The sequence below is a fragment of the Melopsittacus undulatus genome, chromosome 9, assembly GCF_012275295.1.
Source record: "Melopsittacus undulatus isolate bMelUnd1 chromosome 9, bMelUnd1.mat.Z, whole genome shotgun sequence".
Lineage (NCBI taxonomy): Eukaryota > Metazoa > Chordata > Aves > Psittaciformes > Psittaculidae > Melopsittacus > Melopsittacus undulatus.
Window position 1 is genome coordinate 18,499,871 of NC_047535.1, and position 231,319 is coordinate 18,731,189.

A 231,319-nucleotide genomic window follows, 5' to 3' on the forward strand; every position below is an offset into this window, starting at 1 on the left:
ATGTTCCTCTGTAACATAGATGCAGGTGGTGAAAGCAGTAAACCAGTATGGAGCAGATGTGCTCTAAGTACAGGTGGGACATGCTCCCAGGGCTACAGTGAATTTTACACTCACTGATGTAACAAAAGAAGAGCCCAGAAGATATAAAAGCGTTTTTAAAAAGTGATATAGAAATGTAAGAAAACTGTTTCAATTTTGGTGACACACCTTCACACCTAGACTAGAAACTCCAACAATCCAAAGAGACCAGGTAACTGACAAAAAACTATGAGCAATCAAGCAGAAATCCTGAAGGGTGTAGTACTTCATACTCTGTGATATGTGTGTAATGTGCATCAGCTGCAGAGACTGTTTCTGCCTCATGCCACCACATAAATAATCACTACTACCATGTTTTGACTGTATATTAATTACCTAACCGACACTTGAGAATTATGCTCTTCTATACTGTTGTAGTGTGGTAGATTAGGGAAGATAGATTTGACTTTGTCAGCAAGCTGAGCCAACCAGCCTGATTCCTATTAACTTTTCAGACTGCATCTAAATAAATCTAACAAGTCTTCACTGTCATGTAGAACACACTGTTCCTGAAATTTTACACAAATGCTGAACACCACTTGTACTTCTGTGTCATTATGTAACACATGCTCACAGAATATGTGCATCAGTTAGCCTCTATCTATGCCAGGTGTCAGATCAATTTATATCACTCTAAATGATAATCCATGCCCCAAATGTACGGACATTGAAAAAGAGACAAGTGAATACTGAGAGAGGAGATGCACTTAGAAACTGGAAATAATCACCTTGACAGCATTCCTATGGACTACTCATTGGTATGTTTTCTATAGGCATATAAGCAAGGGAAAGTATTAAAGAGGGTGACAATGGGAAGGAATGAGACAGTGTGGTGGATGTTTGGGGAGTACCTGCCAAGTGTATGAGGCAGCATCAGAATATATTCAACAGATTATGTTATAAGAGATCTAGATATTAGAGACAGAATTTGTCTTCTGGATAAAGAAAGCCTAGGCTGTGAGTGACTGCAAAAATGAAATCTGAGGTCGAAAGAAGGAACTATTAGAGAGATGTCCTGACTTACCTGAAGGATAAGAAAGAAGCCCCACAGACACATTGAGTGGATTGGAATGGTGCAAGACTATGGGTGCCAGAAACAGGGGGAAGAAAACATCATGTAGTAGACTAGAATGGTATACCTTGGCTTGCAAAACACCTTCAATAAACTGCAATAGTTTGGTCACTAATGCACACGGTGGGTTAGTTTTCATTATTTATACTAGATGTTCAGGGAAACCACCCAAAATAGGTGCTTTATAGACAGATAATAAAGAGCCTGGTTCCTATCCCAGGGAGCTTGCAGTCTAGACAAAAACATCTATGCTATTCCTAATCATACCAAGCTGAATCTGGCTGCTCACATTTGGAACCCAGATGAGAATATGATTTCTGAGGCATGCCCCATGACTACTTCCCCTCTGTGAGTTATCAGGTTATAAAGCATACCACAATGAGCTTGCTAATTAAACATTCTCTAATTCACCTAAAGAGATTGCTATGGTAACAATTTCTATACCAGCTCTAATTGTTGGTCCTATTTCTTCTACCCTTCTTCTTTATTTAGGAATAGTCATTGTTTATCTTCTCTTCAACCATACAAGGTGGTTATCCTGATAGCAATAGAATACATAGTCTAAAAATACTACTATATAAGGAAAATGTTATGGCTATAACAGGTCTGGATCACCTTTACGATGAGCAAAAGCATATTTCATGGAATCAAAGTTCTTACGCATTTCCGTAAGTCAACTTATGTTGAGAAAGAAGAATAAACATCATAGTCCAAAAGTATTGGTTGTAAAACTTTTCCTACCAGCAGAAGTCAGCCTCATGAGAAAGGTTTATGCTGATGTGAACAGTTTGGTTTTTAATTTACAGAAGCCTGCTATAGGGCAAAACTGACAGCCGTAGTGACTTAACTGTTTCTTCTCTTTCATACTTTTAAAGGATGGACAAATAAGAAAACAATTTGGAGTCAAAAAATCCAAGAAGGAACAAACAAGGAGAAGGCAGTAATTGCTCTGCTTTGAGATCTGTGGATGGGCAGAACTATGCAGAGATAAGTATTATGAAGAAAAGGACAAGAGGAAATGATCATTTCATGAAAGACTCACACTTGTTCCAAACATCAACAAATTCATCCTCTGAAAAAAATCAGTCCCTGAAGAAGGTAAGCACATTTTCTGCATGTATCTTTGTAGGTAGTATAGTTGATATAGTCTGGATATGATAAATCACACAACACTAAAGAAAACAGATACTCGAGATGTAGTTGACTCATGTAATAGCAGGTAAACTTGTCATAGGAGTGAGTAAGCAACAGCACTGCAGAGTTGCAAGAACACAGGCACCACTGCTGCACCATAAAAATTAAGGGTGGCCAAATCTCAAATTATTCTGCTAACTTGAGCTGACTACAGCATTTGCAAAGTTACTGAAATTTTAGCCCAGAAAATCAGTCTCAAGTAGCATATGTACCTAGGTCCTAACCATGTGAAAAACTGCAGCTACTAACTAGTCTTGCTTTGGTATTTTCACCTAAAAGGCAGCCACTAAAGGCAGAAGTACATAAAAATCTTCAGATTAAAGCAGCTTAATAAAGATATAAAGAGTTCCAATACAGGCAGATTTCACTTGGAACAATTAATTGTTACAGTACAAAACATGAGACAGTTTGGTTCAAGAATGCTGCAAGTCAAAATCAGCATTACAGTGAAGAAAGTTGTTTTTTATATTATCATCATACATATGAAACAGCGTATTTACTGGATTTTGTTTCCATTGTGGCTACATATGATGTCCATTGCAATGCAAGATATTTATTTTTAAACTCTGTCGTAAGTACCCACCAAATCCATTTGTTTTTTCCTAACCAAAGCAAAAACCAAGTGATGTAAATCTGTTTTCCTACTCTCAATAGCATTTAAGCACTAAAAATAATTCACCTATTCCACTGATTTTTCGAGGTTGAGTTTCAGCTCAGTGTGAATGTGAACATACACAATATGAGGGAAACTGATAGAACAATGATAACGTGACTTCATCTGCATGCTGGTGCCAAAAGAAAACTACAGCACTTCTTACCCTTGTTACTGCATTGACATTGACTGCCTGCCTAAAATAAGCACTAAAAGTAGAACACATACGTACATGCTGACTCTGTTCTTTCTATCCAGATAGATAAAAAGTTATCTAAAGGATATGAGTCTTGTAGAAATTTTATGAGCTTGAGTATTGCCTCATTTCACATCTGTATTCCAGACTGATTTTGGTCAGGTTTATACTTTCTACCAAAGCTTCAGGTACTGCCTTCTATGGACAATGATGCCTTTGCATCATTGCACCTGTTGTGAATTCTGCTTTTATTGTTTGGGTTAAGGGATTGATTTTAACACTCAGTTGGCTCCATGCCAACAATACCCAATGAAATCTTCAGGAAATGTAGGGAAGACACTAAGAAAGACTGTGGTGAAAATGGAGAATACCTAAAGGGATGCTGTTTGGACGTATGCACTTCCTCCAGTTGTTCCACCTCTGGCTCTTAGTGCTGTCACCTCATCTTACTATTGATCTTTCACATGGGTTTTTTTTGGTTACAGCTGTGTCCCCCCCATAAATGGTACATTAATAGAATAGAAATGCCAAATCCCTGCTTTCTTCTGTCTGATGTGCATCTCGCAGAATATAAACAGATGGAGTTTTAAGCTCTGTGTTCTGGTTTATACATGGGTGGGAGATGAGGGAGTGAGGGGGAAACCACCCTAAATTTAATGTTTAGTTTATATATATAGAAGAATCTAGGGAAATAATTAAATAATCTTTGTCATGGTGTGTAAGAGCTGATACCCATTGTGCCATATGCAGTTATTACTGAGTAAAGGTCACAGTGTCAAGTAACATCACATTAACACATTCTTTGATACTGTAATTATGGTTGACATAGAGGGCAATATTTGTCAGTATATCTTTATTTAAGCAATTTACACCAGGGATATGTTTGGTCAAAAGTGAATTAGCATCAGCTCTGAGGAGTCCTTAGAGTAACTTTTGAAATAATAACCTTTTTTCACAGGTAATTATTTCAAACTGAAATGTAATTAAGATTTAAGCTTCTCTCAGGAGAATCCAGATACTAAAGTAGTAAGATGATTAATAATCAAATTCTATCCTTACTATAACATACATGGGGTTTCAACTTAAAGAAGTGAATGTTTTTGAATGAACCCTATTATGCCATTTGGTGCTTGTACCATTTGATGTATCTATGATTTTCATAAAAGAAAAGATCATGATGATACTAAGACTCTCAATGCTACTGCACCTTAGAGAGATGTCAGTGGACATCAAACTGGCTAAAAGTCTGTCAGAAATGCCTCTTCTCCTAGCCAGTCTTGCCTTACCAAAAGACTGGGCCTTTCCCAGGGATCGTTTCCTGGTAGTGCCGTGAAAGCTGTTAGCTGCACATCTTCCCTTTCCTCATGCCCTTTTGTGAGGCATGAACTGCAGATTACCGGTCTCCCTTCCTGTCATCAGCTGCCCTTTTGTGAGCAGCACCTTATCCCACCCCGAGCTTTTGGTAGGAAGAGTGATGCACAATGTCAGCAGAACTGGGGGAAGACAGAATCCTCTTCCCACTTCCAATTGTCAGAGCATGGCAGCCATGGCAGAGAGATAGCAGAGACACAATGAGGCTTCACTTTGCTGAGTAGGACCAAACTGGTTCTGCACAATGCATGGCACCTGGCTGGGTACAAGTATCACAGAATCAGCACTTAGGCACTATTTTTTTTGTTTGTTTCTTATTGGTCCATTTCAGCCATTATTTCTGTGCTAACAGCCAAAAGACAGTGCTAAAAATGTGCTGCTCAAGGAAACAATTTAAGGAAGGTAGCACTCTCATGGAACATAAAGCTAAGTAGAAGAGATGCCAAGTTGAAATGTTGTATTTCCAGTGTATTTACATTGCCATTGTCTGTGTTTTCAAGCAGTATAATGAAGTTTGTGCATTTTATGAGAGTAAGAATTCATCACAGTATCTCTCCCAAATTAGTAAATGTTTTTATTTACTTTGAAAAAAAAATAGTGGTGTACTTCATTCAGTAGTTTACTCTAAAGCATTTTATATCACAATGTTAAAGAAAGGAGGAGTTTTCTTGAAGAACCCTGCTAGAAAGAGGCTCTCTCCTATGCTATCAAATTCTCAGAGCACAATAAACCCTTCAGCAATACCTTCTAAGCACTTTCTATTTCTTGCTCTCAGTATTTCCTGTACCAGTATTTCTTTTAACTGAGCCTTCTTCACGAACTCTCCTTTTACTGTGACAGAACTGCTTGTACATTAGTTGGTTTCTTCCTAATAAATGCCACCTCTCCTGATAAACAATCCCAGCTCCTCTTGTCTCCCTGTATTTTACCACGTGCAACACCAACTAACCCCCCTACTGTTCACTGGCAAAGCTGACAAGCCACTGCTTCAGGCTAGAGATATACAATTGCACTTTTCTCCAGAAAAAAAAAAAAAAAAGTACAACAAAATCTCTTGCAAACACTTCACAAATAATCTCTCATTCACACCTATCTTTTATTAAACCACAAGATCTAACATAGTCAAATTGATTTCTACTCCACAGCCCTTGTTCTGGACAAGTCTCAAGTTGTCCTTTCCCCTTCCTTACCAATACTTTCGACAGAAAAGTAACAATTTCTCTGTAGCTTTAATCAGAAGTTGCTGATTTCATCTTTCCAGGTTTTTTTTTTTTGGAAGTAAATAAAAGCAAGAGCTGCTACAGCTTTCTAATGCTGATGTAATTCAAAATAACCCCCACCTATCACCCATCTCATGTCTTACAACACCAAGCACTAAATGTGGTGGTGGTTTTTCTCCCCATTTGTTGTTTGTTATGTAGCTAAACACAGGATTCCATGAAAGATCCATTTTACTGATCTTTTCATCTAAACAGGGCATCTAAAAACTCCATGTCAAAGGTAAACTCCAGTTCCAGAGTGCACATTAACCTTATAGACATATGATTATACACACGTTAGCGTGCTTCTGTTAAACAAGATCCTTTCTTGAATGGGGGCTAAAATTTATTAGGCATAACTGAACTGTAGCTCTAATACACTTTTTTTATCAAGAGGCCTCATTAATTACAATTATGCACAAAACCAGCACTACAGCTTTCATATGAAGAGTTTAGGAATATTCACTAAAATCAGAAACAGTGCATCCTAGAAATTTCTGTAGAAAGTACGTTTGCTGTACCACAAGTGATAAAGCTATTACCAACAGCCAAGTTTCCTTCCAACTTTTCATTTCTGAGTAATTTTTGCAATGAAGACAGAAGTGTAATAGACATGGAGGAATGTGGCAATCCATTTGTTTTATTTCTATGAAATTATTGCTGATTGCAGGTTTGGAGGATGTGTGGGTGAAGTTTGCTGATTTATTTCAGTTTGGTCAGGAATGCTTTTTTAAAACACCTTTAACCTTTTCCTTCCAAACAGTTAATTAGGGTCACTACTTTTGCACTGAAGCTTTGATTGTTAGAGGAAATACTTTTGCATACTTTTGCTCTGCTGTAAGAGAGGCAATATGTTGTGGGCCACATGCCAACAGATTTTAACCACAAACTTAGGGAAAGGAGTCAGATTAGATTGTGGTGGTCTTATAATCAGGTTTCTCAGTGTTCTTTCCTTGCTGAGAGCAAGTATTCACCACTAAAGTGGTTCTGTGTCATACAGATGGTATATCCATAGTAATAGGGCAAACTAAACCTGCTCAGTTGCATTCCTCTATGCTCTGATAAGCATTCTATAATAATTTTATCTCAGAACTTCTTTAAAGTGTCCAGCCAAATAATATACTGTAAGATTTTTAGTGAGTTCTGAACTATTTTTCAGCTGTCTGCATGCAAGTATCTTACTCAATAGATGGAGTTATTAAACAAAGACCTGGAGGTTTTTGATAATGAGGAAGAGCATAACTTCTATTCAAACATTCACAAACACTGTTCCTTTTAAAAGCTGGTCGTTAAGGAACAAAGAGAAACAAAATCTATTTAGCCACAGCATCTATCTGCCTGACAATGCACATTTACTTCCAGTAGCAAACTTTCTATTTGTTTAGGCAATCTAGCTTTAACCACCTAAGACATAGATTAAATAGATCCTCCACCAACTCTCTAGGGAGACTACTCAACCATTTAATAAGTCTGCATGATACTCCCCTGATTTAACTTCTTAAATACTTCCCTTTCTTAAAGTCTTCCATTTCTGTGAAACACTGATTTTGTGCTCTTACGCTGTACATTCTTTTATTCCATCCCTTGCTCCTTAGCAGCTTCTGGTGCCAGAGCAGGATGAGTTGATGTGGTGACTCACCCAGTCAGCATCTGGGCCTGTCCGGATCTGAGTGCGTGAATGCCCTAGTCAAGAAAATGTATTAACACAGTGGGTGTTCCAGGTTGCTGTGAAGGAAGGGTGAGCCATGCACCCTGTAGATGGGAACGCAAGACTTTTCAAAATATGTAACAGGCTAGCCAGAAGCACAGTCTGTGTGATACAACAGCTGGAAAGGGATGCTCCTTTCCTATGTTGACATTGTGACACAAATACACCATAAAACCTGACTGCTTCCATATTCCATCTTTACTTGCAACACAAACATGCAAGTGAAAACAGTCTGCTGTCAGACTGTTGCAGTCGAATGCAAAGCAAGTTATTTCTTAAGCAATAAAATAAACAAAGGTAGAGTACGAATCCATAAAACCACTGATGCATCTTTAGGTAGAGAGAATGTCAGTAATCAGTGATTTGCATTTTATACCCTAATAGCTGAAATTTCTAATGATGCTGCTTGTCTCAGTGTAGAGAATTGATTTTGTAATTTTTAATTGCTTAGAGAGTCTGAAATGAATGCACAGAAGGAGCACCACCAGCAGCAGTACACTAAAGGCTTTAATACTTAGATAACTTCCTATATAAATGAAACTTTAAGGGTTTATACCCATATTTCCTGAAGCCATGTCAGCACAGTGCTGAGCCCATGCTGAAAACCTCCTGATCAAGCCTGAAACTGATTTGTAGAACAGGAATCCACACAAAATGCTTTTTCTCGGATCTCATAATCTCTTCAGTGGCTCTGTTGTGTAGAAAATGGAATTCGTTACTAAGGAATGAGTCTCAGGAACTTAGACAAGGAACCTCTTTCTCCTTTGGAAGAATGAGTAAGTGATGGGCACCCACATGAGACAGCTTTTGCTTAACATGCCCATAACAAATGCAGAACTTAAAAAAAGGCAGCTTACGGCAGGGGAGGCAGGGAGGGAAATGCAGAGCTAGCAAGACAAATAAATCAGCTTCCCACCTTAAAAAAGACCCATCAGGACACAATTTAAGTTTCTATGTGAAACGTAGCCCTGTAATGCTGGCACATGAAAAAGGATGGTTGGAGAGCTTTGTCCTGCAAATTAAGTATTCTACCCAATCCTTAATCTTAAGGGTTACCTCAGGAGAGGAAGCAAAAAGCAATGGCAGCTTCTTACCCCACTTAAGGGAACCTGAAGTATGAACTTCTGACAGTCACTTAATTTCTCTGCCTCTAATTACTCCCATTCAGACATCCTCATTTGATGACACAAATATAGATATAACTCTAAGAATGAATAAGCTGCCTCAAATTAACAAATATTGTAGCTAATTAGGTTCTGTCTCCTCAAAAGGCACTATCATCATTAGCGCATTTAGGCTGGGTTTAAGTATATGGAACTCAACTGAGTGCACTGGATCCCAGTCTCAAAGGGATCCCCCTGATATCAGCTTTCCACAGGATCAGACACATTGCCTCACATTTGACTATCTCCCATCCTGCCCTTGTTTAATCTCTCTTGGAAGTCACCCTCACATGGATTCTCTTCAGGAAAGGAAGCATGATGGAGAAACATCTCAAGAATTAAAGTGGTATTGCTGTTTGCCTTTTAAAAAGGGTAGAGGATAAATCTATATACTGAATATCTGAATATCTATGTATCTGAACAGCTCCAGATTAGCAAACCTTTCTTCCATACTGAGCAAGTGGTTTGAATCTGTAAGAACAGAATGGTATGCACAGATAAAAAATGATAGGAAGAAGAAGCTTCCTATAAATAGAAATCAAAGCAATAACTTTTCACAAGACATTAGAAAAAGACCCCTCAGGACTTCCAGCTTTTCAGATCTTTTTCTTTAAAAGAGAGAAAGCAAAAGTAGGTATTAAATGGTCATTTTTGCACCACAAGTTGCAGCAGAAGTTGGCTCCAAATGGCTGGGACCAGTAGCTTTTCAAATAATGCAGAAAATGGAAAGAATGGTAAGAAGGCACAGAATTCAGGATAAATAAAATTAAAAATAACCACGAAGAGCTGAAAAAAGTGTTGGTGACATGACACTGAATGAACAAATAAATAACAGAAATTCTGTGTTGATAAGTGCAATGAAATGCAGAAAATCGAAAACAAACCATAATTATAGATATTGATCAAGAGGATCTATATTGGCTATTACTGCTCAGTTAAGACATATCTTAGTCACTGTTTTTCAAAGCCTAGTCTTACCAACTCAATGCTCAATAAAAACTAAAGAAAATGGATTGGTAATAGTCATCAGGAACAAAAAAGATCACCATACCTTACAAAGCACTGCATATGCAGTCCAATTGGACAATTTGAGGAAAAGGCCAGCTGTTAATCAGTTACACAGATTATGGGAGAAATGTGTATTTATTTATTCTTATGAAGATAACAGAATATGATAGAAAAAAATGTCTGAAATGATGGAAATTACCATGTTGGCGAAATAACTTTTGATTGTTTTTCCTTTTAAGTGCAACACTGTAATTTGTGGGAAAGAGTCCCAGAAAAGTTTTCTATAGCACTTTAACCCCAAATGAGACCTATTGCGTAAATGTGTAGGTTTATTAAATCATTCAGAGGAAAAAGTTATTGCGAGGAAAATAATTTGTTAGGAGTAGTAGATTCATTTTATTGTGTTCCAGACCAGGATAATTCTCATGAACATTTCAGTGTAAAAATGAAAAACAATTTTTCTAGCCTTTCTGGTCTGCTTGCTTTACTAAACTGTGGCAGAGACATTTGAAAGTGTCAGTGGGATGTGTTTTTCTGCAGTCATTGTTTTTTTGTACCCCCTACACCTAAATCAAAGATATAAATACATTTTCAGCTTCTAACTCCTTCCATCCCTTCCACAAATCATTTTCTTTGGAAAGCTTTGCCGTGGACAAATGGTGCCTTCCCAGCCTCCTCAGAATATCAGTGTAAGTGAGTGTATTTTGCTATCAGTGTTTAGCATATTGATTAACTTGTTTTTAGATAAAAGCTGTGAAGAAGAAGAAGTTTCTTTCTTCTGTTCCTCAGCAGGGATCTCAGCAGTTTCTCATCACCTCCAGACTACATGCTGAATAGAGGTGTGGGGCCAAGCTGTCTGCAAACATCAACAGCTGTGCTTGGTGTAGCCAGCAACCCAAGCACATGTCATCTCAGCACTGCCCTCCAGGTGTGCTATTTATGTTTAGCCGGATAAACATCAGAAAAGAAAAGCTTAGAGGAGAGGTTTTACACAACACAGTAGGATATATTACTCTATTAGCTCACTGCTCTTCAGCTATCCTATAGAGCTGATACTAATACTTTACCTAGACTACCAAAAACTCTATCAAATAGATAAGGAGAAACGAGGTTCCATTTGCCATTCTCTAGTACATGTAGGTTTTCAAGGGCTCTTTTTAGAGAAATGTATTCATTTTACTCCTACCCTATTCTAAAGGCTCTTCAGAAAGAAATGGAAAATCCAGAATTCAGAATGAATCAAAATATCATTCAGGAATAACAATTTCTAGCTTCATTTATCATTTTGGTGATAGATATGGCCCTGCTTTATGATCTTTACCATGGTTACTGTTCTGGTAACCAGCTCCCCATGAGTTTTTGGAAGATCAGGTAACTTAATAGCCTCATGAATAGGGATTTGCAGCATATCATTTTCTTCAGCATCAAACACTTTCAACATTTTCAAACATTTTTAACATAAAAGCTGAAAATAATTTTCCTCTGTGGAAAAAATCTCTACCCTGCTATTCACATGTATCTCCTAAATGGTTTTGTAATGTCATTTATTAGCCAAGTACTTGGAGGTCAAAGGGCACATAGGTATTCACACAGCCACTGCTGGATTTCAAGATCACTCTGAAGCACTTTCAATACTGACCCAACAGTGATGTGTCTGCCCTGCAGCAGCAATGCATGACTGCATTCTGTGGCAACTTGCCAAAATTGGCTCTCATCAAACTAGTCTGGCACATCGGCAATGAAACCATGAGAAGACACAGGATCAGCTTGGTGCCAGGTGGAGCCCAGAGCCTTACGCAGGTTTTCTCAGGCTGGAGCTTCAGTTCATGCTATTGTCTATAACAAATTGTATTTTGCTGGGGGAAGACTGCAATGACAGGGGAGGACATACCAGAAAATGCATTATAGAAGCTGCTGCAGATCACTACATTGTGAAAGGAGGAATTCTCACAGTTAGTAATGAAGCAGTGTTTCAGAATCCAACTCTCCAATTCTTCCCTGACACAGAGAGACAAAAATGCAAGTTCTAATTGGATTATAAGCAAAGCAACAAAGCAAACCCAAGTTGCCTCCCTCAGTTCAAAGACTGGAGTTTGTTTCGTAAGGGGATGCAAACCCAGAAGCGCAAACTGTTCTCCTTCAAAGCTAGGATGCAGCTGAGCAGCCCTTTCTGTCAAATTCAGGTGCCATGGGAACAAGCCATGAAGTATGTGATGCAGATCAGTATGTTCTAACACTTTCACTTCTTATGAAGCGACTTTTTTTTTTAAAACATCATTGGAATAATGAAGAATAGTTGCAATCTCAGGGCTGACAACTTCTCTTCAGTGTCACGTTGCTTTTAAGTTAACATCTTTAGAAGAAATGCAGGCATAGTCATGTCCTCAGCAAGCACATGAAAGAATATCACTAGAGAACCAGAAGTTCACTAGCTAAACACATGGTTCAGAAGCTGACCATTTGCTTGCAAGCATATGTAACATTTGTTTAAATTCCCATTCTATTGAGATGATTCACAAATAGCTTATTTGCCCTGGGTATTTTCCCATGTCCCAACAGTTCTGGTAATAAATAATTCTTTACAAAGGTAGAAAAAAAAGTCTTCATACTGTCAGAGAAATCTGTTGAATTACAATAATCAGAGACAACTCATTTGAGAAGCATATTATTTAAAATGGGACACGTTGCATTGGGTATAGCTGTTTAAACATTATATGCCCATGAATAGCTGTTTTGGAAACTAGCCCACATTTTTCATCAGCTTTTTACATTTGACTCCACACTGACACGACTCCATACCAACAGTTCAGAATGTGGTCAAACAACATATGAACACACAAAATGTCATCCAGTATAATGACATCATAAATAAAAAAAAAGTTAAAACCAAATGTACTGCTTTTCTTTTTGGTAGCCTAATATTAATTTAATCCAAGTTAACCACTGAAACATACTGATGTACAATTGTTTGCCTTTGCTATTTCATGTTCATACAAAATCAAAAATTTTTTGGACTGCAGAGATGTAAGCTATTAGAGATTCTTCCTCATTTGCATCAAAATACTAACTACATGATGTAGCAGAAGTGACCTATTACTACTGTAGTTTTTAACAAAAAAAGAAACCCAGGTAATCTGCATATGATGTATGCAATCCAACCTGCTACAGGCAAAACAACAGTGTTTAACTACCCTGAATTTGAATTTTGCTTGTATATCTGCACCTGCATGAATTCTATCCATATACATACTAAGCACTTTTTATGAAATATATGTTTTCCCTAATCCAACCCAGATCTGTCCACAAAAATATTTCATTACATTCATCAAAGGCTGTATCAGGATCTTTGTACTATGAGCAGGTTTTATAGGCATCAGTACCTGTGGGAAGCATGTTTGTTGCCTTTGGATCTGCCAGTGTTCTGCTAAACCACAATAACCTTTAATGAAAAATATCAGGAGAGGGAAAATACCTGCAAATCAAATTAATGTTTTCCTTTGCAATTTACACAGCTTGTAAGTGGAATGTATGGATTATCTTCAGGTATTTTGAATACACTGAAACTTAACATCAGTGAGACTCCTCCAGTAGCAGTTGTTGATGTTGTGAACAAATAGTTTGTATTTTCAGGTCAAGTTTTCAACCATGAGCACTGAAACAAATGAGAATCTTTGGAAATGTGCATTATACATGTTCTGAAAAGTCAGGACCTTACAAGATATTTTGAAATAGTAATTTAAAAACTGAAGAACAGAAAGCTGCAATCTTTTATTTAAAGCCTGATTGTGACTTGTCCCACCTCATGTGAAGTGGTAAAAGCACATAGAATAACTTGATATTCATTCTAGTCACTTGAAGCTTGGAAAGGTTCTAAAGGACAGATATAAAGATCAGTTTAAGAATGGACTGAAAAACATTAAAAAAGAATACCTCAAAGGTATTTTGAAAGTTGCAAAAGTATTTTGATGTCAAAGCAAATAATTTTCATTTATTTTTAATCTTTCATTTAAAATCTGTATTAAAAAGTATTCTGAAATCTTTTTTTATACTCCTATTTCTCTCTTTTTCCAATTTTGAAAAAAGGAGACTATGAGAAGACAAAATGTGGAACATGCTTTTGTCTGTTGGTATTGTTCTACAGAAGAGAAAACCTACATGCAGTTAATTGACAGACACAGAGAGATGCATATGCACACACCTGTCCCAATAGTTATGCTTTATATGTACAGTTTTCTGAGAATGGAAAATGTCTAGTCAAAACACTTGTACTTTAAACTTTTGAGATACATGTTGGCTATGCACATAATTAACCTATGTGATTAATGTATCTATTTCTTTGTAGATTGAACCATAACCTTGCCCCTAACTAGCTAAAAATCAAAGTTTCTGCCTGGGCTTATTTGATTTCATTAGGAATGCAGTTACAATATGGTATTGTGAAGAAAAGTTTACAGTTTGGCTGCCTTGACTTGCCCATACCATGTGAGGAGGTACTCATTTCCACCTGGTTTGCAAGGGTCAGCTTTCAGAACAGACTAATCCTAGACCCAAACAACCCAATCCTTTCTGCTACTTCATGCAATTTACCTTCTGAAACATGAAACCATATGGTACCCACATTCAACTTTTAAGATGCTTGAGAAATTTTTATTTCCAAAGTATCTCATACTGGTATCTCACTTCCTGACAGGATTAGAAAGTAAATGGCTCTATACAAGTCATAATCATGAGCATGTCACTGCCAAGATAAATTATATATTGAGTATATATTAAAAAAAAATAAATCTGAAGGACAGATGCTTCTCTTTCACAATGCTAACAGATTCTATAATTGGACAGGTCTGATTGTTGAGAAGAAACTGCAGAACCCAGCTCATACATTACTGTCAAAGCCATTTGTTTTGTTAACTACCTGTCAATGTTGCAAAGTGATAATCTAGCTGAGGTACATAGATTTACAGCCTTCTTGAATAAACACTGTACTTCCCCACCCTGAACTTCTAAAGAAAGAGTTCAAAAGAAAAAGCCAAGTTCATTTTCATACGCTGAAGCAGTCAGCAATTAACAACCCTTAGTTAAACAGAAATGGTTTATTCCTGCCTCATCAGTTTGTCAATATATTTGAGCAACTACATAACTTGATGTGTCTGTCCATAATGCTAAGTCTGAAACACCACATTAAAACACCAGTTATGTCTTTAAATGGGATGGGGTGTCAAAGTATTTTACCATCCGCATTAGTATTTCTCAAAATGCTATTCAAAACCAGAGAAGTCTATCTACATAGCATAACAGCTAAGTTATTACAGTAGAGAACACAACTGACAAATTCAGTGTTCTGCTGAACCTTTAATAAATTTCATCATTTTACGCAGTGTTGTAGCACATTTACTAAGTCAAACAGTAAAGATTTCCTCTCCTTACTAGGTGCTGTGAAAGCAACAGCGTAAGTTTCCTGCATCTTCAAATTTGAGCCCAAGGGTAAGAATGCCTTCCAGCATCCTAATGGTAGACTGCTGGAAAGTAGGATAATTTATAAATGCTTTGCTTTGTAAGCAATCACTATTTCTTTGATGTGTTTGCTCAAGAATTAGCATAAATTATTCCCAAAGAACTTTTTTTGAGGTGTAGTAACTATTGGAACACTCCAGCTAGCATTGGAGAAGATCTTACAACCCTATCACAGTAGATGTATTTCAAGCTGTGGCATTAATATTGCTGTAAACTGTGGTGAGGAAGCCAGCAGTCCTGGAATGAAGCGATAACCCTTTATCAGACAGAATGATAGAGCTAGGAGGGACAGACAAGATTTCAATCTACTGATATGCTATCTGACTGCTTCAGTGGTATTTTTCAGCAGAGTGCTAGTGGAACTAAACATCCCTTTTAGCTACAAGAAGGATGAATTAAGAAAGATGTTATTTTACCAGATAAGTGTTTCTAAGGCAAATTTTTGAAGGTAGAAAGTTTTCACTTCTCAATAAAGAGTGTGCAATGTAGGCTCCTTATCTGTCAGATGCACTGCAATTCTGGTGTTTCACCATGCTTTCTATTTGATGAACCCTTCTTCATCTCATTTTCCCCCCTACTTATCTTAATCAACTTTTGTGTTCTAAAGAGGCCACTTTTGCAACATCTTAGCATGAATAGCATTCCTAATGATGTCCTTTAAGAAGCAGAACTCTAGGCAAAAATATTTCTTGCTGGTTCCAGAGAAGCAATGCAGTTTTAGGATTGAGAATGCTACTTCTTTAGTCAAATGGTCTTGAAAGATATTTTATATCTGATCTCATAGACATGATGAACAGGATGAGAGTTCAAGGGTACAAAAAGTCAGCCTGAGTGCTGTTACTTCAGTGCCAAGAGATACAGAAGTCAGCAATCCTGTTCTGGCTGCAGCTGATTCAAGTGAAGAGGTTACTGGTCACAGCTGCTTCCTAGCACATCCAAGATCACTTCCCCAGTACTTGCTTTGTAATCTAGTTCAACTAAAATGACTAGGTTAGCATAAACATTTTAAAAATATATGCGTAACTATTTTTCTCAGATATTCTAGAGACCGTTTACACACAAAGTTACTGTGGCAGACCTATAGGGAGTGAGAAAAGAAACAGAAGAGAACCCCTTGGGCACTAACCTGTTCACCCTGCAAAGCTGCAATCTGAACAGAATGTGTGACTTTATTGTATCTTCACATTATGATTCCCTAGACAGTACTGAGCACTGTTTCCTTTGTCCATAGAAACAATGGCACATATAACTCCACATGAAAAAGCTATTTGCAGAAGTTACTTGACAGTATTGTATTAATCAGACAGAGTCAGGGGTAGCAATTAAATTGTGGAATCAACAGAAAAGCACAATGAGTGCATGCAATGTACACAAAGAAGGAAGTGGATGTGACAAACAAGCTAAGGGAAGGTGAAGTTGTAATAGGTACCAAAGGACACCAGAGGGATTATAATGGAGATTCTCCTGAGCAAACATGAGACTGACAACAGCTGATAACTCCCTAGCAGAACCTCGTACAAGTCTCTAAAGCTGGTAGGTCCTCAGGAGAGGTAGAATTCTTGTAATCAGAGCATTCATCACAAGAAATATTTGGTCAATGCCACCAACATCTGAATGCCTGAGCTTGAGGGAAGATGTTGAGAGAGAAGGAATACTTGTAGAAAACATAGTCCCTTACTTAAAGATATGGGAATGAAGAAATTGCAAAGCCTGAACAGGTAAATAAAGCTGAGGAAGAACTCAGGGAGCAGTTTTAAGTTCTTTTCAGTGCAACAGTTCAACAAGCACTGAAGATCCTGTATCAGTAGTATTGCACAAGTGATGTTATGCTTCCTCATGCCAAAAGATGACAGCATCTGATCTTGAAAGGGGCAACACTGCCTTTGTGCTAAAATATTGGTTTATGCTTTTATAACTAGAAGTTTAGAGAGACCCTAGATTAAATCCCTCTGTGCAGTCAATGCTGTGAAGTAAAACTTTAAAGGTCAAAAGACCTGCTGGGCAGTGCAGAACAGGCCTGCTAGAGGCGCAGGAGAGAGGGCTCATGCAACACAAGAGCCTTCATGGGATCATCCTGGCCAGTGCAACCTGCAGGAACCCACAATAAAAGATGCTCTGGAGGAAAGTTCTCTGCCTCCCACTCTGCCTCCAGCTAGGCACAGAATGCATGAAGATGACTGCTTTGAGCACTTTTTTGCTGTCTCCACTAGCTGTTTGCCTTGAAAAGTAACAAATACCCTTTCCCCATCCCCTTTTAAATAACAAACAAAATAAAACAGCATAATCAAGTTAGAAATAAATTCTGACTTATTCTGTGACTCCAGCCATACAAATCCTCTGTAGGCTATTGAGTTACACAATAGCCTCAACCCACAAAAAATAACTTACAGGCATTACATCATCCAATCAGACCCAGGGGCAACAGCATTGTTACCTAACAACTTCAGACAGCTGATTAATCACTTTTTGTAGGGTGTCAATTACACCACACCCTGTTTGTTCATAACACTGTTGTTGACAGCCCAACACGGCCAGAAAAAAGCATACTACCCCCCACATACACACCCCATGTACACACAGTAGTGCTGCTGCCAAAACTATGTGTTTAATTTGTCAGTAACTCACCTAGAAGTACTTAAAAACCTCCAGTAAATAAATAAAATAAACAAGCACAGCAACATAATGGCACATCTGGGCTTGCTACGAGATGGTATAATGAAATTCTAAATTTCTTCATGTTATGTCACTTGCTTGAGGAAACAGAGGGTTTTTAGAAGGAGCAGTGAAGATTTTGATGAAGGGAGCCATTCACCCTTGACACTGCCACTTTGTGATTTAAGAATCACATGAGGAAAAAAGTTCTTAAAAAAAATAAATCTTTTTTCAATTAAATTTCCTTCTCATTCTTGCTGCTCATCTTTAAGGTACATTTCATTATTATACACATTACTGGTGCTGAGGAATTTAAAGTGATCTTTTCAGTTTGACACAAAACTGATAATGCATGATTTCCTTATAAGCTCTTCTTTCCATGTGCCTGCTGGAAACTGTTTTTTATTGTTCGTAAATCCAAGGCATGTTTACACTGGAATACAGGAAAAGCTAAAGGAGAATGCTAGTGTGTAAGCCATAGTGGCTTTTTTTGGCTTTTGCTGTGAAGTGATAAATGATTCTTGGTCCCCCATGGGTTAGAGGGCACCAAACTTCAAATAACTACAACATCCGATAACAAAGTTTTTCTCCATCATTTGCAATCAAAACACCAAGAACACAGCCCTCTGGACCTCTCATCCTTCATGTTCAATTGTAAATCCTGATTAAATAGCTTGCAGGTGTCAGGATTAGAGTACATTCATTGGGAGCCTAAACATAGCACCAGCTGGGTTCCTCATTTGCCAGTTGTAGTTGCTTCTTTGTTTTGAAACTGTTGACAGTACAACTAAAAATATTCCTTTGGGTAGAGACAGAGTTAAATAACATGCAGGATGAGTAAGAGAACAGCTGTAGATATTTTTCTGTGTTTAACATACCTGCCTTGTTGATTTATAGTAAGCCCTCCATATAATGTACATTCTGTGTAATCCAAAACATTGAACCTTTCGAGCTGGGGCTGTGATAAAGCTATCAAACACAGGAAAGGGTCTTGACAAGTCCTGTATTACCAGCCTTTTTCTCAAAGGAGAAGTGAAATACAGTTTCACCTCACTTTTAGTATACAATAACAAGCAGTATTATGCCTTATCAGTTGCTACCAGCTAAATTGTATGCCAGACATCTACCTGAACATCTGTGTGGAAATGGAAAAGACCTTGCTCTAGTGAGTGTCCAATTAGTTTGAGCATGGCTTCCCTGAAGGGAAGTTCAGCTCCTTTAAAAACACAACCAAAATGCCTAAAGAACAGAGAGATGGTTTTCACTTTTAGTCCTTTGCACAAAAGCAAGCAGCATGTGCCAGCAAGCAAGACCATCAATTCAAATTCAAATCTCTTTTATTATGATTTTATAGTGCAAGAGTACTACCACTACCAGTAATGTGGTCTTAAGATGTAATGCCAAGGTTGCAACTCATTTCCATCATCAAAGAATTTCTGTTGGTTTTGCTGTCTTGGCCAAAGGCACCTTCAATTTAAAATTAAGTTCTGGCTACTTAAAAATCCCTAAAGTTTGCAAACAGTTATTAATTTTGACTTCCTGTCCCAAATTCTTGAGTGAAACAGTACTATATTGTAATCCCAAAGGCTGCTTCATTTAAGTGGGCAGTGAACCAAGTCATACGGCATAGATGTAGAGACACATATGAATATAAAAGACATGACTACTTTGCCTATAAAAGAGCAGAGGGAAAAAAATCTCAAAAATTTAATAGCCTTTATTACATGGCACTGAAGCAAAGCAAAAAAAGAAAAAATAAAATGAGGGTTTCCGATAATCAGTCCAAGATAAGCTTAAACAAAATATTGACTACTTTACACATCTGTATTTATGAGGGGGGAGGAACATGAGTAGACATGGGCCAAATGGTCCCAAAGCAATTTGCACAGTAGTGAGGCACTCACCTCACTCATGACTAATTGAACTCACTTTTCCCAACATCAGGTCTCAAGAGAAATTCAAAGAACACTATAGCATCTAATACTGAGATTTTAACAAGTCAGCTTTCAATGCTGCTAGAGTTTTAAAGGCAAGTTCTTCCCAGTAAATAATATAATGAGTAAACATCAGCACTTAAGAGGATGCCACAGGGTTAATGCCAGGTTTTAAAAGACTTCAAAATGGATTTTACCCAGTTCACATGTCAGGAGGCACAGCACGGAATCAATTTACAGCAGGAGCCAAAGATCACAAATTTTAGGGGAGCCTGGGGACTGATTCCCCCAATCGTTGCCGTGGGGTGCACAGATGAAAGAGCAAACTTGTTTTTTTTCTTTAATGATGACAGCATATTCTGAAATTACGCACAGCAGGCAGGAGAAACCTGCATAGATTTCAAAAGATACTGCAGGTCTGTGTGCTGAAGCACACATTTAAGGTCCTAGTTAATGTGCTAGCCTTTCACCTCTGGAGGCCTGGGCTCAGATTTATCTAAGGTAAAATGAAGGAGAATTTGGGACTTCTATCTTCTTAACCCTTATTGGGTTTTAGTCCACATCACAGAAGTACAAACATGTTATCAAACTTTGGCTCAAACTCTACTTTTTACTATTCTGATGTCAATCTGAAGTAATTGATCTAAACACTAATAACAGTTCTGGGTTTCCACTGATAGAAATTTGACTTTCTGAATGAAAAAACAAATTTTGTTCTTGTTTATATCAATGGAAATCTAGACCTGTACCAGTATTCAGTGAAACAATGTAGAGAAATTAAGTGTAAGACGAGAGAAGACACCTACCCAGACTGAGAAACAGACTTTTTTCAGGTCCAGAATATTTGTTCAGAGTCTGCTTGAAAGACACCATATTCTGCATTTTTCTTGTCATACACAAATGCTGTGTAAGTATATATTTTAAAAACATGTTCATAAATTTGGCTTTTACTAATACTGTTCTAGATAGAATTAGAGTTCAAGATGTGCCAGGCAAATTCAAACACACCTAGATAATCTTTTTTCCTGAAAGTATAGAGTATTAGAAAGAAAACAAGTGACCCCCCCCCAAAAAAAAAAAAAATCAACCAAACCAAACAATCACTAAAAAGCAGCTATTTGAACGAAGACTATCCTGGCAGAGTGGTAATCAAGCATCCATCCATTGAAAAAATTAATTCTTAAAATAGGGAAAGAGAGCTCAGAAGACCTATTTGAATTATCCAAATCTGTAATTTTCAGGGCTTCTATAGAATTGCTCCCATATAGTCATATTCCCAAGCGCTTTTCTTAATCTCACTTCAGAATTTCCAAGCATCAAAGTACTCACCACTTCTGCAGCCCAGCTCCTCTCACATCTAAGAATTTTCTTTCCCATGCATTCATTCTCTCTCATTCTCTCTTTCTTTCTACTCGTGTGAATAAAATAATCTACAAGAAAACTTTCCTTTCTAGATCTACCAACTACAAAACTAAGGTTATAGACATCTCTGTGTACTGTTATGCCAATTCTTACTATGTCCAATATCTATATTTCAAAGATTTGCACTACATAGGATGTTATCACCTGAGTGGGTTTATTACACAATACTTTTTATCTAGAAGAGCCATTTCTCTTGCAGCATGGTCTGAGGATAATGATCTCTTTGGCCTTATATGCAAGAAAAAGCTAGTCTGTATTCATAGGTCTCATATACAGAGTCTTCTCTCTCATCCTCTGTGCTGTCAGATTCGTCAATTAAAGCAGCCACACCTAGCCTTCAGGCCGACCAATCTCTATCCTCTGTCAAGACCAAACAGATCTTTATTGCACTCAGGTACTTACTAGAGAAAGGTACAGTATTGAGTTTAGTTTCACCTGATGCAGGTGAAGCTATGTATAAAACCCCCTGGTCCTATATATAAATCCAGTCCTTACCAAACTTATCCTGAACCTTCATCACCCTCAGCTATGACAGTATGCCCATTATTTCCTGCTAGTATAGACAGCATTTGTTGTAAGCTAACATTTTTTCTGCTAGTGATCTTCCTAAGGACAGACAACTTCTTGTAGGATATGACATTCCTGAAAAGACATACAGCTTTTTTTGTTTATTTTAAAAAAAGGTCATCTTAGGCAGAAGTTTATCTTTCCATTTGTCTTGTTCCTTTTATTTTTACAATTAGCATAACCACCGCAGTAACTCATATTCACTGGTGCATTTATATATGAAAATGCATTTTTCTCTCAATGCAACCAGTTGCAATTTCCTTCCAAAAAAAAAAAAAATAACCACCAAATTCTGTCTACTAAAAAAATACCTCTTTGCACTTTACAGCTTTAAAATCTTAATTGTCTCCAGACAATAGCTCCAGAAAAAGTTATGCATGATTATTTTAAAAAATATCTAAATAGCTTTTCTTAAGCTGATGGGGGGAGGAATCTTAATTTCCTCTGCAACCATTCCTTTTAAAGTCCCTCTAAAGTTTAAACAATGCAGTAGCGTTAAGCCTAAAAATAGGCTTACATTCTTTCCACCTTGGTTGCAGAAGTTTTGTAGGAAAACATGATAATCACCTTTTCTGTTTACTCATCAGGAATGTTCCTCTTTTCCATGAGGGACCTTTCAGAAAGTTCTGTTGATGATAAACTTACAAAGCCCTCAGCAGGTTGAGAGACTATTATTAGAGTAATTTTTATAACCACCAAGACAAAAGAATTTGCTGTATACATTCACCAGTCTCCCCTTCCCCCTATTCACTCTTTCCAAATTCATTCAGTAATCATGGGTATAAAGCAGCCTAACACACACAGCTGTTACAATACTGCTGGCTAGGAAGTCTAACACGAACATACAACTTGGAAGTTTGGCAGTTGTTTTTGTTGCACGTGTTGAACAATGTTTTGTCTGTCCTTCAAGTGACAAACTGGTTTCAGAAACAGGTTTAACATGGCAACATAAATGGCAATGAAAAGGGGAACATCTGTAAGGTAAATGTCACTCACACATTTCCAGAGCTCACAGACAAATATATGAAAACAGAATAGTTAGACAACAGAAATGAATCAGTTGTGCCAAATCATTTATGCTAAGCAGGAAGGGTGCATTATACAATCCCATGCAATGGAAAAAAAATAACTGCAAAATATTGCAATCTGACATAGTAGACAAGCTTCTAACACACAGAAACATGCAGAAACAAATATACTAGACTGAAGGACTGCACACAAAATTACAAACTACAACTTCGCACTAGAAGAGGCAGTCATAAATAACATATTTTGCTAAAACTCTTTCTTGCTCTAGCTCATTTTCTTTATTTTAGAGAAATGTTTTTGGGGTTTTGATGGTTTTTTTTTCCTCCTTTTTTTTTCTAATAAAAAAAATGTATTAGCTCCCTTGAAATACTAGAACTGGGTTAGAAAGGACCTTAAAGCTCATCCAGTTCCAACCCCCTGACATAAGCGGGGACACATTCCACTAGGCCAGGTTGCTCCAAGCCCCATCCAGCCTGGCCTTGAACACTGCCAGGGATGGGGCAGCCACAGCTTCTCTGGGTAGCCTGTGCCAGGGCCACCCTATTGGTGAAGAATGCCTTCATAATATCTAACCTAAATCCACCCTTTGTCACTTTAAAGCCTTTTTCCTGTCACTTCATGCCCTTGTAAGAAGTCCCTCTCTCCAGGTTCCTTGTAGGCCCTCTTTAGGTATTGAAAGCTGCCCTAAGGTCTCCCTGGAGCTTTCTCTTATCCAGGCTGAACAGCCCCAACTCTCTCAGCCTGTCTTCATAGGAGCAGTACTCCAGCCCTGTTATCATCTTCATGGCCTTCCTCTGGACTCACACCAACAGGTCCAAGCTATGTAACTCCATAGCAGTCTTCTTTTTTAATTGTATACACCAAAGCTTTCAAATCTGTTCTCTTTTGGAAGTGCTTCTCCCTCAGTATCAAGCTGGTTTACTACGTGTAAATCCTGAAGTATTTTCCTAAATAGAACAGGTGAGCGAAGCGAAGAAAACAGTGCAAGCTTCCTGAGCTACACCTTACAAGATGACAACCTGAACCACACTGCACAGCAAACAGTCTGTTCAGAACACAGAGATAAACATTTCTCTTTATATGTTTCTTATAGGTATAAATAACCCAATAACTTGAATGTCATCTCTTATGATCAGACACAACCTACACTCATTCATTCACTCTGAGTGATGAGAGACATTACTTTGTAGCCACAGTAAAAGAACCTAAAGTTTTTCTTCAATATAGTTCTGTCTATATTTGAAAAAAATATATTCCCCCAAACAAGTCTTCATTCTGTTCTATTTCAATAACTGAGGGTAGAAACTATGTGAAAAATATGAGTAAATTTTATGTTAATTAATGCTTTAATTTTGTTTTCTTACCGACATAAATTAAACGTACCCTGAACAGTTCTTACTGAACTGCATACGGCTCTTATATGTAAGTTTTGTGTGTGAATGTGTAAACACAGAAATAAAAAGAATGCATGTCTTGCATAAGAAGTTGATTAGACAAATAATTTACAGATTTTAAGTTTAGATTTCATCATTAAAATACTGTCAATGCCATGAAAGTAATTTCAGGCAGCTTAAGTACAATGGACAGACTTGTGTCTAGAGTTGCTGGAATTCTGTTTGTCAAGAATTAGTTGGAATAAATCTTGATGTATTCATAGAGGCTAGAATGGCAGTGCAAGACAAATTATGGAACAACCTTCAACGCTACTTAATTTTAAAGGGGACTTGCTTGGTTTCCAGCAAACAGAGATATTAGCCTGATGCACGGCCACCACAAGCAAAGCATAAAGGCATTAATTTAACTTTAAACACTTGAATATGGCTTTTGAGACTCCTAATCAATCTGTTGCTCTTGTTTAAAAAGACATTCTTTTTTTTTCATGGATGATAAACACCACCACCCATGACAATGTTAGTTTTACCACATGCACATGTTAAATCTGCATAAGACACCTAACAATATGCACCCTGCATTCTATGCCTCACAATTTGCACCTCACTTTTGTACCCAAACCACAACAGAGTTCTTTGTTGAAACTAAAGCACCGAAGCAGTAATAGCATCAGTTAAAAGATGCATCATAATAAATCAATAAATGAAATGAAATGGTGGCCTTAAGGTCATACTGCCAGTAATTGTTAGGGTATCACTGATTTCTTAATATAGCTAAAGCAAGAAAACTGGGAAACTGGGAATCAGCTGCTCATGATACATATCACTTAAAAGAGATAAAAATGACTATTCAACAGGACTCTAAAAAAAGCTACCAGAAATTCCAATTTGTACATGTTAGAAAGTATTTGGCATGGTACTAACTGTACTTCAATCCTAACAAAACAGCCACCTTGCATAGAAAGGAAAATTTTCAGCATATATTTTCATAGAGCACATAAATTCTTTAAACTTTTATTTGTTAAGCAAAATAAATTTGAGATCAAGACACAGAGATTGAAATTAGTATAGCTATCTTGGTGACATATGTCAGTTTAGGGTTTTCTCTTAAATGGGCAAATTATTCCTAACCAATACAGGTAATTATGTCCAGAATAATTATTTTCCGAATGAGTTGCTGCTGTATGTTCTACAAATTCTGCTGCCATACTCCTAAATATTTCCTAAAAGATGATGGAATTCCTGCAAATTCTTCCTAGTCATAAAAAACAACAATCTTATACAACCTCAGATATTTAAATCAGCAAGAACTAATAACAAAAAATGATGTTTCACAGAACTTTATGCCTACCATTAAGTATTTTCATCAAATATGATAGCTAATTTAAGTAATAAAAAGCTCTTTCATATAGTGTAACTTGAAATTACCACAATTTTCAGCAAATGAAACGACATGCTGTCAATGAAATTTAAGCAACCTCAGGAGTACCACAGAGGTTTGACTAAATAATGATTAGATGAAAAACTCATTGGTTAAGTCTTACCAAGGATGTCCACACATTAGAGTTAAGCCTGCACTGAAGTGCTGCATAAATATATGCTCATTTGGCATTCCTTTTCTTGTTCTTTTTTTTTTCCTTTTTAAAGTGAATGTTTTTCATTTAGAGATTATATCACGAACAGATGTAGGATAATGTTAATAGTCCCTTCTGGAAACATTAATCACAAGGTTTTACTTATTATTTGGTGTCAGCATTTAAAAGTTAAAGCATTTCCAGAACTTTCACCATTGAAATATTCCTTTTGCTTAAAGCTAAATTACAAAACACTAATTTATTTTACAGTCCCGGCATCTTTTTAAAGGCATATACAAGAAGGAAAATGGCAAGCAATGCCCTGCTCTTATGGCAACAGTGCAGACTGACAGTAGTAAGACTGTTCCACTTTAGGAATTGGACTGAAAACCCAGCTCTAACAAGCTTTTTAAATGTTTGAGCAAATTTAAGTCTCCACAAAAGACATTTTTGGTTGTCAGCATGATGCTAACATGATGCTTTCAAAAGTGGATTTTTCATTCTCAGCTCACTGAGCAAACATTAACCAGAATCAGAATAAAAGCAAGCTAGGGCCTTGTTACCAAAGAGATCTCGACTCTCTGCCATACTTACTCCCACATGTAGAACACTGCAGGTGAAGCAGATTGCTACTACTTCAAAATACTTGTTAATGTATGTGCAGAAATGTCCTACGAACTACAGTCAAAACATGTAAGAAAGTAACCAAAACAAGCCCATATCCTTCTATTCCCACGTAGTGACCTCATTGGATACTTCAATATCCTGGAACTCTGCATTATTCTTCCATGTCGAGATTTGCTATGTACCACCCTGCACAGGTTCAGTGAAGAGCTTAGATGCACTGTCCTTAAAGCATCTATGAGCTGTAAAAACTCATTATCCACCCACATTTGACCAAGGTGAATGTTATTAAATACTTCACATGAGAATTATCTAAGGTTTTAAAGGAAGCAGATAAGACTACTCATTTGTTTAAACAGTGCTATATTTGTTAGCATACAGAGGCCAAGAATTTTTTGTGTAACAACATCCATCACTTCTTCCCTTGAAGAATATACAGGATGAACATCAAATAAACTCCTGGAGATGTCTGTTTCTCTCCACTGGCTTTAGAATTGAACCATTTTCAACTAAGCACCATGTTTTTTGGAGTGCTCAAGTGATGTGAAATGAATCCTAAAGACCATTTAGACCATTACACCTTTAGCTCTGAAATTTCAGTTTAATCCTCGTCTGCCTAACCCCACTAACTAGTCCTTTAGATATCCTTTGGCACCTCTAGAGAGTAATAGCAACAGGCTAAAGATGGAACTGCTTTTGCTTGCACACTAGTAAAAGAGGTCAAATAATGCATTATGTACAGAAAAGTGGCTTAAACCTGCTCCCTGGCAAACTGATTCTCTGCTTAGTTTCCATAGTATAATTTTCAAAAGTGTCCATGTAAAAATGCAAGCATGTGCACCAAGGATTATTTTGACACATGGTATCCATCATTTGGATTTACTAATTTTCCAAAATAAACTGTTTTGTCAGTTTCCCTGTGCATGCGAATTTTTGAGTAAAAGCGATGTGTAATGTTACAAGACACATTCATGTGCTGACCTTTCACAAAACTGAAATTGTTAATAAAGCTAGGGTGGTGGAAAGCACTCCATTTTCATTTTGGAAAGAAAGACTAAAACACCCAGATTTGAAAAGATAAGCTGACCAGCACTAGCCTGTGGCCTAATTCTGCTGCCTCACATGAATGATAGGACTGGGGATGCAGCATTGGTGAAAGTTACTTGCACAACAAAATGTTTATATAAGTAGATCCTTTCAGAAAATTTATCTGCATATGACATGTACAAATCAGGCCCATACAAATAACAGTAACTAGCTACAGCTTATTCCAGATCTAATTCCAGAGGCTCTATGTTCCTTTAGTTTGACACAAGTATTTCTGCTGCACACACAAGTTTTGTGTACTCCTTCCTATTCTATAATCACAGCCTAACCCCTACTTTTACACAATCAAGGATCATCATCAATTTAATTCCATGTTTAGAAAGTACTTCTGAAAACACAGTTACAGACACAACAGTAACAAGGCACAGCTTTTAACTAAGAATCTTTCACAGAGATTAATGAAACCCTTACATAGTCCTTGTCTGGAGCTGCACTCATCCTTTCCTAGGAACTGCGTGCATAACCTAAAATGCATGCAGCCTTTACTACTGGAGGTCTTCACTAATCCTGTACCTGACTGCAGCTTCCAATTCCAATTCTTTTCAAAGATGTAAATAAATATTCTCCTGACTCTCTCCCTCCTCCCACCCTTATAAACATCTACATATTCCAAAAACCAGATAATAAAGAAATAATAGATCTTTTCTTCCCCTTGAAGCTCCTGTCTTAAACAATATCAAGTAAAAACACTGATGTAAGGGGGAATAAGCAATTTATCTTCTTGCAAGTATCTGTATATAGATGTAACAATCCTTCAACTGAATAATCTGCCTTAGTAGCAGAAGGAGTTTCATTCTGGAAGGACACAGAACTTCCCACTCACACAGCCCCAGAGTGTGCCTGTCAAGGACATCTGACTTTGTACCTATTGGATTACACGACTCAGTAACAGGGGTTAGTGTTTGCAGTTTGGAGTTTCTGGCAGGATCCCCAAAGTAATTTTCAATTAAAAGGTTAAATGCTGGTACTTGTCAAATGTGAAGACATACAGTGTTGTAACAATATTAAATAGGTTCCTTACAATTAAATTAATTTCACTGGGTATTGAAGTAGGCGTTGCAAATATTATGTCTTTGGGTAACTTGAAGAAATACCTAAATGAAGTGCAATCATTTTCTGTCACTACAGTGTCTCAAGTGGAATATAAGCCAGGCCTTCAAATCCTTTCAACTGAATGACTCAAATACATGTAGGTCCACCGAACTTTTGAATATTTTTGTTTCCATTAATAGCCTGTTTTTGTTAAATTAGCCATGTTGTTAAAAAGTGCTAATCTGTTCCTCCCTGTCACCCCAAATATGTCAACTAACCATAAATGAAGAAATAGTGATGCTTCCAGATAATCACATAAATAATAAGTTACTTCAGCTAAAATGAGGCAGTACTGAATAAATTACACCCCCTTCAGGTTAAACTTCCTTTAGTCAAACTGTTCAATAGTAGAATTATTTCTTTTTAACAGGTCCATAGAAAAAGGCTTGGGAGACAAAACACACCTGAAACAAGGAAAACACAATGAAAAACGAATAACTTCTGGGAACTGAAGGCTCCATTTTACCCCCAGTAAAGTCAAGAACAAGACTTTCATAATCTTCAAGACATATAATACATATATATGACTGGGGCTCTGCTTTGGTTGAGGAGTGAGAATTATGAAAAGATATGAAAGTATATTTAGCCAGAATTTTGAAGTGGACCTGTGGCTAAGACCCCGGCCTGGATTCAGAAGATGAACTAACAAGATTTTCATGTTTCCCTGGTTCAAATACACTTGCAAGCACTTAACTTCTGCATGTTTCAGTTTCCTCCTTCAGGTGTGAAGGGACAATAATGATATTTTACCCTATTTTGAAAGGTACCTAGATATCTGTCTGTGAAAATATTTCATAGTTATTTTTAATTTAATTAATTTTCAAATCTGTTAAGTAAAATAATATTCTCAAATACTACTGCTGTAACCTTAAGAGGTCAATGGAAAGAGCCTATGCCTGGATCACTGTCTGAGGTACTGCAGGATTTAAAAAAGTCTGTTTTTTAAAAAAGCTTTAAAAAAAGCTTTGATTCAGCAAATTCTTACAAAAAGACTCAAGGTAAGTGATGAGATTATCCTTATATTTAAAATTAAATGTGTACACAACTTATGTGTTTAAATGCAGAAGTTCAGCTTGGCTGCAAGAAACATACTGCATACAGAAACAAAGCAAGAATAAATCTCAATTTTCCTGTACAGATGTAGGTAAGTCTCCTCCCTCTCTAGCCTTGTAATTTGTCCTCCTTTCATCAGCTAGTGTGTTTATTTTCGCTGTATGTGATGTGACTAGCAGAATTTAGGCAATGAAAACTTTTTAATCAAGTGAAGATCTTTTGAAGAAAAAAGAGGATCTGCTCCACTTCTCAGAATGCAAGGTCAAGAGTTATATACACACATTTAGAGCCCAGTTTAATTTAGCTAAGTTTACAACTAAGAAAAGGAAACATTTCTTCATTCAACCTGTGAAACCCACTGCCACATAGAGTTACTGAAATAAATAATGTTTGGGCAGTAACAGAAACAGAACTAGGTAAGTGTACTATCATTATTAATCTAAATACTTATGCAGATTATAACTCTGTATTGGATCATACAGCCCACATGAGTAAATCAGAGAGAAGTTACTTATACATCCGATGCATGTCACTACTCTCACCTCTGAACAAAGCACTGCAGAAAAAGTGGTTTTATGCACTCACCAATCACCGAAGTATCAAGGTTTTCAACCAGTAGATGTATGAGCAATCCTGTATGTCAGTAACTAAAACACAGAATTAGAAATTAATCTCTATCAGGACTTGTCTATCCAGACTCACATTGTAAGATAGAAGCACAGTAAAGCCTAATAATAACTTGGTGTGAAACACATACATTGCTATGGAGTAAAGTTAGCAGAGATTTTTGTAGGATTAACCAAGCTCACCTCCATTTTATTAATTTCTGTGAAGGGCATTATCTTATACTTATTGTAGAACAAAGACACAAGACTGAAAACAGCCCTACCACTGCTAAATATTTCCCTAGAGACATGGCCTTCTCAAAACCTCTGAGCTCTTTCTTTGTACTCCTGGGAAATGCCCTGGGGAACCATGGGATATGTGGTCTTGCCTTTAAAGTGCTAGTAGCATTTATTAGAGGTGGAAATGAGAAAATAATTATTCCTGCATTCCAAAGAACATATAGGAAAAAAGGGGGGAAGAGAGAAACTACATATTTGTTCCTGGTTTAATTTTCCTTGTTTATGTCCCCTCTTTGTTTCTTTGTAGAGGCAAAATAGGCTAATTTGTTTTCTAGTTTCTAGGGTTGGTTAGAGAATACAGTCAGTTTACATGGGGCTTAGAAGACAAACAAGTCGTGGGAGAAAGAAGGAATGAAGCATACATCAGCAGAGGAGGTGATACCTGAAACTTAAATGAGACAGGGCAGTGAAGCTGCCCACATGGTTTCATTGGTGCAAGGCACAGCTGCAGACCAAACATTGCAGTCTTTTTAAAATGATGAAAGGAAACAAGTCAAAACTACAGTCAGCCTTCTCCATTTGGCCTCTCTCACTTCCCATGTATGCCCCAAACTATTTCCCCCTCACCCCACCAACTCCATATTTTTCAAGCAAATACAAAAATCCCAGCCAGGTTTTCTTCTCCCCTTCAGGGGAACAGTGAGGCTTGCTTTGTCCATGGCCCCTGTTACAGAGCCAGAGTGCCTCTGCTCCTTCAGCCTCAAGGTTCCTTTCAGGAGGATGACCCCTGTGCTAACCCTGTGCAGATGCTTCAGCACTCTCCTGGGGAGGGCAATCTACATTGCTGCAGTTTGGCAACCAGAGGTGGATTATAGTGTCAGTCAAACAGAAAGTTATCTGCATTACTCACAGACTACCAGGAGATTACCTGAAAGCCAGGTTGTAGCTGTAGTGATACATGTACCTCAAGCATCTGTCATTTCATGGTAATGGAATGTGTGCTCTTACACACCACTAACTGTCACGATTTAACTTCCCCTCTCTCCTCTACCTGTAACTGCATCATGAAGTTTCTCTTAGGCAGAACCAGAGTGTTGACAAAGGCAGTTAGCACAGCATGTATTTTTAGCTGTGGTTTCCCTTTCATTTGTACCTCACTTTTATACCTGCCTGTCCTTAAGCATGTGAAGTACACCTGTAGCTGACAAACTAAAGATGAAGCTATGTGTACTTACATAAGTTTGTAAGACCACTGCAAAAAAAGACAGAACATCACCATGTTAGGAGAAAAATCTGGGGAAAGAAAGAAGCAAGTAAATATGAGAAAATGAGGTAAAGTGGGAAAATATGAACTGTTACAATCTATAGGCATCAGGAGTTTGGGTCTGATGAGAGTGGGAGAGAGAGAAGAGAAAGAGAAGCTGAAGCCTAGGAAAGGAAGAGTAGTTTAGTAACAATATCTAATGAGACCAAAACAAAGATGGTTAAAAACCAAACGGCTCAAGTAAGGACATCTTTTGGGCTTAGTAAGGTAACTCTTCCAGAATGCTATATGTTATATTTAGAGCTTTTGGATTAAAACAGTTTTATTGGAGTTAAAAGCAGAATCAGCTTCTTAGCTCTGAAAAAATTTCCATTCAGGAAATTCATAATCACAGCTTTCAGTACCAATCAAGTCAAGAAGATGGAATTGTTTTCATTCTCTTTTTTAACTGCACAGGAAGCCAGTAAGAGGAAGGGCTGCTTACTCCACGTAGGTATAAACTGTGGGGTGCATCAGCCCTAACAGCACTATGGCCACACTTTGATCTAAGCAACCAATAAGGAAGCCACAGTTAATGATGAGGTCATATTCAAAACTGCTAAATTCTGTAGGGCCTTTCCATATCATAAGACTACATCACTAGAAAAGGATTCTTATGAATTACTCTGCAACTGCCGGCTGTTCTAAACAGTCTAGAAACAACTAGAAATAGCCAAGAATAATCTAGAAATGATCATTTCATACAGATGGCACAGCTTTTTCATTAAGATACAATCCACTTACATTCATTTCAAAATAAGTTATAAAGTTTTAGCCGGCTTTGTCAAACTCTCACTTTATTTTCATGAGTATAGATTCCACTCACCTATTCTGTCACGTTCATATAGTTTAGTTCAATATCCAGTCTAACTTGATTCCTTCTGGGAAGCTTAAACAACTGTATATTTGGCTCTATGGGCTTATTTTGTCAACAGCTCTGCTACTTACTTTTAATACTCCTATTGCAATGTCCATTTTCTAGAGAACTGAAATTCAGTGAGTTTTCAATTAACAAAGGTAAGATACTATTATGCTCAACAGAGGATGAAATATGGCCTTAGGGAAATAAACAATGTCAGATGCCTTGAAAAAGAAATGGTAGAATTAGAGGGGAGAGAACAAGAGGGAGCACATGTAGCTAAAGTGATCAATGGTTTGCAGCAGTTCAACTTAAAAGGAGAGACCAAAAAGTCTATAATCTATCAATCTGAAGAGAAGATTAAGGGGGAATGCAATCAGAATTCCCTAAATGATGAAGGGAGTGTGAAAAATTAATGTAGAATTTTTATTTGCAAAAATTCTGAAATTTTCAGGCTCTTATGAGGCACTGAATGAACGTATAATACAAACCAGCTGAAGTACTTCCATACACAGAATGGGCAGTATGATTCCTGGCCTACTACAGCCATAGTAGCCATAGTAGGTGGTAAGGACAGTAGTAGGTGGCAGACAGTAGATGGCAGGACATAATATACCAGCAGGTTCAGAAAGGGATTATGCAAATTCATGGACAATAGGTCCAAAAGTGGATAAGACACAATTGTTATTGGTGGAATATACACACTGATATCCCAATATAGCAACTGCAGATGCTGGGCAGTCTGAGGAGAATGGACCATGGTAAGTGGCCAGGTTCATGTGCACACCCTAAGTAGAGTGTCTCTTGTTGCAACAGTTGGAGCCACAGAGCTCCTCTGATCCTCTAAGGTATTTCTTACCTTCTCTAGATGACCTTAAGAAATCAGTTACTGTATTTAACCATGCACTAAGGAAACGTTACCTGACTTGTATACCAAAAACTTCAAGAGAGCTGCACACAGGTAAAATTTTTTTGTGACGCTAGAGAAGAGCTGTGTGGAAATGCCAGAATGCATTAACCTGCATTGTATATAGTTTAGGAATGCATAAATAGAAGAATAGTATTTCTGTATTTAATTTGGAAGATCTGATCAACAGTGTTACTCATGCTTATCCAGAATACAATGCAGCGGTATATATACAAAGACTTTTTCACAATTCAGTAATTGTCCTAGCTGCAGAAGTCAGAATAGAAACCTCACATGGAAAACCATTACTGTATCAAACCAGAATGCAAACTTTGAGATTTCTTTTTTCAGACATAACATTGGGAAAACCATCACCATCCTTTCTGCAAGCAGTGAGCACAGCAAGTTTCCTGAACAAAAGTGCTTCTTTCAAGAAAAGTTTTCCTAAAACCACAAGGAGCACAGAAATACATCTGAAGCAATGCATCTTAAATTTTTCAGGCTATATTACAAGCACAGCTGCACAAATGTTAGCATATGAAAAAAAAAGAATTTTTGTCAATTAGCATGCAAAACATCATGTAAAAGCTCCTTTGGTGTCATTTTTTGTTTCAGTCAGAAAAACTCAAATTTCAGTTGCAACTGTCCTGGGGTATTTTATGGCAATCCACTTGTGAAAAGTTTCAATCTACTCCACTTTCATTGGAAAAGATGTTTCTAAAATGAAACATCTGGCTAAAAGAAGAGGAGGAGTTCTGGCATTGCTGGGCTTCAAAAATCTTAAATATATGAACCTGTGTTGACACACATATCAAAAGGAAAAAAATTCAGGGGAAAAACTGTCATGAGCTTAATCCTGCCAGAAGGACAATTGTTTTTCTTCTGAAATACAAGTTTTACAGCAACTTTTAGAGGTTTTTCAAAAGTAAAACTTATCTCACTTAACCAGAGAACATAAAACACTGATTGATGTTTATCCAAATTTCAACACAGCATATGTATTTCCATACACTGCTTCATCCTATTGCTATGAATGGGAAACACTAATGAAAGATTTTTCTTTGGATACCATGCCATTCTGATTAGACCCCAAACATGATGGCAATTTTATCAACAAGGTTTTGGCTATGTATAAATTAAGGGAGATATTTTCATAAGAAGAAAATTATTCTGGTTTCACAATACCTTCATTCCTTGGGTGCTCACAGGTTAAAGCAGATAAGAAGGGACTTTTGCACAGGTAATTTTGAGCAAGTTATAAGCACTAGTTAAACTGGGGATGTGAAATATTTTGCTCATTGGGAAGTTAAAATGCATGGTCCATTCAAACACTTTCAGTGGAATAAGCACACCTGTTATAAAAAATACACTACAAGACACCATGTGAAAATCTGGAAATCCATTAAATTTGGAATAAATGTTGGTACTGTGGAGAAACTTCTAGCTCTGGACAGTGATTTGCTAGTCTCTCAGAGGGAAAATGACAGCTGACTTTTAGTGCAGCTTTAATGCCTTCACTTCCAAAACAGTAAGGATTTGTTAAATTTTGTGGCCTTCTAGAAAGGGTAGATACCCTCACAGCATCAAGGAATCTAAAGTAAAATCTCCTGTAATTTCTGTACACTCCTTAAAGCATTGCCATCCAAGCTCTAACCAAAGTGGGGTAATTTCGAATCAAGCAAAAAAAATCATGAAGCTCCTCGGTAAAACTTTAGGGTCATGCCATCAGCTTAACCCACAGAAAGGCATACTTCTAATAAACTGATACAGCTCCATAATAAAACTAGTTAGTTCTTCTTATTCCATCCCACTGTGCTTGTTCCAGAGCCTGGCTCTTGTGTTAGAAACCTAAACTGCAGCTCGAATTTCCTCCAGGACAGTTTATATCATATTTTTGTGTGTGTTTAATTGTTATCTTTTAAATAGCACTGCTTTTCTGGTATTTTCTCACATGGATATATTTATAAGTCACATCTCAGATTTCATTTGCTAGGCTAAATAAACCATTGCCAATTTAATTTCTTCTCACAGATAAGCTTATCACTCCCATGATCCTGGTAACTTCTGCAGCTTGAGTTCTCTTCTTTTTTCAACAAGGAAATTGGAGCAGTACTTGGTATTCAGATACAGCTTTATCATGCCTTGTCAGGCCCAAATACTTCCTTATTTCAACTGGGAAGATTTGGTCAATCTCAAATTCCATTTTCCCTTTTGTGTCTGGAGCATATTGCTGGCTACTGTGATCACCAAATATACTCGGGTCTTTCCCCTATTGTTTCCAAACAATGAGCTTCCAGTTTATATCAGAAATTGTCATTGATCCCAAAGTGCGTAACTTTGCACTTCACTTCATTAACTTTCATTCTGTAACTGTTCCTATTATTCCAAACCTAGACGTCATCTATTTCTTCCTGTAACTTCCCTGCACTTTCTGCATTAGCAATGGGTCCCAACTGTATATCATCACCAAATTCCCTGCCTTGTTATGCCAAAGACATTAATTAAAGTATAAAACATATCCAATGACCAATCACCAAGTAACTTAATTTGCCACCTTCCTTCCCTCCCTCTACTCCTCCTCTCAACAGAACCCACTCTCCTCTCTACTTCAGGTAGTTCTTACCCACAGTGCCCATACAAATCACAGCCTCCTACAGTCTAACACCAGGACTCCCCTGTTGCTCTTTAACAAATGTTTTGCTGCAAAACATCTAGTTCACATACACTTTTTGCAGGCAACCTATTGTTTTAAATACCTGTTTGACCAGGTATTTATGATCTAACTTTGGCAAGCACATCTCATATGTTATCACATCTTATTTTTTTTAATAATCTCAATTTTTAATTACATTTTGACTTTAACATCTGTTCTAAGTCTTGAAATACATTATATCCACTACAGGAAGCAGTATGGAGTGGCACACAGATTCAGATCCTGAATTCTACCTACTCTTGAATATTTTAAGATCATATTTCTTCCTCATTGCTTTTCTGCCAGTGAGTTGAAGGCAGAGTGTATTACACACAGATTGGTTGGTACTTTTTAATTCTACGTAATTTGATTGAAATCTTTACTACAAAATGATGACAGATAAGAAACAGCCTCTACACAGTGGGAAACAAAACAAAATAACATTTTAGTTGAAAAGGGATAACTTGAAGGAATAGAGAATGACCAGTCATTTTTCACAGAAAAAGAATAAAGGAGAAGTACCATGTAAAATGACATAAACCAGAAGAATTTGTTACCATAGGATATGTGGAAGTCAAAAATAAGATTGTCTTATCGAACAGATTTGATCAGTTCATGGAAGATAAATACACCTATGTCTATTAAACATCATAAGCCATCACAAGATATTCTTAAGCTGCCCGTTTCCAGAATTCAGAGGGTCTATACCTGACTTTTTAAGAAACAGACACTGTTAGTACTTCATTAAATGCATGTTTGGTCTGACACTGTGATTTTTGTTCTTAAACATGATTGGGCAGAACACCTTATACAGCTAGTTCATTTAATGATCTTCAACTGTATCATTCATGGCACTGATGAGAATTTAGGCCCCTTCATCAATACACAGAGAATATCCCTTAGAAATTAATGAAACATATTTCCATACTCTATTCATCCTCCCACACAGAATTCCAGAGGACTCTATAGTCCTATTTTATCATGCTTCTCAACAATTTACTCAGTTCTCTGCTGAAGTGAACTTGGTCCCATACCTTTCTTACACAGCACAGAAAGTATTTCTTCCCTTTAACTTCTACATTATTTGAAACTCTGAATAACAAAACATAACTAATTAGTCATGTATTGAAAACCATCAGATCAATTTCACAGGAAACCTTAGCACTTAGACATACTCAAATAAAGTACTTCATGTCCAATACAAACTCTATCCGACAGTATACCTGTAAGATCCAACACACTCTAGAGAGTTCAAACTCAGCCAAAAATGTGTTTCCTGAAGAAGCATAAGACAAAGTCACAGCCCCAGAAGAAGTCTGTGGGTGGAAGAGAGATGGGGGCTGAATCATTCTTCTCCCAAAATCAAGGAACTGTTTTGGCTTCTTCTTTGCTGAGGTCATTTTGTGTCTGAACAGATAATAATAAATAAATACATTGTAATCACTGTGGATTTATGAGGCAACTGAAGTTATTTGGGCTTTTGCAGAAAGCAAGGCTGGGAAAATAAGCTGGCAATTTTTTTGATGTGTCACATGCCCAACTAAAACAAGCTTAATTACGATTTCCCTTATTCATCAGTACTTAAAAAAAAGGAATTAACCACAGCTGGCATTAAACCCATAGTGTGTGGGCAGCTGTATAATGTATCCACTTGACAGATCATTCACAGGCTGGTCACAAGACTGACAAAGCAAATCCTACCCCAACTGATTCTTACTCACCCTTGGCAATCAGCTCTCTTTCTGCCTATTTTTCTGTCTTAAATTAGTGTTCTGAATCCTACACTGCTAGCTACAACCTGCTAATTTTGTGTCATAATTATGAACACAATACAATCATTAGAGGGTTTCTCCAGATGAGCCACCACAAAAACATAGGAGTCAGGACACAGACCTTAGTGCCTAAAAACCAAACAAGGCCAGGACCCCTTCTTCTAAGTATTGCCAAAGACTGTGTACACTGAAGCAGTTTAAGACAACAGCACAGACACAGGGAGGGGATGGCACATACAAACAAGCAGAATGAGCAACATCAGACCCCTCAGAGTCATATTAGTTCTATATTTATGTATTTAATTTTAATGAGTAAGATAGTATGTCACTACCAGGACATACTATCTTACCAAAAGCCTAGCTAGCTGTAGTGAAAATGAGCTCTCTTTAATTTCCCATTTTTGCTAAGCAGAAAACCCTGAGCACTACAAATGTATATCTGCCACCTATGAGATTTTTCAAGGTTTTAAGAGGCAGGAATAATATATTTCACAACATGGGTTATGCTGTGAAGTTCTAGGTTCCCTGAAGTCCACAGCAAAATTCCCATTGACTCAAGCAGAACCAGGACTTCCTATCAGTTCCCAAGAGGTCAGCTGTGCTGAGAACTGTGAGCTGTGTGCATTGCTAAGAGCAAGTATCACCAACTCTTCAGCTTGCACTCACCCTTCTTGTGATAGTTTTTGCATGTGGTGATTTTAGCTTTGCATGTTTTACAGCTCAAGAAGCCACCACAGCATTCCAGTTTTGGGCTTTTTTTTAATGCAATAATGAGGCATGCTTAGATTCCATTTTCCAACCAAAAGTGCTGCAGGGATGGAAATTAGATAAAACCTCATAATTCATGTGGTCTCCCACCCCCACCACCTAGCTCCCTTTGTAATTACCCATTTGTTGCAGCTCAGTTACTAAAACTTTTCCCTGCTCCAAACAAGCTTCAAACCTTATTTCCTTCAGCTTCAGTTACACATTATCAACAGAGCTTAAACTGCCTTTGCCTTACTGATGCATGGAAGGAATCTGAAGACAAATTTAGATTTGGATGAATTGCTGTCCCCATAGAGACAGTAGTTTACCAAGGAAAGACACTGCAGTTCTTTGGCAGTACTGCTCCTGCCAGCTACCACCATCAGACCCTCCGGCCTCCAGGGAGGGTAAGCAAAGAAGGAGACTAAAATAATCTGTATAAATGGATATAGCTTCAGCCTGGAGGAATTTTTGCATGCTTGGCTTGCACAGGTTCTTAGGAAATTTTCCTCAGATTTTTCCATGTACGTGTTTTTCTACCCCCCAAATTTCACTTTGAGTTTCAGGCCTGAAAAAGAATGTTAAAAGTTAAAATTGAAACTCACTTGAAATCAACAAGTTTCATTTGCAAAATCGTAAGTGGGCTTCAAGTCATTTGGAAGGTGCAAATTAAGGAATTTAAGTGAAACTTTGAACAGACAGTTTTATATTTAAATGCAGAGCAAAACTTGAAAGCAGGGAAGTGTTGCGTGGTTCCCTAAGAAACATTTCATGCAACAGTTCTCCTGGGCTTACACTTGGTGCATGTGGAGAAGTGTTCTCTCCGCACTCTCCTAAAATGTTGCAATACTCTAATATGCCAGATTATTTTTTCTTTAAGCCTTTCCTTAATCTCTCTCCTCCTTACTTTTTCTGGAGCAGAACCAGCACCAAAACCTCTGGGCAATGAACTTTTATAATAATTCCACAGAAATCCGCCCTCTTATTTTAGGACCTAAGTGGTTCCCTGCTCATGGTTATGCACCATCTGTCATTATCTACAAAGACTAAAATGCCAAGGATGGCCTTCAGTTGTCAGCTCTGCCCTTCTGAACAGGGTGTTACAGGATGTCTCATTCAACATTTGCAGTCACAGGAGAGGGAAGATTCTTTCATTCAGAGCAGGGAATAGCCTCCACAGCTGCAGAACACAGGAGGCCCAAGGAACTTCCTAAGGCCAGCAGCTGTGGAAGCAAATTTTGGCTGGATTGGTCCATTATTATTGATGTACATAAGGCCTGAAAATCAGTATGGGGGAAGAGTGCACATGCAGAAAGACTCATGGCTTTATTTTTCATATTTAGCTAAGCAACTGTATGATACTTATACTTGCTTTAATGCTATGCTTAATATTGCCAGTATAAATAAAAACTTGCACCAGATCTTTCAGTGAAGTCATATTTAAAGGAAAGCTCAGACCTGCCACCACCTCTGTTTTCAAATAAACCAGTCCACCAGCACAGTAACCATGACTTGAAGTTGCCACAAGCACAAAGTTAAACTAAGTCAGACATCTCTTCTTTCATACAATAGTATATATGAAGTTGGGAATATTCAATTTTTACTCTTACTGTGAGTTAAGCACCAACTACGTAGCATCCTATATTATCCAGCAATATAGCTGCATGCCCAATCTCATTGTAAAAGTGCATCCTTCAGAAGCTTCCTAGGTGACCTACATGAAGACAACAAAACCTAATGCTGTGTTCAGCACTGCATTTTTTAGAAAGTCTGGCTTTGTCATTATGCACAACCTGAAGATGGGGAGATTTCCTGTCACTCTGCTGCCAAATTGCTTAAGCCTTCTTGTAAATGCTGCGCTAGCTCATATTATTTTTGCACCTTGCTTTCAACTCTCGTAACACAGAAGCAACTCTTGGCTAACTTCACACAGATGTGTGTTTAGCTCATGACCCTCTGATATTCTCAGCTGTAAATTCAGAACACTGTTAGTAATACACATAACACCAGCAAGGGCTGGGAAGACACAATCTTTCAATTTCCTTCCAGTTTCAGTCTGAATTGAAGTGATGTAGACTGCCTCTCCAAACCTAATGTTCTGCAAAGCAGTGGCAGATTCAGCATTCTCTACTTCGTACCTTGCAAACCAAGCCAAAACCTTAAAAACTGAGACTTGCTCAACAGCTGAACAAGAGGCAGAAACAGATCCATTCAGCAAGGAGAGCCAAAGAAGGAGTCAGAGAAAGCCAAAGCCACCAGTTTCCTCCTGCTGTCTATGCAAGTAAGAAAGGAGCTCAAAACAATGGAGGCAGCAGAACAGCATTACACTGGGGTCATTTGGTTTAGTTCCCAAATGGCTGCAAACAGATGCCTCTAAGTAAAATCTCCACATCACTGCTGCCTCATCACCCTGGAGCCACATACCCCATACTCAGTTTGGCAAACTGCTTCTCCTTGTCTGCTTCATCTACTCAGGCTGAGACCCAGACAGCAATGGGCCTATGTGGGGGACCTACAGACCCCCAGTGTTTTGGACCCATCCCTAGAACTGGTAATTATTCCTTTGGCAGTGCTTGCCTGCCAGAGAGCATCTCCCAGCCCACCCCTGTGGGGTTATGAGAAAAGTGCAGCTGAGAAAAGGACTGACATAGAATGGGTCAACTGACAAGCAGTAAAAAAATCAAAGACCACTTGATAAGCACAGGAACAGAGGACAGTGAGGCAGGAAAGGACACTAGAGGATACTAAAATTGACAGATCATGGGAAAGAACAGAGAATTTGGGCAACAAGAACATAAGGGGAACACTATGACATGGTAGCTCCCAACCTATGGCTTGAAGGCAACAGACTATAATGTTGCTTTGACACAGGAAATGAAAATATTCTGAGGACAACATGGAAAACAAAATATGGTGTTGCCAGCAGCTTGATACTTGCTCCATGTGACTGATAAGCCAGCACCGGTTGAAGAGCTCAGATCTGTCTCCCTTAGCTAAAACTTAAATTTATTCAACCTAATTACTCTCCAAATTATTATTATTAATTTTTTTGTGGCTCTCTCTGGTTAAAGGAATTTGGCTTTGGAGCTGGTCAGCTCTAGCTGGCTAAATGTGTGGGAACACACTGCAGCCAGGATAAAATTGGCACAGCCCATTTCCCTGCAGATGGGTGAACATCACACAAAATGTCCCCAGCACTGCCTGTGGCTGAGCAGGTCTCTAATCCTTAGTGCTGCTCATTTTGGTAATCTTGCCTATGAGATGGCGACAGGCACATGGACAGATAGTCAATGTTACTTTCTGGGCTGATCCTTTTTCCGAGGGTATGATCTTAAGTTCCAAAAGCGCAAATCTGTCACACTTCACAAGTTCCCAATATATCACAAAAAATTAGACTCCTGCTGGAGATCAGATGAAGCAAAAGACCCTCCTGTGAGAATCAGAGGATTATAAAATTTCTTCATTTCTAATCAAATAAAGCCTGGATTGGTTATTCTCTGCTCCCCATTTCACATACATGGTGATTTTGAAATATTTCTGTTTATTTTATAATATGCAGCAAAATGAATGCTGCTTACATGCAGAAATAAACATCCTTTTTTCTCCTTTCCATACATACACACACACACACAAATTCTAGTAAGAAACTTCCTTCCACATCCTTCCTTTGTGGTTGTGAATTCTTCTAGAGCTGACACAATGCCCAACAGAGCCAACAGAACACTTGCCATTGCTTTCAGTCAGAATATGATTGTGCCCCTTTCCTGTAGCAGGCAGAGAGTTAATTGAACAGGGTTGAAGATGTATTGTAGGAGACAGGAGTAAATCAAATTATACGAAAACATTCCCACGGTTTTGATTTACTTCACAGAAAGAAGCAAAATATTAGACATCTTATATTACTTCATGGTTGCCTGGAGGGCAAATGTGAGGTAAAGGTTCAGAAAATTCTAAAAATGTAGCAGTAAGCCCCTTCTACAAAGTTCTGTATAAGTTCTGCATTACTGAGAATACAATATTATTCTAAGATGCTGAATAGCAGCCTCTAATCCTGTTTCAGAGGGCAACAGATTCCACTGGTTTAAATGGGCTATTCCTTTGCAAAACTGTAACTGGAAAACTAGCTGTAATTGTAAACAGACTCTGGAAGCGGTAAATTGGGCAAGATTGTAGTGTTGCTGACATCTACTGAGAGAAAGCGAAACTGCACATCTTAAAAAGGATGAGGGGAGACTTGGGCCTTATTTGGGTTTTTTCCATTTTAGTTTTCAAGCTTATTTTATGCATGCTTGCATATTTATTACTTACCTTGTATCAATATTCCACTGCTTCCTTTAAGGGCCGTGAGTCAACAAAGACGTTAAAGGGAACGTGTAGAAGGAAATACAAGGGACATTCAGGAGATGGCCATATCCCTTAAATAAACACTGAAGATTTATTCTTAGACTTGAAGAAACCTGAATGCCCAGATTGACACACAGTATGAGAAGGCACACCTAGCTCATACTGACTGCACTTAAAACCCTTAAATTCTAGCATCTGAAGCCAAAAACTACATAGTACAAAACACTGGATTTAGGAAACCATACTGCACAGTGATATTGAAAATGTATATATCATTTGTTTCCTATAGGAAATGGATAAGTCAGCTAAACTATAGCAGGTACAAAAACATCACCACTAAGAGAACGGTACTCAAAATAACAATTCAGAGTGACTTTCTGATCTGTGTATTTGTTGTTATGATGGCACATGGCACTTTCACCATTCAGGCAATACCAAGAAAATTTTTTGCTGTTATCTCATGCATTATAAAGTGTGTTCTTTCCCAATACTAAAGACAGAAGAATTCACAGCCAACCTTACAGCTGCAGCACAATAATCATTACCACAGTTCTCATGTCTATGGATTTCATTCTAGAAAATTAACAGGAAAGGTCTGTGTGTCTCAGTTTGGCTAACAGCAGAACTAATGGGCAGGGGAAAGAAACAATATATAAAATTGTAATAGAGTTGGAATAAGTCAGGGTGACAATGACTGTGAGTGGATTTGTGTTTCACCAATTCTGAATAACTTTCTTATCACTGAAGTTACACTGAATATACAGAATTGTAAATAAAAATTAATTTGGCCAATAAATATTTGTAACATAGGGCAGCACTATCAATAAAGTAGCTTTATGTAATAAGAGAATGCTTTTTGTAATAAGAGAAGTGTCCAAAGTCAAAATTAAATATCACATTACCAGATTTGATCTGTGATGAAGTTGTTATGAAATGCCTCTCTTACCTTGACAAGGACAGGATCTCAGTGTCTGTATGAGCTTTTCACATTTGTTTCTGCAGATTCTGAAATGGATATAAACATGAGACCGTTGGATCATGTTTCTGATGTATAAAATATCCCCAGTAATTATTCTTGGTCACACAGGGCAATACCTCAGCTTTTTAAAGTGAGTAGGTCCAGTAGATAAAACTGATACACATGCAGCTCCCACTTAACTTCTGCTTTGATTATCACACATAAGTTAAAAACTGCAGTGCAGTGCTGAAAAACCTCTCCTAGTTGTTCTCTGAGAATAACTCATTTCTATTTATGGTGTAGTTATCACCTTATAGTTTTCAGTGCAGTGCTGAAAAACCTCTCCTAGTTGTTCTCTGAGAATAACTCATTTCTATTTATGGTGTAGTTATCACCTTATAGTTTTCTTGGTACCTAAAGCTTGGCTTCTACATGCATTCTGACATGCCATAACCTTGGGAGGACTATACAACTCGGCACTTCTCACACCAGGGTCCTTCAGGATTCGTGCAGTCATCACCTGTGTCTGATCCAGCATACATTTTTATTGCTCATACTGGCCTTCTCAGAAAAAGTAGTTGCAGCCTTGCCTTTCATTTGGGAGCAGGAAAAGGTGGGTAATATAGCTTGTCCACCACAGCAATCCTTCAGAGTGCCTAGAACCTAATCTTTCCCTTTCATGTGTCAGATAGGTTAGAAACCCCGGCCATGTTCTCCCCCTCCCCGTGCCTTGCCAAACTGGGTAACAGCTTCCCCAGAGGAGATAAGCTTACACCAGCACAAAATAGCTTGCAGGCCTGTGGCTAATTAATTCTTCAGAGACATACAAGAAAGACTTGAAGAGAATAGGTGCTCTGCAGTAAAGAGATTTAATTACAGCTGAATTCTACAATCATCTAATCATTGGATGGTGTGATTTCAGAGACACAACAGTTACCTAATTTCTGAAAAGAAATTCCTAGGAACCTGTTATCCTGTGAGACTGCAAATCCAAAGTACCTGTAGGTACTTCCCTATCTGCTCTCTTTTTGCTTTCTGGTCTGATCTTTATCTTTCAGAGGGGGCTTCTCATGCGTTGCATAAGCCGTGGCACTTAACTCTTGGCTGTACCTTCCACTCTATACTCAACTGAATACTGCACAGCACAGTGCTTGACACTGTAACATCTTAAGTCTCATAAAATCTCTTCATGAAATGCCATTTATACACTCATACCAATGCACTTTCAATAGGTATTTAGGAGGGTAAAGTATCTAGGCAAGCTAAAATCCCACAGCCTGGTACTTGGATGGAGTTTTAACACAGCGTTTTATTTAAAAATACACAGATAAGAAATAAAGATAAGGGAGCAGATATAGTTGAACAACTGTTCCTGAACAGAAATAATTTCCTTATTTTATTATAAATCTATTTCTGATTACCTAAAAAGAATGTTGAAACATTTGGCTTTCTAGAAATAACTTGGTTCCAAAGATGACTCTCTGAAAAGGCTCATTCTGGCTTGCACTCACTGAAAACCAAAGCACTCAAATTAATATCAACATTTTGGCAATTCTAATAAGAGAGACTGCCAAAAGTATGTTGTCTATCAAATGTACAAGGAAGAAAGATGTTAGAATATTAAGAACAGATGTCACAGATATCTTCGAAAATACTCATGTTCCCTAAGTACTCTTCAATGCAAGACGTACAAAAGCTCATGAAAGATGAAATTAATGCATTCTGCCCAAATGCTTCCAAATCTGAATATGTACGTAAACTTACTTATAAAATATGTCCATTTGAAGATGTTAAAAATGAGGATTGTGTCATAATTTGATAATGGCCTTGTATCTCATGATTTAGAGCTTTAACAGTTCAATAACATGACTACTCTTTATAGTCTGTTATTGAGTATTCATTTATTTACATTTTAATTATTATTCTAGTGAAAAAGTTTACAAAAATCTCCTTTTGGAAAAAATTCTAAACTTGATGAAAGTAATCTTTACATAAAAATAGCTTAGCACCTAGAATTAAAAGATGACTTAGAAAACCTAAATACCTTGAAAGTTTATTTCAGCAGGCACAGAACACACTTTCATCCTCTGCTCCAGTTATTTTCAGTATTGACAACTCCAAACAGTAAAAATTAAGCCAGCTTCCAAACAGAAAATCACAGGGATGGACTGATTTACTTATTTATTTAGTTGTGATTATAGGAAGCACTGGATTCTTTTTAACTGACAAAATTAAAGATTTTACCTCTAGAGCTGATGTTTCCATATCTCAGGCATAGAAAATCATCTTACATAAATGAAGCCAAAACTATCATATATGACAGATTCAGATGATGGAGTGTCAAAACAAAAAACAAATCACTCCTAAAACAACCCTATGGAGTTCTATCAAATATGCCACCAACTTGCATTCGTTTGAGCAAGCAGAGCAGAACAACATGGTGTTAAAAAGTCTAAACGTGTGTCATGCTAAACTAATATTAATATTTTCTGAGGTAAAAGACTATTTGATTCAAAATTACTGTGCTGAGCTCAGAAACAACACACATAACAACAACATAACAGTTATGTTGTGGATGACATAAAAGCCATGTAATAATGTAATAATACAATCATAACATAATTGTAGCAACAACACTGTCATTTTCTATTCTCTAAAGATTTTAAAACAGTGCTCATCTCTTTTGCCATGTAATGCTGTCAGGATAATAGCAACACAAGACTGACAACTACAACAGTAATAGTTTTCTTGGCTGAGGGAGGCCTGTGGTGCCCTCACAGTTTCACAGGACTGTCTGTGGCACTCCAGCCCTGCCATGGAGGCCAAGTCTCCCCCAGCAGCACACCCTGGAAAACATCGTTTCCATAAGCACCTGCATGCATGAGGGCTGCACTGAAAAAGGATAAATGTAAGCTTGTTCCTGTGAAGTACACATTTACAGGCTTTGCTGAACCAGGCCCTAAACCACAACTTCCCTCTTTTTAAAACCATCCCCTTAAAACTAACAGATGTGAAGGCAAACTTGGTGAATACAGTCAGCTTAATTTTTTCCCTTTGAATAACCTGGTTATATCCAGTTTCTGCAGCAATTGTGTTTACATTGGTGTTTTTTTTTTCCATTCCCTCTTTTAATAATGCAAAGCAGACGCGGTGTGTCTGATTTACCTCAGGAGGTGGGAGAGAGGAAGGGTGCTGCCGGCTCCTCTGCGGAATGCACCGAGGGGAGTGGAAGGGGCGCTGCGGTCGGAGTTATTTATTTTGTTAATATCTTCGGACCCCAAGGGCCCCATTCTTATCCTCTCTGGCTGCTCTCCAGGCCGAGGCTGTCAGCCAGGGAGAGGATAATATCTTCAGGCTATGGCCCATTTAAAGTTTTTCCTCAGCTCTCACTGAGCTTTTCCTGCAGCTCAGGGGAGGCCACACCATCGTGGCTTCCCATGGCCACCAGGTCCCAGGCCCAGGTGCTCCCAGGGCCTGTCCTCCTGTGCCTGCAGAGCTCAGGAGTCTTCCCTGAGCCAGCTGGTGCAGCTCCTGCTGCCTGAGCAGTGCAAGACACGGGTGCACCTCAGCACCATTCCGATCTTCTCACCCCGGGGCCTTTCTGCCCCCTCACAAACAAAATCCCTGGGTCAGTCCTTGATGCCAGAGCCCTGGCCCCTGGCTTGCGGGATATCTGTCAGGGAGCCCTTCCCACTCTCTGCATTTCCCTTCTTCTCAAGGTCCATAAGGAGGTCCGATATTTAATTAAAGTAACATGAAATAACTAGATATTTAATTACCTGATTATATCAGATAGCCTAGCTTGGCTGAACATACAAATCCATGGAAAAATGTTTAATGTTGGTGTTGAGCTGTTACCCAGAAACTGCAAACAGGCCAGCTATATCAAAATAGGAGTAATGTTAGGCAGGGTTGGATATACCTGCGTTTTTCAGTAGAAGTATCAAAAGGCATTTGAAAACCCGCTTAAACACTACTCAGAATTTATCTTGGTCGATTACTCTGCTGACATAAGGGTACGCTACCTAGCACAACATCATTCATTAGTAGGGCTTCATTAACCCCGGCAGAGCTCGATGCTAATGAGGCTATAGTGCCTCCAGAGCCTTGAAAAGTCAACCAGCTTTCAGGAGTGCTACCTGGTGTCATGTCCATGCCTCTAATGGCATTACACCAGGAAAGGATCAGATAATTAAGTAAAACACTAGTTACGATTTTCAAACCCTAAAGTAAGTTACAAACAAGGCCAATTTTTTGTGAGGGAAAAAAAAAAAAGTATTTCTGGTTTCTCTCTACCTTAACATTCCTATGGCAGCCTTGAACTACTGGCACAATGACAAAAATACCCCTACAAAATGCCTTGTATGACTCAGCTTTGCAGCAGGGACTGGGGTGATCATGGGGGGACATCAACTCTCCAGCCAGCAGCACAAATTGGCACTTCACTGAGGTCACGGCTCAATCAGACAGCAAGCCTGGTTTTAAACACCTAGTCTAGGACCACAAACAAAACATTTCTGGGCAGTTGAAACAAATGGCTGCACCAGTTCAGACTGACTCCAGGAGTTCCACATTTGTTCCAGCTGACATTGGAAAACACCTTTCCCTTGGCAGGCTGTGGGCTGGATTGAACCTGTTCTTACGCAGTTGGCATAAAATCATCAAGGCAGCATAACCAGCACACTGGCTGCTCTACCTGAATAGACAACAGGAATAAGTTGTGTACCCATACAGTATCCTGGTTGAATTAGTACTGTTGGGTGTTATACAGTACCAGTATTACTAACAGTAAAACCATAACCTGGAAAAACATTTCCTGCTGCAGTGGCAGGCTGTGAAGTCAAGAGTTTGTCCTTCAGTAAGTCTTCTGGTTCTTCACTAGCTAGACACGGCCAGGTGGTCCTTGGTCAAAGGCCATGTACAATGTATTAAATGCAATCTGATCCAGGGCAGCCCTGCAATATATAACACTCCTACAAACATCCTCTTATATTGCTATCATCCTAACTGCAGTGTCCAGGCAACAAAGTACGGATTTCATACCAAGTTCCATGACAAAGTGTAACCTGACTCTCCTGGCTCCTCTACTCCCACCAGTAAAGCTACTTAGACACCAATTTAGCAGGGAACATGTAAGTATTCAGTATAGGCAAGGTTTAAGGATGAGTGCCATGCTCCCCTTCCTGGCACATGGCTGGAAAATGCATTTTAGGCTTTCATCCTGAACTCTGTATCATTGATTCTTAAGACCTCCAAACATTTTGCAGCTATCCTTTCTTACACACAAACACTCAAAACACACTGAGTTCTCTGGAGCAATAACCTCCTAAGCTGTAGTAGAGAATTATAGACCACATACACAGGTTAGACAGATGTGACACAGGCTGAAACACAAACTGCTGCTCCCCCACAGGCCTATGAAACTTTATCTCTCATCTCCCTGTTTTCAAAAGGTCATATATGTGCAGTTCATGTGACAGTCTCCCATAGATCCTCAATCCACCAGTAAAGCACAGTCTGATTTATCTAGCACAAAACATGAGGCAGAGCCTCTTTTCTGTGGTAAAAGGGTATGATACCTTGTAAAACAGGCATAATAGGTGAAATCTGAAGTGGTGCTTTTCCAATCCTCTTTACACTAAAAAACAAACACAATTGATAACCCTGAGCAACTACTTCAAAGATAGAGAACAGAGCTCCTCTAAACAACTGGCTAATAAAGTAGCAAATTGTGGCTTTATCACCTATTGAAATATTTACTTGATTATCATTTTTTTCTGTTTTAAACCTTCTCTGCATGTAATGTAGGTACGCAGCATGGAAGTACAGAGTCAGCTTATAATGCATGTACTTCAAGGCTTGTTATCTTTGGATTGCTACAAAACTTTATAATCATCTGTGAATAAAAATACCTAAACAGAGCAATGACTTTAGATTTTAAATGTACATGTCAAGTGTCTCAACAGCCATTCAGTACAAGCCTATAAAGTTCACCTCCTCTCTACTGCACAGCAGTTTGAGTTAAGGGAGAGGTCAAGACATCCAACTCAAGCTCTTTTGCCTTTACACAAAGCATAAAAGGCATGCATAAAGATAATTTACATCTGCTACAAATAATTTGAAGTTAATTTTATTACTACTTTCTATCAGCATTTTTCATTCTTGGGAAAAAGTAATCAATGTTGGAACAGGCCGCAGCTGATAGTAAGGCAGTTACCCACACTGCTCCATCCTTTCAACAAGCTTAGAAAAAAAAAAACTTGAAGGAGGAAACCAAAACTGTCAGTGTATCTCAGATTCAAAATCTGATGAGCAATTTCCATTAAATTTAATAGGATTTAAGGTAGCCTAGGGTAGCCAAACCAGATCCCCAGGTTTTGATCACAAATAGAACTGAAAATCGTGGCTGCCCTGTAAGAGAGGGGTATGCTGCAGTTACCGCATGGGGCAGAACAGCAGCAGCAGCATATCCTGATCATCCATTTACCTGGTTAGCACAAAGCTGCTCTCCACAGTCAATACTTTGCCCAGTGGAGTTTTAAGCACCTGCAGATGGGAACCTAACACTTTCTCATGGAGGATCATTCAACAGGTAATTCCTGTTACAAGAGCTTTTGCTTAATTGTCCCAGCCTACATTTTCCTCTTAGCTTTATCCACTGAGCATTCTTCAAATGCACCTAAGTAACAAACCTCTAAATAATTTGTCTTCCTCCTCTGTGTTCCTATAACAATGAATAGATTATACTGTCTGAACTATAACACTACAAATTTCCGGTGCATAGTTTTAGCAATGAAGAATTAGGTATTATAATAAATACCAGGTTAAAACTAGGGGAAATTAATTACCAAGCTATAGATCAATGAGCAAGAGGTGAAACTGCTGAAGAGATGCTCTTATTAGATTATCAGACTTAAGGCTGATTTATAGCTTCCTTATCCATCATTTTTATAGTATATAGAAAGGGTTGCAAAGCACAAATTGCCTTGTTTTAATTAACATGGAAGTTTTAGATAGGCTCAGATCAGGGTAACCAGGCTTGTTACCATCCCCCTGCTCCCCAAAGAAACATGAAAGCAGAAAGTATATTTTATTGATTTGGGAAGCCTACGACAGACTGAATAGTTCAATACACTTGTCAGCCTGCAGCTTCCTAATACGCTTGCCTATGATTTGCCCAGAAATGACAACAAGCTGGGGAGCAGCCCTGCTGAAAAGGCCCTGAGAGTGTTGGTAAAGAGCAAGCTGCAGGAGCCAGAGGTGTATCTGTTCAGGCTGAAGAAGGGGACACTTCAAGAGGATCGAACAGTAGCCCTCTAGCACCTACAAAGAGGCCATCAGAAGACAGAGCTAGGATAAAACAAGAGAGGTTCAGCATGGGTTTAAAGAACTCCTCACCACTGCAGGCCAGAAGACAGCAATACCAGGAACATGTCACCCTGAAAGACTGTACCATCTCCATCCTTGGAGGTTTTCAATAACAGCTTGGATTAAAGCCCTGAGCAATCTCATCTGACCTTACAGCTGACTCCATTTTGCAGGAGGTCCCTTCTAATCTGAACTGCCATATGAACCCAAGCCTGATTCAGGACATAACAGCTTTGACATCTATCATAACAGGGACTTGCCAAATTGTATTCAAACACAATTCAGCCTCTTCCACCTCTGAAAGGGATGATGACCTGTAGGTCAGGCTAAAACATCAGCTCCCTAAAACTTTCTTAACCTGTTGGTATGGCATAACCAGCCAGTGGCTCAACAGCATTAACAGCCAGCTTACATTAGTACTCTTGCTAGTGACAGCCAGGGTAAGAAACTGTAGGAAGATGTGCTGTCGTTGAAAACCTGGGTTGTGAGGAAACATAAGTTAAACTGAAAGTGGCAGTGAAAATTTCTAAATCTTGAATAGTCTTCAGAAGAAACCTTCAGCTTGTCCAGGACCCTTGGCAACAGAGACACAAATTGTCTCAAAATAATAAAAATTAAAAATATAATTTTTAAAAAGCATTAATGTAGTAACTTTAATATGTGTCAATAACTCATCAGCCTCAGATATATGATTCATTTCTTCTGAAATAAGTGATTTTGTACTTGTATCCCACACAAGAGGCTTTTCTAAGGAATATAAAAGTAGAACAAAAACTGAGCATACTTTTACTAGGCACTCCCTCATCACAGTTGTAATATCAGGATCAGATCTGGACCGCAAACAGTGTTTCATTTAGTCTTGTACCTTCATTGCTACCTCTTTTAGACACTTCAGTACATATGAATACCACTGTCCGTAAGGAACACCGTATTCTTAGCACTACCTTGTTGCCGTAAGTAAAAAAGATACGGAAAGTATCTGTAAAATATTGAGAATAACTTTTAAAATTATCATTTTCTTTTCAGTACAATTTAAGTGGTTACCAGAGCTGGAATGAATTATAGTGCATTGCCAGGATTTTCAGAAAAGTCTCTTGCACCGCAGGAAAAGTTCAGTTGCATTCTGCTTTAATGGCTCTTGGCATGCTTGCACTATTGTTTTTGTACAAACAGAAGTAAATTTGATACAAATAAAAAATGGAACTTTATGTGAATGTAGCAAACATCAAATTCCTTAATCTTCAAAAGAAATTCTATCCCTGAATAATTAACTATGATATATTTATAAAACTAGAATAATTGAAAACAGAATTCTAAGTTGATTCATGTGGACTGCGCTGAAATATTTATTATTGCAAGTCCAGAAGATCTGTCTGGGTTTTGTCACTGGAAATGTCTAAACTCAGTGTCCAGATGTTTATTTAAGTTGCTCCCACATAGTTCTAATGTCAATTACCAGGGGTTATCAGAGAGCATCACTGTGTATCTTCCTTGACTAATATTCTCATTTCTTCTGCATCTTTGATGTTTTGTTTCATTAAAATTCCTGGCTCACAGCCACAGAAATCTGCCACACAGGCAAAAAACTGGTCTGCAGACATGACACATGATGATGCCCATTGTCTGTGCAAGGATAATATTTATCATCAGCTATCATTTAAGCAGTACTATAATCAGTACAACACCAATTTAAATCAGCTCAGAGAAATACATGTGAAACCAGGGAATAAGAATTTCTAACCAACGTGAAATAAATTGTGTCAGTAAACAAATATTAGTGCATTGAATGAAGATTTTTGTGAATATGCATGTGGGATTTTTTTCCCCTTCAGGAAAAAGCAGGGGGAAAGCCACTGACAAAGTAATTTCACACATAATTACAAATGGAATTGATGGATCTGTAACTCTGGAAACCACAGTTACATCAAGACTTTTATAGTAACCAGGAGACAACACAGGCCACTTGTAACAGTGATTTAAATAGAAAGAGCTTATCGCACAGTCTCTGAAGATTTCCTACATTCAAATGAAAATAGTTGGCTAACACAGCTTATTTTATATATACACACATAGATGTGTATGCATGTATACAAATATATACACATATACATACAAAATTCAGTTGCCCAAAACTAGTTGGTTTATTTAGTTTGTAGGAAAATTCTACAAGATTATCTAGGCAAGATTTAAAGATCTGTAAGAAAACAGAAGAAATTCAATGCTAATTCAGTATAAATGCAAGTAGAGATAGAAGAGGGTTCTTCTACCTGAAGAGGGCCTACAAAGATGCTGGAGAGGGACTCTTCCTCAGGGACTGTAGTGATAAGACAAGGGGTAATGAGTTTAAACTTAAACAGGGGAAGTTCAGGTTAGATATAAGGAAGAAGTTTTTTACTGTGAGGGTGGTGAGGCACTGGAACAGGTTGCCCAAAGAAGTGGTAAATGCTCCATCCCTGTCAGTGTTCAGGGCCAGGCTGAACAGAGCAACATGGTCTAGTGTGAGGCACCCGTGTCCATGGCAGTGAGGTGAAACTGGATGATCTTAAGGTCCTTTCCAACCCAAATCATTCTGTGATTCTAAGAGGGCTGGACAAAATAGTGGCTGATGCCATCTCATGTTTTCACATTAGTACATGGGTACTAACAGCAGGTTCCTCCCTTGGTGAAGAATGTCATCCATTTTAGTTCTGATCAACCAGTAAGAGACAGATACCTGATGACTTCAATGGAAAAGGGTCTACATGACTTGGAAATTTAAATCTCAATGATCATGTAATTTAACTTTTCTCCCTATACTGTCAGTTTGAGAAGGTGTACCCACCTACCAGACAAAGCCCTAATAGCTGAACCTTCTGCCTTGCTGAGAGTCATTCCCCTTCACCGAGATCTTCAGTATATGTCTTTGCACTTTCAGATTCAGCTGTGGTTCTGTGTGTGCCATAAAAAGTCCCACAGCTTCTTTAATAATAGCAAGTTTTGCCATAGAATTTGCACTCATTGCAATACAAGTTGAGTGCAACCTGCATGCACTGGGAGGGCAGTGCCAATACTACCTTCAATTCAGAGATGGATGCAGGAGACCACATGCTGTTATAACCACAGCTACACTACTGACACCACTGTCTGACTAATCTGAGTATATGTTACTTGCATCAAATAACAACTGAGAAAACTTTTTTCCAGGGGGAAAAACAAGCCCAAAAATAACCATGACACATCACCCAAACAATGAAACCAAACAACAGAAGACATGGACAGAAATTTTGCAATTGAAAGTTCTATTCAGAAGTGTAAAAAGAGTATCTCCTATCAAGTGCTTAGCTTCAGAGACTCAGCAAAACCTTGGACTGCAGCTACTTGCCACATTATATCACTGCCTTGATCTAACAAGCAACTACATTAATTCCAGCTGTGTGGATAGAGGCAGGAAATATGAATATGTTCATTAAACATTATGGCCCCACTTATCTCCCTCATGACTTTAGTGGAGATGTGCCAATTCATGCATGATGCTATTATGGTCCCCAGTATCAAACCTGAAAGAAAAGCAATGAGGGTGTCACTTCTTACAAATTTCCCTGTCAAGAAATCTCCCCTACTTGCTGCTGAAGGGCATATCTACTCCTATGCGGATGATTAAAAGTTAAATACTTTGTTCAATGATTCTAGCAAGTTGAAAATCAATTTGCTTCCCACACACATTTCACTGTGCTCATTTGCGTCTTCTCCTCACATTCAGTAATTGCTTCACAACTGTTATTCACAAATTCCCTTGCACGCAGAGATTAAACAAAACACAGAACCCATATCCCAGTTCAACAGAGCGCTTGCTCAGAAGTGTTCCTAGAGGAATCAAACTCAGAGTTCAGTGCAAGCTTTCATGCTTCACCAAATCAAGGGCCAATTTAATAAAATGTTAATAACCAAATTATAAAAACAGTTACTTTAAACAAGAGATGACTAAAGGCCTCCAAAGCTTTGCATACATATGGAGAAATAATTACAGTATTTACAAAGGAGTCAAATGGAGTCAAGCACTATTATCCCACAGAAAGTCAATGTGAGTGCAAAACATTTGGACCAGTCAGCTAACATTTGCCTGCCACAACATCAGCAGTGACACAACACCGCAGAAGTACGAGAATAAATACAACCATTGGCTTATTGAAGAAAAAAACCAGCACAATAAACCAAATGTTTTCACCCAGCTGTCTTTTCTACTTCCCTTCTCCTATGAAAACATGGGAGTTCACAACCTAAAAACACAGGAAACCAGGAAATCTCAGTTGCGATCTCCACACGTACCACCCAGCCTAAGAGCAATGGACTGGCAACAATAGATGACCACAAACCCAGGAAAAATACAGTTCAGTTAGCACCTCCCTGGAACAAGACCACACCATGCAAGACCTGAAAGGGTTGTCCTTACAAGACACTTCAGAGAAATTACACTTCTTACTCTGAAAAAGAAACAAGGATGGCAAAGCAGAATAAAGACATCTTTTCTTACAGCAGAGTGCATAACTTCTTCCAACAGAGAAGTCTAATTCCCTGTCCCTTTAATGCCACTCTTGATATGAAGGCCAAGAATTCACTGCAGTTCCCCCAGCCTAAGGGTACTCCTTGCAGGCAGTAACCTTCTAAAGGCAGATGATAAGCCAGATGCTACTCAAATCAGACAAAAAATGTTCTGAATAGGGTCCTGCTACTGATCATTTTCACTGGCAAACCCCAGCAGGCCACACAACTCAGATTACAGCCAGCCTCCTGGATCAAGGGAACTGGCTCTACAGAAGTGCTGCATAAAACCAGCCAGCCAGCCAGATTCCCATCTACAATTTAGGCTATTCAGGTCCTACTTCCTCCTAAGATTGCAAAAGGCTGCCAGCTTGTGGTGTGTCTGCAATACAAGAATCATCTCCGAGTCCCATACAGAAACCCCCAAACTACTGCCTGGGGCTGCTCATGGAGCACGAGCAGCTTTTGCCATGGCTTCAAGCTCAAGTTTCAATTGCTCAGTCTGTAGCATCTGGATATTCTTTTCCTCAACTCCTGATACTTCATCCCTGTCGCAGGTTCAGAAATTCCACAGCACAGAGCCATGGTTTTCAAATTCTCTCAATTTGCAGACCCCATTTCCTCCACCCAGGAGCCTGCAGCTGTCAATGACTTCTATTTTGATTGCATGGTCCTCAGAAGCAGCCCGCAAGCCATCAAACTACAAACAGAACTGCTGACCCATCAGCTAGGTTTAACCAAAAACTACAAAAAGTAGTTCTTATGCATCTTTTCCACCCTTAGTCCCACACAAAATAATTAAGTACAGCAGCATTTAGGTCTTTCTCCTTTCAAATGCTATTTCCCAAATACTTATATCCTCTAGATCATGTTATTATCACCACAGGTAGCAAACCAGATTGCATGTTCTGTCCCTCAGGAAGTGTTACAGCTGTAAACAGATACTCTATTACAGTGTTTTTCTTCTGTGCAGTTTGGGGATTAGGTACTCCTAACAATACAAAAATCAAGGGACTACAGCTGCTGCTGCAGATACATGCATCACATGCTATAGCGCTCAGACTTGCAGCTCTCCAGTTAAGACCTGTCTCTATGCCATCTTTCAGACCTGTATGACCACCCAGATTTAGGTTTTACAGACCTGTTCTCATCTCTTTGCTTTCCCCATATAGCAATCATTTCCGAAATCCATCTCCAGTGTTTTCCTTGTGGAGCACTGAAGCAAAAATTTCCAGTTTTCCCTGTGACTTCCTACTTTACACAGTCAAAACATTATTCACAAAAAGAATTTCAGAAACATATTCTCAACCCTTTGTTTTCTACTGGGTTAACAGCCCCACTCCCAGAAGAGAATGAGCTCCTCAGTTCTCAGTGTACTTTTTTAAATGTTCTGGAAATGGACAAAAGTGAAATACACAACAGCAACACCACAGATGATCAGCAACTTAACTTGGTACAACTAAACCATTCCATGATTCATCCTCTTGTTCTATAACCTTTACAAACTTCTGGATTGCACATCTTCCTTAACATGGAGGACTCTTATTTGTACCCGACTCTTTGCTTTCTTATCACTCATAAAACCTTAATTCAAAGTACATACCTGTGCTCAGAACCCAGGACCAACAATCTCCATGAAAGCTACAAGTTTTGAAGTAACACAAACCCTTCAACAGTAACTTAAAATCCATACCTTAAGCTTGATGTTATATCCACACAACACTCTCTTCCAAAAATACTCTGAACAGCTGCTACTTGTAGAACAAGTATATAACACACTTCACCTGGTATCAGTGATTATGCCCCACCTCCCCATAAGGGGAAGTTTGCCCATTTAGTGGATCCACTCTGGCAAAGTTCCAACATGTTGAATGCTACCAAAATACAGATAACTGTCCCTGCTTCACAAGGCTTAGAGAGCAGAAATAAGCCTTAAAAGCATAAGGAAATAGCATGATCTTAGCTACCATGAAAGAGCAGAAGCTTGTACTGAGCTAGATATCAGTGATCTAGAAAACAAATTCTTAACCCTGTAACTTCATGTAAATTCCTTCAGCACAGAAAAGCCAGCATAGAGAAAATACACACAATAACTTTAAAAGGGGTGACTGCACAGTCAGGACAGGGACAAGAGTGATGATGTTAGTAAGAGGGAGAGATGCAAACAGACCTGGAAACAGTAACTTGTGCTTCATGAAACATCCAAAGGAAAGTCAATTCTGGTCTTCTGGACCAGAATTAAGGACCTCTGGTCCTTAAGCAGAACAACAGACCAAAATAATGGGAAGACTGATGATGAGGCTCAGCTGGACAAGCAAGTGGTAGCATGAACAATGACTATTTGAGAGATGAACCACGGCCACAAGAGAAGAGCCATCCACTGTGGAGTCTGACCCACACACTGAAGGAAGTCTTTCCTCTGAGGGCTGAAATACATACAGCTGTGGATCAGATGGGTCATCAACACAGGTGCTAAGGGATGAATAATGACTGAGTATGTGCCAAAAATAGTGCTGACAAGTGATGGTGAGAAGTTGGGAGGATAGAGCAGAAGCACAGAAAAGAGGAAGGAAAACTAAACACTAGGGGGTGGAACAAACCAGGAAAAAGCAGTAAGAAGTAAAAAAGGAAGATACAAGGCCTGGAAGTGGCAAATCTTGCAAAGTCTGAAAACAAAATATGAAATAAGAAAGCCTCAGCAGGAGGGCAGCTGTGACAAAAACATGAAGCCATTCAGGTCTCTGTGAGATACTGAAGTGGCGGGGAACACATGCAGGTGCACAGCTGGCATTTAGATGGAGTTACAGAAATCAAGAGAATATAGCAACAGGAGGATGCATGACACTTGGCAGAAGTTAAATTACAGACATAAGCAGTGATATGTTGTATGAAAGGGAATGGGTGGTGAAGGGATACAGAGTATGAATTTGCTCTAGTTGTCATGGTTTGAGCATGTTTTGAGGGTGCTAGTGACAGGAGGTAAGTCTTATGAGGAAAAGTGAAGAGCAAACAGCTGATGAGAAGGCAATAAACAATGAGAATAAGAAACCTGTGACAGGGAAGAGTACAGCAGTACTCCTATATAGGACTATGGGGGGATCACAGATAAGCAACTGACAAGCTGGTCAAAAACACCACATATTGGCTTAGCAGCAGTTCCACATGTCAAACTGCTTTGCCAGGGTACGGACTGTGCCACAAGAACTGCCTGGGAGAGGCTGTGGAGCATCTGGGAGAGAGTTACTGCCTGCTAGTAAAGTGCTGTGTGTGCTCAAGAAGTTGCAGAGTCTTTAACCCCCCATTTCTAGATGATGTTGTGCAGCTTTTTGAAGGACTCACATGCAGAGCTCCCTTGGTTTCCAGACACCATTCCTGCAGGAATACGTACATATCCAGGCAGAGCCTTGTGCACAGAGCCACCCTTCAGACACAGCTATTGCTGTGCCTTGGAAAACCTGTTGACAGGCTATAGACGGCATCTTTGAGATTTGTATTTTAGAACTGAACTCATGCTAGGCTTGCAAAATCTTAGCCAACAATGGAGTATCATTGTGAAACATTTCCCACATGTGTTCCTTAGCTTTCAAAATTCAGATTAAAAGGCAGAAAACATTATTGTAAGGAAGAGTATTTTTTTTATCATCAAAGAAAGCTAAAACTTCAATACATACAGAACATCTTGAAGAACACCAGAGGATGGATCTCTTAATTTACAGATCTGGACTATGAAAAAAATAGTATTCCAAAATATTAAAGCAGTGTGCAAAAACATGGAAACCCATCGAGACCTTTAATAAAAAGGCCAGTCTTCAGAGTAACTTGATTTCTTGATGTGCTTTGCAGTAACAACCAAAAATGAAACAGCAGAGTTTCTTAAAGCCCAAACAGAATTTGAGTTACAAAATAATATAAAATTATTACCTATTTATAACATAAGGACAGAAAGTGTTATTTTAAAGTGCAGGCACAGAAAAACAAGCTCTCATGTGATAAGAAGCTAACTTACAGCCTGTCACTCATTTACTGTAGATGTATAGGCATGTATTTTCACCATATGGTAAAAACAAGATAATTTTCAATAGGTAGAAGTATCTCACATTTATACAAGTCAAGAGCTTTCCTGTGTGCAAGCAGTTCACAGGCACCCTAGTTTACTATATGGGCATGTGTGCCAATGCCCTGTGCAACTGCCTTTCTGCACAGAAGGAACCTTCTTTTGTAGGTGACTCATCACAGCCTGCAAAAGTGTATTAAAGAGTTCACTTTGCTGTAGTTGAAAACTATGGGGCACTCCACAGGGATTAACTGCCCCAAGTGCTCAAAAAACAGTCCCCAATAACACCAGGGTTACCATTTAATAACACATTTATGAGGTTTATACTGAAAACTGCCCATCGCTGTAATGTTAACATTTTAAGAAAACAACTACTAGATAAAGCATTCTCTATAACCAGGTTTGGGTTTTAAGAAGTACTGCATAAAGATCAATTACATGGCTCATCCACAGACATCCCTGCTTGAATTCAGTCCTCTGCTGAAGAATAATCTTCATCTCTTCCGTCTCTGTATTGCAGAACCCCCTCTGGTTCAAACCTGAGCATTTTTATATTCAATGTCTTTGCAAGCTTCTGTGCTGCAAGCTTGGCTTGCATTTCCTAGGAAAGAAAGGAAAAAGGACACAAGTTAGAAAAAGCATTGTTATTTTTATCCTGGTCATGAAAAAAAATAGTATACTGAAGTATAAACTTGACATAATGGTATCAGTAATTGCAGAGTGGGCTTACTTAAACATAACTAGCAAAGAAATTTCAGCTCTCCACATTAAACATGACTGTGCTATGAATATTTGAAGATGCAAGAGTTTAAATTCCTCATGTGGCAGTCCTCACCTGTGATACAGTAATGTGGGATTAAATAGAACAGAATGCCCCATGTAAAAGAGCCGCTGTGCACATTAACCATGTAGCAATAGCAGTGTTTGACATTCAGCAACCTCAGCAAAAATGTCTCCTTTCTCCAAATAAATTACCTCTCTTAAAGTCTCAGGATGGCTAAATTAGCAAGTGCTTTTAAAACAATAAGGAGCAACAAACACTTCTACAATATCATCTAATTTACACATTAGCTTGGCACTACCTGGAAAGTCAAATTCAAAATCCATTACAACAGAATTTGAAGCACCTCAGAACTCTGATTCTTCCAGCACACCATAAATATAGTCAAATACAGATACTTGCATATTTTGAGAATAACAAATACTGCTAGGCCTTCATTAATGCAGGGGCCAAGAACTCTTTAAAACTCTTTAAAAACGAATTTCTAGTCAGAAGTGGAGCAAGTGCAATGAGGTCAGCATAACAACACACAAAGAATACCATTAGATTTGCTTAATGCAGGAATAACAGTTTCAGAAGGGTCTACTACATTAATTGTATCATTAAAAGAATCAAATACAAAAAAAGTACCTTCTGTCAAAGTCTGACCATCTCGATTTCATCATCAAATTCATCAGAATGAAAAGATCCCTTTATGCTTTCTTTTTTAAAAGTGATTCCAATTGTATTATTACTTTTCAGACCAAATTGTGAATTCATACCTCATAAGCTACTTTTTGCTGTATCTGAATTGCTATGGATTCCTCTATGGATAGTAGCTTAGTAGGAGAATGGTGAAGTGGCGGCAGCCGAGCTGCTGTGATCTCATTCAAATGCTGCTTATCTCTAAGTCGTCTTTCTTCAGTGGTAATTGGAGAGCCACATGCCCCAGGTGACTGACTGGATGCGGAACCACACAATGATCCATTTTGCTCTCCTGATAATCTGGAAGAGGTGAAACATAAAAGTTATGCTGCAAATTTGGGTCACAAATTTGAATAACTTCAGTTCCAAGACTTGTTGTTTTGAACTTGTAAGAGTTGAAAAAAATCCTGAAAGTGTTACAACACCACAAACAAACAATAAGCAGCACTCGGCAAAACTGAAAAGGTTTTTCTGTGAAGAGACAATATCATAGATCACTCCTCACAGTGAACAAAAAAGGTAGGGCCGTTAATTACCAAGCATGAGATAGCAATGTTTTTGGAAGTCACATGAAGTATAAAGCACCATCAGTACAATGTGAATTGCGATTTCTCTAGAGGTGCAGGAGAAGCCAAAGGCTACCTGCTGCTCAAGTTCTACGAGTTCTAGAACTGACCCACAAGAAAGCTTTGACAATGATTTATTTTGTAGCTTAAGCTATGAAACTCTGTGAAGATCCATGACAATTGTTTCAAGAGGCTATAGTGAGACCACTGCTCAATATTCCATGACACTTAACAGAGCCAACATATTAACCTTGCATGTCAAATAACTTTAAAGCTCTTTGACCACCACAAGAAAATTAACCCACTATGCTCGTTCTGTGCCATTTCCAATTTTATACAGGTCAAGTATTCACAAAAAGTTTTTCTGTTCTGTAATACTTACACATTTGTTTTAAATTTGCTTTTCTTTATGACTGGGTTCTTGGCTCTAGACTCTAGAACTTCAATGTAATGTGGAGTCTTGGGGTGCAGGCTTCCAAAGATATTCCCCTTATGTTTAGCCACATTCTGCTCTTTTTCCAATACTTTATCACTATCATCCCCACCTACAATTGTAACTTTTTGAAAAGCATCAACCAACTCATCTTTATTGTTGCCCAAAGAACCTGCACATTCTGTGCCATCCTCAGATTTGCTCTGAGATATCTGCTCATTTTCCAGATGACTGCTTGTGTCTGACTTGGAGACAACTTCACAAAGCAGATACCGATCTTTTGTAACAGTCTTTACTTCTTCATCTTTCCTCCGAGTCCTTTGATTTATCAGCGCTGTATTTATGGCATTGCGTGCAATACATTCTGACTCCTGCCTCTGCAAAGAAATCTCAGAAACTTCTTCAGTATTACAGTTTTCATTAAAGACTGTGGAATCTTCACTTCTTAGTCGGTCCTCCTTTAAGATAACTTGCTGTTTGTTTGTGTTCTCATCCTGCTTCACCTGAAACTCCAGTCTAACTGCAGATAACAGCTCAGCTGTCCTTGCTACTTCTTCTTCCTGTGAAATAGCAAGCTTCAGCTTTTCCACAAAGTCGGAGACCTTCTTACCCTTGTCTGGAAGCTTTGCAACGAATTTCCTAAGACAAAAAAAAATAATAGTCATTTGACAGAATAGAAACACTCCTATTGCAACCTGAGATACGGAAATGTTTTGTCATAATAATATATTCATTAGAATAATGTTAGAAAATGACATGGTTTTTACTCTAACGTTAAGTTCCTTATTTACGTGCTACATTTCTGAAAAGCAGCGAGATGCAAAGCACCTGCCGGCTGTGTACTGGGATAAAACGACCTTTACGGGGTTTTCTGCTCCAAGACGTAACTGCTGCTCTAAAGAGTGCAAAAGCCGGAAGCCCCCGGGGGTACATGGAGCTTCATGAGCCCCGAAAGGCCTTAAACTAGGGAGCCGGAGGTGTGGCCCTCTCCTCGGAGCTTCTCCTCACCGGTCGGCCAGCAGCCGCTCCTGCCGCCTCAGCATGTCCCGCAACTCGGGCAGGCTGCGGCCGCGCAGACCGCCGCTACCGCCCACCGCCGCCATGGGGCCCTGAGCCGCCTGTCACCGGGGCAACCGCCCGGTCCCGGAGCCCTCGCGCCGGTTCCGCAGCAACTCGGAGGCCGCCATCTTACCGGAAGCGACGGCAAGCGGCAGGGCCGGACTTGTCCGGAACGCGAAGGCCGACAGAGCTGCGGGCCGCGGCAGGGTGGCTGGTTGCTGTATGTCCGCTCCCGGCGTCGCGGTGGAGTGAGGAGTGGGGCGCCAGCGCCGCGCTCGCAGCGCTCCGGGTTGGCCTGAGCATTGCTCGGTGTTAACCCTGTGTTACAGCGTCCGTGCTGCAGGAAGAGTCGGTGTTCGAGGAGAGTACACGTTGTCCTGGGTGCGAGGAGCTGCGCAGAGCAGAGGCCGGTTGCCGGCATGAGCCCGCCCCTCTCGGGCTGCTCAAACACTGCAAAAGCATCAGTGTTTTTTACGTTAATTACTTTGCATTTGCACTGGCAAAAGCCAGGCTACTTCCGTGTGCTTGAGTGGTTTTCAGCAGAGCATCAATTCCTGTTTAGGAATCGAAGTTTACTTTTTCATGTGGCATTTATTTTTTAACATGTTTCTGTGTGACAGAGGCCGAACATTTAGAGTGCAGTATAATGTTGGCCTGCTTATGACAAAATTTCCCTACTGATACAAGTGCCATGAGCTTTAGTAAGTCCACTGCATCTAGCAGTAATAAGGTCATTAGCTGAATGGTAGTTCCCAGGTGGCAGATGTCAGCCCTTTTAAGTTGATCCCAGTTGAGGTTTCTTGATCCAAGTAATGGTAGAGGCACATTTCTCAGAGCTGTTAGAACAGTTGTTCCATGAACAGGGCCTACCCTGGAGGAGCTGGAAGAGGAAGCGTTTTAAAATGTCTGCCTGCCCTGTGTTTGCTCAGCTGGATGGGGAAGGGGAAGGCTGAGGCCAGGGGAAATGAGATTAATCAAGTCAGCAGCTACCCATGGAAACGAATACCACAGCCAGTGTGAGAAGAGCCAAGTTCAGGGACTGGTTGAAGAGGCCGCTTCACTGTGTGTGCCACACAACCTGGATCATCTCCTGTGCAAAATCCCTTGGGGAGCTTTTGCTGGGAGCTCAGGGAAGAGGAAATCACTGAGATTTTCTCACCAGGAGATCACCCACTAAAGGGCACAAGTTCCCTGTGTTGCAGCCTCTGTCATGCAGGCTTAAGCTATGCCATCTGTGTAACATTCCTGCATCTTGCAAGAAGGAACACTTTATCCTGCTTTTTAGCCTCTTTCTCCTGTGCAGATTGGGGAAAGTGGGAAGGCTGGCTGTGGAAACTGCTGCTTCTGCCTGCATGGAAGTGAATCCAGAAGGAACAGTCTCATTCGACCATTGCTCTGCACTTACATGATGATGATTCATCTCAGTCCATCTGCTGTCGTTATATGGACAAAAAAGTAATGCTGGTATTTACAGTGGATTTCAGCTTATGTGCTGAACTGCATAAACACAGTAAAATACAGAAAAAGGAAAAAAGTCCTAATAACATGGCTGCCGGGAATCGCAATTGATCATTCTGTAGCCTTGCAGTAGAATGCCATTCACCAAGTCTGTGTTTATCCAAGGTCATTGCGAAGGAATATTATTCATCTTCATAGTTGGGGAGAATTAAGTGTTGGAATACCATAGTTCATTTACAAGTAACACACAGTTCCAGAGTGATGAACAAATAGCTGAAGTTTGGAAGGTGCCAGAGCAAGTACGTTCTTGCTTATGGAGATATGGGCAATATCCAGATACAATGCAATCTAGATAGCATCCGTTCAGACAAGAATGTGAAGAAGGAAAAGTAGATTTAAGCTTCTTTAGTCAAGAAGAAGTATGGAGCATTTGTGGGACTGAGGAAAGTTACCTACTTAGGGATTGCTTGCCCTGGGGTAAATACAGGTAGGAAAATCTCACTATCCACACTCTGAACATGAGTAAGCACCACCCAGCAGTACTTACTGTAAGTTTAGTCTTAGGACTTTACTCTTGCTTCTCTTAAGAGACTGACAGACTGGCATTATTGTAGTGAATGGTTTTATTTTCCTTGGAGGATTCTTGGCCTTTTGATTTGAAGCTGTATTTTGTATCATTTTCTTGAATATTTTGATTAGCATTCACATGAGAAAAAGTATATAGCAAAACAGGGTTTTAATAATTTCTTACATAATGGGCTCTCCTGTATTTCTCACTTAGGACATTCTCTCAAAAGCTATTATGAGGTACAGTTTTCAGCCAGTCTGTTTTCAGTCACTAGACATTTAAATATAACTTATTCTGCAGTCACATGGCTGCAATTACTATGCAATTTAGTATTATTTCTGCAGGAAAATTGTTAGAATAACAATGGAGAAAATCAGGTATACTAACAAAAAAGAATAAGCTGCATGGAAAACGCAACACAAAGTGTGACCCAGAAATATTCATCTTTGTGTATGTTGTAGCTAAAAAGGAAGGTATTCAAATTGCTGAGTAACTTATTCTAGCATAGATTTTTTTCAGTAGGTTACACCAGTTACAAGAAACACTGCAACAGATATTTGTGGCCCAGCTTTTAGTGTTCCTGTTTTATCAATGCCAGCTGTGACTAGACTGATGCATTCTAGTTGCATGACATTCTGAGGGAGTTGGCCATGAAATACAACTGGCTGAATTCTTCCAGGTGGAAAGGTCTCCTGCCAGCAACACCTGAGTCTGCACAAAATTGGTATTAAAAGTAAAACTAACGCTCTTGCTTCTTTTCTGTTAAAGGCATCATTTCCACTGTCCATTTGTCCTTTATTCAACTTTATAAATACATAAGTGTTATTTCTTTTCACTAGGAAAAGGGGCAAAAGAGCCTTTGGACTGTAGGTCTCTAGAGGAAAAAAAACCATACTCTTACAGCTTCTTTGCTCCTAGGTGGAAATATTGAAGGGCAGGAGAGGAATCATGCCACACTTACAAAATAAACCGCTCCAAAATAAAAATTAAGAATGGTATAAAAATTGGAATGAATATTTGGAATGTAAATGAATCATTTTAATTTCCTTTAAAAAAGCCCCAACCTTTTTTAGTCAGCATGATTTGCAATAATTATTTTAGTTAATATAAGGAAAATAACTCTTCCCTTAACCTTATTTCTCAAAAAAAGCCCCAGACACTTTAAAAGCAATCCTGTATATGCTTATACCTATCACCATACTGTTTTACGTTTGGGAAGCAACTGTCATGTTGTTGTAGCATGCCTAGACACCCCCCTCACCTTCACAGAATATTGTAACCGCATAGATGTTCACTTGTACATATTTTCTCTTTAATCTGCCAGCTCCCTCTTTTGAAAATGTTCACATACCTTAAGTTGTAGAGGTCTCCTATTGCCTTGTTTTCCTGTGTTTCTTCTGTGTTCTAATGATTGAGGTAGGGCTGGAAGGGCCTTATCTCATTAGGTCATTCTTTTACACATGCAAATAGCCCCAGGTTCTGAACAGGAATGAAATAAGATGTAAGTGGCATGAAACTCTCAGCATGTACAACTCCATTCTGTGAGCAGGTATTTCCTGTACGGAGTTACAGACTTAGCAATGAGGAGAGAACTTCTTACTTATTTGCTTATCCATCCATGTCTTCAGATGTCAAAAGAAGGATTTAAAGACTCTTGCAAAAGCATTAACACCCAACTCCTAGGATCCTGTGTTGTAGGCTCAGCACTGATCTTAACAAGATTTTGAGGTCCTCTTGGCAACTGATAAGGAATACGTGTACACAGGGAAGCAGTGTTCAAGTAAAAAACCTCATATTCTTCAGCTGAGCATTGCAAACCAGTAACGCTCTGTTATGTTTGCAGCATGATTTCTTCTTATTTAGTTGACATGTAGATTGTTTCACTGTGACAGTCTTAAAAATAAATACTATCAGTGAGTGGATTTAGACTGTAAAAAAATATAAAAAGGGGCCACAGTCATAACAGACTCATCGTGCTGAAGACTGGAGAGAATCATCCCAGATGTGTTCTGATGTTATCTGTGGGATCTGAAGTTGTAGGGTTTTTTTTGCAACGGATGTGCTGCCCAGTTCTTGTTTATCCTGTGCAAGTCAATAGTTCTTTATTTTATGAAAGAGTTCATCTGCTTTTGTTACTTGGCTTTGAGAAGAGTCTTTAATAAGGGAGTGTCTTTCTGTTCTCACGAGCCCATCTGCCAAAGGAAACACTGACAAAAACATCAAGGCTCCAGGGGAACTGCTGTTCTATTCATACATGTTTTGAACAAACAAGATGGTGTAAGAGTTTGCAAGGTCTTAAGGCAAGTTTATTTCTAAATGAGTGTTGACACAACAGAATAGAAAGTTTAAATACAATATTTATTGCAATTTATCCTTTTCATGTCCTACATACAGGATATAATAAAAGCATACAACGTAACAGCATTATTTATACGGCATATATGAAACTGTATCCCAAAATACTTTCAGAGTATCTGAAATAAATCACAAAAGAATACTTATCATGGTACAAATGTAGTCATACAATTGATATTTAATGCACTTTCTGGGACCTATTTATATGGCTTTTATTGATGTTTATAGAAATTAGTTTCTAACATTACAATACTAATTAACCCAATCTCAAATTGACAAAATTTATACTGAAGTGTTACAGTCTTTTCAGTCAGGTTTGTTATTATCTATGCTAATTTACATTGCTGCTGATTTGAGTGGAAAGCACTGTGTGGTCAAGAAACACAATTACATAAATACTGTTCCACTCCTGTTCTTCAAAGTTACCAAATTTAAACCAGAAGCCCAATCAAATGGTGGTCCTCCAGCTCATTGCATGTCAAAATGCTCTTACAATATAGCATAGCCTTCAGTCCTTGTTTGGTTTAAAAAAATAGTAGGACATTCCATCAAACAGTCAAGACAGAATTTACACAGACAATTTTTACAGGAAAAAATTAATTCCCTGCTGCAGTCTTGAGAAAGCCTTGAGCAGATCATTATTTTGCAAGTCTGAGAGTTAAAATAGCTTGCAGTAGTTTCAGAGGAGATCCTCAGGAGTGCAATAAAAGTAGAATGAACTTCCTTTTGAAGTCTGTCAAAACAGCATTTTGATACTTCATCCTGCCCTCTCCTGTTCACTGAGCACCTCAGTCATCATGTTCTGTTTTCTGAACTCTGGCCAAAACCAGAGGGATAAAGGATTTATACTTATTGAAACTTGTCAGTTAATGTCTTTCACAACAACGTGCATTTCCTTTTATCTATAAATACCACCTTCATTTAGTCATATGAAGTTTGAAGGTAAAGTTCACGAACTATGGTTTATAATTAAACTCCTGAAATGTCGAGGGACTATTTGGGCACTGTCCTGGTTTTAGCTGTGACAGTTAATTTTCTTCCTAGTAGCTGGTGCAGTGCTGTGTTTTGGCTGAGAACAGTGCTGATAACACACCAATGGTTTAGTTGTTGCTCAGTTGTGCCTACTCTGATCAAGGACTTTTCAGTCTCATGCTGTGCCAGTGAGGAGGGGCACAGGAAGCCATGAAGAAGCAGAGACAGGACACCTGACCCAAACTAGATAAAGAGATATTCCATATCACAGCACATCATACCCAGTACAGAAACTGGGGAAAGTTACCTGGAAAGCGCAAATCACTGCCTGGATCAGGCCAGGTATTGGTCAGTGGGTGGTGAGCAATTGTATTGTGCATCGCTTGTGTTTCCTGAGCTTTCATTTCTTTGTTCTTGTTGTTTCCTATTATTATTACTGTTGTTGGCATTCTTTATATTAACACTATATTTTACTTTATTTTAGTTATTTAACTGTTCTTATCTCAGTGGGTTTTACATTCCTTTGATTCTCCTCCCCATCATGCTCAGGGTGGGGAGTAAGTGAGCGGCTGTGTGGTGCTGAGTTACCGCTTGGAGTTAAAGCACGACAGGCACAAAAAAATGCTAGAAGGCATAATGTGATGAACTGAAGCTGCATCCCTAACAGGGACATTAACATGGCCAGCTGGGATTATACCGTACAATTTCCCTTCCAAAAGATACTGCCCAAGTATTTGCTGTTATCATCCACTAGAGGGAGATATGATTACACAAGTCCAAAGCTTAACCCTGAAGCTTGAGTTGGGTTAGTACCCATCCTCTTTGGGGTTCATCAACATACATTTCCAATTTAAATATGTTATCTTTTAGAGTTTCACTTCATTATCTTAGTTGCTCATAACCATAATTGATTTAATGATTTATCAAGCTAACTGTTATTTGGGAACTTTTTTTCAGCAAACTCAGTCTCCCAAATTCAGTCAAACATCAAAACTTCAGTCAAAAACACCCTATGCACTCTTAAGACTACTGCTTCTCCATGCGTCAGCTGTTTCCAAATTTCTGGTATTCAGGTACAAGACAATTCCTCTGCTTTGTATAATGAGAGGGTGCTTTGTCTGAGGACCATTTTTATAAGGAGCAGACTGTTCTACTCTTCCAGCGGTTTCCCACTTGAGAGATCTTGCACCTCTTCTCTGGGAGAAGCCATTTAAGCAAAGGTGTGGTATTAGGCCTGTTTACTGATGTGACAGCTGGAAGGGTTTCTTTGCCATTATGGTATCTATGAGATCTTCTGCACTCTCTCAGCACATGCAAAGTAAACAGAGTTTCCTTTTAGAGCTATTAAAACTAACAACGTATTTTTTAAGTATTATTTTTAAAAGAAGCATTGAGCACCTGTTAACATTTGTGACCTCCCTATCAGCAAAGGTACAAGCTTCCTTCACACAGTAAAGAATTCATTTTTCTGTTAATGGCTTTCATTGCAATTATTTCTTGAATTTTGTGCATAAACCAATCCATGGTACTGTGTTTCACTTCTTAGAAAGAATGGCCACTTTAAGTTCTCAGGAATAGACGAGGTCACAACAGAAAAAAAAAAGCTTCTGTGCAAGCAGGATCATCTAACACAAAAGTTGGGGAAGTCTGAGCTTCCCATTTTACTATGCATATGCTTTGATTATATCAAGCAATTCATGTTCCTGCAAGATTCCTGTACCACATCAAAATATCCTTCAATCCATCCTCCTATACAGGCTTCTTTATTTAGTAGTTAAACAGCACAAATAGAGAATAAACAAAGTTATCTAACAAATCCAGAAACCCATGTAATAATGCAGGAATAAGATTCGGATTATGAGGTCAATATTATTGTTTGAAATACAACTCTACTAAGTATACTTAATTTGAGCAGACAGTACTGAACTTAGGAACTTCCATCAGACTGGAGATAAAAGCAATCACTTTGTAAAGCCCTGTGGCAAGGTGAGTACCTCCTGGGATTGACATTCAATGCAAGAACGATATTAATCATACAAAATGAAAGTTGTTTTCAATATCAGATACTGTAATAATAAAAAAATGCCCTTCATTCATGGTAATAGAACTACAAGAAAATCTTCATGATTCATTTTAGTTCACTAAGACTGGAAGATCAAAACAAGATGTAAAATAATGCCCTGTGTGTACGTTTAAATAAGGTTCAGTACTAAATGCAGTCATTCCTGCTGGTACTTTGAAGTCAAGAATAAGATTTTCATTGCTTTGGGAAAAAAATAGAGTACTCCAAAAGTCCTGATTCAGGATTGCTGTTGATGTAAGAATTGCAGGGACAGCTGCAGGCTGCTGTAGGCAAAATTCTGCTTCATTTCATTTCCTCTGCTGGGAAAGTAAATAAAAAAATGTGACAGGGATTTTCCTACACAATTACTATTGAATGTATCACTGATAGTCATGCTATCCCATGATCAAGGAAATGCAAACCAGTGTCTCAGTCCAACAAAGCAAAATCTATTATAATCTGCTCTATCACTTACTGTTTTGAGCAACAAACATGATATTCATCCGCAGGCATCAAGAAAATTGCTTTAAACAGCCCAGTTGCATCTGTCCCTCCAAGCAAAAGAGTACTGGTTATGAGTGAACTTTGAGGTGAAGAGAGCCCTCAACTACAGTAGGTCTCTGGCAGGCCTCAACAGCCCTCACACTTTGTACATAAGTGTGTGTACTAACGCCCTCTGCCAGCATAGTTTCAAATACTGCTTCTAGTAGCATTGAAAATAAAATATATTAGAGCGTCATTACACAAACAATTACAACACAGTTGAAGAAAAAAACCCTGTACAGCTATACAACTCCTTCCTTACGGGCATTTGAAATGACACATTGCACTAGCTAGCTTCTGAAGAAGCAATATTGACTGCTGTTTCACTCATCCCATTTCCTTCATATCCCCCCCACAGTTAATGTCAGTAGTAACTTCAGACAGAAGTTACTAAAAAGCTGCTTTCAGGATAAATTTAGCAAGACTCCGTGCTGCTGTTCTTCTCTATGACTTGATAAAAAATTACCTAATCAAGCAGCAAAGGCGCAATGTATTTGTTTGTATTTAGAAAGCAATGAAAGACTTGAATGCTCAAGATGTACTGTTCTTTGTGCTAAATTCCAACACTCTCTTGAATGGGGTGTATGTCCTCACTGGCCTTGCACTTTCAGGAGATCTTCCATTCTCAGTGCTTGTACTGTTAAGGAGACAACAAAAAGCTTACAGAGTTAGTGTCAGAGTATGAGACAGCTAGGCTAGAAATGCCATGGCAATGAACTTGTGCTCATTATTGATATTGACAGGCTAAAATTAAACTATTCAGAGTAATTTGGTATGTTCTATACTTCTTTTCTCTATTGCCACAAAGAACATTTGATAAAAACCAGATACTGGGAGGTTTACTGGCAGACATCTGCTGTAGCTCATATTGCAATGTCCAGCAATACAGTTACTAGGACTAAAGATCCTGTAACAATAAAGACAGCAATATTACATTTAAGAACACAATTAATTTGGAAGAGTAATTCCATAAAATCTGAACTGTAGAGAGATAAATTTCTATGTAAAGCTCAAAACCAGGAAAAATATCAGATAAGTAGGGGCTGCAGTTAGATACAGAGGGGTCCCAGAGAGGACAACAAAGATAGCTGTCTGTTGGCACCCTCAGTGAAAAACACTGGTTTTGAAGTTTCAAAATGCTGCCATTAAAACATGCTGTAGGCTGAACACTGAAATTAGAGTATTTATTAATTGGGAAGGAAATTTTAGTTTGTATTGCAGCTTGCTGATTTCCTTTGCTGATTTACATTGCTCAAATGAAATGATTTAGTTTGCAGGGCAGTTAAGATGAACAAGTTTACCTATTGGTAGTAAAAGTGATGTGCAATGGCCCTTCTTACCTCACTATTTTGGTTTCTGTTTTTCCCCTTCCACAGAAGTAAGATTCAAGTGCAAGTCCATAGCCTTGCTCCCAGGGCTTAATGCAACCCTGTTGCAGTGTTCAGAGCAGAGAAAGGGGAGAAGCCAAGGCTGCAGAGACACTGGCCACCACAGATCAGAGACAACCACCCCAGTGCAGAAGGGGTAATGCTGCCTCACTCTTTACTAGGCAATCTTCCACCCAGGGCTAGTACATCTCCAAGAAATTGCTGCAGCCCTAAACTTTTACTGTTGGTGTTACCTGCCCTTTAAAATGGTCCTGGATGCATCTCCCAGAACACAAATAATAAAGCATGCATAAAGCCAGTATTAACCAGCCTCAGGGTAGAATTGTCCATTGTTTTTTTGCTGTGCTGCCAGATGACACAATTCATCAATATTTCTGATATCTAATAAAGTCTTATCTCTTGACTTCTTTTACTCCCTTCTTAAATGACATTACTGTAAATGAGTACTTCCCAAAGTTTTGCGTAAGTCACTGAAGTACACTACACCTTGTAGATGTAATCTTTTAAAATTAGGAACATTCCGTGAAACTCCACAATCCACTCTAACAGTTTAGCACAATGGTTTACTAATACAGCACCAATAAGGGAGATTATGAAGAACTTTCCTATGAACAAGCAGAAAAATTAAATACCTGTATGGGAGATCACATTCTACACCAGTATCTCTGGTTTCTATATTGGTCTTTGGTTGGTTTTCCATTAAGTAGTCCAGTTTATCTTGTAATTCTTTATTCTGGAAAACAGTAATTTTCATTTCATAAGTTTATTTTATTTATATTGTGTTAATTCAGCAAGGAAATAAAACTGCACATTGGCTTAATCCACATGAAATAATGTAAAAGTATTTCTTGAGAAAGAGGAGTCCTTACTTCTGGGAAAAAAATATAAATCAAACCAACAGTTGTATTCAGAAGCTTCTGTTTTGAGTAATTGTTATAACAACTGTTATAAAACTGTATGTTAAGAAACTTAGCATTAATATTGAGACTGTATTACACACATTCTTCATGTTACTGGTGTTGTACGTTTGATTTCCATACTGAAGAACAACAAATATATATAGTAAATATGCATCCAGATAACACCAGAAGACATTAGTTCAAATTTTATTTGGTTTCATAAAACTATCACAATAATATAAATGTAAAAGTTACCTCACATTCTAAGAAAGAGATTTTTTCTAAAAGCTGTACTATGAATAATTCCTTTTCTTTCACTTTCTTCCTTAGCATTTCAATCTATGAAGAAAAATAAAACAAAGATATTTAGTGTAATGGGGATGGGAAGAAGATGAACAAGACATAGATACGGTAGGAAGAAAACATTTTTAATTTTATTGTTCAGCAACAGCTCAATACCTATACGTATTTACAAACTAGTCAGTGGGTTAGCTATCATCACATACAATTAGGATCTTTTATATAAAGATGATACAGTATATAACATGTCTTTTAAGAATATGTATTTTTTGGAAGGAGGATGGAAACACAAACATTGTCATATAACAAAGCACACTAGGGAAAACTCCATCTTTGATTCAAAGGCCTTTGCTTTAGTCAGTTTTAACTACACCCAAGAATATGTGGCACATTTGCTAGCTTCCTGAAGGTCTTATTTGTTCATTTATTTCCTGGCATACCAGGCTCCTTGAGAAAAAGTGCATTTTCATTTCAGACCTAGGGAATGGAAGACGTTATTTACAAATGTTCATGAAAAGTAAATAAAGCTAGCTGCACCAGAAGCATTCCATCTCAGTACTGTTCTATTTGGAACAAAAGACAATCTTCCTTATGTTCTGGGATTTCTCCTGCTCATAGAGACGTACAACAAGAATTTTTGCATTAAATCTTTCCCTGCTACCAGCACAAGCAGGGAGAGGCACATACTCAGAGAAACTGGTATTTCATTCTGGTCCCTTACTGCTGATCCAAAGCTGTTCTGATTTTGAGGGAATGGCTTTCTAAAAGTCCTAAAGCCACAGATTTCCTTTTCTGTTCCTCTGAACCCTTTGTTTAAAGAATGATTTGCTGTGTGAGGTTCATACAGCAATAGAATAAGAGACCTGTTGATGGGCACAGAGGTCAGTTCCTTCAGCTGACCACATTTAGGAGACAATAGCATCTTGTGCAAACAAACTGAATTTTCCCCTTGGACCAAAGGCAAAGTCACTTGATATTCTCTCTCAAGCCCTGCTGACCAGACACCCACCAAAACAGCAGCTCATAAAAGGAGGAAACCAAAATAATAGCTAAATAACAACCTTGTTACTGATTCCTAGGAGGCAGTTCAGGTTATTACTGATCAACAGCTGTAGACACACACCATTTTACGAGCACAGCAGACAAGGTGCTTCCTGTATTTGTAGTGAGTCTACTTCGGACTCAGAAAGCAGTGTTAAAGTATTTCTAAGCAGGATCATTGGAAGTGCACTGAAAGATCAGTTTGAGGGAGAAATGGAATTCTGCATCATGTGTGTGTGCAGGTAGGAACTGGGAGAAGATGGATTTCTCACTGTGTTCTGTGATCATACGAGGTTTGTCCTACAGCAACAACAATTAAATCTGAAAACAATGGATACTTTTTTCCTCTCACTGCTAAATGGTGTCAGGTCAGTAATTTTTCCAATTAAATTTCAATCCAGCTTTCCTGAACAGACCATTACAGGTCAGACAACATAAAACTCAAACCCCTATTTTCCCTCTATTAAGTGTATGGGAATATATCTCTCAACTGACGTATTGCAACATCATTAGCTAAACCCCTTTCCCTGCTGTGTGCCAGTCCAACAACTTCTGCTTTACCAAACAGTGCATTATCTAAGGCAATCATCTCCACAATTCACTGAAGTAAATAAGATATAAAAAGTTTCTGATCTTGAGCCTGAAAGCAAAATCGTAAGTAAAGCTCCTAAATGGATGGTCCACATCACAAATGGAATGCCAGAGCCTCATGCACTGCTTTTAGTGAAGTCTTCACGACTGTATATATAAAAAAGGGCATCCTTCAAAACTATGTTAGATGAGGAAAGAAAGATGCTCACATTGACACTACAGTGCTAGAAGATTGTCTATCCTGCACATTCCTTTGCATTTTGGGGCAATATGCCAATAGTGGAAAAATCATAAGAAAACTATAAAAATACCTATGCATAATAAAAAAATAAGCACTTTCTATAAAGCTTCACATTAAGTGAGCTTTACTTTGCCAGGTTATTGGTTGGCTGTGGCCTTCACTGATACAATTTTAAGGAAAAAAAGTAAAAAGTATTTGTTAGTAAAAAATCTAGTGGACTTTTACTGAAGTGAATTCATTTTGTAGAACAGCCAAACTGAAACCAAGGAAGACCATTTCTAAATCCTTAGTCAAATTTTCCATGCATTTTCACCAGTCACTTTTTAACTGTGTATCTTAAAATCAATATTGTGAAAGCAAATGAACAAGCCCATTCAAAACCAACAAACTTTTCAGCAAGTCTAGAAACAATGATTAGTAGAAATATTCACATCCTGCTAAAAGAGCATGATCAAATACTCAAAGGTACAATAAGCAAAACAACAGTAGTACTATCACCCTCCCAAAATTTTAGTGGTAGATGTTATAAAACATTTCAAACAAAACAGACAAAACTATGAAAAAAATGAAGCAAAACAATTGCATGAATTAAACCAAAGAAAAAAAAAAGAGTTATAAAACTAACTCAGCTCTAATTTAGTTTCCATGATCTTCAGTTATCACCTCTCATTTGACATGATGACCAGTTATTACCTGGAAAAGCTAAAATAGCGTTTTCAGCAGAACAGTTACAGAATATGAGTGCTGTCATCTTCCATCTTTCTCAAAATCAGGTATTTCTTTCTTTTTCTTCTTTCAAGTGCATGTAAAAACTCTCCATGTCACCTAAAGCTATTACCATTTCAGTTTTCACATCACAGAAACCACAAAGCTTGTAGCACGTTCAGAAAATCTTCAAACATATTTTGATCTCCATATTTAATTACAGCTTTGTTTAATATTATGACTAAATTAAGTCATTAGTTCATCAGCTCCAGTCTCACTAATAAGTTCTGCTTCAAAAAAGATAAATTGTTCTTCTAGGACTTTCAAGTGAGTCTTCTAATGCTCTGTTCTACTATGCATACGAGGAAATAATTTTAACACCAGTAATCAGTACGACACAAAGACAACTGAAGCAAACAAAGCACAGCTATGTGATCAAGGGAGGTTTTGCCCTGACAGATATCTCTTCTTGTTCTTGAAGATAATATACCTCATCATCTGCCTAATACGGTTTTTACATCAAACACACAAAAAAATCTGTTACCAAATAAGCGACCAAATTACCAGTTATCCAAAAGCAAGACCAAACTCTTATGTTCTGTAGCCATTTATCTTAAGTTATATTCCCTCTATAACACAAAGGCTCTAAGACATGAAATAAATTTTGTCAATAACCATGTTTACCAGTATTATGTACAAATAGATTTAGTGCAAGTTAAACTTTTTATTTTTTATTCTTCACATTGGCTATAGCGACACAAACTCCCGAAGAATGTTTTTAAGTTAACTGCAATATTATGAAGACAAAAATGAGCATGGACACCTTAAAATCTAACAGAATATAAAGAGGAAGATCTTGACAAACGGCTTCCCCCCCCCTTCCCAAACACAAACCCAAACTCCTTTTTTTTCCTCATTGAGAACCCTCCAAGGACTTGCAGACTGACCACACACAACAGTGCTCCCTGCCTTTTTTTAACATGTTTACACAGTACCTGTCAGAACCCATCACATCAATCTGCTTTGTCCTTCTGAAGAATTCTGCCCGAATTTTAAAACATTCCTTCTCTTCTACAGTGCAGAAAAGAGACAATGTGGCACTGTATCATCACACAAACAAAGTTTTAGTCTAGCAGTAAACCAGAATGGAATGATTAGACCATGCAGATTACAGATATACGGCTGTGAACTGGGTAACTTACATGAAACTTTTCAGTAGATCTTTAGAGCGCTGTGAACTCACAGCCACACAGACCAAACATATTCCAGGGGAACTTCATCAGTTGCTAAAATGAGAGGCTGATTTGGCACCAGGAAAAAAGCCCTGCAGTCCCTGCTCCCCAGATGCAGCAGAGCTACCTTGTGAGGCCCTTGCAGAAGGAAAACAGGGCCAGAATGTAGCAGGGCACCTGTATTACTTCATACAGAATGCTGCACCCCCATTGGTGCATACCCATACAGAATGGCCAACTAGTTATCTCAGCAGCTACTGCAGTCCAAGGTCTGAATCAACTTCCAAAGATGACACACCTTTAAACCTACCCACATGCCTGACAGATGACACATCCCACCAGAGTAGTTTACTACAAAAAAAGTTTATTTACTGAATATGGACCTGAGTACACATCATCTTATGCCATTAGCACTAGGAGTGAGCAAACTTGATGTGATTAATCCTTGATGGGATATGGCACAGGAAACAAGGAACAACTTTAGGGCCTTATATATTAATATATTACTATATTAAATATACTAAATAAAATGCAGCCTTAAATCAATACATTATGTAAGTGGCCTGGGTTCAGCAGCAGCAGTCATTTTTTACATCTGGGCCGGTCCGGACTGGTCCAAGGGCCACTGCATGAACTATCTCTCGTTTAATTTTTTCGAAGGCTTGTTGTTGCTCAGGGCCCCATTTGAAATCATCCCTTTTCCGGGTCACATGATAGAGAGGGCTTACGATCGAACTGTAATTTGGGATGTGCATTCTCCAGAACCCCACAGCACCCAAGAAAGCTTGTGTTTCTTTCTTATCAGTTGGTGGAGACATTGCTGTTATCTTATTGATCACTTCTGTGGGGATCTGTCTACGTCCATCTTGCCATTTTATTCCCAAAAATTGAATCTCCCGTGCAGGTCCCTTGACCTTACTCCATTTTATGGCAAAACCGGCTTTCAGCAGGATTTGGATTATTTCCCTCCCTTTCTCAAAGACTTCTTCTGCTGTATCACCCCACACGTTGCAAAAGTAAAAGTGATGCTTTAATTTATGAGAGGCATATAACAAGAGCACTGGATCATAATGTTGATATTGGGTAAAAGCACTTCAGGAGTAAAATCCATGCCATGCTACTTAATGTCATTTTTGGTTTTGCATAAGAATGTTAGTTATGGCAAACTGAAATAAGACAATTAACATTTACAGCACCATAAACCTGTACTGGACAAATCCAAGTCTTGAGAATGTGTTTGTTTCAAGGAGTTGTATAAAGCAAGAGAACAATTAGCAGTTGACAGAGCAATAGGCTTTGCCTTTTGGTTGAATATAAGGTAAGGAGAAGGAAAGGAGAAGCAAGATAGGTCAAACACAACACTGAACTGAGGGCCCATGCAGTGGCCAGAATAGTTTAGGGTCAGAAACAAATGACTGCAAATCAAAGACTCTCAATTCCCATAGACTGAGTCTTGAACCTCAGTCACTTCTGGACTGACTCTAGGACGTAACTATCACCAAGATGTTCCTACGTTTTCTTTGCTCAATAACCAAGGCCTACAATCCACCTCAACCTTGCTGTATTTTTAGACTTGAGCATTTCACCTTACTGCCAGCTCAGCAACTTGCTCCCGAATCTGGCTTTTGCACAACTACCCTCTCAGGTTCTCCATTTCAAAATAATAGAAACTTGATTTGCTAACAATAGAAATGTGAATTTAGCAACCCTGGACCACACCATCACCCTTTTACCTATCACTTGATTATCTCTTACCTCCCCCACCCCACCATATTCATTGTTCCTGCTTTCACTTCTCCTTCTGGGAAATGTTTAATTATTCCAAAACTGGGAAAGGAAGAGCTACAAGGCCCAAGCTACAGTTCGTAATTTATCTGGTCTGTCAGTGACTGAGGGGCATCTGTGCTGTTAGGCCACCCCAGGGGCTGGGGAGCATTCCCCCAGTGCTGTAACAACTAGGAGAAAAGAACTCTGGCTCAGTCACCCAGTACATACATGCTGCTCAGGGTCTCTGTGCCTGGTGACAGGCCAATGCAGTAGGGTGTGCGTGAGCTCAGCCCTTCAGCCACCTTATTTCAATCCCTGCTGTCAGATACAGGAAGGACATTTGATCTCTCCCCAGCACAGCAGGATCCATGAAGTTCCCTGAAGACTGTGTTGGGTGTGTAGCTTGCATTTCACATACCCACTGCAATTTCCAGTGACCTGAATCAGCACATAAGGCTCCACAGGCAATGTCATCATCCTGAATTTATCCACTGGCTCAGGATTAATATGACCACAGCACTCCTTTTCAAGCTTCCTCCTCCTTGATTCAGTCCTATTGCTGTTACCACCTCCATGCTTTTGCCTCCTTCTGAAATCTTTTTCAGAGGTCATTTCTCTGAAATTCCCTTGAGTTCCAGATTGTTACTTTATCTTGGAGCAACTCCCAGAACATTAAATTCATCTCACTCATCCTATCAAAGAAAATCTGTTTCTTTCTCACTACTGCACCTTGTAGTCTCCAATACCTCTCCTCAAATACCAAACAAAATTGTCATGATACTTGAATGGACTTTCTAGGAAGTGCTGCACTTCTGAATTTCTCTTGTTCCACCAATCAACTAAAGTTTGCTTCAATAAAATGGAAAGCTAGATGTAAGAGTCAACAGCATTAAACTGGTCTCACAGATAGAACACCTAAGAATAATGGTCAAAAGGAGAATGGCAAGACTTAGAAGAGTCTCTAGAGAAATTTTGGAAATGTGAGTAGTGGTATTCGAAGGGAAGTCAACAGAATTACAAAGCTATTCAGGCAGAAGAGAAAAGCATCTTAAGAGAAAATTCCAGTTGTGTCCAATTGTAGAGCCTTTATATAAAATATATGAAAGAGCAAACTTTATTCTGTGTACTTAGACACAGTTCTGGAGGCTTGAAATATAGAGTGATCTATTGGATTGGAACAGATTCAGCTGTTAGATAATCTCAGTCAACAATTACACTTGATTATTACCATCCATTAATTCAAAATATTTGTCAGAACATGAAAATGTCAATATAGTTGAGTGTTACATATTATTCAAATATCCTGCATTTTCCGTATTTGTCTACCGTTCACAAATTGGACACCTGTAACACTGGTGCAGACATTAACAAACTGGTCATAAATGTGACTAAACAGAGGAAAAACACATACTATGTGACACAAAACAAGACAGGCAAGACATTGCAACATCAGCCTGAACTCTCAGAGATAACTGTTGTACAAGGGGAACTAGATTTTTTTCAGTCCAGTATTTCACTGGACCTTAAGCAGTAATTCTCAGAGGCAAGACAAGAGTGTTGAGATTTTTTTCAGGGAACATAATACAGTGAATAGGAATGAGCACCTTCGCCTTTTAAGTGTCCTTAAATCACTTGAGCCCCTCAGTACTTTTTTTATTTTAAAACTCATATTGTATTTCAAGAAAAAGTAACAACTGATTGACTTAAGTTAATGCACCACCATAGAGACCTTCCTAAACTAACAAGCTGGATGAACCCATTACATCAGTTTTTGATGTACATCTATTGCTAAAGCAGGCCTACAGGGCCTAGATGCCCTAATGAGTTATAAACATTGGCACATTTTCTAACAGTTCAACCTACTTTATTAAGAGCTACCTTAGTAATGTGCAAGTTTTCTAATTAATGACTTGGCCAGGCAATTTTCAGCTGAAAGACCTGATGCTATGCATGTATAAACACTCTCACCAAACACCAGCAGTGATTCTACTTCTGCCAAAAGATAAGCAACATACTGCATTGCTCAAGTCCACTGAGGCATGCCAAACATTTGAACTGGGGGGTGGTGAGTTATTTATGTTCTGCCATTTATCTTCTTCCTCCCAGCTCCGAGAATGGGTTTCTCTACATTTGCTGTTGAGTGTTTTGTTGTTGGTTTGGGGTTTACTGTAGGTACTATGCAAAGCAGATTTTGGTTAATAAAAAGATGGCATCTGTCTGTGGATGGTAATTCCATCTTCTTGTCCCTTAATGCTTCTGTGTGGCTTCTTTTACTTTACCTAAAATTGAAACTGCACTTCCATATTAAAACTGGAATATTTTGTTGTGTATCTGGAGTTCGAGTATCTTGCTGCAGAAGCTTTCAGCTGGTTATTAAGTCTTCGGTGGGAAAATTTCTTCTTTATTTCCCACTTGCATAATACAAAGTATCTTCAGTATCTGGGATATCATTTGCTCATTAGCACTTTGTCCTTCGTGCAAGTATCTTCTACAATAGAACAGGATACAACTTCTCCCTGGGGTTTGGTCACCATTTATTATCCAACGAATCTCAGACTAAAGCTGGAGAACAGCTCATGGGCCATGACCTAGAGACAGTTCAATTCAGTAGTTAGGGGAATTTCATGTGACATCTGAGTTCTGTAGATAATTTCTTGGCATGGAATCAAATATCCTTTTCTCTTCTCAGTACCCTTTAGAACAGCTCCTTGTATTTGCATCAACCCACTCTCCTTGCTTACAAAATGTAAATGCTTATTTCCTTCCCTCTCCTGCTTCTCAACAATGAAACAATATTACATATAAAATAAGCTTATTGTGCCATGAAATGGCAATCTATTTCAATGTCAGTTGCACAGATCTCAAAGCTCTCTGAAATCTCTCTAGGTTTGAAATTGAGATAATGCCAGAAAAAAACGTCTGTTGCTGATTTAAAATCAATGTTTTGTATTTAATTTTAAGACTTCTGGCTTTATATTACACCAAACTCTCTCCCACCTCCTAGAATGGCACACACAGGATAAACTGACTGACCATATCAAATAGATAACATAAAAAACAAGCTTCCAGCACTCTCACAAAAAGCAAAAGCAATTTAGTTCCTGCAAGAAACAATGCGGTAACAGCATCCCTTGCCCTTCTATTGCACCTCTGTGCCTGCCTCTGCCTGCCCAGTTCTGTCTCTGCATTGGAAACTCTGTAGTGGAAGGACCCAAAGTTAGCACAGTTCCACCTTTCACACCGTGAGTCTTCCTGCAGATTTTTCCTGTGATCGAACTAGCTTTTCCCTGGATTGTCTTTGAAAGTCCCTCTCTGTCCAGCTGTACTTGAAGAGGGCTACAGAGACAAGAGCTGAAAGAAACCCTATACATACTAATGTTCACCGATTTCACCACTGAGCTCTGGGTGACCCACTCTGGCCATCTGTCTGAATCTTTTGAGAAGGCTTTTTAGAAAGCCTGCTATGTACAAATAGTGTGAGAAAAGGGCTGGGTTTCTACACATCTGCCAAATAAAGTCCTGCATTTCATATAAAGTGTACTGCACTAAGCTGAGAACAAACAGGTTTACTTAACAAACAAGTTCAAAGCAGGGATAAATCTGTCGGCCTTAAATCATCTGCAGTCTCTTAACAAGAGCATGAGGCTTTAAGACTATGTAGGATAATTTTCTGCTCAGCTGGTGCTCTAATGGGCTGTGATCTTGGCTTTCACAGCAGAGAATCCCTATGAGGCTGAAAAATGGGTGTGCATGGGATCTAACACGCAGAGATGTTGAAAGTTACCAAGTCCAACAAACTTCCATTTAATTTCTTCCATTTATTTTTTTCTGAAAGTTATTTTCCATGCTCCTATTTAATTTATGTCTGGTCTGACTAGGTCAGGTTGGCAAATGTTCTGTTAATGCCTGAGATGGAAGGACTTCTTTTCAGTTTAAAAAAAAAAAATAGAAGCAAATTATTTCTTCACTAAGGAATGTAAGTACATGGAATTGTGATTGCTCTTCTTTGGCTGGTCTCAGTTCCCTAGGTCACACATCTACTGCATTCAGTACCAACAAGATGGATCCTCAAAAAAGGAGGCTTTAATACTCTTTTCCTCCATGGCCTCCTACGTTTGGTGCTTCTCTGCCAGCATCACCTTTCATACATGCCTAGATTAGGACTGACCACAGCCTTCTAACGCATTTGCCATCAGACAGCACTGGAGGTGTTAGAGCTGCCTACTGCACCACAAAACTCCACTATAAAGTTTCTCTTTCACTTCCTCCTTACTGCTTGCTGTTCTTTTACAGAATGCCCTGCATCTGTCACTTGCCAATGATACGTCATCTTTCCCTAAAAAGGCCTGAAGAGCAACTTATTTTGTGATTTTTCAGCTAGCATATTTATCTCAGCACAGTTCTCTGTATGAGTTTGAAACAGTAAATCTTTTTATTCAGCACCCCACTGAAATAATTCATCATTTCTGTAGCTGCACTTTCTATTTGAGATGATAACAGCATAAACCTGTTGTGGTTTACACTGAAAAACTAAACCCCTCATACTTGAGGTCTCTGTCCAAATATACCAAGCTTAATACTAAATAAAGCTCATTCTGTAGTCAAGCAAGCCTAGGCTTAGCCATCCTTCTCACTCAGTTTATACAGTAGCTTTGTTTCAGCATCTAGCACAATACTGCTGATAATTTTGATTACTTTCTTTCCACTTCTCTTCTGAGTTTCCCATGTTAGCCTCTTATCAGTCTGTTCTCATGCAACAGAGGCACTAAGTGTTTCAGAAAGCAGGCTTTCCAGCTGCTTTGATCATTCTTTCTCAATTATGTAATTTAAATGCAAGTTATTGATCATTATAATGTCCTCACAAACCCTAAAATGGAATGTTATTTTACAGACAGCAGCCATGAAAGTATTCAGTAATGAGTAACATGGTAGGTTTTCATGACACTTTTTTAGATATTCCTATCCATTACATTCTGCATTTAGTTAAATTTAAGCAGGGGGGATTTGTGCTCATATATACCCTGATGAACATATTTTTCTGGGAGCTAGATAGTAGCACAATTACACAGTCTTCCCTATTTACTCTTGAAAGTATATTTAGTGATGTTGCTCATTATTTTTTAACTAACTTCAGAACAGCCTCTTCAGATAGCATTCCTTTTCAAGAGCCTACCTTTTAAGAAGCATTTTCATTGCTGATTTCTCAGCTTCTATGGCACAGTTAGCAAGTATTGCTTAAAGTAAGCCTAAAAATAATTTTCTAATGTTTACTCAGGGAAGAGCACAAAGTCATGAAAAATACCACATGCATGGATAGCTCAGGGCACAAACATCTGAAGTGCTTTCAATCTTCCCCCATGGTAGACAGTTACCCTCCTCTGTACTATTAAAGCTGCTATTTTTAGACCTTTAATGAAAAGAGTCCAGTTTAAAATAGTGCATGTCAACTGTATCGTATGTATTTCTTCAAACACAACCCATGGACAGCACAAAGAACATAAGTGCCTAATGTATTTAGTACCATCTGATGTGATCAAACTTATGTTACAGGAGTCTTTAGTAGCTACAGGTGTTCATGCTGTTATCAAGGAAATGGAATTAAAAGAAAAATTAACACACAAGGACTAAAGGAGAGAACAAAAGTGCTGGCTACATGGCAGTCAAAGATTTGTACAGATATTTAATTGATTTTGAGAAGAAGGTAGTTTGACATCAAGCTAGGTAATACTGAGACAGCTAAATAATGATTTGGCCACCTAATATTTTACTTGTTAAGCAGGATAACAAAAAGATCTGGAAGGGCCTTCTGTGTATATGAAGGTAACAGAGATAGATTAAAAGGAATCAGTAAGCTATTACTTGTATAAACTTTGGGCCAGTTATTATTATTTCATATTACCAGAATCATTTGGCTTGCCACATGTATCACAAAGTGGCAAGTCCTTTAGAACTTCTGGTTAGAACAAAAAGACCCTGATAATATGATGGTCATCTTACAGACATACAAATCACATTAAATAAGTGTTCCCATAATCCATTAAATCGTTGGACTGGATTATTAGAATGGAAATTACTTTCTTAACAGAATACCATGGTATAAAGTGTTAGCTCAGTTTTTGACCACCTGCTGTGATGTTTGAAAATAGTGAAAATGGCGAGCTGAACTAGAAACAAAACCTGAAGACTTTATACTAGTCTATACTGATGACAGAAGAAATTTAATGCAAAGAGATACTTTTGCATCCCTCTGTGTAAAAGACACTTAGTATCACACATCAAGTCATACAGCAGGACTACATTAGAATCTTATAAAACAAAAGAGATGTAGGCATTTAGGTATTTATTTATAAATTCCATCTTGATAAAAATGGAAAAGCACCATGTCTAATCAGAGATTCTACTGTAGCACATTGTGAATGCAGAAAGAATGCCTTAGGTTAGAATGATTTCCAAACATTTGATTTTGTGAATGTGTGATGTCCAAATACAAATTAAAGATATTTCATGAGTGCCTCTCCTCTGTGTAAGGCTTGTGTAAAAGTGCTGTCAGTCTGCTTTGTAAAGCTCCAATTTAAACTTAATTTACCTATTTCCCATGTCATTCTTTCATCCACTTGAAGAAACACAGATCTTTGCGATCACAGCCTTCTGACTGCTGAACAGGTTATTGGCATGTCGTCAGTGTGTAACTTAAAGCCACTTTCCAGGAGAAAGCCACTTAAAGTTTTACAGGAATTTTTATCAGCTAATATGATAAAGATGCCCCAAACTAGGGTGCAAATGATGAGCGGTGAAAGACTGTTTGCCTGTCTATTTCTGTGCAGAACCACCGTGAAAAAAGAAAATCAATTAAAAAATAAAGGCAGTTTTTACCTTCCATGTCCGTACAGGAAGGAAACCCTTAATGAGCAGTCTGCACTGTTTCTGCAGTTACCTTCTACATGCTTCAAAAAAGTTGCAAGTTGTATGTGTATTTCCTGGACTACCATAAGGAGTTCCAGAATTAGCGTCAGCCTAAAAATCACAGTATATAAACCACAGTCACTGGATTAAACTGCTTTCACCTAGTCTTTCTGCTTCACTAGATCATCTTTCATTGCGTTTGCAACTTAGGTGGCATAAGGAAATTGCACACAGAACAGAGCTCTCTTTGGATTATGTACTAAAACAGTGTTCCCTCAAAAGGCTTGGAATTATTTTACTAGATCTCACCTCCTCAACCATGTGCTTGACTTTCTTCTGTTGGCAGTGGACCATATCATCCAGATGTTTGATTCGCTCTCTTAGGCTAGCTGCTACCTCCTCCAAATGCTGTGACCTAGCAAAACATGGAAGAATTAAGCATATGAGTGGAAATTTATGCAATAAAAGCAAAACAAGAACAAGCTCCACAATCCCACCATAAATCAGGAAAAGTAGGTCAAGGAGTAGGCAAGTCATATTCGGTGACAGATGTCAATTTTTCCAAAGTACATTTTAATGGTAGTCTAGTCAAAGTGGCTGTCTCCACCCAAGTCAACTCACCTTTATGTTGCATACTGCCTTGCTTACTCAGTGCCTGAAGTGCTGACATTTAAACAATGTGATAAAGCTCACCTCCTTAAGATGTCTGCTTTCCTTGAAGTGAAAAGCATTTACATAACTAGATCTTTATCACAGAATCACAGAATGGCTATGGTTGGAAAGGACGTTAAGATCATCTAGTTCCAACCCATTGCCATGGGCAGGGACACCTCGCACTAGACCATGTTGCCCAATGCTCTGCCCAGCCTGGCCCTGACCACTGGTAGGGATGGAGCATTCACCACTCTTTTGGACACCCTGTTCCAGTGCCTCACCACCCTCACAGTAAAGAACTTCTTCCTTATATCTAACCTGAACTTCCCCTGTTTAAGTTTAAACCCATTTCCACTTGTCTTACCACTACAAATCACCAAAAGACACATTTATCTTGAGTTGTTATAATCTGAAATCTTTTTGAAAATGCATACTAACTAAAAGCCAGGAAGCACATCTGCTGGCATCCTTTTCAAAGCTCTCCCACTGCAGTTGAGGATTTGGCATAGTTGCCAACAGCAGCAGAATATACTGGAATTAGTATTAATAACTATATATAATAACTGGAGTTAGTATTCTGGAGTTAATACTGGAGTAATATTAACTCATCAAAAGCATGAAGTGTGGTGAATGTTTTAAGTTTGTATGAATGACTCTTTAAATAGATTATGCATTTCTTCAAATCTGTTTAAGACAGAAACTGAAGACCCCCAGAACTGTGCTACAAGCTGGTTTCACAGCTTACCGGAAAAGTAGTTTTAGAATACACAAAGACACAGGAGGGAAGCATTTTAGTAAGCTTTGGCCATGATGGCCATGGGAGCCTCCACTTTTATCTGAATGTGCAGTTCTTGCAATTCTTCAACGAAAGTAACTGCTTGCTTACAAAGTAAACTTTTGTACTCTTAGGTTCAGGACTGAACAGAATTTGAGAAGTGGAGGAGGGGAATCAAAACCAAAAAGGCTCTTTTCATCTTGGTCTGTGCACAGCAGAAGAAACTGTTGAAGCTGCAATTAGAACAACCATGCGAAGGCAAAGCACCAGATGGCAAACTGTATGATAAGATTTCAGTGAATGACTGTGAAAGCTGTTTCCCCCCAGAAAGAGTCTCTATTAGCAGTGAAGTACTGTAGAGAATTGTAACTGCAGCAGCACTTTGACAAGGACTCAAAAAAATCAAGGCAGTGCTGCAGGTTTTTCAGTCCTGTAGGTTAAGGTCCCACAAAAGCACAGTTTTCATTTTGATTGCAACTGTAAACATATTTGGTCTCTCCTTGAAAGATTCAAAATTTTAAGTATTGATGGCAATGGAGCAATGTAAAAGAGGTGCTTCCTCAGGTAGAGCTCAGGTGTCTGGTCAGGTATAGACGTGTAAAGAGAATTTAAGAACTTCAGCATCTGAACCCACATTCACTGCTTGCATTGCATAAATTGCAACTCTCTGCATCCCTGAATTGCACAAATTCTTGTCTGAACACTGCCTTTACTCTTTGTACTGCAGCATAACTTTTCATGCTGAGTGGCCAGGGCAGGGTCCACTGAAGCGAGAAGAGTATCTGTTATGCAGAGGTAAAGGAAGAAAGCAATTATCTTTCATCTCCATATTATATGTTGTATGCAATATCTGCTCACTTTAAATTATTATTTTAACAAGCTGCTGTGAAAAGCTGTTATTACCCTTAAACCAGATAAGCTGGTCACAGATCAATACAACTAGACAGTGAGATGCTCTCAGCAAGGACCAACTTTTATGTTATGCTTCCTAAAGAACAGTGGGATGCCAAAAGCTTAAAACTTTATTTCTTGGTGCCACATAAATACAAGTTGTTATCAAGAACAATTATTCAGTCTCTACTTATGATTCATCTTTACCCACTTAAGTGGTGTCATATAAAGTTTTAAATGGCAGATGCAATTTTCACTCAAATGGCATTTATGCTATTTCAGTGCTGGATAGATTTCCCTTGAAACTTTGCCTTTGGCTTCGCTTGAACCTTTCTTTTGCCTGGTCATGGTGGTCTGTCAGCCTCAAATAAATAGTAATGGATGCATATGCCATCTGTGGGCAGAAAGAGCACATCCAGGTACCACCACACTACTAGATCTTTCTTCTAAGCTTCATGCTTTTCAGAACAACCATTCACAGAGGACTCACTGCCAACAATACCGACCTTACTTTACCCAAATAACTTTGTAGGTTATTTCTGCACTGTGATGCTACATGACAGATTTCTTCCACACCTTCACTTTGTTCATGTGCATACGTTAATGTGCACCACATATATAGACCAGATCCTCCAAGCCTTAAATATATTTCCTGCTTTCCCTCTTTTATGCATGTTTGCAAAAATTTTTGAGAAAGATGCATCGAAGTGGGGGTTTTGTTGCAAAAATTAATCCTCTTGATATTTTATGTGTACATAAGTTTACACTCAGATGGACAATCCCTACAAGACTGCAATTTTAAAGATAGATAAAATAAAATTCAGGTGTCTTCAAAAAACAAACCAACCACCCGCTAAAGTTTCTTAGCAATACTACAAGTTCCATAGACAAGACATATCTCACCTTTCACTGTTGGAGTTGTTTTCGGATTTTGCTCCAGATATTTGCATTTCATTCAGTTCAAGTTGTTTTTGCAGCTGGTGACGTTCCTAAACAAGAAATGTTATCCTTCAGTTATCCATGTGTTGAAATGTAAAGGCTTCATAAAGCATATTTCATTGCAATTCAAAAGATCATTTGTGAAATTAAAATAGAAACTGATTAAACAAAATGCATGAAGGTGCACAGGATGCAAAAGAATAAAATCAAATTCCCAGCTATGCATGGAAATAAGATCAGAGTTTTCAATTTCCTTTTTGAAGATGTACAGTTGTACTTGAAACTGAGGATTTTGAATAAAAAGATGAGTCATCACAATCTTAAACTACATAAATGTAAAATTTTCCAAGTTATCCCTTCAAAAAATCTCTCAATCCAAAGCTGAGATAAAAGATATTGCTCCATTTTCTTCCCCAGAATATTCTTGTTTAATTTTCAGGTGTCCACCAGCACAGCGCCTGTGAAAAACCTATGAGTCAGCACAAACTAACAGAGGAGTCTGCTGTCCACTTTAACAGGAATTTAAGAGGCATTCGATTTTATTCTGCAAGTATTGGCCAGATAAGAGCAAATTAGATAACCAGCATGAAGAAACTCATCTGTAGTTAAGAACTATACTGCAATCTTCTATTCACTGCAAAATACAAATTGTAGGGAGAAGCCCAGATGAAGTTAAAGAAGCTGCTAAAGGGAATGTTAAGCTGAACAACTTCTCAGTACAATCACTAGTTCTGCTAATAGATAAAAGAGGCTCAATACAAGTGCCCATTAGACTACCCAGTCAAGCCAACAAGACAGGCTCATAAAAATCTATTTCTTGGTAACAAATATTCACTATACTAAGTCTAAGCCATTGAAAAAAATGCTTCATGTGTAAGAACAGAAAATCATAGTCCCTTCACTTATTAGAATGCTCTCTGCTTCCATATTTTAGATAGCAAAGCACAGATCTTTAAAGATACTGACATGCCTGCTATTAAATGAAATGAGAAATGCCAAAGTACATCCAAGAGCATTGGAGCCTTTTGGAAGGGCTACTCTTATGCTGTCTAGGGTGACACTATTCAGTCTGAGGATTAAACAGTAACATTCATTCTCAGTTAGGGGAATGATACCAGAAAACTAAGAGGAAATTTCACCATAACTCTTAGGCTGATACTTTTAGGCTTAACAATACATAAAATAATAATAATTTGATGACTAGTCTGAGTTTTGCCCTGGAACGTAGTCTGTAAAAGAGAAGAAGGGAAATAAGGAAATACAAAGAAGCAATGCAAAAAGTACTACAACTAGTTTTACAGAAGTGTCACACTTGACAGTGTCACAAGAGGTAAATGTCTCAGAGCTTTTCTGCTTTCAGAGCTTTAAAATTCAATTGTCAAAAACTTGCTCTCAATTACAGTTTGGTAGGGAATATTTAGCCAGGGAGAGGAATAATTAAATGCTTTTAAATACCAGCAGGAAAGGAAGAACATGAGTTTTGGATTAAAAGGCAGTAAAACTGATTTTTTAATTCTTTCCTCAAATTATTGTGAGTTATAATCTAAATAAAATATCAGCATGAACGAGTAAGTGGCTGTTAGACACCCACAAAAAATCCTCAAGACATTTTAATCTTAAGCTTTCAGTTTAGCATTTCATCCCCAAGTGGAGAAATTTGGAGATACAATTCCAATCAGGACTATAAATAGCTAAATAGAAGTATCTATTGCTAACTAAGTACATTTTAATCAATCATAGAATCATAACTGTTTAGGTTGGAAAGGACCTTAAAGATCAGATATTCAAGGCCCGCCTGGACAAGTTCCTGTGTGATGTACTCTAGGTTACCCTGCTCTTGCAGGGGGGTTGGACTAGATGATCTTTTGAGGTCCCTTCCAACCCTTGGGATTCTGTGATTCTGTGATCAGATGAAGATTTGGTACTGGAAACGTGCTCTAAGGTCTGTCTGGAGCCCTCTCTTCTCCAGGCTGAACAAGCCCAATTCTCTCAGCCTGTCTTCATAGAAAAGGTACTCCAGCCCTTTGATCATCTTTGTGGTCTCCTCTGGACTTGCTCAAGCAGGTTCATATCCCTCTTGTATTGGGGACCCCAGAGCTGAAGACAGTACCTCATGAGAGTGAAGTAGAGGGATAGAATCCCCTCCCTCAACCTGGTCATGTTCCTTTTGATGCGGCCCAGAACATGGTTGTTTTCTGGGCTGCAAGTACACACTGCTGGGTCATGTTGAGCTTCTCATCAACCAACAACCCCAATTTATGCTCTCAGTCAGTTCTTCATCTATCCCCATGCAAAACCCTATGCACTTCGTGAACCTACAAACAACAGTTCTAAGAGGCTTTGGATCATTAGGCTTAGGAGACCTTGCACACTGAAGGAAGACTGAATGGTCTTTTTAAACTCTTTATTTAAAATAATGGTTAATTGAATAAATAAATTTTGACACTTTAGGCAGCCCTGACTATAAAGACCACTGCAAAGACAGAAGAACCACTTAATCATAGTGTCTTTGTGGTAGACCAGGTCCATTTACTTATATGAATACAACGATTAAGACAGATGCAAGCAGCAATGGTGTGTCACTGATCAGGGTACTGAGCAGTGGAAATGGAAAAGGGAAAGGGAAAAAAGAAACTAATTTCCTCCATGCACGTCTATATTTCATATAAAGTCAGTACCGGACTAACTCTCATACCTCTTCCATGCGTTCAATCAACCGGTCCAGCTCACCAATTCTCTGGTCTTTTTCCTGTATGCTCATTTCTGTAATCTGCATCTTCTTATTTGCCTCTTCAATAGCCTTCAGAAGCCGATTTGTTTCCTCCTTCAAATAAGAATGTTTACAGTCACATTAACATCCCATAGAGCCGGGATAATAGCTTTCAAGCAGAGCTTAAAGCTTTTCACTGTATCTGCCCAGAAGTCTGGAAGAGTTGTGACCTTAAAGGTGAATTGTATAGAACAAAAGATCTGAGATATTTTGAAGTGCATTTTAAAACATCATTATGAAAATCAAAGAAAAACTTTTACCCCTTTCTTAGATATTTGTTTTCCCTTCTGAGGATGCTTTTAACTATTGTAGAGGGGGACAGAGTTCCTGTGATGCACATAAAGAATTTGCTGGGGAAGACAGTCTGGGTTATTCCTCCTTCAGGTAAAGGTAAACCCACATGTGGGATTGCTTTTGCTCAGGGACCTGGATATACTTGGTGGGTAATGCAGGAAGATGGGGAAGTCTGATGTATACCTCAAGGGGATTTGATATTAGGGGAAAACAGCCAATTAACTTAATTGTATGCTGTTGCCTGCTATGTAATACTTTTATAGCCCATCAACTAGATGTCCTCAGGTCACCAGTGATGGGCCCTGACTTCCCTCCAACCATCATCCCAACAGAGAATGAATTTTGATAGAACCAGACGAGTTCTGCGGCAAAGGAACAATCAGCATAAGCAGGCAATGATCCAACACTGTACACAGCCTCTCCTGCCCCGAAAGACTGTTGCAAGGGATGCAACCTGACATCATGGACCGAATGGACTCAGCAGCATTATAGGAATTGGTCCATGCACTAAGAAATTATCTCTTTCTCGCTGTGTGTGGACGTATATATGTAAGCGTGACATTATATTGAAAATGTGGGATCTGAGCATGATGTGAATGGTATGAAATAAGGGGTGGATATTGTCCTGGGTTCAGCAGTAGCAGTCATTTTTCTCCTTCTTAGTAGCTGGTGCAGTGCTGTGGTTTTGACTTTTGGCCTGGGAACAGAGCTGGTAACACCAATGTATTGAGTTACTGCTCAGATGTTTACTCTGACTAAGGACTTTGTGAGTCTCATGCTCTGCCGGGGAAGAGGGGAAGCTGGGAGGAAGCAAAGGCAGGACACCTGACCCAAACTAGCCAAAGAGGTATTCCATACCACAGTACGTCATGCCCAGGATATAACTGAGAGTTACCTGGAAGGGCTGGTTCACTGCTCAGTCAGGCTGGGTACTATTGGTCGGTGGGTGGTGAGCATTTGTATTCCCTTCCCTTGTTATTTCCCTTATCATTATTATTATTGGTGGCAGCAGGAGTGGTTTTGTGTTATACCTTAGTTACTGGACTGTTCTTATCTCAATACGTGAGAGTTACATTCTTTCGATTTTCCTCCCCATCCTTCTGTGAGCCAGGGGTGGGGAAGAAGCAGGGGAGTGAGTGAGTGAGACTGCGTGGCTGACAGAGTTTAAACCACAACACATGAGTAACAACATAAGAAAAACATGCTGTTGCAGAATATAGCTACGTTCAGCTTTGTACTTCCTTATATATAAAGCAATATCAAGAGCCTGGGGAATCTACCTTCAGTTTCCATCATTATCTACTTTATCAGCTAGAAAAATGCAATGACTAACTGCTCATAGAAAGGCTTTACTTGGGAGTGGAGGGAAAGCAGGGAACAGGAAAAGTTCCTCCTCCAGTAGTATCCAGTTAAGTTGTTCCCTCTCTTCTTAGACTATAACTAAAATTGGACATTATATTTTCCTTTCTTTTTTTTTAGAGAGAATCAAAAGTCAAAACCAGCAACTTACTCCATATCAGATTTTGAAATCTACATTATCATCACTGTTACTGTGTTTGAACACATTGTTTTCTTAGTCCTTCAATAACAAAAGCTTGGAAAGCTTAATAACCTTGGCATGACTAGTTTACAGAGACAGGTGTGAAGGAACACGCATCAGCTCTGGAGTATTAAGTGATTCAGAAACACCCAAGCTAAGCACCACTCTTACAGAATGATTGTACATACTAGGAGGATTTCTTTCTCAGCTTTATGTTTCTGCTCCTCTTCTCGCATTTTTTCCTCATACTGACTGTACAGTTTTCTTGTCATCTCTCTCATGACTTCAGCATTGGCTTCCTGCGATGATTCCACCTATGAGAGAGGAAAGTTGACCTGTCAGTCAGTACAGCACTGCTGTCAGTAGGAGTGAAGTTCACATGATGTGAGAGTAGCACTTTAAACTTCAGCTCCACCTTGTTATAAATTTGACACTGCTGAAGCAGATTCTCATTTGCATAAAAACCATTTGCAATACTCCGCCAATATATAAGTAATTCGAGTTTGTAGAAGCTACCATTTCATCGAATTTCATGTTGTCTGAATTCAACTAGTTATTGCTCATCCAAGACCAGGCTATGACTCTTTATTAACCCCTTCTGTAACAGATGCAAGTCACTTGGTTTGTTTCCCATTGCAAAGATATTTGTCTCCCCTCATTTTAAAGAAGCATAGATTAGAGATGGTCTAGACTCAACTATTGTTTCTACATGATCATGAACCTAAAAGCAATAACTACTTCAAGCTGGACCTAAGCATGTCTTGTTAACTAGAAGACACAGCTGTATGGTCCCTCCTCTCCCTTGCTTTTCCACAAACTGCTCTTTGTGTAGGCACAAAAACTGGGGTGCCCATGAAGAAAAGCAGATCAGACTTAATATTCTCAGGGTGTGGAAGGGTTAATTTCTAACCACATGACCAGAAACTTTACTATTGCCACAGGGAAGAGGGCAGGAATGGTAATTCAGAGACAGGATTTCCCCCTTCTGTTGGCTCAAAACACTGATTGAACCACACCCTGAGTCATTAAACACCAGATAGGATAGTCACAGCTTAAACCCATCTACTCTGTAAGCATCAATAAAATAGCTAGTCCAGGACTTAGTTCTTTTATTACAGATGCTATAAATCAGACAAGGTTATACTGAAACACTGTGGGTCCTACAAAAATGTCAGGAAGAGGAGGAATACACTGTCATGTAGAAGAATAAAGTGCTCCTCACTGATCACTACAGTTCACACAACCACAAAATACCTGGTTCTGATGATTTGGGTTTTGGTATCTTTGGGGTTTTTTTTTATGGGGTGGGTTTGGATCTGTGTGTTTGCTTGCTTGTTCCTGGGATTTTTTATTTGTTTTTCCATTTCAAGGACTGAAAGATTTATTAAACCCCTGTATTTATCTTGCACGGTGGGAACAAGCTGTTTTACTACCCTGTGTAACAACAGCGTATTTCATCCTGAAAAGAGTCTGAGCTCTGAAGAACAGTACTTGTACAGTAATCTCCTTTGGTTGTCTCCTTTGATGCCCCACCTTGACTAACAATGGGGCAAGGGCACCAACCTGCACTTTGCAAGAGGGAGTGAGTGAAGTTAGCTCTCAGTACAACAAGAAACCTTCCACATTTCAAGAAGCCTGAAATAATCATATCATTCAGAAAAAGCCAACAGTGAAAACCCAGAGTCTTTAAGATATACTGAACTGAAATATGATCTTTAGCATTGTCTCTCCATCATTCCTTTGCTTACAGCTTGAGCAATGAGGAGAGTAAAAACAAGCATAAAAAGGTAGGTGCATCAGGGTATCTGTTATGGGACTCTTAAGCAGAGTCTCCAACCTCAGGTATTGTTATGATTGTATGAATAAGACAAAGATCCTTAATAATCTACATGGGTGTATTCTCCTACCCAGAAAAGAATCACAGCATATGGTAGTTACTGCTTTTCAACTGCTATCCCCCCAGATTCCAAACCTTCTCTTACATTCACCCCTGGAATTAAATCCCAGATGTCTTGGCAATTTTATGTTTAACTTTCAAAGACAGCAATGAAGTATTTTGTCTATTAACTTCATAATAAAACTGCAACTTCGAGGGCAAAATTTAAAGTTTATCTGCATTAAAGCAGGGTATATATTATGCAGACCTTCACATGCTCAAAGAGAAACAAGCCCTTATGTATTCAGTTGAACTTGGACTTAACCTGTGGTTCTCTGCCCTTAGGAGCAGGAATACCTTCTCTTTTAACCATTAATCACTAAGCATGAACGCAAGTCACTAGAGAGCCAAAAAGAAACATCTTAATTGAAAAAATTAAACATTAATAAACCAGCAGTCACCTTAATTTCACAGTGACAAATCCTGGTACAGTCTATAACCAAATAAGTCTACATCAAGCAATTTTAGAAGAGGCAAAAGTTTCCAGAAGGTTTTTTGCTTGCTTGGTTATTGCTGCTTTTGGCTTTGATTTTGCTTTTGTTATGTTGGTTTGGGGTTTTTTTTCTTTAAATGACATTAAAGGAATGCATTTGGCAGATGAGTGGAGAACATGGTCAAGGTTTCTGCCATGCAAAACTTTTCAGCTTGCATTTTATTCCCTTGCATTTCTCTGACAGGAATAGCTGAATTCTCTTTCCAAGACACTGGCTGTTACAGCGTATATCTGTGGACCACATGCTCACACAACTTAACAGAACACTTATTAAAAATTGTGCAATACCAAACAAATTCATCATGAAGAAATTCTTCTAGCACGATATAGAGTTATAATTTTCCTTTTCTTGCAGCAATGGACACTAATAACTATTCCATGGTTTGAATTTTCAGCTGCCAACATCCCTGAATGACAATCCTATGTTATGGAAAGACTGACAGCTGCCAGCTGAGATTCTTTGTTATTAAATCAGGATTGATTCACAGCAATATGTCAGCTCTAGGGAATGATGAAGGCATGAAGAATGAAGACACTTTACAAATATGACATAGGAATTCATTTAACATACTCCTGATGCCCTTACTGGGCAATATTTTTAGGGAGTTTATATACCGCACCTTTAATTTCAGTAACTGGTTTTCAATTTGTGCTGTTTCCAGTTGCTTTTGCTTCTCTCTCAGCTTTTCCATAGATTGCTCATGCGTATGTTTTAAATTCCTTATTTGTTCTCTTATGTCAGTGTTCTCCAATGTAACGTCAACTAGAGTTTTCTAGAGGAAAGAGGCAAACCACATATTAGAAATCACAAATAACTTGGTGAACTAATACAGTCAAGAGATTATGGAACAGACAGAACATTTAGTTTCCTGATGTATCAATGCACTGTGAACAATTTTGCATGTTTTAATGTTTAAAATTATAACTCTAGTTGTATTTTGTTTACTAGGAGATATTTCCATGAGGAACATGCTTAGTGAAATCAAGTCCTGGAAAGCTATAAGAAAAAAAACAGCAAAGGAACATGGACATATTTCAGCATGAATACTATTCCCAACAGTCTTCCTTTCTTCTCTCCAAGGGCCATATTATACATATTAAATACACTAGACTGAAGAGAAACTGTGACATACAAGAAAGCAGGAACATTAAATTTTTCAGCTCAGTTACCTGTAAGTTTTTAACACAGAAAATTCATTCCCACCTTTTCCCTCCCCTTACATTTCACAGGTATGTAAATCCCCAGAAGTGTTTAGCATCCAAACAGGCCACTTCCATTTCTGTTAACCAGTGACGGTAGGGATCAGTCAGGAGATGAACCATTTTGCACAACACAAAACAAAGCACATTTTCACCTTAGGTATTTCATAGAGACATGCCTAATGACATTAGTCTGCTGCAGATCATAATCTCTTTATTGCACACTATTTTTAATAGGTTTTTAAAAACAAAGGTGGTGGAATTATTTTTTTTTTTGTCTTTGCTTCCTAAATCAGCTGCCTTAGATAGCCAAGACAGTACATTATGGGCTTGTTTAGTGTTAGAATCTGTATCTGTCATCCGTGTTTTATGTATGCTTTTAAATCCACATCAGAAAAGGCGGTTATTAGCTGTGAAACAGCTATTAAAATGTACCTGCAAGTCTATTGATGCTGATGTCAAGGAGCTGTTCATTTCACTAAAGCTATCTAAGGCTGCAGCCTGCACTCGCACATGATTCTCTAAGGATTCCTGATGAGCATTTGTCACCTGAGCAGGAAAAGAAAAAATAAATAAAAATTATATAGAATAATGTTCAAGTTTACCTATTCTTTTAAAGGGAGCTACATAAGAGAAAGACCCCATGGTTAATTTTCACAGTACTAGGATGTTTAAAATATACATGCCTCAAACCATGTTCTTGTACCTCAGAAACAAACAAACAGAACTTAGAAACCAAATACTCTTAATAGGAATAAGGCACAAGTATCTATGTTTATTGCTAATCTGTAATTGCTGTAAAAGCTGTTCTTTTTAAGAAGGACAAGAGGATATTTAGCAGATGGCTACTCAGAAAGCTTATGTACATGGAGTGGGCAGATTTTGAGAAGTCAGAGTGAAAAGCAGAATAATGCAAGAAATGAGAAAATCTAGAAAGGTTTTGGTGAACCGTAGAATAGCCTTAATTAAGAAGGAACTGACTAATCAGGTCTGCAAAGAAGCAACATCAAGAAGACTTAAGGATGAAACAACAGGAAGCAGGTAGGAAAAGTCAGCCGAGAGCTTTGTTGTGTGAAAATGTCATCTTCTGTCGTGTACAAACACACACGTGTAAAACCTGGAAGGGGTCTGGGGGTGATAGGCACAGACTGGCATTATTTAAGAGACCAAAACCCAAATTGTGTAAGTAATAATGAAAAATCCAATGAAGAGAAAAAAATTGTTACTAATGGAGACCAGCCCACCTCACATTCTTAGATGGACTGGATTTGTTTCTTGATGAAAACATAAGAACAGTGGGGACTGATATGGAGAACAATGAGTGTTTAGTAACCAAGTCATACACAGATTAGGTCAGCATAAGAAGTAGAAGCCAAGCAGTTACAGTTAACCCTGTATAAACATGTGCTCATGTAAAAACAAACAAACAAAAGCAGAAATTCTTTGGATGGATTAAGAAAGCTACAAGATAAGAGCTGAGGTGAAGAAGCATACCGCCCAGGGCAGTATATTGGAAGTACAAATTACAAACAAATTTTATGAACAAAAAGTGGTCCTGGAAATTGATGGGGAAAAAGCATAGTGATTCAAAGCTGAAGCAGAGTATATAAATTATTTTAAACAGAATCCACAAATAGCATGGAAGATGGCAGTCATGTTAACCCAAAGCCAATAAAAAAACCCAACCATACATTATTAGGTAGAACAATGCTTGTGTTTTATTACAGGCAATGTAAAGTATTAAAAAAGGGGGAAGAGTGTCTCATAATGTGCTATTTATGTCAGAAGGAGTACTTCATAAACTGCTAATTTGCTGCAGAACTAGAGATTCTGTCAGAGCTGATCAGAAACCATTAATTAAGAGAGATGTCCAGACTCATGCAGGATTTCTACTGGTCTGACAGAAAGATCTGGAAGTGCCAGATATCACCACTGTGATATTCATCACTAACTGTTCACTAAGGATCAGCAGCAAAGATAACAAAACTTCATCTGCATCAGCATTTGCCTGTGTGCATGCCGGGTGGGAGACTTACCTTGTTGGCATCATTAAGACTATTTGACACAGTCTACAGCAACTGAGTTTTCTCCCCCTCTTCAAGTCAGGGTGATTTTCTTGTTGTTGGGTTTTTGGGTTGTTTTTGGTTTTTTGAGACTAGTTGCCACAGAGGTACCAGTTTAACAGCAAGTTCTGATCTTTATACATAATAGAGCACGCAGAGAACTGACAGCCTCCAAATGAGGATGGCAGAAGGGCACAAGTCAGGCTCCCAGTCCCCTGAAGTCAGAATACCTTTAATAGCCAAAGCTTCACCTGAACCAGGGCTGTGAAAATCAATGTTGAATATCAAATCCACAGCAAGTTTTCAGGGAGATTTTTTTGGACCCAAGAACTCAACAGTTTTATATGAAGGATACTTACTTCTACAGACTGCAGCAGCTTTTATTGCTAAAGCAGCATGTCAGAAGAAAGAGAGGTCATCGAATAACTATTACAAGGTTCAATTAAGAACCAAAAGGTAGGTAATTTTTAGAACTGTCAAGCACTGTAATATTAAAAAAATACTGCTGCTTCTTTCACTATAGTGTTTAAACAATGAAGTCAGTAAACCAGAGCAAAGTCATTTCAATGACAACAAATTGCACTTTACTCCTAATTATGTAAGTTATTTATTCAATTCACCTGGCAGCTTCATGGCACAAACATCTCCGCTAATTACCAATACACACAGACAACGCTATTAAGATCACTCTTTTATTTCCAAGAAGCAGACATTTAGTAATTCCATATATGAAAACATCCCTGCCCTACCTTACCTTCCTGGAGGGGAAAATAAATATATAAAAATTTAGATGTTACATAAAACAATGAACTAGAATGGCTTGAGAAATTATTTCTGTTCTGTTGAAGCGAAAAAAAAAAAAAAAACAGAATCTTTTTAGATAACACTGGGACAGTTATTCTCATATGCCTTACCTCCAAATGAATGTGTACTTACTTTCAGTTCATTTGTAAGTTGCTGTATTTTTCGTTTCATTTCATCATATTCACCATACATTTTCTTTCTTACTTTTTCCAGAGTTGCTCTAACCTGGTGTCAGAAAAAAAATGAAATACCTTTATCAAACTTACTGATTATACTATTTATACTAGGATGTGGCTTTTCATTTTGATATGTTCTTCATTGCTACTTTCAGTAATTTCCATTATTAATCTACATTTTCATCAACAGCAATTTACTCCTAAGAACAAGACACAAACTTAAGTCTCAAGACTTGTCTACATAGTGGTGATACAAATAAATGTCTCTGAGTAATGCTAAGCTTCTCTGTGCACACTGAAATGCTTGTAGATTAATAATTTAAATAATAAATTATCCATAATTCACTCTAACATGATTACTAAACAAATTAAAATTAATTTGAGCATATAATGTTTTCATTCTGAAAAAAAGAAGCATCCACACATGGATTTAATACACCTTCATACTTTTTAAAGTGGTTAATTATTTTTCCCTAAGTATCCTTTGAAGATAAACCCTTTAATTTAAGACTTCAAGGCTTGTACCTAGCGAAACAATATATTAGCATAAATTTATCAATACAATTTCAAATCTGAAGAACAGAATAATCAATTTGATTTTATTTAAGAACCAAGGATGTAAATTATACTTTGCCTTCCAAAAATGAAAAGATGGGGGGAGGGAGGGAAAGCATGCTGGAAGACAGCTTGGGCTTACATGCCATTGCAATTATGCACACAACCAACCTTCTCAAGAGCACACATTGTAAACACTAGTTAAATGTTTGCCTACAGTTTACGTTCCAGCTATATAATTCAAACTCCTCTTCCCCCCACTCCCTATCAAACACAGACTGATTGCAGATAATCTAGGGCAGCAAGATTACCTCCTCACTGCACAAGCTTGGGGAATGTGCAAGGGGAAAATAGTAGTGCCTTGTAGAAGAGGGGATGTTTCTATCAGCTCTGCAGTATACCCACTCTCTCCAAGAAAGAGGGGCATTGGTCACAAAATCTGTGCAAGAGGTAAGCCCAAGCCTACCCCAGACTACGTGGTCCCTTTAGGATAAGAAACATGAAAGGCAGACAATTCCTGCACTTCACCTCAGAAAAAGTCCCTTGCCCTGTCCCTCCCCACATATGCGCACATGTACACACCCCACTCCCCTTCTTGCAAGGTACATATTTGACTCAGCTACAGAGGAAACTGTCAGCAGTTTTGATGTGGCCCATCATTTCTGGTTTAAGTCTTCACATATGTGGTGTACACTGAGGACTTTGTTTAAGACTACTTTTAAAGATGAAACGTATCCGGCAGACCAAATTTCAGCAGTTAGCATAGCTGAACACAGCTGCCAGAAAAGAACAAGAGCCAGTTTATCTCTTCCCATGGTTTTCCCACTTTTTCCTGTAAGAATCAGTAACCTGAACACACAAGACATGCAGTCCACCTGGTCTGACACATCCCTCCATGCCACAAGCCAGCTATGAACAGCAATAGGGCAGCCCGGGGAGCCAGCCCTCATGCAGATTCACCCATCCCTGACACCACCCCAGCAGGGCAGGCAAACAACCAGGCAGGCAACCAGCAGCCGACGCAGCTCACATGCCATGCCTGCACTGCAGTGGTGACATATCCTAACTGTGAATGCAGGAACTTGAGCATGGTGAATGGCAGGAGCAAAGAACTGTGAGTAACAAAGGAGAGAAGCAAGTGCTGATAGCTAGAGATCAGACAGATCTAAGAGCACACATAATTATAGCCTCTTACACTATTATTTTGACTCAGTGTTACTCCCTTTTATATCAATTCAGTTTGCACTTGCATCAGTGCAACACATAGACCAATAACTTCCTGAGTGGTGAAGGTGGATGGAAAGAGAAGGTCAGATTATCTGCCCTAAGCTAATTAGAGGGTTACTGCCATAGCCTGAGAGCCAAGGACTGATGGTCAAAGAGATGCTGAGTTTCAAGCACAGAAACCAGCCATGTCAGAAATGTTTTTTTTTTTTTTTCCAGGAGAGCTTCTGCCAATTATGATTAATAAGCATGCACAGAGAAAGTAGTACAAAGTCATCCTTATTAGGCTGACTATTTTAAGGCTGCCCCAAAATATACCCAAGTGATTTTACTGTGTCACCTAATTTAGGAGCCTTTTCAAAACTGGGGGATTTGGGAACAGGGGGGAAGCAGAAGAAGAGAGGAGGGAGTTTATCCTTTAACCTGTCTGCCTACATAGTTTCTTCTGTACGACATTTGAAATTCTGAAGGCTTCAGGACAGGAACCTCAGTATCTGGCAGTCTGCACGCCCAGCTGAGGCCCAGTCGGCAAGCACTAACAAGTATCAGTTGACATAAGACCTTGAATCTGGACTGCACAGTCCCCAGGGATAAAGCACGCTTTTTTCCAACTCAAACACTAATAAGGCAAGTCTTCAGTTCAGAGTAGGTTCCCAATTCAGATTTGGGTGTTGGGCTAGACATCAGTCAACCCATATACACTCACAGCTCTACAGGAATATATGGACAGGATATTTGATAAATTTTGAAGCTGAAAGCATAACTTACTTCTTTAATGTAATTCATCTCCTCTTTCAGCTGATCAGCTGACCAGCCATAAACCACCATTTCTCTCTTATGGTTGTTGTCAGTTCGGTGCACGACACCATACACCATCCCATGAGAGAGCTTTCCTGGAGACATGCCATTAGGTACATGGTAGAGCTCCTTAAAAATAGAAAAAAAAAAGTTATTTTTAAGTCAGTACTAGAATAAAAAAATAACAAACAAAAATACAGTATCACAGGGCCACAGGAGACAGTCAACTCTAGTGAAAGCACAGCAGTACCTAAGAACACCAGTTCTCAAAAAGTTTTGGGGCCAGACAGTCAGCCTTCATGGTTTTAGGAAGAATGACCAATTTATACTTGATACAGATGATAGAAATGTCTAATTTCCACTGGCTTTAATGGTAGTGATATAGGTACAGCTAGAGACAATAGGTTGGATTTGTGCAGGGAGAGGTAAAGGCATGTGACAGAAAAAGTTATCCTGGCTTACTTTAATTTACCAATATATGCTAGTAGTAAATGTTCTGCATTCTTCTAGCTCTCACAGTTCCCTTTAAACTTGTGCAACCACAGAATTGCCCCTCACTCCCCAGACTCCCTCCTGAAGGAAATATAAAAATTCACAAGTTCAATCAAAATTATAGAAAGTCTTCAGAAGGAACTAAACTAAAACATTTTCAGCAAGGTCCCTTAAACGGAGTTCAGAAAATACTTGGTTATACTGGAGGTAAATAAAGGAGAATTTCAGTTTGCATTTAAAGCTAACTAAGGACCTTCAAAGCAATCAAACATTCATTTCAAGGCTGCATTGCTCTTATAGAAGTTATCAAACTAACATTGTAAGAGCCAAAGCAAAGCTATGAAAGAGCATTTATGTGGGTGTTTCAGTGTTGTTAACGATTGTAGGAGGATAAAAGTTTGAAATCAGGTCTTGATAGGTAAATAGAAAGGCTGTTTTAAAACACCTACATTGTTATTCTAATGATCTCCAGAAATTTGTAAAACAATAAATTTGTGTCTTCCTTTGCAACAGACTCCTCTTACACATCTCATCAATGTACTTAGTAACAAAAATACTCATGCTAACAGTAGGAATCATTTCCCTTGGCATGTAAATAAGTATCTGCAAGGTCAGATGGAACTATCACCTCCCTTCCAATCAACTCAGAGAAACATCCTTCTGTAGCAATCATCTGAAACGAGTCAGTCTCCAGAAGAACTAATTCCTTCTCTTGATTACAAAGAATTAAAAAACATAGTTTAGATGAAGATGTCCACATTATGATTTTTTAAAAAGGAAAAAAAGATTCTTACCTAACTTTGAATATTTGAAAACTAGGAACCTAAAATTAGGAATTATTTCTAAATAGAAAGTTAGAAAGACACAGTCTTGGAAACACAGTTGTTACTGCCTAGCTTTGCACCTTGTTTTTGAAAGGCCAGTGCATGAGACAAATCAGCCTTACACTGGATATACAGTCCATGGTTAAATTTGGGAGTATTTACAACAAAGATCTTAAGGCATAATCTGTTTGGGTTTGTTTTGTTTTTCAGTAATGACACTGTAAGAAAACCAACAAACTTTGAGATTCTTTACTAAATTAAGAGTCTAAGCAGTGTCTAATACTGTCTTTGACACTGAGCAGAGGCTGAAAGAGATGAAGCTCAGCATCTTACATCCTCTGCAGCTGCATTGTAGAGAGTCTCCAGTCCTTCACCATGACTGACAGTGGGGATAACATCTGCAGTCTAAAGCAGTACCACTTTCAGCCTTTAGCAGTCAAACTAACACAACTATGGTGGCAATGTAAGAATAAATTCTTCTTTGGGTAAGGGAAAAATGAACAGGACAATCTACTTGCAATAAGAAAAATGGGTAAAGACAGATATTTGGTTTATACTGTCACTCCCACATGGCGCTGAGATTTTCTCAGCACTGTAAATCCTACAGGCCTTTCCTTCACCATATCATTACTGGCTTAACCATCCTGCTGCTCTGGGGGTGTGTGCAGGGCTGGGAGGGAGACAATCACAGAGCAGACGCCTGATAAAGAATGTTTCAGGCAAAGAACAACAAGGCTATAAAGCAATCATTTAAAAAGAAAGCCTTAAAACCACTTAATGGAAAAACATTGGGCAACCAGCTTTCCTTACACGATATCATTTTGCACTTGGAAAATATTATATGCAAAGCTTCACATCCTGATAATCAGAAGTTTCATATTATGTATTATTGGGGGTTTTGGTTTGCGGTTTGAATGCATACAAGCAAAAAGCCCACACCTGGTTTTTGAGAGTAGAGAGAACACGAAACTAGATGGGTACATGACTCAAAACTTTTCTGTGTTTGTTTGCTGTTGTACATTTTCTTTGACAGTGTCAACGCAGCTCCTCCCCCGTATCTGTATAAAGGGATTACATACAAGTTTCCATCTTCCTGATAACCAAAAGTATAATCACTTTGATTGCTTAGAGATTACTAAGGCGCCAGACACTGAATTCATAAATCCATACACTTTACCCATGATCATTCCTTTTTTATGAGATGAACAGCTGAATACCAGTGACTACTAAGACCCTTTGTGCCTCCAAAACATTAGCAGAATTGTTTAAAATGCTATTTGCAGAGTTCTGTATGAAAATTATGAGCAAGTTCCTTATTTTTAGAATATTAATAACACATTCCTAAGGAATGTGCTAATTTGAAGGATCCTCCCACAACGAAACACTTACAAATTCAGACCAATGGGTTTGCATGACACATATTTCACAGAAAACAGACAAATTTACATCATAATGGGCAGTACATATAGGATTAAGTATGCACAAAGCCAGACTGGGTACATGTCTCTTGCAATAATCCTGTACTTCCCAGTTGTCTGTATTGCACAAGCCTCCCAAGATGCTCTTGTCACTTCTCTTTCAGAAGAACAAAAGAACCTCCATCATCTGCTCAGTGTCCCAGTTCTACTACATGCTGTTTAAAATACAAGATATTGCTCTTACCCCCACTCTTATTTCTCCTTCGTATCACAACCCCCAGGGCAAGTACCTGTTAAAATTTCAGTGCAGTTCTTGCCTGATTTAAGGCTGTGCAAACCAACAGCTATACAAGTATTTGTTCTAATTTCTTTAATCTTTTTCCTTGCTGCTCTATTTCAGCTATACTCACCTTTTACACCCCTGTTTGTCTGGTCAGTAACTTTTAATTTCCACTTAATGACCACTTGTTTCAGGGTCCAGCATATGCCCTGAGAAAATATGGCTAACCTTATATAGCCTCCTCTTAGAGGAAGGGTTACATCAGAAAACTTTGCTCAGTGCAGGTTTGAGAGGTGGATAGGTTGCTTTGCTTGTTGACTTGACTTTGCCTCTAAAGGAGGCCTTGCTGAAAGGCTGTTTCTCAAACTGCTCCACAGAACTGCATCAGTAAGTACTCTTTGAGCATTCTTTCTGCAGTTTGTCTCCTGTCTTAAGCTACTTCCACCCACCTTTGTTTATTTTCCTCCCTTCAGTGCCTTGTCCTCTGCTCTTCCTCTGCCACATCTTTTCACTTCTACAAATCTTGCATTTTCCACATCCCCAGGGACTACAGAATGTTTCTAAGCCAGGTATTTTTCATTGTTTTCCTCATGTGCCATGCATATCCACTCTCAGAACTTAGATATTTTTCTGAGAAGAGCCTTGCCTGTCTCCACTCTGATCTGCAGCAAGGCATCTCAGTAATAAGAGAATAAGTAATTATGTGCAAGTATTTAGGAGCAAGTAAATACTGTAGATCTAACCAGTGCTTGAAGATGGAAGGTTTCATTAGATCAGATAGCCATTCCTGTTTAAGGTCAACGTATCAGCTAGCTCCAGTGAACAGGGAAGTTCCAGTTCCTGCACCGCAACAAGCACAGTTGTTGCCTCAAATTGTGCTAAAAATCCTTCTAATGGGAGCTGCTGATCTGAAAAGGCAAACTTAGCTTAGGCAATTTGTGACTGTTTCTTTGTACCTACAGTCAGTTATATGACAGACCAAGGTAATAGCAAGAACACATCATGTTGATGAACATGAATACAGCAGCTTCCAGGAAAATGCTTTGTCTGCGTTGCAGCAAGTCATGTTGCACTTGGTATGATCATACCAAGCATGTACTAAAGAAACACAGATGATGTTTACTTAATATTTAAAACAGAAGCCTACACCCCAAGGTTGCAAAAGTATTGATAATTGCCATGTATCCTGTTTATGTCTGTGTCCAAGGAAGTAGCTCAAGTAGCATGAAACATGTGAAGCAAAGACACTATCAACACGAACACTAAATATGAAGGTGTTAGCTACTTTTTGTATTGCCAGTTATTTTATTGGCATTATGTAAATAACACCAGGAGATGATTTGCTTCCCAGTGTTTCTTCATCAGTTCCTGAAATGTAAGTCAGATACCACCACACTTTACACTTTCTCCATGTCCCAAAATTGGAAGCAGATCTACAGAAAAGGACCTTTTACCTCAAAATAAAATATAACTAACATAATGACTGGCACAATTCTGGGTTTAGTACTCATATGGCCTTAAAATTTTGTTAAATTGTGCTCTTCTTTACCTACAAAATCTAACAACTCTTGTTATAACCAGAAATGTATCAGCTAAGCAAGGCTTTATCTTTCCTTCTGTTGCCACATTCCAGAGGTTTCTGAAATATTCAGTTATTTTTTCACTTATTCATTAGTAGTATACATGGAAAAAGAACATCCACATTCTTACTTAGCTTACATATTTTCTGTTCAGTAAAATGAAAAATTTATGTTATTGAGCTCACCAAAGAAAGTTGCTGTGCTCTGACAAAAAGCAGCTCTATAGTCCTCTGCAGCCCATGAAACTCATGTTACATTTATGGATGTTTCATATATGAATAGTATTAAAATAGGGAACATATGACATAGACAAGAGTGTTCTTGGATTCGTGATGCTAAATAAGAAGCAACATTTAACACACTCCAAAAAATGGAAGTGACGGGCATTACATGAAAGCAGTATCTACTCAATGAAATCTGTACACAGAACAGCAATACTTGTACACAAAGTAAGATCAAAAAAATACAGCAGTAACCACAGAAGTCAGTGGAATTCCTTCTGTAGTTTTCATGTAGTGCTGTTTTAATGAATGTGTCGCTTAATTAGTACACATCAAAAATCAAGCAATCAGTGCTGCAGAGGCTGAAAAACCCATTACCACCTCTAGCAGGTGAGTCACATTTGTAATGACACAACTTCTGCTGTGCTGGTGGGAGTGAGCAAGCAGCAGCAGATCAGCAGAGAAAATCAGCACTGTCCTAAATTCAACACACACAACTGATCCAGGTCTCACACAAGTTTCTGCTCGATTCTGTCCATCACATATGGGAGCAAATTCCCCTTCTGGCTTCTTTACAGCCTACTTTTTTGTAGGGAAAAAAAAAAAAAAAAGTTTGCTATGCTTCTGTATTCCTGCTTAGGAAGCAAAAAGATTTTCACCTCTTGGTTGTGATGCTTTAAAAGAATAAAGAAATTAAAGAGTTTGAGGATATATACAGTGAAAGTACCAATTAGAGTTTAGGACTAAACACTGTTTCAAGCTCTGTTTGAAAGCTACAAAGACAGGAAAGTGGCACAAATTTCTAGAGTGTTATCTCATTTTAATTGTCATGTTCATGTGTCCTAATGAAAACTAAAAATCTGTCTATACATGTCTCCATATTCTACCCTCGAATGCCTAGCTGCAGCTTGCAGTGACACTTCCAAATTTAGCCACCCCACTGAAGAAAGGGGCTGATAGATAAAAATAAGCCCAATCCCAAACAGGGACAAAACAATTGTCTAGTAACCTTTCATTATGCAAGAAAAGGCACACTTCAGACATACAGATTTTACATACAATCCAGCATGCACAATATTCCTTTGTACTTGGTGAAGAAAACAGCCTCACACTACTGTCATCCATTGTCTGTGATTAACAGAAGTAACGCAACAAAATCAGGATAGTTTCAGATTCTCCCTATGCAAGTGCTAGCAATTCAGAAATATTTAGCAGTAGGCTTTTAGCCTGTAAAAAGCAAACAAACCAATCAACCAGCATCTACTTGTGACTTCAGTTCTCATATGCTTCTTTCAAGGTATCATGCCTAAATATGAATACAAAAATCCAATTTGAGCACAAGCTCAGACCCCCTTCCATTTTTGAGATCAACTTCTGCATACCATCTGCCAGCCCTTCACAAAAGACAGGGAGAGGCCATCCTAGTACAATAATGCCTGCAGCAATTTTGTTACAACAAAACTGCCCAGCTCCATCACTCTGTTTTAATCTCATATAATGTATAGCAATAAAAAGTCAATCTGGAAACTTAATGCACTGATAATAGATATAGTGAAATACAGCACACATTTGCTGCCAAACTTAGACTACAATGAAAAAGGCTAAGCTAACAGCTACTAACACAACCAATGAAGGGGTGATGTCTCATCTGACCTCAAGCTCCAAAAAAAGTTACTGGGAGGATCAACACTAGCAAGAGCTTCTGTGCAGTTCCCTAGCTGATTTTGCAACTGAAACATCTCTCAACAGTACTGAGCCCCAGAAGGATACAGAAAAGTAACAAATAGTAAACTATCTCTATGTCACATTAGGGCATCTCAAAATCACCTCCTCCTAATGAAAGATTTGAAAGAAGAGATTACAAACAAATGTCATGCCATAGTATATTTATAGTTTTCTGGCATTCCCTCTGACACAGCAAGGTCCCTGCTCTCTTCCCTCACCAGCAGCAGGCAGAGGCAGGGGAGGCTGTCTCGCTCTGGCACTTGTCCTGCCTAAACAGGAGAGAGCCTGGCAGCCAGGATCAGACTGCCTGATCTGCCTGAGTACTCCACCAAACACTGTACAAACCCAAGAATTACCCTGTAGTTCATTTCTGTGGAGTCACACTAACATATTTTAAATACATGTTCCATTTAACATGTTCCCATTTTCCCCACACTCAGCACTAAGAGACAGCCCCAAACTCCAGATTCCAACAAGAGACCTGCTGTTAAATTTGATTCTTGGTGAAGCTGTATTTTTTGACCTTAGATTATAAAGTGCAAGGCAGAAAACTGAGCACCTCCCTAATTTCTCTCTGTTATCCCTATTTCCAAAAAGGGGGCAGAGTTCTCATAGGACTGTGCAAGGATTATCTAACATTTGTAAAACCTGTTATTCTCAAAGTGCTTTGAACAACTTCATTAACACTAAGTCAGTTGAACATGGGCAGATCAGCACAGACACCTGATCATTGATGTACGAGATGCTTTATTTTCTTAATTCAGATTTTGCAGTAAAAGAAAAGCATCACTGACTTGTCAGGAGTCCTGTGTGCACTATCTGTTATTGTGTAATCAATTCAAATACATAAAGCAATACATTACATAGACAAAACTCTTCAGGTAACACATTACTGTCTTGTTTTAGAGACATGAGAAAAAAAGGGTTCATGATGTGATCTTTTTTGTACCTGCTTCTATGCACTATGACTATTTGTAGGGCTATTTTTTAAATTACACAAAGACCATGAGATGCAAGTCAATAACACAATTACTCTGTGTTCCTTAATTGCTATGAAATTGACTAATCGGATCCCACCTAGCTCCGAAGATGGCATGTATGCTTTCTAGAAGCCCTTAAACTGTGCAAAAGTATTGAACTCCGGAAAACTACTCAAAACATACAATAACTATATTACATATCACTTTGTTCCAACTAAAAAGGACCCATCTCTTAAAAATCACTGTGCAATATATCAGAATGTAAGATGAGCCAGATAACTTATTTACTACGTTAACATCCTCTGATATAAACCCCACTTGCCTTTATTTCTGTTATGGGGGAAATACAGGTCTCACCAAATACAAGGTCCCACAGGAAAAAAAAACATAATCACATAAGAAAGTCACTTCAAACTGTCCAAGCCCTAATCATTCACACTTCTTTCTTATTATTACACTACTCAGCACAGTAAAATGTGTAAGCCATGAGCCAATATTCATCCTCCTCAAAAACAAACTGACATTACTCTTAGGGCAATGGACCCATATGCTTAGGCCACTCTCAGAGTTTCTGCAGATCCAAACTGACAAGAGACCAACAGAGTAAACAGTGAGGGAAGCTACTCTATGTGCTATAAATAAACACCTCTGTATAAAATTAATTATTGCTATTTAATGGTGGCTAAAACCTAGTTTGCATTGAAGCCTCTTTCATTCACTCTGTAAGTAACACTTCTAGATCCTCAAGGACAGATCACTGTACCAGAGCAGATCTTGTGGTTTAACTGCAACTGGCAAGTAAGTGCCACTCAGCAGCTCGCTCGCTTCTCTCCCCTCCCTGGTGGGATGGGGAGAAGAGTCTGAAAAAGGTAAAACCCATGGGTTGAGATAAGAACAGTTTTAATAATTTAAATAAACTATAATAATAAAAAAAATAACAACAATAAGAATAGGGAAATGAGAGAGAGAGAGAGAAATAAAATTCAGGAAGCATAAGTGATGCACAACACAATTGCACACCACCCACTGACTGACACCTAGCCCAACCCAAGCAGTGATTGGTGGCTCCTTGCCAACCCCCCCCCCCCCCAGTTTATATACTGTGATGTTTAATAGTAAGGAATACCCCTTTGGCTAGTTCAGGTCAGCTGTCTTGGCTGTGCTCTCTCCCAGCTTCTTGTGCATCTGTTCACTGGCAGAGCATGGAAAACTGAAAAGTCCTCGATTTAGGGTAAGCATTACTTAGCAACAACTGAAACATCAGTGTGTTATCAGCATTGTTCACAGACTAAAGCCAGAACACAGCACTGAACCAGCTACTAGGAAGAAAATTAACTCTATCCCAGTTGAAACAAGGGAAGTAGTGTATGAAAAGCTGAGTGTACACAAGATTCCAGCACAACAAATATCTGAGAAGGAATCTTTATCTTGACCATTTTTCTTTGCATTTATTTTTATTGTTTTAAATTGTTTGTCTTTGTGAGCCATTTTACAGTTATGTTTGCTTCTGAATACCACCAAGAAAATATTTTAAATAAAATCTATTGCTGTTTTGCTTCCTAATGTCATGTTGTTACTCAGACACTGGCTCTGGCAAACTTAGCCAACTACCAAAGTATAAATGTGGTGAAGTTGTGAAGCCTGTGCAACGTCCCTTTCTAGTCTCTCTCCATCCTTAAGACAAATTAAACATTATCTATTGTTCTGAAAGAGCTCTTAAAGAAATAGTTCTACACCAAAGCAGCTGTAAAATTTTGCATATATGTACACACTTCTGAACCATTCTATGCAATTGACCTTCAAATCACTTTCACTTCAGAACAATCTTGAATTCTTTATTTTGTATTTTTTATTAGTACACGTCCTGGGTTCAGCAGTATCAGTCATTTTTCTCCTTCTTAGTAGCTGGTGCAGTGCTGTGGTTTTGATTCTCAGCCTGAGAACAGCACTGATAACACCAGTGTTTTTAGTTGTCGCTCAGTAATGTTTATTCTGACCAAGGACTTTCTGAGTCTCATGCTCTGCCAGGGAGGAGGGAAAGCTGGGAGGAAGCAAAGACAGGACACCTGACCCAAACTAGCCAAAGAGGTATTCCATACCACAGCACGTCATGCCCAGTGTATAAGCTGGGGGCAGTTACCCGGAAGGGCTAGGTCACTGCTTGGGTTAGGCTAGGTATCAATCAGTGGGTGGTGAGTGGTTGTATTCTCTTCCCTTGTTATTTCCCTTATCATCATTATTACTGGTGGTAGCAGCAGTGGTTTTGTGTTATACTTTAGTTACTGGACTGTTCTTATCTCAACCTCTGGGAGTACATTCTTTCAATTCTCCTCCCCAATTCCTCCATGAGTGGGGGGAGGAAGGGGATGGAATGAGTGAGTGGCTGCATGGTTCTCAGGTACTGGCTGAGCTTAAACCACAACAGTATATCACCCATTACCAAAATTAGCTGCCACAGCAAAACATCTGAGTTTGAGCTCCCTACATGTTAAGGCTCAAATCTAGCACCCTTCAGGTGAGGATCAAGATCCTGTTTAAAGCAATACCTCTTCTTGGTAGCAGTTTCCTACTCTTTAATATATAAATATTAAATAATCAAATCTTAAAAGTATCTTAGTCACAAATCACCTACAATCTCTATGCTGTTCCTCTACTACTGTTCCACTTTACATACAATTTTGCTGTCCTCAACTGCAAGGCTCAGGCTTAAAGTTCACAGCTGACTTGCTCAGCTTCCACATGTTCTGTGGTCTTCCAAGATCTGGGCTTTGGGCTCCCAAAACAACTAAGTTAGCTTCTGTGGATGGCAATATTTAGCCATTGTTTACACAGAATTTAACTTTGATTCTCAAAACTTACGTTTTTCTTCCTTTCAGGTTCCTTTGCTCCCTGTTCTGGCTGTGAGCCTTCATCAGGAGGTACAGTCAAGCGTAACCTACAGACATTCATCTGAAAGAAAAAGAAAGGTTTGCTTTTAGATTTACATGTTACAAAAAGTTATTTTAATTACTTATATTATGGAATGAACTGTACGAACATTCAAGTTTTAATTTAGCATTTTTTACCTGCTGCCTCACAGCTGACAAAAGATTATTTTTTTTTAAATTGGAGGGGTTTTTAGCTGGCAAGAAATAATTCAAAGGCATCCCCATAATTACATACCTGAAATAGCAAAAATCCATTTAAATCAACAACATGTTCTTATGTACTCATAAATGACATTGAGAGCTGAGATAACAGAACAGTAAACATGATTTTCTAGTTTCCCAGTTCTGTTTGCAGATTTAGCACACTTTTAATCTTAGAAGGGGATTATTTAGAAATATAATGTGTATTCCGGAGTGAATGCTTCTTTTCTGCTCAATATGTATCAAAGCATTTGATCCAAGGATACCTTAGCACTGCAATTCCACTGAGTGTGAATAGGAATATTATTGAAATCTGATACATACAAGCTGTTTGTAAAAATTAAGCTTCAAAACACTTCAGAGAAAATTTAAGAGGTATTGTTTCCTATCTGATTTCAAAAAAAGCCATTCTCTACTGAGGAAAGAGGCCAGTAGAGTTGATATCTTTCTATGCCCAATTGCAGTTTGCCTTGCTTTTGTCTGAGATCTTTGGTGTAATGATATTCTTCAAACAACACATTCCATACAAGAAACTTGCTCATGAGATGTTTACATGGAAAACAACTGCAAGTCCTAAGCAGAGCACAGAAAATAATGAAATGATAAATTTGTCAATTCAGATTTGAAGCTGTTCATTGATAACAAACAGGCCTCTTAAGGCTCTTTCTCAAGATGTCTAAAATATCTCTTTTATGATTACTGTGGGCCATCACCACTGTTCTTCTACAGTCCAGAATCATACCAGATCTAGGTCTTTGTCATTTCTCCTAACTACCTACTTCAGTCATGTGCAATGTGTACCTTCTCTCTGAAATACACCTTTCAGCCACACTTGTCCAGACTCACAGCTTGTGTCTTGGTCACCACAGCACTTACTCTTGCCTTGAAAATAACAAGTATTGTCTGCTCACAGGCATTCAGAGCACAGCAGCAAAGTACTTTTCACAGATCCCAATTTTTACTATTTTATAAGTCACTTCTTCCAACTGTCTCTCATATCAATCAAGCTAACTTGACTTAACTTTCAAGGCTCCTTACAACACAACCTCCTCAGAGGACCACTACTCAGCATCACAAGGATTCCTGTTTTCCCCGTTTCCAAACAATGTATGTACCTTTTTTAACTTTACCAACAAGCTTTAACTTTTTCTTCTTCCCAAGCAAAAGCAGTTGGAAGAAATACCTGCAAACACCTGCAGCAACTTCACTATTTTAATTCCACCCTTTCTTTGAATCTGTTGAAACAAGAAATCAAACAGTGTTTAGACTACTGGTATGCTGCCAACTGGATTTCAAAAATACTACTTTATATTGCTTTACATCTTCCTCTCAGTTTGGTATTTCGGGTCTGCAAGGCCTTCTACCAATAAGGAACAGTGTCCTGAAACACAGATACGGTTCCTGTAAAATACGTTAGCTGTGTCCATATTATAAAGATGATCAAGGTGAAATATAAGCTACTCTTTAGACACTTTTGCGGAAGCTACTTTTTGTGCAGTGGGCTCCTCACCATTAATTTGTCATTCACCCATTTGCTAACAAATCTAGAGCAAGAAGCCACAGAGAAAGTGACATAAACCCCCCAATACTTAGTATAAAACAGGCTATGCTTTCACATTTGCTAAAGAATTCTGAGACAATGTGTTTTAAACCGATGAATTCTTGCACATTGGCTTTTGACACTGATTGTCTGCTGTGTTCTGAGCACACCACACTCTCCCCATAAACTGCAGAAGCTGCAGGTGCTTCCTGCTTACAAGTTAGTTATCAAGATGTATTAATTAGAAACTTCTCAACTTCAGAGCTTATTTATTCATAAAGTAATTAATGCCACCTTTTCTCACCTATTTATTTTCCATTTCCCTATGCTCTTTCTTCCCATTAGCTTAGCAAGGCTCTTCCCTCTTAAAACACAGCTGTTTACCACAAGAAGGGAAGCAGAATCTGGCATTCCTCCATATAGGCAAACAAAGAAAGACCAGGTCCATAAATAGGAAATAGAACTCAATTTGTGCTATGCTGTGCAGGAAGTGACGGATGAGGCCAACTTTTTCTTACAGTGATTTCAAATGAAGGAAAACTGGATTAAAAGGATTGAAAGGATTGTTAGAAGAAAACATTAAAAATACCTCAAATAAATAGGAAAAGATAATGCCTGGCAACATGAAGTTAGGAGAAATGGAATTGTGTATGATTCCCTGAAACTGGCAAATGGCTTGCCTGTTAGCCAATATGCGACTAATTATAGTCAACATACTTACAGATAAACACAGTACAGTGATTGTAAATAAGTTGTTATCCCTCTACCTGTACAGCAGTTAGTGAATCATGACTGCCTGTCATATTACAGCAATTGATGTGTTAAAGGGTTACTATGAAGGAAATCAAGAAGTCCAATGCAGATAGCAGTCAAATCACAACAACTATGTTGGAAACACAAATTAATAGTGGTAATTTGTTGAGACTAAAACCCCTGTATGATCAAAATGTTGTTACCAATTAAACAGTTTTTTCTTGGCCTTTTGTTTTCACACTGCCTTCTCCATTACCTCCAAAATCACTCTTCCCCTCTTCATTTCCACACTAGCTTACTTTTAAAGCACCTCAAATCAGTATCATATTTTTGGCAGTATTTCTGACAAAAGATAAGTTTTAATGTTTTACTTTGCAGCCTGTTCCATGCAAAGGGTGGCATTTGTAATCATCTAACGATTCCAGCCTTGAAGCCATGCCCAGTAAGGCTTGTACAGAAGTGGCAAAGTACCACCCAGTTCCTCGCTAGGACAAACTTATACAGGCTGTACTTTTGCAATTGCTTACAACAATAGGACTTCCTCAGCATCCCCTGGGAAATAGCAGTAAACGTACAAAGCAGCCATTCACTCCTGCTCCTCCTGAGCCACAGAAGATGTACTCTACCTAAGGACAGAACTACAGAGCAATCTGTTAAAATTCAAGAACACTATAGAGATTGGAAGGGAAAAATAACAGGCACTGCCTTTTTCTCTAACCTCCAGAAGCAATTATGAATACTGTACCTATGCTGTTCTGCTATGCAGTGCTTCCTGGAGAAACAACGCACTGTAACATTTGTCAGCAAGTTTACTCGACCAAATGAATGAGGCTCACATGGAAATTGCAGCAAACTCCTCCAAGAGCAAACCCCTCCTGCAGTGATGCCTTAAAATGGAAATTAAATGGTAACAGGAAGTGCCTTGACTTAGTGCCAAACAGCGGCAGAATAATGTGCAACTGAAGATGAAGGAGTAATCTCCAGAAACAAATTGGGTTATTCAGAGAGAAAACAGGGAGGAGAATGAAAGAGGGCTCCCCAAGTAGGGAAAAGGTTGTGATACAATTTTCTTCAAATGCTGACTGACAGTAAGAGCAAATGAGGAAAACCAGGGACAGGTATGTCTTCTACCCCACTTTTATGCCACTGACATAACTTTGTGAGAATAACTTCAGAAAGAAATACTGGGTAGAAGAACTGGGTATCAGATTTTCTAGCCTTTAGTTTGATTTGCAGCATCTGTAGCTATGGCAAGCCAACAACATAAATAATCTTAATTGTGCCAACATTTTGTATTCACTCCTGGCTTTTTGACACCAACAACCCAGGAACAGTATTTCCAAAGCTTGTCTGACATCATTTGTGAGATGAATACGCAGACAGGAAAACAAAGGCTGGGAGGTTCAGCCCAGCACTCCACAAGACAGCTAAAGTTTGCTGAGTGCATACACTTTTACCAAATTTCTAAGAGGCTAGTGGGACAACATAGACGAGAGATACTGCAGTATGGCAGTTAAGAAAAAAGACAATCTAGGTTAGTTAAAAATGTTAAGAATTCATGGCCCAGATCCACAATCCACATGCATGTTTACCATCCTACTCAAATCACTAGGGTGCAACTTAGAACAAATAGAGATGACAGATTCAGTCTGAGTAATGTTCTTCAGCCTCTTCTTCCCTATTCTAAAAACTAAAGCACCCAGAAAGCCATTGATCACAGTTAACTATATACTGAAATAATTAACAAGCTAGCATTAAAATAATGAGCAATGTTTTTATAGAATAACCAAAGTTACTAGTACAGCAATAGAAAAGTGCAATCTGTTCTACTAACCATTCTCATTCTAAGATTTTTTACAGTACCCCCACAGGGAAGACATCAAAAGATACTGAGCTAGATATTAAGCTAGATCAATATTTATCTAGCTTCAACACAACTTTAAAGTAAACACCACCCAAATCTAACACTGGTGATATTTCTAATGTCTGATACTAAAATGGTTTGGAGTAGCATGTTTGTTGAGTAACTATCAGCTAACCTACCAGCTCAATGGCCCAAAATCATTCACTCTGCCTAAGACCCAATGTTAGCTTTAGACCTTAAAGGTGAAAGCAGAAAAGGAGCAGATGTTTAGTCTTAGTCAGTCCTAAAAAGCAAAGAAGAAAGTACTTTCTTTGGTCATTTATCTGTTGATTAGCCTGCTTCATTTATGAAATCTCTGCTATGAGATTCCCCACACAATTAAACAGCACTTTTCTTGTGACCACAGGCACACAGGAATGTGACACATCTTCCATTTATTCAGCAGTTACTCTAACTGTCTTCCTCCCCTCTTTTGAAAACTCACATTTCACTAAAAAAAGCAACAGCAGCTTCCCAGTGGGTTTTATTTGCAGTTTAGGTTTTACCAGTTTCCTTAAGAGAATGTATCAAATACAGTTCATTTTACACTGTCCCTGAGAAACACATCAGGGGGGTGAAAGTAAGAAAATTATCACCTTTAACACAACTTCTCTTATCTTTAACATCTTTAAGAAATACTAAAAGAGGAAAATTGCAAGGGAACATGGAAGATATATAGAAACATAACTGTGATTACCAAGTCATCTTAATTTTTCCACATACATGAGCAATATCATTGTTATGAAAGCAAAGGATTTTTTTCTGCAGAAGAGCCTGACCCTCATGTTATTCTGTAAAACATGGCAACATGGCATTCCTCACTGTTTCAATTATGAACTCGCATTTTCAGAGTGTCAAAACAATCACTACATAATTCAAGAAGCATCATGGTCACACGATTGTATTCCTTTGTAAGAACAACCTTATAAGTTTTTGTAATCCATTTCTTCACACGTGGAAAGTGCATGCACAATGACAGTAGTGTGGTTACAGCAGCAAAACAGAGCTATTTAAAACAGGGTGGCTGTAGAGACATTCCTGTCGTAGCTGCCAGAGTTTTAACAACTTTTTAGAAGCGTTTCTCAACAGATTAATACAGCATTATTAGCCATCTCATTTATGGAAATTACAGAAGATACATAATTAAACCGTATTTCTGTATTTGAGGAGCCGATTATAAAAAGAAATTACTCTTGCCGTCTAAATCATTACGGTGAGCTTCCTCATGATAGCTAGAGCCTGGATAGGCAAGTTCTCAGTTGTAAATATCAACGCTCATTTCGGGGCTGGCGGGGGGAGGAAGAGCAGAGGGGAAGTCGTCTCCAACACAAGCACACCTTCCTCGCAGGTTTCCCGAAGAACAGCCAGGGACTAGCACTAACAAAAGCCTTGCAGGACACCCCAAAAGCTCTTCATTTCCCAGCACCTCCCACGAAAGCCCAAAAAGGTGCTCTAGCACACCGCAAGCTGCACCTGAGAACGCCGAAAATAAGCAAGGGAAAACTCTAAGGGGAGGAAGAGGTGGAGAGTGTGCATCCAAACCGGCGCTTCGCCCCGCACAGTCCACAGGACCTCCCGCCACCCTCCGCGCTGTCCCTCGCACCTTCCGCCGGGAGCGGCCGCCGTCGCCGGGTGGCCTCCGGGGGGTGGTGGCGGTGACCGTGAGCCCCGAGCTGTAGCGCAGCATCCCCGCGGCAGGCGCTGACTGCGGCTCCCGCGGCGCCGCTCCGCCCCAGCGCACATGGCCGCGGGCGGCCGCAGGGGCCGGGCTGCGCGGCGGGGGCGGGCCAAGAGTGGGGCTCTGCTCCGCGCAACTCGCGCCCCACGCTGGCTCGTGTGTTACGGGGGTGCCCGATTTCCACTCAGGGGGAGCCGGGCGAGACGCGGCATGAGAAAGGTGTCCTTGGGATGCTGAGGTCCCAACAGGGCGGCATCCCCTCTACTCCCGGCAGTTTTGGGTGTTGGGTGTGCGGCGTGGGAAGGAGGGCTCTGAGAGGAGACTAGATCAGTGTATCCCTCAGCTCTTCCCGAGCAGTGGAAAATAGGGACTACGGCTGGGAGGAGCCACTGAAGGCCACTGAGTACCGTTCTCTGGTACCCACTTCTGAGTGCTCTAACCAGAGAGTGCTATGGGAAAGCTGGACACTGTCCTTTCCTTCCCACAGCTGCAATTCATAAGCCACTCAAGCCTTTCAGTTTGTTAGCAGTGCTCTGGGAACGTGTACCAGGTTGATCAGAAAGCACACAGATCCTAGACAGCCTTGGATAAGAAGCACAAAGCTGATGCAGCTCAGTGCGTGGGTGAATGTGAGCCTTAGTGCCAAAGGTCCAACAAGGAGGTGGGTCTGGTGCACTAGAGTCAATTGGCCCTGAGCCAGATTGCAGGTGTGGACTTCAGCATTTCAGATGCTCAGCTCTTCCGGGATCTGGACTAAGGGAATGCCATAACTCTACACCACTGAACACAGGCCTAGGCACCAGTATCTTCATCTGCAGCCTGTGCATCTGTCATGAGCAGTACATTCCTCAGCAATCAAAGGGGCTACGACCAAAGGAGATGCTTTTGTTTGAAAGAAATTGCAGAATAAATACCTGTAATAGCATTTTACCTTGAAATAATTAAGACTGTGAGAAAACACAGTTATGGCTATGCACTGTCCCATTACAATGTTAATTATCATGCTGGATCCTGTTTTAGAGAATGCAGCAGAGAGGGAAGTAATTTGCATTAAAGAATGGAAACTGCACTGAAAAACTGGTGCCTCACCCATCATGTACCATGTGCCTGTTCCTCTTCTGTGTCTCAGTTCCTTGTCCCCAGGCAAGATACTGAGCTACCAACACTGACCAGGATCTGAAGAAGACAGGAAGAAAGCATTGCCCAGGCCAAGAGGAATGAATGAAGAGTCTGCATTTAATATTCAGCATCTTTCCTGTTGTTTCCCCAGCTACTAATCTCTCCTTCACCTGAGGAAGGTAATATAGCTCAAGGCCAATAAATTAGAACAGCTACTTGTATTTAGATTTTGCTCAGTTCAATATTGACTGCATGTTACATTATTTTTTTTGTGCCAAGGTGTCTTGTGCCTACAAACAATTGCATTTCCGTATGAATAATGCCTTAACTCCTGCTTGTAATGCATTTTTCAGAGTGGGTTTACAGGTAAACAATAGGTTTATCTTCAACAACAGGAATATGTTCCTTCACAAGTATGTCATCTATCCACTAGGCTGTCCTTTAATAGTAGTCATTACTTGTTCCTGCTTGTTCTGATGAGCAGAAATGTCTCTATTTAAATTCCGCTATGCACCTAGCTGGTTTCAGCTGGGAAAGAGTTCATACACCCTTGAGATTCTCCTGGTTAGTGAAAAGTTGTGCCTTCTCGACTTCCTTGCCCTGTGGGAAAAGGTGTGGACACAGGGCTGTCTAGTCACTGCAAAGCACAAACAGGAGAGCTGCTTTTCTAAGAACAGGTACAGAAATTAAACTTGTGCCACACTCTGGGGAAGGACCTCCCTTCCCATGCACTACAGCATGAGAGAGTAAGGCATAATAATCAGATCTCTGGGAGAATAAACAGATTTGAGATCTTCAGCTTGGAAAACAAACAATGGTGGGGAATGGGCAACAGAGGTACGAAAGAGCATGACCAATATGCAGAAGTGAATGGGGAATGGCTATTTAGTGTTTCCTACCCTTGGGAACAATGGATTGGAAGTAAACCAGGTGCCACATACTCAGATTATGAGGAGTGTTAAGTGCTCTCAAAAGCAGCTGGGTAACTCATGGAAGGCAAGCTATGAGGGCTATAAAACATGAAGATATATCTACAACTAACTTGGCAGGTCCTTGAATTGTGGGTTTGCTTTCTTGATAGCTCTCCTGTGACAGGACCTCTGACCACTGTCTTTTCCACCTCAACATGACCCCCCACCAATAGTGGTAAAGGTGAGAAGCTTCTAGCAGGTTACAGGTCTCTGCTCTGAAAGTAGCAATCATGCCCAGCATCTGTCCTTGCCTTGTCCTTGCAAGTTCTGTGCGTATTTTTCTCTCACCCCTCTTGAGCCTTAAGCCAAGAAGTGACAATCCAGGGAGTCACTCCCTAAGAGATCAGGGAGAAATGTCTGCTTGGTTTCAACTTGTCCCTCTTTGCCAGGATCTCTGAAACTCCCTGGTTCTCATACAGTCTGATGTAGATTTGCCACAGTTTACAGCTTTTTTTCCCCTGCAACGGTCACAGTACACTGTTGAGAGCATTTCATGCTGTCTTTTCAACATAGAACTAGCTTACAGAAACAGGATGGAGGAATGGAAAGGAAATGACTACTTGAGAACTGAGTTTGACTAAAACAACAGCATTCATTCTACTCACTTTTACAGCTGGACAGACTACAAAAAATATATACACAGTCATACAGACCACTTATGGATACTATACAGTGTAGTGGCAGAACATAATTTGACCAGGATGCTGAGCTTTCAAGTTCAAAACCTGCTAGTGCTTTGTGAATGCAATGATCCAAAGACACAGCAGGTTAATAACAAGATGACACTACAGTATGAGTATCTAGAGCAATAGTTGTTATGAAACAGCTAATATAATTACATGGAAACTGCAAGAAATTTTAAATGTAGCTACCTTCTTAATTTTTTTGCAGACTACCCTGTTCTCCACCACCAGCATTACTGAAATGCTTTCTTCCCAGGAGACCTGAAGATCATTATGCTGTGAGAAAAGTGAAACAGGATATCACAGGTCAACAGGCCTTTATATGAAAAGCCCTTGGTCACAAGATGGACAACAGTATAGACTACATGGAGTAGGAAGCTGGTCTGCCCTCAAAGGATAGCAGATCATAAAAGAATTCCTGCAGGAGTGGGTAACCTGGTCTTACCTTAACAAATTGTCTAAATATGGGCACGATAAAAGACTGATTTTCTTCATCAAGATCTCATCTGCAACTCCATGCCAACTGCTGACAGAGTCCACAGGAAGAAGAAAAGTCCCAATAGCACTTGATCAACTGGAATATTAATCCTGAGGGATTTGGGAATAATTGCAGAGTTATGAATTGAACTCACACCTGTGGTCATTAAGGTTATAAAGTCCCATTTGTATTCCTTCAAAAACAAGGTGTTATAATTAACTTCTAATAGCCTTGACTTTCCAGGGGGATTAAAATCTATTCTGCCTTCATCATCCTTAAGCATGAAAAATATTTATAATAGAGATTATCAAATGGACAGAGGCATGTAAGAGATTTCAGAACCAGACTCAGTAAGAACTGTGGGCTTGATCACCTATTTTTTCCTGAGAGCTGGGTTGTTTATTTTTTTCTGTTTTCACCCTTGTATTCTACAGACACAGACTTAGCCCAGCATCGTATAACTCCGAAGCTCTCTCTTTTTGGCATTACAGCTAGCATGAAAATTTTAGCCTACTAATGGTCATGAAAGAGCTTGTTAAGAGACACATATTAGCATTTGAGCTCCCAAATTCATGTCACTTCTTAAGCTTATCAATAAACTGTTTCCTGTCACTTAACGCTCTTGATACATAGAATCACAGAATGGTTTGGGTTGGAAAGGATCTTAAGATCATCCAGTTCCAAACACCCTGCCATGGGCAGAGACACCTCACACTACACTGTATCACCCAAGGCTCTAACCTGGCCCTTAACACTGCCAGGGATGGAGTGCTTACCACTTCTTTGGGCAATCTGTTTCAGTGCCTCACCACCCTCACAGTAAAGAACTTCTTCCTTATAACTAACTTGAACTTCCCATGTTCAAGTTTAAACTCATTACCCCTTGTCCTGTTACTACAGTCCCTGATGAAGAGTCCCTCTCCAGCCTCCTTGTAGGCCCCCTTCAGATACTGGAAGGCTGCTATGAGGTCTCCATGTAGCTTCTCTCTTCCAGACTGAACAGCCCCAACTTTCTTAACCTGTCTTCATACAGGCAGCGCTCCAGTCACCTGAACACCTTGTGGCTCTTCTCGGGACCTGCTCCAGCAGCTCTGTGTCTTTCTTATGTTGAGGACACCAGAACTGCACACAGTGTTCCAAGTGGGGTTTCATAAGAGCAGAGGAAAGGAGACATGGCTAATACAGGACTACTACATGAACTCAGAGCCTCCCTCGCTGATCTCACATACACAAATCTGTAATTAGGAAGTTCCACACCAGGAATTTGAAATGCAGAATATACATCTTATTTTGCAAAGCCCTTGGTACCCATTTTATGTGATTATTTCAGTTATGGTTGAGTTGAATAAAAACAGAAATTAATGGAGTTACCTGCAGTAACAGCATGATTCCATCTTTTACTGATAATGTAGAGTCACAGACTATAATTGAAATAAATGTTTATTTTAGTGTTTTCTGCTTTTAACTGTTCTCCTAGCTTCCTACTTAAAGTCCATCTTCCTTTTGAGTTTCTCAAAATACTTTTTAAACATATGCCAATAAATTTACAAAATGCTAGATAGCTCAATAAGTGGCACAGTTTAATGTGCACCATCATTTCTTCTGGAAAAGACAGAAAAGACAAAAGAGAATGGGTTAGTCACTGAAAGCTGTATCTGGGCAAGATCAGCAGGTCCATTGAAGCCACTAGTATCAGGATTCTGCCATGTACCTTTATGAATATATATGTATGTCAGTGTATTTCACACTGTTAGTGCATCTAGCAGTTAGAAAAATGAGGATTTCACCTGGTAGCTATGATTTGCAGACTCAGACTGTTAGAAAGCAATAATAAAATAAAAATTACTGCCAAGATTTAAAGAAGGCTGCAAAGCACTATGAGGGCTTTTTTTTTTGGGGAAAAAAAAGATACTTTTAGCTTCATTTGGGAGGGGTTTTGATTGAGCATGCCTGTAAGTCATAATAATTACACTGCTAAACAATCACAGAACCACAGAATAGTTAGGGTTGGAAAGGACCTTAAGATCAAGTTCTAACCCACCTGCTATGGGCAGGGATGCCTCACACTAGACCATGTTGCCCAAGGCTCTGTCCAACCTGGCCTTGAACACTGCCAGGAATGGAGCATTTATACATAGTCATGGCTTTTATTTTATTAGATAAAAAATAAAAGCTTGGACTTTACTAAAATCAACTAAGAAATATATTGAGACAATATAAGACAGTTTAACTTATCAAGAATATGGCCACATATGAATGAAAAAAATAGCACTATAATTTTTTAATCACAAAATCCTAGGGATTTAAGTAGCATCACTTCAGATTTTGCTGAAGCATATAGGACATTACTCCAGTTCTGATTCAGCAGAAAAAAGTACCACCCCTTGATTCATCTTCACCATTTCCTCTTTCATGTAGGTCTCCAATTCAGTTAACAACTGGGTCACAGCCCTTAGCAGTGTGGCCTGAGACACATGTGCAATGCTAGAAGCCTGTCAGTCATTCTTCAGCAGCAGGTTTTGGTTTAGTCAGTCCACACAAGCAGGACAGTTCAGCATAAATGTCATGTAAAAGTAATGCAGCACAGGAGCAGCAGCATTGTTCACACTGGGGTGTGACCTGGCCAGGTCATGTAATTGAACTGGTTAAGGTAGGTAGGAGAGTAGAAAACAGGCACGCCCCACCATTAGCACCACAGTTATATTGTTAGCTAACTGCATTTAAAATCATATTCCCCTCCCTAGAGATAATATCAAAGGATAGATCTCTTCCAGAAGACTGATTGCAGTATTGTTGTGGCAGGAAATTAGAAAATTTTAGAGGCAGAAATAAATTGCAAGTTCTTCTGTAAGTGTAAGCAATGGGCATATTTCAGGGAGTGTGAGCATTAAGGACAGGAAATCCATGTATTAGATGGACTTCTTTTAGCTTAAGGAGGGGAAGATGAGACACATTTCACCTTTATTTCTCCATAGCAGAGGAAAGATAAAAGAGGAAGAATGGAGAAAACTATGGAACAATGTATGGAAAAAACTACATTCTGCTTCAGCTCTATTTTATGATGGAAGTCCAGAATAGCAAGCACTTGACTGCAGCCCTGCCTCAGGGCAAAGGATGGAACATTTTTCTAACCAACAACGCAACCAGGCATTTGTCTAGAGCAGCTGCACAGATGCTACAGTTCTTGGTGGTTTGGCTTCCCTCCTGTTCTAGATCTGTTCAAGACCTCCACGTTCACCATCTCAGAATGATACACATGGGAGTTCAGCAGATAATGACTCTCCAGCCCACTGCCTTTTTGCAAAAATAGCTGGGCAGGCACAGGGAGCTGTGCATAAAAGTTGTGAAGTACAAGTGGAAGATCTGGTTCTATCATTTGTCTTCCTCTTATATACTAAAAAGAAGTTTATTAGAAGTCCTATAAAAACAAAATTAGGTGGACAGGAAGGTATTTTAACCATAAAATACCAGGTCATATTTGGTTTTGATTTCAGGGGACTTTCATCAGGAAAACTTTAGTTCCTCCAGCTCCAAAAAGCATTCTAGGGGACCTATCTCAGTATAATGAAATTTCCTTATCCTGTCACCAAGAATTGTCCCATTTCCTCTGTCCCATTTCCTCAGACTTATGACTGTGCATAAGTCATTACAATAATAGAAGAAGAAATTAAGTTATAATCAATACAGAAAAATTAGGAGGGAATGTAGGGAGGACTAAGTAGTTAAAGGTACTTACTAATAGCTCAATCCCAATAACTAAATATTATTTAGGGAAATGCCCTCTAAAGATAGGCCCAGACCTAGGAAGGAAACAGATTCACACACCTAACCATTTATATATTTGGTCACACACTGTATTTGTGAACCTGGATGGCCCCTCCCAGATTTCCAGTGCGTCATCCTTCAGGTAGCTTCAACCCAGGAGGAGGAGTATGTTTTTCCTTCACCTGCATATAGTGCATCATCCAGCTAGCAAGAATGATGCTGAGAGAAGCATGTTTCCAAGTCCTGATCACAGAGCAAGAGATTCGAACTATTCCAGGAAAGCACTTTCGAGAAATATTGCAGACTGAAATAGACTAAGCTGGTATCAGTGACTTGGGGAAATCCTTGGAGCAGGATTTTCTGCTATTCTGCCTGCTTGATAGTAATGTGAAATCTAAATAAACTGTGGCTTTTGAGTGACAGAGGCTGGTATACAAAAGGAAAAAAAACAACAGTTTGCAATATCACTTATAATTCAGGTATTAAAGTTTCTACTATGAAAGTAAACTGTTTTGGCAGTTGAACTATTCCCATCAGGTTTCCCTCTCCAGAGAATATCACAAGAAGTAGTGAGTTCTTGTTCAAAAGACCTTTGAAATGACTTGAAAGTCTCATTCACCCACATTAGGTTTTGATTCATGCTGTAAATTTATTCCAATCAAGAGATCTGGATAGCAGAAGTCTTCATGAAATTCTTCTGCTTTCTCTGGATTTTAAAATGTGCCTAAAATTTACTGTGCCTACCACAACTACTTGAATCCGTGGGAAACACAGGGAAAAAACATACACAGAAAGCCATGCACAGTATGATAAACTCTTGTAGGCTCTGGAGAAGGCCAGTTCTTTTTCACATTACTCAACTCCATTTTATCTCACTCTTTCAGTTGCCTGGCCCTGTCTCTAGTACTACTGTCATGCCTTTGTATAAAGATTTTAAGCCATGCTGTTGATGAAGTTTTTAGTTGCCCAAATTAATTTTAATAATATATTTTGTACATACAGATTTTTAAAAGGTACCATTAACATTAACTTGAAAATTAAATTTCCCTGAATGATTAACTGCTTTTTTGTAACTTCACCACGCAGCATTTTGCTGCACTTCTGACCTACCCAAATTATTTCTTTTAGAAGTTTATTTATTGTACATTAATAAAATACCATTCCCACCTCTGGAAATCTTTGAGAGGATTTACCTGAAAGCTTGAAAGGCTACCAGAGTGGCTGGACTGTGTTACACATGAGATTCTATATGGCCTCCTTCAGTTGGCCTAATAGGGCACATATTACACAGGTTGCGTGGGCAGAATCTCATCTTCACCTGGCAGGAGGAAACAGAAATGGTATATCTCAAGAGATCTATTTATATTCTTCCCTGTTGTAGGTTTCTTTTCTGCGTAACTATTTCAGAATGCAAAGTGAGCACTATAGGGCTCTATATATTCCAAAATGAAGCTTCTGTAAGGGGTGTTCTTTTCCAATTAGCTTTGCTGAAGTGTAGTTCGCAAAGCTTTTTTAAAATGCATACGTACACAGTCACATGCATGACAGTTGATTAACAAAGTCGTTTAGTTAGTACAACTTAAACTTGCTGATTTTACAACTGCAGTGTTCTTCTAATGTAAGAAAAAAAAATCAGATATAAGACAGGTGTGGATAGTAAGGAATGCTTAAAACAGACCTGTCTGGAACACCTCCCTTCTCCAGAACAAGAGCAGAAAGACACAAAAAAAATAATCACTAAAAGACAATTACCCTACTTCTGCTCTCATTTTTACTAGCATCTGTCTGATTATAACTCAGAAGTAAATGGAGGTGCTCTGGATATTAATGTAGGTTAATGGAATTAAAGTAGTACAAAGGAAATATTGCTTTTTATAATTAACCTGGAGATCCATTGCTGCTGCAGGTCACGGAACAAAAAAGTTACTAGCATTATAGGAAGAGATACATAGATAAGTACACAGGACCAGGTCTGGGTCAGACAAAATAGTGAGTTAACTAGCATGAAATCAGCTAGAGCTATCAATGAGGTTTACCCCATGGCTAGCAATGAACAGAGACTAACAGTAGTCCCCTGTGACACAACTGATACTAGACATGGGGGAAGGAAAGGAGGGGATTTGCCTTCCTGTGGGGCCTGGGAATTAACCACTGTTGAAAACAGGATGTTAGACCATCACTCTGCTGATGGAAATTTCTATATTCCTACCTTTTAGAGAAATATTTACCAAATGATTAATATACTAGTACAAGGCCCAATCCTCCTCCCTCTAAAATCAATAGCAAAACTCCCAGTAATTTCTGCAGACATTGAACAGAAGCTAAATATATTATCAATAGCATGCACTGGATACATTGAAAATGCTTGATGGTTGTTTATTTTCTAGCTTGTTTTATTTGAGTAAAACATTTGGGGGAGAAACAAACACTCCAAAATCTTCAATCTGCTGTCCTATGACACTGTAAAGTTCACCAAAACATTCTGAAAGCAGACAGGGTAGCAAGCACTTATGAAGGAGTTTTGGTGCATTTCCCACTTCTCATAAGACTGGAGTTATGGAGTCTATCAATTTTGAGGTTCTCCTGTTTTAACATATGTATTTAGTATTTTGATGAATTAACAAGAGAGAGAAAATACTTAAGAGAAAAAGATCCTTCAGAATTAAACATTGGACAAAAATCATCGAAGTGCCCTCCAGAATTGTATTCCTGCTGAGCATTTCTATCCCAGTCCTTAGGGAGACAACGTTGGAGATTTCTCCATGAAATAGTTTTCCTTTCCTTGGTTTATGTAAGGTGCAGTGGCCAATGTGGGCATAAATTGCAATGAAAGATCAGTATAACTAGAACACTTTCAGTTGTCCAAATTTTCCTGTTTAATGGTATGCCTTTTCTGCATAAATCTGCTGTAACCATAAACAGAATCTAACCCTCAGATTTGGAAACATTTCAGCATAAATGTGAGTCTCTGACAGCAATCGAAGGTTCTAGAAAAATAAACATTTAAATATATTTGGATATTTGGCTGAAGATTTGAGCCTGATGTGAACCTGACATTAACTCTCATATTTCACACAGATTTTTGCAGTGCAGTACAACTACTCACACATTAAGATGACCACCAGCATTAAGGATACCCAAAACAAGGTGGTGTTTTTTTTGCATGCTTGCTACTGGCTCTCATCCAGAGATTTCTTGAGTGCATATTGTTAACCAAATAGCTTCAGGATTGTTTCTCTATTGCCAAAATAGCGCTGCTGGCATCATTCAAGTGTCTTTCAATTTTTCTACAAATCCTATACAATTTCTTCAGTTTTTAACCTTCTGTGGACAGGTTAAATGGGGCTCTGAGCAACCTGGTCAGTCTGGTGGAAGGTGTTCCTGCCTGTGGCAAGGGGGTTGGAACTAGATGATCCCTTTCAACCCCAACCATTCTGTGATCCTATGATGTTGTTTATTAAATTTTCTATTAATACCACAGGTGTGGCACAATTTCCACAGATCCTATCAAACCTGGAAAGTTTTCAGCCTGTGGTTAGTGTGTTCTTTGTCTGACAATGCTAGAAAAAGCTGCAGTATAGAGGTCAGATTCCTTGGCTACATTTCAGTTAACATGTTTGGGCACCAGCAACCACTTTGCAACAGCAACGCAAAGGTTGTAATTCACTGATCATCTTATGTAGATACAGCTTGAATTCCACTGTTCCTGGAACCACATGTGATCTAGATACTTACAGTTGCTTTGGCTGAATTTTTAGTTGTTTTTTGGTAAATATCATCTGATCATTTTAACCTAAAACCTTCCAGAAAGGTTTTCCCTGCATAGAAATTCTCAGTTTTCCCTTGGGCTAGAACAGCATGATTTTGTACAAAGCTTGGTGATACAAAGTGGGCAACCTGTTCAAGCAGAAATTGTGGTCTTGTTAATCCATAAAGTTTTACAGATACCTGATGACATGACTGGTGTAGGCACCAGTAAATAAACCACACACATTTCACCATATTCTCTGGAATATATATATTCACACATATTCTCTGTGAATTCTGGAAAAATGGAGGAACTCCTAGGGCCCATGCTGTGAAATGTAACTGCTCAGAACTAATCAGTCTGTAGATGTCATGTTCTGCATGACACAAACAGTATTTTTGCTGGCCACTAGTGTGGTGTTGATCTATATTCCAGTAAGCAAACATCAAACAAATCATGCTTCCAGTGAGAGAACATCCTTGTGTCTCTCAAGTCAGATGAAAAAAACAAATGGAAATATCTGAGAAAGACCACAAGAAGCGTAAACTCTCCAGACCCTTAATGAAAGCATGAACATACATACCTGCTTGTACTTTTCCTACACTGCTGACATCTTCCTAGGTCAGTGCCTGAAGTTAGGTGGAATGAACCCAGGTCTAGGGCGGTGTTGAAAATCTTTTTTTTGAGAATGTTAAAATGTTGAGGTAAAAGACAGCTTCATTTCCAATAAATTCTTTTTGTGAAGTCATTATCCAGCCATAGTCACAAACTACCTCATATTGCCTCTCACTATTATGCAGAGTAATACAAATGCCCAGACTGTATCAGAGCTGCTATCTTTGTCAGTAGTCAGGATTTCTTGTTTCAGAAAGACATGTAAGAACTTCACAGGAGATAAGATGCTGATTATCCTCCCACTCTCTCCAAATATCTCCCTGGATTTCTAATCATTAGACCGGCTTACTTTCTGAACTATAGGTTTAGTAACTCCTGCTGACATGTTTTCATGAATAATGGGTATTCTTGCCAGCTACGAACTTTTATTTCTAACTAAATTACCACCATCAGCACCAGTGTGTCTAATCATGCTGCATAAAAAAGTACAAATTCTGATTTTCCTTGTTTTATTTCAGTGACTGTCACCTTGCTACAGTGTTGCAAAATGGTAAAGAGCAGATATTACCTATGCTTTCTGTCCTTTTTAAATCAATTTCTCCAGACTCCGGACCACTCATTTTTCTGTCCTCTTAGTCATAAATTAGCATCTGAGTACTTACAGCAGTAGCACTTTTCTAGGAGAGCACCATACCCCTTCTCACATAACTCACCTCCTGCACCTTAATATCTTGAATGCTATTTTGTCTACGGTTCTGTACTGAAAAGGATCTTTGTTGAGCAGTGCAACAAACTTGTACTCTGGCAGGAACTCAATCTCAGTAGTTAAGCTTCGAGATAACCTTTAGCTTGCCAATCTCTAGGTTAGTGTATGTATGAACCCTCTTTGTAGAGGGAGCATCACAATTAGCTCCACATCAGTTGCTGCTTGGGAAAACAAGACAAAAGGTGAACTATTAGGGGACAATTAACACAGGTCAGCAGGGAGGATGCAATGCCTCAGCTGCAATGGCAGCCACAGCAGGACTCCCTGGCTGCTTAGCAGTGCAGAGGGATGAATTTTGCAGCCCTCACTACACTGAAGGATGCCAGCAACAAAAGGCAGTAGTGCCTCTGGGCAATTTATCATGCCCTTGGGAAGTGGTGACTAGCACATGGATGTGTGAGATTATGACAAACCCCTGTATTTTGGCAAAAAAAACATACGGTGATGTTATTCAGGGGGCACTATGTCATTAAACACAATTCAAGATGTATTAAAGTGTATCTGCAGAATAAGGATGAGACCCACATTTGCAGCATTCCAAAACCAAGGTGGGCATTCCCAGCACCGGAACTGCCGCACTCTGCTGCTGCCTGCGGGGTGCGTCCCTGCCTCGCATGGCAAGAGCGACCACTGAGGTACTTTACGCACAACTACAGGTCCCATGCTTAACGCTTTGGAACATTTTCCGTGGAAAGAGTACTCCACACTCCAGAAAACTTGCACCAGCTTTCCCCTTTTTGTATCCTTTTTTACTTTTTATCCCTCCAGAGCCAGAAATGTCAAGCTCTGCCAAGCACACAGAACTTTCAGAGGAGCAGCAAAACTTATGAGTATCAATCTTCCTTTTCCTCCTCCATATTACTTATAATTTTGTAAAAATTATAAAGGTGATGAGAACAATTGCACTCTCTGGATAAAGACCCAATCAAAGTTAAAATGTACTGCTTTTTACCTGAGTCTCTGCACCTGATTGCAGAGCATCCTCAGAGGGCCTCACAGCTGCTCTCTGGCAGCCATGCACACTTCCATTGGTGCTCAGCAGTATGCCGCTGCATGTATACCTCAGGGAAATGTAACTGCAGTTAGTGTAGTGGGTAGCATCAGGATGCTCTGTGGCTGGTTGGTATCTTCATATTCTTTAGAAGCTAAATTGACAAAACTTATAAAGGTTTGTGGTATCAAAGCTCAGTTACTTGGTATCTGATGCTTCTGGCTTGGCAGTTATAGGAGATACATGTCTGTGTAATCAGTGTGGAGATCTACTCTATCTAGGAGTTACGCATCCTGTGCACTGGTAGCAAGCTTGACACCATGCAGAACAAAGCTAGACAGACTCCCTAATGAGTTTCCAGGTATTCTATCTCCTTCTGCCACCTGTACCACCCTTCCCATGTAACTACTGTCATTCATTTGATGGCACATGGACGTCTATGGATGTTGCAGTTTATACACAGGCTCCTGAGGTTTGTGTCATCCCACTTTGAGTCATAAGCATCTGCCTTCCCTGAAAACAACCTTGTGAAGCTTTGCAGTAAAAGCCTTTCAGGTGAATACACATTACAAGAAGACACTAGGTGTGGGGTAACTGCAGAAGTACAGAAAGCTCATTCATTCGCTCAAATAAGCTGAAAGACGGGTATTTAATGTCATGTCCACAATACATCATGACATTTCCTGTCGTACCAGCCTGGTGACATCATCACAGCGGACTACAGATACTGCCTGCCTCTCACTTTACTTGTGGACATGAGGTAAGCAAAAATAAAATCCCATACATGTATTCAAAATTTCACCCACAAGAAAGAGAAGACCTAACAGACACCTAGAGAACACAACCAGGAGAGAAATCTCCCCAAGCCCAGTTTTGGTCTTATTTTTTTCTTAGCTCTGATCAAAACAAAGAACAACCTTCCACTTCCAAACTCCAAATCTGCCCCAAAAAAGCATAATGTCCCAGCAGCCACACCTTTCTGTCAGCACCTGGGAATGCACTTTTGCTGTGAATAAGCTAATGTTAACTCTCCAAAAGTCTGGCAGTCAGGACTCCTCACTACCCCTCTGCCTTGGTGCATGTAATGCCATGCACTGGGTTTTCCAGCAGTGTCTATACTTGTCACTGATGAAGGATGGACCTCAGATGAGAAGTGCAAGAAAAACTGTCAGCCAGGAACCATGTCAGAAGGCACACCACACATTTGTAGTCCTAAGACACCTGCATCTTCATAGAGCTACTGTGCGGTAAGTAGCTGGCCCAGCAGGAACTGTGCTGGGGCTTGTTTCACGGTAGTTGTCACAGGACATGTGATGAAAATTCAGTGTCTTGAAAAGTAATTCCACAGGAATTATATTGCAAACATTTAATTCCTGACATACACATGCATTTATATGGAATCTATTTAATTTTAGAAACAAATGGTTGAGTTTGGGAGCATTCTGAGTTGGCTTGTTGGGTATGTACAAACTTACAGCTACCTTTCTCCTGCAGAGAATATGAAGGACTATCTTACTGAGCAGGGGTTTCCCAATGCCACTATAACACAATCACTTAATAGAGAAACCAACAACAGCAGTAAGGACAAAAGACAAAAGGAGGTTAAGTAGACTGCAGTTTTTCTTCTGCCATCTCAGCTCCACACCAATAGCACCAGTGTGGTACATGAATACAGGAATCGTGTGAACATCCACAAAGATTTTTTTCCCCTCATATGTGGCCCTATTTCTTACTCATTTTTTATCTTCTCTGCTTATCCCACAATGCTTATTTAATTTAGTCCATCTGAAAAGGTTTCCTAACCAGGAAACTGGTTTGCCAAGCAAACTGAAGAGATGAATTCTCTTGAGCTCTGTAGGAAGCTCAGACAGCCCTTGTGACATCCTGACAAATATTTGTCCTTATGTGGTATCACATACAGCACCACACAGACCATGGTCTTCCATTGTGACTCTTAGTAATGCTTAAGAAGTTCACAGTTGGGAGAGACATTTTGATCTGAATTGTGAATTTGATCTTATCTTAAAAATAGCTGGATACCACACACAATATGTACTGAAATAGCACAACACAGTGAGCTGTGTTTAAAGTAAACAGCCCAATTCAGGAGGCTTCCTTTCTTTGGTTGGCTCATGTTCCAGCTTTTACGTAGTTTTACTGGACTATGCTTTATTCTTTCCTTACCTCTTTTCATAGGTAACATTCTACCTGTTATACAATTAACCATTATTTAAAAAAATAAAATTGAAACTTCCCGTATAGCAAGGAAATCTAGACTTGAGGATGTTGTTCTGCAGCAAAGATACTCCACAGAGCCTGCCAGTTACTGCAGACCTTCAATCTCATATACGTGGCAGGTAAAACAGCACCCTACTAGGAAAGCATTGCAGCATATCACACACTGCAGGGCAAAGGGCTAACACAGCACAAAAAGCAGGTATGCTGAAAAATGAGATTCACTGAAAAGTCAGATCCTCAGCATTTCCTTCTAGTATTTTTATCCAGGACATTTCAACATAGACACAGCATCAAGTTTTCAAGGCCTGTTTTTCTGCTCCATAAACTAGGCATATTGACAAAAGCACGAGAAGGTCAAGGACTGAAGCAGCAGCTCAAACAGATTAGAATCCTCCTAGTTCTCAGTGCTCTACTTCCAACTATTAGACCACCCTGTCTTCTCTGGATGGTTCAGCTTCCTTTGTTTTCCTTTTTGTTTTAATTTGTTTAGACAAATTAAGAGGCTTCTTAGGCCTCTGTCAAAAAGCTCTTTCACACAGCAGATATCCAAGAAAATGCCAGAACTCAGATGAAGGTGGTTTGTGCTGAGAAAGATTTACAGTAAGCACAGTGTGACTGTAGCCACTGAAAGTGTGTATCAATTTTAAACATAAATATGGATTATGCTTTCAGGCAGGCACCAAATCAGCTGATACAGCACTTGCAGTGATGCATACCCATCTCTGCCTTCAGAGCATGTGTATACGTGCACAGGTATTTGCTTTTGCATGCTCTAGTCACAAATACCCAATGAGTCTCATTTCCTTAAACAGTATTTGCTGTGCATAGGAGAGTTGAGCTGTTGATGGGAAGCTCACCTCTGACAGCCACATAGCTGATTGTGCTCAGCCCAGTATGGCCTTTGTTTTCCTGGGAGATAAGGACTGACACCTGCAACTTGAGTTGGCTGAGGCTGCCAGTATGTGATTTCTGTAGTATAGAATCATAGAATTATTAAACTTAGAATGGACCTTAAAGATCATCTAGTTCCAACCTCTCTGCCATGGGCAGAGACACCTTCCACTAGACCAGGTTGCTCAAAGCTCCATATAGATGAGACTGAGATTGGTATACTTTTAATTTTGTTCAAGTGTTTTGGTTAAAGCACAGCAAATACTGGTTTCTAGAAAAGTAAATTTCATTTCTGACACAGACTGAATTTTCCCAGGGATGAGTCCCAAAGAGTTTCATCTCTTTCCACTCCAAGGCAACAATATTTTCTTTCTCTCTCACAAAAAACCCCATCTAAGTAAATACAAATACATATTTGACAAAAACCGAATCAAGGGAAAATTCAGAACCACAATTTCTTTCTGGAAAAAAAAGATAAAGCTAAAATGTGACACAAAATATGTATTTCTGATACTGGCAAGCACTTGGGTATCCATGGTTTGAAGGTTCTGAAAGCATTTTTGCAAAACAGAACTATCATGCTGCACAGGGCTATGCAGCTAATCAGTCTGCATTAACAGTGCACACACAGAAGTATCAGAAACATATGCTGCTCCTTTCTCAGCACTATCATTTGCCTCAGTTGGATTCTTCTGCAAATGTATACAAGAAACAGGCATTTCAATGCGCACTACTTCAATGTACTCCCTACCATCCTGATCTTTAACATTTATAGGCTTTCCCTGGGAATAAAACCTTATATCCATCCAAGCCCAAATTACATGTCTGTAGGTTTAAAATGGCTTAAGCAACGTTTAGTACCAGACTCTTTAAGAAACGTGAATGGAAGGCCATAAATAAATCAATCAGAACTGCGCCCTGCAATCATCTTTCACACCATCTGTATTTTCTCCATAACTTCACATTATGCCATTGATAGTTTTCATTCTAGTCTTTCTTTTCTTACATGTTGAAAGAAAAACCTGTAATACAAAAAAAAACCCCACTCCATTTCTATTTACATCTATACCTTTTTTTCAGTAGTCCAATGCTCACAAATTTTGAAGTAACAGTGAAATTTTCCCTGCTATATAGTAGGGTCAGGGGGTTAAACAAGTAACCTGTTCAGCACCTTATGCAAAAAAGAACAAATAAATTGTTCTGGCAATCTCTAAAGAATGTTGCTCTTTCAGTAAAGTTTTTGAACATTTTGCAATGTTACTTGATAACTGCAATTGGTAGAAATTAAGCAGCTGAAATGTGTAGTCTACTCACAGGATAGAAAGCTCCAGTAAGCTAAAAGCATCAACATTCAATTACTGAAATATGCTGCATGATCCAGAAGAGGCCAAAAAGCTGAAGCTATTGCACTATATAGCTCACTCAGCAAAACACACAGCTGGTCTGTGAAAAATGAGGAATGTACATGGCTTCTGGAATAGTTCAGAAAATCAGTTATAAATCAGAACAAATTATTTAACAATCAAGTTGAGAGGAATGAGAATAAATCAGAGGAGGAGTATGTAGGTTAATAAACAAATTATAGTCTAATCACCATAAGATTAACTACATTTGGACAGGGAGGGTGAACCTGCCTGGTGATTGAATAATAAAAGGCAACTGACAATGCTGACCTAAAAAAGTATTTGCATATAATAGGGTTTTCCTTAAATAAAGTGTAGCAAAGGAAGCAGGTAGAGGGGACAGCAAGAAGAGAATGACTTTTTCCTTTTATTTTTTTCTATACACTAAAAAGATATTATGTCTTAAAGACTGTAATGTTTTTATGAAAAGAGACGCCTTCCAAACTCAAGGGCATTAAAATCCAATGTATGTGACAAATGTCCTTAATTTTACTAGTTGGACAGTGAGTGAGGAGTCTTTGAAGGACAGAAGTATTTTGTTTGCTTGCTTTACATTTACATATTTTGCATTGTACAGCAATTGCCATTGAAAGATCTTGGAACATTTGGCAAATGTCAGTGGTTTAAAACATCAAAACACTCTTGTAGAAGTTAAACTGCATTCCCCAATCTACAAAAGTAGGCTCAGAATATGAAGTGAATCTGTCAGAGTGTAACAGATTAATGAAAATCCTCAAAACAGAACATGGATTTGGTTCTCAAACCCAGGAATTACAAATGACCATTCAAGTCTTCTTAAGGCACAAATTGTCAGGAATTGAATATGGCAACATTAATTTTACACTGCTGTTTGAAGAATATGTATATTTAGACAGAATAGAACTTCAATGGGAAGGAAATACTTTTTTATAGAAAAGTTGTCACCATGAAAATGGTCAAAACCTCCATGGGATATGAAAGGCCATTAATCCCAGAGAGGACAAAAAGTTCATTGTTCACCATAGGTTACTTACCCTGAGAGAGAAGCATCCAGTACACAAGTCACCAGGTTAGGCTTGTATCAAAAGCTCGGGTCTGTTTATGAGATATTACGATATCATGAAAGAAAACTGAAGGTCCCTAGAGCTCAGAATTCAATGTCTAATGCCAGAATGCCATGTCTAATACACCAGAAACTGATGCTTGCACAAACCTCTAGGGACTGTCTCACAACCACGTTTCTTCACATATTCTCCCTCTTGCTTCCTGTTTTGGGTCAAGAACTTCTGAAATTAATTTATAAATAGATCACATAGAAATATTTGGAATATTTTTCTAAACTAAACCTTGAAATGAGTTTTGATGAAAAACTACCATGAGATGGTGTGAACAAATAAGACATCCTTAAACTATTATCAACGGGGTTTTTTTTTCCAAAATCTACACCCTACTCTTGTCACAGCTAGCATTTATTGAGAAACTGAACTACCAACTGTTTTGTGAAGGAGCTGAAATATCTTTTTCAACATCTTAAGATTTTGTTTGATTTTCATCATATTGTCTGAGAACTCCAAAGAGGAAATGCCAGTGCCAAGTATAAATGAACAAACTAAAGACTGGTTCTTTTTATGAGGACAGAGAGGGGGAGATCTAATAAGCAGGATATCTCCCACTAGGAGTCTGCAAAGCTGCATCTCCCTCTTTCAACCTTATAGTGAAAGTTCAGATGAGAAAAGGAGTCTTCTAGATATTACATGTGCTACCTGCTTTACTAGTTAGAAAGCAACTATCCAAATAAGAAGAAAATGCAGAAACTTTTTTACACCATCAGTATTTCCTAGATAATTATTTTCTTGTTATATTTTAAACACATGTATTTTCCGTAAGAAATTCAGTTGTCATATTGTGCATATTCAGTCGTGTACGTACAAAGTGGAAGTGAAAGACCTAAGTGAATTTTTCTTTTACAGTTTACTGTAACTGGGGGTAGATGTAATATTTAGGGATTTTCTTCCAGTGATTTGAAGTAATAGCTGTCTGTGAACATTAGGACAGAGCACTGAGACTGGAATCCGCTGCTGAAAATTAAACCTACATAAACATACAAATAAAACAGCAAAAAATACATCACAGCAGGTTATATGATGATTGTCGGTACAGTACAGTTCAGATCTTCTCGGAGGAAAGTCTGTTTGTGCACTGTCAAAACAGTAATGGGAGTACTCCAAAAAGTATATATACAACTTGAAAAGATATACAAGATTAAGAGTATTACAACTGCCATTCATATAATTTCTCATGTATCTCAAGCCATCAAAATCAAGTTGAAGGGAATTAAAGGGCAAAAGAGTCTGTAATCTGCTATGCATTAATAGTATTTCTGATCCTGCCGGCAGGAGTTTCATTCCACATAACTGTATGAAAATCGCTCCTGCCATTGTCAGGACTTTTGCTGTAACCAAGTCTATCAGCCTCACTTTCAGAGTTGTTAAATTCATCCTTTTTAGTAGATGCCTTTCTGGGAGTAATGGAAGCTCCCAGCAACTTCAGCTTGAATTATTTTTTACAATTACATTACACAATTATTTGCTCCATTCAACAAAAAAGTGCTCACTAAGCACATTCAATTGGACTTATCTATGGTTTCTTAACAAAATTACACAGTAGTGCCTTTTCCTTAGAATTCTGTACTTGCAAAGTAGCAAAACCAGTCTGGTGTAATGTAAATAGCAAAAAAAGTATTTACAGCAGTAAAATTGAAAATGCTTTTGAAATAAAATCTGCAATTCTTTTTTAGTTTCCCTCAAAGTTTGTTGAACAGATGGATCACCTGAAATGCAGATACTTCTGTAAACTGAAATACTAATATATATCTGCATATATGATCACATACTGAATACATCACAAATAGATGGTCAAGAACAGCTTAGAAAGAAAAATCGGATTACATGCTTTGTGTTTCCCTGGTGCAATTTCTTGCCAACTGCATAAATTTTTGGGATCAATTAATGAACAGATTTAAGCATGTACTTAATTCAATGACTACAAGTAATTTTACCAGAATAAGTGGGACTTGTTAGAGACTTTAGGATAAGCCTGTCCTGATGCCCTCAAATCAGCAGGGCTACAATGTTCTGCCTCTGGCAGTATGAAGCCCATTTCAGGAAATGAAAGATGCCAAGTAATAACTGACCTCAATCTCACTCTTCCCTGCTAAGAACAGAAAGATTTCCAAACAAAATTTACAAGAAAGCTGTAGGCAAACCACACTCATCATGCAGATGTGATGCTCCTTCTAAAGTCCACAGGCAGGATTAACATTTGATTTCTAATATACAGAATACATACAATAAAGCTTGCATGGGTTTAAAAATGCAAAGGTACTTCTTGGCTCAGGAATTGTGAATCGGCTCTGTAATGCACAAAATTGAATACATTTTCATTTGTTTTCTTTGTAGGTAAAATCCAAATATAGCATTCAGTATAAATTTAAGTACTTTATATATGAATCTGATTTATATAACATTTGAAACTTTACAAAATAGTACTAGTCAATAAAAAGATTAGGTTTAAAATATTTACATTTTATACATAATTTCCCCCTACTTACAATTATTAAATAATCTTTTGTGGTTTCCTTAATTTTAAGGAAAATCTTTTAATAACTACAAACTAATTTTGAATTACTTTCAGATGGCTTTTTACTTAAGCAGAATTTTAGCAAAATCACATTTCCAAAGTGAAACATCACATCTTTTCAGTAGCAGTTATCTCTGTGTTTTAGACCTGCTTCATAATGCACTCCTGTTTTCCATAATAAACAGCAGAGATCTAAGTGAGAAAATGGCACAGTATGGATGGAAATATTATATTCCCAACTCCTAAATCCCTTTATGTCATTTGGCTTTTGGAATATCCAAGTTTCTTAATAATTCATGTTATTCTTCCAGTACTTTCAAGGATTCACATCAATACTTATTTAGATTTTAGTATCATCATCTTTTGAAAAGTTATTTCCTGAAGGTACTTCACAGAGACTGTCACCATCCGTACTGACATCATCATCTTCATCATCATCAGAATCAGCCAACACTTTACTTGGTGACTTCTTCAGTCTACTAAAACAAAAATACACATCATTGCTATTAAAACTGCACATTGATATGCAAAATACTTATGTAAAGTTTAAAATATTGACAGGATTTACATTTTAAAGGATGCCAAAGAAATCTGTGCTCCAATACGGGTAGTTTATCATAGACTACATCTTAAAGAAACATGCAAGAGAATGAAGATCATTATTTTCAAGCACCTCTAAAGTCACAGAGAGTGGAAACTATAAAACTTGCACACTGAGCTGTTCAGAGATGGCTTAGGAAAACTAACATAGGATAGCTGTACCTTTCAGTCATCAACAGGAAATTTTTATTACTACAAATGATAAGAGTGTTGAGTTCCACCACTTTTTTCCATTTTTTTATTCCCTGCCTCAGTGACTTGATGCAGCATGCACATCTTAGAAAGAAGGTTTGGACAGCTAGAGCACCATGGAAAGAATTGGAGAACATTAGTAGAAAAAGGAAATGCAGAAAAGTTTCACAGGTCTGTCTCCTAAACTGTCAGCTTATGACAACCTTGACGTCTATTAGAGGAAGCCTACAGTTTAATGGACTAAAGGGGCAAGAGATCAATCTTGTGAGTGGCAATGTAATAGATAATTGTAAGGTATGAGAAGTCATCTTACCTTAATTCCTTTTTTGCAGTGTTAAGCTGTCCTTGCAATTGTTCATTTATGTCTACTTGCTCTTCCAGTTCTCGCTGGAGTTTCTTTTTAGCACTTTCCAGTCTGTCTATTTCTTCTTCAGCTTCTTCAATCTGACGTTTCATTGCTTTCAAACGTAAACTCAACTGAAATATTTACATGTCAGCAGATTAGAAGACTATTTTAATAAAGGAATTTTATTCTTCCAGCATCTATGAGGAGGAGAATAAAGAAACAACTTTGCCAGTGTAGTGACACCGTAATCTCATGCTTCAGAATTATTCAAAAGCTAGCTTTAGACTTTGTGAATAATGATGAGATACAGTTTTTTATGAAGAAAGAACACCAACAAGCAAGCATACCTTTGGTAGAGTAAAACAATATTACACAATAGCAAGAGCTGGCTCTCAGTAAGGGAAGACTGGTGCTATTAGTATGTCAAAGCTAAGCAACTTTACCCTACAGATACTCTAAAATGTTTTAAAACCTCAGCATTTGAAAGGATTGTTCTCTTAAAAGATGTCTGCAATTGAAACGTGTTTCATTCTCTTGGCAGACTACTAACTATTTGACTCACATACTGAAACAAACCATGTTTTAAGCAAGGAATCAACAAAGACCACAGGAATGGTAAAGCACATTGCTAGTTGAATATCAACGCATGCTTAACACTTCTAGCTTGCATTTAACCATAGCAAACCAGAATATATTTGTTAGTGTAGATATTTATAGCATTATATGTTGGTGTAAATATTTATAGGATCATATACTGTCCTGTTATTGGCTTTATTTCTTTAATTATAGCATTGCTTCTGTAAGTGCTTTCTTTTTATGATTTTAGAAATGAGTAATGAATTAGTACTAGACAAACTAACATGGTGACAATAGGAACTGTGAATCTCACTAAATGGGTGTTCACAAACAGACTTATCAGCATCTACCTATATTAGTCTCATATGTTTTTTATATGATGATTTATGCTAGTAGAATTAGTATCAAATATTTGCATATTAGTCTTTCCCTCTACCTGGTCCTTTTGATCAGTCAGTGAGAGATGTTCATCATCTACTTGCAACATTAACTCCTTCACTTTTCTCTCAAGTCTGCGGTTACTTAACTGGAAATTAGCTCTATCCCTAAAAACAAAATAAATAGAAGACAGGCTTATTAAAAAAAGGAACCAAAATATTTCCAGTCCTGCTTACGTAAATCTTTAGCAATTTTGTAAGACTCAAATAAACATTAATGGTCCCTGCTCTGACTTACTGATTCCATGTAACACATTAAGAAATTTGTTCACAAGCATGAACCGCTAAGGGGAATGTGGATGTGTTAAACTATAGCTTGCATTTCTAAGCCTGTTACTTGATATTAGACATTGATAATATAATGAGGTATGGAACCATGTTCGCGCTGTGCTCAGTTTTAAATTTACAAGGGAACATCTTGTTCTTCCAGTCAAAAAGAAATTTTGCAATACTTGTATGAAACAATAATTATAATTTCTTGTTTGTGAGAAAAAAAATAATTGTATTAGAGACTTAATATTAGTAAGAAGCCATATTAACAAATATAAACATGCATATTTTTATCTTAATATAATTAGTTTCACCTCTCTTCATTTTCAAGTCGTTCTTCTAGCTCTGTGATCCTTGCTTCCATTTGAGCAACAAGTCCCTCTTTACTGGAACGGTAAGAACCCTCCAGGTGAAGGATTCGGCTCTTCAAGTCTTTGTTCTATAGTTGGAACATACTTGATTACCACATATATGCTGATATTAACCTTAACACAAACTAAATTTATCCAGGTAAGCATAAAGTGACCAGTATGTTTTTAAATTAGGAAATATGAAAAAAAAACCCAAACCCAAGTTAGTGAGATTTTACTGTTTACCACAAACAAATCTTTTATTACAGTGCTTTATTTAAAAATAATGGATCCTTTAACTTCAAATATTTGCAAACCCCTTCCTACAGCATTTTTAATATGTTACATTTTTTCAAATAGCATTGGATCTGTCTCATTCTCTACACAATTATTTTGTTAGGTATTCTTCCCCCTAACTCATTGTTATATGGCTAAAACAATTAGATAAAGAAATTACGTGCATCAAATACTGCTTTACTCTATCAAAGCCCGTACTGTAGGTTTTCCCCTCCCTTTCTTAGATATATAATTCTACTTTTACCACATAGTTTGAAAAACTCTACAAACTTCATGATTTGTAAAAGCACACTTTTTGCCCAGATTTACATGTTAGTTTTTATGAGGCCAGATAATTTTGTTTTTTAATGGGGACCTGATGATTAAATAAAATTTAAAATAAATAAATAAAAAGTTACAGGAACTCTTCCATATTTTCTGTTACACAGCTTAAAACCATGATCTCAGATCTCAAAACTAAAAAAGCTGTGAGAGAAAACGCAGATCCAAAATATAAAGACATACATGTAGGCAGCATTCCTTTTTCTTCAATTAAGATGGGCTTAATTTCAGGCATCAAATCAGGTGTTTGGTAGAAACATGTTCTCTAAAATCCCATGACAGTCTGGTTTATGCTCTTGGGACTGACAGTAATACTATCATTTGCTAATACAGCTTTCCTCTGGATCTCAGCTAGAGGCTATGGTAATAACCTTGCTTTCAAAGACTAGTGAGCTGCAGAACAAATTTCTGCAAAAGCCTAGAAAGTATTTTTAACGTACTTTCCGTCACAGATATTTACATGTGTCACATTCCTGCCCAGACAACAGAGAGTAAAGTACTCTATCAAATTTGTGTCTTTTCTTTTGGTTGCATGCCATTTTTCACTTTTTCACTGTTTGCTTATACAGAATACTCAAAAATCACAACTGCTTGAAATTATGATTTACCTTCAACACTGTTCCTGAAATATTATTAAAAATGTAAAGAACAGCTCCTCAAAAAGTGGTCAAAGGATGTATGGCTAAACTGGACAGCCACATCTGCAATGTGCTATAGTCTTTGCTGTATATGTGCCTTTTTAAAATGCCTATATTGATACCTCAGTTTTATTCTAAAACAAACACATCGTATCAACTGTCATGTTTCTTACATTTAATGTCTTTGATCCTCAAATGTATAGACAGGATTTGGTGCTATAGAGATGCCTGCTTTTACCACAACAAAAATGTCTTACTATACTATATATGCATAGAATCATAGACTGGTTTTGGTTGGAAGGGACCGTGAAGACCACCTAGCTCCAACCACCCTGCATAGTGCAAATGTTTAGTACATGAAATATATAAAGTGTGACACACCTCAAACTAAAAGAGTGGGTAAAGGAAGAAAAGAAAAAAAAATTAGACTTAATTCAATATTTTAGAATTTTATTTTGAGAATCTGTAGTAAGATGCATGTTTTTTAATCTATTATTACCAAAATATACTTCCAGCAGCACACTATGGTGGGATAATGACAGCTACTAAATGTATTCCTTAAATGTTTACTTGAATATCTTAATGAAGGCAGATACCCACCCTGTCATCTTGCCAGTGTGATGACATGCCAGCCATAATTATAATTACCTGTCTTTCCAATGAAATTTTGTCACACTCCAAATCTTGCTTTATAGCTCTTTCCTGAAGCAGCTCTGTCCTCATTTGTTCAATCTATTATAGAAAGAAGACAGAAATTTTAAATATTTAATTTACATTTATCTATATGAGGCTATGTATATATATATAAACACCAATACATAAAGTACATATACCTATGCAATGAGAAAAAATTTGCTGTTTCTTAGAACTCAAGACATTTGCATGATTTCTGCTGAAGATTACTATTAGAATCTTGAAAATAAAATAATTTTTAAAAAGTCACTTTGGGAAGCCCATGTTATTGCTAGTGCTTACTCTAGGTATTTTCCAGCCCTATATTCTATAGCAGGGAACTGAACTCTTAACATGTTGTATGAGACCTATCATGTGTCAGGTAACTGTGTTTTGGAACATCATAACAGTCTTCAAACACCTTCTACAGTTACTTTCTTCATTCTTAAGTCTGAAGTTCTAAAATGGCATCTTACCTTTAAGCTGCTGACTAGTCTACTTTAGAGTTTTACTCTATTAAACTCAGTGAGACACTTTACAGACAATTACAGTTTTCCATACCTGTCAGAATATTAAAAGCTCTTTTTTAATAGACTGATTGCTCCCCTCCTCCAGTTACTTTTCTGTCTTTATAACATGACAGCACCAACTTCTGGACTGGGGAGGGGGTGGTTCTTCTTTCTTTTGTTAAAACACAACTTTTGCTACAGTTTCTTAAATATTTTCAGTGCGTATTCAATTACCAAAAGAGAAGTATACTCTTCACATGTAAGATGTTAAAAAAAACCTACCTCAACAATACAGAATTGAGATAAGAATACAGAATTAGCTTGGTTTAACTTTCTATTGGACTTGACTGGGAAAAAAGATTCTGAGGATCAAAGAGAAACTCTATACTGCCTAATAGCTGCTAATGAAATTTCAGAGCTAAAGGAAAAAGTTTGTAGTGTCCAAATACTTTTCTTCCCTCTTATTCCTGCTGAGACTACCCTCGAGTATTTACAAATGCCTTTGCAGGCACAGCAAACATTACCACAGCATTTGTCCTATTCGCTGCACAGTGTTTACTATGATGAATATCACCTGGGGAACACAGGGGACATCTATGCCAATTACTGTGTCTCCAAGAAGACTGACAACTGTTTCACTGGCCTCACTATTCTTTCCTGCTTTATGATAGTTACATATTAACTTGCATAAACCCACCACCACAGTTAAGTAGCTTTAAGCTACAGATCTCTCTCACTAAAGGTCGTTTAAAAGCCATTAGGAATTCTTGCATAGAAAAATCCAAAAGCAATGCTAAGAATGTGAAGGTCAAACAAGTGAAGTACATGAAATTTTACCTCAGGGTTTTGTTGTTTTTTTTTTTTAAACCACAATATTAAAAGATACCTGTTTAGTTAATCACATGCTTAAAAGAAGTAATTTGCACTGTGTCTGTAGCTTTGGAATGAATATATGAATACAAACAATGGTAGCAATACATGCAGTTGCATATGCTATGTCACAGTATGCTCTCGGAACACTAGAAGGCATTCCTGAAAACTAAGGTCATAACAGTCACTGGACTACAAATATTAGCATGTGGCTGTGTTCTCAACAGCTGGGCAATTTCCTAAAAGCTTTCGTATAGAAGCCTAATGATGATGATGATAATAATAATACTAATATACATTACATAGTAAAACATTTTATATATTTAAAGGTTTTATATATACAAATTAGAATCACACATGTTCACAGTAACTGCATTTGTTCATGAAATATATGAAAAACATTATAATGTAAGGGATTACATAGAATTTGTTACACTGTTTCATAGCAAAATTCATAGTAAAATGAATGACTAAAAATGCAACTTAAGAACGGGCTTTGTTTTAAGTAGGATCTTTAATGGACCGCTTAAAGTTCTGCTGTGCTCTTACTGTGCTCAAAGGCTGTGGAAAATTTGTGCAATCTTCCCAAGATCTCAAATCAAGGAATTATTTAGAGGACAATTATTATATTTGCAAGATAACTGCTACTGTTGTTGGACACTTCAGGGTAAAAGCAACCTCAGAGAAAAACAGTGTGAGAGAGGAAAAAGACTATCTGTTAGGACCAGAAAGCTATGTGCAAATATATACAAGAGCTTGCAAAAAGAGAAGAGCAGCAGCACACAGCTCTTGTATGGAGGAGGTGGAAACTGTTTTAACTTATCTACTTGCACCTTTCTTTAGTAAACAAATAATTAACATGCACAAAGGAAAAAAGCAGCTAAGTACCAGAATGTGCTCAAACTTTTAACTTTTTTTCCCAGCAGTTAAGATAGGCTCTGGAGCTTTGTGCTTCACATTTTACCTTTCCCACATCTAATATATTCTAATTATGTTAGAAGAATAAACTTTTTCTGCAGCTTAAGGCAACAGTTATCACAGCTGGACTTGAACAATGTGAACAACAAAGACTTAAGAAAAGCAATAGTATCAGATTTTACAAGGCTTTATTAGATGTAACAGCATTTTGTGCCAGCTTTAGGATTAGAAGCAGCTGTTGAGTTCATTATTAGTGAAAACAATTTGATTTCTAGTGATATTGTAGGTATTATCATCATTGTTTACCATCTCATACTAGGTTCACAGTTTATGTTTCTTATTAATACCAAGTACGGAAATGTAAAACATAATATATATGACTATATATATATTTATCTAGACATACATACACAATTCTCAAGTGTCAAAACCCCCCAACATTTAACAAACAAACAAGCTAAAGCCAAATAACCCCCCTTTGATGCTTCATAACAGAAAAGCAACCTTCACATTTTCACTTGTTTGCTTCCCACAGCTGGTGCCAGCTAGAACAGGTATACAGCTATCCACTGGGAATGTTTTACCAAAAGGAAGTGAATGATGCAATGCAATTTTATCCTTCAGTATTTATTCTGAAGTTGTCATGGAAACTAACTAGTCCATTTTTCACACTTACTGAAGTCAACAGAGCCATGTTTGCATTTTCACAGAATACAAGAATTGATGAGTGTATCGAGTATTTTTCATTTTTGTTTGTAAAACCAAAACAGCAAGAGGTGCTTCATTTCACTTGTCTGTAAGGGGAAAAAGCCCATCATGTACTAACATGTGCCCTGTTCCTGCTCCCTTCAAACTCAAAGGGCAGCTGAGAACTCCAGCTTTCAATGTGTGTGTGATTGTTGACCACTGCTAATTGTTGAGCTGCTAATACCTTATCATTTAAAACCTAATAGGATACAATTAATCTTGGCCCCCAGATTTTTTTACTGTTTCCACTTTTTTGTGGTACTTCTCAAGAGTGAAGTAGGGAAGATGAGAACAGTGTCTCATGCAGCCATTCCCAGATTCAAAAGGGTGTTTAAAATAAAAAGGCTAACATTTCATGGTAAATGAAATGTGAACTAAGAGCCTTGCCAATGTTTATTCCAACATTTAGCTGTATGTAAAAGAGAATCAGTTGTTTCAAGTTGGTTTTACTAAAAATTTGAGTATTATAATTCATTATCAGTATACTAAAGTAACATGCACTAATTAAAAAAGAAACAAACATAACACATTTACAGAAATACAGATATTACCAAAACAAATCCACTATAATTTCTCATGTCATTATAAATGCTTAGCAGACCCTGAAATACTCTTTAGTAATTTGACTACTTAGTCATTCTGGCATAAAATCAAAACAAAGCAACCTTTGTAACTCATGTGTGAAATGAGAAACTCCAGACCTCAAAATAAACACGCCTTTTACCCATTATGTAACATTCTGGTCACCCATCTGCGTTTTAGGTTTCCATTCTGTTAGCAAATTAACTTAATACAGAACCCACAAGTGCAGCTATGACTGAGGTTCTTTTATCCTAGGTTTAAAACACAGACATAGATTCTAGTATTAAAGGCTTCCTAATTTAACAATAGCATGACCCCACACTGTTATGGGTCCTTTACATTCTATTTCACCCAGACTCAAGAGTCTGTACAATATCACTGTAACAACAGCAAAAAGACTATATTGCAATCAAATAGAATCTCAGCAACCTGGGTTCCCAACAAAGTAGTGTTTCAAGAATGCAGGAAAGAAAGCTGAGCTCTCACTCATTTTATATATCTCTAGCTGTCTTAGTGGGATATACAATTTCATTGAAAAGACACAGGAAACAGATTTTACTTCTGTTCTCCCTCTGAAATTAAAGCTACTCCAAAGAATGTCAGCAATTTTTTTTTTCTGGAGAGAGATATAGTACTTAATGTAAACCTACAGTAGTAGATACATGCTGGTTTTGGCTGGGATAGAGTTAATTTTCTTCATTGTAACTGATACGGGGCTCTGTTCTGGAACTGTGCTGGAAGCAGTGCTGATAACACAGGGATGTTTTAGTTATTGCTGAGCATTGCTTACACAGTGTCAAGGCCTCTTCTGCTCACCCCACCAGAGAGTAGTCTAGGGGTGCACAAGAAGCTGGGAGGAGACACAGCCAGGACAAGAACAACAGTGCTGACTGATCCAAGGGATATCTCATACCATAAGGCATCATGCTCAGCATACAAAGCTAGGAGAAAAAGGAAGGGGGGGATGATGTTCAGAGTGATGATGTTTGCTGTTCCAAGTAACCATTAGGTGTGCTGGAGCCCTGCTTTCCTGGAGACAGCTGAACACCTACCTGCCTGCCCAGGGGAAGTGGTGAATGAATTCCTTATTTTGCTTTGCTTGTGTGCACAGCTTTTGCTTTATCTGTTAAATTGTCTTTATCTCAACCCATGAGTTTTCTCACTTCTACTGTTCTGATTCTCTCCCCCATTCCAATGCAGGGGGAATGAGCAAGTAGCTGCATGGTGCTTAGTTGCTAGCTGGGGTTAAACCATGACACACACTGTAATGATTTATACACTAGTTTCCTATCTCTCAGAAAGTAAAACTAAGGCAATGAACATTGTCTAGACAGTGATATTCCAAGACAGCCGCATCACCATATTTGGTTCCACTGACTATTGAAAACCTTCCATAATACTGACTACTTGACCATGGATGCTCTGGTTACTTTTTCAGTCATCAGGCACTATTCTCTACTTTTCTGATTTATTGTAAATTTTTGTCACAGGACCTATAATTTCATAGGTCACTTCTTTCAGCCCTCTTTCTTCAGGACAATGAACTCCTAATTCTCTTAAGACTTGATTTCCAGATTAATGGTCCCATTTCCATTAGCCCACTCCACTTTCCCACACCTGCATATTCACTGGCCTTACTGAAGGCAGAGGCAAAATACTCATCTATTTGAAGAGGCATACCTTGCTTATTTTTTATCTTGAGTGATACATCTCATCATAGAGTTTCCACAACTTTTTTTTCCTACTTACACAGCCAAGAACCTTTTTGTTACTCGCTTGAATTATAGAATCATAGAATAGTTAGGGTTGGAAAGGACCTTAAGATCATCTACTTCCAACACCCGTGCCATGGCCAGGGACACCTCACACTAAACCATGCCACCCAAGGCTCTGTCCAACCTGGCCTTGAACACCGCCAGGGATGGAGCATTCACAACCTCCATGGGCAACCCATTCCAGCGCCTCACCACCCCTACAGCAAAGAATTTCTTCCTTATATCCAGTCTAAACTTCCCCTGTATAAGTTTTAACCCATCATGTCTCATGTACCTTGGCAAATATCACTTCATCTTTACATTTTCTGCTCCAGGAGACACAATCTTGCTATTAAATCATTCTTCCCCTCTTTCTGGGCTATATACCCATACAACACTTCTGGAACTAATGACTGACGTTTTTGTGTGGAAAACACTTTCCAAATGTCTCATATTTGATATACTTTAATTAGATTTTATACTTGTAATGAAAACAAAGCTTCTTCTCTGATGAAACTGATCAGCACCTTCAGTTTGGCTGACTTCACAAATTAATTCCACAATTTCCTAAGTTGCTCCTTCTTTGAAATCAAGACTCCATTAATGATGGCCTACTTTTCAGGAAGTTAAAGAATTGTGACCTTTCAACCTAAAATACTTCTACAACAGGCTTTCTCTGCTAGCCTCATCACCTAGAACCAAGCCTAATATAGCATCATCACCGCATGCATCAATCATTACCTGACAAAGCTCACTGCATTAAGAATATCAGAGAATGATACTGGTCTTCAGTCATTATATGCCATGTGTCAGTTTCCCAGTTAGGAAAACAGGAAAAAAAAAAGGGTCTGTGATGACATGGAGGAGTTTGTGAACCTTCTTTTTTCAGATTCACATACTCAGCTTAAGCACAGTATATAAACCCTATTGCTCATCATTATACACCAGTTGGAAAACTTGTTCAAGTACCTGTTCTCTGCATCTACTGATCCTCTCGGACAACAAATCGGAATTAGTTTTTTCTTCATCAAGCTCAAGTTCCAGGTGAGATAACTTGTCCTAAGTGGAACAAAGAAAAGTAATTTCAACATACTACTTTCCGATTCCTCTTCAGATTACTCCTAGGGCATTCTTCCTTATGCATCAAAGACTCTGGAAGACTATGCTTGAAAAGTAAAATGTGTTTGAAAATGTACAGAATCTAGGAAACAGAGATTACAGGTAGATAAGTCTTTAAAGGGAATTGTCTGACGGAAGTAAAATAGAAGTTTCAGTTCCCTTTTTAATCACTCCCACCAATCTCCAGAAAGTAACAGAAATTCTATAATGTTTCTAGAGACTGTTCTTAGAATGTTTAAGTTACATTATAGAGTTGGATGACAAATCTCTTTTCATATGAGTACATGAGTACAATGGTATAAAAATACTTGTTTATGAAAGTCAAAATACAGTATGAAGCTAACCCTGTAACAACATAGTTAGAATAACAGTGTTATTTAGGACCAGAAATGGATTTATATTTGATGCTACACAGAACTTACACATCTAAATTATTTTGATGTTCTGAGTGATGGGCCTATGAACAAAAATAATACAATTCTGCCCAATAAGCCCCAGAAAAAATTAATTAAAATGAAAACTAATTAAAACAATGAAAGAACAATTGCAATTTAGAATGCATCACGCTACAGTAGATATGCTAACAGATCACCAGAATAACTCCTGCAGTAGTACTACATGGACTTTCAACAGCATCCACTTACTTTGTTTCTTCCTTGCAGAATCCATGTGAAACACCAAAATTATTTTAACCAGTTCTAATAAGCAAGTGACCCTGAAAAATGCCTTTTACCTCCATTAGTTTGATTTGTCTTGCCCGATCATCTTTTAAGTGGGTTTTGGCTTCTAGTTCATACTCCAAGCTTTTCACAGTCTGTTCTAGCAACTGAGTTTTTGTTATTGCCTCATCCTGGGCTCTCTGGTGGTCCCTCAAGTTTTCTTCCATAAGACTCATCTGGAACAATAAGATGGTAACACACTCGAAATTGTACTTTCTATAAATTAATTATGTCAGTAAAGGGGACTGACTACAAACATGACAGACGCCGAAGTGTTACAGGAATTGCACTGAGCTATATGCTTTTCATAGTAATTTTTGTTTTATCCACAAGATGGCACCAAGAAAATAAACTTGGATTAAATACCATATCTAAAGAGATGCTTCACACTACAGGTTTTACAGTGACAATTATTCTTTATTTATTACAGCAAGCCAAAATGTTCACAATTTTTAAAGTGGTTCTATCTTTTGAACTTTCACAATATTATTCCTTTAATTTTCAGACTGCCATTACTTTAGCTTTTAAATAATTATGTAGTTTATACGTTTGAGGCACTTCAATGACAGCATTTTGCCAATGACATAACTGCTAACATATATCACAGAATAGTTTGGTTTGGAAGGAACCTTAAAGATCATCTAGTTCCAACCCCCTGCCATGGGCAGGTACACCTTCCACTAGATCAGGTTGCTCAAAGTCCCCTCCAACCTGGCCTTGAACACTGCCAGGGATCAACGTCGTCTCTGGGCAACCTGTGCCAGCACCTCACCACTCCCACAGTAAAGAACTTTTTCCTAATATTTAGATAGGTATTTTGACAAATCCACCCTCCTTTAGTTTAAAGCCATTCCCCAAGTCTGTTAAGGGGGCAGGGCAACACAAGAGAAGTTCTGAACTTGAAAAATAAACTATTAAAATAGTCTACATACAGAAAACTCTGTGATCAGTGTACTCTCACAGCCTTTCCAATGGCAGAACAAGTATATGTAGATCTTTAAAAGACTGGATTGCCTTTACAGTAAAATTTACATGCTGAGGTAGACACTTCAAGACTGTGGTTGATTCTTGGTTGCACAGACACCTTTGTCATTTAAAACTACAACTCAGTTCATACAAAGGAAGAGTAGAATACATGTCAGCTCATTTAGAGCCAGAATCTGTTTTTTTTCCTGAGGGGGTGGGGTGTTTGTTTTTTTGTTTTCTAAATAACTGCTGTGGGTTGGTGGTTTTTTTCTAATTCATGAATATTTCCACATTCTCAATTCTTTCAGTAGTAGAAATTTAAAAGGCATTAACAGAGCAGCAGATCATCAATGGAATTCTTGTCATATCACTTAAAATACATTTATCAAATACTGCATTTATTTGTCATAAACAGGAAACTCTATTTCCCTGGCAGGAGATATATGTTGATCATCATCATGAAGAATTAAACTCAAAAGCATGATGATTAAGATCAGCCTCTTATGATGGAGTACACCAAAGCATTATAGCAAACATTCACTGTCTTGAAAATTATCTCAGCTGAATTGTAGGTCAAAGGTTAGAATTTGTCACTGAACTCAGAAGTCATTACCTCATCTTGCATTCTCATAGTTGCCAGGCGTGATTTTTCTACCTCAAGGTTTTTCTCTTTCAATTGTCTCTGCACATCTGCAAGTTCCCTGCGATTTTTCTCTTTGTATTCATCAAGCTGCTTCTGAAGCTCTAGAGTTGATGTTCTTGAGAGCTCTACCATTTCAGACATCTGGGAAAAAAAGTACATTTTTGTTTCCTAAGTTAGTGCTGCAAAAGGTTCTATCATACTTCATACACTGAAAAGTTTTTGTCTCCAGCTCTGATATTCAGCTCAGTATTTTCAACTAGTAAATTTATCAAACTTGATCCCAAAGAAATTAATTTCTATGCAGAAGTGTGAAAACACAAACCAGTAAGGTTTTTGTTTCTAACGGTATGTGTGGCAAAACTACTGTCTTGTCTGTCAATTCTTTCACCTGACTGATGTAATGAATTGCACAGTCACACTTCAGTGTATCAATATGAAGTTGCATGGTTTATACACAGATGGCAAAGGAAGTCTAATGCAGTTGCGTTTTGAGAACCGGCTGTAAAATCCTGAAATATCGTTGTGGCATACATTAGAACTGAACTCAAATTTGGGATCCTGTATAAACAAAACAGAGCTTGTTTACAACAGTATTCTGAGATAGTGGTGTTCCAACCACTGTTCCAGTCCTAGAAGCTTTTACTGATAGTCTCTAGGATAAGGAGACTAAAAGTAAAGTTTGCATTTCATTTTCTTCTACACATAAAAAAAAACAAAACAAAACAACCAAAACACCAAAAAAAAAAAACCATAACAAGAAAACCTCGGAAAAAATCTTTAGAATTTGGCAGCTCCTTTGCTTCTGTCTGCTAAACAATCATACAGAATCATAGAACAGTTAGGGTTGGAAAGAACCTCAAGATCATCTAGTTCCAACCCCCCTGCCATGGCCAGGGACACCTCACACTAAACCATATCACCCAAGGCTCCATCCAACCTGGCCTTGAATACTGCCAGGGATGGAGCATTCACAACTTCCCTGGGCAACCCATTCCTGTGCCTCGCCACCCTAACAGTAAAGAATTTCTTCCTTATATCCAGTCTAAACCTCTGCTGTTTAAGTTTCAACCCGTTACCCCTTGTCCTGTCACTACAGTCCCTAATGAATAGTCCCTCCCCAGCATCCCTGTAGGCCCCCTTCAGATACTGGAAGGCTGCTATGAGGTCTCCATGCAGCCTTCTCTTCTCCAGGCTGAACAGCCCCAACTTCCTCAGCCTGTCTTCATACAGGAGGTGCTCCAGTCCCCTGATCATCCTCGTGGCCCTCCTCTGGACTTGTTCTAACAGTACCATGTCTTTTCTATGTTGAGGACACCAGAACTGCACACAGTGCTCCAAGTGAGGTCTCACGAGAGCAGAGTAGAGGGGCAGGATCACCTCCTTCGACCTGCTGGTCACGCTCCTTTTGATGCAGCCCAGGATACGGTTGGCTTTCTGGGCTGTGAGTGCACACTGCTGGCTCACGTTCATTTTCTCATCAACTCAACTTCACCTGACTGCCATGATTTTTCAAAAATGATGGCCAGTGGCTTTGCAACTTCATTTGTCAGCTCCTTCAGGACCCGCAGATGGATTTCATCAGGGCCTATGGACTTGTGTACATTCAGGTTCTTAAGATGGTCTCGAATCAGATCCTCTTGTACAGTGGGCCCAAGGTCTAGGTTTTCACAGTCCCTGTGTCTGCCTTCCAAGACTTGGGTGCTGCGGTCAGAGCCTTTGCCAGTGAAGACCGAGGCAAAGAAGTCATTCAGAACCTCAGCCTTCTCCAAGTCCTGTGTAACCAGTTCTCCCGAAAGTTTCCGGAGGGGGCCTACGTTGTCCCTAGTCTGTTTTTTAGCCGCTACATATCTATAAAATCCCTTCCTGTTATCTTTCACATCCCTAGCCAAGTTTAGCTCCGATTGGGCCTTAGCTTTCCTAACTTGGTTCCTAGCTTCCTGGACAACATCCTTGTAGTCATCCCAGGCCACCTGTCCCTGTTTCCACCTTTTATAAGCCTCTTTTTTCCTGTGAATTTTTCTCAGCAGCTGAGAATATTCCTGCTACCTCTGGAGTGAGCTCATACCTCCTCCTGTAACTTTTCAACAGTCTTGTTCAGTAGCCGTTGCTCATTTTCCATTTCGTTCTTTATCTGCTTTAGCTGTTCCTTCTGGTGAGTTTCATCTTCTAACTGCTGAGTTAACTGTTGCTGCTCCTGTGAAATACAACGGATGTTCTCCTGCAGTGGATGAAAAAATAAACAAACAAATAAATACACATACATAATGATGACATGTAGACTCTCTTTTCTAAAGTCTTTAAGGAATGTTAATATAACACTCTCCATGCAACAGCTGCTGTAACATTAAGGCAATCTTAAATAATGACAAACGTTTACGGAGTTACAGTTTGCTAGCCAGTACAGGATAAACATCATTTTAGCAAAGCAGCGCTCTATCCTTCCTATAAATTCCTAAAACACTGCTCTAACATTTGCAGCACCATACGTAGACCCTTTTCATGATTCTTCTACATGCAAAGGATAAATTTAGTTTTCACATTTTCCTAAATGATCCCTTTAACAATCCCTCGGAAATTTTTTCCTCAGGTAAAAATAAAAATTAAGTAAAATACAAATCTCGTTCTACAATGAATGAGCAATAACTGGGGGGGACTTTTTTTCCTGTTGCTGTACTTCTATAGCACCCAGAAGCCCTAATCAAGATGATACTCCATTGTGACAGACACTGTGCAAACAGACCTTCGCGGCTCTTAGCACAGAAATCCCCTTCCTGAAAGAACCTTTGCCATTAATGTCCAAACTAGACCTTCATTATCTGGATTAAATTTTGAACGAAGTGCAGGCTATGCTGTATGCTCATCTAACAGGAGCTACAAATGTATCTGCTACCACACTGAGGATGCTTAAGAATGTAACACCCTCCAGCTTCTAAATACTGTCCATCAGCAGAAAAACTGACTGTCACTGGTTCATTCCAGTACACGAAAAGCAGGTTTGCAGGTTACATTCCATCTGCATGTTTTGATTCTAATCTCTTCCTTATCCCTCCGTAATAAAACACCTTAATGGCCCGACACCACACGACTTGAAAAAGGTTTGTTTTTTATGACTTGTGAAAGGCGCCATTAAATTGATTAAAACCAGATTATGAAGAATTTAAATTATTCCAACAGAAAAATGTAAATAACCAAAATCACCATAAATTGTAAAAAGCACTCCAAAATATTTTTTTACATTTTAAAATTGGACATTAAAAGTTTTGTTGAATATCTAATACCTAGGATGCTTACTTTATTACAGTTCAAAGAATTTTAAATGTGAAAACACAGACAGTATTTCTCTAGGCAACATAGATCAGAATCTCAAAAAATAATTAACCTAAGAGAAAAGAAAGAACATTGTCAAATATTAGAAGTTTGAGATTTCTTTAGATTCACTGTCTTTTACATTCCTATACAACCCATCAACAAAAGACATCTCTGATACGAACAGGAGTTACACTGGATGCCTAAGAAGCACATACATAACCCTAAAACATGCTGGGGGCTAATAGATGCTGTTTTGCAAAGCTCAATTCTACACCAGAATTGGTTTAGCTGACACCAACAGATTTTAAGAACCTTGAAAAGGTTTGACTTTGGCACTTCAGTTCTAAAAGCTGCTGAAATCTTGGGACCCTACTGATGTGCCATATTTGAGCAGGTTATAAAAACCTCATGTGCACCTCCCTCCATCAGCCTTTCACTGATCATTTAACTTTACTGTTTGTTTACACATCCTTGAGAAACAAACTGTGCAGACACAGATGAGTAAAATACATTGTGGTAGAATAATGGTGCCAGCAGGATGCTATGTTTTGCATTTGTAGTGTGCTGGAAAGCGAAGTAAACATCAGAGCAAATCTGGTCACTCTCTACTTAAGAGTTATCAACACCAAAAAAACCCCAACAAACCAAAAATAAACCAAACCAAACAAAAAACCAATCACCCAAATCACTTAATATAAGAAGAAATTTCACCTACTAACTAGGGCAATTGCTAAAGTTATACTAGGTATGAATACTCATAGAAAATATTATTATTTAAACAAACAGAAATAAAAAGCAGTATTTAAAGAAAATAATATTAGGGGGCTTGATGCAGGCAGTGGATCACCTAAATTTTCATCAGATCATGCCAACTTATGCCTGATTTTCAGAGAAGCAGCAGACTAAGATGCCTGAGATTGAAATTTAGCTTTGTCTCCTGTGAGTTATATTCTGGCATCCTGAAAAGAAAACTCTATACTTTTCCTATATTGCATCTGCCCATTTTCAATTTTTACTGTTTGTTACAAAGAAGGATGATAAATACTAAGTACATCACTAAAATCTGGAAAGTTGTAAATTTGTAATTACCATTATTTTAACAGAAAATACAATTCCTAGGTAACTGACCTGTTCCAAGGAGAAATTTCCATTTTGCCAAGTTTGATTTCAGTTAGTTCAATAATAAACTGACAGTGGCACTACTACTTCAGAGTATGAGAAGTGAAGCTCAGGTGCTTCACGCTTTCATTCCCCCCATCTGTTAAAATCTCTCATGCCCACATCCCTCTTGTGATGAAGCAGTAGCTGTTGAGCCATCTGATGCGCCACAAGAATCACAGGGCTAAGAATCATGGGAAATTTCCTAGGCCAAGTAAAGTTCCTATCACTTTCCAACCTCCATTTCTGATAGATCACAATCATCAGTGACTGAAGAAAGCAAAGATTTCTCTGGCATAAACTGCCAGACTGAAAAAAGAATTTACAGCAGTGTTGGTTCTTAGCAAACCAGTTCGTTTTTAATGCACAACCACTGTCTTTGGAAAAGCGCAGAATAGCTGATTGTTCTCTAGGCTTGGTGAATTCAACCTGGCTGGAAATGGTGGTTTTCTTACCCCATCATTCTGTATAATTTCCTTGTCAAATCTATTTAATATGATTTAATACAGATCATATTATGATCTGTATTATTTTTCTAGTAACTATGGCATAGAATGATTTATTCTTCAAATGGTGAAAATACCACTAAAGAATAACAATGTCCTTGTTGTTTGTTAAAATGCAGCCAGCAGAAAACTGGATAACATAGGTATATGGTAAAAATATTTGTCATGAAAACTGAGCATTGCAACAGCAATTATCTTCGTTCTCAGAAAAATCCTGTGTTACAACAGATACTACTTCATTCTCCAATATTATTCAGGGGAAGTAAGATGTTGTGTTGTTTCTCATCAACACTCATTTTTTTTGGGCATAAAAATTAGGATATGATATCTCTCTTTTCTAGATTAACTGATAGAGGAGAAAAATACTGATAAAAACTAGCATGTTAGCACGCTTAGCTTAACACTAATACTTGAGATAGACTAATAAGTCATGCTAGAAACAACTGAATCTTGACCCAAAGCTAACCAAGATGCAGGAGATGCGTATGGTGCACTTATTCATGTTGTGCAGGACGGTCAAGTCAGACTGTGATAGAATGGAGTTCTTAGAGAACAGTGTTAAATACAAGCCAATGATCAGCAATGCGCCACCTACTGTGATTGTGCAGACCACCAGCAATACATAAAAGCAAATCCGGAGAACCAGTGAAGTAGAACGGATAAACATGGTTTTTTTTCTTTTTTTTTCAAACAACTGACCAAAAGCCTTCAACGAAACACTTACTGATGGAGTTACAAGGAACAGCAGCTTAAAACCATCATTTTTTAGAAACAAAAGCTTCATTACCAATAATGTTAAAATCTTATATTCTTGAAGCACATTTCATTTTAAAGACACAATAGGATTTTCTTCTTGTTATTTTTTTCTTTTTACTATGACCAACTGAACCATGAGAACACAGTGGTTAACACAATCTTCTCTTGGAATATAATCTACTTACAAAGAAGTTTCTTTCTCAGAACAGTAATGTAAAATTTGTATTGAAGACAGCAAGGGAAAACACCTGATCAATTAAAAAAGGGTCACTATCAATGTGCACGTATCTCACTTGAGTCTGACTTGTTCAATAAAATAATTTGAAAACTTCTCTTCTAGAGGAAAAACTAAAAGAATTCTAAACTGATCCTGTTGAAATAGATGCTTCTTCACTACATGTAAAAGGTGAATTGCAAAAAAGAAAGAATAAGTTTGCAACTTTTTCGGATACAGAATATGGTGCCAATAAGAAAAGTTTTAAGATTTATACATATTCATCTCTTTCCTAAACAGATCTGAATTTTCTTTCCACCTGAATAATTCTATCTTCACTCTTATACAATATATTGCCAACATCCCTCTTCACTGCTCTGAAGTAGATCCATTTTCCACATGATAAATTTCTCAGCTAATACGGGAAAAAACATATCCCTTCCTGGATACTGAATAGGCTAAGGGACAAGGTAGAAAGAGGATTTTATACAGAGTTTAAGAGCCTGCAAGTTATACAATATACGTTAAATTTCTCTGGTTTTGTGTTGTAATAACAGTTCCATGTAATATCTGCAAATAAGATTCATAAAAATAGAGAAGCAAATTTCCTGACATTTGTATACTACTACTGTTTTTATTTATATCCAAATACAGCTTTGTATTCCTCTACATGTAAATACCTACAAACAACCAGAGTTGAATGATTATTCAAAATAATAAAAGACACGTATAAAACATTAGGCAGTTTATTTGGCCATCCATCTCCTTGAAGTTTTGCTAGATCCATGGGAGCCAAAAAAGAAAAGAAAAATACTTTGTCAAGGTAACAATTTAAATTAGATGATCTGTTTTTTTTTTGTGTGTGTGTCTCTTCCCATGGCAGAGGGGTTGGAACTAGACAATCTTAAGGTCCTTTCCAACCCTAACTATTCTATGATCCTATGCTTTTATGCTTTCAGGAAACACCTGAACATTGCAGTGAGCTCTAGACTTTAAGACAGAGTGTGCTTCAAAAAGAATGAGATGTTATGCTGCAAAAAGCAATAGCGACTCAGGTAAACAAGTAGAAAAATTAAACTTTCAAAATAGCAAAATGCTCTTGTTCTCTTACTTGCATATCTTCCAGTTGGCTTTCCAAAGACCTTTTTAACACTGCCAGTTCCTTTGCCTCCTTTTCAGCATGTTTCAATGTTTCTTCTAATTGTTGCTTCTCTTCCTGCAATGATATGACTTTATACATTTAGAAACAGTGGCAAGGCCTTTAATCTGACCAGTAAACTGAGCTACAAAGTATATTGAATTCTGGCCTACTACTGACCTCCCCAGTTCCAAGCTGTGACTTTTACACTGGTTTTCAGTGTGTAAGTCCTATACATTCCTATACATGTCATCAAATTGTATCCTGCTTCTTGACAACCTGCTGGTTTTGTGATGTCTTCCCAATGACATTGCCCATCCTTTGTCAGATTTTGTTCTACAATGTAACCTTTACAAACAGGAAGGAGACTACTTAAGGGGCTGGTTTTCTAACTTACCTCATATCTCTTTATTTTTTCCTTCATTAAATTTTCTTCTCCTTTCATACTATCAATTTGCTTGTGCAACTCTTCAGTTTTAATCTCTAGCTCATTAACTGTTCTCTTCAATATTTCATTTTCTTCAGTCAGCTCTTTGACTTGATTTACTATACTATTTCGTGCCTCTTGTGCAGCATTTCTTTCACTTGCAAGGACAGCAGCACTCTGGGGGAAAACAAATTATATCACATTTTAAAAAAAACCATAAATTTCATATGGTGTCACAGCAAATATAGCTAGGATAAAACATTATTAAAATGTCAACAACAAATTTAACTTAAAATCTGTATTTGTTACAAACATGTATTTTTCTTGTTCATATTACTGAGAAATACACAAAATGATTTTTTTTTTTCCTCGGGCATACCTATGTGCTAAAGTAACACACAACACCTCAACAGTCTCATGCCTGCCATCACATATTTTCACCTTAACATCTTCCTCTTTATTGCCCTAAAATATTTTCATTACCAAATCCTACTGTTAGGTAATTCCAAGTAATCTAAAAAACTTGACATCAAAAGCCATATGGACCTTTAAAGAAGAACATATTGACGAAGAATGCCTTCTACAGCACACAAACTCCAGGCAGTCTTGCCCCACTGCTTATTCCAAGCACTAATATGCAACATTCTACATCCATGAAACTTCTGTGGGGCTGCAAAGTAAACCAACTTAAGGAACAGGATCAACTGTAATACATACACACAGAGATAAACATAGAGAGAACTTGACACTTAAAAAAAAAAGAGTGGTTTGTAGGGGAAGTGTTACTAGGAAAAAAAAAACCCAAACCCCTAATCAATTTCAAAACACAGTCTCACAAACTGCTGTATGAGCCCAGAAGAGCAGACTGAGCAGGCATGAACAAGCAATAGAGACTGAAAGTACCTTATAGTGGTATTGCTTCAGCTCTTCCTGCACACAATATGGCCCACACTTGGGGCTGTACTTAACTGGGACTTCTGCTTGGTTTTCAGTTACTGCCTGAGGATGGAAGGAGGTTTAGCCACTAGTTCAACTTGTATTCAAAAATACACTTTTTATTTTTTCAGAAACTCAAATGAATGCACAACACAAAGAGTATCTACAATAAAGCACTCACCACAACTTATCACATGTGCTAATAGATTTTTTTTTTTTTTTGGCAGGGCAACTAGCTGCAGCATGTATCTAACCATGGCTTTGATCTCACCACTTCCTCTCTCTGAAACACCCTACCATTTGCTGTTGAAACTATGTCTCTCTATTGTTACACTATCTATACTGTTATACTGTAACACAGACCAGGTATGTACTTGTAAACATTTAATTCTGGAGTAAAGCACTGGGAAGATTCCATCTTTGCTCTTCATTCACTTGTCAATCAGAATTCCCTCCAAAGAACATAAAAAGAAACCAAGATACAGTTTTTCATTCTAGCTCTCAGGCATTCAGGTCTGATAGAAAGCAGTACTCTACAAAGACCTGGTTCTAATGTACAGACTCACTGCCTTCTACATTAAACCCTTAAACAATAGTAAGAACACCAGTTATGAGAATCTCTCCAATGGCTATAGATTATGTTTATGGACATAAAGAAGAGAGGGTGAGCCTCTCCTCATTATACACTCCCAGCTTCATTGATTTTCCTCCATGAATGTATCATCCATTAATTTCTCTCCTTTTTTTAATCCATTTTTTGTATCCATTATTTGCCTCTACACTATCTGGTAACAACAGCTAATTGCATGATAATTACTAAAGCTTAACATTGTCACATATGAAATTGTGTTTATCTGGATGAAAACAAAAGAAATTGTACACAGCAGTTTGGTAAACACCTATTTTGTGAAATATTTTATGAATGCACAAAAATAACTTTTCAGTTTTTTGATATTTCCCACCCCCAAAAGTAATAAGCAAAGTTATATAAAAGAGTGTTTACAAAGTGCACCAGCACTAGATTGTTTTCCAGCAAGCAACAGCTTTAAAATAATGCAAATTAGTTTGATAAAGCAGTAACTCTGAAAATGCTCAGACTGTCTACAGGGTCAATGAACTTATTAGACAAAAACTGGCAGCATAAGCAGGCTGACAAGTTCTGGTCTTTTGAAAATACTGAAAAAACTTGTTCTTTTAAGTACCTGACTAATTGAAAGCTCTGAAATAAAATCTTCTGATGCTTTAAGTTCTCACATATTGAAATTTCAATAAAATTTATATATTCCTTTAATTTTTGCTTTTTGCATACAGCAAAGTTTTACTAATTAGCAAGCATTCCACCAGTGGCTCCTTTTAGTCTCACTTCCCCTTTCTGGAGCTGAGTAAAAGCAGCTGAGGCATGCTGGGGAGTTCAGGGAAAGGAATGTTGATTTGTCTGTTCTTTTTCATCCAACCGCCTACACAGGGCTGCACAGTAAGAGAGGACTGAAGCAGGCCCACACCGCACCTGAAAATTCCATCACCTCATCTACCACAGTTTGTTCTCCTTTCCCAATACAGGAAGTATTATTTACTTAGAAGCACATGCACACACACACAAAAGCAATCAACCAAAAAAACCTCCAGATCTACATACTTAAATACACACACACACATATATATATGTATTTAACCTAACAGGTTCAAAATTAAGTTCAGCCTCCACTGATACAGTCATATCCAGAGACCTGCTCCAGCCTGCCTTATGCTGTATGTATCACGGGATACTTTTCTGGCCACTAAAACTAAACTGGTATTCTATCTCCTTTTTCATTATGCATTTCAGTAAGTTAGCAGGATGCTAGATGAATATACATAAAAGGTAGAGAAGTGTAAAGAGCAAGCTGCAAGTATTAGCTTTGTTAACCTAATTTAAAATCTTGGAAAAAAAATTGGGTATATAAGTAAAATCTGCCCCAAGTTCCAGATGCTTGAGTTACCAGCACTTAACCAGCAGATCTCCACAGGTCTCTAATGACCTTGGCATCATTACAAGGGTTATATCTTCACATGGATGAACTGTTCCCAAACAAATTCTATAACATATTAAGTACAAGATTCCTTTCTTTAACCTGGAAGGCATGTGTCTTCAAAAATACCAACAATAAACATATACACTCACACACACTTTTTCAAAATGGTAGGAAACCTCTCAATATATATGGGAGCTTTAGTGTATTTTAGCTGGAAAGTGGCCATTTTGCTTACATTATCTTCTAGAGAGAGCAGAACAAATTTTCTTCACAGTGCACATTACACTGTGCTCTATTGTTTCAGTATGCTTTCAACTTGTTTCAGGTAAGACTGAGAAGAAATACAGGAGCACTTATCCTATCAGGTTATCAGACACAATTGTATTATACACATAAGGCATGGAAGATCACCTTCAGGATATCATTCAGGATTATATTAGAAAAAAACAATACATTAGTAACTTCAATTTGACAATGAAATTTAAACAGTCAAACCACATAAATACAATTTGGATGTTCTTTGAGCAGAAAATGCACACACGGCATCCCTTCTCCACAAGAGTCAAATTACACAGCTGGGTTTAGATAGAAAAAAAGCAACCCACTCTATATTCATTTATCCTCACTGTAATGAGAACTGCATGCAGAGCTCTTCACTGGCACAAATGAAGCTTCTGGATTATAATAGCTTTTGGCAATATACGTCATCTCCCATAGCATATTGCAACAGAAAGTCAGAGCATCAAACAACTCCACGCCTCTTCCTTTCTCCTATTCTCCCTGTTAGTCTTATCTGGCACCCCATGTCACCTTCTATCTCCCCTCTGGCTCTTCTCTTGGGAAGACAGGTGAACATGACAGGTATCATTACAAAAGGTATGCAAAGGAAACAAGCACTGAAATGTAGTTCTGGCAGATACCCCTGTAGCAACACCATTAGGGAAGGACCCAGTGGAGAGAGAGATCCCTATCCATATATTGAACAGTTATGTAAGGTTAAGGCCAGCAGCTATCAAATCATACACGGCTGAAGCAGAAATAGATTGTTGTGCCCTTTGACTATGGAACCCCACTTACACAAGCAGTGTACTCAACCAACCCCAGCAACTAGAAGGCAATATTACTCACATAGAGACCACACATGAAATTTACCACTCTGTAGTTAGAGATGGCTGACTATATTCTGCATAATAAAACATGCCGGTAGAAGATATGAAAACCAATGCACTGAAATTACAAAGAAATTACTATGTATGCTGATATATCTTGAATGCCAACTATTGCACCTCACAGGCTAAAACTGAAAGTGGCAACAGCACAGGCAGTTTAAACTGTACAACAGATGGTATTTGCTAACAGCCAGCAGTAATCCTATTCTCTTTAGTTCTGTCTACATGAGCAAGAAGGCACAGCTTTCATTTAGAATTCAGTAACTGGCTCACACATTCAAAGAAGGAGCTGAAAGCTGTTTGCAAAAGCATTGAATTAGAGTGGGTTAGAGTGATGAAGATGAAAGCAGAATGTTCACTGAACACTGTAGGGGCAGCAAGTACAAATGAGGAAAGCAGCCAGACAGGGAGAACTCACACGTACAGACTGTGCTGTGGATCCATATCCTTCAGTCCACACATGACTTATTTGTAATGGTGCTGTACGTAAACAGTGAGTTAACAAAAGGTCCTTAAGGCTTAATGACACAACATCAATTAATGACTCCTGCTGGTACCCATTCATAAATCCTTTACATTGCTACATTTGGGGTATTGGTGAAGGTTTGGCAATAGTTTTAACTAAGTTTATATAAATTTAACCCACAGTAACAGAACTGGATAAAGGTCACAAAGTAATGATTTAAGCTGAATATGAAACATTAACAAACATGTTGTTAGCATAACATCTTTAGTTCACAGACTTGTGGATCAGCCTCTTCAGAGTTGAAATGAGATGATATACATACACACATAAAAGCATGTAACAGACAAAACTGGCTAAGCAAGATTCTTAAAGAAAACTCTAAAATGAAATACTGTATATTCACATGTATTTGTCATACAAAAACCCAACACAACCCAGCAAAACCCCAACAACCAAAAGCAAAAATCAAAACCAGAACATGCAAACCGAACTGAAAAAAAAAAAAAAAAGAAAGAAATTTATATCAAGCATTGAAATGGACTCTCTGGATATTAAAATTAACAAATCTCAAATCCAAAACTGCAGTTTCTTCCCTATGATCCATAAAACATGCTTATTTCTTTTTATTCTGACTTTCTAGTTGTGGTAGTATGTATAACTTTTTTTTTTGCCATATTATGGAATTATATTTATGTAAAGTAAAAACCCTATAGCATTTTCGCTGTTATGTTTGTTTGCTTGCACTTGTTTTGTTTTTTCCTTTCAATCTGTCTGTCATCACACCATCTTCTGGGGCAATCAGTGCCTTCCATTCCCTACATTTAGTCTGTTTCATATTCAGATTTCCATCTCTTCAGTCTCTGACGGAATAATACCTTCCTCTTAATACCCACATCCTTGCAGACTTCTTAAACATACTGATACCTTCTTCTCATTATTTTTGATTACACGAAATATTTTATTATGCTTCTCAAATTTTATCATCTGCCTTATCAACAGACTTAAGCTACAGAGAAGCTGGAAATGAATTCCAAATTTCTAAAAAAAACCCAATAAAACCAAAAATACTACAAAAAAACAACAACAACAAAAAAAAACCCAACAAAACAAAAAAACCCAAATCAAACAGGTGGGGGGGGCAGGAGAAGAAGACTGTTCAGAAGAAAGAAAACAGCTGTAATGATGAGGTCCCACAAAACAAAGCCCTCTGCAACTGCCTGAAGATAAGTTTGATAAGTTTCTCCATTCTGACACTGTCATTGTACCATAGTGCACAGATAATCACAGAATAGTTAGGGTTGGAAAGGACCTTAAGATCATCTAGTTTCAACCCCCCTGCCATGGGCAGGGATACCTCACACTCAACTACCACTGAAGGCTCTGTCCAACCTGGCTGTAGGCTTACTTATTAGTGCAGCAGTATGCCCAAACCATTATGAAGAAAAAAACACAAGTTATCAAATACTAAAAGAAAGGTCTAGTGGAAAAAAAAAAAATTAGTTTCTGACCAGAAAAAAAAATCATATATGGAGAAAAATAATCTATGGCTGCCTATAACCACTGATATTTTCTTATAGTTCTCACACATTTTAATTCTGAAACTGAAAGGATTAGTCCATCAGTTTGAGAACAAATCAAGAGTTTACAGGGAAAGAGGCTGCTGCTGCAAAAATGAGCAAGGCAGAAAGGAGAGTTTCACAGCTAAGGTGCCCAAATACAGCCCTAGAGAATCTGAAGTCTATCACTGTCTCTGACAAAGAGCTCCTGAGGCAAGTCACTCAACCAAAATTTTCCAGAGGGGATCAATAACTGCATGCTCTGTACTTTCCTTGGTGGCTGATTTGAGACACTAGGTTTTGGCTTCCAAACTTTTAAGTGCACAGTTGCAACTAAAGTCAGCAAAAACTGTACCCTGGATGTACCAAGGATTATATAATGGTTAACATTATGTTAACCTTGCCCCCTTTGTTTGAACATGCAGAACTAATGGATCCTTTTGACAGTAATCTGTCTGCCTTTTACTTTCCTATAATTAATATGGGGAATAATGTTACTTATGATCTTGCAGCTGTGCTGAGAAAAAGAACTAGTTTGTGAAATACTCAATGTAATTCTTTATTCACAAGAAGCTTTTAATAGCGTGTACTGAGTGCAGGAACACACCAAAGTCTGAAAAAAACTAATCAGTGTTCAAGAATCAAAATTCTAATGTTGTGCTTAAGTGAGTACAAAACTATTTTTAACTTGTAACAGATAATTGAGAAGATTATGAGAAAACGCACCACATGTATGTGTGTACTATTTGATTTGGTATGTACACCTAATTTATAAAGTTTTACCTACTGTAGGTCTGCTTATCTGACCCCACATAGTCACAGCTGCAGCATGTATTTTTCAGCTTTGGGCCAAAGGAAGTCACTTTCCATAAGGAAAATTCAGCAGCAAAATTCAATTCCCTAGTTCTCATCCTGCTCCTTTGAGGTGTTTTGCCTAACAAAAAGTGAACTTCATAAAATTTGGGTTTGTGTCCTTGTATACAAGGACACAGATTTATAGTCCAAAAGATTTATAGTCTAACAACAATGTACAATATATCAAAATTAGTCAAGGCCAAGTCTAAACAAAGCAATAAACGTTGTTCCAACTCGCGTGTTACAGTAATATGGGCAAAGCAAATACATTTATATACTATTCTGCTCTCAACTTGGATGCAAGCAGTAAACAGATTTAAAGAATTGAGGATGAAACTCAGTAAAAAAGGTATCAAAATCCTTACCACCACTTATTATTGTGTAAACCCAGAGAAACATGGACCTTGAGATGCAAATGAAATATTGTACTTCAACCTGAATACAGCAAAAATCTCTTGGACAGGAATGCAGAAAATGTTCTGTAGCTCCACACCTTTTTTTTTTTTTTTACCACACCCTCAACACTGGCAAAGGCATGAGAGTGGTTGTGTAACTGATCATTAAAAAAATGGTCTTGGCTGACTTCAGTGTTTCAGCTGGTGAAATTCCCTTTTGGCAGTGGCTGTACAGAATAGGATCTTCAGAGACCTTTTACAAAATACAGGAAGAGGTAAAATGAGCAGAAGCTAAGTATCTTGTTCACAGATTATTACAGTTGTCACATTTCAGCTAGATTCAAAGTTTCTTAGGCACAGCTCAGCAAATTTTTCTGAAAACCTTTATATTTCCCTTCAGAATCAAGTAAAACTGAGTTCAACCAATTAACTGTTCTTTAACTGTCATACTTGATATACAAATCTAAGGAATAAATCTCCATTCAAAATGAGCTAGAGTACAAACAGAAGTTTTTTTAATGGAAGTATAGACTTTCAAATTTTCTTTCCATATACATACTTGTGGAATCAAAGTAAATGACACAATAATCCTCCAAAACCTTCTGAAAAATAAAGGGAACAGTGTGGCTGCTCACTTCATTCTGTTCCTAGTGTGGAACACCTAAGGTATCATAGAAGATACTGTCTGCTGAAACCAACTCTAAATTCTCCTAAGCCACCTTTTTAGGTTGATGCTGGACTAGTTGTCTAACTTCTTGAGCTACATGCACAAAGCTTCATGTGGCTCCGGGGATTCAGATCTACCTATCTCCCCTTAGATGACCCTGAGAAGTTAGTAGTGGTGGAGATACCAAATCCCTTTCTATTGTTTTTTCCTCTTCCTTTTTCATATACACACAAATCAAGATTAACTACAACAACTAACATTGATTTCCCTACCTAACATGCAGGTGATTTCCAAATAAAGAAAAAAACTGTCGTGGTTTAAACCCAAATCACACAGCTCATTCACTCACTCCACCCCTTTGCTCCCCCAACTCCCGGAGAGTTAGGAAGGAGAATCCAATGAATGTAGCCTCCACAGGTTGAGATAAGAACAGTTTAATAACTAAGGTATAACACAAATCACTACTGCTACCACTAATAATAGTAATAATTATCGATAAAGCAAATAACAAGTGAAGAGAATACAACATCTCACCAGCCACCAACCCATAATTCACCCCACCCTGCCCGACTGAGCACCTACTGGTACCTCCACCAACCCCCAGAGTCCTCAGCCCTTCCGGGTAACTCTCCGTTACATCCTGGGCATGATGTGCTATGGTATGGAATACCTCATTGGCTAGCCTGGGTCAGGTGTCCTGTCTCTCCTTTCTCCCAGCCTCTCCTCCTCCCTGCCAGAGCATGAGGCTCAGAAAGTCCTTGGACAAACCAAACATTTGAGCAGTAACTCAAAACATACGTGCTATCAGCAACCGTTCCCAGCCCAAAAGTCAAAACACAGCACTGCACCAGTTACCAAGAAGGAGAAAAAATGACTGGTACTGCTGAACCCAGGACAAACCAAACCCAACCTACATCCAAAGACTGACACAAAAAGAAAAAAAAGACAAATATAATGAGTCTCAACATAAGGAGAGCCCTTTAATTGTAATCCTTATTAGCTCTCCAGTGAAGACAGCTTCTGAAATCAGTATTATTCAGGTATAGTCATCTAGTTTTTAAAGCTCATGAATGCAAATAACAGGTCTATTTCTATTTGTATTCTGTTTGTAGTTCCGGTATTTCTCCCCAGTGCGTACCTCTAGGCAATTCTTCTAACCTCAGACACTGTTTCTTAAAGCAGCTGAGGTCCTGGGATGAATAACACTGTAACACTGCATAGCATGGATAAAAAAATCTAATACAAAATAGTTCTAAAAAGGGAATGAGAAAACTCGAAAGCAAAACAGTGACAGTGTTAGGCTACCAACCCCACAAGATTCCCTCTTACCCTCCCCCAAAAAAACCCAAGCTTCTGGAAAAGAGACTAAACAGCTTTACTTACTGCTTTTCTACCTTACACTGATTATATTAATTCTCCCATGATCTCAAAATGAGGCCTAGCCTACTTTAACATACAGCTATGCCTTTGGAAGTTAACTGTTATTAGTTACCTATTAAAAGGGTCAATGTGTTTTCATGTCTCAGTGAGGTACACTGCAACCTACTTGAATTCTCAGCCGTATGTCAAGAGATTATTCAGTAAGCAACTGCACAAACTTACAAGCAAGGGAGGCTGTCTTTCCTTCCATTTCAGCTAGAGCCATTCTATTAACTGCCTACATTTTAAAATTGAGAATGCATCCCCCCTTTTTTCTTTTTCTTTCTCCCCAGTATAGGCATGACTTTGTATTTCATTTACACAGTTACAAAATCCACAGCCAGGAAAGTATTAACCTCTCAAGTAGCAGCTATACCAAAGTCAATATTATCCTCCTAGCTACGTATCATGACATACTCAAGCTGGCTTATACTAACTGAATTTTCAAGGTCAGAAGCTGTTGCAAATACTAGAGTAAAATATTAACTAGTTCTGTGTTCACATTGCATCCTATTGCATGGACTTCACAGTCTAGTACTTCACACACATACACAAATACATACTGTCATAGGACAAACCACCCAAACTTACAGATACTGTTATCTGCTGACAGCATTAGAGATCCTCCTGGTGGTATTAAAGAATTATCTGACTGCACTGGCTCTTACCAACTTTCAGAAAACAGCAAACTTCTCAAAAACCCCACAAAACCCCAACTCTCCTTCCCAGTGCAGGCTAACTGAAACTGTCCTCCCGTAAGGTTCACAACTATCAAATGAGAAAACAGATTTTTTTTTTGTTTTGTTTAGATGTGGTCCAATCCAACTCAAACAGAACTTTGCATGGCAGTTTTGCTAAGAGGCTTTCCAGACTCTACATACAATATAAAAGCCATTCAGCTGCAGTTTCATGGTACTGTCTGCATCCAAACATACACATCCCCACTAAATAAATGCAGAAGTAAGTTGCACAGAAATGAAAGACCAGATGAGCTGGAACTTAAAAAGCTTGCTTTAGCACTAAACGCAGTCACCAAGTTACATCTTCAGTTTGCTTTAGAGGCATGTTTATTATTCTTGTTGACAACACAGCTAATATTCCATCATTTGTTTGATATTTCATTTAATGGGTGCCTAAAAACATGCATGATACTATTATCAAATGAATTCCTTTACTTGCACAGAACAGACACTTCAGAGAAAAACAAATCTGTCGCCTAGATTTTCCATATACAGTTCTAAAATACAAGTTTCCAATAACAGTGCCCATTTAAGGAGTGCCTACAGCCTTCCTTCCACCACTACACTTCAGTCTGTGCACCCTCACTTTCTTTCCTCTGCTCCATCTGTGCTTGTAAGACCACACTAGAAATCAGTCAAATACATACCCAGTGTTTAGAGGACTGGTAAAGGAGGGCAGAAAATTAAAGCAGGGTGGGGGTGGGAATTGTGTCATGAAGGAGGGGACATTGACTTGGACCAGAGACTCCACTGTTCTTGGACTCTGTATACAGTTTAGATCAGTTACCAACTGGCTTCTACCATTGAAACAAAGAATAAGCATTATTTCAGTATGTTACAGGCTGCTCAGGCACACAAAGGAAGAAACATCAGTGGCATTTAAAATTCTGGCTCATCTTCTCTAACTCTTTTCCAATTGTTATGTATCTTGTTTGAGGTGAATGTGCTAGACTCAGACACAGCATTTGGGATGCAGATTCAGAGGAGTTATGGATGTATGTACACAAGGGCATAATGATATTCTTAGGCCCAAGCAATTCCTATTATATAATTTGTTTTCTTCTACTGTTATAAAGAAGATGTTTTTATAGAGCTGTTTATTATAACCCCAAAATTTCATCTGATTAGTTGAGATCCTATTAGGTTTTTCCCACATATACAGTTTCACAGTTATATACAGTATGTTTGTCTATCTCTTCATGTACCAGTGTCTCTGTGATGTTCCACAACCAGTTATGGCTTCACTCTGAGTGACTTAAGTAACCACTGCTCTTTGTTTGTAGAGCATTATTTCAAAATAGGTTCTCAAAATATACTAAATTTTGTTATGCCTCATTTTACATTTAAACTATATTTGCCAAGCCATTTCTGAAGAAAGGCACACAGGGTTTATATCAATATAATCTACAATGCTTAAGCTAGTTTTTGTTAAGCTTGTGCTCTATGTGGGAGATTTTTATTAGCTTTGAAGAAGAAATATATTATCAGGCTTGGTAGAAAAAGAATCAATATGCAATTTTCATTTCAAAGTTCTTTGCACCTCTGTGCTAGACTCACCTAAATCCCAATCACTATATATATATGTAATATATATTATATATATAGTGGGGGAAAAAAAAAGGAAAGATGCTTCTCATCTACAATACTCAAGATTTTATATTAGTTTCTTATTTTAAAGGAGTACACTTTCACGTCATAATATATGCAGAAGATAACCATTGTCTTTTGCTGTTGCTTTCACTTGCTCTGATAAAAGTCCTTCTCTTTGATCATACCACGGCTTTACATGTCAGCTAAAACTCATATGACCACTAGCTTCAGTGAATTCTTCAATGTGTGGATAAATGAAACTGCTTCTAAACTCTAAATGTCTGTTTTATCGTCTTGAGGATAAGGTCAGAAGAATGATGAACCCTGAATAAATCAGTTGAGGTCAGGCTTAAATATGCCTCCTCACAATGTGATGAATACAGCATTTTCTGAACAACACCACTTGTGCAGACTGCTTCTCAGGGCAGATATAAATTTGACAGTGCTGGGCAGACTGAAACTGCACTCCTGAGCTGATAAAATTTCAGTGGAATTTGGACAGTACTAGCTGCAATTTGCTACAACCTTTTACTTACAGTATTACATTCCAAAAGGTATTTCCAAATGTTACTGGATATAAACAGCAGCACTTCTTCTACTTCAGCTACATCAGTAACAGAGCACTCGTAAGGTAAGCAGTACAATTCTGGCCTATTGTGCTGTTGGGTCAGATTAAATAATATAAATTTTTTGTACTATATTAATGCCAGGAAAAGGTTCCTATTCTTTACTGCTCTGCCATCTGCTGTTATGGAAAAATCCATGGTTAATTAGAAGGACATTATTTTTTAAATTTATTATTAAATTAAAGGCAATTACTAGCCCACAGAAGTGTGTTACAGAAAAGTAAAACTTTTACCACTGTTAAATGGGAACAGTCTGATCTCACTCTTAATAAACAACCAATGAAGTTAAGAAAAATCAGACATCAAGACCACAAGCATAAGACGTAACACAGAAATAAGTTAAAAACATGAACTGTAGCAAAAAAAAAGACTTAATATCTGTGACTTTATATAAAAATCTCTACAAAACAAACAAAAAACTAACCTACCACGTCAGTGAGCATGTGAACAGAATCATACACAACAAAGAACCCTAATCTATTATCAGATAACCTTGTGTATGTTTCTAACATGACTTCAAAACAGATCTATGTGACATTCTAATCACATAGACTAAATGTGCTCTACATTACTTGAAAATGAATGCTGAAAAACTCGGTTGATTTAACATAAAAATTGCTTCCTTTCTCCCTGAAAAAGCTTCCTTTTTGGACTAAGATATCACAAACCACCCTTATTCAGCGTACCAATTTGGATGATATAAAAGCAACATAAGAACTAACAACCTTGTACATACAGACTCTGATATACCCTGCTCTATCAAACTACTATTACAGCATTTACACACCTGTTTTCCTCATTAAATACAACACAATGGCAGCTTCAATTGTATAAAACAGGATTTACACATACACTGTTAGGTATTCCAGATTAATTATAAAATCAATAATTAACATCATAAGTAAGATCACAGCAGATCACTCATCTATCTCCCCCAGCTACACTTGCCTAATAGAAGATATATCAAACTCAACAACTAATCTCAGCCAGTAGTCGTAGAGGTAATGCTGACCTTTAAAAAAATCATTAAGGGTAGGTACTAATACCAGTGAGATTAAAAAGAAGAAACTTAAAGAAGAAACTTCCAATTAAGCATGTTGTAAGAAATTTTACTTAAAATAAAACCAACAAAAATTACTCAAGTAATATCGGAAGAGAAGACCCAGTGCTTAGAGCAATATTAATTAATTAAATTTCACTTTTGAACATTTTATTAAATTTACTATTAGATAGACTATGCCATGCAAGTAAATAAATGCTATTTATAACTATCTCTACGCCACAGCAACCCAGTCATAGAGCCATTTCCCAGGCTGTTATTGTTATGCCAAACAGACTACTCTTTCATTTCTTGTCAGTTGTAATTACAGTTCCATAATTGAAATACAGTAAATTACCATGCAGTAACTTTGAAAGATGGTTCACTGGGGTTAAGCTGTCACTACAATTACTGTATGATAAAAAATGATAATTTACGTGTTCTACTTTTCTCTCAAAGAAAAAAATTAATTCAGTTCAAGCAGCTCAGATAAGTCAAATACCTCCATGATGATGTAAATAAAGAGAAACAACACATTTATCAAAGCCAAACAAGCATTAAGTCCCAGGCTGTACATCCAAACCAGTGTATTAAAAACTTTTCTAACCACTGAAGAAAATTTTAGAGACAATCCTTCAAAAAAATACTCTTTATCAGAATTCAGTCATCTATCCAGCATCTTCTATATATGCTCCAATTTGCTCATAAAGCATATACAGCTTTGGATATATCATTTAAGTTGCAAGCTCAATTTTAATTCAGTTCTACATTATGCTTTTGGCTACAAGCAGTAGGATAACTGCAACTCAACACCAATGACATGAAGGTAAAAGAAATTGGCACAGACATTTCTAAGCATAAAACTGGGCCTGTAATTTTGACTTACACTGCTCAAGCAGTTTGCCTGTAGAAATTTTCTGAAATATTTGACAGAAGTAAAATGAGGGATAGACACAAATAACTGTCACTGTAAAAATAGTGCTCAAAATCTTACGAGAACTGACCCCTTACAAAAAAAATCTTTCAATAAATTCCTAGCTGCTGTCTTCAAAAAGGAAATCTTTTGGAAAACAGTAATAGATAAGGCACTTCCGAAAATTGCTGCTATTCTTGCCATGACAAAGACCACATGCTGATGCTGGAAGAGGCAATTACTTCAGTTCCATTTTCCTCCTGTCTCCTTCCAGACACCCAATCTCTGCTGTTTTCCTTGAGCTGGCACTCATGTGGCAATTCAGTAAACAGGATAAGCTCAATAAATTAAAAGGGAAAAGGAATACACAAAAAAATCCCAACCACGCAACACCACCAACACAAAAAAAACAAACCAAACCAACCAACCAAATACCCCAGCAAAAAAACAAATCACCACACAAACAGAACCAAACAAAAACCCCACCACCTAGTAGTGAATGGCTGAAGTAACAAGAAGGGACAATGTAACCAGGAAACAGGATGTGGCACAAGGAGCTGCAGGTAAGAACAGAGGGCTGCAAAGAGCTGCTAGAAACTGTAATTTCCACGGCATCACTGACAAAGCACACTGGTGCTCTTCAGGGCATCCTCAAGGTTTCAGTGATTCCATTTAACCCAAGACAAGTAAATGGCCCTCTGTACTATACTCCCATCTATTCTTTCCCAAAGCTTGCAATGAAGAAAACAGTAAATAAAGACTCAAAGGGCCACAGCTTCAGCTGTGGCAAGCACTCAAAACATTATATACGTACACGACATAAAATTTATTCTCAGCAGCTAAGCATCTCCTAGCCTAAATCTCTACCTATTCATTTTGCTAAGGGGATAGTAGTATCTGGAAGCATCTATTATGACATCTGTGAGAGGGATGGCTTTTCCCTGTAGAAATTAATTGTATTCACTTATTTTCACCTCTGTTGCTTTCTCCAGGCTCTGCTGTAGATCTAGCAATTCTTTATCATGTTGTTCTTTAAGTTTATCCATCTCCATGTCATGGCTAGATACTTCTTCTTTTAGTGCTCCTTTTAAAGCGGTAAGCTCTCTCTCTCTCTTTCTCAAAATCTCTTCTTGTTGATCTTTTGCTATTAATACTTCTTCCAGATCCTGCTTCATTTGCATCAGCTCCTAAAGAACAAAATTAAGCACAACTGCATGACAAATAGCTCTAGTGGATGTTCTGTTTGTGTTTCAGAGAAGGAAAGCAGGTAAGATCCCCAAGGCCAACTTTTATTTTTGTCACTTTTATAGTAAGTTAAAAATTTTCTAAACCCTAATATTATTAGAAGTATACCATATAGCTCATGTTTCATATAGTGGGTTGTCCTTGGTTCAGCTGGGTTCTTGCTACTGCTGAACCCAGGACATAGGTCAACGTATCTGATGTTGCAAAACTATGAAAATATTTTGATGGTGTATTCTGCTGTCTGTAAATAAACAGGATTCAAACTAAGGCTGCAATTTAATAACTCCCTCAGTCCTACCTTCTGTAACAAAGAAGCAGGTAAGAACAAAGAAAAACCTTTTCTACCCACACTGCAAGATAAGTGAACTCAGTGATAATTCCTTGTTGTCTTTTCTGCTGGAAAGAATAAAGAAAGTTGCTTCTACAAGTGCTGAAGACAAAACAAATGCTTCCCAACTGAGTCAATGCATTTGCACCCTTCCACCATGTTCTCCCTAGAAGTCATTTCTCCTCTCCAAATTGCTGGGAAGGAAGTGGGTAATCAGTGAATCTGAATAATAAATATACACATGCATGTATACAAACACAGAATAAGATAACAGCAACAACTGAAAATGTACATTTTCTCAAGCTCTGAATAACTGCACTTTAAAAACTAATGTAAACTTCCCCGGCACTGGAGCAGGATCAGTACATCTAAACTATTCCTGATATGAATCATTTATTCTGTCCTTACAGCTTGCAGTGAATACCACTGTCCAGATGGCCACATTCCACTGTTTATTAACCATATTGACAGAAAATGTTTTCCAATACTTATTCTAAATCTCTGCAGCTATGTCTCTCATTTCTGAGTCCATCCCCATATAACACAGAAAAATTGATTGCTATTTCCTTTACTGCAACATTATAAGATGTGCTTTTGACTCTTCCCTCACTCTTCCATTCAGATTAAAGACCTTCTTCATAGGCAATGTTTTTCAGCATTATCATCATCATTCCAGATACTCCCCTACTTCTGTACAACTTTCAAAAGCAGTAATCAAATCTTACGTACATGAAACGAGGTACTTATTCTACTCAGCATGTCTTGCATATTAACATCTTTAATATTCCTGAGATCAACGATGTTTTTTGCTCCCTGGTTTGCATTTTATCATTCAGCTTCAACTTCTTAAGCTAGTTCTTTGTACTGGTATTAAGTTAACTGTTTTGGAACTATGAAGTATTAAGGTCATTCTGAATTCTGACCTTCCTTTTGAACAATTATACACTGGTACTCTTACATACCCTTATCAACAAATTCAGTATCAACATATTTCATCATCAATAAATTAATACAACCAATTACTCTCTCACAGGAGACAGAAAACCCATAACTCTCTTGTTCCTCTCCAGACCATACCACTTCTCTCCCTGGATTCCACTAATATTAATTTCATTAATAGAGTCAAAAATTTAGAGACTACCTTGGTGATATAATTTTCTTAGTTGAATCTTACCTGGCCTTGCTAATTTGTACACCTTCTTTAAACTGATCTTCCCTGTTTTGACCAATAAAACCTACCTAATTCTTAAAACTGACCAAGATGATTATCTCATAATAGTGAATAACTCAGCTGTCCCTTAATCATTATGTTATTTGATCTCCTATTCTAGAAAACAATGGCACTTATGCTTTGTATTCCTTTTACTGTTAATATAGTTATTATAACAAGCTTTCTTAGGTCACCTGATAATGGTATATTGTTATGAATTGACAGAATGGGAAAAAACAAGACATGTATTTCTTCTACCTGTATCTTGGTTCCCAATTTCTAGGCAACTCTGATTTTTTCATCCTTCTTCTGGTACTTTATAACTAACCTCAATCAGAACTTCTTTCTCCCCTTCATCAGTATGTTTTGCATTATCCAGTTCATCATGCATCTCAGAGAGCTGGTCTTGAAGATCTCTAATCTCGGTCTGGTGTTGTTCCTGCTCCATCTTCACTTGAAAAAACCTTACCAGGAAAAATCAGACAATATTTTTTAATTTGTAGAAATTACAAACAGAAATTACAAATTTGTAGAAATTAGAAATAATTAATTTGTTGAGTACAAAAAAATACAGGTATGTATTCCCATGTTCCCCACAAAGGAATGGCATATGAGGCAGAAAAATTAAATGTCAGAGGGATGAAAGTGAGAACTCTTCAGTAGATATATAAGTGGAAAGCTGTATTTTATTTTAAACCTGGTACTATATGCTTGACTAACGTATCAAGTGTTTCCATATTTTACAGACTTGAACTATATATTGTGACCATGAAATATAAAAAGGAATTTGCACTAAGAGGAATAAAAAGGAATTTGCACTAAGAGGAAGACTATAAATTCTGCAACCTCTCCCTTCCTTTCAGATATTCTAAAAACATGCCTCTTTTAAACAGTGGAAACATTTCCTACAATAACAAACATCACTGTCAGATTCCATTAACATATCCTAAAGACACAGGCACTTTTAAACTAAAAGGTTTAAGAATAAGCACAAATTCCAATGAATAACTTCTGTAAAGTTAACTCACTCCTCTAGGTTCTGCCTGAGTTCCTTCTCGCTTTCTTCCAGCTGCTTTTTTAAGGCTTCTTTTTCACACACACTTTCATCAAGTCGCAGCTGAAGATCTTTCAGCCTTGCTTGTGTGGCATTTCTCTCTTCTTTGGAATTCTGCTGATTCTGAATTTTGTTCACCAAAAGTTAAGCAAGATAACAGAGTAAGCATAAATACATTAAAGGCTCTTTTTTATTGTATGAAAGAAGCCATTGCAAGATTTTGATATTTTTCACTTTTAGAAGTGCTTAATAACCTATGAATATTAAAAGCCAGGAATGTTTATTTGCACACACAAAGCACTGCCTTTTGGTTTTTATTAGAAATGTGAAAAGTGAAGTCTCCTCAGTACTATCTCATCAGTTTGAAGTATACTGGTTCTTATGACAGAGTTAACACGCAAACTGAAAGAAGCCAAACTGTTTTTCTTCATGTCTTCAGAGCACGACTGTACTTAATTACTTCAAATTCAGCACTGCAAAAATAATGCAGAAATTAACAAACAGCAGCTATGTAAGTAATACAGTTTGTCTCTCACTCCACATCTGTCTTGCTACAATCAAAAGGTTAACATTTACCTCTTTGGATACCTGCGAAATTTTATGTGCATGTGTCTAACATTTTTATTCACCTCTCCAAAATCCTTTTCAAATACTAAGAAAGAGATTTCTCAAGAAAAGGGTAACCACACTATGAGCAACTACATTTAAAATTAAGTCTGCTGTAAAACCACAGTTATCTGGATTATAAGGAATATGAAGTAAAAAAGGATTCAGCTGGTTGATCAGTTGTCACTTAGAAAAGTTTATCCAAGGTAGTCAAAAGCTTTATAACAACAAAGTGCCATACCCTAATTTCTAGATCCAATTTCTTTTCTAATTCTTCCACTTTCCTTTCAAGTTCTGCTTTTTGCTCCACCAACGCTTTTACTTCAGCTGATGAATCTGAAACCTACAATTAAATACAGATGTTTAATCCCACAAAGCCAAGATGCTCTTTGACAATTGTTCTTTTTAAACCTAAAGTAAAGCTACAAGCTAGGCTAATGAAGTGTAGCATCACCAGTGACTTTTCATACAGGTCAAGCCAAGCTAATATTTTCAAAGGAACCATGATTTTATTTTCATAAAATTTCTTAGCAATTGCTCAAAGGATGTTGCAAATAATGCAGAAAATATACAAACCTAAAGAAAAATTCGAATTAGGCAGCATATGAATTAAATCACAAGGACTTGGGGCCAAATTTGACTGAGATACCACCAATTACACAAAACTGCCATCAAAGGGGTTCACACTCGGATGTCAGGACAGATTTTCAAACACTGCTTTTTGTTAATTTCTTAAGATGTGTTTTATATATTCATTTTGACTGATTACAGCCCAGGATAAAATAATTATCAAAAGTAAGCATTTAATCCTCATGCCGTCACTGCAACAACTGGGCTTTCCTTCACTTTCCTTTAGAACTGAAAAAACAGTTCACCATGTAGCATGAAACAAAAACTCCTCAGCAAGCAGATTGTCAAATGCCATTAATGTAATATGGCTTTTAAAAAATGTCCTAAATTATTGCTTTCTAAATTACAAATTAAAATACTTTCCACTTAGATATCTATTTATAATCACTCTAACAAGATGCTCCACCATTATTTTTTAAAGCTATGTATGTTAGCTTTTTCTTTGATCCAACAACCTTTTGATGTTCACGTTGAGTTTGCATCTCTCTTTCTAAAATGTAGAAGCTCTCAAAGCAGACTCCTTTACATTATTCCTTAATTGTTAACAAACAGATTTCCCATATATCACCTCAGTGCATGATTAAAATTAAGCTATACTACTGAGAATACTACAATATACCGTACTAGAATAATCTCGTTTAAGTCAGTGAGGGAATTCAAGGTTTTTAAACCGTGTTTGAATACATATCACTATTAAACAAGCCAAAACAACTTAAAAAATTGTTTACCTGTGTCTTTCCAGCAGCTCTTGACTTTAAAGTCTGAATTTTCTCAAAAACCAAGTTGACTTTCCTCTTTGTTGCATCATCATTATCAGCACTTCTAAAACACACAGAATAAAAGCAATTATATGATCAAAGGTCCTATTTCTTTAATACTGGAACAAATTCAAAGTGTCCAAACTATGTAAAATCACCAGCATTAAAAAAAAAAAAATCCAATATGAACCATTCAGAAATTTTCTTAGCTATGGTTTCATTAAAGCCTTTAAAGGGAGGCTGCTAAAAAATTATATTCACTGAACTCTTTAATTGTAACTCTCTTCTACAAAATTATAGCTGTGGAAAGACAAGTATTCAGCATGTATATTATACAAACATACTGAAATTATAAGTAATTAGTACTATGTTTTTCAAGTTCTGACTATTGCACCATAAAATACACTTCAGCAGCTGCCAAAACCTGCTACATCAGGAATGCAAAAAAATTTAAGTACATTGTGTATATTTTAACTCATTTCTCTTTCCTTCATCCTTCACTAAGTTATCATTAGGAAACACCAAGTAAAAGAGTTACAGGTAGACAAAGGATTAAATGTACATTAACAAGAGAGCTTCTGCCAAAACTTTAAGAGGTAACACTTTTTTGTTGTTTAAAAAGTCCACAAGCTTAAACTCCCATGTGGTATGATTTGAATTCTTCATGAACCTCCATATCACATGAAGTTTAACTCCTAAAGTGTTTAAAAGATGAAACAGATTCTAATTCATAAATTTCAGGTACACTTCATCAAATCCTGTACAATACTTTATGTAAGTACTGATTGCCCAGGTATTTTGAGATCCTATGCCTTGAAGGATACAGCTCAGATACAGAATTATGAAGCAATTCTAGCTTTGCTTTTACAGTTTCAAATTTTAAATATAATAGAAAATAAATACAGAGAAAATACAGTCTCTTTGGAAAGCAGTCCTCTCCAAAACTATGTTTACTAACCCTTCCTTAAGGTAATTGTAAAGTATCTGTTTAGCAGTCTCTTCATTCGTTTGCTGTGCAAGATCTTGCTGGCCTTTTAAGAGATCAGGAGTTGCCTAAAATGACAAAACATCAAAAAATCACACGAGGGTTGAAAATACAACATCTACAACTTAAGTCCTCCATTGTAGTCTATTATGTAAACATTTATGTACTGTGGACCTAAGTTCATAAAGATCCACCAGAGTTTTGGCCTGCTGCAATAAAAAGTATGCTCCACACCAAAAGAAAGAAAATACAATTTTGAAGTCTCCTCTTGTGCATTTATGCTTAAGAATAATCACATCATTTACAATAAACTCCTTTAGTCCCACCATCATCCTTCACCCAAACAAGAACATACTGTTTTACAAACCATGTTTTCGAAACCTGCAGATAAAGGAGTAATTTTTGTGGTTTTACTTCTCCAGAACAATCCCATCTAGAAGTATTGTGTAATGGGTGTGTGTTCTAATGAAGAGCATAAAAATATGCATTTAATAGTATGAAAGTTTTAGTATGCTAGAGTGCAAAACACAGCTTAAAGAGTAAATTCAAATTTACCTGTATATAAGGGACAGATGAAAATGTTTTCACAGAAACCTTCTTGGCTCCTGAATCAGGTGGAATTGTGATTCGGTTTGGCAACAATAAAGTAGAAGTTACTGTTCTAACTTCTTCTCTCTTACTCTGTCCTGGGAGTGTAGACGAGCTAAACATCAAGCTCTCAGTATCAGCTCCATTTTGTTTATGGTATTGCAAAGAAGTGAAACTGCTATTCTGAGTGTCTTTATCAGGCATTTGCAATTTTCCAATGCTTCGAGCAGAAACCTTCATCTCTTTGGAAGGTGACTTTTGATCTGTGGATAATTGCTTGTGAAAGCAAACTTTAGATGGTCCCAGTAAGTGCTCAGTCGACTTACCCAAGCTTTTACTGAATTCACCTAAACAATCTGAATTCACATCAGACCCTAATGACAAGGCGCTATCAACGCTTCTCGATCTTTTACGATCATCTGCATTAATTCTATTCCTTTTTCCTGACCTACCTCTTCTGTGAGGATCCACTTTCTTATCAAACTTTTCAATTAGCTGATCTACTCCTGGAAGTGAACCAGTATCAATATCACGGCCAGTTCCAGGCAAAAATGGGATATACCTTCTGTTTTCATGCCGATTAACATTGTCTGCATATATTGCATACTCTTGGTCATCAAGTAAAAATCTGTATAAGGAGTTTGCCGAAGTGGGAGTGGCTGATGAGGACGATGATCTTCTTGAGTCATCCAGTACTGGCCCAGCTGAATCTTGTCTGCGGAAGGGAAGAACATCTGGTCTAGGTTTTCTTTTCTCTGGATAAGCAGTGGGACTAACACATGGGGATCCTCCTGCAGATGAAAATGACTCTGAAACACACACTTCGTTGAGGCTGACGGTGCTACTGGGACAATCCAACAACTGCTTATTTTGATCTTCTGTTTCTACTGACCTGTTCAAATGCATTTTTTTTGCATTTGCTTTGGGTGGGTCTGGAAGATATGTATTTGTCTTCTGTAGGGACACTACTTTAGATGAGGAAATCCAAGGCTTTGTTTCGGTTCTTTCATCTGCAAAAGATTTAGATTGACTGCACACAGAAGACTGGTAATTACCCAAGTTCAGGTTATTTTTTTCAGGATCATAAGGCTGTAAAAGTTCAGGATGTCTTTGAAAGTTCAACAAATTTGAGGATTTCATTGTTCCACCTTTAAATTCTGATATTCCATTTTCCTTTTCATCCAGATTGGTTATCTTTAGGCTTTTAAGCACACCCGGCTGCATTTGCTGTGTTCCAGGAAACATAGTGTGTTCACTGTTTTTATCCTCTAACCTAAAAGCAGTATGGGAGTCTGTGGCTGGCTTGCTCACAGGATGAGAAATGACCTCTTGTTCTTTTCCAGCAGAAGGATTTTCTGACAAACATCCTTCTGTATTGTTCAGTACAATGTAAGGATGTCCATCAATTCCTTGGACTCTAATACTGACACCATAAGACCCCATCCTAGAATTTTGTGCATTTCTGGTTTTTTGAGTCTCTTCACTTGTGAGCTCAAGAGTAACTTCGTAGTCCTGCTGCATGTGCTTAAAACCAGCAAAATATGGTTCCATGACTACCAGAGGAATATAGCTGAAATGACAAAAATGTCATTGTTTAAAACACTTCAGATTATTTCATTAATTATTTTATTGCACCAATCAGTGTGACTATGAAGACTTAACAGTAATATGCAGACAGATCAATATACAAGCTATACAAAGCTCAAAGCAAATATACTGTGCTCTAAATAACTGACTGATTCTGGACCAGTGTATTGTTATTTTATGATTATAAATGGTAAGAAACAGCAAGTAAGACTATCAACACAGAGTTGGTGCTAATTGCTTTAGAATCAAATTACTTCAAATATAAGCAATTCTAGTACAATTTTTGAGTCAAAGCAGCTTTTATTTTGGGTGTCTCCACTGTATTTACTGAAAGACTGTACACTTCACAAATCAATAATAATTTATAGTCAGAAATTATTAACAGCTATATTAACATCTGAACATAAGACCAGGAGAGCAGAACACAACCAGGCAGTTTTAGATTATGAATTTTAGGCAACTAAAGCACTGCAAGGAAGGTCAATATCCTCACACCTTTGAGCTGCATTTTTACATACCTGCTTTTCAACATTTGTTTCTCAAGACATCTGAAAATAAACTTTTTCATTTATTATCTCATTACCATCCACAAGAATAAACTTTCCTACAGATTAATTCAACAATTTCCCCAACTGTGGGCTTGTTCCAGAAAACTCCAGTTGCTATTTTAAAACAGATACCTTGCTGAGCAACACAAATGGAAAAATGCTGCTAGTATTTCCACAGCTGAGAGCACCTTTTTCAGATTCAAGAGGAATGCCAATTCCAGCCTGCATGTGCCAAAAGTATTCCTGCTCTAAATTACAAGAAATTAAACCCTACCTTCACTTTTAATGCCATTCTCTCTTTCTGTAAGAGCTGGCTTGGTGCGTAGTTGTACTTTACTGTCTGTTGCATGTTATGTGCTGACTGTCTAGTGGCAGAGGCAATGCAGTAACAATAAGAACCATGTCTATGAAAGGATGAAACACAATACTCTGATGCAAAACCTGGAGGGAATAAACTTTTGAACTGAGCTGGAGAGTTGAGTAATCACTGAAGCCTGACAAAACCAAGATCATTAAACAGTGGTGAATAATCATTGAAAGGAAACAGAAAGAACAAGATGTCTCATGGAAAAACAAACCTCTTCAGCCAGTTTCACTCTCCTGTGTATCTCAGCATGAGCTATCTCCCTTCAGCTATTCTAAACAACAGCAGAATTATCATTTCTTCCTGACAGTGATTTTAAAACTTTGGCTCACTGTCAAAGTCTTCCTCAGATATTAAAAGATTCAGTGAATTAGGAAAATTTGCCAAAACTAATTCAGAGGTTACATTCACTTAGTAAAGGGAAGTAAATAGACAATATGAATTGGATCTCCATTTAAGACTTCCTAAGCAGGAAGAGAAACAGAACAAGAGAAAAGCAAAGATAAGCCAGGGAAGGCTAAGGGAAATAGAAAAACGAAGGAGCAACAGAAGGTTAACAGCATGTACCAATACACTTTATTATCTTGGTAGTCCATTCTATTTCTCTATCCTTTTTTACCTTCTCTGAATACTCACAATATCTCATATTAATTACAGTTTCAGTGTATAAGCTGAGACAAAAAGGACTAAGTAAAAACAACAGACACTGATTCTAATCACCCAGAATCAATGAAAAGATCTCTATTGGGTTTTCAAGCAGGACACAGAAATCAGCTCTGAGCTGCTCTAATGGTGGCTGGGAAAGCGAAGGAGGAAAAAGAGCACAGCACAGAGCTGTAACAGAATATTCACTGAAGGGACCAGACCACACTAATCTAATGAATGGTTGCTGGAGGTAGGAAAGAAACCAGGCTCTCCAGTCTGTTCTTCAAACTGTTGAGTGGGTCCAGCTACATTCAATTACTCTTTTTTGCTCAAGGCAACAAAAAGGAAGTATTTCTGAAAGTTCAAAAGTTGTTTTCAAATAAGTAAGCCTTTTGAAGCTTTTATGCTTTCCATTTTTAATTACTGTTATACAATGTTGATCTGAAGTCACTACTACTGGTATGTAACAATTAAAATTAATCATTTGTTTTAGCAAAATAAAAATTATAAAATAAAGTTTATCAGATTCCTAAAATGAATCTGCTTGATTGTCTAGGTAGAAAGTGTTAACAAAACATGATTTTGCAGCTGGGAATTACTGACAGAGAGACTTCAACCAGCCCATGAAAAAAGCCAACAACATTCTGTATCTTTTAAAGAACATTTAAACTATCTCAATGTTCTCAGAAAATACATACCATTCAGAACTCTAACTTTATGAAAAGAAATCTAGCTTGCAGATTACAGTATGCTGATACTACACTAAGTTCAAATCACCCATGGCATATTTGTATCTGACCATGCAAGTGAAAAACCCCCATGATTTATATGCAGGTGTAGCATACATCTGCAGTAGATAAATACGTGAATGCCTTTAAAAAAGACTTCCACTTAGTGATTCTAGCAAAATCAGAAATACCACCAATAATTTTAGACTATTTACTTGGTATATGAAGGTTTACACTACACTTTAAAGCTGTGTGTATTAGCAGACCTATAAAAAGAGTAACATTCATCTGAATTTGCTAACATTGGTAACAAACACAAGATAAAGGGGTCAATAAAAATAAACTTAAAACTTAAAAAAAAAATAAAAATTCAAATCAACCAGCATAAAGAATAGGAAAGCAATAAATGTCAGTATGTTAAATTCAGGGCGATTGCAAGAGCTGTGCTTTCAAACATGTTGCAAAGTTGCTAAAAATATTAGATAGCCAGAAATAAAAAAAGAGGCCACACCAAAATAACCCAACAACTCAACAACAACCACAAAACACCAAAACCCCTTGTGTATAGTAGAAACAGTATCTACCTTAAATTAACCATTAATATATTTAATTTGTCTCTAAAACTATGTAGAAACACGTGAATTTGCCTTCTTCACGCATTATACTAATGAATTATATATACTATAATATATAGTATACCATAAAAAAGCATAAAACCTTGTAGAAATTAAAGTGCTAGTACAAAATTTTTAAATAAAACATTTTATCTTTCTGGAACTTTGAAAAAATATATATAACAATCCCCATTACATCTACAAGAAAAATCAAGCTAGTCCTACCATTCTAATATTTAAAGGTCTTAAGGGTTCTTATTTTATAGGATGTTAAGCCACAGTCGATAATTCTCCCATGAACTACGTAATACCTGGAAGTTATTTTACAATACCTGAAACCAATGTTGGTAATATTGTAAACATTTTAAAATGCTTTAAGGAAGCATTACTGGTTTTTCTCACACAACCTTTCTGAGGAAAACCTAACTCCTTTAATGATGCCAATTGTTTAATTACAGTTACAGTCAATATTTTTACGCAAACACTGTGCAGTCAGCATCTCAGGCTTTGGCAGGTTTACAGCAATAGATTAAGATAAGAAGACTGAAGCTGTTCCTCTCCCATCTGTCTGCCCCACTCTCTGACAGACATCATGTCAAAAATGAGAACAATGATGACTGAATACACACATCACATATTTGCAGACTGGCATGCCCAGGTAAATGCAATCAGCCTTCTGTTCCATATTACTGGTGGATGAAATTCTGACATCTGACACAGAAGGAGCTGACAGACAGGGCCCTGACAGATACTGCCACAGCTGTCCAGTTGTAATCTCCTTTAAGTCTGCTGAACCTCTCAAATGTTATGACAAAACAGTTTGTTTACTCTTAAACTTATAAAGAGAGGTTAGATGTTTTCAGTTATTAGGAAGAGATTTTCCCCATTTGTTGAGCTGTTTGTCATTTCCTTGTAGTTATCTATAAAAAATAGAAGCTTTTATTTTTTTATAGAGGGTGATACACATTGTCGTTCCAGATTTTCTGCCAAACTAGTATTTTTACTTTGAAACTATATAGTCTTGCTAGTAATTTTATTTAGTGTCTCACAGAGGTTTAAAAATACAGTTTTCAGAAAACAGAAGCAATAATTCTGCATAAATTCTTAACCAGGTAAAAGACTGTTCTGTTATTTTACAAAATAAATAAAATATATTCTATTATTTTATAAAATTGATTAGTATCTCCTACTTGTAAAGCAAATATCACAGCAACATATAGAAATTAATGAGGACATAATAAATAACTACTTCAATAAATTCTTTTCTTTTGAAAATATTCTACTTGCTAAAATGACAGATAATATAGTCAAGGACATACAACCATCAATATCTTTCAGAGATTAGAAGTTCAGCTGCAGTTTAGGATAATGAAAGCATATTGGCATTTTTGGACTGGTAACTTCATCTGCTCTTTGTACCAAGCCAAATATTACTGAGCAGCAAAGTTTCACTTGAAAATGTGCAAACAGTCCAGTAAAAAAGTATCACGATTTTCTACAGTTACACCATGTACACTTAAGCAGCTGGATTTACTGATCAACAAGTTCAGTAAATCCAGTCATCATCTAGGGCAAAACACAGAATTAAAGACACAGGAAACTGTCAGGTACAAACCAAGCAAATTCACTGTATTAGGCAACACCTTAGGTTTTACAGATATCACTGGAATGTATTCACTGTATGCCCCAGATAAGTTATTTTATTTGAAAATACAGCAAGAGTCATTTTCAATCAAATCTCTTATTGAAAACTGCCAAAAGCTGAAAGAAACTAACTTAATGAGTTTACCCTAGACTCAGCCTGAGCCTGAAGGCCTAAGTGTTTGTATCTACATAGACCCTTCCTCACTCAGAAACCTCATGAAAACCTTGTGTGATCCCAGTATGCTCACATATAGCTTCATCAGGCTAAAGGATCAAGTTGTTTAAAAAAATTCAGATATGTTGGTTTGAAAGATGCTTACTTCCCTTCAATTTTCTTTGTTACTAACTCACCTGAAAAACGCAGGTCATAACACACTATTTCCACAAGCAACGGTTCTAGCATCCCATTATCTCAGCTTGCACAATCCTCCCTGCTCCTTTTGTGAGCCGGCAACCATGCAGCCACGCAGCAGAGCAGCAAAATGAGCAGTTTTTTGTCACACCAGCAAGTATGGCACCAAGGAGCAATAAGATCACCTATTTTGGCGGTAACATGGCCTTGGACTGCTTGAGGCAACCACAAAATTCCAAAATGAATTGTCAGGGATGTTTTTTTGGGACAGAAACCTTTAAACTTTCATGAACAAACAAACAAAAGTGGCACTCAAAATGTTCAGGCCTTTCAGTTTGGGAATTTCTTTCCAAAATCAGCCTTCATAAATGTGTTTAAACATTCATTTTAAATACTGGCCTCCAGTGGGTGTGGAAGTCTGTATTTTACCATTACTCAGAAGTGGTTTCATTTTTCTGGACAATTTGTTTTTGCTGAAAGTAGAAACTATGATATTTTTGCTTATAAAGAAAACTTGTGAGCAGAGGATCTCATATCTGAACATCCAATACGCTGCATGTTCTTCTGTAGCAGTTTGTTCTTCAGTGGTGATATGATACTTTTCAAAGAACCACAGAAGAGGAATACTGAAAGTTTAACAGGTTAAAAACATTCTTCAAAAGTGCCACCAAAACATTTCTTTTCTCAGCTACTTTAAAGCTGTCTATGAGGAGCTACGTAAGACCTGCCTTACAATCAAAGAAACCCCTGTAATTTGGAACCCTGGCTGCTCTCTCTGGCAGCATTTGCAGAAAAGAGTGCCCTTGAGAAACATACGCCTCTGCCAGACACGGCTGCTCCTTTCAGAAGCTCTGCAGCCATGCTAAAATTACAGCATCGCAAAGGCATGGAACTGTGTCCACTCACCCATTTCAGTTATTCTTTCGCTAAATCTATAGGACAGATACATATACATCATATATAGTACATATGATATATAGTGTATATCATATATATATGCACACTTTATATTTTTTTGTTTTGTGGTTTTTATACAAAAACCACCAAAAAAAAAAACAGTATCATAATCCTGAGGCTCCTAAAACAGAACCAACTGAAGGGTTTCCATTAAAGGAAGATTAGGGCATACCAGACTGCCTTCTCTTTGGAGGAGTGAACTTTTTTGAATTCTGAAAATGTCTAGCTATTAAAGGCTAAAATAGCAAATTCCAGTTGGTTCCATGGAATACACCTCCACATTTTCTTACCAGAGAAAGAGAAAAAAAAAAAGTCACTGCCCGTATTATTTAATCAGTGGTTTTTTTTATAAGGGAGATGTAACAGTTTTTGGATTTTTACTCCATATTTTTCACACACCCACAGCAGAATGCCAGGAAGGAACTATAAAATTTGTCATCCAGCTTTACATAACATCAAGCTTGCTCTCCAAGCTAAATAATGCCTTCTCTGTGCAGCTTACTATTCAGAAAGTACCAGCAGTATCACATGAAGACAAAGTGGGTGTTAGGTCAATAATAAATTGCAGTGCTATGGAAAGAGGACAGGAAAGAACTTTGGGAAAGAAGAGGAAGGAAAACTTACATACTATAAGGGTAAAGGAAAGGAAGCAGACAGGATAATTCATGGAAAGACCAAAACTGTAATGTTTTTACACTTGGTAGAACACAGTCTCACAAACATGCCTTGCAAGCACGATGGCAAACTTCATCAATGTCAATCCTACCTACAAACTGAGGCTTCTGACTGCTGTCCCTTTGGGGCAATATGGAAAATAGCTCTGGGGTAGCTAAGTTTATTTGATCTACTGCTTACAGCAGAGCAGAAGGGAGGAAAGTGAAACTTTCAGGTTCTAGATATGAGACTGTAAAAAAGGGACAGTGAAACCTGTTTAAGAGCAAACTGACAATATCCAGCAACATAAAGACATATGAAAAACAAGTCTGCCATCTTTCTGGTAGATTACTTATGCCCATTTAAGATTCTTTCCTAGTTTAGACATATTTTTTGTCTATATAAAAGAATATTTGTATCACACCTGGCAGTCACTCCTCAAAACTGTTAGAAAATTATGATAGTTACAGAACCTAATAAAACTTCCACAGCAATTTCTTCTTGTCCCTGTACTGTCCGTAAACTGCCACTCTGTGTCTGTGGTCAAAACACACACCTTTCAAAAGGCCTATGCAGAGGATCTTCTACAATATATCATGTCCTTTCCAACCCTAACTATTCTATGATTCTATGTCATAATTTGGGGGAAGGAGGGGAAACTATCCTGAGAGATATATTTGATTATTGGTCAGCATTTCTGATGACAGTATCAAAGACCTACCTAAAATTTCTACAAACGAAAGCTAGAAAACAGAACACTAAGCTTTAAAATATTAATTCCCTTTAAAGTAGCATGAAAGCTTCATGTCCCATCTCTTCTGCCCACTTGCTAGAATGAGACTGAAAAATTCTATGCCTAAAAAGAAATAAATCGTGAGTTCATGGGAACTTAGGTAATTTGGCAAGTATTATTCAGCATATATACCAGAGTTACACCACAAAGACTTATCACACAGACACAAGACAAAAATCTTCAGCCTCAAAGACAGGGCTGACCTATTATTACAGGCAAAATTAACCTTACATATTTCATAAAAACTAAGCTAGCAATTTATATTCTTCCAAAAACACTACATATAAATGAACTGCATAGCTATTGCTAAACTTAATACTAGATCCCATCCACCACCTTAGATACAGCCCCTGTACACATCTACATTATTAACTGGTGCAGTACAAAGAGAAAGGACTTGGTTTTGACCTGCTACATTCCATTATAGTCCCAGGACTGCATACCCAATATTGCATTGTTATCTGCAATGAAATTCAGACCCATTGCCAGTCCAAGATGTGCAGTGCCCATGTAGAGACATAAATGCTGGAGGACCATATACCCACACTGCACATTGCCTCCCTTTGAAAGCAGCAATTCCAGTCTCTGCACCAGAAGCCATGTAGGTCTGTACCTACCATAAATGCAATATGGTTGGGTTGTTTTTTTTCCTTTGATCAAGTTGTGATTAAATATAGTACTCATGTGGCTTTGGATACACAATGGAAAATAAAGTCCAGGCAGGAACACTGACCCATAGAGAGCCTGGTGACAGAGAGAAGCTTGCCATCATAGTACTACATTTTAATAGTATTTCAATATTTCTGAATAAATTATTTCTATTCTATGAAAATATTCTCTGTTCTGATTTCAGGTGGCAGCCTAGGGCAGCACAGAATTTCTTGCAGAATGAAAACTCCAAGTAACACTTTTCTTCTATAGCTGTTGGTGGAACAGCTTAGATTACACATATTATTTTAACAATTTCTTCTGAAATGCAGTATAGCAGAGTGAATGAATTCTGGATTTGCTGCCTCAGAGATGAAGATTTCAGTTTCAGTTGGGCCCAAATAGTAAAGAACCTTATTCAGATGCTCAGCCAATAAAACAAAATATTAGTAGTCACCTCTTCAAAGACAAGTACAGGAAGAAAACTGTTTAATAGACTGTCAACAGAAAGAACTCAACAACAGTTAGAGCAAAAGATATTGTTCTCTTGCTTACAGCTTGGTTCATACTCCCTCTGGCTGAAAAATGCTATGTCTGAAGAAGTCTCAAAGTCTCAAATGTAAAACATCTTGTTAGTCCTATGAAAGTATGTGACAGATCAGCCAAATGCTTGAGCTATGTGACAGCTAGCAGGTTTTGTTAGTTATGCTTGAGCTCTGTGACAACTAGCAGGTTTTGTTGGTTTATTTTCCTGCCCTCCTCCCCTTTACCCCTACTCCCCCAAAATCTGCTTCAATGGCTGCAAGTCAACAACAAGATATTTTGGCAGATCCTCAGGTCACATAAATTGTCAAAATTTGACTGAAGACAAGGACATAATATATATCCCATTTTCTTAACCTGCTGTTATGTATTCACATTGTCATAATTTTACAAGATTTATTCCCACAGGAAATATGGCACGACCTACTAACCTTGCCTACTGAGTGAAAATTAAAGCATTAATTTTTGGTAACGATAAAAACAGTAAGAAAACCCCAAATTTCTCCTGCAGTACTCTAAACTATCACCACCGCAATATATATTTTATGTCATTATTAAAAAGTTCTCTTTTTCTTTACTGAAGTAACTGGTTTCCAGATTCTTCCAAATCAAACAAAAGGACATCAGAGACACAAAGCACACTAAAAGTCACTGGAGGCAGACAGAGATTTACACTTGTTTATTAATAGTTACATTGGTACTACCTTTATACAAATACCTGCTTGAGTGTACTTGTACCACTATACTGTTTCATGTCCCACACAAACTCACATACACCTGTACAAGCTCTTTTTTGCCACTAACACAGGATCCAATCTACGGGGGTTATCTACTTGCACTTTCAGGATACTGACACCACTGCAGTACAATAACATTTATAAACTTCAACTACAAAAAGAAAGCAAAGAAGAAAACCTTCTAAATACTTATCTCAGAGCTAATTGTATACAAGTGATATTACCACACTTAATTCTTCCTCATTTTTATGGCAAATTTGCAAAGGACAAGATTTAAAAAAAGGGTAATAAAGTCACCAAGGGGAAACTGTATTTTACATATACTCTCTCCTGGTTTATCAAATTTTAAATGTTTCTATCTGTTGAAGAATTTACAGAAGCAACAGCTGAGTGATACAAGTACACTTACAGATTCTAAAAGCAGTTTGTAATTCCAAATACAATAGCTGGGTTTTATCCAAACATCTGATAGGATTACACCCACTCCACAAGAGATTCTGTGTTGTTTCACTACATTTTCCTCCAATTGTCAGTATTGGAAACTTTGTATTTTGTTCCAAAGGAAATTATCTTAATATATCCCAATGATATCATCATTCTTTGAATAATAAAGAGTATCCTGTTCATATTTTTAAAGGCTTGGGCAAAAACCTCAAGCTTGTTACAACAGTCTGTTAGAAAGCCCTTCTCAAAGTTATGAAGACAGTTAGGGCAACAGTTGTTAAAAAGTTCTGGCAGTGCTTCAAGAACACAAAATTATTAATAATATTAACTTAAATAAATTTGCTTACTCCAGAAATTATTCCTTTGATCTAAATGTGACATATCACTGGACCTTCTTCTCAGTATTCTCACCCCCCAAAATATAACTTTGTTTACAGAAATTACAGTTACAGCAACACAACAGATACAACCAGAATAAAACCCTGACTACAAAAGTATAGCTTATTCCTAAATAAAATTAATGATCTACATGAGTACAACTGCATGCAAAGATCAAAGTCTCACCTATAAGACAACACACAGGAAAGGGTTAATCTCTATGGAGATGCAAGTATTTCAGTACAAAAAATACAGGTAAAATAGACGTCAGGAGTCATGTTTATACAACCAACATAAGGCCACAGTTTCATGCATATTCAAGTTGGTTATGGCTCCCATTTTTCTATTGTTAAATTTTGACTTAATTACACTGTATTCTTTAAACACCTGGCTTCACACCCATCTAGTTTCTTTCAACTAACACAACCATGCATTTTAAAATTTAAATATGCAGTCAGAAATGCAGGCCCTGAGCCCAGCCACCATAAGACAAGAAGGTATCATCACACCCTGTCTGAGACATAAGCGAGTAGAGAAGAAAGAGTCTAGATAGCTACACAGAGAAAATGAGCTTCATATGCTGTACTGTTCCACCAGCAGATGCATCACTTAGAAGGGCTTATGAATTGTACACAACCAAAGTTGTGTGGTATGGACCCTGCTTGTATGCTGAGTACAGGCTTAACCAGCTCCCCCAGGCTGCCACTCTTCTTACCTTCACACTGGTAGAGATCAATTACCCGGGGGAAATGAGAGAAGTAGGGCTGCTTCTTTAGGAGGCTTGAAGTGTTTGTGGAATAATAATGCAACATTACATACCAATTGTTCTTTCAAAGGCTGCTACTGCCGAACATTTGCTCCCTGCATATAACGGCTAATGGTGTGCAAATGACTGTATGAAGGCATACCCCAACCTATTAAAAGTTTCAACATAGCATAAGAAAATATTCTGAGCTCTATTCACATCACTGAAAACATTCCCTCATCTCTATAAAGAAGCTCAAATTTCACCCACCACTGCTGCATTATGCTTTACATAGAAATAGATCTCAAATCACTACCCACTTTTGAGTGGGTTTATATACATAAAATATATCTTCCATTCTAATAAACTTCATCAGCTTTTCTAGATATAATTTAATAGAATTTAAAATAGTGTTAAAACACCCCTAGTGGCTGGTAATTACTTATAAGGCTTCTGCAAGAGTCTGTAAGAGTTTATGTATATACACACAGGGAAATATATAGGTATGCGTACATATGAATGTGTAAGCAGGGGCAGCCTAGCCAATAAGTCTCCTTTTCAGAATGTATTTATATAATTTCCACATCATACATATAACTAAAAATTAATTTCTGCAAATGCCTGCAGACAAAACTTGTGCTCAGGATTCCAACAGTCACATACCTATTTGAATGATAATGACTCCTACCATGCCTAGGGACCCTCACAGTGATAATAATGGAGGCATCCTCCAGTTTTACTTCCTGATGTTTTGGGGGGGTGAGGGGAGGAATTAAGTCAAAGTGCTTTCTGAGACATCTCTCAAATCACCTTTGTTCCTCATTGCTCTCTTTCTTCACCAAACTCAAGTAGAATGTGAAAAGGTTATTACAGACATTTTATTTTAATTATCATACTGTCAATCTGGCTAATGCATCCAAGAAATACAAAAGATGGGTCAATTTCACTTAAACCAGAGTTCATCTGGCTAAAAAAAAATTTAGAGGCATTAACAGAAAAACTATATTATCCACTTAAAATGTTTGGCTATGGATTTTGTCATCCACTCTATTTCACATAAACCAGAAGGTTACAAGCCTACATTTGGATAAACTCCTTGAAGGAGTCTGCCAATGATGTTGGCAGAGATGGTACAAGGTCACAGCAAATACACTGAGCTCTAATCCCGAAGAGAGGTGACTCCATGACTACCACTTCACTAAATCTTTGGTACAGGCATGCCTAATGTGTTAATTTCTCAGGTTTAAATGTTCACTAAATTTTCATACTTGGCTATAGAGGAAAACTTAAACATTAAATTTTCATACTTGGCTATAGTGGAAAACATTACCACTCAGATTTTAACTCTACTCAGGGAGTCAAAACTAAAACAATTCCTGAAACGTGTTAGTGTTTCTAGATAAACATGCCTGGAATAAACATTCCCTTGAACACATTAAGTCTTTATAACCAGGTCATGTAGCATTCATAGTGAGACAGTTCTCCATTATTTCGCCAGGTAAGAACAGAAATGACAAAACCAACCTTTTTTTCATTTTTACACATAATATCAACACAGCATTCAAGATGTATTAAAACCCCTGTAAACTGCCAAACTGAAGATGAAGATGCGTCAACTCAACACCATCCTCATTATGCAGTTTCTTGAGACATCACAACAAAACTGGAAAAATTCTAACAATCTTCACCTCATCCTGACCATTCAAGACAGTTGTTAGTATCTGTATTTTAAAGATATAATTCTTCGTAAAGCCCAGCTCTGAAAAATATCATTGAACTGATCAGGTAGAAGATAACATCCTCCTACCCTTATAAAAGAAGGGTAAGTGGGGCAGACAGAAGAAAGTAGCAACACACGTTTTTGTAAGCTTGCTTTATTGGAATACATGGGCAGTAGGAAGAATTTCTGCTGCCATTCAGACTTGCATAGAGAGGGTACAGAACTGGGAAAAATGGTCCATTATTTTAATGTTCACTAACATTTCTCAAAAATCTATTAGCATTAGTGATCTTGAGCAGGTTCTTGCTTTTTCCCTTCTATCAACACAGGTAAACACTGCTTTAGGCTGAACATTCTTTAATGTAATCAGGCTCACTTGCCTGGTATTAATACACACATTTTCAGGTTATCAACATAGTAAAAAGGACAGATACTAATAACATCATCATAACCACTGTGACTTGAAAACCAGAAATGGTAAAACAGAATACTGCAGAACTGTTCTGGTCTATTTTTTGTTTAATTTCTGACATGGGCAGAATTATTTGGCCTCAAAGTACTTAAGTAGCTATTTTTAAATAACAACCTGCCCACAATGGTCCAGGCTGAATAATGACCTTGCACATGTGTTCATCTTGCCATGCTCCCTGACAAATAATTTAAAAATGCAAGTTTGAGGTCATGCCATTTCACCTACACATTTCAGATGACATTACAGAGCCTAGACAAACCAGTTTCACCAATACTCCCAGAAAGATCAACTTCCTATTACACAAGGTAAACCAGAACAGGGAACTGTCTTTTCTTCAGTTTTGTCATCCTTTCATTGAGGTAAAATTCCTTACACAGGAATTACACCATAAACCATTTTTGCAGTAAATTGAATTCCACATCCCCTATATATAGCCTGTCAGAGGAACCTCAGTGCATTCTCAGTCATCTTACTGGGGACAGTGAGATCTAATGCAATTAACAGAAATTAAGATGGTTTGCTTGGAGGCCATTCGGGAAGCCTAAGCAGCCATCCCATTTATTAGATTTAAAAGAAAAACCCAACTAAGTCAGATATTGAAAATAAAAACAGTTTTGTGATATACCCATAGAAAAGACAGACTCTTTGGAATATCACCACAAATTCTGTAATCTAAAAGGTTAGCCATGATAAGACCCACATTTCCATCATAATGTTATATTTGATAAAATAATCCTATCTAGTGTGTATTTGCACTGAAGAAGGTTTTAGAAACTCTTAACATCATCAGCTACAATTCAAGGTGTGTGTAAGCCAACTAAGAATTCTTTTCCAGTGATTAAAGTTTCAAAACCACATCTAAACTATAAATACATACGTGCAAAAATTTCAGTCCCTTTATAAGATACTTCATTTGAAGCACTGCATTTTATTTATCATTTAAAAAAGAAACTGAAAAAATCTACTAAGAACAATTAACTTCTCTTATGTAAAATATTATCTTAATATCCTAAAAGAATCCTTAATAAAAATTAGAAATACTGCTAATTTTACATTTTCTATTTTAAAAGTATAGCTATGTTTCAAAAAGCATACCATAAAAAGCTGTTTAATTGCCTTCCATAACAGGACCAGCTTCATCTTTGTAAAACATGCTGCTTTCTACACTACCACTAGTACATTCCAAAACTGCATGAAAAGTTTTAATTTCCATTTATATTCTTTTCCCAAAAGAAAAGATCTAAGTTCAAAATAACACTCTATTAGAAAAAGGCTTATAGCAACTTGGTACACTTTTATATTAATCAGCAGTAACCACAACTAGCTTAGTACACATGAGTGTAAGTGAATTTATTCTGGGTCTAACATGAGGAAAAAAAACCAAGACAATTCAATGACAATGTCATTTATAGAAAATACAATTGTTAGTCAAATAACTTCTTAGAAAGTGCCTTTAAAAAGTAATTACTGGTTTGGTTTTGCCATTTTAGTTATATTTTTAGAAAAGTTTTAATGTTATCTTTAAAGTTTTGTTATCTAAAACCAGCTCTATAAAGAGATCCTCGACTATGAGACATATGACAGTTTTCGCAATAGGTATCAGACACCAAATCTATCAATTTCATATAGATAACTAAATTACAAATAGTTATATCCTACGGGGTTTCCGACTCATTTACAGGTTTAATTTTGTATTTGAATGCATGTAAGTTAAATACAGTGTAGATGTTCAGATAAATAAAACAACTGTCAAGGATAGGTGTGCACTGTTTTAAATTTGATAACTGTTTAAACTACATTGCAGAGATTTTTAAAAAATACTTACAAACTAAAAGAAAACTAGGAGAAAGGTAAATGCTATAACAACTACTCTTCTGTCAATTGCAGATGCTAACCCAAAACTCACCACAAAAGTTCTATCGCAGGACTCATCTACCCATAAACTTGTCATCATACGTGAGGGTTATAAATTATATCAGATGCAAAGTTAATTGGGAAGGAGAATAAATGTCTGAACTGCCATTCTGAGCTTTTCCCATGAAAAAACACACACAATGCGGACACACCCTTTCGCAAAAATAAGCTAATTCGTGGAATAAAAGGGAGATGAAGAAGTCAGAGTGCCCTCAGCTCAGGAATGCCAGGAATCCCCGAAGGAATGCGTGCGGGCTGGCGGCAGCGGCGCCCCCGACACACCTCGGTCTCGGCGACCCGCGGGGGGCTCCTCGCCGACCGAGCAGCCTGCGGCTCCCGGCCTCAGCGCCCCCCAGCCCTGCCAGTGCGCGGTCACCTAGAGCCAAGGCCGAAAGCAACACCTCCAGCTAAGGCACCGCAACCACCGCACAGGCTGGTACACGCACTTGAGGTAAAGAGCCCCCGCTCTTCACAGCTGGGACAGAAAACTCGGAAATAGTCGGGTCTCATCGGAGTCTGCTTTCCCGGAACTCCCTCGCCCCTCCGCGGCCCATTCCAGACGCTCGCCCCAGGAGCGGCACAGCTGCCGTTCTCCAGCTCAGCCCCGAGGAACGTTCGAGGGGAAGGCCTGCCTCGACACGGCGCTCCGCCGGCCTCCCCGAGCGTTACCGGAGGTCGTAGAGGGAGAGCCGTGTTACTCTCCCCTCGCGCCAGAGAGAAAGCGGCACCCTTGGCCTTTGGGAAAGAGCGTGTTAAACGGAGCGAAGTGGAGGAGGGAAGCCAGCCCCTCAGCTCGGGGAGCCACCTCCACAGCCGCAGGCGGCAACCCAACACGGCGATGTCCCCTGTGCCTGCCGCGCTCCGCTCAGGTCGCGCCAGAGCCCATTGCCGCCCGGCCCCGGCCATCTCTGCAGAGAAGAGTGCGACGCCGTGCGCCACCCCACTCGGCGCCCAGAGCTTTCGTCGCAAGCAGCCACCGCTCTCCCCACCCGTCCCGAGCCGCCTCACCCTGTGAGAGGTTTCCAGTCAACTTCGTGCCGCTCTTGCCGTCGCCCCGCCAGCCGCGCTCGCCGCTGGAGCTGAGAATGGACTGCCCGCCCCTTCCAGCGGGGGCGGGGGGTGCCGGGGCCGCGCCCGGGCCGGGCAGTGCCGGGAGGAGCCAGGCGGAGGGCGCTCCCTCAGGTGAGCTTGGGGGCTGCCTCTGGCGCGCGCGGCGGTTTCCCGCCCTTTCCCGCCGCGCTGGCGGCCGTTGGACGCCCTGAGGGGGAGCGCACGGAATCTCCTCAGGTTGGAGCCCTCCGACAGAGGCTATAAATGGCAAACAGGGGGCAACAACACCGGAGTCCTCTTTTGTTCAGGCTGCGCAAACGGTGCCAAGACGAAAGGGGGTGGCTGGAACAATCTGCAGCAGAAATCCAGCCACAGGCCCAGGTGTTGTTCTCAGCTCGAGGCTGCCTGACAGCCGGGTTTGCTTTCCTCTGCAAGCGGGACCCGCCGGGCTCGGAGGTGGCTGTTGATGCTCCCGCTGCGGAGGGAAGAGCTGAGGCAGCAGAAGGACGGGACAGGGCAGGTGCGGGTTTGAGCGTGTGTTGGAGGGAAGGAATGAGGAGCTGGGCCGCAGTGTGCCTGTACTGCTCCAAGAGCAACATCATGACCACCTCTAGGCACACTTGAGCTGTCTTCACCATTTGGGGTGATTTTTCACAATGTCTTAAGTTAGACTGGAAACACCACAAGAAGGTGTTTGTAGATTTCCAGAACATTCCATGTGTATAGTCAGGACTGAGCTACTACTGTATGGCAGCATGACTCCTTCCCCTGGCCCATGTGTGAAGGACAGCTAGCTGCTAAGGACACGTGATTTGCAAGTGTCATACAAAACAATACAGTGATTATAAGCATGTGACCAGATTTGTTTCTCAGATAATTTCTTCTACCCGTAGAAATCTGTTCTCGAGATTTGAATCACGTAAAACAAGCAGCATTGTCAGAAAAAAACGGTGGTAGTGAATATACGGGGGGTGGGGGGAACAACAAAACTTTATATATCTCCTTACAGAATTGTTATACAGGAGAAGGATGGATAGGCACTCATCCTGTTTTAAAATCTGGCTGTGCTTGGTGGTCACTGCTCACATTTCTGCCTGAGCTGCTCTGCTACCTGTTACACATTCTGAGAAAACAATCCCAGTTAGCAAACACTATTATATAGAATTGTATTTTATATAATTGTATGGATTTTCTATAGAGAATATCCCTGTCTTCATTAGGATATATAAACAGAAGGGGTTCAACTAGGAGAGTAGCTGTACCCAAAACAGCATCAGTGTTGACACTTATAGGGCACTGTGTCCAGATTTAGGTGTGAATTGGACAAATTATAAACTGTTCTAAAGAGACATCTAGTGAAGTGATTGCAGACATCTAACAATGATTTCTTTTACTGAGAGGTTGGAACTATTATGTGTGACAGGGGCTATAAAGGCTTCTGTTGTGGAAAAGTGCACCTCTATATAATGTATTCAATTCATTCTCCCTCAAAATGGTTGTTGGTAGGAATGTTGTAGATCCATTAATTTTTATGCCCTTGATACTGGGTTGACTTGTCAGAAGAATGCTCATGAAACAGAACAGCCAAAATGTGTTACCATCTTGATCTTTTACAGACTTGACCATTTAACATTTGTTTTTCATGTATGCTATTTTCATATAAGCAGAGGCCATAACGAATCTTGGAGCTGTTTACATAAAAGATATATATAGTTTGCTTAGCCCCTTTCACTGTTGTTTTCAGGAAGCACATGGTTTTTACCCCCACCCCCTCTAACTGATAGAAGTTAGAAATAAAGAATGGAAAAGAAAAGTAATTAAAACTTTTTTTTTCTGTTTTTTTCCCCTCAGTTACATCAACTATGTGTCTAAAGTTCTGGGTTGAATGCACAGACACACATATATATGGCTGTATTTTATTAAAGTGTGAAAAAATATGCTGACAGTTTGTTCAGCCTTGTAGTTTTGTAACATATGAAGGAATTGAACTTAACAGAAAACAGAATGTTTCATTTTGTAGTGTAGTATAAGATACACTTATAATTTTCAGGTTATTGTTAAGAGGTTAATTAAAACAGGTGTTAATCTATTATGTTATACAACAATACATTTCCATTGCTTTTAGAAGCAAGCCAAAAAAAACCCCATTAAAGATTTATTTCTTGCTAAAAAAACAGGCTATGATGAATATTAGTAACTATTATATAGTCTATAATTATTTTTTTTCACAGTGTATTACATATAAGATAGCAGCTCAGGATACAATTCAATTCCTCTCTGGCCTGCTCAGCATTAAGCTGCTTAGAAAACTGTTCCCCTGGTCTGTACTGAGTTTAGAAGAATTGTTTCATATGATGATTAGCCCAAGGCATTTTTATTTCTTATTTTTTGCTTTATTTTTCTTAGTAAAGAAAAAAAAAAGAGACAAAAAAGTAGAACCAGCACAATTGCTAAAATTCTTATACTGGCTGTGAGCACCCCAGACTGAAAAGGAGAGGTTTGAGTGGATTTTGACTTAAAGCTCTATCCTATACTTTCTAAGCCTTTGAGGAAAGCTTAATTTTAATCCTTAAATTTTCATTAAAACTGTAGTTTGAATCTAACATTGTCAAACAGTTTCTCCCATATCTTTGGCATACTTGAACATGAGTTTTAGAAGCACTTGGTAACATAATGCTACAAACATTAAGACTTTATTCACTAAAACCATAGTCCAGCTGGAATATTGCAAAAGTACAAGGTTATCCAGTGAGGTAAGATTTTTTTTAAGGAACTTAAGCAAACATAGCAGTAAGCTAAAATTGCACTGAAGACAGAGTTAGGTCATACACAGAATGTCATTTCTGTGCAGGCTACCATTTCCTTTCCCACCCCTCATCCACTTACTTTTCTCTCCTCTTCTTTAAATGAAGGCTTTGGTCCTTGTTTACAAAACCAGATGACATTATGATTAATGTCTCTTTGTCCAAGCAGTGTATTATCAGGCAGTTGTGAAATACAATACAAAATGGAGTATGAAGCTAAAGCAAAAACAAACAGTAATGCCCTAACAGCCTGTACTGTAGATTAATTCCAGCTGCTTGTGACCCTGGCACACCTTGGGTACCCAGTAGCAATCCTGAAGTTCAGCTACAAGTTTTCATTGAGTCAGGTTGTATTGAAAGCTTGGTTTACTAGTGCTATTCTTGGCTCCTAGCAAGATGTACCTCTATCTGTTAATATTCAACTACATATTGAAGTGAATTTTGACACTTTATTATAGCCTCCCAATTTCCTTGCAGAAAAGTATATGATCCAATAATCATAGTGTAACAAAAAAAAAAGTTGTTCTCACAGTATGCTATTACTTTGAAACACTGCTTCTAAGTCATCTTTTACAATACATCTTGCAATTTTTCTCAAATTATTATAAAAGACTAGATACCTGTTGCTTAAGGAGTAACGTTATCCGTTATTACTGTATTCAGTAAGATATCGAATAGACATTTTTCTCTTTCTTACATCAAGAAACAATCTTCAAAATTCACATCTTCTAGTTTTCACTGACTTGTTTTCTCAAAACATTGCCTTGAGCAGAATGTTTACAGAGTTGATTCTAAAATTACACCTGTAAAATTGTATCTGTATCTCAATCATTCAAACGAACTTCAAGCACTTTTGAGTTACATGAGCGTAACAAAGAACCCTTTTATAAAAATTAGCTACTTTGGCTATTGTAGAACACCAAGGAACTGTTCTATTTTAAGTATTAAATTTATTGGGGTGTAAATTTGTTTTCAGAGGAGAGTTTGGGTCATTTAAAGAAATTTAATTTTACACTTTTACCAGCTGCTTTTTAATGTATGACCTCTTATTTTAACTTGAAAGACAAATACTCAGAAAGGGAAGCTCTTAGTTTTCCACCTTTTTTGTTTTTTACTCTTTTTGCAGTCCTTTCCCTTCCTTTTTTCCTCTTTCTCTGTTTTCTTGTTGCGGGTAGCCCCTGTCTTTTACATTTGTCATCTGTTGCTCTCCTTTTTCTCTATTCTCCTATACACAACTGTCAAACACACAGGGTACTATGGATACAGCTCAGAGCACTGGGTTCCCCCTATCTCTAACCCAGTTGTAACAATATTCTAAAAAAGCCTGAGACATCACAGCCATTAGGTAGCTATTGAAGAACATCTTTACATTGCAGGAGAATAAGATGTGGTAAATAAAATGTATTAAAATGACATATGAAATTGTAAAATAAGAAATCATCATTTTCAGTTGTCTTCAACAGAGGAAAATACCTGTTTATACTTTATAAAAGTTAGCTTTACAATTTTTAGCTAACCTGTGGTGAGGAAAAGGAAATTAAGGTTTAAATTGTAACTTGTATTCTATAGAATTTAATTCCATTTTAGTTAGCTCAAGTTTACAAAAACTCTTCCTACTGAAGACTGTACAATTATTAATCTTATGTATGTAGAAATTAGGAGATCAGGAGTAAGATACAATATTCAAAGGTATAAGGTGAGATGAAAAGTTTAAAAGCTGTTGAGGGGAAAATACAACACAAAGATCAGATAACATGACAGTTTCAATATTAATTTAACAAATACACAGTCTAGTAATTAAGTGAATAATTTATAGAGATATGAACTTCAGTTTAAAATTTTGGATTCTGTTCTACATCTAACCACTGTGAGACTTTCTGACCTCTCATTCTTCTCCTTGGACAGCTTTTTGGCTATATCCATATTTTTTCCTTCATCTTAACAGCAGTCTTGTTCTCACTAGCCTTATTCAAGTAATCCTAGCAATGACAAAAAAGTTTTTCCGAAAACAGCCTGAAGAATCCTAGGTACTACTAAGTGCATCTACATTAAAGTTCCAGAAACCACTGTAACTTCTCTGCTGTGGTCTATGTGGCTCATCTTGGTCAAGTCCAACCTGCTAGGATTTAGCTGTGCCGTTGCTGCAGAAACAAACTGGTGTTTTGGAAGTTGCATAGGCTGAATCTCTGTTTTGCACAAATAAATGAAGTTAGTAATTTGTTGGCATTGTCAATGTATTTATTTGAAGAAAGCTTAAAGGGTACATTGTTTCAGTCAGTGCAAATGTGAACATTGATTAATTTATCACAGAAATAGTAATGTAGTAAATTAAATGGTTCATATGCTCTTTCTGCATGTAGATCTTAAGAACTATTGTTACCTTTTTTCTATATATTACGTATCTATTTCTTGTCTATTTTCTATACTCAGTATTAGGAAACTGTACTAGGCATTGTAGAGCTCCATGAAGATATAGATCCATACCAAAACATGCTTTACAATCTAAGTAGACAAAGGATTTAATCACAAAAAAAAAAAACTATAGAATGTGCTATGCTGAAAACAAAATCATGTATCATGGCAAGAAAACACAGGGGCTTTCTGAGTAATTTAACAGTTCTGTTTCTCATCCTGAAATAACATGCATATGTGTAATGGTAAGCAAATGTAAGCATTTTTGATGTATTTACATTTTACTCTACACATAGATGTTTGCAAAATTAACATCTAAATTCTTAAGACTGGCATCCAAAGATTACATCCTGGGGACATAATATATTCTGTCTCTCTCAGAAATACTAATTTCAAATATTGTTTTACCTTTTTTGTAATACCTTTTTTTATTTAAGGTATCTTTCTTTGGTTTACAATGCATATCAAAGATTATTTTGGTTTAGGGTATGCAGGCAATTTAACGTATGTGTAGTGTACCAAGGAAGACAGTGCATAAAATAAAATTAATATTTTCTTGGTTTAAAATGTACTATTTATTAAAAATACAGCAGGACAAAGTCTTGCTTTAATGTATTTTTTAGGATTTGCAGACATTGCATCATGTATTCAGTTTTCTTAAAAATGTGTCTTTGATGAGAACTAAGGTAAATATGCAGTAAAGAATTTAGGCTCCTAATTCCCATTGAAATTAAATTATTATAATAGGGAGGTGAAACATTAAATAAATTCTTGGGTTTAGACCCAGATAACTTTTGAAACAGGGATAAAATCATCACTATTCTATGTAAAAAATTACTTTTTTTTCCTTACAGGCATGCATTAATTATTGATTATTTTTTTTTCTCCTTCTTCTACTTTTCGACAAAGATAAGGAAACTTTTCCAACTCCATGGAAGTCTAAAGCTGTATCTGATCCAAAACCTGTCTGCTGATTCAGTTTTGGTCCGTTGGCCAGTACACCTTTATGCTGTTATGCAATTGCACCACCTGGTGGCTAAAATCAGTTTAACCGGTATGATCATTCACGAGCATATCTGAGTAGCTTGAAAATCAAGACCATAAAGAAAGGATTATCTTTAATGTTCTTAAGATTGTTTTAACCTCTAGCCACTTACCCAGGTGAGGTAATATAATTTAAATAGTTTTGTGAAGCAATATTTTGGAATAGATGCAAACTTTTCAGTAATGTCCCATATAAGAAACTTTAAGGACTGACTTTCAAAGATCTTTCCGGTTTAAAGGTAAAGCATCACTCTCAATTCACCTGCAGTATCTTAACTACTATTTCATTGAATACTTAAGAAAATATCTCATCTTTGCAAATCTATGCAGACCCAAAAAGGCAAGTTAAGAAAGGTAAGTTTCAGAGGATTGGAATTTCCAACCTTTAAAGATGTGTTTTCTCAGGACTGATGCAGAAAACTTCTTATTTAAGTGTTTTATTTAATCCTACTGATTTCTGTATGACATATACAATTATTCAAGCTTAAATATGGAAAAATATTTAGGGCTGAACATACCACCTGAAGACAGAAGCTGGGAAAAGAAAGGTAAAATGAATGAGTGATTGGAAACCCTTTGTGTTTTTTATTTTTCAAGGAAGAAAAAAAAAAAAGTAGCAAACAGACATACAACTTTTTATACTCATTTGGCAGGGTGGAAACCAGAACAGAGTAAAGTCAGTTCTCTCTTAACTAAGAAAATACATCCAAATATGTATTTAAAATATATATTAAAAAATTAGAAAATATATATTTGAAAAAATAAATGAGCTATAGAAGAAAGAATTTTAACCTATAAGACACTACTCTGTCTCTTCTCACTTTGATGTTCCAGGAAAGAATTGTCGTGTGCTTTATGGGAACTGCTACCCAAAATCAAACAAAACATAAGTATTTGCACAGTAGAATGTACATGTGTATAATAAGTATTTTATGGGGTTGGGATTTTTATTTTTCAGTCCTACTTGTGAACAAAATACTTGTTTTACACAACTCTTACAAAAAGTATTCTGAGAACTAAAACCAAGAACAAACAAACAAAATTAACTGAGGGAAACTTGTTCATCCTGGCCTTTACCATGGGTTATTCCTTGCTTTCTTTTGAAAATACCACACACTGTCTTATTATGGGTTTCCATTTCCGATCCCACAACTATTCATTGTCTTAAGAAGTTTACAGCCTAATTATGAGTCAGCCCAGATACTTACAGTATTTTAAATCCTCAAATGTAGAGACTTCAGTGATGAAATAGGTTTCATCTTTGGCACTCATGTGAAGTCTGCTCATGTTTACAGGGGTTTAAAGCACTCATAGAGATATATTCGTATAGATTTGACACTATACCGATAAACAAAAGTGATACACTAGTTTTCATTTAATACTGGGGGGTTTTAGGTAGGAGAGCCTTTCCTTATTAGTTTTTTGTGACTGTAGAGGGTGCTCTTAAAATACTGGTGATTGTAATACTACATGACAATCAATTTCTCTTTTTGTAAAGCTTATCAATGTTAGAATGTTTATATTTACAAAGAAAGTTGTACATCTAGTTGGGTTTATTCTGGATATGGGTAAGAGTCACTATCCACATTTGTATCCAAATACATCCCTGGAAACTTTTCTGGTTTTAGCTTATTTTTGCAAATATGTTTCTGCCAAACAGTGATATTATCGTCTGATAATATTTTATTATCTATTGATGCTGTCTAAAACAAGCTGAAAGAAATACTAAATAGAATGTATTTTTAGTTGCAAGGCCATTCAGAGTTGTATAACAACTTACTGTTCTGAAGAATTCATTTAAATATGCACAGAAAATTCTTTAGTTCTATGAAGTTCATGCTCCCACGTTGCCCTATGTGGAATTCTGTTGAGAAAGATTTAACTTTATTTTACTTTGGTTTGTTTGTAGTTTATTTGATTGCTCTACCATACTCCCAATCTATCTGGTTTTTATATTTCTCTAACTGAATTAGCAGGGGGGAATAGCCTCGATACAATAGACTAAAACAAACTTTATCCTGCTGTATTTTTCTCTCAACTGTGCAATATATATTTCCTTTAATATAAAATAATGTGTTCCCCTCAGTACAGCCAAGAAATGATTGAGTTAATTCTGTGTGCTTGAGAAATATTACCTCCTTCTAGAGAGGGTAGAGTCTTAAACCTCAGGTAAGATTCTTATTTTAATAATCAGAACTGCAGTAAGCCTATTTTAGAGCAGTGTGAGGAGAGTTAACATTTGTGAGGTCAGGATCTTTCCTGTGACTAGGCTACGGGCTTCTGCCAGCAGTGCTCTATCAGTCATGGCTAAAATGAGGTGTGATCCCTTACTGTGTCAAAAAAAGCCTGTACCATAACACTTTCTCCTGAGTAGGTTTTATGTTGGGTGAAGATGAAATACAGGCTGCAGAAGCACAGTTTTCTCAACCTAAACTTTCCAACAATTACTCTGCTTCTTTTACTGGGTTTGTATACTTACCATGAAAAGGTACTCTTACACATGAACTCTGGTAATAAGACTTTAACTAGTGGTCACTCATTTGAAATACAGACATTATATACAATTAACCCTATTTCAGACCAGGTCTACAGAAGATACTCTAGTATATTAGAGTGTCACAAAGCCTGTGACCTGTGACTACACTTTTGTAACAGCTCTACTGTAGGCCCAGTTTAGAGCGTAGAAGTCAGTGCAGCTTGTTTTGTCTGGGAAATCCCTCTGAGCTTTTTTGGCTAACTCCAACAGCATCTATTCTAGGGTGACTTTGCCAAGATCATTAAATCAGTAAACCTTTTAAGCATAAACCAAGCTTAACAGATGTTTGCTGGCTTCTAATTAGATGAACTTGGCCCATTCCTATCTCCAGTTTCTGCATGAAATTCATCACTCTGTGAATTTGCAGTTTAGGTCATGTCCCTTAACACTTTTGTACACTATATCATGCAAAGGGGACTTTATGTTAACTTGGATTTGCAGGCTTGCCATGTGAATTATCAAAAGAAATTCTGCCTTTGTGAGAGCAGATAAAATTAACTAGCCTCGCACATCAAACAAGTATCTAATAGAATAAATGATACTGCCCTAGGCCTGATGGTGGAAAATACTTCTAATGTGAGTCATGTAACAGGGGAACACAATGATAGGCCAAAACAAAAAGTTTGTCTGATAGAGCTTTCTTTCCTTAGGATTTACTATTAAGTAGTAATTTGAACAAACAGAAAACTAGGCCTCCCCATCGGTGAGAAGTACCCTAGCTATTAAGATAAACAATCATGTTTAATTCTCTTTCTGTCACAGTATTTCTTGTGGGCAGTGTTTTCATTTCCAAAAGAGAATCTAGAAGGGTCTCACTTAAACATCCCTTATATTGAGGTTCTTAAAACAGGAAGTTAAAAATGCAAAACTAATATTCTCAGTATGAGTCAAGACTTGAACACAGACTTCCTCTGATCACTAATTCTCTATTCACTGAGTTAATAGATAAAGCAGATAATACTTTTTCTCCTTTTTTTTTTTTTTTTTAGAAGAGGTTGGCATAAATTTCTAACTCTAGGAGAGAGTTCAGAAATGTATTTTGGAGATTTTCACATCTCAACAGCTCACATTAAAGGACAGTGTCAGAAACAGATAGAACTCAAGACCCATCACCCTTTCTTCAGACTTTGATAACGGCCAATCTGGATGTAACCTGTCGACTTTGGTCATTTCTGTGGTGGACCCTCTCACCACCAGATGTGGAAAGAGGAATTGCACTTTTATTCTGGGTTGGAGATTCCACTACACAGCAGTCACAGTACCAAAGCCTCTAACCTGTAACTACTTACAAAAATGAACCAACATTTTAAATTGAATCTGCCTTTACTGAGTCACTTTTTAAAAAACACCCTTTACAATTTTAGAAAATCATAGAAGCTCAGAAGAAACAGTTTTGCATTGTACAGTACTTGTATATTTCAAGCAGTGAAAGCTGTAAATGATGCACATGTTGGGATGACAGTAAGATAAATGGAAGTTTTCATTGTGAAAATGCAAGCCAGAAGACAGATAGCTTGTTTTGCTTTAGGCAAAGCATGAATGCAAACATTTAAACTGGAGAAAACTCCCCTTTCCTTCTGTGGCCCCTCTGAGCCATTACATTAATTACTTGGAACTATTTACCTACTTCCCTTCATTTAGGCCCCAGGTGCAGACACTCTGGATGCTGAAAATTATTTTCATTCTTTTCACTAAAGTGGAAAAACAATATATGGAAATACTCATCTTTCCTTTCAGAAATCCAGGACTGTGAGGAGAGATGGTATCATAATAATTATTTTGTGCTTGCCTGTTTTTTAACACCCCACAACAAAACACTAGAGTGGGGGTGGACGGTCAGTGATGTTTCTTTTTCAAAGTACAATGAAAATACTTGTTCAGTTTAGTTGCAATGGCAGGGGCAGCTGGCAACGTTTGCCCTTACGTGTCTTCTAACACTTCACTGAAGAGACACCCCTGATCTTTGAAGAAAAGCAAATATCTGATTTTGCAAATGTGCTGACCTGTGCTTACACCATGCTCTGAAAAACACCTTTAGTGATCAGAATGTTAGTGTGTGCTTAAAGTATGACCAGTCAGATCCAGCCATGCACTTTTCCATATGGGAAGCTAGAGAATTAATGGAGGCATTAAATGTTTAGAAAATAAACAATCACATTAGAAAATAAATTAAAAATTAAAAAAAAAATCACAGCAGAGGCTCAAAACCTAGATTTCTAAATTGGCAGCAAATAGGATCAGTCTCAGTATCTATGATTCTTTCTGGCAGGATAACCATGTCTCAATGCTCTCGCTTAATTTCATGTCCAACTTCCTTCTGTGGGAAGAACAAATTAAACCTTTTCTTGTGCTCTTAGTAAGAGGTTCTTCTGCTTTTGATTATTTTGGAATACAAACAACAGAGTGTGGGACACTGGCTGTATAGATATCTTTAAATAATGATTAACAAAATCTATGGCTATTTACACAAAGTGTATTCAACTCCTCCCTTCCCAGTAAAGAATATCAGTCAATCCCAGGGTAGCCCAGGTCATCAAGAGATGGCTACTGAGTCTGGCTCCCCCTGTCACAGCTGCCTGGCAGCAGGCCCACCCTCAGGAACAGCCAGCTGGCTCTGCTGTGCTTTTCAGCTTCCTCCAAGTTTGCATGCGGACCTATGAAGCAGCTGAGTTTAGTTTGCCCGATCAGCTTATTTGTTGTCAACCCAGAGAATGTTCCCATTGCCACAACTCCCCATGATGCAGTCAGTTTTCACCATGGCCTCTCTGCTCTGTCATTTCTGCCAGTCTGCACTGGCTCTTCAAAAGACCAGATCTGATTCACAGATTTTGTTAGTTTCAAGTCAATTCAGCACTTCTCTGTTCTGATCCTACTGCTTGTCCACATGCTTAAGTTTATCTGCTAACTGCTGGCCCTTAGCAGACTCAAACTATGAGAAAGACTAATCCTTCCTCTATTTTCTCTTTTATTCCAACTGCAGACTTGTGAAATGTTAGAAGCTACTAGGGTTACCCTTTATTTAGAAGATCTTGTTAGAGCATAGACACCTATGTTCATCATTAATGACATATATCAAATATTAGTCAGAAATACAACTCCCTTGTAGAACTGTGACCAATAATGCAAACAAACCCAACCTATTCTATGTGCGTCTTCTGATGTCAAGAAAAGGGTGTAAGTAGCAGCTGCCATAGGAACAAACCTTTGAATTCAAGGATTTTCAGAGGCAACCTTAGGAGTTGTTAAAAGTAAGAGAGTACCCTCAAAGTAAAAAGATTATTTCCTGGAACATTTGTTTTTGTTTAAACTAAAAATATGATGTATGCCCAAAATATGCAGAAACTCTTTCTATTCCCAACTAATAATCAAGTATGTTTTTTTTTCTGGAAAAGCAAGTTATTAGTCCTAGCAAATACAAGCAAATACAATAAGTTGATATTGTAATTAATTTAACTATTCAGTCATATTTTTAATCTCATTAGATTAATTAATAACTTGTTGCACTAGATGAGGGAAAGAGATATTTTGTAAAACCCTATTTTATTGTCTGTTTTATTGTATATTGTCTTCTTATTCAGTAGGACAACACTAAAACCAGTTGTGATACTCATTGCTTTATGTGGCCTCATGATCACAGTTACTTACAGTCTCAGCTCAGTAGCACAAGTTTTCACGAATCTGTCATATGAAAGGCTCTCCAAATTGTTTTTAATCACTCTCAACTTCTGGACTTCTTTGTGATTGCAGTATCATTACTGAGATGTGAAATTGACTGAGGAAAAAGGGTCCATTCACAGACTTCCATATTCAGGGGATGTGGATTTAAGACCTTGTCGTGAGTCAGTGGTGGCCCTTCTAAGCTGGGTTACTGATAAGTGCAAGAGGCCTCTCAGATTTAAACAATGTTTTTCACAGGCACAGGAAGAGACTTTCAGCTGTTTGAGCAGCTCACTTCTGAAGAGTGTCAAGTCAGGTGCAGTCATGCTTACTGGCTAGGTGATATAACAACCACTTATTCCCATTAGCCATGGCCATCAACACAACAACATCAACACAAATTGCATACTTCATTATGGAGGCACTAATATATCTCATTTCAGTGCTCCTCCAAACCACACTAGAGTCATCTCATTCAGTATGAATTATTTTGTATTCATCTGGACTCAAATTCATTTGCTTCTTTGTTACCTTCCCAAATCTTGTTTCAGCTTGTCAGGAAGGTGTTCTGTAAGCATAGCCCATGTCAGCAGTTAGCAACCTAAAATCTGCTGGCAGGTAAATTTATTATGACTGAAGCCTGGTGAGGATGGCATCTGAGCTCATGTCCAATTTATGTGGGCAGAAATACCCAGATACTTGAAGCTGCATAAGTACCTTCTTGAAATGGGGCCTCTATCACGTGTAAGGATGAGCAGCTACTGAGCTGAAAATAATATAAACAAATCCTCTGGTGTGGAAATCTGTTTACAATACCTGCTCAACATCTAATACTGAACTAATTCTACCTATACTGCATTCACACATTCTGATTCTAATTTCTGTTAAATATGGTATCTAAAACTTGATCAGGATCAGTGTGGAAGTATATAAAGTAAATATATCTGGGAAAGAATTTTAAATTACAATGTACTTGAGAGCTAGTGATTACACTAAGTATGAAATTTGTGTGATTCATGATTATCCCTGCTGTTTCTGATTTTTGCTTCAAATGGAATTCGGCTGATTGTGAGGCACATTAGGGAATTATTCTGTTTGTTTAAGAAGGAAGTTGTAATTTTTGAGGGATGTAGAGTGTTATCACTGTCATAGTATCTGGGGATAGGAAATAAAGAGCCTGAGAGATGCTTTCCCATAAATACAGTGTTCTTCAGGCACAAAGACTTGCAAAGGAAACAATTTCTTCTAATTAGGAAAGTAATTTTAAGCAGAAAAAGATGTAAAAGCTTAAGGACTGTTCTTCTCAGATATGTTTCTGAGAAGAATTAGGGCAATAGAGGATTATTGTTTTGTTAAGCCTTTGATTGAGATCTCAGACTTTCATCAGTTCTGTAGCAATGCAAGCAAGAGATCTAAGGCTCAAACATATCTCCAGAAAAGAGATCTTAGAGAAAGAAAATAAAATAAAATTAAAAAAAGCCAACCCAGACTAGGATTTAGCTTTGGGGTATTTATAACTCCCAGTTGAGAGCCAAGGGGAAGTTTTTCTGTCATCGCTCTGTTACTTTTAAAAACAGAAGGGGAAAAAAAATTTGCTTTTGATTTCTCAAAAAATAGTGTTAGTTATTTGAAAAATTCCAGACCAGAGCATGAAAGATCCTTGAGAGGAAAACTCTGGAGTATAATCAAGATTAAAGCCTTTAATGAAGGCAAAGCTTACTTGTCTGATCAGATCCTAGCATAATGGTCTAGCATGTGATATTATTCTGTGTAAGTTACATAACTTTTTGTTTAAGAGCATACTTACCTTCAGCAGCACAAACAACATTTTTAACCTGTTTAGATCCTGGAGAAAGGCAAACAGATTTGAAGAAAAAAAAAAAAAAGAATATCTGTTAACAAAAGAAAATCAAACCTCTCTGTGACTTGTTTAAGATGAAAGCAAGACAGGAAACTAATAAAGAGGATCAGAGAACCTGGAAATAAATGTTGACAGGCTTGTGCACTGGCAGTTTAAAATCACATGCTATTAAGCATTAGCTTTCTGCTTAAGTGTTTACCCACAGATTGCCTTTTCCTACTAAAGGCTAGAGATTACCCACAACTCATTTTGTTTGCAGGTTTCCTGAGTGTGCATGGGTACATCCTACCATTTATCAGCCACAATGCGCTGAGGTCACAAGTCCCCTGCCTCATTAAAAGACAGTGAGCCAATTGAAAAACAACTCCCTTCTCCCTTGGCGCATCTGAACATATGGTGCAGGAGTAGTATGCTTAATTCTGAAACAGTCAGATCTGGGAAGAAGCTAAGCAGTTAGGCAAAAAGTAGGTAATGAAACTTTGGATTACAGAGTCATGTAGTTTTCCTGTTTTGACAATAGAATTTGCAGACTACAGTTTCAAGCTTTTTAGGGTTTCTTACACACTGAGAAATAAAGATTAAAAGTTACAATATCAAAAATTTTAGTGGAAAAATGAAAACAGAAGCATGACCCTACTCCAATGTGGAAATATCAGAGCTTGACAAAATCATCATCTGAATATAGAGTGTTGGTGTATTCAGCATACCTTGATGCAGGGTATTTTGTTTGCTGCTGTCAGAAAACATACTGACAGAAGAGAAGGTGGTTTTCTGACTCTTTATATGTCTAATATAATGTGATCTAATATGTCATATTAAAGGATTGTTATGAGTTTCACAATACAGGCATGTAACAATTGCCATTCCACAACTTAGAGTCATAGTGTGAGTATGGGTGGTGCTGGCTAGTGTCAAGCCACCAGTCTCACCTTTTTATCTTAAGAAAACTGTCATTCTATATCCCTTTTTCCAGGCTAAGGAACAGTTATACTTTCATTCAGCTTTACAAAGGAAACAATCACAAAACATTTTATACTTGAATGCAGACCTTCAGAGTTTTTTTCGAAATGGTCCTCCAGAGAACACAGTAAAACCAGTATCTCTTGGGACAGCAATGGAGAAACTTTTCATCAGCACTGAGAATGCAGTAATTCATTGCTTCTGCAGCCAAGTAAATGCTGTCTATTTTGTGGCACCATATATTCAATAAAAATAAAATTACTTTTGATTTTCTTTATTCCCCTAACCCCAGCAAGATGTCACATTCCCTGCTGATTATTAAATTGATTCTGGTTAACCGGAAAACAGTAAAGTTAGCCAGCATGGAATGTGACTTCATTGCCAAATAAAAGGACGCTCTTCTACTGCATCATGCCGTGGGCTTGTACTGATGTAAATAATGTAATAGGATGGATAGCTGCACTTGTCTGTGTGTTTAATGCTGTGAATTCAAGTTTTTGCATGAGGACAAGGCCAAAAGAGAATGTTTGAACAGTACTCCTTAAAACTAACTTTCCTTTCTGTGCCAGACATGTAAGCTAATTACTTTTTTGTTACATTTTTAACTAACAAGCTGTAATGAGGATTTAGAAAGCTCCTTCTACATCTATTTGCACAATGAAAGCATAACACCCCACAAGGAAGTGTTTCTACAGCTGGAAGAAGGGGGGGGGGGGGGGAGGGCAGGAGGCAACACTGAGGCAGAATAAATGGAACTGACTTTTTCTCTTCTTTTTCTCCCTCCATCTGTACAGTGCTGGGATGGAAAGAGTGTGCCACGTTACTTCCTTCCACAGCACACCAAGAAGCAGAGTAACTGATTTTGTTGTCTAGTTCCAGAAACAGATGTGGTTTGAATTTCTATGCACATGGGCATTGGTGCATTCGCAGATGTATGTATATATACCCTGCTTATTTCCACATGCTCCTACTTGATTGAGAAGGCCTACCTGTAACTTTTTCAATCACCCACAGCCTGTAAGCAGTTCAAGCACAGCTCCAGAGCCAGGGTTATGCTTTGTCACCAGGAGAAGGGCTGTGATAATGCATGATTAGTCCAAATCCCTAAGAAGCAAGACAGCTGGGACTACTAAACCTGGCATCACTGACTGCAGTGATCGAGTTGTGCACTGGGGTAGGGAGACACCTGGAAGCCATTTCCTGCTTGTGAACTTATCTCCCTCCCCCTTCCTTTCAAAGATAACTATATGCAATGTGGCTTTTGGCCACAGTGAGGTTTTTTGGATTTGTAACGTCAGGAAAGTTTGCTTTAAAGGCACAGGTCTTTCCTTACATATGAAAACTTCAAAAGACAATTTTTTCCTTCTGCTGATTTTTTTTTTCTTCTCCCAATCCCTCAATTTCTCTCTTTGGGAATTTCTTCAAGTGTTTCAAACTCCAAAGAAGTCTTTGCAATTTCATACTGAAACTGGCAAATGAACCTAAACAGACTAGAGACTGTTTAGGTACTGGCCTGAGCTTTCACATTGCCAATGCAAAAGCCATCAATTGCTGCTTTCTAGCCATACCTCAGTAATGTACAACAGGTTACAATTTCCACAGCCCCCTCCCCACCCCTTAAATATTTGAAGTTTCCTTAGCTGTGCAAATTAAGCACATATTTTGCCCATGAGAATGCCTTTGAGCTGTATCCCTTTTGTCAGTTTGGTTTCTCTTGTGCAGTGTGATTCTTACCAGGAGACATCTCCCGAATTTTTTTTTTTGTTGTCTCTGGAAACATTTCATTTGACAGAACATTCTCTCTGTTGCAGCTGTTGGGTAAGGTGTTGGTCCCCTGAAATAGGCAGGAGCCACCAAATTCTAATATACCAGAAGTTTTCACCTCCTGTCCACTTAAGACTTGAAGCATGTAATGTTTTGTCAGTTTGAAAGTGCTCCAACCTTTTCTTGACATTCTCTATGGAACTATTTGTCTTAGAAAAACTAATAGCAGAGATAAAACAGACTGGTATTTCTGACACAGGCTTATAAACAGTTGGGCAAAAAGGAAATTCATTGTAGTCCTGCGGAGAAGGACTTGGGGGTGTTAGACAATGAGAAAATGAACATGAGCCAGCAGTGTGCACTCACAGCCCAGAAAGCCAACCGTATCCTGGGCTGCATTCAAGAGGAGCGTGACCAGCAGGTCGAAGGAGGTGATCCTGCCCCTCTACTCTGCTCTCATGAGACCTCACTTGGAGCATTGTGTGCAGTTCTGGTGTCCTCAACATAGAAAGGACATGGAACTGTTAGAACAAGTCCAGAGGAGGGCCACGAGGATGATCAGGGGACTGGAGCACCTCCTGTATGAAGACAGGCTGAGAAAGTTGGGGCTGTTCAGCCTGGAGAAGAGAAGGCTGAGTGGAGACCTCATAGCAGCCTTCCAGTATCTGAAGGGGGCCTACAGGGATGCTGGAGAGGAACTATTCATTAGGGACTGTAGTGATAGGACAAGGGGTAATGGGTTGAAACTTAAACAGCAGAGGTTTAGACTGGATATAAGGAAGAAATTCTTTACTGTTAGGGTGGTGAGGCACTGGAATGGGTTGCCCAGGGAGGTAGTGAATGCTCCATCCCTGGCAGTGTTCAAGACCAGGTTGGATGAAGCCTTGGGTGATATGGTTTAGTGTGAGGTGTCCCTGGCCATGGCATGGGGGTTGGAACTAGATGATCTTAAGGTCCTTTCCAATCCTAACTATTCTATGATTCTATGATATATATATATATTTTTTGGCTAAGAGACATTTCACTTCTCATAACTGAAGTCTAAAAAACTTTGAAAACAAATTAAAAAAAGAAAAAATAGAGAACCAAATGTTAGGAGGCCAAAAAAATAGTTTTGTAAAGTCTCATACAAAACTTCAAATATTTTTAAGGGTTTTGAGGAAGTTGCTTTTTACCTAAACACATCTGTTTTAATGTAGTGTTCATGAGTATTACATTATCACACTTGCACACAACTACTGAAGTGCAGTAGTTGTAAGATTTTCATAATTGATTTTCATCTCTTAAGCAGTGGTCTGGGCCTTGTCCCACAAGGCCAGAGCAAGACAACAGGGAAGGCTCAGGGATTAAGCAAAAGTCCAAACACTAGGCAAACTTGTAGTAGCAAGGGAGGTCTAACGTCAAGGCAGGCAGGCAGTCTGCAGGTCAGGGTCAGCCCAGGAATCATCAGGCAGGATCATAGTAACAGGCAGAATAGAGATGAAGCTGGGAGGTCAGCCCACCTCATAATCTGATCAGCAGAGTCCAGGGCCAAACACAAGCACACCTAAAACATAGCTCAGAGAGGGACTGAAGGCACAGAGCTGGTCTTAAATGAAACTTCTGCGCTCATGGACAGGAGTGTGGGTAGAGGCCTCAGGTAGGGCTGGTCAGGACGATTAAATACCATTGATGCACTCAGGCCCCCTCACATAAGTGAATAGAACATCCAGTCTCATATTTCAGGCGTAAGCAAGGGGAGAATTATGGTTGTGGTTTGAACTGTGCTGCATTTTCTGACCCCTGAGTGCCTTATTTCTCAACCACGATATTACAGTAATGCTGTGTCTACCCATAGTTTATATAAACACAGAGTATGTTAAACAACTGACTTATGATACTTTTTTTTCCACTGAATTTTAGACCATCTGTGTACTAAAAATTTTCTAGATTTGGAAAGAAGATCTGATCTATTCAGTCATTTCACTAAGTAGTTACAGATACTCAGAGAGTATTCTTCTGTATGTACTTTGATATTTATATTTCATTCCTTTTTTTCATTGCAATTAAGCATCTGTTGGATCCCAAGGCTTAGTTGATACTTCTGTACTTTCAAAATGTCTTCTTTGCTCATCTCAAACCTTTAATATTGTCTGTTTATGTGCAGTTCAATGCAACCTTTTTTCCCAAGGCTTAGAGTTGTTATAGCGGAGTTTCAGATCACCTGATTTCTGAGGAAAAATTTGGTCCATGTCTATTGATAAGTGATGTTTTCTTTTTCATCTTTCCTAGCTGAGGTAATACATAGCTGCTGTCTCATGCTCTGAGACATAGAGCAGGATGCCAACAGCACTGCAGGGTACAATTGTAACAGGCAGTCTGTACTTTTGGAATATCTCCTGATCAGTGTATGAAGTGTCCAGTTGGCTAACTGTATCCCCCACCCTATAATTACAAAATATGTGATTCTCCTGTTGGCAGAGAGGAGCATATCAACTTCTACCAAGTTCTGACTCTGGTAGAAAGGAGCCATTTCAGTGTCTCACATGAAAGAATTTGAAGCAGAGAGCTTTAACAGTTACTTCATTACAGTCATTTGCTTCCCTAATTCTGGCTGGCCAGGACTAGAAGCAAAAGAGAAACAATAGGTTATGTTCCAGGTGAAGAGTGAATATGTAAGAAGTTAGAAGCACCTGTGCTGGATCAGACCAAAAGCCCACCTAGCCCAGTATTCTGTTTTAAACAATAATCCAGGATGGGTGCCTTGTGAGAAGGAAATGCTTTTCAACTTTTCCTTGCAAAAAATTATTTGCTCCACCCCTACTCAGAGAATCACTGTGGGCAGGACAACTGCATAAGGGCTAGTAATTAATGTTTTATGCAAGATAAAAAGGATCTGTATCTTGCTGATATAAACCAACAGTGTTGTTTTCAGTGCCAGTTGTCTCTGCTGAGGATATCACCTAAAAATTTTACACAGAAATAGTCTAAATTTAGACATGACTTTAGTAGCCATATCAGACTTCATAATCTGTCCACTTTTGATGTCTTCTCACAGATCATAGCACTGCTCTGTTTCTAGTCTGACACTTTGTTTTGATTTTAATAACCTAATGTGAATTAAAATAGCAGGTGCATAGCAACCCTTTTTTAGAATGAGTGTTTGATGCTAATAGGCATGTTTAGCCAAGACTTTGCTGAGCCATGGCTTTCATCTCAACCCATACAATACATACATGATAAAAAATAACCCCTTAGCTTCTGGGTAAAGGATTTTGAAAAGCACATATCAACACAAAAGTTACAAGTCAGTGAAGTTGTGGGAGATCATTAGGAAAAGAGGAGAGATTCAGTGTGGTCATTTGAATAATATCACTGTACTCTATATTTCTAATAATAATGATGTCAGGATTGGAAAAACTGGACATGGTCTGATAATAGACTGATGCATTTAAAAAGAACCAACCACTACAGAGGATTTCTGCCCAATGTAGAAGTGAAGGGAAAATGTAGACAGGGCACAAACTGCAGTTTGCTTCTACTGGAAGACTGAGTGCTCACTGAACAAAAGGGTTAATGGAGGGATTACAAGAATTGGCTACAGGCAGCCAGTGGATTCATTTCCCCTAGATTGTTGGGACAGTGCAAAAGCTGAATCTTTGTCTCTTGTAATTGTTTTGTTCATTAGCTCCTCCCCCCCTCCCCCCCCCCAAACAGCAAACAAGCCAAGCCATCCTGTCACACAGTCTATTACAAAGGTTCCACTTGTAAAAAAACACTCTTGTCTACTTCTGTGCTTTTTAACATTTTATCCTCTTACCAGGATGAAGGTCAACATCACAAATAAAACATTATAATTTGTTTCACTAGCAAACTAGTACTTTACTGGAGACACTTACTGTATCAGACTGTGATAGTGCAGGCTTCATATGTAACCTGAGTCCAATTTAAAATTCTGAAGAGCAGCTTGGTTGGACTCAGTAATCTTAAGATCATTTATATGCACTGTTTTCTGTGCTGCATAAATAATATTTTTTTTCCAGTCTAAATGATTATGTGATTCTATTATGCATTTCTGCAACAAAAGGTTCAATGTATTATTTAGTGTCTCTTCAAGCTTCTGGGGCAAACCCTACATGCTCCAAATTTCTCTCACATGTTACCAAATAATAGCACAAGAGCATTCACCTCCAGAAGTTCAGCAGTGCTTTCGCTTACCCCAGGCCTGCTGTGTAAATTTTTCCCTATTCATTCACCGGTCTCATCATCATCAAGCTGCAGCTGAAGGACAGATGATAGAATGGATATAATTTGAGGCCTGGTAAACTGCCTCTAATCCCACCTTTTCCTCATTACTCATTTTTGTATGGTGCCTGAAATGCAGCCAGCCACCAGTACCAGCTACTTCAGAGATTAGTAGTCAAGTTCCTAATTCTTTCTTCAGTTTGTTCCTTTCTGCAGCCCTAAGAATCCTCCCACAGAACCATTACAGTTAGACAAGCAAAGCAGACTGATGGACAGGACATGCAGAGCACATGTAGAGGGTCTTAGTCACTGGGACCTCTTTTTGGAGAGTGAGTCCAGCATAGGAAGTTGTGCTGTATAGATTGGGTCTAGCAGTCGAGACATCCTTGATGTAGCGGCAAGACTGCAAATGGCAAATTGTCAACCTGCTGCTTCAGAGGTCCCTTATGATGGAGTTTTCCAGAGATGAGTCAGATGTTTGTTAATTTTTGTACCTCTCAGAAAATCAGGTCAATAAAACAAGGAATGATTTAGTGTCTAGGAATGGAGAAGGAAAGGGTGTTAATTACACTTTATCAAGTATAATTCTACCATGGAAAGAATATATAGAAATATTTTTTTTATTATCTTAAATTAACCAACACATAATACAAATTCTCTGCACCACTGAAGCTTCTAGTCTTTCCGTGGCTTCAGTAATTGAGCAACATTTCATGTCTCTCATTCTCTATCAAGAGAATCTGCACTTTCTGATAGGAAACACCAGCAAAATGGGAGAACTTGAAGAAAAATCCAGCCCGCACGACAGAATGAGAGGAGCTTCTAGAAGCTGCTTATTAAATTCTACTTTTTTAAAATATTGTTGGTCTTGGATATGACTTAAGAGGTATAATTGCGTGCATTCTCAGCAAGGAAACAGAATTGCTTAAGTGAACACTTTCTCCAGAGTTTTCTTCTTTGGCAATAAGATGGCTTAATGCAGTTTCAGTTTTGATGAAGCTGTTAATAGGCTGCATTGTTCAGCAGCATCTATTACTCTAGTTAGTTACTAACACATACTGCATGTGTATTTTACATGGGTATGTTACTATGTATTTAAAATCAGTGAGCTTAAACTGTGCAGCACAATTAGAGGAATGAACCTCACATTGCTTTGTCAAAACATTCTTTAGTTTCTGGATTTTAGGATTATTGGATTAGAAGATTAGATGGGATGACTAGAAATCTTAAATTGGAGAATCTAGTAAAGTAAGGCTTTCAGGAATCAGTGTTACAGTGTGTCTAAACCACACAGACTGTGTAAGTTGCTGTAGGAATTGTTCAAAGGTATTTCAATGCTAAGACAACAGAATACTGTTTTCTCTGACCTCCCTTTTTTTCTAACACATTTTTTAATTTTAAGAAATTTAGTAACTTTTCTTCATTATGATCAATTGGCAGCTGTAGTCACTCTGAGCTTGGTGTGTGAATCACTAAGCTTCTTTGCCTGTATGTTACTAGAGGAATCCTGACACTGACCAGACATTGCATGGAATTCACCTTGCAATGTATGTTTATTAGTTACATAATGATCACCCAGAACAGCTACAATTTAGTGGCTGTCTCACAAGACATACTTTGTTGTCAGAGAATTCTGCTTTGGTTAAACAGTGTCTCTTGAGTCCCAGAAAACATGGTGGACTACAGGCCCTTTCTCTCAGGGCAATAGCAGATTCACTGGCAAGTAAATCTTCACACATGGCACACAGAAAGTTTTTCTGTCTTCCTATTCTGTCTCACTTCCACAGGAGACTTAGTACTTCAATCCTAGAAGTTTCTGTGAAAAAGATTTCTCTCGCTGCTCTCCTGCCCTTGCTTTGTCCAGCATATTGTATACCACACATACAGCAATGGAACACACAAGAAAGACTTTCTATATAGTGTATGTATCTGTGTGTATGAGTAGGGAAGTGATGGCACAATGATAAATACACTATCAAACAGGGAAACTTTGGGACCCGGTTCAAATCCCTCTGAAGAAAAATGTCATGAGAAAATTTGAGAAGAAATGTTTGGTAAATTCTGCCAGGGATTCTGAATCTATAGGGTTAGAGTACAGATGTTTCAAATGGGATGGTTAATGTAATAGAACTATGTTACTCTTTCCTGACATGGTTTTGTAAGTGTTAGGAAGATGATTTTTAATTAGTGTATTAAAGAGTTTCAAAATTACTAATACTCTGTCATCAAGTTTTGTGAAGCAAACAGAAGAGGAGTTCTGTTCACAAGCAATATGGAGACAGCTGTGCTAGCCGTATTCCCAAGCCATTAACAGAATAGTCATCAGCACTTCAAAGCACCATATTCCCATATCATTAAGTATTTGCACTGCTAAAATGACAGCATCCAAAACAAAAAAACAAAATGCTGAAACATTGCAATATGATGAAGATCATGACTGTCTGAACAGAAAGATCATTATGGGAAGGTGCAAATCATATTTTTATTTTCTGGGGTATAAAAAACCAAGCTGCTTTAGTATAATTTTAGCATCTTTTAAAATCAAATAGTATTTTTGTCACGGATTTCCACAAGGCCAGAACTGTGCATTTTGGGCCTGACAGTCTTGTCAGGATTTAAACTACCTGAACTAGCAGAATTATACGTAGTGATAGCTTTCATATTTTCAAACTGAAACTGTAGGAATAGAAAAATAACAGCTTGTCATTTCCTTCTTTGTTGGCAGAGCTCTATCAAAAATATTTTTTTTCACTAAATTCCCAGTATTTCAAAAATTTCTGCCTGAAGCAGAACAGAACTCTCCATCTTCCTTAAACGTAGTGAGCTGTGTTTCTCTTTAACCCAGGGGCTGATACAAAATTATGATACTATTGGGTAGCATAAAATAAGGGAATAAATAGCTTAACAGATGTTCAATGGGATACATGTTTTTTCTCTTTTGTGAGTGCCTGCTCACTACTGTTGAACAGAAAGTATCTGCAAATATTCCTTGGATGCCTAAACTGAAAAGTCAGTCTGACTAAGTCTTGTCTAAAGAGTCACAGCAGGGGAGTCTCTATCACTGACAAGAAAAGGATCTCTAATGTAGGACGGGCTTTTTGCCAGCATGGCCGCTCAACCTGCTAGCAGGGATTGCAATCTTCAGGTTGTTTTCCCTCATTTTACACCAGTGTAACTATACTGTCTTTAAAGAGTATAATGGGTACCAATTTAAGCCTGATCAGAGTGCAGCCTTTCTTTAACTAAATATCCTCCTAAACCACTTATTTCTGTGAGACATCACAGCAAAACTCATACACAAAAAGCTAGAACACATAGCCTGTAAATAGGATCAGAATTGGATATGAGTCACTTCCCACCCCCATGAACAGCCGGTGCCCTTAAGTAGAACTATAAACCAGAGGCCTGGAAATCAGGAGAAATCTCTGGCCTGTCCTGAATTGCTCTCATGGGTGATACTAGCCCCAAAGAGCATGGCACCAACCACACATGTTTTGGGGATCAGTAGAACCACTGCTAACTTTCTGTCAATCAGCCCTTTTTGTGTGCCACTAGTTCTAAAAACCCAGTTGGCTTTTTTAGCTTCTTTGCCTTTTAAAAGATATACAAGATAGTTCTGAAGGTTTTTCTGTTCTCAGAGATTTACAGAAAGAGAGAAAAGTGTGGAAGGTTATAGTGTGTGAACCATGCCATTTAGATTATAGAAATATTTTTGTAATCAAAAATATCCTTGCAGAAACAGTTCTTTGGTATTTAGAAATCCTTTGCTAAACAAAGTAAAAATGAATGATAAACAAAATCAAGTTTCCTTTGAGCCTGATGTTCTTGCAGCTGCACTCCACTTTTAAGAGAAACTCATTAGCGATTAATTTAGAATGACACTGGCAAGCAGTCCCCAGACTTTAATTAATATCTTTTTGACAAGATCATAATCTTTCTAGTTAATAAAGTCTCTCTTAAATTAGTTTAACTCTGATTTCACTTACCATTGTAAGCAATTCTCATCAAATCTAGGGTACTTTACAGAACTTTTTCATTTAAAATACTTCTAAAAAGAGAATTTATAGTTGCATTTTACAGAGTAGAACCCACAATTGATGAAGATCACCCTCAATCCACAGGCAGAGCTGGAAAGAAAATCTAGGTTCCTGAATACCTTTCTGTTGTTCGATTGATTATACAATGGTGCTGTCTCCTGTCTCAGTATCTTGCAAGGAAAGGGTTAAATTCTGATTCCAAGTTACATAATTGATTCTTTTCCTTTATGCCAGTATCAAGATATTAGATAGTTACAGTACAATATTTTAACTATAATACAGTGAATTATTGTCTATAAATGTTACTTCAATAATAAATATCAGTATAAGACAATCCAGAGGTTAAGTTTTCATTTAAACTTGTGCTCTCAATATATGCGTCTACTTTTGAAAACTTTGTCCTTAAAGCTTTGTGTCAGTTTTGCCTGTATGTCTCAAATACAGAACTGACCTACATGACAACATTATGCAGCCACATTACTGTGTCCTGAAGAATAAGAGAGAATACTGTGAATTGGAAAAGATGTTGAGACAAAATCTCCTTTGATCTCTGGGTAAGTTAACAACTTTTATATAAATATTATGAAACGTGTTAAATGTGTGCCTGTTGCATATGTGTATTATTAGGGAAAAATTATTTACTCACCTGAAACCATTTTTTTATGTAGATGCCATAGTGAAGTAATTTTTGATACGTAAGATCACATCGGTGTTTCTTTCTACTTTGCCTACAAAATAAACTGGGAGATACACAAGTTACTGTCAGGCTTTGAGTCTGATAAGTTTCTTCAGGATTTAGAAAACTCCAGCTACTGTAGTGTAAGTCTTAAACTGATTACATCTACAAAAAATTGTATCTTTTCATTTTAAAGCTAATTAATGCCTAGTATCCAACAGACAATTGTAAGAAATATCTGTCTAAGCGCTGGATGACTCTACTTAGCGCACTGCCAGGGAAGATGGATGTAGGGTAATTTTTGAAAGTAAGTTTTGCCAAGTGAGGATGTAAAAGTTTTAATTTGGTGATTCACAGGGATGGTTTGTTGTAATTTTTACTTCTCACGTAAGATAAAAAATGAGGTAAAATAGGGTATGAAAAACACAAGATTTGCTTAGTAGTCTCCCCTGTCTCCTCTATAGAATCATAGAATAGTTAGGATTGGAAAGGATCTTAAGATCATCTAGTTCCAACCCCCATGCCATGGCCAGGGAACACCTCACACTAAACCATATCACCCAAGGCTTCATCCAACCTGGCCTTGAACACTGCCAGGGATGGAGCATTCACTACCTCCCTGGGCAACCCATTCCAGTACCTCACTACCCTAACAGTAAAGAATTTCTTCCTTATATCCAGTCTAAACCTCTGCTGTTTAAGTTTCAACCCATTACCCCTTGTCCTGTCACTACATTCCCTAATAAATAGTCCCTCCCCAGCATCCCTGTAGGCCCCCTTCAGATACTGGAAGGCTGCTATGAGGTCTCCACGCAGCCTTCTCTTCTCCAGGCTGAACAGCCCCAACTTTCTCAGCCTGTCTTCATACAGGAGGTGCTCCAGTCCCCTGATCATCCTCGTGGCCCTCCTCTGGACTTGTTTCAACAGTTCCATGTCCTTTCTATGTTGAGGACACCAGAACTGCACACAATACTCCAAGTGAGGTCTCATGAGAGCAGAGTAGAGGGGCAAGATCACCTCCTCTGACCTGCTGGTCACGCTCCTTTTGATGCAGCCCAGGATACGGTTGGCTTTCTGGGCTGTGAGTGCACACTGCTGGCTCATGTTCATTTTCTCATTGACTAACACCCCCAAATCCTTCTCCACAGGAGTACCATGAATTTTCTTATTGCCCAACCTGTAGCTGTGCCTGGGATTGCTCCATCTTACATAAATGTAAAAGTCTAATTTAAAATTATGTCTCATTAGCAAAAACTAGGATAATCAAGATGGCTGAGAAAGATCAGGGATGTTATGCAACTTAATAGGGATCCTGGGACCAGAAGACATTTCACAATCTCTGGAAGTCATGAACAGTCTGTCTGTGCTCCAGAGTATTTGTCTAGGACATGTAAAACTGAAAATAACATGACCCAAATGCCTTCTAGAACAGTTTTAGTAGCAATAGGCATTGACTTGTACCATGAGCTTAGAATGCTAACTTTGCACAAAGGAGTTATTTTAGATTGCTTCTTTGTTTATTCCTCAAGTCAACACCGGGGGAAAAAAAAAAAAAAAAGAAACCCTAAAAAACAAGATAGGTATTAGTTAGTGAGGAAAAACATGTTTTAAACCAGTAGGATATTCCTCAGCTGAATTTCTACAGTTTTTTCTTAAGTGCCTGCTGCCTATGTCAGTATCAGCATGCTGAACTAGAGGCCTTATTGCTGTGACGGTTCCTGTGTTTCTGTGGCAATGATCATTCCATTCCAGAAGCCACAAATTAGAAAATGGTTTCTCACAGTGAAACACCAAACGAAACACAACATGATCTTCCTCCTTTCTCATGCATGTTAACTGTAAAAAGTTTCTTTGTCTGGAATGTGGCTCTGATTACATTTCTCAATCCAAAAATAAACATGGTGCAAAAGGAAAGGATATTGGGAGGGGGGGGAAATGCTGTCAATGGGCCACCCTCAGGAAAACCTCACAAGATCTACTCTCTGTCTGTGCAAGCTATGGAAGAGCTAAGGAAGTGATCCCAGCTTGGTGGTCTTATTTTTAATTAAAACAAATGAGGCTCTTTCAGCTGCTGCAGATAAATATTTGATGAAAAGAGACAGGGACAGATGTCAAAAAAATGTAGTAAATAAAGAATAAGACCAGAAGAGCAAATGTTACAATGGCATTTTATATATATTTAAAAAAAAAAGAGAAAAGAAAAACAAAACAAAACCAACTTTGCAGATTTCTGTCAAAGGCCTGATTTTACTAAGATCATTCCAAAAGCAGAAAGACTAAATCTTCATACTCTTTTTGACAAAGTAGAATGAAAATACAAACGCATATAGATAAAGAAACATTTTTAAGTCAACATGCTGCACATTATGCGCTGCAAACAAGACTTCAGAGTCATTTCCATACTTCCATAAGAGTTGATGTTGATATTAGTTTGACTAGTAGTTTTGCTCCAAAATACATGTTAAGGATGCACACTGAAAAGGTGCCTAGCAACATATTATTTGCAAAATTCTCATTGCAATAATGTGGCATAACATTCATAAGTCTTGCCCTTTGCGAATGGTTCAGTTTAAGAAGTGAACAAGATGACGTGAAAAGGTCCTTTCCCACTTCATTTACTCTGTGACTTAATAGCACTGGGTCCAGATTTAGCTCACCTTTTAGCAAATTCACTTACAGCGTTTTGTGAAAAAAAATAATTAATGTAATTAACTTAAAAATAGGCCATAAAAGAAAGACGAGTCATGAAATAGAAGAAGAATCTCAGTAGTTGGCTCTTTCAAGATTAACATCTTTATTGTTAGCATTATATTGGCATTGTCCTCTAGTTTAAGGTCTGACGTTGCCATTCCTGGATAAAATGTATATTTCCATTGAGTCCAATGCAGATTATACATCTGAATGTGAAAAAAATGATTTTATAAGTAAACCTTACAAAACTGTAGAGTGAGTGAACCATAGAAGTTTCAATGGAAATATTTAATGTGACACCAACATTTAAAAATAGCACAGTGATTCAAGTCACCAGGAGCAGGATAAGTTTGTATAACCCAAATTCTGAAAATAGAGTTCTGAATTAATGTAGTTCTGAAATACATACCTGACTCTGAAGATGGTTAAGAAGAAAAAGGGAGAAGCTGATTGACCGCAGGGCTTAAGGATCTACATGGAGATACCATTGGAGCTATGGAGTCCAACAGTAGGCATAGGTGAAAGCAGGGAAACATCTGGTGACAGAGAACATAAGTTAAATTCAAATGACAGATGAGGAACAAATTTTAAACACTGAGGAAAAGCAACCTTATATTACAGCGAACTTTCTGTATTTGTAGGTAAATAAATCAACCTAGAATTGTAATGACTAGGTATATATCACATGGAAATCAAATTCGTGCAAACAGCAAACTTTCTGATAAAGCTCTAAGTCTAACTCCATTTAGGTTAATTACAAACCCCAGCAGCTTTGAATAGATGTTGAGTGAGGCTGAAGGTGA

At 38.0% G+C, this 231,319-nt stretch overlaps 2 protein-coding genes across 3 annotated transcripts; both read right to left on the reverse strand.

Moving 5' to 3' along the window:
• Positions 1-59,588: 59,588 nt before the first annotated feature.
• Positions 59,589-120,215, reverse strand: MYZAP (myocardial zonula adherens protein). The gene is made up of 15 exons (XM_013128249.3): positions 120,132-120,215; positions 114,064-114,153; positions 103,655-103,813; positions 101,064-101,156; positions 98,500-98,613; positions 97,485-97,637; positions 94,624-94,749; positions 92,527-92,655; positions 89,796-89,881; positions 86,882-86,987; positions 74,048-74,131; positions 73,526-73,626; positions 62,438-63,127; positions 61,567-61,789; positions 59,589-60,625 (listed from the first exon to the last, which is right to left on the reverse strand). The coding sequence occupies exons 1-15, from the start codon at positions 120,213-120,215 to the stop codon at positions 60,494-60,496; spliced, it is 2,370 nt and encodes a 789-aa protein (XP_012983703.3). The 3' UTR covers positions 59,589-60,493.
• Positions 120,216-139,686: 19,471 nt separating this feature from the next.
• CGNL1 (cingulin like 1) lies at positions 139,687-201,878 on the reverse strand. 2 transcript variants are annotated; one of them, XM_031046133.2, is made up of 19 exons: positions 201,809-201,878; positions 184,281-185,883; positions 183,699-183,793; positions 182,711-182,804; positions 181,594-181,695; positions 180,721-180,869; positions 180,021-180,156; positions 177,884-178,096; positions 162,497-162,703; positions 162,073-162,177; positions 157,084-157,236; positions 154,989-155,159; positions 153,424-153,585; positions 152,541-152,630; positions 146,168-146,251; positions 144,228-144,352; positions 143,643-143,751; positions 142,598-142,761; positions 139,687-141,968 (listed from the first exon to the last, which is right to left on the reverse strand). In XM_031046133.2, the coding sequence occupies exons 2-19, from the start codon at positions 185,862-185,864 to the stop codon at positions 141,833-141,835; spliced, it is 3,879 nt and encodes a 1,292-aa protein (XP_030901993.2). In that variant the 5' UTR covers positions 185,865-185,883; positions 201,809-201,878; the 3' UTR covers positions 139,687-141,832. The 2 variants fall into 2 exon arrangements, with proteins under 2 accessions (XP_030901993.2, XP_030901991.2); XM_031046131.2 differs by having other exon boundaries at positions 139,687-141,971.
• Positions 201,879-231,319: the final 29,441 nt, after the last annotated feature.

What these genes read in the sequence shown, in the direction of transcription:
- MYZAP (XM_013128249.3), bottom strand. Translation starts at nt 120,215, where the DNA reads ATGCTGCGCTACAGCTCGGGGCTCACGGTCACCGCCACCACCCCCCGG. An exon ending in AGATGAATTACATTAAAGAA is followed by an intron (nt 101,157 to 103,654) that starts GTAAGTTATGCT and finishes TTCTGACACCAG; the next exon opens with GTTAGAGCAACTCTGGAAAA. An exon ending in CTGAGAAAGAAATCCTCCTA is followed by an intron (nt 92,656 to 94,623) that starts GTATGTACAATC and finishes TCTTATTTGAAG; the next exon opens with GAGGAAACAAATCGGCTTCT.
- CGNL1 (XM_031046131.2), bottom strand. Translation starts at nt 185,864, where the DNA reads ATGGAACCATATTTTGCTGGTTTTAAGCACATGCAGCAGGACTACGAA. An exon ending in CTATGAGAATGCAAGATGAG is followed by an intron (nt 153,586 to 154,988) that starts GTAATGACTTCT and finishes TTATTGTTCCAG; the next exon opens with ATGAGTCTTATGGAAGAAAA. An exon ending in TCAGTAGATGCAGAGAACAG is followed by an intron (nt 146,252 to 152,540) that starts GTACTTGAACAA and finishes TTTCTATAATAG; the next exon opens with ATTGAACAAATGAGGACAGA.